General features: G+C 42.5%; 4 protein-coding genes across 21 annotated transcripts; 2 read left to right on the forward strand and 2 right to left on the reverse strand.

The window, feature by feature from the left end:
* Nucleotides 1–337: 337 nt before the first annotated feature.
* Nucleotides 338–63,756, reverse strand: LOC110535590 (dnaJ homolog subfamily B member 6). 11 transcript variants are annotated; one of them, XM_021620674.3, is made up of 10 exons: nucleotides 63,449–63,740; nucleotides 39,388–39,503; nucleotides 29,906–30,015; nucleotides 28,751–28,816; nucleotides 28,249–28,359; nucleotides 19,449–19,577; nucleotides 18,976–19,132; nucleotides 18,609–18,679; nucleotides 5,954–6,088; nucleotides 338–4,458 (listed from the first exon to the last, which is right to left on the reverse strand). In XM_021620674.3, exons 2-10 carry the CDS (start codon nucleotides 39,450–39,452, stop codon nucleotides 4,355–4,357), a joined length of 948 nt encoding a protein of 315 aa, XP_021476349.3. In that variant the 5' UTR covers nucleotides 39,453–39,503; nucleotides 63,449–63,740; the 3' UTR covers nucleotides 338–4,354. The 11 variants fall into 11 exon arrangements, 10 of the variants coding, with proteins under 10 accessions (XP_021476349.3, XP_021476345.3, XP_090046010.1 ...); XM_021620670.3 differs by having other exon boundaries at nucleotides 19,428–19,577; XM_090189884.1 differs by lacking the exon at nucleotides 63,449–63,740 and adding an exon at nucleotides 48,249–48,375.
* A 15,107-nt stretch (nucleotides 63,757–78,863) lies between these two features.
* Nucleotides 78,864–119,318, reverse strand: LOC110535591 (ubiquitin-protein ligase E3C). The gene is made up of 24 exons (XM_036935319.2): nucleotides 118,995–119,318; nucleotides 117,965–118,127; nucleotides 117,605–117,658; nucleotides 117,427–117,501; nucleotides 117,064–117,210; nucleotides 116,803–116,918; nucleotides 116,403–116,560; nucleotides 116,113–116,278; nucleotides 113,583–113,803; nucleotides 113,179–113,330; nucleotides 112,577–112,767; nucleotides 108,728–108,814; nucleotides 108,270–108,433; nucleotides 107,265–107,491; nucleotides 105,071–105,175; nucleotides 104,734–104,821; nucleotides 100,173–100,270; nucleotides 99,724–99,856; nucleotides 98,603–98,850; nucleotides 89,818–90,030; nucleotides 86,078–86,266; nucleotides 85,853–85,919; nucleotides 82,123–82,253; nucleotides 78,864–80,148 (listed from the first exon to the last, which is right to left on the reverse strand). Exons 2-24 carry the CDS (start codon nucleotides 118,031–118,033, stop codon nucleotides 79,978–79,980), a joined length of 3,270 nt encoding a protein of 1,089 aa, XP_036791214.1. The 5' UTR covers nucleotides 118,034–118,127; nucleotides 118,995–119,318; the 3' UTR covers nucleotides 78,864–79,977.
* A 7,306-nt stretch (nucleotides 119,319–126,624) lies between these two features.
* On the forward strand, nucleotides 126,625–129,433 carry LOC110536614 (motor neuron and pancreas homeobox protein 1-like). The gene is made up of 3 exons (XM_021622362.3): nucleotides 126,625–127,236; nucleotides 128,117–128,277; nucleotides 128,516–129,433. Exons 1-3 carry the CDS (start codon nucleotides 126,759–126,761, stop codon nucleotides 128,801–128,803), a joined length of 927 nt encoding a protein of 308 aa, XP_021478037.2. The 5' UTR covers nucleotides 126,625–126,758; the 3' UTR covers nucleotides 128,804–129,433.
* Nucleotides 129,434–154,642: 25,209 nt separating this feature from the next.
* On the forward strand, nucleotides 154,643–217,129 carry LOC110535592 (limb region 1 protein homolog). Of its 8 annotated transcripts, none has more exons than XR_016484451.1 (18): nucleotides 154,643–154,991; nucleotides 165,211–165,283; nucleotides 173,774–173,813; nucleotides 175,420–175,559; nucleotides 176,837–176,940; nucleotides 187,734–187,860; nucleotides 188,758–188,826; nucleotides 189,106–189,170; nucleotides 189,648–189,720; nucleotides 195,989–196,060; nucleotides 196,138–196,224; nucleotides 197,498–197,574; nucleotides 198,427–198,504; nucleotides 201,949–202,022; nucleotides 202,321–202,490; nucleotides 203,075–203,141; nucleotides 207,524–207,685; nucleotides 213,881–217,129. XR_016484451.1 is itself a non-coding variant. In XM_036935320.2 (17 exons), exons 1-17 carry the CDS (start codon nucleotides 154,929–154,931, stop codon nucleotides 213,964–213,966), a joined length of 1,476 nt encoding a protein of 491 aa, XP_036791215.2. In that variant the 5' UTR covers nucleotides 154,643–154,928; the 3' UTR covers nucleotides 213,967–217,129. The 8 variants fall into 8 exon arrangements, 4 of the variants coding, with proteins under 4 accessions (XP_036791215.2, XP_036791216.2, XP_036791217.2 ...); XR_016484450.1 differs by having other exon boundaries at nucleotides 202,400–202,490; XR_016484448.1 differs by lacking the exon at nucleotides 195,989–196,060.
* Nucleotides 217,130–288,358: the final 71,229 nt, after the last annotated feature.

Genomic DNA, 288,358 nt, shown 5'->3' on the forward strand with positions numbered 1-288,358 from the left:
AGGCGCTTCAGCAAAGTACTGTGTAAAGGTTCTGAATAATTATGTCAATTTGATATTTCCATTTTTTTAAAATTGTTTTTTCTTTGTCATTATGGGGTATTGTTTGTAGATTGAGTGAAAAAAATACTTAATCATAAATATTAAGGCGTAACAAAAGAATATAAAGAATAAGGCGTAACAAAAGAATATAAAGAATAAGGCGTAACAAAAGAATATAAAGAATAAGGCGTAACAAATGTAACAAAATGTGGAAAAAGTCAAGGCATCTGAATAATTTCCGAAGGCACCTCACACACATGGTTATGGGCTTTAAAAAAAAGAGGAAACCTGTACCTTGTCAGATATATATGTATATTTTATTTATTTAACTAGTCAAGCCAGTTAAGAACAAATTCTTATTTACAACAACGGCCTACCGGGGAACAATGGGTTAACTGCCTTGTTCAGTGGCAGAATGACACATTTTTACCTTGTCAGCTCGGGATTCAATCCAGCAACCTCTCAGTTACTGGCCCAACGCTCTAACTACCAGGCTACCTGCCACCCCTATAGAGTTGAAATGTATTACATGTTGAGTTTGCATCCCAATATTACATCACACCACTTGATATAGAAACACCAAACATCTGTTTAGTAATTATGAAATATATGAATAATATTCCATCCATGAGTCCACTGGGTTATTTAACTGCAGGAAAGGGCTGCTCGAATCCATTTGGCATGTGCCTCTGTATGTCACTCAGGTACTGTGTACAAATACAGTACACTATTCAATTTCACTTCATGGCGATCCAGAGGGAGCAATACAGGGGCCTCATTCATAAAACGTTTGTGCGCGCGGATTTGTGCGTATGATGAAATCCACAGCCACAAGTAATCTAGAAAGCTTGAATTTGAAATGAAAATGTGCAATTTATACAATATATTTTGCATGAACGTTTTTGATTTGTGATTGAAATATGGTACGCAGAAAATAAACGATGTGACCAGCTTCCGAGGCTGTCCTAATACAAACATTTGATACATACAGGGGGAATAAAGTGCATTTTATTCATCAAACAATTAAGCGCAAAAGGAAAGAGGAAGCTTCAGCGATGCAATATTTCCCATTCATGTTCTTTTTGAATGAATCCAATCCAAGGCAATTAAAAAACTATATTCAGTCTAACAACATGTGCATTTGTTTTGACCACAGCCCAATATTCAAGTGCCTGAAAAAAACGTTTGGAAATTATAACACCACAGAATGAAAGTCTATCACTCTAAACAATAACCCCAAAAATTGGGTTTTGAATAAAAATATTTTTGGACAAAATCACGATGCATTTACAGTACCCGTTGTTTTACTTACCAATTCAGAGCAAAGTTAATGGATCTGTTACAGAAAAATAAGTCACGATCGTCTTTTTTGAATGGGCACTACACTACACACTGGAAGATGTTCAGTCCATTTCTGGGGATGGAAGATAGGTGACAACTTCCTAGTCAGGAGGAGAAACTCCAAATAACTCAGGGAGCATCTGTGTTCAAAGGCGTACTCCAACAAATTGTTTTTACTTTTCCTCTTTTTCCTTTTTAAAAACAGTAATTTACACACACTTAAGGGCGAGGCCAGATTAGCCTGTTGATTTGTTCCATATCCATGATTTTCAATGGTTTCTCAATGGGAGTAGAACACTGACTGTCAGCGGAGATGCTGTGGAGATGCACACGGATCAGTCTCGCCCTAAGGGTAACAAAATGTCAGGAAAACTTCATGGAGTAGGATCTTGAAGGAGCTGGTCTGACAGTGCCTTCTGATGGATGTCATTGACAATAGAGTAAATTACCACCACTCCCCCCCCCCCCTCCCCACACACTTGTGCCATTTCAGAGGACACCTGTACCGCCTATTGAGATGTGGCGTTTGTTAAGTAAATCAGGCTCACCTGATTTACTTATCAAAAGTAGCATACTATATAGGTAATATGGTGCCATTTGGGATGAATTTGGTGTTTAAATGAAGGCTAAGGCTGCGGAAAAGTTGGATCAGCAGCCACCGTTAAATGAAAGGCCATGGAGGGAGACGGGCCACTGCCTCCACAGTCTTTAATTAAACCCTTAGAGACTGGAGCCTGGTTCCTAGGAACAAGGGCCAAATTACTCTGTAGGTCATGTGCATGTTTCTTAGCCCATGAATAATACAACACACTGTAGACATTCACACAGAGAATGTCGCTGTCGCCGCCTTCACAGCTCTGCCAATGACAGCCTAATCCAGAGCTGTTCTGAAGAGGTCTTTTCAATGAAGGAAGGTGTGCAGTTTCAAAAGACGGCCGCATCCCAAATGGCACCCTATCCCATATTCCCCACATCATATTCCCCAAATGCCCCTGGTCAAAAGTATTGCACTATATAGGGATCGGGTGCAATTTGGGACACAACCAAGGATTTCACTGGTTTATTCTGCTCTGTTTATGCTGCCCAATTTAGACCTTTTTTTTTCGATTGAACTTTCCCTTGAATTTGAAGCAACCTAGAATACAGCCGTTGAATTAACCTAGAAGAATAAGGTGTTGAACAAACAGGTTATTTTGAAGTCTGAATGTTTTTTTGTTCGACCAATGACTGTGGGAAAAATGTAATCAACACGTTTAAATTGCAATATTCTTGAAAAGCTAGTGATGCTTGAAATGTTTTTCCGCTTAGACCAGGTCACAAAATAACGCATACAATTCATAATTATACAACTACAGTATACATGTAGCACAATGGATACAAGGCCACGCGTCATATTGACAGCAGCATTTCAGATGCCATCAAAATGTTCACAATGAGAGAATGTATTCAATGTGAGAGAGAAGGGATTCAATATGAGAGAGAAAGGATTCAACAGTCCATTATTTCACTACCTTTGAAACATAGTGCCTTCTGTCTTTATTAAAGGATAATGTGTCATATATCCCTCAAAAACCACATAACCACCATAACCATTATCTGTTGGACATGAAGCTTTACTGGTGGATGTTTACAGAAAATGAAACAGTCCTTCCTTCTCCCCTGGCATTGGGCATGAATAAAAGCAAATTGACAATAAACTAACCAAACAAACAAAATAAATCAGATAAAATAGTTATGAAAGACATAAACATGTTCAACACTGGGACTTCCATCCGAGGTTTCCATCCCAACCAAAGCAGTGAAACGTAAAAAAACAAGTGACAAGCCTTTGCGAGAGGCTAGAAAGGGAGACGGCCACATGCAGTTATACGGGCACAATTCAGATTACAGTAGAGCGATGCCAGTGGGGGGGGGGGGGGGCTATTGTACATGAAGGGGTGAGAGACTGCCCCAATACAGCAAGTCTTCCTTTGCTATTACTGTTCTCTTTGGTGTAAGATAGCAAGAATATTTCCCTCGGCGCAGACAAAAGCTACAGTATATTCCGGTGTGTTTTCTGCATCAATCAGATGCATTTTACATCAGCAGGTGTCACAAAGTGCTTTACGCCCAAAGTGCTTTTGCAACTCCATCTTCTTCTTTCCTTTTTGCTCTTGAAGCCAAGTTCTGTGATCTCTCTGGACACTCCTCTCTCCCTGACCTCATATTGGTCTCTAAAGAGACAGTTCACCCAAACTCACGTAAATCATTTCTATAAACTCTTGTCTTTAAGGTTTCAAGTCCCACCTATACCTAAATGGCCGTCAGCGTCTCTGACATCATTACACTACTGTCGCAGGCTCTTCCAGACAATTCACGCCCATTCGATTTACTTCCACCCTTCAGATCCCTTTAAAAAATAAAAAATAAACAAACTAGAAACCTTTCGGAAAGTACATTTGATTGAATAAATTGAGCATTCCATTCAGAGGAGACCAATTATTTTCCGGGCCCACCATCTATTTGTGATGAATGCAAAATAATGAAACAGAACTGCTCCTCTCTACTGACATCTGGGGGGGGGACGATAAATAAACTGCAGAGAAACAGAGGAACTGTTGGTAGAGAAACAGATCTTGAGAGAGTCTAATGTCTTCCATAAAAGACATCTAATAAGATTTGCTGCTTGCGCTGAGCAGTTGATAGAGAAGGGGAGACCTGGCACAGTGATGGGGTGGTGGTGGTGGGCTGGCATGATCAATGTAGATGGTTAAGTAGGTTTGCAAAATTCCTGTAACTTTTTCCCAGAAATTTCATTCTCAGTCCCTCTTGATTCCAGGAATCTTGGAACTGGAATTTGAGGAAAAACCTGGGAATTTTGGGAAAGTTTCCTGATTTTAGTATCCCTACGGCTGAGTCGTGTTAATGTCACATCTACTGATGCTCTTCCCCTCCGGGTGACACGTACAGGGAAGGGCAGTCAAAAGGCGGTGCTTTAGAACAAGGCACCAATTCGAGTAGCCAATCGAGGTGTTCTCTTCTTTTTGAGCTCCGCCTCCTGTCTCCAAGGATATTTCTTCCTCTTAGTGTCCATGTGTCCTACGGAAAAATGGTTGTCAAATGACAGGGAGGGCAAACGACAATATTCTATTGGGTAATAATCTACAGAAAAGTGCATGCTACTTACCTCAGCGGAATGTATATCCACACTTCTAGATTTTTTTCCTCAAACCTTAATTATTGGCATTATAACTCATCAGGCAAAGCTTAAACAATGCCCTAGTAAAATTACAAACTCTGCTTATCTTAAAAACGGTGAATTTGCTCAAATCCACCCTCAGTCCACCCCCAACAACAATGGAGGCCTCATTACAACCCCTGTGTGTCAGTGTGTGTGTGAGATAATTGCAGGGCTTTTGTGTTTGACCCCGTGATCCCTGGAGGGAAAACAGAGGATGACCTTTGACCCGGAGTCATTACACTGCAGAACAACAGAGCCCTCTAATGAACTCATTCCCCTCAATGTTGAACTCAACCAGTCAAACATTGCTGCCTTTGTCACTGGCCCTTTGTTTAGCCACTCGCTACAACAGCAACCAATTAGCCGGCCTTATTAAGGTGTTAGCTCGTCTTTAAACAAAGCTTAGCGGCCGTTGATGAATCCATACGAAACAAACACCCCCGTACGTGTAGTCTACAGTCGACAACTTGAGAGACTGCTGTTCTAAATTTATCCACAACATAAAAGTTTGAATTAAATATAAATATTTGTCCCTTTCAGTCTCAGCAGAATCCGTAGTTATTACAAATCTCTTGAAAATGTCTTATTCAAATTTCAAATGCTGTGGTGTAAAGTACTTCAGTAAAAATACTTTAAAGTACTACTTAAGTACTTTTTGGAGGTACAGTATCTGTACTATTTATATTTTTGACAACTTTGACTTCGACTTCATTACATTCTTAATGAAAATAATGTACATACTTGTTACTCTATACATTTTCCCTGACACCCAGAGTACTTATTAGATTTTGAATGCTTAGCAGGAAAGGAAAATGGTCCAATTCACAAACTTCTCAAGAGAACATCCCTGGTCATCCCTACTGCCTCTGATCTGGTGGACTCACTCGTGTAAGTGTGCTATCCGTAAATAAAAAAAACAAGAAAATGGGGCCATCTGGTTTGCTTCATAAATAATAAAAAATGATTTGTACTTACTTTGATACGCATATTTAAAAACAAATACTTTTAGACTTTTACTCAAGTAGTATTTCACTGAGTGTCTTTCACTTGAGTCATTTTCTATTAAGGTATCTTAACTTTTATTCAAGTATGACAGTTGGGTACTTTTTCCACCACTGTTCAAATGTACTTTATAAGCCGTTTGTGCATCAGCAGTTATAACAAAGTGCTTTACAGTCTACTCTAGAACACCTGTCCTTAGACAGCTCACAGCTCACAGACACCAATGACACTTTATGTAGGCAAATTTGCATCAAAATATTTCACAACCGGCCTGTTCCTGGGTCTCTCTATGCGGCCTCCACACAGCAGACGTTTTCTCCCCAGGAGAGAACACTAGGTTGGGGGACACACCTCTGGCGAGTCCCAGGCTCTGTAGCCCGCACTCCTCGTCTTCCTCCAGGGGGCTCTGTGAGGTGTTCCTCAGGTAGCTTTGGTGGGAGTGGGGACCAGGGAAAGCGGTCTGTCGCCAGTCCTCATCTTCCAGACCTGTGGGGGTAGTCAGTTTAGTTAAAGGACGTTACTCTGCTTACTTAGTGAGTACCACTTTCTCCTGATTCGACTCACACCGAGGCTCCAACCCAGGACTTCTGTCTTACAAGCACACGTAACCTCCTTTCCTTTCGCGTCTAAGGAGCCGGTGGCACCGAAAGTTAACTATTCGGTGCGCAAGTGTCAACACTTCAGACTGAGGATGAAGTTTCACACATCCCCATGTGCTACACAAACAGAACACACATCTGGAAACCTAAAACTAGCTTTACTTTGCAGAGATAGGGGAATGACAGTCCCAGCTCTGACTCCGAGTTTTTTCCCCATGAAGGGCAACATGATTCTCCGGGAGAATCAGACCAGAAAAGGCCCCCCATGGAGAAGTGGATGAATCTGAGCTGTCCAATCCATTTTATACCTTTGAATTATGATTGTGGGGAGGGAGCATCTCCTTTATGTCGCAAAATGAAGCCTGAGTGTTGACCAGTATTAATCACACAGCACAATTATAGGCATCATCTTTTGTGCTCGTTGAATAGGGACTGGTCAGAATAGAGATGTTTAAGTACCATTTTGACATCCTTGACACAAAGAACACAATCAAAGTGAGAACAAGAAAGCTCCTCTCATGACATGTCGTCTACAGAGGACATAAGTGTGAGTCGAACCTCTGTAGCTGTGCCAGAAAAACAAAGAGGATAAAACGCAAATATCTTCAAACATCCCCTCTGGCCGCAGCAAGCCTTTCACACCGCAACCATAGACTTCATTCATATTTCATGTGGGTTTGTTTTATTGTGATTAGTCATGTAAATAAAAATGCATTTTCCCTTGGTAATTTACATTTATATTGAATTAGTGGCAGCGTATATGGGAAGAGGGGAGACTTATTATGCATTGAGATTATACGGGCTGATTTTGTCGCCATTGTGTTTTGTAATTACAGGGGGTGGGGGGTAGGGGGGGGGGGTGGCTAGAGAATAAAGGAGCCAGATGCTCTCTCGTGCCGAACCGGTTTTCCTTCCGCAAGAGATCTGTACCAGCTTTCAAACCCTCTCCATCACCCTTCCATCATGTCCAACAGTCAAGCCTTTAACAAATCACGTGTCATTAGAGTGACACATCAAACCAGTGGATGTGCTTCGGGGCGACGCGGTGACACACTGCCCAACTTGCTTGGAATAAGAGCAGGCCAGAGTCCTGCACTGGATATAAACTGCATTGGAAAAAAAAAACTGTCTTGGAGGACCTCTCTCTCTCTCACTAATTATTCAATCTAAGTAGTTGTTGAAGCGCCATTTCCATAGTTATTCAGCTTCAAATCGTATCCCATTTTCGGACATGGCAGAAAGAAAAAAGCCAGTCCTCACTCAGGCTGTAATAAGCCTCGTCTGAGACAAACGAAGCAGCACGGTGAGACTGTCTTTCTCTCAAATGGCACCCTATTCCCTGTATCGTGCATTACTTTTGACCAAGCCCTAATCAGAAGTAGTGCACTACCTAGGGAATAGGGTTACATTTGAGATGCAGTTTTCAACTGGATGAATAGACTTCTTATTACCATGAAGTCAGCAATTGAGACCCTGGCAAATTTGCGGTCTATGTCGCGATTGGCCAGCCGGCGCAATAGTCTTTTAAATGCTGCCAAACAAATCAGATGCCAAAAGTCCACTTCCCAAATGGAGGATTGACACCACAGAGTGATAATCCCCCTGGGTGGAATAACAAACACAACTGGTGGTTTACAGGCCTTCCCCTGGCTCCTTCCAGCTTTGAAAGACCACTAATCCAAGTGATTATTCCCTTTTGCAGACTGCCTGAAGATCTAATCAGTTTTGCGTTGGAGAAATGGAGCGTAATTGCATGTTACCTTGTGAGAATCCAAGGCTGTGCAGCACATTGTCAACATGTCCCTGTTCTGTGGATCAACATTTGATTGTATTATGGAGGTGGTTACCTCGGCGATAAGACTCCCGCCCCAAAGAGCAGTGTATTCCATTATCATTTAATGATTTTCAGCAAAGCAATATCAAAGAACAATGACGACAATGAGCTCTTATAATAATTATAAAGGCTGCCTTTTATTTCTGAGATCAAAGACTTAATTGGTACTACAGAACAGACGTAACCCGCTTCCCCATGCATACATTTAGAGCTATTGTCTGAAGGGTGCCTGTCATTTGTTTTGTTTCAGTCCTGTGTGTACAGGTCTATTTATAGGCTGTTTGACTGACAACAACACCTGACACACACACAGCACATGCGCACACACACACACCGTGCGCGCACACACACACACACCGTGCGCACACACACACAAACTCCTGCAAAAACAGAAATAAACCAGTCATTGCTATTCTCAGAGAGAAACACAATTTAAACCAGTCTCATGTGCTGTCTAGAGCTGTTGCAGTGACCGTATTACCGCCACACTGGCAGTCATGAGTCATGACCGCAGGAAAATTCCACATGACCGTTGAGTCACGGTATTCTCCTCTCATGCACTCTGGTTATGTGTTGCTAGTACCCAACTCGGTGACGATCATCAGGTCCTAATGGCCTGGTACTCAGCTCTCTGTTGTCCCTCTAACCACTCTGACATCAATTCAAATGTAATCGAAAAACCAGATCAGAAAACCTGTCATCAAAACAGCATTTTGCTTTAAAAACTCACCTCACTGTGATTGATCAATTTGCAGGAAAAAGTTTAACAGGTTGAAACGGAGTGGAACATGATCATCGTGGATGTTGCTTCAAAAGCCTAACAACGAAAATGGACAGCGCTCTCTAAGGGGAGGATTCAGTCAAAACATCCATACACATATTAGAGCTTTATGCAAAGCATACGCCGATACAGTTGAAGTTGGACGTTTACATACACCTTAGCCAAATACATTTCAACTCAGTTTTTCACAATTCCTGACATTTAATCCTAGTAAAAATTCCCTGTCTTAGGTCAGTTAGAATCACCACTTTACTTTAAGAATGTGAAATGTCAGAATAATAGAAGAATGATTTATTTCAGCTTTTATTTCTTTCATCACATTCGCAGTGGGTAAGAAGTATACATACACTCAATTCGTATTTGGTAGCACTGCCTTTAAATTGTTTAACTTTGGTCAAACATTTCGGGTATCCTTCCACAAGCTTCACCACAATAAGTTGGGTGAATTATGGCCCATTCCTCCTGACAGAGCTGGTGTAACTGAGTCAGGTTTGTCGGCCTCCTTGTTCACACACCCTTTTTCAGTAATGCCCACAAATGTTCTATGGGATTGAGGTCAGGGCTTTGTGATGGCCACTCCAATACCTTGACTTTGTTGTCCTTAAGCCATTTTGCCACAACTTTGGAAGTATGGTTGGAGTCATTGTCCATTTGCGACCAAGCTTTTAACGTCCTGACTGATGTCTTGAGATGTTGCTTCAATATATCCACATCATTTTCCTACCTCATGAAGCCATCTATTTTGTGAAGTGCACCAGCCCCTCCTGCAGCAAAGCACCCCCACTACATGATGCTGCAACCCTCGTGCTTCACGGTTGGGATGGTGTTCTTCGGCTTGCAAGCCTCCCCCTTTTTCCTCTAAACATAATGATTGTCATTATGGCCAAACGGTTCTATTTTTGTTTCATCAGACCAGAGGACATTTCTCCAAAAAGTGTGATATTTGTCCCCATGTGCAGTTGCAAACCATAGTCTGGCTTTTTCATGGCAGGTTTTGGAGTAGTCACTTCTTCCTTGCTGAGCAGCCTTTCAGGTTATGTCGATATAGGACTTGTTTTAATGTTGATATTGATACTTTTGTACCTGTTTCCTCCAGCATCTTCACAAGGTCCTTTGCTGATGTTCTGGGATTGATTTGCACTTTTCGCACCAAAGTACGTTCATCTCTAGGAGACGGAACGCGTCTCCTTCCTGAGCGGTATGACAGCTGTGTGGTCCCATGGTGTTTATACTTGTGTACTATTGTTTGTACAGATGACCATGGTACCGTCAGGCGTTTGGAAATTGCTCCCAAGGATGAACCAGACTTTTTTGGGGGGTCTTCGCTGATTTCTTTTGATTTTCCCATGATGTCAAGCAAAGAGGCACTGAGTTTGAAGGTAGGCCTTGAAATACATCCACAGGTACACCTCCAATTGACTCAAATGATGTCAATTAGCCTATCAGAAGCTTCTAAAGCCATGACATCATTTGATGGAATTTTCTAAGCTGTTTAACCTGTTGCATTTGGAGCTCTGCAATTCAGCGGATGTTGACGAAAATGATCCCGCTAACGGGATGGGTGTGCCAAGAGGTTAAAGGCACAGTCAATTTAGTGAACTTCTGACCCACTGGAATTGTGGTACAGTGAATTATAAATTAAATAATCTGTCTGTAAACAATTGTTGGAAAAATGACTTGTGTCATGCACAATGTACATGCCCTAACAGACTTGCCAAAACTATAGTTTGTTAACAATAAATTTGTGGAGTGGTTGAAAAACTAGTTTAAATGACTCCAACCTAAGTGTACGTAAACTTCCGACTGCAACTGTATATGAGACAAAACATTTTTTTTTTAATTTAAAAATGGATTAAAATAATGATTGTGTACAATAAACAGTCTACCGCATATTATGCACGGCAGAAAACCAAAAAAACACTTTAGATGTCTTTGGTACATAATTGGTCTAGCTCTAGCCTATACTCTAACATTAAACCAATTCTAGTAATCACCTTTGAGTGTGGACTGTATTATTGTATGTACACTAGATGGACTTTATGCTAGACTCCAAATGTTCTATCCACGAGTCTGGGAGAGAACGTGTAGGCCTAGAGAATGCTGTTGGTTTATTGATTGTGCAGGGCGGCTTACAGAGTTAACATACAATTAAATGACACTTGTATTTGATTTTGTATAGTCTGGTAATAGTGCATTTTTTGTCGTTCATCATGAATAGGCTGACACAGCTTTAGCTACAAAATATCACACGCACACACGTGTAAACAAACCACTCACTGCTATTCTCAGAGAGAAACACAATTGAAATCTCATGTGCGTTTGCCAAACCTTACGTAGGCCTGGATTTGATTTCATTTGACTGCTCAGGAGAAGTCTACACACCGTTGTTTGGGCTTCAACCTCCGACCCCCATCAACGTAATCGACTTTTATCAATGCAAAAGTCTGCACCCCCCCCCCCCACACACACAGATAGTGACTAGGTCGCAAATGGTACCCTATTCCCTGTATAATAGTACACCCTATAGGGAATAGGATGCCATTTGCGACGTGGGCAATGGCTCTGCCCTTGTTTAAACAGGGTTAGGCAACAGCTGGGTTATTGCCAGTGTTCGCTTCCATCTCCTCAATCTTTCATAAAGCAGCCGGCAGCCATGGGGTTGATGATTGGCGGGGACAGTCGGGGCGGAATGCAATTCAAACAGGATGCCTCCTACTGCAACCAGGAAGCCATTTTGTGTCTCTGGGACAGGAAATCAAAACATGATCTGTCATTAGTGATGGATGAGCATGAGATCCACCTGAGCGCTCAAAATCATCCAACCTTTCAGTTTTCAATCATAAAAGCTTACTGGTGTTCATTTTTCACATTTTTAGCTTTGAGGAAGTTAACAGCATGACCAACTGCAAGACCAATAGAATCCTCCTGGGCTCAAGGAGGTGCTGGCAACTTGCCCATAAAGTGGCTTGTGGGTTGAGACATGGATAGTAGTATTATGTCATCACCCATTCCACCTAGTTATGGTATTTAAACCAGTAAGGCTAGTCACCACAAAGCGAGACTCATGCAGAGAGTAGCACACTATATAGGAAATTGAGTGGAATTTGACACGCGCCCTAGAATCTACCTTAATAATGCATACACACCCTTAAGATGAAGAAATAATATATACTGCCATGTCAGACATTTTGGGTTACAGTGTGTAGTTCAGTGTGATTTTGACTTTGGTCCAGGGTATTTAAAAAGCACAAAAAAAAAATAGCCTACCTGTTACTAAGCTGGAATACATTTTTACCTTACGTTAACCAAATACAAGTTGTTTGCTGCAGTAAAGTAATACATGTATAAAAGAAAAAAACAGTTGACCTGGAGAAGGTAGAAAAGAACAGAGTGATGTCATCATCTACTGTTAATGTAGAAACAGTGCCACCTGGTGCCAGACACATTCTACAACACAGCGAGAGAGGAAGGTTTGGTCTACACTCAGTCTTCAGGCTTGCCTTTAGGCCTTTCAACATTTGTTGTATACAACATACATAATTCATTTGTAATAAATGCATTTTCAATTATTAAGAATATAAGGGGGAAAAAACACTGATCTATTGAGTTTAACAAAGATATGCAATGGCAGATTTCAGTCAGCAGGAGGAGCCATTGCACCATGGAAAAATACTTCTTACTCACTTGAGAAAATCTCTGAATTCAAGCCCTACATTAATTATGATTACGTTTTCATACCAAAGCTGTAATTTGCCCCTGGCTCAAGCAGTTATTAAAATGCAAAAATACTAAATTCAAGCTGCTTTTCTGACATTAAATATATCATTTTTCCCACTGAGGGAAAATGTGTAATAGCCTAACTCAATTGAATGACAGGCCTTATCAGTAATTGTTAGCGTTTTAAGCAACAGTGATGTGATAATTCCGGTACTGAGCCTGGGGCCTGACTCTATGCACACCGGCAGCTCTACCACAGTGGAGGGTTTGCTAATCTCCTCCACTCATCAACACACACACACACACACACACACACACACACACACACACAGGTCACCCAGCCAACTGCACTACTTGCAAATGCTCAGCCACCGCTTCAATCAACCTCCAGGTGAGAAGGAAAAAAAAGTCTAGAGCTGCAGAGTGTGGGAGAAATGGCTGCCACAGCTGAGGGAAAGACAAAATGTAGCTACAGTGCCAGTAAGCCAATGTCGTAAAATGCAAGGTTGTATTCACTAGGCACCAAATGCAAGAAAACTGACAAACGAAGCGACTACCTGAGCTTGTCCAATAAGAAACGCTTCTGTTACAAAACGTTTCACAACAATGTGCAAAAATACCACAGAAAATGTTAGATAAGGAGCCTGTGTATTATTTCTTCATTTTAGAAAAATTTCCTTTGGGGATAAGGGTTCTTACACAAAACAAACCGGGCGGGAAACTGCTCTGAGGGACCTGTTCTTTCTGCTTTCTTGTTGCTAAACAGTGACAGCTTTCGCCGATCATGTAACTACTCTCAAAAAAATGCACCCGAAGCTTGTGTAAATCAACTAACCTCCTTTTGGAGCGGCAGGGTAATCTAGTGGTTAGAGCGTTGGCCTAGTAACTTAAAGGTTGCAAGATTGAATCCCCGAGCTGACAAGGTAAAAATCTGTCGTTCTGCCCCCGAACAAACACGCACTTCACCTTCTGCCGCAGGCCAGGGCATAATAAACAGCTGTAACCCCTTCTGCTCACTGCTGCTAGTCTACCACCATCTGTGCCACCAGTTTCAGACAGTGGCACGGATGCACGGCATCTGAAGATAACACATCAGCCCAGTGCTGAGAGGGACAATACATCACAAATGGCACCCTATTCCTTATTTAGTGCACTACTTTGACCAGGGCCTGTAAGGCTCTGTTCAAACATAGAAGTAAAACTATTTAACTAGTGCACTACAATTAACTGCCAAAATAAAGGAAACACAAAGTGTCTTAATATAGGGCATTGGGCCGCCATGAGCCAAAGTAGCTTCAATGCACCTTGGCATGGGATGTTAATTGGTTAATTAACTCAGGAACTAAAACTGTGTGGACGCACCTGCTCTCAATACACTGTACTTTGTATTCCTCATTTACTCAAGTATTTCCATTATTTTGTCTGTTACCTGTATGCAGGTTTCAGGGTACCGTTTGAGGAGCAGACCCATCTCCAATATAAGGTATTGTGTTGAACATCAAAACAGTGTTGATTTGATTTTAAACCTAGCTCCCCAGACAACACACTGGCAACATCTTATAAAACAGCTTACACATTACTAGGTGAAAGACAAAAACAGACATCGTTCTGCATCCCAAATGGCACCCGATTCCCTCTTTAGTGCACTTTATAGGGAATGGGGTGCCATTTGGGACACAAACAATGTTCTGTGAAGGCTGGGGAAACTGAGGTGAGCATGTGTATGACTCCCATTCTCTAAGCAAACGCATCATCAACACAGGAGAAGACAGGAAGGGCAAGTGAGGTCTTCAAAAACACGGGACACAGCTTAATGGATTCAAGATGGGTGTGTGTGTGAGAATACATACCTGTTGTTGAGATTAACTCCATTCTTGATTAAAGGCAACTAACACTGCCATACTTGTATCTTACGTTGAAGCTAGCTAATAATTCCATATTGCAAATCATGATAGTCCATGATGAGACAGCTATCACTGAATGAATGACACAATGGACCACTGTAAGAATGCAGGTGTAATCGAATAGCATAGCAGTAAAACTATTTTATTAGTTGGTTAAAATGAACACTTGGGAGTATGATGTGATTAGTGTGTGAGTTTCATTGAAAAGCAGCAAGTGTGGTTTCCTTTTTCTCTGTGTGTTGGTGTGAAGCAGGTGACATCAAGCAAGTACACACAGTTTGTGGAAGTGGGTGTTGGGGCGGCTGTGAAAGTGTCACTCAAGCCAAACAGAATCATCACAGACTCATTGTGACTGCAACAGACCTTTAAAAAATGGTCAAGCTTAATAATTATTTTGTTTTTACCCAAAATCCCCTGTATTTGGTCCATATACACTACCGGTCAAAGGTTTTTGAACACCTACTCATTCAAGAGCATTCTTTATTTATACTATTTTCTACATTGTAGAATAATAGTGAAGTCATCAAAACTATGAAATAACACATATGGAATCATGTAGTAACCAAAAAAGTGTTAACGTCTTGGTGACGGGGCAGTATTTTCACGTCCGGATGATGCATGCCCAAATTCAACTGCCTGCTACTCATCCCCAGAAGATATGATATGCATATTATTAGTAGATGTGGATAGCAAACACTCTGAAGTTTCTAAAACTGTTTGAATCATGTCTGTGAGTATAACAGAACTTATTTTAGCAGGCAAGGACAAACCATTCAGATGTTTTATTTTTTTATGTCACTCTTTTCAATGAGTTTTCATTGGGAATCCAGATTTCTAGGGGACCTTCTTGCAGTTCCTACTGCTTCCACTGGATGTCACCAGTCCTTAAAAATTGGTTGAGGTTTTTGGGACATATTGGAGTGCCAACAAAAGAAACTCGTCAATGGTAAGGTATGAATTATATTTGTATTTCTGCGTTTTGTGTCGCGACTGCAGGGTTGAAATATGCTTTTCTCTCTTTGTTTACGGAGGTGCTATCCTCAGATAATAGCATCGTTTGCTTTCGCCGAAAAGCCTTTTTGAAATCTGACATGTTGGCTGGATTCACAACAAGTGTAGCTTTAATTTGCCATCTTGCATGTGTGATTTAATGAAAGTTTATTTGAATTTATTTGAATTTGGCTCTCTGCATTTTCCCTGGCTTTTGGCCAGGTGGGACGCTAGAGTCCCACATATCCCAGAGGGGTTAAACAAATATATTTTGTATTTGAGATTCTTCAAATAGCCACACTATTCTTCTTCTTGGTAAAATAGCCCTTACAGAGCCTGGAAGTGTGTTGGGTCATTGCCCTGGTCATTGACAGTCCCACAACACAGCTGATTGGCTCAAACGGATTAAGAAGGAAAGAAATTCCACAAATTAACTTTTAAGAAGGCACACCTGTTAATTGCAATGCATTCCAGGTGACTTCCTCATGAAGCTGGTTGAGAGAAAGCCAAGAATGTGCAAAGCTGTCATCAAGGCAAAGGGTGGATATTTGAAGAATCTCAAATAAAAATATATTTTGATTTGTTTAACACTCTTTTAGTTATTACATGATTCCATGTGCGTTATTTCCTATTTTGGTTGTCTTCACTATTATTCTACAATGTAGAAAATAGTAAAAATAAAAACCCTTGAATGAGTAGGTGTTCTAAAACTTTTGACTGGTAGTGTATAAACACACACACACACACACACACACACACACACACACACACACACACACAGCTTTGCAAAAGTATTCAGAGCACTTGGATTTCTTCACATTTCATTGTTTTACAAAGTGGTGCTAAAATGGATTTAAAATTGACATTGGAAAAACAATTCTAAAATGATTTAAAGATTCATAAAAAAAATTATAACTAAAATATAGTAGTTGCATAAGTATTCAGCTCCCTGAGTCCATACATGTTAGAAACACCTTTGGCAGCAATCATTACAGGTGAGTCTTCTTGGGTAAGTCTCTAAGAGCTTTGCACACCTGGATTGTGTAATAGTTGCCTATTATTCTTTAAAAAAAATGTCAAGCTCTGTCAATTTTGGGGGTCATGGCTAGGAGCAAATTTTCTAGTCTTGCCATAGTTTTGATTTAGATCTGCTTGGAATACTAACTCTGCCACTTAGGAACATTCACTGTCTTCTTGGTAAGCAGCTCCAGTGTAGATTTGGCCTTGTGTTGTAGGTTATTGGTCCTGCTGAAAGGTGAATTCCTCTTCCAATGTGTCTGGTGTAAAGCAGACTGAAGCAGATTTTGCTCTAGGATTTTCCTTGTGCTTATCCCGTTTAATTTTATCCTGAAAAACCCAGTACTTTCCCATGTTAAATCATACCTATACCATGATGCAGCCAACACCATGCTTGAAAATAAGGAGGCAGTTACTCAGTGATGTGTTTGCCCCAAACATGTACTCCTTTGCCACTTTTTTTTCAGTATTACTTTAGTGTCTTGTTGCATACAAAATGCATGTTTTGGAATATTTTGTATATTTGTGTTCTTATTATGACTCTGTCATTTAGGTCCTTATTGTGGAGTCACTACAATGTTGTTGATCCACCCTCAGTTCTCTCCCATCGCAGCCACTGAGCTCTGTAGCTCTTTAAAAATTAAGTTAACAAGTTAACATCCCTGAGCAGTCCCATTCCTGTCCTGCAACTCAGAAGGATGACTATCTTTTTTTAGGTGTCTGAGTGGTTAAATGCATAACGCACAGCATAATTATGATTAACTAGGTCATACTTGAAATAGATATTCAATGTCTGATTCAATATTGTTACCCGTCTACCTGTCCCTGGAACAAACCGGGAACTAGATAGAACCTCCAGGGGACCGTGACACAATGTTCTAAGAATGTCCTTGGGGATGTCCCTGGAACAAACCAGGAACTAGATAAAAACCTGCAGCAGACTGTGACTGTTTAACTTGAAAATTCATGTAAGTGATGCACTTCAAAAGTAAAATATCCTAAATGACATTTGACAGCTGGGTTTTCACGTGCTCAAATGTTGTAAGTTAATGTAAGTTAAAAGCACTGGGTGTGTATTATAACGGCCCATTTTGGTTTGCAGGGCATCACATGTGAAATCTCACGTGAAAATGTGAATCCATATGTGATCCAAATGATTCCACGTGAATATGATTCCATATGTGAAACATGTGGTTTTTGTCTGTAAGGGACCTTACGGTAACTTTTTATGTGATTTGTTAAACCAAATTTGACTCCTGAAAAGAGGCTGAATACTTATGCAACTACTATATTTTATATTGTTCATATATAAAAAAATGTAAGTAATTGTTTCTTCCACTTTGACAGAGTATGTTGTGTATATTGTTGACAAAAAAATTACAATTAAATCCAATCCCATTTTGTAACACAATAAAACAAGTGAAGAAATCCAAAGTGTCTGAAAACCTTTGCAAGGCACTGTATATTTAGTCTCTTGTTTAGGGATTTATGATGAACTGATGGCAATCATGCTGAAAAAACACTTGTATTCAAAAACAAAGACAAAAGCAAAAACAAGTTCACATTAATACTATACACATTTATTAGGTATCTAAAACGGGTCATCTGAAGCTCATGGACATGAAAACGGTGTACAGGTTAGAGAGATGTTCCATTTTCTTTTAACTAGGCAAAGGGTTAAAGCTGAGATCATTTGACAGTTAATAACATTTTTTTTTAAATGCACAAGCGCAAAGCTGTCCAAATGTACATCTCGTTGTGCCCCTGACTTCTAGAACTAAAAGGTAAAGAAGTCCACCCACAGAAAAACTCATAATACAGCAAAATCAGTACAGCAAAAAAAAAGTCATACACATTGGTCCTACTAAGAGAATGGTCCCGAAACAAAAAGGTAAAGCTGGAATAAATACAACCCTATGTGATCGTCCCTCGCTCCAGCGGCTAAACTAAGATGAGAACACATTTCCTCGCTGTGAACTACACGTGAACTAGGAATGTCAACAGGGGAGAGAGAGGAGAGAGAAACCAACCCGCCGTAACATTGCGACCCTGAGCAGCATCGTCACGCTGAGTTAGTTTGGTTTGTTTCCAGGTCAGGTGTGAGTATTTCAAACGTTGTGCAGAGGTTATCACTTGTTATCCAGTCTTAGGTGCTGCTCCTTACCGTTGACGGTTAGAGACTTCAACTGACCGTCCTCCTCCACCTCCACCCTCTCCTGGCCATTCTCCACAATCCTGCAGGAGACAAAGCAGAGTTAGGATAAAAGACGAGAGTTATTTTAATCATACATATCTGTTTTTGGTAATACTTTAAAGGGTTTATAAAGGGTACGTTGTTGTTAAGTGTTACACAATTCTTCAATATTCAAAACTGCCTTGGTGAATTGACTACAGCCAAAGTGAAAAGGACAACAGCCTAGAAAAATCATGTTTGTTTTTATTTTGAGGAAACTATCCCCAGGTCACAGTGTGAAGACAAGAACAAGTCAGTGACACAATTGATTACATGGACTGACTAGCTGTGCTTGTACCGCTTTGTGGTGATTCTTCTGCCGTTGACGAACTTGGTGGAGGTGGATACTGAGCGGATGTTGCCCATCCCCCCTCCTCCTCCTCCGCTACCCCCAAAAGATGAAGAGGAGAACGTGGCAAAGCCCCCTCCACCCATATGCCCCAGCGAAGTGAAACCTAGGAGTGAAACACACACACACACACACACACACACGACTTAATCTGTGCATATGACAAATAAAACTTTGATTTGGCCCACACACTCAAGATCACACCCATAACACAAACACCCCGCCATTTTCCTTTGCTTTGCTTACTCGCAAATGTTGACCTCAAAATGAAGCTTATTATATGACCGAAATAGCACATTTTATAATATGCAGTGAGATTTATGTTATGTAACCATTTCCATGAGGAGGAAGATAAGCTTAACCAGAGTTTTGGGAGACGCATATTTGAAATAGAGTATTACCGTGCTGCAGGGGAGGCCCACCTGAATCAAACACTGGAAAGCCTGCCCCAAAGGGGGGGAAGCCCCCGAAACCGTGGACGAAGGGTCCCCCGGTCCTGCTCCGGCTCACCCCTCGCTGCCTTTGACCCCCGCCGAAGAAGTCATCGTCCACTGGGGATTGGGGACAGACAATGACAACACATTAGTCAAGTTCAAGTTAATTACAAATAGTCAAAAACTGAAATCCATGAGCATACAAAAAGTCATAGGCCCATCTAAATACATATTTATACACCACAAAAATAAAACGCTAAATGCAACAATTTCAAAGATTTCGATGAGTTACAGTTCATAATGAAATCTGTAAATGTAAGTAAATTCATTAGGTCCTAATCTATAGATTTCACATGACAGGGCATAGGCCCACCCACTGTGGAGCTAGGCCCATCCAATCAGAATTTGTTTTCCCCCACAAAATTGCTTTATTACAGACAGAAATACTCCTCAGCACCCAATGTCACTACAATGGGCCTCAGGATCTTGTCACGTTATCTCTGTGCATTCAAATTGCCATCAATAAAAAATGCAATTGTGTTAGTTGTCTGCAGCTTATGCCTGCCCATACACATGGTCTGCAGTTGGAGGTACTGACAAACTCTCTAAAATGACATCGGTAGAGAAATGAACATTAAATTATCTGGAAACAACTCTGGTGGACATTCCTGCAGTCAGCATGCCAATTGCACGCTCCCTCCAAACTTGAGACATCTGTGGCATTGTGTTGTGTGACAAAAGTGCACAATTTAGAGTGGCCTTTTTAAAAGCTGAGAGAAATAAGATTTTTGTGCGTATGGAACATTTCTGGGATCTTTTATTTCAGCTCATGAAACATGGGACCAACACTTTATAAGTAGCTTTTATATTTTTGTTCAGTGTATTAACTGAGTTGGCTTATTCTCTGATGTCTGTGCCCCTAAAAGGTTAAAGTGCATTAACCTATGGACTTTTTGGAAGGAAATGTCTGGGTTTTGGGTACATTTTTCAACCGGGCTTAATCAACCAATGATTTATAGTAACACGCTATTCTCACATCATTTAGCGGTTTGTGCTAGCCTTAACATGTTAAGAGTTTCTTGCACGCGGGTCTCACATGTGCAGTAGTTACATGGGAGATCCTCCCTCCCATAGCGGCAGACGTGAGAGCCGGGAAAAAAAACCTGCCCTTCCAGTTAGATAGAATAATCCCCACCTGCTTCCACTATCCAATCCACCACAATGTCATTTTCATCATTTGTTTTAACAATTGGATTGTATATGCATGAGGACCCTGAGGACTCTTACTCTCCCCCCAGCCTTTAAAGACATATTAAACCCAGATGGAAGCTCTCCATAAAGCCTCTCTCTAACCCTCTCTTCATATCAAATGGAGTGACCCCAACCACAATGTCCCAACCCCCCATCATTGCAGGAGGTCTCTACTGCTAATGGAACTGGGTGTGAATCCCAAATGGATGGATGGATACATACACATACATCCATCCATCCATTTGGGATTCACACCCATATATAATAGTGCCCTACTGTCACCAGAGCCCAAAAGTAGTGCACAGCATAAAGAATAGGTGCAGATGCATTTTTTATTAACAGATTTCAGTCAAGTTTAATATCACACACGTCAACACACATCTCCCTCCCCCCTCCAGTTTGTTATTGATGATGGATGAGGTGTTCAAATTGATGGCTCTAGATTTTTTTTGCAGTAATTAGACCAAGATTGCAAAGCTTTCTCTGATATTGATCACCAATGTTTACATTTCCCAACGGACATAAATCGAGATGGATGGATATAAATACTTAGACATAAATTAAATGATAGCACATACACCACCGTTCGTTCAAATGTTTCGGGTCACACAGAAATGCCCTCGTTTTTGAAAGAAAATGTTTTGTCCATTAAAATAAATATCAAATTGATCAGAAATACAGTGTAGATATTGTTGTAAATGACTATTGTAGCTGGATACGGCTGATTTGTTATGGAACATCTACATAGGCATACAGACGCCCATTATCAGCAACCATCACTCCTGTGTTCCAATGGCACGTTGTGTTAGCTAATCCAAGTTTATCATTTTAAAAAGGCTAATTGATCATTAGAAAACCCTTTTGCAATTATGTTCGCAGAGCTGAAATCTGTTGTTCTGAATAAAATAAGCAATAAAACTGGCCTTCTTTAGACTAGTTGAGTATCTGGAGCATCAGCATTTGTGAGTTCGATTACAGGCTCAGAATGGCTAGAAACAAAGAACTTTATTCTGAAACTCGTCAGTCTATTCTTGTTCTGAGATATTAAGGCTATTCCATGCGAGAAACAGTCTTGAAGGAGTTCCCACATATGCTGAGCACTGGTTGGCAGCTTTTCCTTCACTCTGTGGTCCAACTCATCACAATTGGGTTCAAGTCGGGGGATTGTGGACGCTAGGGCATCTGATGCAGCACTCCATCACTCTCCTTCTTGGTCAAAATAACCCTTACACAGCCTGGAGGTGTGTTGGGTCACTGTCCTGTTAAAGAAACACATGATAGTGGGACAGATTTCCACCAGTCTAATGTCCATTGCTCGTATTTCTTGGCGCAAGGAAGTCTCTTCTTCTTGGTGTCCTTTAGTAATGGTTTCTTTGCAGCAATTCGACCATGGAGGCCTGATTCACACTGTCTCCTCTGAACAGTTGATGTTGAGATGAGTCTGTTACTTGAACTCTGTGAAGCATTTATTTGGGCTGCAATCTAAGGTAGAGTTAGCTCTAATAAAAACGTATCCTCCGTAGCAGAGGCAACTCTGGGTCTTCCTTTCCTGTGGCAGTGCTCATGAGAGCCAGTTTCATCATAGCGCTTGATGGTTTTTGCGACTGCACTTGAAGAAACGTTCAAAGTTCAGCCTACTTTTCTCAGGTAAAATGCTAAATGAACTTTAAGCAAAACATTGGGACATGTAGCTGGCTACATTCTTTGTGATAAACATTAGAAATATGATGGCCACGCATTGTTTTTGCAAAAGACATCTTGCTTTTTCATTGTAAGCTCATTAACGTGTGACTGCCAGGCAAATAGCGTTGCACTCCTGCTGTCAACTGATTGTGTTGCACTAATATATTTTCTGTGAAGGAAAACTATAGTTGCACGTCCCTGATCACTCTATTGAAGCAAAAAAAAAATGATTGACTTTCAATATGAAACGTGACCTCTGTCAATAAATCCACAGTTAGACTCACCTGCTCCCGCTTTCTCCCGCTTTTTTACAAACAAACACGTGACTGGCTCAACTGTTCTGGGGAACTAGCGTGAGCTTCATAATGTAAAATAATGGGACAGGTGAAGTAAGTAATGTTCTGTTTTTCCCCCATAACTTATTGCACAAGTTGACTGCAGGTATGTACTTAAAAAGTACCTACAAATAACAAATTGTATTTAGGACAGAAAGTTAATTGCTTTGCCATATTTTAGTGCCTTGTTGCAAACAGGATGTTTTGGAGAATAAAAATGCTGTACCTTTTTCGCTCGGTCAATTACGTTAATATTGCGGAGTAACTACAGATACATCCTCAGTTCTCCCATCACAGCCATTAAACTAACTGTTTTAAAAGTCACCATTAGCCGAATGGTGAAATACTCTCTGGCAACTGAGTTTGGAAGGATGCCTGTATCGTTGTAGTATCAATACACTGGGTGTATTGATTGAGATGAGGTAATCATTCCAAAATCATGTTCAACACCACTGTTGTACACAGTGAGTCGATGCAACTTATTATGTGACTTGTTAAACCCATTTTTACTCCTGAACTTATTTAGGCTTGCCATAAAAGGGGTTGAATACTTATTGACTCAAGCTATTTCAGCTTTACATTTTTTGTAAACAATTTTTAAAACATAATTCCACTTAGACATTATGGATTATTGTGTGTATTTAATCCATTTTAAATTCAAGCTATAACACAACAAAATGTGGGAAAAGTAAAGGGTGTGAAAACTTTCTGAAGGCACTGTAATAGGGTTCCTTTGTGCATCTCCAACAGAGATGTGACATTTCTGGGTGCATTCTGGCAGGAGTGTAGTCCGATGACTACACAGTAGTTTATGTCTTAGGTTGTAGGATCAGGTATGAACATTTTCATATATCTGTGGTCAATGGTTCTCCTCAATTTCTTCCTTCAGATCTGTTTCCCATTGTTTCCTTGCAGGTTCAGAACCATCAGGTAGAGCTTCAAATCAGCCCTTGATTTAACTTGGCCATCAACTTCTTTGGCATAGCAGCTTCTTCCAGTATTTTTTTCTATGCTAGATGCCTTAGGTTCATCCATATCCCGTTGAAGTGGTTGAATACAATTTCTGAGTTGTAAGAAGGGAAGTAAAAATCAGCCTTGGATAATCCAAATATGTATTGTAATTGATTGAAGGACAGTGGAGATACATCATAGTACGCATGTTAAATATTCAAGATGTTGTCAATGTCATCAATGTGGCATATGAACAGAAATGTTTGTAAAACCATGCGTGCGATCCTTTCTAAGCAAGGTGTGGGATTTATTCATTTGTACTTATACTTGAGAATGTGCGTAAATTGAAGCACAGCTCTGACCGTGCGTACGCACAGCACATTGCGGTAGGAAAGTCAAATTGCTAATGAAATACCATCCACCAAATAGAGAAAGGATTGACATACTGGACCTCACATGTTTGACACAATCAACAGGTTCCTTCAATTATTGATTTCTCTCTCTCTCAGGCCATTGCATACATCCTCCAGCTGCTGTTGGAGTCCAAGAATTGATGTGTTGATCTCTTCTTGTTGTTTCAGGACAGCGTCAGTCAAAACATGCGGCGCAGCTGAAGCGCTCGCCAAAGAGGACACCCTTCGGGTAGGCCTGGGGATGAGGGGTCAGGAAAATCACCCACATCTGTCAAGATTTTATGTTTTGTTACATTCATTTTGTCACACACACATACATATATTATATTTCATTTTCAAGAAAAATTATTTAGATGTGGTCCGTGTCTGAATATGGTTGCGAAAATAAAGTTAGACTTACCATCAGTTGGTGTGTCTGGGAGAGGGTCCTCAGTATCACCCTCACAAATGATGCCAGACACCGAGATCTCTCCAATTATGTTGCCAATGCGCTGGTCCATAGCAGACAGTGAAGAGTCACTCCTCCTGTTGCACTTATATCCCTTTTGTGGATCATCATTATCATTCCTTTTGCATACGTTTTAAAATCAAACCAGTTATTTTTCATTTAATTTACTGTTCTGCACTCAGATAAGGCAGAATTTACCACAGCTCTAGCCTGCTGCCAAGCAACAAAAAATGATCTTATTTGTCAGGCCATTGCTGAAGGCTCCAAAAAGTATGGCTTGTTTTGCTTCCACGTCGGTGATCAAAAGTGAATTTCTGCGTTCGAAAAGTTTTTTTCCCCCACTTTGTCTTCTACATGTTGGCGGACAGAAATGAGTGACATTTCTTGCAGCTTTAAAGGGAAGGTTTGTGACCATAAATGGTCATTTAGGGTGGTTCTTTATGTAAATGAGACTAGGCAAAATACTTACAGGTGTGTGTAAATCAAGCGTACGAGCAACTGATAAATTCCAACTTTTTTTGTACTTGCGAACATTCTAAATTTTAATTTAGAAGCTTTTCTACACAACATTGATAAATGAGGGCCCGGGACTTAAAGGTCCTGTCATTAAGATGTTGGTGGTAAGATGTGGTTATTCCAAATAAGGGTGTCTGGCGATATTGGTTCTTTCCACCTCATGAATGTATGTACATTTTCCCTAATGCAAATGGAATTGAGAATCATTGGATTGTATTTTATTTTTCCTTCAATGCCTTAGACCCGAAGTAGTGAATATACAGTATTTTAGATCAAACGGTATTAAATGTATGGCTTTGATACTCCTCAAGGACACACAAGGATAGTCTGCTGTCCATTGTTTAAGGGAACACAGTTGCGCAGCCCAGTAATACATCATCATATGAGGTAGTCCAAGACCTCCAGTTTTATAGGGTAAGTGTTAACAGTCAACTTGACTCGGTCTTTCCATTCCAAACAAAGTTAGAGAGCAAGCCATTTATTTTTTTTTAAAAGTTGGATGGAATTGAAACTGACAAGGTCTGACATAAATACGTAAAATGTGGTAATACACGACATGACCAAAAGTATGTGGACACCTGCTCGACGAGAATCTCATTCCAAAATTATGGGCATTAATATGGAGTTGGTTCCCCCTTTGCTGCTACAACAACCTGCACTCCTCTGGGAAGGCTTTCCACGAGATGTCGGAGCATTGCTGCAGGGACTTGCATCCCTTCAGCCATAAGAGCATTAGTGAGGTCGGGCACTGACGTTGGGCAATTAGGCGTGGCTAGCAGTCGGCGTTCCAATTCATCCCAAAGGTGTTCGATGCAGGCCAGTCAAGTTCTTCCACACCGAGCTCGACAAACCATTTCTGTATGACCTGTATGACCATTTCTGTATGACCTGTATGGACCTTTTCCCTTTCACCTTTCACCTTGCTCATCATATTGTTGCTTGGATTTCAAAGCAGCAATCTCTGCATAACGGGGGTTTACTGTGTGTTATGTTCAAGCTTCAAAATGCTCAACTGTTGAAGGGTGTCAACATTTCTAAGTCTTGGATTTTCAAAGTATAAATGCCCAGTGTATCTTTCAAACACAGGCTGCGTCCCAAATGGCACCATATTCCCTTTAAAGCACACTACTTTTGACCAGGGCCTATATAGTTTTGGGGCAAAAGTAGTGCACTCTGTAGAGAATAGGGTGCCAGTTTGGACGCAAGCACAGACTGAGTGCAGAGGACAGCTGTTGCTGTTTACTCCCATGATGGCAGTGTCCAGCATCAGACAGCATGTCCTCAATGCTTTCAGTAAGAGGATAGTAGGCTGATGGCACAGAACACCACTACGGTCCTGGCTCAGGTAGGTGTCCCTGTCTACTCGTAAAACTTGAACCCAGAACATCCATGCTCTCCCGTCTGTGCTTGGAAAGGGACTCTAAAAGGATGCAATGGGGGTTTACATTTGAAACTAAAGCCTATGGCTATACAGTACCCAGCCTGTAGCTGTAGTAGAGGTGTGGTTATTGTATGGCTGGCTGTCATTATGCCAGCTGGTGCTGGGTCAGTCTGTCAGCAGCAGCCTGGGATCCTGCTAAGTCTAATAACATACAGGAGGGGTCAACTGACTGCTAACGTCCTGAGTCACACCCAGGCTACTACAAAGTTAGGATAGAGGACACAGTCCTGAGAGTCAGGCTACCCCACAGTTAGGCTAAAATGTATGGGTATGTGTGTATCTAATCAAGGGTCCAGGCTACCTCACCTTCCCCTGAATCATGACATGGGCATTAATATGGAGTTGGTCCCCCCTTTGCTGCTATAATAGCCTCCACTCTTCTGGGAAGGCTTTCCACTAGATGTTGGAACATTGCTGTGGGGACTTGCTTCCATTCAGCCACAAGAGCATTAGTGAGGTCGGGCACTGATGTTGGGCAATAAGGCCTGGCTCGCAGTGTTCCAATTCATCCTAAAGGTGTTCGATCGGGTTGAGGTCAGGGCTCTGTGCAGACAAATCAAGATCTTCCACCCCAATCTCGACAAACCATTTCTGTATGGACCTCGCTTTGTGCATGGGGGCATTGTCATGCTGAAACAGGAAAGGGCCTTCCCCAAACTGTTGCCACAAAGTAGGAAGCACAGAATCGTCTAGAAGGTATGGTGTAGCGTTAAGATCTCCCTTCATTGGAAATAAGGGGCCTAGCAAGACCCATGACAAACAGCCCCAGACCATTATTCCTTTTCCGCCAAACTTTACAGTTGGCACTCTGCATTTGGTCAGGTAGCGTTCTCCTGGCATCCGTCAAACCCAGATCCGTCCGTCGGTCTGCCAGATGGTGAAGCATGATTCATCACTCCAGAGAACGCGTTTCCACTGCTCCATAGTACAATGGCGGCGAGCTTTACGCCACTTAAGCCAATGCTTGGCATTGTGCATGGTGAACTTAAGCTTGTGTTCTGCTGCTTGCCCATGGATGCCCATTTCATGAAGCTCCCGACGAACCGTTCATGTGCTGACATTGCTTCCAGAAGCAGTTTGGAACTCGATAGTGAGTGTTGCAACAGAAGACAAGCGCTAAGAGCTATGCGCTTCAGCCTTCGCCAGTCCCATTCTTTGTGCTTGTGTGGCCAACCACTTTGCAGCTGAGCCGTTGTTGCTCCTAGAAGTTTCCATTTCACAATAATAGCACTTACAGTTGACAGGGGCAGCTCTAGCAGGGCAGAAATTTTAAAAACTGACTGGTTGGAAAGATGGCATCCTATGACGTCACGGAGCTCTTCAGTAAGGTCATTTACTGCCAATGTTTTTCTGTGGAGATTGCATGGCTGCGTACTCAATTTTATAAACTTGGCAGCAAAAGGTGTGGATGAAATAGCCGAATCCACTATACTTTTGTGTATATATATATATATATATATCTCATGTATATAACACTCAGGCAAAGCAGCAAACAGCCCAATCTCTCTTATCCAGCCAGCTAGGCTGACCTAGATGTGTGCACAATTAGTAGCATGTCCACAGGGGTTTAAAACTGCAATTAGTTGTGGGCATCTGACAGCGAAAAGGTCAGGAATGTGCCAGGAATTAAAAAGCAGACCGCTTGAGAAAGCGTTGATAAACTTAATCTCAATGCCTGCTTCAGTTCTTCAAGCCATAGTGAGGTCTCTTGCTCACACTCGCTCACTCTGGCCTCAGTGGAGAGACTTACCGAAGAAATCTGCAAATGGATCTCGTCCCCCGAAGAATTCCCTGAAGACGTCCTCTGGATTACGGAATGTGAACCCACCACCGAAGTGATCTGCGTTGTGATAATGGCCTCCTGGGAGAAAGAGACAGAATCATCAACTACATTTCCAACAAGAGTTATTGAGCGATGGTAAAGCAACATATTCCTGGTCATACAAGCACACACGGCAATCTGAACATAGTTCAATTATTCAAGGGCACTATGACGGTAGCATGACACTTAGTTGACAGCTAATGCCTCGCAGTAATGGCTTAGTTGAAAGTCAGACCCCCCCCCCCCAACAACAAAAAAAGAGAGGTCGGTAATTGAGAAGAAAATACACTTCTCCTTGGCATGTTTGCTTTATGTGGTATTTCAGACATTGTGCCATATCATAAAATACTGTCTTTTTATATTCATTTATAACCTCCATATCTCCTAGATAAGCCTATCAAAACGTCAAGGAGTAATGTTCAATGTTTACCTCCTCCCCCTCCGCTTCCTGTTAGGCCTTCTTTCCCATATTGGTCATACAGGTTCCTCTTGTTTGCTAATGAAAAGGAAAAAAAGGAAAATAAGAAAAAGGAGGATTAAATGCTGGGAAGAGCCATAGTAAGAAATTGGAGGGTGCACAGTGCTGACAAGCCATGGGAGTTAGTGGACAGAGCGTCTGACCATGACAACAAGAGAGACTACTCAAAGGCTTGTACAAGAACCAAAAGAGGAAAGTTGAAGTGTGTGTGCTCCACAGCTCAAACAGCCCTGACATAACAATTTCTGGCCTGGTTTTAGCTGCTGTTGCCGGGTGAACAGTACATAACAGGAACAACTAAATCAAGACATTACAGTTGTCCGTTGTGCTCTCAGGCCTATAACGGTGTCAAAAACGGCACCCTAGTCCCTATGCAGTGCACTACTTTTGACCAGAGCCCTGATCAAAAGTAGTGCACTACATCGTAAATAGCCTCAAGTACATTTCATAATTTTTGGTCCTGAAACAGACAGACAAAAAGGTCCTTTCTGGACAAACAAACAAGACAGTGATGTGTGTTCACTATCTGGCAGCAACACGTGACTGATCATATGTTTGTGTGACAGCTAAGGGCCATACTTGCAAACATTAGAAAAAGTTTAAGTTCAAGGTTAAGCATTAGCCAATTAAAATTGTAGATGTAGTGTCACGTGATAGAACGCTGCAACCTTTCAGTTACTATCAATGCTCTAACCACTAGGCCCAATGCTCTAACCACTAGGCCCAATGCTCTAACCACTAGGCTACCTGCCGCCCCTTTTCAAATCGCTCATCTTCCTATCAAAGATCTTTAAACTTTCGACACAAACTAATGGCATTTCTTAAAATAGGTCACCTCGGACACATGTAATACAATGTGTATAGCAGGAAGACACCACTTAACACCACCTGTGTGTACCTAGCTAGCATACATTTCTAGACACCAGATCATAACAAGACGCAATCACTCATTATTATATTAGCAGTGAGCATTTCTCCATAAAATGTCTTGATATTTTTTATTTTATTTTACAACCGGATGTGGTATTGGTATCCGTGATGCCGGACATGTACGATAGCTTTTGATTTTATTTTAGCATTTAAACTGTCTTATGGGGGGGCTCTTACCGTCTGACAGGACCTCATAGGCTTCTGAAAGCTCTTTGAACTTTCTCTCTGCGTCCTCCTTGTTGTCAGGGTTCTTGTCTGGATGCCACTTGAGTGCTAGCTTTCTGTACCTACAGTATGGCAGAAATACATGTACTCCACATTATAGTGCTGAGCGACTAGTGCCTTTTGAGATCGGTTCAATTTTGGTTCGATTATTTAAAAGTAAATCACGGTTTTCGATTTCGATCATTTGATATGCACTATGCATTATGTGGGTTGAATGCTGTAACAGAGTAAAACTATTAATACATTTCCCAAGATGGTAATGACTGTCCATTACTGCTTATCACTTATTAACCATCAATTATTCACATTATTTTAAAATTCAATATTTCAGTTGTGTATATTACATTTGTTTTATCTGATGACTATGTTTTCATTCCAAATCATCTCATCTCTATAGAGCTGGTGCCTATGCTGTAGAAAATAAGGTATACTTTTATGACTGCTGAATACCAACTATCAAATCAGTTAGATCAGTGTTGGGCAACTGGTGCCAGCTTACAGTTGAGAGTTACAATACACAAGGTGCAATTTACAAATTTGGTTGTGCATCAGCAGTCACTCAATTAGCCCAAAATGTGTATAATTGCAGCAAACTTGCTTTAAAAACAAGGGGGGGAGTAATAGATGTGAAAACACAGCTCATGATGACAAATGTATTTTCAGGTAGAAATACAACAGCTGCTCTCTTTATCACCTCACGATCGCGCACTTTTCTCTCTTCCCGTAGTAGCAGTCGTAAAATAAACACAGACCGGGAAAGTAGATGCGTAATGAATTATGGTCATTGTAGTTAATTACAACGTGTTATGTGCTAAGCTATGTAGAATATTGGACTGTTAGAAACTACAACTCCCTACTACAATGGAATTCAAATAATTTAACCGACGTCGGCCAAAATGAAAAATAACCGAAATTTCAGTTAATCGCTCAGCACTACTATATTACATCATCATCTACACACGGAAAGACTCACATTGGTCACACACCTAAAAAAGCACAAGTAAGAGGTTTGACACCCACCATCTCCAATTTAATTTCTTTCCTGTTAGAAACATTTAAGATAAGCATTCCTGCAACATTATTTTGTAAAACAAATTGATCTCTGAGAAACTAAGCTAATTGATTACTAATTGATTGGGCTATTTTAAATGTATAGGATTCATTTAATCTTCAATAAATATAGTACCCAACATCCAATGAGGTAGACATGAGAAATCCAAATAAATTGTCTAAACCTTCCACGGACACGCCACGCTAACCCCACAAGAATATAGTATCAGTTCTCTATGTCTGACAAGTAGTATGGAGATCCAGCTCGGAGTATTGGTCTTCATCCTATGTAATGAATTCCCAGTGAATTTGGTGGTGGGGGTGGGGTGGGGTGCGGGGGTTTCCTGTTCCGAGAAATTAGTAATTTAAGTTATGTTTATGTCCCATCCTACATTCTGCTATTACTAGGTTGACCATTAGATGGTGTTGTTCTAGATGATTTATTTCCGGTTTCCTCAGTCGATGGACAAGGTATGACAGCAATCCATGCACTGGTTTTGTTGTCCACTGTTTCAAATGCTAAAACTTTTCAGCATGAGGCACAGATCCGCAAGTTAAATTGTATCTATATTAGCATTTTCACACATCATGTCCAAATCATCCTGAAGCATCTAAAAAGGTATTGTGCAACTCAATGACATTACCTATAGATGATTTGGATATGAAGCAAGGAAATGCTAATATAGGTACCATTGACATGCATTGGATTTGTGCCACAAATGCAAAAAAAAAAAGTTAGCATTTGAATCCGTGGCCAGGTAAAAGAAACCAAAGCATGGGTTGCTGTAATACCTTGTAAACTGCTTACAGGGTTGTTCTTCAAAAGTGCCTTCCTCACCATCTTAAATAAGCATGCCCCTTTCAAAAAATGTAGAACTAATAACAGATATAGCCCTTGGTTCACTCCAGACTTGAATGCCCTTGACCAGCACAAAAACATCCTGTGGCGCACTGCACTAGCTTCGAATAGTACCCGCGGTATGCAACTTTTCAGGGAAGTTAGGAACCAATATACACAGGCAGTTAGGAAAGCAAAGGCTAGCGTTTTCAAACAGAAATTTGTATCCTGCAGCACTAACTCCACAAAGTCCATGGAGAATAAGAGCACCTCCTTTCTCTACGGCTGACCACGCTTTCCACCTGGCTACTCCAACCGCAGCCAACAGCTCTGCACCCCCCGCAGCTATATGATATTTTTGGCCTTCCTGTGACATTGGGTGGTGTAGGTGTCCTGGAGGGAAGGTAGTTTGCCCCCGGTGATGCATTGTGCAAACCTCACTACCCTCTGGAGAACCAGAGGGGCGGAGCAGTTGCCGTACCAGGCGGTGATACAGCCCGACAGGATGCTCTCAATTGTGCATCTGTAAAAGTTTGTGTTTTTGGTGACAAGCCAAATTTCTTCAGCCTCCTGAGGTTGAAGAGGCGCTGTTGCGCCTTCTTCATCACACTGTTTGTGTGGGCGGACCATTTCAGTTTGTCCGTGATGTGTACGCCGAGGAACTTAAAACTTTCTACCCTCTCCACTACTGTCCCGTCGATGTGGATAGGGGGGTGCGTTCTCTGCTGTTTCCTGAAGTCCCCGGTCATCTCCTTTGTTTTGTTGACGTTGAGTGTGAGGTTATTTTCCTAACACCACACTCCAAGGACCCTCACCTCCTCCCCGTAGGCCGTCTCGTCGTTGTTGGTAATCAAGCCTACCACTGTAGTGTCGTCTGCAAACTTGATGATTGAGTTGGAGGCGTGCATGGCCACGCAGTCGTGGGTGAACAGGGAGTACAGGAGAGGGCTGAGAACACACCCTTGTGGGGCCCCAGTGTTGAGTATCAGCGGGGTGGAGATGTTGTTACCTACCCTCAACCCCTGGGGGCGGCCCGTCAGCAAGTCCAGGACCCAGTTGCACAGGGCGGGGTTGAGACCTAGGGTCTTGAGCTTGATGACAAGTTTAGAGGGTACTATGGTGTTAAATATTGAGCTGTAGTCGATGAACAGCATTCTCACGTAGGTATTCCTCTTGTCCAGATGGGTTAGGGCAGTGTGCAGTGTGATTGTGTCGTCTGTGGACCTGTTGGGGCGTTATGCAAATTGGAGTGGGTCTAGTGTGTCAGGTAGGGTGGAGGTGATATGGTCCTTGAGTAGTCTCTCAAAGCACTTCATGATGACGGAAGTGAAAGCTACGGGGCGGTAGTCATTTAGCTCAGTTACCTTAGCTTTCTTGGGAACAGGAACAATGGCGGCCCCCTTGAAGCATGTGGGGACAGCAGACTGGGATAAGGATTGATTGAATATGTCCGTAAACACACCAGCCAGCTAGTCTGCCCATGCTCTGAGGACATGGCTGGGGATGCCGTCTGGGCCTGCAGCCTTGCGAGGGTTGACACGTATAAATGTTTTGTTCACGTCGGCTGCAGCGGAGGAGAGCCCGCAGGTTTTGGTAGCGGGCCGTGTCAGTGGCACTGTAGTGTCCTCAAAGCGAGCAAAGAAGTTTAGTCTGTCTGGGAGCAAGACATCCTGGTCCACGATGGGGCTGGTTTTCCTTTTACAGTCCGTGATTGATTGTAGACCCTGCTACATACCTCTCATGTCCGAGCCGTTGAATTGCGACTCTACTTTGTCTCTATACTGACGCTTAGCTTGTTCGATTGCCTTGCGGAGGGAATAGCTACACTGTGTGTATTCGGTCATGTTTCCGGTCACCTTGCCCTGATTAAAAGCAGTGGTTCACGCTTTCAGTTTTGCGCGAATACTGCCATCAATCCACGGTTTCTGGTTTGGGAATGTTTTAATAGACGCTGTGGGTACGACATCACCGATGCACTTGCTAACAAACCCGCTCACCGAATCAGCGTATACATCAATGTTGTTGTTCGCCGCAATGCGGAACATATCCCGGTCCACGTGATCGAAGCAATCTTGAAGAGTGGAATACGATTGGTAGGACCAGCGTTGAACAGACTTGAGCGCGGGAGCTTCCTGTTTTAGTTTCTGTCTATAGGCAGGGAGCAACAAAATGGAGTGTGGTCAGCTTTTCCTAAAGTAGGGCGGGCTGCAGGACCTTATTTGCGTCGCGGCAGTTAGAAAAACAATGATCTAGTATTTTGCCAGCCCTGGTTGCACAATCGATATGCTGATAGAATTTAGGGAGCCTTGTTTTCAGATTAGCCTTAGTTAAAATCCCCAGCTACAATAAATGCAGCATCAGGATATGTGGTTTCCAGTTTACATAGAGTCAAATGAAGTTTGTTCAGGGCCATCGATGTGTTTGCTTGGGGGGGGGGGGGGGGGGGGGTATATGCGGCTGTGATTATAATCGAAGAGAATTCTCTATGCAGATTATTTGGTCGTCATTTGATTGTGAGGAATTCTAGGTCATGTGAACAGAAGGACTTGAGTTCCTGTATGTTGTTATGATCACACCACGTCTCGTTAATCATAAGGCATACACCCCCGCCCTTCTTCTTACCAGAAAGATGCTTGTTTCTGTCAGTGCGATGCGTGAAGAAACCAGCTGGCTGTACCGACTCCGATAGCGTGTCTCTAGTGAGCCATGTTTCTATGAAACATAGAACGTTACAGTCTCTGATGTCTCTCTGGAAGGCTACCCTAGCACGGATTTCGTCTACCTTGTTGTCAAGAGACTGGACATTGGCGAGTAGTATGCTCGGGAGCGGTGCGCAATGTGCCCATCTACAGAGCCTGACCAGAAGACTGCTCCGTCTGCCCCTTCTACGGCATCGTTGTTTTGGGTCGCCGGCTGGGATCTGATCCATTGTCCTGGGTGGTGGGCAAAACAGAGGATCCGCTTCGGGAAAGTCGTATTCCTGGTCGTAATGTTGGTGAGTTGACGTTGCTATTATATCCAATAGTTCCTCCCGACTGTATGTAATAAAACCTAAGATTACCTGGGTTAACAATGTAAGAAATAACACATAAAAAAACAAAATACTGCATAGTTTCCTAGGAATGCGAAGTGAGGCGGCCATCTCTGTTGGCGCCAGAAGTTGTTAATCACTTACCATCTCGAATCCCACCATTCATTCTCCACTATGCAATCCGGTTTCTGAGCTGGTCACCGGTGCACCTCAGCTACGCTCAAGGTCCTAAACGGTATCATAACCACCATCGATAAAAAACAGCACTGTGCAGCCGTCTTCATCGACCTGGCCAAGGCCTTCAACTCTGCCAATCACCTAAATCTTATTGGCAGACTCAACAGCCTTGGTTTCTCTAATGACTGCCTTACCTGGTTCACTAACTACTTCTCAGATTAAATTGACACGCTGAACTCTGAGGGCCTGTTGTCCGGACCTTCAATTCTCGGGATGACTCTTTTGTCTTTATTTATCAATGATGTCGCTCTTGCTGCGGGTGATTCTTTGATCCACCTCTACGCAGACGACACCATTCTGTATACATCTGGCTCTTCTTTGGACACTGTGTTAACAAACCTCCAAACAAGCTTCAATGCCATACAACACTCCTTCTGTGGCCTCCAACTGCTCTTAAAACGCTAGTAAAACTAAATGCATGCTCTTCAACCGATCGCTGCCCGCACCTGCCCTCCCGCCCGCCTAGCATCACTACTCTGGACGGTTCTGACTTAGAATATGTGGACAACTATAAATACCTATGTGTCTGGCTAGACTGTAAACTCTCCTTCCAGACTCACATTAAGCATCTCCAATCCAAAATTAAATCTAGAATCAGCTTCCTATTTCGCAACAAATCCTCCTTCACTTATGCTGCCAAACATACCCTTGTAAAACTGACTATCCTGCCGATCCTTGACTTCGGCGATGCCATTTACAAAATAGCCTTCAACACTCTACTCAGCCAACTGGATGCAGTGTATCACAGTGCCATCCGTTTTGTCACCAAAGCCCCATATACCACCCACCATTTCGACCTGTATGCTCTCGTTGGCTGGTCCACGCTACATATTCGTCACCAAACCCACTGGCTCCAGGTCATCTATAAGTCTTTGCTAGGTAAAGCTCTGCCTTATCTCAGCTCACTGGTCACCATAGCAACACCAACCCGTAGCACACGCTCCAGCAGGTATATTTCACTAGTCATCCCCAAAGACAAAACCTCCTTTGGCTGCCTTTCCTTACAGTTCTCTGCTGCCAATGACTGGAACAAATTGCAAAAATCACTGAAGTTGGAGACTTCAGGGAGGCAGTGTAAACCCCATGGCTCTGCAGTCCAGGACAGCACAGCACAGAGGTTTGTGCTGAATCAGCAATTCTCTCTGACTAAACCCTTCCTGCAGGAGACAGCGTCTCTGTCCCATTTATAGTATATACCTTTTGATCTGAGCCCAATAGACACACAGCCACACAGAGGAACAGAGGATGGGCCAGACTCAGAGGTCATCTCTAGGGCTGGATTCATGGGTTGCATGTTTCGTCACAATATTGTTTTTAACGTTCGTTTTGAACTTGAACTGAGCGTTCTACTCAATGCATTGTCAATGAGCGCTGACTAAGATTTCAAAAGAGCATTAGAGTGGATTGGAAATACTATGACATTCAAAAGGATAATTAGTAGGAAAACCTTTTGTCATTTCGATGTTGCCAGATTGACTTTAGATGCAGTGTAACGTTAGCTATAATTGAAGGGAGGCCACCGGATTTTAGCTAGCTAACGTTAGCATTGCTATTTTTGATGATATTGCCATCTCTCTAAAATACATTTGACAACATGATAAGGCTGGCAACGTTGTTTTCTATTAGATCTTTGACTACTTTAGCAACATCATCGCATGTCCAGGCACTAAGGTTAATTTAGACAAAACAGTCTACACACAATACTCTATAATAAATACCTTCTTTACATAAGTATTTTGACCCTTTGCTATGAAAGTTGAAATTGAACATCCCATTTCCAAGTCCATAAAATTTCCATTGATCATCCATGAGATGTTTCTACAACTTGATTGGAGTCTACCTGTGGTAAATTTAATTGATTGAACATGATTTGGAAAAAGGCACATACCTGTCTATATAAGGTCCCAAAGTTCTGCATGTCAGAGCAAAAACCAAGCCATGAGGTTGAAGGAATTGTCCGTAGAGCCCCGAGGTAGGATTGTGTCGAGGCACAGATCTGGGGAAGGGTACTGCAGCATTGAAGGTCCCCCAAGAACACAGTGGTCTCCATTATTCTTAAATGGAAGAAGTTTGGAACCATCAAGACTCTTCCTAGAGCTGGCCGCCAGGCCAAACTGAGCAATCGGGGGAGAAGGGCCTTAGTCAGGGAGGTGACCAAGAAGCCGATGGTCACTCTGACAGAGCTCCTCTGTGGAGATGGGAGAAACTTACAGAAGGACAACCATCTATGCAGCACTCCACCAATCAGGCCTTTATGGTAGTGGCCAGACAGAAACCACTCCTCAGTAAAAAGGCTCATGACACCCCACTTGGTGTTTGCCAAAACGCACCTAAAGACTCTCAGAAACAGGATTCTCTGGTCTGATGAAAGCAAGAATGAACTCTTCGGCCTGAACACCAAGCATCAAGTCTGGAAAAAACCTGGCACCATCGCTATGGTGTAGCATGGTGGTGGCAGCATCATGCTGTGGGGATGTCAGCAGTAGTGACTGGGAGACTAGTCAGGATCGAGGGAAAGGACAGAGAGATCCTTGATGAAAACCTGCTCCAGAGTGCTCATGACCTCAGACTTGAGCAAAGGTTCACCTTCCAACAGGACAACAACCCTAAGCACACAGCCAAGACAATGCAGGAGTGGATATGGGACAAGTCTCAATGTCCTTGAGTGGCCCATCCAGAGCCTGGAGTTGAACCCCATCGAACATCTCTGGAGAGACCTGAAAATAGCTGTTCAGCGACACGCCTCATCCAAGCTGACAGAGCTTGAGAGGATCTGCAGAGAATAATGTGAGAAACTCCCCAAATACAGGTGTGCCAAACTTGTAGCGTCATACCCAAGAAGACTCGAGGCTGTAATCGCTGCCAAAGGTGCTTCAACAAAGTACTGAGTAAAGGGTCTGAATACATATAGTTATTTTATACATTTGTAACAATTAAAAAACAAAAAATGTTTTTGCTTAATCATCATGGGGTATTGAGTGTAGATCGATTGATGAGGGCAAACAATTGTTTAATCCATTTTAGAATGGAATGGATTGTAACGTAACAAAATGTGGGAAAAAGTCAAGGGGTCTGAATACTTTCAAATGCACCATCTACAAATCCTTCAGTGCTTTTCCTGTACATGTAAGATTTCTCAGAAGAGCTACTGTTTGCAAGCTACTTCAGTTGATTGTGTGAGTAACTATCACAGAGGTGCCAACTGTGGTTTTCATTGATCTTATCCAATGGTGGTGTATGCGATCAATAATAATTGAGTTCATAAAAAAAGGTAATTTGCAGCTCTTTTAAGTAACTTACTGTGATTGTTTTCAATGAAAATGGTCCAAAAAAAGTCTGGGAGTGGTCTGATTGGGTAGGGGGAAACTGAAAACTAGCTGAAATTGGTTTGGAACTCTCATATTGGTCTATTGATTTCACTAGGCAGGCCAAAACGCCATCCCACAAAAACAGGTTGGAATTTCCAGCGGTCTTTTCAAACAGCTCTGACACTAAAAGTGCATTTTCACAATTTCACAGTGTTATTCCAAGCTCAGTGTGTAAATACATATAAAATACAGAAAAAAAATCCAGTTTTTGACAGCACTGGAGTTAGAAGTGGGCAGCCCAGTGGTAAGAGTATCAACTGAATCAGAGAGATGTTGTTAAACAATTGACCTAACCTTTTGACCTTTGTCTGGGGTGGTATCTATCAAGTCAAAAGGTCAAATGTAGGACAGTCAGCACTAACAATGAAAGTAAAAACACTGAATTAGTACGACTTCTGATTGTGTTTAAGTTACCACTACTCAATTCATTTAGTGACTAAGACGGTTGTTTTACCTTGTCGTCAACACTAAAACTGGAAGAAAAAAAACTGTAGTATAGGGGAAAAAACGTTCTTCACAATTGAGTTAGTTTTATGTTCAGCCAAACCCTAAAAACCGAGCATACCTGAGATTCCACAAGCCTAGCAGCACTAATGGGCAGATCATACTCTCACAATCATGTTGTTTTAAAAGTGTGTGTGTGTGTGTCAGTCATTCACAACATATTATTGGCAAAACAACAATACGCACAAGACTCATCAGTTCTCTAATGACAATAGGGAACATTGATCAGAGGGTGTGTGTGTGTGTGTGTGTGTGTCCGCAAGCTTACAAGAAGAGTGAGCAGAGTGGAAACTTTCGAAAGCCTTGCAGTTAGCACTCTATCGGTTTCTACCCCGTTTCTATAATTAGTCTACTACATCCTTCGGAGTGTCACACGTTATTAACGTCAACATGCCGGGGTACTCACGCTTTTTTAATGTCCTCCGCCGACGAGTTTCTCTGGACCCCTAAGATCTGGTAATATTCTGTCATGGCTGTTTCTCTCTGTGGCTCCTTCTAGGTCAGCAGTCTTTAGCCGTCGCTCTGCAGAGGGAGCAAAGCATGGTCTAAAAACAATGTGGAGGAACTCAAGGAGGAGGAAAGCACAGCAAAGTGGGCCCATGACAGATGCAGCCATGTGCGACAGCTAAGAAACCTCCCCTCTGGCCCAAAAGGGCTAGAAGACGGGGGAGGGACAGGGTATTTCACAGTGTGGCAAAGCTAAACAAAGTAATCAACTGCCCTGAAAATAGAGCCCTCTTAAGGGAGAGAAAGCGATGAGCGGCGGACAGGACATAAGCTAACATTAGCTCTAATATTACCATGAAGATGAGGTATAGTGGATAACCTGCTAAAAGTAAGGTTGAACGTTTAAAATTGCTTAGGGAAGGACAAATTAAGAACTGAAGCCACAGCCATAACACCCAAGTAACCCCTTTTCATAAGTATGACTTTATATCATAAGCAGCCTGGAGCAACTGGCAAAACATGTCCAGAATCAAATATACTTCCATCCGATACAAGTCTTCCGTTTCATCCCTGGTTAATACGGCCCGGTGAGAGGCAACTTTGAAAAGAGAATAAAACTCCAGAGTAAGCCGTTGTCTTCCCCTATCAATTTTCAGTGTCAACATCACTCCACCACCACACCATCAACCCCCACTCTCACCCCAGCAACACTATGCAATCTTTATTACTTAACAGCCCAATTACAACCCAATTAACATAAACTCGGCAAAAAAAAGACACGTCCCTTTTTCAGGACCCTATCTTTCAAAGATAATTTGTAAAAATCCAAATAACTTCACAGGTCTTCATTATAAAGGATTAAAACACTGATTCCCATACTTGTTAAATTAACCATAACCAATTAATGAACATGCACCTGTGGAATGGTCGTTAAGACACTAACAGCTTACAGACGGTAGGCAATTAAAGGTCACAGTTATGAAAACCTAGGACACTAAAGAGGCCGTTCTACTGACTCTGAAAAACACCAAAAGAAAGATGCCCAGGGTCCCTGCTCATCTGCATGAACGTGCCTTAGACATGCTGCAAGGAGGCATGAGGACTGCAGATGTGGCCAGGGCAATGCATTGCAATGTCTGTACTGTGAGACGCCTAAAACAGCGCTACAGGACAGACAGCTGATCGTCCTCGCAGTGGCAGACCATGTGTAACAACACCTGCACAGGATCGGTACATCCGAACATCACACCTGCGGGACAGGTACAGGATGGGAACAACAACTGCCCGAGTTACACCAGGAACGCACAATCCCTCCATCAGTGCTCAGACTGTCCAATAGGCTGAGAGAGGCTGGACTGAGGGCTTGTAGGCTTGTTTTAAGGCAGGTTCTCACCAGACATCACCGGCAACAACGTCGCCAATGGGCACAAACCCACCGTCGCTGGACCAGACAGGACTTGCAAAAAGTGCTCTTCACTGACGAGTCGCGTTTTTGTCTCACCAGGGGTGATGGTCGGATTTGAGTTTATCGTCAAAGTAATGAGCGTTACACCGAGGCCTGTACTCTGGAGCGGGATCGATTTGGAGGTGGAGGGTCCGTCATGGTCTGGGGTGGTGTGTCACAGCATCATCGGACTGAGCTTGTTGTTATTGCAGGCAATCTCAACGCTGTGCGTTACAGGGAAGACATCCTCCTCCCTCATGTGGTACCCTTCCTGCAGGCTCATCCTGACATGACCCTTCCAGCATGACAATGCCACCAGCCATGCTGCTCGTTCTGTGCATGATTTCCTGCAAGAGAGGAATGTCAGTGTTCTGCCATGGCCAGCGAAGAGCCCGGATCTCAATTCCATTGAGCACGTCTGGGACCTGTTGGATCGGAGGGTGAGGGCTAGGGCCATTCCCCCAAGAAATGTCCGGGAAATTGCAGGTGCCTTGGTGGAAAAGTGGGGTAACATCTCACAGCAACAACTGGAAAATCTGGTGCAGTCCATGAGGAGGAGATGCACTGCAGTATTTAATGAGGCTGGGGGCCACACCAGATACTGGCTGTTACTTTTGATTTTGACCCTCCCCTTTGTTCAGGGACACATTATTCAGTTTCTGTTAGTAACATGTCAGTTTTTGTATCAGTTGTTGAATCTTGTTATGTTCATACAAATATTTACACGTAAGTTTGCTGGAAATAAACTTGTTTATCTATTACATCTACTATGAAAATTAATTAAATCCTTTTTATAACAGGTTGATTCCACAGAAAACTGTGTGTGTGTGTACATTTGTGTGTGTCCGCATTCCAAGCATGTGAGACTATAGAATCAGATGTGGAGTAGAAGTGATTTTAAATGAAGTGGAACAAATATACAGAAATAGTTGATTAATTAAAATGCCGACCACATGGAGGTTTTGCCTGACCTGGACCTGGCAGCTCACACCACAGAGGAGATGGTATTCTCAGCATCTTCTGCGAATTTCACCAACCTGGCAACCTCAGAAAGGAGTAGTAGATGGAATCTCACTCGCATAACAGCACAGATAAGAGATCTTCTAGCGTGTAGAGACTAGAGCATACATAATGTATTCCTAGCACGTACAGTACTAATCAAAAGTTTGGACACACCTATTTATTCAAGGGTTTTTCTTTATTTTTACTGTTTTCTACATTGTAGAATAATAGTGAAGACATCAAAACTATGAAATAACACATATGGAGTCACGTAGTAACCAAAAAAGTGTTAAACAAATCAAAATATAATTTATATTCTTCAAAGTAGCCACCCTTTTCCTTGATGACAGCTTTGCACACTCTTGGCATTCTCTCAACCAGCTTCACCTGGAATGCTTTTCCAACAATCTTGAAGGAGGTCCCACATATGATGAGCACTTGTTGGCTGCTTTTTCTTCACTCTGCGGTCCAACTCATCCCAAACCATCTAAATTAGTTTGAAGTTGGGTGATTGTGGAGGCCAGGTCATCTGATGCAGCACTCCGTCACTCTCCTTCTTGGTCAAATAGCCCTTACACAGCCTGGAGGTGTGTTGGGACTATCATTTGTTTTTCAACAGGACAATGACCCACTAAGTGCAAACCACAGTATTCTGAAGCGATTTGCCATCCCAACGGCAAATCGCTTCAGAATACTGTGGTAGAGTCCAAATCTCAAATTTGGACTCGGACCAAAGAACAGATTTCCATCGATCTAATGTCCATTGCTCATGTTTATTGGCCCAAGCAAGTCTCTTCTTCTTATTGGTGTCCTTTAGTGATTTCGTTGCAGCAATTCAACCATGAAGGCCTGGTTCCCTCCTCTGAACAGTTGATGTTGTGATGTGTCTTGAACTCTGTGAAGCATTTATTTGGGCTGAATTTCTGAGGTGCAGTTAACTCTAATGAACAGATCCTCTGCAGCAGAGGTAACTCTTGGTCTTCCTTTCTTGTGGTGGTCCTCATGAGAGCCAGTTTCATCATAGCTCTTGGTGGTTTTTGCAACTGTACTTGAAGAAACTTTAAAAGTTCTTGAAATTTTCCGGATTGACTGTCCGTGATGTCTGAAAGTAACGAAGGACTGTCATTTCTCTTTGCTTATTTGAGCTGTTCTTGCTATAATATGGACTTGGTATTTTACCAAATAGTGCTATCTTCTGTATACCACCCCTACCCCTACAACTGATTGGCTCAAATTAACTTGTTACAAGGCAAAACTGTTAATTGAAATGCATTCCAGGTGACTACCTCATGAAGCTGGTTGAGAGAATGCCAAGCGTGTGCAGAGCTGTCATGAAGGCAAAAGGTGGCTATTTAACACTTGTTTTGATTACTACATGTGTTATTTCATAGTTTTGATGTCTTCACTATTATTCTACAATGTAGAAAATAGTAAAAATAAAGAAAAACCCTTCGATGAGTAGGTGTTCAAACTTTTGACTGGTACTGTATAGACTAGAGCATACATAATGTATATCTAGTGTTAGAGCTGGGTAATATAGTGCCTTTTAAGGTATACTGGTATGAATCCACATATGGTAAGGATCCTATAATGATAAATTGCTACAGTACTATATAAAGGAAAAATTCTACATATTGGACAACTTCAATGTTAGTCTAGTCCTAGTTTGGTTAAGTATAAAACAAATCAAAATGGAAAACGCCCATTAAAACCACTTAAAATTATGGGCTGTGTTTATCATGCGTCTCAGAGTAGGAGTGCTGATCTAGGATCATTTTTGCCTTTTAGATCACAATGAATAAGATTACACACACAGAGGGAACCTGATCCTAGGTCAGCACAGTAGAGAGTGCTGAAGGAGATCCGTCACACAACACAGGAAGAAATCTCCTTGATTTCATGACTGTGGCCTCACATTGTTCAACACCTAATCATTAAGGCTAATTAGGAGTCATTATGTGAATAGGGCTGGTATTCCCTGTGTATTTTGAAATCACATACAATGTTTAAAAGTGTATTGATTAATTACAGAGGGAGTGTTGAGAAATAAATAAAGAACGAAAGAAAGAAAGAAAGAAAGAAAGAAAGAAAGAAAGAAAGAAAGAACGAGAAAGAAAGAAAGAAAGAAAGAGAAAGACAAAGAGTGAGAAGCAGTGAACAGGACATACAGAGATAGAGCGATTAGGAGAGAGAGAGAGAGAGAGAGAGAGAGAGAGAGAGAGCGAGAGCGAATACAATACCGCAGTAAAATGGCCAGTCATCAAAATGGCACACGTACTATTGAGCAAGATCACCACAAAATGTCAATAGCTCAAGGTGCTTACCTACTGGTAGCCATGAGGCTGTTCAGCAGAGACAATGTACTAACAGACAGAGGTATCTTAAATCATGGGTTTAGGGTTTCTATGCATCCCTTAGACAGCAAGACCCTTAGACAGCAGATCCCAAGGCAGTTAACCCACTGTTGCCCGGGCGCCGAAGACGTGCATGTCGATTAAGGCAGCCCCGCGCACCTCTGATTCAGCGCAGCACTATGCTCTAGTGTGCCTCCCAAAATGACACCCTAGAGAGAGAACAGGAGCGAGACACAGATGTTTCCAGATTAATCTACGCTGGGAGAAGCTCTATGCTGTACAATGGCCAGCAAATGATCTTAAAACAAACTTGACATGTCTCCACTAACTGCTCCCGAGTGGCACAGCGGTCTGAAGCACTGCATCTCAGTGCTAGAGGTGTCACTACAGACCCTGGTTCGATCCTGGGCTGTATCAAAACCGGCCGTGATTGGGAGTCCCATAGGGAGGTGCACAATTGGCCCAGCGTTGTCCGGGATAGGGATTGGTCGGGGTAGGCCGTCATTGTAATTAAGAAAAAAAAAAAAAATATATATATATATATATATATATATATATATATATATATATATATATATATATATATATATATATATATATATATATATATATATATGACTACAAAACACCATAGCTGTGTTCAAATATGCATACTGACATACTGTACACTACATACTATTAGTTCATTTTAGTATACTGTAAACTGACAGTATCGTTTCACTTGAGCATACTAGCGCTTCGCCCGTCTACCGTCTAAGTTGATGCGGTTGCTATGCAACCTCTTGCTAGCTTGTTAGCATAACAAATGACTAGACATTTTACAATTTCGGGTGTGTTCGTAAATTCAATCTGGAGCGCCAGAGTGTGCTCTGGGCATTCGTAAATCCAGAGCGTTGTCAGATTGTCTCGTCGTAAATTCAGAGCGTTTCTGTAACGATCGTCGTCCTCCTCGTCTGAGGAGTAGTAGGAAATATCAGACCAATGCGCAGCGTGGTACGTGTTCATGATGTTTATTTGCCTGAACACTGAAATACAAAATAACAACGTGAATAAACTAAACGAACGAAACAGTCCTGTGTGGAACAAACACTGACACTGAAAAATAATCACCCACAAAACACAGGTGGGAAAAGGCTACCTATGTATGATTCTCAATCAGAGACAACGAACGACACCTGACTCTGATTGAGAACCATACCAGGCCAAACACATAAATGCAACATAAAAAAACGAACATAGACTACCCACCCCAACTCACGCCCTGACCAAACTAAAACAAAGACATAACAAAGGAACTAAGGTCAGAACGTGACAGTTTCGCTCTCAGAGTGTTCAGAGTGCACACACTGGACGCTATGGCCGAGGAGTAGGGTTGATCCGAGCTTTTCAACTGCAGTCAAGCACCCAAGCTAACTGGCTAACATTGGCTAGCTACTTCCAGAAACAAATGAGAGAACACCTCACTCTGACCATTTTACACGCCCTACCAGAACTGGTTTGGCTGTTTTCATGTTATCCAGAGAGTTGGTGACCGGCTGTGCTGCTGGCAACAATTGAATTAGGCTCTTTTTTTTGCCAACGTTTACTGACCCTGACCATATTCAACTGGTGTTGAGCGTTCGTAAATTCATTAGTTATTCTGCGTGAGAGTGCTCTGAAATCGTAGTATTTAGCCACAATTAACAATGTCCATTAAAACGCACCACGACTATACCACTATGAGAATAATCAAGAATGAGAATAATCAAGTCAATAAATATTGGGTAGTTAGTTAATATACTGCCTGGCAAGTTCAATGTATTAGTAGCCAACTAACATTAAGCAACTAGCCAACATACCGGTAACGTTACATACTAGAGGTCGACCGATTACTCGGAATGGACGATTAATTAGGGCCGATTTCAAGTTTTCATAACAATCGGAAATCAATATTTTTGGACACCGATTTGGCCCTATTTTTTTTTTACACCTTTATTTAATCTTTCTTTAACTAGGCAAGTCAGTTAAGAACACATTTTTATTTTCAATGACGGCCTAGGAACAGTGGGTTAACTGCCTCGTTCAGGGGCAGACCGACAGATTTTCCACTTGTCAGCTCGGGGGATTCAATCTTGCAACCTTACAGTTTGCTAGTCCAACGCTCTGACCACCTGCCTCTCATTGCACTCCACGAGGAACCTGCCTGTTACACGAATGCAGTAAGAAGTCAAGGTAAGTTGCTAGCTAGCATTAAACTTATCTTATAAAAAACTATCAATCAATCATAATCACTAGTTAACTACACATGGTTGATGATATTACTAGTTTATCTAGCGTGTCCTGCGTTGCATATAATCGATGCGGTGCGTATCGTTGCTCCAATGTGTACCTAACCATGAAAATAAATGCCTTTCTTAAAATCAATACACAGAAGTATATATTTTTAAACCTGCATATTTAGCTAAAAGAAATCCAGGTTAGCTGGCAATATTAACCAGGTGATATTGTGTCACTTCTCTTGCGTTCATTGCACGCAGAGTCAGTGTATATGCAACAGTTTGGGCCGCCTCGTAAGCATTCATTCAAACAGCACTTTCGTGCGTTTTGCCGGCAGTTCTTCATTGTGCATTTATGACTTCAAGCCTATCAACTCCTGAGATTGGGCTTGTGTAACCGATGTGAAATGGCTAGCTAGTTAGCGGGGTGCGCGCTAATAGCGTTTCAAACGTCACTCGCTCTGAGACTTGGAGTGGTTGTTCCCCTTGCTCTGCATGGTTAACGCTGCTTCGAGGGTGGCTGTTGTCGTTGTGTTTCTGGTTCGAGCCCAGGGAGGAGCGAGGAGAGGGACGGAAGCTATACTGTTAAACTGGCAATACTAAAGTGCCTATAAGAACATCCAATAGTCAAAGGTTAATGAAATACAAATGGTATAGAGAGAAATAGTCCTATAATTCCTATAACTACAACTTAAAACTTCTTACCTGGGAATATTGAAGACTCATGTTAAAAGGAACCACCAGCTTTCATATGTTCTCATGTTCTGAGCAAGGAACTTAAACGTTAGCTTTCTTACATGGCACATATTGCACTTTTACTTTCTTCTCCAACACTTAGTTTTTGCATTATTTAAACCAAATTGAACATGTGTCATTATTTATTTGAGGCTAAATTGATTTTATTGATGTATTATATTCAGTTAAAATAAGTGTTCATTCAGTTTTGTTGTAATTGTCATTATTACAAATAAAACAAAATCGGCAGATTAATCGGTATCGGCTTTTTTTGGTCCTCCAATAAATCGGTATCGGTAGCGGCGGTGAAAAATCATAATCAGTCGACCTCTATTACATACTGCTTTAATGCTATGCGGTTTGTAAGGATAGCGTAGGTAAAAACATTGTCAGCCAACATAACGTGTAACTTATTTGAAAAGTCATTACATTGCTCAACATGTCATAATTAGTTAAAACAATGAATTTTTATCTGCTTTCGTCGAACTTCAGATGCATATTTTCCGTCATTTTCTTCAAATAAGAAAGCGTTGTGAAACCATGCCCATTTTCTGAAGAATTGCATTATGGGCTCAAAAAGTACAGCGATAGTGTCCACTGCTTATATACTTTGTATTTTGGTGAATTTAGTACGACATCTGGGAATTTCTGGCATACTAACTATGTCCAAAATTCACGTCACAAAAAGTATGGTTAGTGCGGATAGTATGAGTTTTCAAACACAGCTCATGATTCCACTGCACTAACGATGGGTCAAATCAGCCCTCGTCCTCAACTAAACCTGAAACCATTGTGCAGCCCATGTTGTCCAAAGATAGACGGACAAAAAGCGACCAACGAAAGTCCTATACATGTTCAAAGATAATTTAGCCATGTCAACTATATTTATTACTAAACGTCAATCACACATGGGCCCAAGCCCAGATTTAAAACAAACTGATAAATGAATTATATTTGTCAAATAATGCCTTCTTAACTACATAAACAAACTGATAAACAATGAAATCAACTTTGTAGAGCGATCAGTTACCAGTTCCTCTAGTAGTCCAGTTGTATCCTGTTTGTTTGCTATTAATAGCCTCTGTGCCCTTTTCTGTTCTGGAGTGAGAGTGAGTGAGAGAGAGACATGGCAACAGACAGATGACGGTTCCTCTCTCAGATGAAGGCTCACACACCACAGGGGTTTCGAATGGGAATTAGTTGTGGACAGCGAAAAGGTCAAGAATGTTCCAAGAATTAAAAAGCAGACCGTTTGAGCAAGCGTTGATAAACACTGATAGAAAGATAATGAATCTCTCTTGTCCTTCTGTCCCGCTCCCTTCCAATAGAACTAGATCATGAATAAGACAGTCGTGCTCAAGGCACACATTCACAGCTGAGAGCAGAGCCCTTGTTCATGAAGTGTTTTATCATGGGAATGCGGATATAGGATCAGTGTTGCCTTTTAGGTCATGATCAAATCAGATTGCATGGACAGGGACGACCTGATCGTAGATTAGCACTCCTACTCTGAGACACTTTAAGAAAACGGGACCCGGACACTGATCCATCCATGATTGTTTGGCTCTTTCATTTTCTCCACAATCATCTCAATGTCTTGAACCAAGGCTCCCTCATCCCCCATCATTCCCCTCAGGCAGATTTGTAATGCTAGCCAAAGGATCAGACTACTCTCTGTGCTTGCGTGCGTGTGTCCGAGCAATGAATGTGGGTCCATCAATCCCACACTCCTATTTCACAGGGGTGCACCTACACCTGGTATCTTTTGATCTGCGGAAGGGGAGGCACAAGCGCTCACGCAAGATTTGGTTCTTGGTTGCCGAGTTTAGGTCAGATCCTACATTACATCCATCTACTATCAATTAACAAATATATTTGATCCATATATGCAGAACGGCAGCACAACACTGTTGCAGTAAATTCCCAATACAACAAGTGAGCGTAACAACCTGTTAATGACCTTTATGTTATGAATGCCTATAGGTTATGAATGCCTTATATGTTATGAATGCCTATGTTATGAATGCCCAGACAGATGGGTCTGGAGAAATGTAACCACTCAAATTCATAGATAGAGCTATCGATGCAAGGACTGACCATACATGATATCAGTGTAAAAAAAATCTTATATTCTGTACAGTTTATACAGTGTGTAAACAGGGTGAGCAGAATGAATCCAAACAGAGCAGAGCTAGGTGGGAACTAACAAAGAATTTCCATCCTGGTTCCACCACTCGCACTAGTCTAACATCTAAACCTCTCCCCCCAGAATCATAAAACACGGGACGAGATGTTAAAAACTGTCCATTGTGCCAATAGATGGAATGCACTCGCATGAGATTTGCCGTGATGTTGACAGAGTGGCATGGGAGGTTTATTTCTTAGACTGGGTTAAGATGTCAGAACCTAAATGGAGCGCTCTTGCAAGATTTGATTCTGAGTTTCCGAGATTAAAACCATTTCTCAGTTATTTTTTAGTACTGCTGTGCCAAATTACACTTCAAGGTAGAAGCTTATGAAGACAATATTTGATGAAAGCAACTAAAAATATCTTTCATGTGGATTCAGCGAGTACACAAGGGTGCCAAGATAGTCAATCTTCCCAGAAGGTTTGATTTGATTTAACAATTAAAATGTGGTAAAATGAGAACTAATTGTTTGAGTTTGGAAGTTTGGAGTTGGAGTTTGGATGGACACCATGGGGCCGTGTTTCCACACGCTCATAAAATCTATTTGACTGGATCAACTACAGATTACTATCTAAAGCCCATACTAGTATCAATATCCCCATACAGTGGGGCAAAAAAGTATTTAGTCAGCCACCAATTGTGCAAGTTCTTCAGACAAAATGTGGGGGAAAAATCCAGAACATTTTTAATGAATTTATTTGCAAATTATGGTGGAAAATAAGTATTTGGTCAATAACAAAAGTTTCTCAATACTTTGTTATATACCCTTTGTTGGCAATGACAGAGGTCAAACATTTCTGTAAGTCTTCACAAGGTTTTCACACACTGTTGCTGGTATTTTGGCCCATTCCTCCATGCAGATCTCCTCTAGAGCAGTGATGTTTTGGGGCTGTTGCTGGGCAACACAGACTTTCAACTCCCTCCAAAGATTTTCTATGGGGTTGAGATCTGGAGACTGGCTAGGCCACTCCAGGACCTTGAAATGCTTCTTACGAAGCCTCTCCTTCGTTGCCCGGGCGGTGTGTTTGGGATCATTGTCATGCTGAAAGACCCAGCCATGTTTCATCTTCAATGCCCTTGCTGATGGAAGGGGGTTTTCACTCAAAATCTCACGATATATGGCCCCATTCATTCTTTCCTTTACACGGATCAGTCGTCCTGGTCCCTTTGCAGAAAAACAGCCCCAAAGCATGATGTTTCCACCCCCATGCTTCACAGTAGGTATGGTGTTCTTTGGATGCAACTCAGCATTCTTTGTCCTCCAAACACGATGAGTTTTTACCAAAAAGTTATATTTTGGTTTCATCTGAACATATGACATTCTCCCAATCTTCTTCTGGATCATTCAAATGCTCTCTAGCAAACTTCAGACGGGCCTGGACATGTACTGGCTTAAGCAGGGGGACACGTCTGGCACTGCAGGATTTGAGTCCCTGGCGGCGTAGTGTTTAACTGATGGTAGGCTTTGTTACTTTGGTCCCAGCTCTCTGCAGGTCATTCACTAGGTCCCCCCGTGTGGTTCTGGGATTTTTGCTCACCGTTCTTGTGATCATTTTGACCCCACGGGGTGGGATCTTGCGTGGCGCCCCAGATCGAGGGAGATTATTAGTGGTCTTGTATGTCTTCCATTTCCTAATAATTGCTCCCACAGTTGATTTCTTCAAACCAAGCTGCTTACCTATTGCAGATTCAGTCTTCCCAGCCTGGTGCAGGTCTACAATTTTGTTTCTGGTGTCCTCTGACAGCTCTTTGGTCTTGGCCATAGTGGAGTTTGGAGTGTGACTGTTTGAGGTTGTGGACAGGTGTCTTTTATACTGATAACAAGTTCAAACAGGTGCCATTAATACAGGTTACGAGTGGAGGACAGAGGAGCCTCTTAAAGAAGAAGTTACAGGTCTGTGAGAGCCAGAAATCTTGCTTGTTTGTAGGTGACCAAATACTTGTTTTCCACCATAATTTGCAAATAAATTCATTCAAAATCCTACAATGTGATTTTTTGGATTTGTTTTCTCATTTTGTCTGTCATAGTTGAAGTGTACCTATGATGAAAATTACAGGCCTCTCTCATCTTTTTAAGTGGGAGAACTTGCACAATTGGTGGCTGACTAAATACTTTTTTGCCCCACTGTACATACCCTATTTGTACAACTACGGTTGCAAAGGGTCGGAAACTTTCCAGGAAATTTCCAGAAATTTTCCATGGGAAGTTTAGCCTGGGAATTTGGCATATATTTTTTTGCTTATAACACTGAACCTTTTTTGTGGGATACACATAAGGCAATTCTGGGTCTTGTGGCATATTTTGGTTAAATTATCCCTAATTGAATGGAATTGCAACCCTCTGCATGCACAACACATTCTTCCATCACATGAACAGCTGATTCTCAAGATATTGCACACTAATGAGATGCTATTGAGCCCACACCACTACTAGACTAAGATGTTTTATTCAACAAGCAGGATGCACAGGATATACTGAGAACACCCAACAAGGCAGGCATCACCATTATCGGCAAGAGAAAGAGACGCAGGTACAGAGGACACAGAGCACGGTGCCTCGTAAGGATCCGGAAAAGGCGAGTGGGAAAGCTGCCGTTAGTCAATATTACTCGCCAATGTACAATCATTGGACAAACTAAACGAGGTACGATCACGAATATCCTACCAACGGGACAAGACAAACTGTAACATCTTATGTTTCACTAAATCGTGGCTGAATGATGACATGGATATTCAGCTAGCAGGATATACGCTGCACCGGCTAGATAGAACAGCACACTCTGCCAAGACGAGGGGGGGAGGTCTGTGTATATTTGTAAACAACAGCGGATGCACAAAAACTAAGGAAGTCTCTAGATTATGCTCGCCTGAAGTAGAGTATCTTATGATAAACTGTAGACCACACTTTTGGCCAAGAGAGTTCTCATCTATACTTTTCGTGGCTGGTTATTTACCCCCACAGACGAAAGCTGTCGCTAAAACCGCACTCAGTCAGCTGAGTCCTATCAACATGTGAAATGCGCAACCAGAGGGAAATAAATTCTAGATCACCTGTACTCCACACACAGAGACGTGTGCAAAGCTCTCCCTCGCCCTCCATTTGGTAAATCTGACCACAATTCTATCCTCCTGATTCCTGGTTACAAGCAAAAATTAAAGCAGGGAGCACCAGTAACTTGGTCTATAAAAAAAGTGGTCAGATGAAGCAGATGCCAAACTACAGGACTGTTTTGCTATCACAGACTGGAACATGTTCCGGGATTCTTCCGATTACAATGAGGAGTACACCACATAGGTCACTGGCTTTATCAATAAGTGCATCGAGGACGTCGTCCCCACAGTGATACTCCAACCAGAAGCCATGGATTACAGGCAACATTCGCACTGAGCTAAAGGGTAGAGCTGCTGCTTTCAAGGTGCGGGACTCTAACCCGGAAGCTTATAAGAAATCCTGCTATGCCCTCTGACGAACCATCAAACAGGCAAAGCACCGATACAGGGATAAGACTGAATCGTAAGACACCGGCTCCGACGCTCGTCTTATGTGGCAGTGCTTGCAAACTAATACAGACTACAAAGGGAAGCACAGCCGCGAGCTGCCCAATGACACGAGCCTACCAGATGAGCTAAATAACTTCTATGCTTGCTTCGAGGCAAGCAACACTGAGGCATGCATGAGAGCATCAGCTGTTACGGGCGACTGTGTTTCACGCTCTATGTAGCCGACGTGAGTAAGACCTTAAAACAGGTCAACATTCACAAGGCCACGGGGCCAGACGGATTACCAAGACGTGTGCTCTGGGCATGTGCTGACCAACTGGCAGGTGTCTTCACTGACATTTTCAACATGTCCCTGATTGAGTCTGTAATACCAACATGTTTCAAGCAGACCACTATAGTCTGTGTGCCCAAGAACACTAAGGCAACCTGCCTAAATGACTAGAAGGTATTTGCACTGGTGACAGACAATGCTGCGAACATGAAGGTGGCTTGGTCTAAAGTGGGAGGAGTCCTACCCTCACATCACACCCATTGGCTGTGCTGCTCATGCATTGAATCTGCTCCTCAGGGACATCAAGGCATTGAAAACAATTGATACACTCTACAAGAGAGCCAAGGAAATGGTTAGGCATGTGATGGGTCATCAAGTTATGGCAACAATCTACCTCACTAAGCAAAGTGAGAAGAATAAGAGCACCACATTGAAGCACCCCAGCAACACCCGTTGGGGTGGTGTTGTCATCATGTTTGACAGTCTCCTGGAGGGGAGGGAGTCTTTCCAAGAAATGGCCATATCACAGTCTGCCGATATGTACAGCCCCATCAAGAGGATCCTCCTGGATGATGTATTTTGGAAGAGAGTGGTAAGCAGCCCGAAACTCCTGAAACCTATAGCAGTAGCCATTGCACAGATTGAGGGAGACAATGTCATCCTGTCTGATGTTCAGACTCAGCTTGCAGATGTAAGAGAAGAAATCTATACTGCTCTGCCCACTTTACTGTTGCTCCAAGCAGAGGAAACTGCAGTTCTGAAATACATAAAAAAGCATGAAGCCTTCTGCCTGAAGCCCATACACGCCGCAATGTAACGTAAACTCACTCACTTTTGTACATCGTCTTGGTCCGTACAATTGACCTTATTTTAGTGCCCAAAAAACGTAATACTTCCAGATCAACTGTAATGTCAATACCATTGTAAAGCACAATTTCTCCCCTTTCCAACAAATTCCATTACGAGACCTTCATGATGCCCATCTCTGCATTATTCAAGAAGGCAATGAACTCCATTGGGTCTTTTAAAAATCGCGGGTGGGGAATCGAAACTAATGCGTGGTAGTGAGGACAGATGTTGTGTGGGAAAACTACATTTTTTCACTCGATCTCTCCAACTTATCACCTTATCGCCTCTAAAATGTAAATAAAACACTATAAAGAGTTTATATAATGTGTCATTACATACCTATTTGAAGGTTTGTGTCGAATTTGAATCGGGTTTTGAGGGCGGTGCTAAAGTGATCTTAGAAGTAAATAGCGGCTTTGAGAGTCATGATCGCATGCTGTGATGACGCAAAAAAAACAACTAGGTAACCCCCTTACCCCGTCACTGTCCATTTCTTGTTTTTAAACGATGAGAGAAGTGCTACACCTTGTGGATAGAGATTGTAAGAGAGAAATAGTTGCTTTATGCGCGCTGTACGTTACTGCATGGCACGTCATGATGTAACGGAGGGTCCGTTTTTTCAACTTTTCTCCAATACTATAGAGCCATTACCATGTCGATCAACGCTTGAATAGAAACGTAGTTCCCACCCCAGATGTTGAAGTCAACACAATCGCTACAGTCCCATTAGTTTCCTTTGCAGCCTCGTTTGCGCAGTTGCGCACATTTGTATGGAATGGGGTGAGTTTACGTTACATGTTGGACCCCAAGTATGCTGGCAAGAGCATCCTGTCTGGTGCAGAGATGAACAAGGCCTATGGTGTCATCGATCTATTTCCAAAGCCCTTCTTACATCAGCTGATGTCACAAAGTGCTGTACAGAAACCCAGCCTAAAACCCCAAACAGCAAGCAATGCAGGTGTAGAAGCACAGGGGCTAGTAAAAACTCCCTAGAAAGGCCAGAACCTAGGAAGAAACCTAGAGAGGAACCAGGCTATGAGGGGTGGCCAGTCCACTTCTGGCTGTGCCGGGTAGAGATTATAACAGAACATGGCCAAGATGTTCAAATGTTCATACATAAATGAATAATAAATCACAGTGGTCGTAGAGGGTGCAACAGGTCAGCACCTCAGGAGTAAATGTCAGTTGGCTTTTCATATCCGATCATTCAAGGTGGTCATCACTACCGTGTCTCACCACCTTAGTACACTTCCAAGCAAGTGCTTTGGGATGGAGATGCAATATGGCAATCATGCCAACATATCTCATCAGCCACCTGGTGGAAGGGACTTCCTGGGTCTGAGGCTGTTTCCCCTGTTGCCTCCATCATCATGCAAATCGCATCAACATCAGCCACCTCAGAGCGCAACTGGTTCTTGTTTGGGAACACACACACCAAAGCACGCAACAGGCTGACCAATACAAGGGTTGAAAAATTGGAGGCCGTCCGGGAACATTTTAGGCTTTTTGAGCCTGACAACAAGCCATCCTCAAAAAGGTTGAAAAGTGACAGTGAACATGAGGCCTCAGAGTCTGATGTTCAAAAGGTGGACATTGAGGAGGTCCAGGGAGAAGACACGGAAGCCTGAGAGGAAGACAAGCAAAGCTTTAATGTCTACAGTATCATTTTACAGATGTATGTTTTTGGAGAAGCGATGGATCATTGGGGATCATTCATTTTCCCTTTCTTTTGTTGTTCAGTGAAATCATCCCATGTGAAGAGTCAACTCATTTAATTAAAGTTAAATTCATAACTAAATTATTAAGTGTTTTTAATTTGGAAGGTTTAATAATTTGCAATTATGTCTACTTATGATAAGGTAAAAGGTTTATGTTTGTCTCCATATGATATGGTAAATTTATCCAATGCAAAAAACATCTACATTTAAATGGTATTAATATGCATATATTTCCATTAATTCCCCTATATTCCAGTTAATTCCCATATATTTCCACGGGAAGTTTCCACCTCTGAATATTCCCCAAAATGTGCAACCCTTTGTACTACACACTTGACAAAGCAGTGATCGAACAGAGTTTGTCTGCACAAAAAATGTTTTACACAACTGTTGCGTCACAAGAATATCAGTTGTATCATATCCATTGTGATGTAAAATGCGTTGTACATCGGTTATACAACCCGAGCGTGTACAGGGTCAGTATGAAGAAGTCAAACCTCATCAGTAATGCCTTGGTAAACGTGAGGTAGTAGAAGTAGGCTACTGGAACAGTTCCCATTGCTCGGGGCAGGTTCTAAAATATGACTCACGTCTTTGCCAGCTAGTGAAAACAGATTTAGAGGGAACAGAGCGAAGTAAGCCTAGCCAACAGAATTAGGGAGGAGTACTATCATTAGCTCTTCCTAAAAAAGTATTTGCCTACCTCTGTGTAAAATGCAGGTGAAATAAGCCTAGCAAACTTGTTTTCGATTCACATTAGTCTGGGATGGTAAGCGTCGGGTCTAGCAGTGTGGGGGATGCAAATAACTACACATCAGACATTTTAGTTCATTCATGCATAACTTCTGTATGTAGGCTGCATGTAAGATACCTGATTTGTATAACTGGCATCTAGTGAGAATGTGGTTTCTGTGACATAGGGAACAAAACATAGTGTTTTAAATGCCCAGATTAGTGGCAGCATGCTGTAAAGTCATTGTGAGCCCACTAGAATTCAGGCATCCTCATGGACTCCTGTCCTGTGCTGGTCAGAGGTGGTGGCCCTCTCGTGTCACTGGTTCCCTTTTTAAAAAAGAGGTGTTTGGGGTTGTTGCATCCATTTCTGGACTTGATTCTTGAAGAATTTAACTTATAATTGAATTATGAGCTTAGTTCAACTGTCTTACCCCTTCAGAATGCAAAATATAAATACTTGTTTTACTCCTTTGTTATTAATCACTAAATGGTAAAAAAAAAAAAAAGTTAAAATTGTCATTTTGATCTCATGGATGGTCAGTCCTTGCATCCATAGCTCCAGAGCCTGACCGCCCATTGGGCAGGATTAGGCTGCCGCATAGGGCATCAGATTGACGAGTACGGCATTTTCCGAGCTAAACTGACGAAGACACACATCCAACAACACATCACATTATTCTTCCCAAAAACAACTTATCTCATCCAGTGGCATGATGCTGATACCGCCCCCTGATAAGCAGTGCCCACCTTGCCAAAGTCAGGGGCGCTAAATATTTAGCTCTCCAGGGTACTGTTGGAGAGACAACGCTGCGGCGCTACACCAACATTATGTCCAAAAAGTATGTTAGAAAGACTGGCATTTTCTGTAGCCTACCGAATGGAGATCAAATTTATGACAATGTCATGAGACTGGAACTTTTTACATCATGCACGTTTCTCGGATCAAATAGCGTAAAGGTTACTAAAAGCTTCACTCCGTTGTGTGTGGGTGGAGTGGGATTTTTGTAGCAGTGGACACCTTTTGGTAACATGATATCCTTGTCGGTCCAACTCACAAAAAAAACTCCTAGCTTGGTGAGCAAAAAAAATAATTAAATAAAAATAAAACACCTGCTAGAGAAGACAGATTTTGGGCCCAGTTATCCCTTTGCCTCTTCCTCTCTGGTAGTAGCTAGCTGGTAGCCTGGCTAGCTGGCTTTAGCCTGGATAAAAAGCCTTTTTAGCTTACCACATCTCCATGTGAAATAATCAGATTTATAATTTTAAAAAATATGCACTGGCAAATATTCTTATACTTGCCGGTGTAACCTAAAACATTACTCCAGTTTGATGTGCTACTTGTGTATTAATTTCCATATCAGCTAAAAATAGAACGTCATGTTTTGGTCACAGAGAAGAAAAAAAAGCACATTGGCGAGAGAAGGTTATCCCATTTCACAATAGCCTGGAACCACTAGTTATTACTTCTAAACAAAATACCTTTTGGGGTGGATTCTTGTTGTTTGGTTTACTGTTTGAACAGTCGCTGAGATTATATTTGGTTATCAATGCAAAATAGGCTACTTTGATGAATAGCCTATAGATCGGAATCAAGGAACCAAGCGACAACACTGCCCCAACGTCTGTGGAAGGAACGGTATGCCGAATGCCGGCGCGTATATGTATTCCCATGGAATAAATGTTGTGGATCTTAATGTTTTTCCTCATAATCCTGGACTATCGGACCACCATTTTATTACGTTTGCAATTGCTACAAATAATCTGCTCAGACCCCAACCAAGGACCATCAAAAGTCGTGCTATAAATTCACAGACAACACAAAGATTCCTTGATGTCCTTCCAGATTCCCTCTGTCTACCCAAGGACGCCAGAGGACAAAAATCAGTTAACCACTTAACTGAGGAACTCAATTTAACCTTGCGCAATACCCTAGATGCAGTTGCACCCCTAAAAACTAAAAACATTTCTCATAAGAAACTAGCTCCCTGGTACACAGAAAATACCCGAGCTCTGAAGCAAGCTTCCAGAAAATTGAACGGAAATGGCGCCACACCAAACTGGAAGTCTTCCGACTAGCTTGGAAAGACAGTACCGAAGAGCCCTTACTGCTGCTCGATCATCCTATTTTTCTAACTTAATTGAGGAAAATAAGAACAATCCGAAATTCCTTTTTGATACTGTCGCAAAGCTAACTAAAAAGCAGCATTCCCCAAGAGAGGATGACTTTCACTTTAGCAGTGATAAATTCATTAACTTCTTTGAGGAAAAGATTATGATTATTAGAAAGCAAATTACGGGCTCCTCTTTAAATCTGCGTATTCCTTCAAAGCTCGGTTGTCCTGAGTCTGCACAACTCTGCCAGGACCTAGGATCAAGAGAGACGCTATGATGGGGTTTTAGACCCCATCATAGCACTGAGACGGCACTTGTGAAGGTGGTAAATTACATTTTAATGGCATCGGACCGAGGCCCTGCATCTGTCCTCGTGCTCCTAGACCTTAGTGCTGCTTTTGATACCATCGATCACCACATTCTTTTGGAGAGATTGGAAACCCAAATTGGTCTACACGGACAAGTTCTGGCCTGGTTTAGATCTTATCTGTCGGAAAGATATCAGTTTGTCTCTGTGAATGGTTTGTCCTCTGACAAATCAACTGTAAATTTCGGTGTTCCTCAAGGTTCCGTTTTAGGACCACTATTGTTTTCACTATATATTTTACCTCTTGGGGATGTTATTCGAAAACATAATGTTAACTTTCACTGCTATGCGGATGACACACAGCTGTACATTTCAATGAAACATGGTGAAGCCCCAAAATTGCCCTTGCTAGAAGCATGTGTTTCAGACATAGGGAAGTGGATGGCTGCAAACTTTCTACTTTTAAACTCGGACAAAACAGAGATGCTTGTTCTAGGTCCCAAGAAACAAAGAGATCTTCTGTTGAATCTGACAATTAATCTTAATGGTTGTACACTCGTCTCAAATAAAACTGTGAAGGACCTCGGCGTTACTCTGGACCCTGATCTCTCTTTTGAAGAACATATCAAGACCATTTCAAGGACAGCTTTTTTCCATCTACGTAACATTGCAAAAATCAGAAACTTTCTGTCCAAAAATGATGCAGAAAAATTAATTCATGCTTTTGTCACTTCTAGGTTAGACTACTGCAATGCTCTACTTTCCGGCTACCCGGATAAATAAACTTCAGTTAGTGCTAAATACGGCTGCTAGAATCCTGACTAGAACCAAAAAATTGTATCATATTACTCCAGTGCTAGCCTCCCTACACTGGCTTCCTGTCAAAGCAAAGGCTGATTTCAAGGTTTTACTGCTAACCTACAAAGCATTACATGGGCTTGCTCCTACCTATCTCTCTGATTTGGTCCTGCCGTACATACCTACACGTACGCTACGGTCACAAGACACAGGCCTCCTAATTGTCCCTAGAATTTCTAAGCAAACAGCTGGAGGCAGGGCTTTCCCCTATAGAGCTCAATTTTTATGGAACGGTCTGCCTACCCATGTCAGAGACGCAAACTCGGTCTCAACCTTTAAGTCTTTACTGAAGACTCATCTCTTCAGTGGGTCATATGATTGAGTGTAGTCTGGCCCAGGAGTGGGAAGGTGAACGGAAAGGCTCTGGAGCAACGAACCGCCCTTGCTGTCTCTGCCTGGCCGGTTCCCCTCTTTCCACTGGGATTCTGCCTCTAACCCTATTACAGGGGCTGAGTCACTGGCTTACTGGGGCTCTCTCATGCCGTCCCTGGAAGGGGTGCATCACCTGAGTGGGTTGATTTACTGATGTGGTCATCCTGTCTGGGTTGGCGCCCCCCCCTTGGGTTGTGCCATGGCGGAGATCTTTGTGGGCTATACTCAGCCTTGTCTCAGGATGGTAAGTTGGTGGTTGAAGACATCCCTCTAGTGGTGTGGGGGCTGTGCTTTGGCAAAGTGGGTGGGGTTATATCCTTCCTGTTTGGCCCTGTCCGGGGGTGTCCTCGGATGGGGCCACAGTGTCTCCTGACCCCTCCTGTCTCAGCCTCCAGTATTTATGCTGCAGTAGTTTATGTGTCGGGGGCTAGGGTCAGTTTGTTATATCTGGAGTACCTCTCCTGTCCTAATCGGTGTCCTGTGTGAATCTAAGTGTGCGTTCTCTAATTCTCTCCTTCTCTCTTTCTTTCTCTCTCTCTCTGAGGACCTGAGCCCTAGGACCATGCCCCAGGACTACCTGACGACTCCTTGCTGTCCCCAGTCCACCTGGCCGTGCTGCTGCTCCAGTTTCAACTGTTCTGCCTTATTATTATTCGACCATGCTGGTCATTTATGAACATTTAAACATCTTGGCCATGTTCTGTTATAATCTCCACCCGGCACAGCCAGAAGAGGACTGGCCACCCCACATAGCCTGGTTCCTCTCTAGGTTTCTTCCTAGGTTTTGGCCTTTCTAGGGAGTTTCCTAGCCACTGTGTTTCTACACCTGCATTGCTTGCTGTTTGGGGTTTTAGGCTGGGTTTCTGTACAGCACTTTTGAGATATCAGCTGATGTACGAAGGGCTATATAAATACATTTGATTTGATTTGTATAACAAGGAGCCACCTCTTTGGTGAAAAAAAACGACATTGAAACACTGAGCTAGGCTCTGTATCCTCTATCACCACAGTGTGTGAATTTACCTTAACCTGGTACTCAGTCAACAACAAAAAAAAGTGCTTTGATGTGAATATGACGTGACCATATCCTAAAAACAGGTGAAAGTAAAATGGACAATAAGGAATGGAAAATCAGGCTACTCACAACTGCGGTCCTTGAGTTTCACCCCGTGGGCTAAATTGTTATGATAATCAGTGATTACAAGTTTGTATGCCTCAATTTCTGACGAGCTGCATCATAGCGGGGAGAAAATGCATCTTCATTTCCCGCTGTGTAAACACATGGATTCTCATTGCTAATAGGCTCGGGATAACTCCTGAGCAAATTGGGTAGCTGACATTGAGTTTAAATTGACTAAATTATTAGTCACAGGAATCAGGACTATTAAAGCCAATGCAACTGCGTTGTCGCACATAGTTCTGAGTGTTAGTTCGAATCAGAGAGGGATTATTTGTTCAATTGTATTATTTCCCCCCCCCCCTCCCCCTCATATTGCCAAATGTCAAATTAACTAAAATGCCTAAACAAAACAACGTGTTCATACAAGTAATGTGTTTATTATAGAAACATGCTCACATCAAAGCCATCAAGATGCATAACTTGTCCCAAACTTCATATTACTTTTGCTTTGGTCTTACAACATGCAGAAGGAAACAACGTACTAGCCACTAACTGCAACGTGAATAGGCTATATTCAGCATAACCCCAGTATTGCCCCCGTCTACCCTAATCTGCATTGGATGTGCTCATAAATACGCTGTTACTCACTCAACGCTTCAGAGATAAAGTTATAGTGCTGCGTGCATTTCATCAAACGCTCGCAGTCAAACAACCAATAATAAATACTGCATGCCTCTGGTTCTTTTCCTGTGTTTGGTGAGTGTGGATAGTGTTCACACCAGTCCAAACGAACTAAGGGGGAAATCGAACCAGGGTTCGGAAGAGAGAAAAAAACATTCCAAACCAATTTGGTATGAATAAACAGTAGGCCTACAAATTTCATTGCGGAATGACAGTGTAAAGTACACTATTCTAGTTTTGCAGCGTTCCTTTTTTTTTGCCTTGCCTAGGGCGGCAGAATTGCCCAGACTGGGCCTTCATAGCTTTGTCTATGAATTTGAGAGCGGTTACAGCACCATCCCCTCGCCAAAAAAGCGTTGGGGTGCCGACTTTGTTGTTGTTTGAATACCAGATTATCCCTTTAAAGCCTCATTTTAACGTTTTAAGCTTAGCCGTGCTCTCTTTCAGGGAGTTTACTCTTAGAAGTATTGCTTATGAGAGTGTTTAGGTGAGGTATGTGACATTTTGAAAGTGTTATGTGACCAAAAGTAAAAATAAGTAGCCCAAAAGTTAACAACCAGACGACATGTTAATTACAGAGAACTCAAATATCACAGAGTAGACTGTAAATGAATGACTGTTTTATCACTTAATCAAAGTAACGTATCACTACTGTTAGAAAGTAAAAATGCCCTCTGTGAGTTTCCCAGTCTGAGTGAAACAGACATTAAAAACCTATACATTCTGGGAAGATCTGCTATAAGCCTTGCCTCAAACTGTTAGTTTGCAGTGATGGCAAATCCTATCTAACAGAAATTGAAAATAAGAAATTCTCTAGAACAGCACCTGTGAGGATACCTTCACTAGGGGGAGCAATATAAATATCACTACTCTTCAGTTCTAGTAAGTTCCAGAAAGTTCAAGATCACTTAAAACCAACAGAGCTTGGGTTATAGTTGAGGTGGTAATTTAATAACATAATTACCCGTTACTGTGCTCTATTGATGAGGAAAGCATCACCTATACATCATTGCATATAGTAAAATACTTTATGCTTAATATTTACTAATAGCCTTTAGTGGATTCTAATGGCATTTGTTAAGTATTGACGATTACGTTTCTCATTCGTTCTGCCTGTCATTCTAGATGTGATAATAATACGTATTCACCACTACCTCCTTGAAATGTTCTATCAAATGCATGGCATTGTAGTATTGCATTCTCTTCTGCTGCCAATGGTGCACTGACAAATAAACAAATACAATACGAACTGTGAATACATTGAACTAAGTTGACACACATTGCGAATGCATGGGAATAACTCATACGACACTTATGGTAGTGACCGCCGCTCTCCAGGTTGCGACATTGAAAAGCATTACGCGTATCTCAGTAGGCTCTCGACGCTGACAGTAGCGAAATGCCAGGTGGATTTTTAACGCTGACAAAATGAACCCAAATGTATAATCACCCCACGACAGCATTCATGTCAAAAGTTAGATAAATATGATAGCAATAAAGAGAGAAAATGCTCTCACCTTCCACCCCAGCCGAGGAAATGTGCCCGTGTCTTCGTTTACTGACCTATGTGACTCCCAATCCACTGGGTTATGTTTTAGTGATCCGTCTATGGTTGTAAACTGTGCGTGTACGGAAATTATGCTTGTGCTTGGGCTACCTCATCAGCGTTTGAACTGAACAACTCCTACACGCTTTTTACGATCTCATACACACATTGCTAGTCTCGTGAACTCTGACTGTAAAACATCCGTATGCCTATATGAGCTGCAACTGACGCGCTCCGCGTACATGTGTTTGTGAATACCACTGTCACTTCCTGCATCAGACCGAAGGGGTCGGGAACAATGTTGGGAACAGTTGGGAATGGAGAATTGCCAATTTGCACGAAGGTTGATTACTCAACACTGTTTAGTGTTTCCACGTTAGAAAAGTAGCCTATGAAGGAATACGAAAGTATTGGGTTATTGTAAAGTGGCGATTATAGCAAGTATATCTTGGAGGGGAGAACTCACCAATTTTTGTGTACATGCATGCCAGCAAAGCCACAACACAACATTAAACAATACATTAATTGGAATATGATGTTGACAAACGGTGCCCACAAACTGTTAGGGCCTACATAAAGCTGTCCCAACAGCAGAGTCCCAACAGCAGTCCCAACACTGTTACACCTGGCTATCAGTGAAACCTTGTCTGGCAGCGAAACAGTTCATTCGGGCTCATTTACTTACTGCATTTTTAAAAAACATAGCTGATTTGGCTGACTTGCTTAAACAAATGTGTTTTTTACTGACAATTGAGATGTACAAACTATGGCATAAGGGGACGAGCGCATAAAAGGCTATCCGTAATTTCGATTAAGATATTAATGAACAAGCTAGGATGGACGTAGTCAATACAACTATTTGTTCAGCTCTTTTGAAATGCACAGTGACAGAATTAATAACATGTGCTGTTCTTACAGTATTGTCTTTGTACACCAAGTCTGAACTGTAGGATAAAGAAAGGTGCACATAAGCAGACAATGAAAGTTCTTACAATATTCAATGATGAAATTTCTCTAAAACAGACTCCAGGCTGCATGTGCACCACCTGGTCAGAACAGTAGGCTAAGTTATGAGGGGAAAAGGGACCAAATTATTAGGGTGAGGCACATGGGCTACTAACAGCTTACTACACAACATTCACTTTTATTTTCTTAGCTACAGTATACATACCTTCCTGGCATATTACATCATTTACAGTTGAAGTCGGAAGTTTACATACACTTAGGTTGGAGTCATTAAAACTTGTTTTTCAACCACTCCACAAATTTCTTGTTAACAAACTATAGCTTTGGCAAGTCGGTTAGAACATCTACTTTGTTTTACAGCAATTGTTTACAGACAGATTATTTCACTTATAATTCACTGTATCACAATTCCAGTGGGTCAGAAGTTTACATACACTAAGTTGACTGTGCCTGTAAACAGCTTGGAAAATTCCAGAAAATGATGTCATGGCTTTAGAAGCTTCTGATAGGCTAATTGACATCATTTGAGTCAATTGGAGGTGTACCTGTGGATGTATTTCAAGGCCTACCTTCAAACTCAGTGCCTCTGCTTGACATCGTGGGAAAATCAAAAGAAATCAGCCAAGATCTCAGAAAAAAAAATTGAGACCCCCACAAGTCTGGTTCATCCTTGGGAGCAATTTCCAAACGCCTGAAGGCACAACGTTCATCTGTACAAACAATAGTACAATAGTACGCAAGTATAAACATCATGGGATCACACAGCTGTCATACCACTCAGGAAGGAGACGCGTTCTGTCTCCTAGAGATGAACATACTTTGGTGCAAAAAGTGCAAATCAATCCCAGAACAACAGCAAAGGACCTTGTGAAGATGCTGGAGGAAACAGGTACAAAAGTATCTATATCCACATTAAAACATTAAAACGAGTCCTACAGTATATCTGCAGTATAACCTGAAAGGCCGCTCAGCAAGGAAGAAGCCACTACTCCAAAACCGCCATAAAATAAGCCAGTCTACGGTTTGCAACTGGACATGGGGACAAAGATTGTACTTTTTGGAGAAATATCCTCTGGTCTGTTGAAATTGAAATTGAACTGTTTGGCCATAATGATCATAGTTATGTTTGGAGGAAAAAGGGGAGGCTTGCAAGCCAAAGAACACCATCCCAACCGTGAAGCACGGGGGTGGCAGCATCGTGTTGTGGGGGTGCTTTGCTGCAGGTGGGACTGGTGCACTTCACAAAATAGATGGCATCATAGGCAGGGAAAATTATGTGGATATGTTGAAGCAACATCTCAAGACATCAGGCAGGAAGTTAAAGCTTGGTCGCAAATGGGTCTTCCAAATGGACAATGACTCCAAGCATACTTCCAAAGTTGTGGCAAAATGGCTTAAGGACAACAAAGTCAAGGTATTGGAGTGGCCATCACAAAACCCTGATCTCAAACCTATAGAAAATTTGTGGGCAGAACTGAGAAAGCATGCGCGAGCAAGGAGGCCTACAAACCTGACTCAGTTACACCAGCTCTGTCAGGAGGAATGGGCCAAAATTCACCCAACGTATTGTGGGAAGCTTGTGGAAGGCTACCCGAAATGGTTGAACCAAGTTAAACAATTTAAAGGCAATGCTACCAAATACTAATTCAGTGTATGTAAACTTCTGACCCACTGGGAATGTGATGAAAGAAATAAAAGCTGAAAGAAATAATTTTCTCTACTATTATTCTGACATTTCACATTCTTAAAATTAAGTTATGATCCTAACTGACCTGAAACAGGGACATTTTACTAGGATTGCATGTTAGAAATAGTGAAAAACTGAGTTTAAATGTATTTGGCTAAGGTGTATGTAAACTTCCGATTTCAACTGTATGCAGCACCATACAATACATTTTTGGACTCAACTTGTTGTGCTGTGCTTACTTGGACAGGAAAGTGGGGCAGCAGTTCTTTGTGGGAAAATTTTGTTAACAAAGCCTGGCATTTTCTTGATTTTATGGTGTTTTCAAGACAACTGGGAACTCAGAAAAAAACAAGGTTTAATCATGACGTTAGTGATCTTCAGGTTGGAGCTTTAGAAAGAGGCCAAAGTTCCTGACTTTGAATTTTGAGTTGGATGACTGTTCAAAACATATTTTCCCAGTCTGAGCTCATTTTTTTCAGAGTTCCCAGTTGTCCTGAATTCAATGAAATTTCCAGATGTTTTGAAAGCATCATAAGTCATGCTGGATTGACAGCATGGTCAATGTTGAATGTTTATGCTTTTATGATTGGAACAGAGACCCTTAAACCCAGACTTGGACCACACATCCACTCCACTGAATAGCAGACTAGTGATTGCTTTGCAATGCTCTCAGTTAGCCACTGATTCCTTCCAAATCACTCAGTGTTGAATTTGTAATGTAATGTTTGTCCCATAGCCGATGACCACCGATATGTTTTATCTATAATTTCTCTTGATAATTTCTCTTCATATGACAAGGATTTGTCAGTAGATTGTCGACTTGATTCATGATGATGACTGCTAGCTAAGATTTTGAAAGGAGCGTCGTCCGGGTTAGGGGAGGGTTTGGCCGGCAGGGATGTCCTAGTCCTATCGCGCTCTAGTGACTCCTGTGGCGGGCCGGGCACATGCACGCTGACACGGTCACCAGGTGTATGGTGTTTCCTCCGAATCATTGGTGTGGCTGGCTTCCGGGTTAAGAAGTAGTGCCGGCTTGGTTGGGTGGTGTTTCGGAGGACTCATGGCTCTCGACCTTCGCCTCTTCCGAGTCTGTATGGGAGTTGCAGCAATGAGACAAGACTGTAACTACCAATTGGACACCATGAAATTGGGGAGAATATATATTTTTTATAATTGAAAAATAAATAAAAATAAAAAAGATTTTGAAAGTGTGATGTTGACATGCAAATGTCAATGGGATTTGATAGGAGTGACGCCAAATTCAAGCTGGTTTCCCTTGACACTTGTTTTGGTGCGCCAGAACCATTCACAGTTGAGCACGCTCAGTTTAGCGGAACACTGATTGGTTAATTTGTTGAACAAAATAGCATCAGATAGATGGCCTACATTCATGTAGAGAGACAGAGGGGCGCTGTTTCACTTGCTCGGATGCTTTTTCCTGTGAGATAAATTCAGCCTCCTGCAAATTAAAGGAAACTTATGAAACACAGAGAGACGAAAGATGCATTATTTGATGTTTTTACATTTTTTCGGGGCCATGGCGCCATGAATACACGCCACTGGGGTCCATGGCATCCATGAATACACGCCACTGGGGCCCATGGCATCCATGAATACACGCCACTGGGGTCCATGGCATCCATGAATACACGCCACTGGGGCCCAGGACCGAGTTCGGGAAACCCTGACCTAAAGGACATGCCTAAACCGAACCTCATAAAGCAATTCATTAAATGTTTTAAATTAGGCCTAATGCCAATGAAAATATACTATCCTAATTTAAATTACGATATGGCTAATGGTAAATGTACAATTATTCAACTAGCCTATTTCATGATTTTTAAGAAACTGACGCCAAAACGGGGAAAACTGCTATAATTTTAATTCTACCAGTGAGAAATTACATTAGGCATAGGCTCAAAGACATTGACACAGCCAAGGCCGTCTATGGCATAGATATCATATTAAATCAAATAAATTAAGTATTCAACTTCCTATTTCTATGGTGTGCGGTGCCAGGGACCCAGTCTCAATAAAAGTGATTACGGACATTGTGGCGGTCAATATCTAATTAGCCTCGCGAGCAGGGCCAATAAGGAAGAGGATCAGAACATGGAGCGCAATAGCTTCTATAAAGTAGACGTTTATGGCAATTTGGCACAAGATATAATAGCTTGTATATTTTTTCTCATAAGAGGGAGAGAAGATTTGACTTTAGTGCATCACTATGGGACAGTTTAACTGGACACAGTTTAAGTCTTGGCCGAAAATGCATGCTCAATGGAGAATCTCCATTGAAATGGTGTTTTAGTCAAGGACTAAACTTAATCTGTGTCCGGCGCCAGCCCTATTTTATATCTAATAATGTTATTCTTCATAATAGACAATTGAGCATCAAAACCTTAAACAAAATGCCTAAACAAATGAATAACCATATAATCATATAATAACCATAAATACTTAAAACCACAAAACTTGGATGTGACTGAAGACCTTGTGTGGGTTAAATAGGAAATGTACACAAATCAAAGCACAGGTATAGGAGACACTCTTCCACCGTGCCTGGGCCTGTTCTGGTTTAACCAAGATGGAACATCATACCGGATACAGAGCATTATGGTGAACTGTAATGTGAATATTGTGAATTCATGCATTGACTCTTGTCATTGATAGGATATTTTTCATTGAATTTGGTCAAACATCAATTTATAAATAGTAGTAAATATTGATAATTGCGTTGCAGCTACTTTTAGCATTTTTATTTTAAGTCCAATTCTAGGCAGGTGCATCAATTGACCACACGACAGCGCTGGTGTTCAATAGTCTATGCCACAAAGCCTCTTGAGGCGTTTTTTGCTGAGGTGAGATATGGGGCAGAGATTTAAAAATAATAATATTATCATTTTACATTTTTTATTTAACTAGGCAAGTCAGTTAAGAACAAATTCTTTATTTACAATTACGGCCTACCGGGGAACAGATTTGTACTTTGTCAGCTCGGGGATTCGATCCAGCAACATTTCGATTAGTGGCCCAAATGCTCTAACCACTAGGCTATCTGCCGCCCCAGATTTGAGCATAAAGGGACATTTCAATCATAAATTAAAGTTTGTAATATGTTTTCAGACCTCAAAGTAACACCTTTTGTATTTTTCTTATTTATGAAAAGATTATTGGAGTTAGAGTAATAATATTTTATACAAACAACATACATAATGATATATGATTAAATACATGGGGAATGTTTCACAGGTCAATAATAAAAATGTAAAATGAGGTGTCTCAAAAACATTTTTTTTAAATTAAACTATAAAAATATGGATGGATTTCAATAAAACTTCCTAGTCATGTAGAGATAGACACTACTAACTTTTGTATTTTATGTAACCTTTATTTAACTAGGCAAGTCAGTTAAGAACAAATTCTTATTTACAATGACGGCCTACCAAAAGGCAAAAGTCCTCCTGCGGGGACAGGGGCCTGGGATTAAAAAAATAAATACAATATAAATATAGGACAAAACACACATCACAACAAGAGAGACAACACAACACTACATAAAGAGAGACCTATAAGACCACAACATAACAAGGCGGCAAAACATGACAACACAGCATGGTAGCAACACAACATGACAACAACATGGTAGTAGCACAAACACATGGTACACACATTATTGGGCAAAGTCAACAGCACAAAGGTCAAGAAGGTAGAGACAACAACACATCATACAAAGCAGCCACAACTGTCAGTAAGAGTGTCCATGATTGAGTCTTTGAATGAAGAGATTGAGATAAGACTGTCCAGTTTGAGTGTTTGTTGCAGCTAACAACATTGAATAAAAGCTTTCTACGTGGTTTCTATTTGAGTTCCCTGGTCTCCCCTAGCATAATGTCAACATTTTTTTTTTTATTTTTTTTTTATTTTTTACCTTTATTTAACCAGGTAGGCAAGTTGAGAACAAGTTCTCATTTACAATTGCGACCTGGCCAAGATAAAGCAAAGCAGTTCGACAGATACAACAACACAGAGTTACACATGGAGTAAAACAAACATACAGTCAATAATAAAGTATAAACAAGTCTATATACAATGTGAGCAAATGAGGTGAGAAGGGAGGTAAGGCAAAAAAGGCCTTGGTGGCAAGGTAAATACAATATAGCAAGTAAAACACTGGAATGGTAGTTTTGCAATGGAAGAATGTGCAAAGTAGAAATAAAAATAATGGGGTGCAAAGGAGCAAAATAAATAAATAAATTAAATACAGTTGGGAAAGAGGTAGTTGATAGGGCTAAATTATAGGTGGGCTATGTACAGGTGCAGTAATCTGTGAGCTGCTCTGACAGTTGGTGCTTAAAGCTAGTGAGGGAGATAAGTGTTTCAGAGATTTTTGTAGTTCGTTCCAGTCATTGGCAGCAGAGAACTGGAAAGAGAGGCGGCCAAAGAAATAATTGGTTTTGGGGGTGACTAGAGAGATATACCTGCTGGAGCGTGTGCTACAGGTGGGAGATGCTATGGTGACCAGCGAGCTGAGATAAGGGGGGACTTTACCTAGCAGGGTCTTGTAGATGACATGGAGCCAGTGGGTTTGGCGACGAGTATGAAGCGAGGGCCAGCCAACGAGAGCGTACAGGTCGCAATGGTGGGTAGTATATGGGGCTTTGGTGACAAAACGGATTGCACTGTGATAGACTGCATCCAATTTGTTGAGTAGGTTATTGGAGGCTATTTTGTAAATTACATCGCCAAAGTCGAGGATTGGTAGGATGGTCAGTTTTACAAGGGTATGTTTGGCAGCATGAGTGAAGGATGCTTTGTTGCGAAATAGGAAGCCAATTCTAGATTTAACTTTGGATTGGAGATGTTTGATATGGGTCTGGAAGGAGAGTTTACAGTCTAACCAGACACCTAAGTATTTGTAGTTGTCCACGTATTCTAAGTCAGAGCCGTCCAGAGTAGTGATGTTGGACAGGCGGGTAGGTGCAGGTAGCGATCGGTTGAAGAGCATGCATTTAGTTTTACTTGTATTTAAGAGCAATTGGAGGCCACGGAAGGAGAGTTGTATGGCATTGAAGCTTGCCTGGAGGGTTGTTAACAGTGTCCAAAGAAGGGCCGGAAGTATACAGAATGGTGTCGTCTGCGTAGAGGTGGATCAGAGACTCACCAGCAGCAAGAGCGACCTCATTGATGTATACAGAGAAGAGAGTCGGTCCAAGAATTGAACCCTGTGGCACCCCCATAGAGACTGCCAGAGGTCCGGACAACAGACCCTCCGATTTGACACACTGAACTCTATCAGAGAAGTAGTTGGTGAACCAGGCGAGGCAATCATTTGAGAAACCAAGGCTGTTGAGTCTGCCGATGAGGATGTGGTGATTGACAGAGTCGAAAGCCTTGGCCAGATTAATGAATACGGCTGCACAGTAATGTTTCTTATCGATGGCGGCTAAGATATCGTTTAGGACCTTGAGCGTGGCTGAGGTGCACCCATGACCAGCTCTGAAACCAGATTGTAAACCACATTGTAAACAGAGTGCCCCATGGCCGCGGTGGGATTATGATATGGGCATGATCTATAGACAACCAACACAACTGAATTTCATAGATGGCAATTTGAATGCATGGGATCCTGTGGCCCATTGTTGTGGCATTCATCCGTTGGCATCACCTCATGTTTCAGCATGATAATGCACAGCCCCATGTTGCAAGGATCTGTACACAATGGAAGCTGAAAATGTCCCAGTTCTTCCATGGCCTGCATAATCACCAGACATGTCACCCATTGAGCACGTTTGGGATGCTCTGGATCAACGTGTACGACAGCGTCTTCCACTTCCCACCAGTATCCAGCAACTTCGCACAGCCATTGAAGAGGAGTGGGACAACATTCCACAGGCCACAATCAACCGCCTGATCAACTCTATATGAAGATGTGTCGCACTGCATGAGGCAAATAGTGGTCACACCTGATACTTACTGGTATTCTTATCCATGCTCCTACCTTTTTTTTAAGGTATCTGGGACCAACAGGTGCATATCTGTATTCCCAGTCATGTGAAAACCATAGATTGGGGTCTAATATATTTATTTAAATTGACTGATTTCCTTATATGAACTGTAATGCAGTAAAATCTTTGAAGTTGTTGCATTTTGCGTTTATATTTCTGTTCAGTGTAGTTCTGTTGACCAGAACAATCCGAAAATGTGACTGATGGATAGCTGTGAATCTAAGCTTTTGTTTTACTCCATATACTAGTGTATACATATGAACAACAATTTACAGACGCACACAAACAATGACTAGATCTCATCTCCCCAGAGCCGCATGCTCACCCAGATCCCTAGTGTCTGCATTATTGTTTGTCAACTTGGCCTTAAACATTTGATCAATTTGTTTTTCTCGGTCGCCTGTGCTATTTCAATATTTAAATAAGACATGGCATTTTATTTTTCCATTGTGTTAATGGTTTATTGATTTCCACGTTTTTGTATACGTTTTTTCAAGCTGAGTGATGAGAAGAGAATAGTCCAGCCCATTCGGTATCTCACTACACTTCCATATGCCGTGTTTTAAAATTATACATACAGACGGATTAAAAGTACATTTACTAATACTTCTGATAGCCAACTTTCTAACTCCGCCCACAACTTCCGGACTTCATAGTAGTCCCAGAATGCATGGATTATTGAGTCATTATTAGTTTTACGGTTGTAAAAACTATTGGACGCTAAATCCAGAGAAATTACGGGCCATGTAAAAACTTCGACGCACGCACAACATTCAGACATTCGTGTTACTGTCGACAATAAAAAGTCCTCAGAAACATACGTCTTCTCCCTTCGGACGAATATAACACCCTGAGTGGGCGGGTTCAGTGTCCAGATGCGGATTTCCAAGCGCTCTGATTGGTTGAGAATGGCAGGGCTATGATGGGTGTGATAATTGTGGGCTCAGCAGACAAACTAACTGGTTTTAAGGGAAACTGAAGGGACTGTGACGGAAAGTTAGGTAGAGAGGAGAGAAGCGGAGCAGGGCGGCCTTTCTTTCTTTTTTACAGCGTTTAAAACATGACTCTGCCTTTGTGCTGTAGGGTGTTAATTTTGTCTCTTGTAAAATAAATGCTATACACTAGTTTATACTGGATTAAGCATCATTTTATTTATAATTTTATTTCGTTAGTTATATTATTTTTAAGTCTTGGTTCCAATAGCAAAAAATACATTCTCAAAATATTTACCAAGTAGGCTAAAATAAAAAGTAATAATAAAAAGTAACATAAGAATAACAATAACGAAGTTACATACAGGAGGCACCGGTGCCGAGTCAGTGTGCAGGGATACAGGATAGTTGAGGTCATCTGTACCTGTAGGTGGGGGCGAAGTGACAAACAAACAGCAAGTAGCAGCAGTGTACAAGGGGTGTCAATGTAAATTGTCCATTGGCGATTTTTATGAATTGTTCAGCAGATGGCACCATTTTATTTTTTATTTGATTTACGGATAGCCAGAGTCACGCAACCAACATAATTTACAAACGAAGCATGTGGTTTAGTGAGTGCACCAGATCAGAGACAGTAGGGACGACCAAGGATGTTCTGTTGATAAGTGTGTGAATTTCACCACTTTCCTGTCCTGCTTAGCATTCAAAATGTAACGAGTAGTTTTGGATGTCAAGGAAAATGTATGTAGTAAAAAAAAGTGCATTATTTTCATTAGGAATGTAGTGAAGTAAAAGTAGTCAAAAATAGAAAAAGTAAAGTACAGACACCCCCCCACAATTACTTAAGTAGTACTTTAAAGTACTTAACACCACTGAATTTTAATATATATTTTATGGAAAACAGATGTATGTTTCTGAAGGATGCACCATGCTGCACAGTTGACAAGATGACCAAGCAGCGCATATTACCGTTCGATTCGAGCAGGGCGCCCCACCCTCACCAGCTACATCCGTTCACGTGACGGGACATATTATTTATTTTTTATTTAACCTTTATTTAACAAGGCAAGTCAGTTAAGAACAAATTCGTTTTTATAATGACGTCCGAACCTCATAGCCCGTTTAACCCGGGGAAGCTTAATCGAAACCCTTCAATGTTTGAGGCTATATAGTGTTTGTTTACATTTACTTTGTCTACAAACATTGGAGTAAAATGACAGTAGAACTAAGCTCATGAGGAATTTATAAATGATATTTCAAGAAGAAATGGGTACGCCTACATTAATTTGCCTACATATAATTAATTCCAAACTGCTGATTCTTCCTTAGTTGTTAATTGTATCGAAATCTAAAGGCACAACCATGTAGGCGACAATGTCTTTAGTAGTTGAACATGTTATTACGCCAACCTCGTGAAAGTGACAAGCTGACACGTTTAATTTTCGTCAAAATCAACTTTTGCAAGCACATGCGCAGTTCAGTGCGAGACACGCGTGAGACCCAATGACGTTGTTATACACGTGACCTAATGCCGCGTTGAAAATCAAATCAAATTTTTTGTCACATGCGCCGAATAAATGCTTATTTACAGGCTCTAACCAACAGTGCAATTTTTAAGTAAAAAAAAGTATTGGGTGAAAAATAGATAAATAAAAACAACAGTAAAAAAGACAGTGAAAAATAACAGTAGCAAGGAGATAGCAGTAGCCAGGCTATATACAGGCACCGGTTAGTCAGGCTAATTGAGGTAGTATGTACATGTAGGTATGGTTAAAGTGACTAGGCATATATGATATACAGAGAGTAGCAACAGCATAAGAGGGGTTGGGGGACACACACAATGCAAATAGTCCCGGTAGACATTTGATTACCTGTTCAGGAGTCTTATGGCCTGGGGGTAGAAACTGTTGAGAAGCCTTTTGGTTCTAGACTTGGCGCTCCGGTACCGCTTTCCATGTGGTAGTAGTGAGTACAGTCTATGACTGACACCGCCTGTTGTAGAGGTCCTGGATGGCAGGCAGCTTAGCCCCAGTGATGTACTGGGCTGTGATGTACCCTCTGTATTGCCTTGCGGTCAGAGGCCGATTAGTTGCAGTACCAGACAGTGATGCAACCAGTCAGGATTAAAGGTCAACCGATTAATCGGGATGGCCGATTAATTAGGGCCGATTTCAAGTTTTCATAACAATCGGAAATCGGCATTTTTGGGCTCGGATTTGCAGATTATTATTTTTTTTTTTTTTTACACCTTTATTTAATCTTTATTTAACTAGGCAAGTCAGTTAAGAACACATTCTTATTTTCAACGAAGGCCTAGAAACGGTGGGTTAAATGCCTCGTTCAGGGGCAGAACAACAGATTTTTACCTTGTCAGCTCTGGGGATTCAATCATCCAACCTTACAGTAACTAGTCCAACGCAATAACGAGCACTCCACAAGGAGACTGCCTGTTACGCAAATGCAGTAAGTCAAGGTAAGTTGCTAGCTAGCATTAAACTTATCTTATAAAAAACAATCAATCATAATCACTAGTTAACTACACATGGTTGATGATATTACTAGATATTATCTAGCGTGTTCTGCGTTGCATATAATCTGACTGAGCATACAAGTATCTAAGTTTCTGACTGAGCGGTGGTAGGGAGAAGCAGGCACGTAAACATTCATTCAAACAGCACTCTTGTGCGTTTTATCAGCAGCCCTTCCTTGTGCATCAAGCATTGCACTGTTTATGACTTCAAGCCTATCAACTCCCGAGGCTGGTGTAACCGAAGTGAAATTGCTGGCTAGTTAGTGCGCACTACTCGCTCTGAGCCTTGGGGTGGTTGTTTCCCTTGCGCTGCATGGGTAACGCTGCATCGATGTGGTGGCTGTTGTCCTTGTGTTGCTGGTTCGAGCCCAGCGAGGAGAGGGACGGAAGCTATACTGTTACACTGGCAATACTAAAGTGACTATAAGAACATCCAATAGTCAACGGTTAATTAAATACAAATGGTATAGAGGGAAATAGTCCTATAATTCCTATAATAATTACAACCTAAAACTTCTTACCTGGGAATATTGAAGACTCATGTTAAAAGGAACCACCAGCTTTTATATGTTCTCATGTTCTGAGCAGGAACTGAAACTTTATTTTTCTTACATGGCACATATTTTACATGGAACATATTGCACTTTTACTTTCTTCTCCAACACTTTGTTTTTGCATTATTTAAATCAAATGTCAACAGAACATGTTTCATTATTTACTTGAGGCTAAATATATTTTATTGATGTATTATATTAAATTAAAATAAGTGTTAATTCAGTATTGTTGTAATTGTCATTATTACAAATACATAAAAAAATTGGCCGATTAATCGGCATCGGCTTTTTTGGTCCTCCAATAATCGATATCGGCGTTGAAAAATCATAATTGGTCGACCTCTAGTCAGGATGCTCTCGATGTTGCAGCTGTAGAACCTTATGAGGATCTGAAGACCCATGACAAATCTTTTTAGTTTCCTGAGGGGGAAGAGGCTTGGTCGTGCCCTCTTCACGACTGTCTTGGGGTGTTTGGACCATTCTAGTTTGTTGGTGATGTGGACACCAAGGAACTTGAAGCTCTCATCCTGCTCCACTACAGCCCCGTCAATGAGACGGTCCTCCTTTTTCTGTAGTCCACAATCATTCCTTAGTCTTGGTTACGTTGAGGGATGGGTTGTTATTCTGGCATTACCCAGCCAGGTCTCTGACCTCCTCCCTATAGACTGTCTCGTCGTTGTCTGTGATCGGGCCTACCACTGTTGTGTCGTCTGCAAACTTAATGATGGTGTTGGGAGTCTTGCATGGCCATGCAGTTGTGGGTGAACAGGGAGTACAGGAGGGGACTGAGCACGCACCCCTGAGGGGCTCCAGTGTTGAGGATCAGCGGTTTGCTTATATCCTTATACAGCTGACTGAGTGCGGCCTTGGTGCCAGCTTTCATCTGTGGTGGTAAATCAACAACCACGAAAAGTATAGATGAAAACTCTCTTAGCAAATAGTGTGGTCTGCAGTTTATCATAAGATACTCAACTTCAGGCGAGCAAAATCTAGAGACTTCTTTAGATTTCGTGCACCAGCTGTTGTTTACAAATATGCAGACCTTCCCCCCTCGTTTTACCAGAGTGTGCTGTTCTATCTAGCCGGTGCAGTGTATATCCCCCTAGCTGAATATCCATGTCATCATTCAGCAACGATTCTCTGACTTTAGCACATTTTTGTTTTGCCCAACTGAGGAAAATGCTGTTCATTTTAAATTACTCCATGTATTTTGAAAGATGAGACGTTGATGAGCCAATAATAGCCTACCGCTTTGATGTCAGCCAAATGGGCACTTAACATTTCCAAATATATATTTTTTAACCCTTATTTTACCAGGTAAATTTACTGAGAACACATTATTTACAGCAACATTTCCAAATCATGAAGCTCGTGTCATATACAGTGTCAACGTTTATGATCCTTATGTTTGATGTAGTTACAATATGACATGGCGTCATAACCTGGGTTGTTCTGGAAAGAATGAGACTGTTTATTGTGAAGAAAATTCGCCAGACCACACGCACCTGAATGCACCCATAACTCTTTTCTATGCGCACCAAAATTACGATCCGTTTCTCTAAATTGCCTTGTGAAAGTCTAACGCTGTAAATCGTATTTGATCATTCAGCTACTCAATGTTGGCAATAGAACAAGAGTTCAAATCATGCCCACCTGACCCAAATTGCGATTAACAATGGAGCTTTTTGGATTGCGTAAACACTAATTGTGTGATGGCGGGAATGCAGGGTTATGTTTCAAATGAAACGACTAGCCTTCAAGTGTGCTTGCTCTAGTTCCTCGAGGCACAGCTAGTAAAGAAAAGCACCTTATAGTTGGAGACTTCTTTGATTCATAAAAGTGCATTGAAATTGCTTAGGTCAGGAACTGTGCACATTTCGGACACCATTTAGTCCGCACTTAAACCCTTGTCTTTTATGTTGCACCTCTCCTACATTTTCCAGGAATAGTGTTATGTTATTGAATGTATCCTGGGTATTTCCGGCGAAAAGTAGAGTAAATGTCAAATGCAAATCAAGTGCATAATGTTTTGATTCAGTCTTGTCACGTGAACCGTTGTGTAGGCCTACTTCACCTTTAGGCTAATAATTTCCCCATGATATCCAAACTGTTTACTTTCAATTGTTACCATGGTTATGCATATTATTTTCACACTCCTGTAAGAAACGTTTCAATTTGGCTCTATCCAGATAGGCCGATTCCCTAAATAAATATCTCTGTAATTGATATGAAGTCATCTTTTTAAGACCCAAACTGCTTTGAGTGCCCCCCTGGCCTGTTGGATGCATGGGATGTGAGTTTGGGGAGAGGCAGTGGTTGGCTATTCCAGGACGCATCCCACATAGCACTACTACCAGAGCTCTATAGGTCAAAAGCAGAGCACTATTTAGGTAATAGGGTGCCATTTGGAACACAAGCTAGAGAGGAGGGATGGATGGAAATGCCATCAACCCAACTGCATCAGGACTCAGGCAGATTTATGACTAAGGCCCATAATCTTAGAATAGTTTCCGCTCTGTGTTTCTTAACTGGATGTTTATTTCATTATACTGTATGTCAGAGGGCAATAAAATGCTCGAGATTTCCCCACAAAGCACCTTGTTTTATGTCCAGGTCCTTCACTGTAAATTACGCACAAAGCAGCTTGTTTTATGTCCAGGTTCTTCACTGTAAATAACCTGGCAACAAAAAATGGAGTTCAATGCAAAAAAAAGAAGACATTTTTAATCATATTCAGAGACAATTTTTTCCAGTCTGGTGATACATGTATAGTCAGGTTTCACTAGCCTTATCAACTTGACAGTGTCCACCCCAAATGGCACCTTATTCACTAATTAGGGAATAGGGTGCCATTTGGGACGCATCCACAGCTGTTGCTCCATAGGTGGATAATCACTGCAGCCAGGGCACATACTGTAGAATAGATGGTTCACTTTAATGTGTGTGAGAACACGAGGCCTTCATTCAAAACACAAGAAAAGCAACCTGTACAAATACTGATTAAAGGAATCGTACAAGAGTGGTGTAAACACATATACATATTCACAAATATTCCATAATCAATAGTCCACTCTCTTAGCAATACTCGTCTCTTTGCCTTGAAAAACAACACAGTAGCCTGCCCAAAGCATTTTCATTTTTATGTTATGAAATTACTATTAATAATAATCATTACAGTAATCACAAAACTAAGTGAGCTTATATTACCTCTAGTAGAAAACGTGTCCCAAATGGCACCCAAGTCCCTTTATAGTTCACTACTTTTGGCCAGGGCCATAGGATGCCATTAGGGACAGGCCCCTAACAGACAAGCTGGCCCTCTCAAAGCCCTTGAGACAGAGGTGTAAGGAGTGCTGCAGTCCTGTGTGTCACCCCATTTCTGTCCTCTTATTGCCAGTTCCTCTCTCCTCCTCAGACAGCACTGTTCGATCTTTGGTGAACACGATTGTTATTGTCGTTTATTTCATAATGCACTCTGCTGAAGGGTCATGGACACACTCACAGTAGATCTTGTCTGTTTCTTTTGCGCAAAGTCTTAAAAAAACAGCCTCGAGATTCTATTGTTGCTGCTCTTTTGGGGATTTTGAATACACATGTAAGTTACTTTAAAACCAAAACATTCTGCGCTCACCCCCCCCTCCATTCTTCCCTCGTCCCACTCTTGGGTGACAATCCCTTCACCCCCGTTTCTGTTCTACACACAGTCAAAGAGAGATATCAGTTCATCATGTTCGTTCTCTCGCTCTCAACAGGAAGTCTTCTCTGGCCTGTCCATGTCAATTGAATCAGTGGTTGCAGGGAGTAAGACACAGACGTCCCCCCCTCAGCTGAGCTCGAAGCCTGCGGAGGACTCAATGGCGTACAGAAGCTTGTTCCTCATCAGGTGCTGGTCGCAGAACTCGGGCAGCTTAAGCAGGTTCATGCAGGTGGAAGCTGTGGGCAGGCGCTCTAGGTCATTCCCCCCGTTATGGATGCAGAAAGCTGGGTACAGTTCCTGGAAATATGGGTGAGATGGGGAGGGAGAACTGTGTCAAACTAGAGGTTCATAGGGCAACGGAGGCCCTGTATACATTAAATTCATACAACTGATGTACCACGCATCTGGCATAACACTAGTGATACAACAGTTTTTTTTCTGGACAAAATAATTAATTACAAGCGACATCAGGATATAAATGTGATAAGCCGTGAAAAAAGTGTGGATATACAATTAAAATAGTCTGTTATGTTTGAAGGAGACCGAGTGTGACACTTGGATGCTGAGCAAGTGTAGCAAATGGTAATTTCATGTTTTCAGTCTGGCTCTTTATAAAATTACACTTTCTGGTGATGAGGCCAGGCCATCTCCACTCACATCATCCAGGCCAAGACACTGGTCGCATCCCAAATGGCACCCTATTCCCTACATAGTACACCACTTTTGACCAGAGCCCTATGGGTTTTCCTATGGTCCCTGGTCAAAAGTAGTGCACTATATAGGGAATAGGTGCCATTTGGAGCGCACACATTGACGGTTTCCATTAGAATCCACAGGAATCATCCTTTCTGTTTCTAACGTCCAGCCGCTCTATAGCTATTTAAAGATTAGGAGCGTGGCGTGGGGTTCAGCGCCTGTAGCAGCCTGGTTAAATGGTTCCTGGGGGGCTCGGCGGTAACGACGCCATTTTTCTGACAATTATCGTATTAAACTATCGTTGCTTATTGAGAAAGTGTCATTATGGAAGCGATCATTCTGGAAAAATAGGCTATCCATCATCTTTTTAAATGGCTTCTCATGAAAGAGCTATTTCTCCACTAATGAATCTTTGGGACGTTTACGGCAGCTAATTAAGGCTGGGCTGGCACGGGCCCAGGGTTAGGGTCAGGGGCCGCTCCCCGCCCCCCACCCTACCAATCACCATCATCGCCCCCTCTCCGGGCCCAGAGAGGAGATCAGGAGGAGACCGGGAGTGGGGAAGAAACCGGGAAGGGCAAGGACATCCCATCCACACACTCCCCAATGTCAAATTCATTAAACAGGGGGGAGCTCTCCAGCCCTCCTTCCTAAGCCACCAAGGGAGATTTTTAGGAGTGTTCCCACCCATACCCTCTTCTCTCTCCCCACTGTGCGAGTACTTAAGTATTCTTAACTAAAGACGGCAACAAACAGTAATAAAACCAATCATATGACAATTACAGCTGGTTATCCTAAGTAAGGTGTGTATATAAAAGTCCTAATGGATTTCAGCATTGCTCTCTTTTCCGTTTCCAACCGTTTTAGTGTCCCTATAAATCAAGTCATTAGGAAAGTGAAACGGCTCTCGATTGGAGGAATCAGCAGCTGATGACACGATAATGGTAATTCCGATAAAAGCAATTCCACCATTTCAGTTCAGGATTCAGCTCTTGGCTGAAGTCATTTTGGAAACAAACCGTTTTAGATGATGTTACAGCAATGTTTTGGTGCTAGTTTTTGGGGTCGGCTATTAAAAACTAGTATATTCATTCTGGGGTTATACCCTGTGCCCAACTAAAGAAAGAGGAAATCATTATCAATAATGTGAAACTATCTTCACTACTACTCACGAGCCAACAGTGCTAATAATCCAGAGATGGGCTGTAAACCACAGTGCAGGATAAGATAAGCATGAACCAGGGAGCCTTAGTAGTCTTATCACTATGCCCAATTTGAAAATGTTCATCGGAGGGTGTCATCAGGACAGGTATTTTCATTACATGCCCATTAGAACAGCGAACACTCCATAGTGCTGGCCTTTCTCTGGGGTTGTGTCCCAAATGGCTCCCTAAATAGTGCACTCCTTTTGGTCAATGTGTGCATTAGATAGGGAATAGGGTGCCATTTGGGACTCAAGAGTGTTTGGTTAAACCCCTGATAGCACCGGCTACAATCAACAACACCAGACGGAGGGTAGAAAATAAAACGGGCGCAGGAACAAACTGACATAGTGAACTTTTGGTCAACCCTCACCTTGAAGCCCAGGAGAGGAGGCCGCGAGCAACTGGTGACAAACTTGAGCAGCTTGCGTTTCTCTTCATCGGTGAAGCTCTCTACCACCTCCCAGAAGATGGTAATGACAGGGTGGGTGGCAGTGTAACCACCTGGAGAAGAGGGACAGAGAAAGGACAATATTAAAAAAACACCTGTAAATGAATCCACTGGCAGACAGAAGTAGTTGTCATGCCAGTCATAGCACCTCGACCACCACACATGCCATTGAACCACACATTCTTTAGAGAGCAACCGTATCCCACGACTAGGCCACCTGGCCCATGAACTTGACAGGAAAGCTTGACAGTTAGCTCTATGGAAATCCTCCTTTTTTAAATTTCACCTTTATTTAACCAGGTAGGCTAGTTGAGAACAATTCTCATTTACAACTGCGACCTGGCCAAGATAAAGCAAAACAGTGCGACACAAACAACAACACAGAGTTACACATGGAATAAACAAACACAGTCAATAATACAATATAAAGTATATATACAGTGTGTATATATATATATACATATATACAGTGTGTGCAAATGAGGTAGGATAAGGGAGGCAATAAATAGGCCATAGTGGCAAAATAATTACAATTTAGCAATTAAAAGTACTGGAGTGATAGATGTGCAGAAGATCAATGTCCAAGTAGAGATACTGGGGTGCAAAGGAGAAAAATAAATAAATAAATAACAGTATGGGGATAAGGTAGTTGGATAGGCTATTTACAGATGGGTTATGTACAGGTGCAGTGATCTGTGAGCTGCTCTGACAGCTGGTGCTTAAAGTTAGTGAGGGAGGTATGAGTCTCCAGCTTCAGTGATTATTGCAGTTCGTTCCAGTCATTGGCAGCAAAGAACTGGAAGGAAAGGCTACCAAAGGAGGAATTGGCTTTGGTGGTGACCAGTGAAATATACTTTCTGGGGTGCGTGCTACGGGTGGGTGCTGCTATGGTGACCAGTGAGCTGAGATAAGGCGGGGCTTTACCTAGCAAAGACTTATAGATGACCTGGAGCCAGTGGGTTTGACGACAAATATGAAGCAAGGGCCAGCCAACAAGAGCATACAGGTCGCAGTGGTGGGTAGTATATGGGGCTTTGGTGACAAAATGGATGGTACTGTGATAGACTGCATCCAATTTGCTGAGTAGAGTGTTGGAGGCTATTTTGTAAATGACATCGCCAAAGTGGATCGGCAGGATAGTCAGTTTTACTAGGGTATGTTTGGCAGCATGAGTGAAGGAGGCTTTGTTGCGAAAGGCTTTGTTGCGAGCAGTTGGAGGCGAGCAGTTGGAGGCCACGGAAGGAGAGTTTGTATGGCATTGAAGCTTGTCTGGAGGTTAGTTAACACAGTGTCCAAAGGAGGGCCAGAAGTATACAGAATGGTGTCGTCTGCGTAGAGGTGGATCAGAGAATCAACAGCAGTAAGAGCGACATCATTGATGTATACAGAGAAGAGAGTCGGCCCGAGAATTGAACTCTGTGGCACCCCCATAGAGACTGCCAGAGGTCCGGGCAACAGGCACCCGACTTGACACACTGAACTCTATCTGAGACGTAGTTGGTGAACCAGGTGAGGCAGTCATTTGAGAAACCAAGGCTGTTGCGTCTGCCGATAAGAATGTGGTGATTGACAGAGTCGAATGCCTTGGCCAGGTCGATGTCTACAGCTGCACAGTATTGTCTCTTATCGATGGCGGTTATGATATTGTTTAGTACCTTGAGCGTGGCTGAGGTGCACCCATGACCAGCTTGGAAACCAGATTGCATAGCGGAGAAGGTACGGTGGGATTTGAAATGGTCGGTGATCTGTTTGTTCAGTTGGCTTTCAAAGCCCTTAAAAAGGCGGGGTAGGAAAGATATAGGTCTGTAGCAGTTTGGGTCTACAGTGTCTCCCCCTTTGAAGAGGGGGATGACCGCAGCAGCTTTGCAATCTTTGGGGATCTCAAACGATATGAAAGAGGTTGAAAAGGCTAGTAATAGGGGTTGCAACAATTTCAGCGGATAATTTTAGAAAGAGAGGGTCTAGATTGTCTATCCCGGGCAGATTTGTAGGGGTACAGATTTTGCTGTTTTATTTTTTTGGATACAAAAAGATTTCCCAAGCTTTAAACATCCCAAGGAGCACTGTGCAAGCGATAATATTGAAATGGAAGGAGAATCAGACAACTGCAAATCTACCAAGACCTGGCCGTCCCTCTAAACTTTCAGCTCATACAAGGAGAAGACTGATCAGAGATGCAGCCAAGAGGCCCATGATCACTCTGGATGAACTGCAGAGATCTACAGCTGAGGTGGGAGACTCTGTCCATAGGACAACAATCAGTCGTATATTGGTCAAATCTGGCCTTTATGGAAGAGTGGCAAGAAGAAAGCCATTTCTTAAAGATATCCATAAAAAGTGTTGTTGAAAGTTTGCCACAAGCCACCTGGGAGACACACCAAACATGTGGAAGAAGGTGCTCTGGTCAGATGAAACCAAAATTGAACTTTTTGGCAACAATGCAAAATGTTATGTTTGGCGTAAAAGCAACACAGCTGAACACACCATCCCCACTGTCAAACATGGTGGTGGCAGCATCATGGTTTGGGCCCGCTTTTCTTCAGCAGGGACAGGGAAGATGGTTAAAATTGATGGGAAGATGGATGGAGCCAAATACAGGACCATTCTGGAAGAAAACCTGATGGAGTCTGCAAAAGACCGGAGACTGGGACCGAGATTTGTCTTCCAACAAGACAATGATCCAAAACATAAAGCAAAATCTACAATGGAATGGTTCAAAAATAAACATATCCAGGTGTTAGAATGGCCAAGTCAAAGTCCAGACCTGAATCCAATCGAGAATCTGTGGAAAGAACTGAAAACTGCTGTTCGCAAATGCTCTCCATCCAACCTCACTGAGCTCGAGCTGTTTTGCAAGGAGGAATGGGAAAAAAATTCAGTCTCTCGATGTGCAAAACTGATAGAGATATACCCCAAGCGACTTACAGCTGTAATTGCAGCAAAAGGTGGCGCTACAAAGTATTTACTTAATGGGGCTGAATAATTTTGCACGCCCAATTTTTCAGTTTTTGTTTGTTAAAAAAGTTTGAAATATCCAATAAATGTCGTTCCACTTCATGATTGTGTCCCACTTGTTGTTGATTCTTCACAAAAAAATACAGTTTTATATCTTTATGTTTGAAGCCTGAAATGTGGCAAAAGGTCGCAAAGTTCAAGGGGGCCAAATACTTTTGCAAGGCACTGTATTTTGGTTCCTAACTTCCCTGAAAAGTTGCATATCGCGGGGGCTTTTCGATGCTAATGCAGTACACCACAGGATGTTTTTGTGCTGGTCAAAGGGCAGTCAGGTCTGGGGTGAACCAAGGGCTATATCTGTTCCTGCTTCTACATTTTTTGAATGGGGCATGCTTATTTAAGATGGTGAGGAAAGCACTTTTAAAGAATAACCAGGCATCCTCTACTGACGGAAAGAGGTCAATATCCTTCCGGGATACCCGGGCCAGGTTGATTAGAAAGGCCTGCTCGCTGAAGTGTTTTTAGGGAGCGTTTGACAGTGATGAGGGGTGGTCAACACATTAAAATGACAAAAGCAGTTACTCCTACTACTAGTAACGGAGTATCACTTCGATATCATTTTCACCATTATGACTGAGCCTAAGTAGTTTGGTTTCTTACAATAAAGTTTAATAAACCATCCATAATGCGATCATACCTGAGTAGTTTGTAAACGTCTTCAGGTCGTCAAGGCAAATGGGCACATGAGCTCCAGATATCAAAACCTGTAGTGGGATAGCAAAGATTGATGAATAATTAGAAATGTATCTTTATGTGTGCAAGTAATGTGAATAGAGTTGCAAAATTCAGGCAATTTTCCCAAAATTCAGAGAATTTCCAGTAATCCTGGTGATTTTGCCAACCGAGTGAAAATCCAAGTTACCTGGATCTCCTGCTGGTCAAACATGCGCAGCCACTCCAGGTTTACCACGTTGGCCAGGCCCTGTCTGAAGGCCAGGCAGTGGGGCCTGATCTGTTTGTTGAGTCGGTAATCAGCCACTAAATGGATGTATGCTATCCTGTTGGCCGTGGACACAGGGATGTCCTTCCCTCCCGGCTTCAGCTCAACCACCTGGAAGAAAGAACCCGTCAGACATACAGGCATTTATCACACAGCCACGTAGAAAGCAACCAGGAGAGAGCGGGAACATGTCACCCTGAACACATTTTACTGAGGGTATTCCTTTCTTAATTTGAAAACAGAGTCAGGGCGTGTGTTCACAGGTAAAGTGTCAATCAGGTGTCACGCAAAATGAAAGGTAGAAATTTGGTAGTGGAGCATGTAATATTATTGTGTCAATGGAGGCATACTCTCAAGAGTGCTGAACACAAGACTAGCACTTTAGAGTGTTTAGGCCCAAACAGCTTGTTTGAGCGTACCAGTGGAGCAAGGGGAAAAATCGCTGATCAGGCTAAGGGACCCAGGTGTCGGTTTCGCAGGCCTAAGACGGGACAGTGCGCTAGGGATAAGGACCAGTTCTCTGTTCCTGGCTTTGGTATGGTCCATGAACAGCCGCTGGACCATTAAAAGTTTGGCACAAGATTCTTCCACCAACCTGTTTCATCAGCTATAGTTTGTTGAGCTTTTGGGTCACAAATCCTGATCTCCCCCCTTCCTGGAGTAGTTTGTAAATCGATTGAATGGTTTTGGAGGAGTTAGGACAAAATAATCAGTGGAATAATCCAGATCATTTAGGAGCTTATGATACTTTTAAAATCATTGTGTTCCCAAAAATCGTAACCATTTTCAATTATGTGAATACTTGACAGCTAAGGGGGTGCGAGGGCATGTCCCCCCCGCAAAATGTTTGCTCTACAAAGTGGGTTAAAGAGAAAATTAAGTACCACAAAAGGGTACTTTAGTCAGCTATAGGCAGCTTGCTCTTATTGTACACCGTTGTAAGATACCTTCTACAGAAGGGGTTTATTACTGGGAAGTATCTATATTACTAGAGGTCGACCGATTATGATTTTTCAACGGCGATACCAATACCGATTATTGGAGGACCAAAAAAAAGCCGATACCGATTAATCTGACGATTTTTTAAATTTGATTTGTTATAATGACGATTACAACAATACTGAATGAACACTTAACTTAATATAATACATCAATAAAATCAATTTAGCCTCAAATAAATAATGAAACATGTTCAATTTGGTTTAAATAATGCAAAAACAAAGTGTTGGAGAAGAAAGTAAAAGTGCAATATGTGCCATGTAAGAAAGCTAACGTTTAAGTTCCTTGCTCAGAAGATGAGAACATATGAAAGCTGGTGGTTCCTTTTAACATGAGTCTTCAATATTCCCAGGTAAGAAGTTTTAGGTTGTAGTTATTATAGGAATTAGAGGACTATTTCTCCTTATACGATTTGTATTTCATTAACCTTTGACTATTGGATGTTCTTATAGGCATTTTAGTATTGCCAGTGTAAGAGTATAGCTTCCTTCCCTCTCCTCGCTCCTACCTGGGCTCGAACCAGAAACACAATGACAACAGCCACCCTCGAAGCAGCGTTACCTATGCAGAGCAAGGGGAACAACCACTTCAAGTCTCAGAGCGAGTGACGTTTGAAACGCTATTAGCACACACCCTGCTAACTTGCTAGCCATTTCACATCGGTTACACCAGCCTAATCTCGGGAGTTGATAGGCTTGAAGTCATAAACAGCGCAATGCTTGACACACAACGAAGAGCTGCTGGCAAAACGTACGAAAGTGCTGTTTGAATGAATGCTTACGAGCCTGCTGCTGCCTACCACCGCTCAGTCAGACTGCTCTATCAAATCATAGACTTAGTTATAACATAATAACACAGAAATTCGAGCCTTTGGTTATTAATATGGTCGAATCCGTAAACTATCATCTCGAAAACAAGACGTTTATTCTTTCAGGGAAATACGGAACCGCTCCGTATTTTATCTAACGGGTGGCATCCATAAGTCTAAATATTCCTGTTACATTGCACAACCTTCAATGTTATGTTATAAATACGTAACATTCTGGCAAATTAGGCGGCCCAAACTGTTGCATATACACTGACTCTGCGTGCAATGAACGCAAGAGAAGTGACACAATTTCACCTGGTTAATATTGCCTGCTAACCTGGAGTTATTTTAGCTAAATATGCAGGTTTAAAAATATATACTTCTGTGTATTGATTTTATGAAAGGCATTGATGTTTATGATTAGGTACACATTGGAGCAATGATATGCACCGCATCGATTATATGCAACGCAGGACACGCTAGATAAACTAGTAATATCATCAACCATGTGTAGTCAACTAGTGATTATGAATGATTGTTTTTTATAAGATAAGTTTAATGCTAGCTAGCAACTTACCTTGGCTTCTTACTGCATTCGCATAACAGGCAGGCTCCTCGTGGAGTGCAATGAGAGGTAGGTGGTTAGAGCGTTGGACTAGTTAACTGTAAGGTTGCAAGATTGAATCCCCCGAGCTGACAAGGTGAACATCTGTCGTTCTGCCCCTGAACGAGGCAGTTAACCCACCGTTCCTAGGCCGTCATTGAAAATAAGAATGTGTTCTTAACTGACTTGACTAGTTAAATAAAGATTAAATAAAGGTGTAAAAAATAAATGTAAAAAAGAATCTGCCAAATCGGTGTCCAAAAATACCGATTTCCGATTGTTATGAAAACTTGAAATCGGCCCTAATTAATTGGCCATTCCGGTTAATAGGTCGACCTCTATATATTACCTTTAATTTAACAACATTTCAGTCAAAAGGTAATACAGAAACTAATCAAATCTACAATATTTTCAACAAACAGGTCATTCTGAATCGGTAACGTTACACGATTCCAGGTCATATTGACTCCACACCTTATTGCATGCGAGTGGCTGTCTTTTCTTGTTTGCTTGCTTTGACTATCTCCTGAGGGCATGTATAGGCCAGTCTGCCTCTGAGTGTGTGCCTAATCTCCCGCAAATTGTTTTCGGTATTGTATTTGCTATGCCCTATTTGCAAACACGGGCTACATTCTAACGACACTGTTCAAGCCTGTTTAAAGAGGAGCTAATAAGAAAAGCTAAGGCCCTGAGCAAACAGGCGGAGTGGGTAGAGTGCTTAACCCAGCCCGGGGAGACTGGTGAGGGGGACCAGAGGGCACTGAATAGGCCCGCACTGTCAAATCAGCCAGGCTCGGACGTGCTAAAGTGGCAAAAGTTGCGCCTCTCAGGCGTGTTCCGAGATAATTGCTCGAAGGCCCGTTTGGTGGAACGGTCAACATAGAGCCTTCTATTCCCCGCTGCACAGCAGCAGTCAGGGCGAGAGCGGGCGACGTGCTTTATCTCTCTCAGCGCCAAATACAGACAATGTGAGGGAAATGAATTATTAACACCTCACAGGGAGAGCGTATAGAGGGAGTGAGGGAGCGGGGAGCGTGGCAGCTAGAGACCGACAAGAAGGAGAGAACAGGACAAAGGGACTGAAGGACAGAATGACAAGGCCACAGAAACAGGCACGAATGAGGAAGAGGCACTGGCAATCAAAGATGATAGAGAGAATAATACTGAGAGTGGTAGTGTGTGAATTATTTAACCCCCCCCACAAAACACACACGGATACCCACACACCCACACCCACGCACACACACACACCTGTGCCTCTCCCAGGTCGTTGTTGACAATGGTGAAGTTGAGTCCCAGGTCCTCCACGTCTTCCTCGTAGCTCTTGAGGAAGAGCAGGTTGCGGTACATCTCGGGGTCCAGCGAGGCCAGGTGGTGGATGTCCACGTCTGCACTGGTTCCCAGCAGCTTGGACAGGAAGAAACTGGCAAATGGCAGCTCAACCAGCATGTTCTCATACAGCGCCTATAGGGAGACAGGAAACAAAGGTCAAGGTCATAGATTAACTCTGGTCAAAAGGTCACGGATAACATGATGTGATCCTGTGTGGCTCAGTTGGTAGAGCATGGTGCTTCCAACACCAGGATCATGGGTTCAATTCCAGCTGTGGCCACCCATATGAAAATATATGTGCATATGAGATGTAAGTTGCTTTGGATAAAAGCGTCTGCTAAATGGCATATATTATTTTTTATGATAAAAATAAGGCCATGATAAAGTCATACAAATCAGACTAACATAACCAGTGGCAGAACAGTGAAGAGAATAATCAATAACAACAATGGATAAAGATGAGCCATCTTTGCAGTTTTCAATTAAAAACCATTAAGCCACGCATTGTTAAAAGAGTGACGGGAACACCGGATTTGACAGCGTTTAACGTAGTAAATCAGTTCGCATCGGCGCAAGAGCGCAACACAAGAACATAATCTGTCTAAAACATACGGGCTTTCAAATCTGCCCGCCTCAAACTTTATAAATGTCAATTCTATCCTTGACCTGGGCTGCCATTAAGAACCATGGCCAAGCAGGTGGCTCATAAAACGGGGAGCTAATGTACTGGAATTGTCCTAAAGAAAGAGCCCTTTCCAAGCATTAAATATACAGGTCCTTATAAATGATTGCACAAAAAAAAAAATCCTGACCACATCAGCTAAATGGATTATAAATCTACACCATTTCCATAATGCATGCATCTTAAAACAAATAGGCAGGCATAAATCCCTGGCTATTTTCTAAACACAGGTTAATTGGGCAAACTTCAAACACAGTCTATTTTTTATGCAAATGAATCCACTCAGCATTTCTCGGGGAGCCTCTACGAATTCCCTGACCATATGCGCCGCGTGCCCCCTTGAAACCTATCAATAACAACACAGTGCCGGGAAGAGGTGGCAATAAGTAGACCTGTATGGGGGAAGAGTAAAAATCTGTGGTATATATTTTATTTTTTCGGTCGCTTTATTTATGGGTGTTTATTGCCAGAAATTGTGCCAAAATGACTCGGGATAAAACTGATTAATTATGGACCGTCGTCCCCTTTTAATATAAGTGAGTGCAGTGGCAACGCAATTAAAACAGATCGCGGCGCCATCAGGGAGAATAAACGCCCGACAACATTGCAGGTTGCCTTCTGTTAGCTGCCAAATAAATCCCTTAATTTACAACATTAAGAATCAATCAAAATATAATGCCTTTCAAACGTATCACTATCAATCAGGGGTGCAACCTGGACACCTCTGAAGGGGAACTTTTAGTCCGACCGGGTAGATCAATGAGGAAAGGCACTAGGGAGGACAGAGGAGGGTGAGGGAGGGGTGCACACAAACACACAAAACTTCAGCCACTCTGAGAGAGTTTGGAGGGCAGGTCAGGGCTAACAATACAGGGCTTTTGGGTGCAGTGCACTATCATGAGGGGGCAGGGTGGGTGTTCCAGGTGGATGGATGGGGTGAGTAATGGGTGAGGCGTGGAGACACAAGAGAGGTATGTGGCAGGGTCTACAGTCAATCACGGATTACAAAAAGAAAACCAGTCCCAGTCGCAGACCAGGATGTCTTGCTCCCAGACAGACTAAATAACTTCTTTGCTCGCTTTGAGGACAATACAGCGCCACTGACACGGCCCGCTACCAAAACCTGCGGACTCTCCTTCACTGCAGCCGACGTGAGTAAAACATTTAAACGTGTTAACCCTCGCAGGGCTGCAGGCCCAGACGGCATCCCCAGCCGCGTCCTCAGAGCATGCACAGACCAGCTGGCTGGTGTGTTTACGGACATATTCAATCAATCCTTATCCCAGTCTGCTGTTCCCACATGCTTCAAGAGGGCCACCATTGTTCCTGTTCCCAAGAAAGCTAAGGTAACTGAGCTAAACGACTACCGCCCCGTAGCACTCACTTCCGTCATCATGAAGTGCTTTGAGAGACTAGTCAAGGACCATATCACCTCCACACTACCTGACACCCTAGACCCACTCCAATTTGCTTACCGCCCCAATGGGTCAACAGACGACGCAATCTCAACCACACTGCCCTAACCCATCTGGACAAGAGGAATACCTATGTGAGAATGCTGTTCATCGATTACAGCTCAGCATTTAACACCATAGTACCCTCCAAACTCGTCATCAAGCTCGAGACCCGGGGTCTCGACCCCGCCCTGTGCAACTGGGTACTGGACATCCTGACGGGCCGCGCCCAGGTGGTGAGGGTAGGTAACAACATCTCCACCCCGCTGATCCTCAACACTGGGGCCCCACAAGGGTGCGTTCTGAGCCCTCTCCTGTACTCCCTGTTCACCCAAGACTGCGTGGCCATGCACGCCTCCAACTCAATCATCAAGTTTGCGGACAACACTACAGTGGTAGGCTTGATTACCAACAATGACGAGACGGCCTACAGGGAGGAGGTGAGGGCCCTCGGAGTGTGGTGTCAGGAAAATAACCTCACACTCAACGTCAACAAAACAAAGGAGATGATTGTGGACTTCAGGAAACAGCAGAGGGAGCAACCCCCTATCCACATCGACAGGACAGTAGTGGAGAGGGTAGTAAGTTTTAAGTTCCTCGGCATACACATCACGGACAAACTGAATTGGTCCACCCACACAGACAGCGTTGTGAAGGAGGCGCAGCAGTGCCTCTTCAACCTCAGGAGGCTGGAGAAATTAGTCTAGTCACCAAAAGCACTCACAAACTTCTACAGACGCACAATTGAGAGTATCCTGTCGGGCTGCATCACCGCCTGGTACGGCAACTGCTCCGCCCATAACCGTAAGGCTCTCCAGAGGGTAGTGAGGTCAGCACAACGCATCACCGGGGGCAAACTACCTGCCCTCCAGGACACCTACACCACCCAATATCACAGGAAGGCCATAAAGATCATCAAGGACAACAACCACCCGAGCCACTGCCTGTTCACCCCGCTATCATCCAGAAGGCGAGGTCAGTACAGATGCATCAAAGCAGGGACCGAGAGACTGAAAAACAGCTTCTATCTCAAGGCCATCAGACTGTTAAACAGCCACCACTAACATTGAGTAGCTGCTGCCAACATACTGACTCAACTCCAGCTCACTTTAATAATGGAAATTGATGTAAAAAAATGTATCACTAGCCACTTTAAACAATGCCACTTAATATAATGTTTACATACCCTACTTTACTCATCTCATATGTATATACTGTACTCTATCATCTGCTGCATCTTGCCATCTTTATGTAATACATGTATCACTAGCCACTTTAAACTATGCCACTTTTATGTTTACATACTCTACATTACTCATCTCATATGTATATACTGTACTCGATACCATCTACTGCATCTTGCCTATGCCGTTCTGTACCATCATTCATTCATATATCTTTATGTACATATTATTTATCCCTTTACACTTGTGTGTATAAGGTAGTAGTTGTGGAATTGTTAGGTTAGATTACTTGTTGGTTATTACTGCATTGTCGGAACTAGAAGCACAAGCATTTCGCTACACTCGCATTAACATCTGCTAACCATGTGTATGTGACCAAAAAAAATTTGATTTGAGAGGAGGGGGGCAGTCTGATCCACACGTCCTACTGAAGGTTACTGGGAGCCTGGCTGGACAGTGATGTGGAGCTGTGAGACTGGCAACAGGAGACCTCTCTCTTTAATAGCCCAACAAAAGAGTCTGGAAGAAGAGGGGCTCCGAAAACAGCAATCAGGCGGCACAGCATCTTAAAAGGGAAGTTCAGTATTTTACAACTTGGATGGTTCCTCACTCTGAAATCAGTCCATGGGCCACGAGGAACTGTAAGCCAAACACAGTCCAACTTTAGCAACATGAATATTGTTTTTTTCATGACCAAATCAACTAAATTATTTGGTTTTACGTTAACTTGAGGTGATTTGCCCTTTTTTTAGTGGACATTGCACGGTTGATTTTAGATGCCAGAGAGAACAGTGAGAGACCAGCAACCTTGCCTTAGAATCCAGATGCTAGAGAGATACAATACTGAAGGCTATGCGAATTCAATATGCTTTCATTCTCATTATATACTCATGTGGTCTGTAATGTTATGTGGTTTCTGTTTGTGGAGTCAACCTTTATACATGTCAGTTGGGAGGACAAGTTAGGAAGAGCGATAGCCCATATTGTGATGTCCAATCCCATTTCAGTGAGTACCCCAAACAGGCCCACTCCTGACGACAATACATTACCTCCACAACAATGGCAAGCCGGGAGGCCATTCATTAACTATATTAATCTCCTGTGTCCCATAGGCCCTGGCGTGAGTACCACGCATCTCAGCGCAGCAGTGATGCAATCCTAATCTATAACAGTTCCATCTTTCCTCCCGGTTCATCGCCAATAACAGCACTAAACAAATATCAATATACCACTCAAACGAGCACTCACAAGCCCGTATTTATGGAGAAAGAGAGAACTTTAGGTAGGGTTAATTGAAAGCCAAATTCTACATAATTTCCCCCACCTTTATTGCCTGAGCCATTAGCTGTAGTGAGAGGGGAGGGGGGAGCAGAGCGTGCTGCTAGCAGCTGACTGGCCATTTCAGAGTGGGACGAATACAGAGAGAGACCAGGCCTAGTCCCAAATGGCACCCTAAAGCCCTATGTAGTGCACTACTTTGACAAGGGCCCATATGACTGGTCAAAAGTAGTGCAGTATAAAAAGGGAATAGTGTGCTATTTAGGGCCAAAGCCCAGGAGGAGTTATGGTGCTCTGACGAGTGGACGGGACCATCTTGGAGAGAGAGAGAGGACTTTCAGATCAAAATGCTATTACCACATGCTTTGACCGCTTATTTATGTCCCTGACGGCGGGGGGCTGGCGCTGATTTAGCGCCCGGCCAAATGCAATCGCTCCACAAACAATGAGGAAAGAATCACCGGCTAATTGAAGGCCATATTGAGAGGGGGCCGGTTGTCATGAGGTCATTCTTCTCCCGTTGAGAATGAGATGACCCCTCTTCCAACTCTCACACACACACACACACACACTCTCTCACAGCATCTCGATAAACAATCAGCCAGCACATGCAGAAAAGAAAGAACATTTAAAAACATTAGGCTCTAATAAATTGTGTCATCAGGGAGGGGAAAAGGGGGAAGGGAAAACAAAGCCATCAACAGATTGCACATGCTGTTGGGTAAATAAACCAAACTTATTCCATTCAAACTGGTCACATTCTTGGACATAAAATAATAATTATCAAGGACACCAAACACCTTTGTTAGATATGAAGTCAAGTTGAAATGCTAACAACCATAACATGTTATAATGAATCAGCCTTGTCCCAGTACTGTACCTCTGTTATTCAATGTTAGGGCAGCCTCATTGGTAGTGATCTCTGATCAAACCCAGATGATCTGCTGGTGTCCGGGGCATAGTGTGACCCTCAGAGAAGGACCACAAGAGGGCAGGCCAGAACCCCCTCTCTGAGGTACTGGAGCGCTGTGTTGCCGAGTACATTTCACATCTCATTAACTGATTAGACTTCATCAAACGTTGGTCGGTTTATCTACCTACCATCTACTTACACACATTGGTTGGTTTACCATCTAATTACAACATTAGAGGTGCTTGTTGTTTCTGTTAATGCTTGAAGATACCTGGTGATAATAACTACACCCTTGGGTGAGTCTTCCCTAATTTCTAAATTGGTGAGTTCCCGCTGCAAGTACTTTAGCATCTCATTCTTCCATTGTCTGTGACATTAGGCAGGTTCCCATTGACCCAGGTTTATTCCACAAATGCAATGTCGCAAACATTTGTAATGGAAACGGCAGATGCAGGAGAAATAAATGTTTATCCGTTCGCCTGAGTGGATTTTTCTTTTGTTCAACTTTATTGCGACAACTTATGGAAATTGTGTTTTTCAAACAGATTATTATTGCAGAAAAATTTTGAAGGTACGCGAGGCACGTGATGTTACCACATAACTATAAGCTCCACTCAACATTTAATTCTAAATGCACACTGCTTGCAATATCCATTTATTCAAAAATTAAAAATTAAAAAAAATGCTTTTGCAAGACAAGGATTGTCTTGACTTTCAAGAATTACTGAATTGCTTCACATTGCAATTTGAAGTTTCACCATCAAATTGGTTCAGAACTCTAGGCCAACGAGTGCAAGTTGCACCATGTCACAGACCGTGGCGATAAGTCGGCACACACATTTATTAGAATGGCCTAAATGGAAAATATTTTTTGTCCCTGACCCCAAAAAATATTGGTCGAAGATTCGACTGTTGTGTTCTGTTAAAACGTTTATTTTTCCATATATAATAGACACACCCTATGTTTGAATATAATCAACTATATTTAGGCTACTGAACTTGTCTAATGCTTTAAGCACTGCGATTAAAAATAAAACAATATAGCCTAACCAGAAGAAGAAAAATAACTATTCCCAACCCTCCACTGCCCAGTGCTGTTGGTTTTCGCAGATTCTGTCTTTAAGCTCTTGAAGTTACTGGTAATAGGCTACATTAGCGGTCGGCAGCCCTTTCCATTTGGGGTGCCACGTTATCGTACCGTTTCTACTGATCTGCGTGCCAGTTTAATTTCATTTCAACAAGGTCTTCATATCTCAAAATCAATGTCATGTGGTTAATCAAAACTCGATCTAAATGAAAATGATACAAATCTAAACGTAACTTCTATTGCCATTGCCAATACGTAAAAATAGCCTACATAAAGCCAACAAATAAAAACATTGCAGTCTGCAGGTAGAAAATATCCTTATAAAAACAAATATCCCATAAATCACATCTTCAAGGAACTTGAGACATTGTATCAACTATTACGTTGGTCAGCCTGAAGCTTGTGCTAGCAAACTTGAAACATTGTATGAAGTATTTTGGGTCCTCAAGAGTTTCCTGCGCCAGTGTGCTCCGGACACACATAGCTGTAGGCTATTTGCGCAAGGGATAAGAAGTAATCAGGTAGGCCTATTTTATGACGTTTCCACCTGACCAGAGCATGACACCCCCCCATGCTGAGTGGTTATCGAAAGGGAGAGTGCTGGAAAGATATTTACAATAGGCTAGGTTGAGGAAATATTGTCATTCTCAATTAATGTAAAAACAGACTTTGTTAAATTACTGTTTAAGATGAATAAAACATTTATTTTTATTAGAAGCTCCACAGTGATGGTGAGTTAAGACAATCAGAAATAGTATTAGATCCCCAAATGGGCACATTTCTAGGCCTACATTTGTGCGCTGGCCAGGTAGCCTAGGCCTACTTCTATGCATAATCAAGAGCGTGTCCTTAGTCAAGATTGACAGGAGCGCTTCAAACAAAAGAATGAATAAATTGACAACTCCTAAATGGAATTAAGGTTGTGCGCTCTGCAAACAACGTGTTCACTCCTACAATTACAACAGTAAGACTGTAACAATAATATACTGAATGCACTAACAAACGTAGAAAGGATTGGAATTAACGGTAAATGTACTACTGGTGATACTGGGGTGCCATCTCCGAGGCCTCAGCAATGGATTAGTTCAGTCACAGGCGTGAATCAGACAGGTCTCTCATGTGCCATCATTTCTTTCTATATATTTGCCACTGCTCGACTAAAAAATATCTTGGTCGACCAACAGCATATTGACCAAACAATGGACCAGTCGACTAAATGGGGTTAGCCCTACTACTATCCATGCTGGCTTTTGCAGGCTACCTGAGATATGGGGCGGCAGGTAGCCTAGTGGTTAGAGCGTTGGGCCAGTACATGAAAAGTTGCTAGATCGAATCCCTGAGCTGACAAGGTAAAAATCTGTCATTCTGCCCCTGAACAAGGCACTGTTCCTAGGCCGTCATTGTAAATAAAAATGTGTTCTTAACTGACTTCCCTAGTTAAATAAAAACATATATCTTTTTTTTTTTTTTTATGAAACCAATAGGTGGGCCGGGCATACAGGCCATCGCCAGTTTATGGGAAAGGGAAAGTTAGTTGCACAGCTGAATACATTCAACTGAAATGTGTCTTCCGCATTTAACCCAACCCCTCTGAATCGGAGAGGTGGGGGGGGCCTGCCTTAATCGACGTCCACGTCATCGGGGAGCAGTTGTTGTTAGGGGTTAACTGCCTTGCTCAAGGGCAGAACGTCAATTTGCTTAAATGGATAATGGGGAATTTTTTTCTTCAGGTGAAACGTCATTATGTCCTGCTGTTTTTAGATAAGACAGCTCAATGGAAACGCACTCATGGCAGGCAATCTACCTTCTTTTCAAACGTTCTAGATATCATCAAAGAGATCACTGGACAAGTTAATGGAACCTAGCTAGAGGCTCCACTTTACACTGTATTGACTACACAAGAACACTGACTTTTACAGAGACCTGGAAATAGACAGCTTTACCTTTCCCAGTGCAGCCTGGGTGGTCTAGCCCCCCAACAGCACACGTTTGCCCAGCGTCGGCATGGGTTCGAATCCGGCCCACTGCCTTTGTGAAACACTATCTTTTCATTGTCTCGCCTCGATCCAATAGAACACATAAAAATGTTTATATTGATAACGTTACCTTCCCCAGTATCCGTCCCAGGAAGTAGTAGTGTCTGGCGAAGGAGTCTCCCACCAGCATCTGGGCGGTGGGGCTGGGGTAGAGAAGGCCCTCGTTGGTGGTCTTGAAGAACCCCTGGTTGGGGTTGAAGCCCGACTTGAGCAGCTCGTTGAGGAATTCACGGAAGATGCCCCCTCCATCGATGCCCGCCTCGTCCAGGCCGTGGGCGTTGAGCAGGTGCACCCGGATACGTTTCTTCAGGTCCGCCTCTGGATACAGGGGACACGGGGGGAAATGAAGTTAATACAGAAAACATAGAAATATAATATATAGAAAAGGCCTGTTATATTTTACTTCCAGAAATGATGACAAAAATTATAAAAAAGTTTGATTCAATTCCCTTATTCTGACACCTCTTTTGAAAGATCAGAGTATTCTACTCAAAGTAGAAGCACAGTCTACATGGAAATATACATGCATGCAATGTTATGTTATGAACACTTACAATCTAGAAATCTACTGTATATGTAGGGATAAAACGGAAAATATCTATTTCTTCTCCCATTTCCACAGAGACATGATTTCTCTGACCTGAGGAATATTCAAATCAAAGCGTATCAAAAGAGGTCACGTTTCAGCATAATCAATGTGCGTTGGTAAATCAGAGCAGCTATAACATAGAAAGTCACATAAACAATATTGTTTTCAGCCCCTCCAAGGCAAGGTCTCCTACTACTCGCTTTAATCATATGGCCAAACGAGTGCTCTTTTAAATTCAAACACAAAAGAGGGGACTTACAATAACCGATTTCACGCTTTATGCGATCCGTCCGAATAATCACGATCACAATTATGCTTTCGTGAAATCCCACAGTTCCCGAGACCGATGCGAAAGCTAGCCTTCATTTCTAATGGGATCTGTAACCTCGACGACAAAATCTGGATTTTATGGACCACAAATATTAGAAACTGAGGCTGCGTCCCAAAATGTGCACTCGTTCACTACTTTATTATACCAGTAATTTCCATCCAAACGGAAGTGAACAAGTGCATACTTTGGGAGAAAGGAGAGACTATTGGGACGCAGCCCGAGACATTACCCTTCTAACCAAGCTGTATCCCTCCTCAGCCTAACCATGTACCGTTTTCTGGGGAGAGCTTGTCGTAGGCGTCCTCGTAGATGTAGTTCCGTCTGATGGTGACGTTGATCCCGTCCAGAAACGGCCCGTCTCCCTGGACGTCCCGCTTGTCCGCGTATATCAGTCTCTGGAAGATCTTCACCAGGGACAAGCAGGTTTAAATGACTACCTACAGCCAAGCCAGGTTTTATAGGACATCTATACTGACTACATGGACTATTTCTAATGGAGGTAGTAAATAAAGACGATAAAACAATGTAAACAAATGCTATGTGCTTGTTTTCTCTTCAATTGGTTTCTGAGAGGTAAAGTCTGCGAATTCTAGAATAACTAATATAGTGACACATTGATAAATGAGGTGAAAATTAAGTCAGTTGTACAGACTATTCCTCAAGGGTTTGGGTTTTATAACAAGTACATGGAGCAATATTCAGGGCTGAGATGTGGAGCACCTTGACTCGCTCCTCAAAGGGCACGACAAAGGGCAGCTCAGTCAGGATGGCCAAGTGTCTCTCCTCAGACACAGACAGCTGTGGAGGCTCCATCCCCACTAGAATAGAATAAAATAGAACATCCTTTATTTTTCCTCGTCTCCAACAACAATACAGTAGAGTCCTGCATCTGGTCGGATAACCACGGTTCCCCGCGGTTGATCCGCAACAAAAAAATTGAATCACCAGGCGGGTGAAATGAAAACATTCTTCCTACCCTCTGGGAGGCTCGCAGTTCAGAACAATTATATTGCGGTTCGAAAACGTTTCAAATTAAGATAAAAAGCCAGGAGCTTGTTGTGTTGAATTGTGTTGCAAATTCCATTACGTGAGCGGCGAGGCATACATAGCCTAGGCTTAGGCTGCCAGCCATGCAGTGAGAGTGGAGCAGGGAACTGTCCATTATGTGTGGTGCTGAAACATGCCTAATTTGTCCACGTGCAGTGCTTATGTTCCCTTCTGCCACGCAACAATATGTTGAAAAGTTTATTTTCCCTGACTCCTAGCTCACACGAAAATGGCTAACAGGAGAATTGGAAAGAAAGATGGTGAAATACACCATTGTGTAATATGATGGTGAATGATGGTTATGATGGTGAAATACACCATCGTGGAAACAGGTGCTGCAGAAGTGAAATCCCCGGGTTGGAAGGATTTTGTAGTCATTGTGGACAGGGAGGACAACCACCCAGTAGATGGATACACAGCCTGCAAAAGTGCAAGTAGGTATTTGTTTAGATAATTCAGTTAATTATCAGTTAAAAATGACATTTTATTCAGGCTGTCGTTCATTTAGACCAGAGGTTCCTAAACTTTTTATAGTCCCGTACCCCTTCAAACATTCAACCTCCAGCTGCGTACCCCCTCTAGCACCAGGGTCAGCCACACACACTATACAATACATTTATTAAACATAAGAATGAGTGTGAGTTTTTGTCACAGCCCGGCTCGTGGGAAGTGACAAAGAGCTCTTATAGGACCAGGGCACAAATAATAATATTATAATAATCTGTTATTTTGCTCTTTATTTAACCATCTTACATATAAAACCTTATTTGTTCATCATCAATTGTGAATAACTCACCACAGGTTAATGAGAAGGGTGTGCTTGAAAGGATGCACATAACTCTGCAATGTTGGATTGTATTGGAGAGAATCGGTCTTAAATCAATTTCCACACACAGTCTGTGCCTGTATTTATTTTTCATGCTAGTGAAGGCCGAGAAGCCACTCTCACATAGGTACATGGTTGCAAAGGGCATCAGTGTCTTCACAGCGCATTCTGCCAAGGCAGGATACTCTGAGCGCAGCCCAATCCAGAAATCTGGCAGTGGCTTCTGATTAAATTCAATTTTCACAGAACCGCTTGTTGCAATTCCGATGAGGCTCTCTTGTTCAGATATCGGTAGGAGGCAGGACATGAAAGGGATAACAAATCCAGTTTGTGTCATCCGTTTTGGGAAAGTAACTGCGTAATTGCGCACCCAACTCACTCAGGTGCTTCACTATATCACATCTGACATATATCACATCTGACATTGTCCGTAAATTGAGTTAATTTGCACACAAAAAAATCATACAACGATGGAAAGACCTGTGTGTTGTCCTTGTTAATGCAGACAGAGAAGAGCTCCAACTTCTTAATCATAGCCTCAATTTTGTCCCGCACATTGACTATAGATGCGGAGAGCCCCTGTAATCCTAGATTCAGATCATTCAGGTGAGAAAAAACATCACCCAGATAGGCCAGTCGTGTGAGAAACTCGTCTGACCGCTTGCTTGATGACAAGTGAAAACTTATGGTCAGTAAAGAAAACGTTAAGCTTGTCTCTCAATTAAGAAAAACTTGTCAATAATTTGCCCCTTGATAACCAGAGCACTTCTGTATGTTGTAAAAGCGTTACATGGTCGCTGCCCATATCATTGCATAGTGCAGAAAATACACAAGAGTTCAGGGGCCTTGATTTAACAAAGTTAACCATTTTCACTGGAGTGTCCAAAACGTCTTTCAAGCTGTCAGGCATTCCCTTGGCAGCAAGAGCCTCTTGGTGGATGCTGCAGTGTACCCAAGTGGCGTCGGGAGCAACTGCTTGCATGCGGGTCACCACTCCACTATGTCTCCCTGTCATGGCTTTTGAGCCATCAGTACAGATACCAACATGAGCAGCAGATACTTTTGTCTACATACGGACCCTTAGTGGAATTCCCGTGAGAGAGTAACGGTTAATGTGTTTGGATGTTACTTATTTGACTAGGCTACCTGTATTTGACATTGTGTTGTTATTTCGCTGAACACTAGATGGTTTAATATTATTTTTGGCAGTGAAACAAGGCTACTCAGGTGAGAAAAAAACCTGTTGAAAGACTGTTTGAAAACATTTATACATATATTTAAATATATATCTATAAAAATAAAAGAATGTACCCCCGACAGCATTGCGCGTACGTACCAGTTTTTGACCATATGCAGGCCATATAAAATTTTAACCGGTGCGGCTGGTAAAAGTTTGAGTAGCCTACTAAATGTAGGCTATTTTTGCAGCCTATAGCCTATTAGATTCTGGGAATTGTTGATTTAAGTTTCAATTGAAATTTTAATCTAAATATTGAATGTCATGGTATTGTTTTGTTATGTCGGCTATAGGCTTTCATTAGGTGAGTAGAAGGCTAGTTAGAAGGCTCTTTTTCAAAGAGATCTGAGTTGTCAATGTGCCGCATCGCATCGTGAAAATAAAAAGATAGGCCCTATCGTTCTTAATTTGTGGCATGGTTTACTTTTATCCAAACGCTGAATAGACATGCAGACAAATTCATTCATGCGGGGAATACACTAATAGTTTACTACTCTGGAGTCATAAAAGCAACTAAAGAAATGTATGTTTTATCTGGCAGGTCACGAATCGGCTCTCAGAACAATTCTATGCAGGTGGGTCAGGTTGTGGAGAAAAATCTGTCCTGATGTCAGATATCGGGTGGGGCTCGGAATTGACTTGGCCGGCTCCAAAAAGCTGACCCGTGCATGACTCTACATACAACACAGTACAACGTTAGCTTAAACTGCTCTGTAACAGTCAATCTGTCCGTCTTCTACCCATCCATCTAGTTATTTATTCATTTATCCATCCATCTTCACTTCATGAATTAACCCATCTATCCACACTATCCTAGCATTCATCAATCTGATTCGCCATCTAGTTATCTATCCATCCATCCGGCTCTAATTCATCCATCTAATAAAAGCCCAATGTAGGGCTTCCTAAAAGCCCCATGTAGGGTTTCCATGACCACACAGTGTTCGGATAGATGCTGACCAGGCCGCACCGAGGTTTCTCTTTCCCACTACCAGAATCGAAACCCCACACTCTTGACCTGCATCTCCCTAATGACAAACACTGAACAGAAAAACCCAGACGCGTATTCATGGAGGGGGCCACACCCAGATAACCAAATCCTTCCATTTCTCCAGTTTCCCCCCATCCTGCATGCCTGCTAACCCTACTCCCTACCTGACTACAAACCTGCTTGGCCCCCTCTCTCCACCCAGCTGACTGTTTACAGGCAGCCCATTAAAGAGTGCTCAATCTTGCCACAATTCCCCGTTCCTCACTAACACACTTTCAATTAACGCAACTGTGAACTGCCCGTCCAACATGCCCGGACATTTCCATTAAGTGGACGTTTGTTTTGTATTAAACTCGTCATTCGGAACCGTTTAGAACCAAAAACTGTCACAAAAGAAAAGTTAAACCGCCATTCTCCACCCCTTCATTGTCTCCCTTGGAGCTCAATTCTTCTGCTCAATTAGTCAATCCCATCTGCATTTCGCCCATCAGGTTTCCATCTTTGAGGAGAAATATGGCCCGGAGTGGTCAATACGTTGGCCATTCATCACCCGAGGGGCCTGTCCATTTAAGGAAATGAAGAAAGGGCAGACGAATATACAACCAGATGTGGCTGCGCTCATCAGGACTCTCAGGCTAATTGAATTGATCCAGGTATCGGGGCTGGCTGGAGTGGCATTAGGCAGATCATACACGCATTGTTTCTGTTTGTTTTCACACCAGGTCTCTCTGCCGGAGACCCGCGATGCAGCTCTAAATTAAAGGGCATAAGAGCCTGGTTGTCTCTCTCGACCCATTGCCCTCCCTGGCACTTCGCTGAGGCATTTTGGAGTGACTCGAAGGAAAACAACAAACCTGAGGTTACAGCGGAGCTGACCTAAGCGCTTCATTTACCAGAGGTCACACAGTGTTCCCTGTACCCCAATTAGGGTGTTTCACTGTACTTCTAAAAAGCTGTGACAACCATCAGTGGTTGGTTAATGCCAAAGACACGTATTACTAAGACAGGGAACTGTTCATGTTTCCCATAGGAAAACATGACACACTTCCCCCCCCCCCATGCGAACACCAGCTGGATATGCACAGTTATATACCAGATAGCTAGGATGCACAGGGTTTCCCACCGTCATTGTTAATGCATAACAGGAACTACTTTTTGGGGCTACTATATTGCATCGTACCATCCAGTGTGGACTGCAGGGGCCCGATGCGTCCCATCCTCCGCGTCCTCCACACGTGTCTGGCTGACGGGACGTACAACTGGGTCACCTGGAGGGGGACGAGCACGGCTCCAGTCAGCAGGACCACACTAACAACATCCTACATAGGGCATAACGTGGACCCGACACATGGCCTGACAGTATGCCACAGGGACTATGTATGGTCACTTCCCAGTATTTTTGTATTGCATGTATTATAAATGTATTGTTTCAGTGTATTTTGTATGCTGACCTCACAAAATGAATGTCCATGTAATTGGACATAAAAATTGGACGTAATGGCCGAGAGCACGGTTACCTTATCTGCTCGGATGTTGACCTCTTCAGCCAGCCAATGGCCTGCTGGACAGAATGGTCGTCTGATGTCACGAGCCTTCACCATCTTTACCAAGTTAGTGATGACCTGCAAAATAAATAGCAATAAACAACAAATAAAAGTGAGAGTTGTTGGGATATTTATTCCTGTCCAGTACGTCAATAACAAAAAAAATGTAATCTTGTACTGTCCTGTCCTAAAAACAGGTTCCTGTACTGTCCTGTGAAAAACATAGATTTGTTGCCTCCTATCCCATGTCTTACTGTGTGCAGTGTTGGGATATGAATGTTAGACAGAAGTTGATAAGTACTCCACTGTAAAGACTGAACTTGTCACGTCTATATTGATCCTTTCCATAATCTCACTCCACAGTCATTACCGGCACTAGCTAAGAGGAGTAGTCAGACACGTAATTACCTTGAAACAACTGAACACAATAAGCAGGCAACACCGTTTGAATGGAAATGTTGTTGTTTTTTTTAAACGCACAACCTTTTCATGCGGGACTCGATCAATCTCGCGATCAGCGACGACTGGAGTCGGTATTCTCAGTAATAATGGGGAGTGCAAAACACTGTTCGTGGCGCGGACGATGGGCTCGGAGACTTAGCCCCTTACTCCGAGGAATGAATAAGCATTCCTTAATTAGCCCATCGGGTTAAGTGCACACCTTAATGGGGCTTCCTCAAACTCCACCATGACATCCCTCTCCAAACATAGCCAAGAAGAGAAGGTCCATTAGCAATATTAATACAAGCTTAGTTGATCATTTTCATTAAATTAACTTCTTTCAATTATATAGATAGCTCGACAATGGGGGTGATAAAAGATGGTCGAGGGACGGCTGATGACTCGAACCAAACATTAGCGTGTTAGGGGGTCAGCGGCGTTAAAGCGACTGTAAATCCAGCCCCGTTCAATTTGGAAAATGCCTTTCCTCTGCTCTCCCACTTCTTTAATGGGTCGTTTTAGCTGACGGTGTTCGCGCTCCTCGGTCTGTTATGAAATTCCTGCCGCATTTGTACACGGCCAACACCTCGGCTGAAAGAAAGCATCGCTCACCTTCGAGGTCCTCTCTCAAATTCAAAGCCAGGAACGAAGTCGCTTAATTACCGTTTCAGGGAAAGAGAGAGGAGGAGGGAGAGGGGGAGGATAGAGTGAGGGAGAGAGGTAAAGTTGAGAGAGAGAGAGGCCTGACGAGTGGCGAATTAACCTCATGTTGTTATCTGCCTCATTTCCTTTCAGTAAACAGACAATGAATGTCCTCATTCAACCCCCTTTGCTCTTCCTGGTGTGAATTTAGCCATGCATGCTCTGTTGCTGATCGACACATTTTTGTAAAAGCTATTTTGAGAAACCAAAGTCAAAATAAGACATTTTAAAGGCACAGTGCAGTCAAAAACATGGTTTTTCTATGTTCATATATATTTCCACACTATGAAGTTGGAAAAATATTGTGAAAATTATGATAATGCCCTTTTAGTGTAAGACCAGTTTGAAAAGACCAACTTAAACTTCAGCCTGTTTTAGTGGGATGGTGTTTTGGCTTTCCATGGTGATGTCACTATGCTGTAAATTAGTTAATAGACCAATAAGAGAGTTCCAAACCTCTCTGCCAATAACAGCTATTTTTCAGTTTTCCCATCCCCACTCTAACCACTTCCAGACAGTCCTAACAAAAGTCTTGCTTGAGAAATAGCTCTTTGCTAAGAAGCCATTTTTGCTTCTTTTTGACCATTAAGTAAGGTACTTTATTGTTACCCAGAAATTATGTGATAGTGTAATAACGGCTGCATTGTGCTTTTAAAAAGAGGGCATTCAAAAGGACACTGAATACACTAGCATGTAACCATTTTCCAAATCCGTTACAAGAGTAAGGACTCAAGCCAGTTGGGAGGCATCTAAATGTTGGATTATGAAACAAGTTTTCTGATTTAGTTTGTAAACATAGGACCGTATCAAAACCCTCAATTAGATGTGGAGCCACTGCCTGGGTCGCATTCACTAGGAGTGAAACGGAAGCAAATGGGTCAAAAAAGGGAGGGACTACCTGAACTTTGTTCAATAAGAAAGCTTGTATGCGTTTCCCATTGCAAAATGTTTTGCTACAGTGAGACTAATGAATATGACCCCGAATATGACCCTGACCATGCCAGGGCGATGGGTGGCCATTCACCTTGAAGAGCTGGACCCAACGTTTCTGCTCGGCCTGGATGCGCTGCTGCACCTCTGTGTTTGTCTTGACCCCCACGCTGCGGAAGGCGGCCATGTACTCCTCGCGGTGCTCCGTCTTGGTCTCTGGGTAGGCCAGCTTGATAATGCCCAGACAAGCGTCTCTTAGTAATCGAGACAGGGTGACCAGCTCGGACAATGTGAACGGCATCATGGACGTATTGCTGTGGCCTGAAAATGGGTGGACAGGAGGAATGGACGGTTGTTCACTGAATATTACACACATTTGTGAGACTATCCATCTGGATAAAAAATATACTGAGTGTAAAAAAATAAAAATCCATGATATAGGTTCAACCTGTGTTCACCTGGTCAGTCTATGATCCCTTATCAATGTCACCTCTTAAATTCACTTCAAATCAGAATAGATGAAAGGGAGGAGATAGGTTCAAGTATTTTTCAGCCTTGAGACAATTGAGGCATGGATTGTGTATGTGTGCCATTCAGAGGATGAATGGGCAAGACGAGATTTGAAGTTTCTTTGAACAGAGTATGGTAGCAGGTGCCAAGCGCACCAATTCGTGTCAAGAACTGCAATGCTGCTGGGTTTTTCACACTCAACAGTTTCCCAAGTGTATCAAGAATGGTGCACTACCCAAAGGACATCCAGCCACCTTGACACAACTGTGGGAAGCATTGGCGTCAACATGGGCCAGCATCCCTGTGGAACGCTTTGGACACCTTGTAGAGTCCAGGCCCTGACGAATTGAGGCCGTTCTGAGGGCAAAAAGGGGGTGCAACTCAATATTAGGAAGTTGTCCTTCATGATTTCAACACTCAGTGTACATGTGTAGAAGTCTTTAAATTCAAAGTAAAATACAATGTCAGCGGCACCCTGATTCAAAACAAGAGGCAGGTGATTTTGAGACTCGGTCTGCGTCCAAAATGGCACCCTATGGGCCCTGGTCAAAAGTAGTGCATAGGGAATAGAACAGAGGGAGTGGCCTACCATGACCTTCCATGGGGTAGCCAAAGAACTCGCTGTCGTGCACAGAGATGAGCGAGTGACTGAAGAGGGAACTGAAGAGATAGAAGAGGGGAATGATGCGATTGGAGTCTTCCAGAGACATGGGAGACCCCCGGGAGATGACCTGCAGCAGCGGAACCATGGACCTGGGGGGGGGGGGGGAAGAAAAAGAGAGACTCGCTATATTTACCTAGGAATTTATGCCAACGGGGCACATTGAATTGGCTTACATTCGCCGACAGCCCACAAGGTCTGTCACTGTGTTCAGGGCTGCATATATCAAGAGTCTCAAAGCAGGAGTTCAGATTTAGGATCAGTTTGGCCTTTTAGATCACAGTGAATAAGATGACACGGACAGGGGTGGACCTGATCCAAGATCAGCACTCCTAAACCGAGACGCTTGATACATACAGCCCCTGACCGACATTCAATCAACTCACCCTGTAATCATTTTGGTAGTCATGGACTGTATCAGGTGCCAGAGATGTCTCAGGAAACGTGCGTTGAACGCTAAACTGTACAGAAGCCTGGAGGGGACAAAATAAAAAAAGACAGGCCTAAAAAGATACATATGTCAAAACGGTTGACAATGTACTCGTCTGTCTGTAAACATATAAATCGCTCTGCCTCGATGCCCTCCAAAGCGGAGATCGTCAACATTGACCAATTAACTAGAGGACACAAATAAAGATGGAAAAAATACTAGTAAAAGCTGTTGAACCGCAGCATCCCCCAGGAATCTTCCTACTTGGCCCTTTCTCTCCTCCTTCATTCTCCGCTCTCCCTTTTCCGTGACGAAAAAAGATTAAACGACCCATTAAGCTTTATTTAGACAAGGCACCTTCCATTAGTAAACTAGTTGCTGGCGAGGAGGAGCTCGGCCCTGGGTCATAAACAGGCCCTCTGGCTTCCTGCAGGAGCCCCATTTAACTTAATGGCAACGATGGGGACAATAGAGGAGAGGGGATGGGGGGGGCATAGCCCTCACAATGACCTCGGCGCGCCAGCACGCTTCCACACTCTCCCTAAATTACATGAACACAGGGGAGGGAGGGAGGGGGTGGGTGAGCCACTGGCTGCATCACGATGGCAACCTATTCCCTATAGTGCCCTGGTCAAAAGTAGTGCACTATGTAGGGAATAGGGTGCCATTTGGAACGCTCCCACTGGGCCCTCATCCCGACACGCCGGCCGGCCGGCCTAACTAACGGCCCATAGCACCAGAGTGTGAAGGTGCTCGATTGTGTGTGTGTTTCTTTAACACCGAGGGTTAACAACAGGTAACGCCAATGCAGTAATTCAGCTTAAAACAAAATATAAGCCCCTTGCTTATAAATGGGCCTCTGTCAAATGGGATAGGGTATTGTCACCTATAAGGAAGCCTGTTAAGGACAGGAAATCTCCTTCTATTCACATGTTGAGAGGTAAAGGTTGATGTAATGCATTGATGTTAATCACCTCTTTTTAATCCTAAACAACTAGCAAAATACAACCAAAAAAAAAAAACCTAAACCCTATTAAAATGTGGAACAAATACTTTTTTTTAAAGAAGTAACAAAACAAGAGACGATGCAAAACAAGTGTCTGTAACTCATGAAAGAGAAAACAAAACAGAGAGATATGGTTTTAAAGCTGATCTTGTAAAAAAAAAAAACTTGACAGAACAGAGAGGGGGAATGGGAAGTGGATGGAATCTCACATAAATAAACTAATGTTGGTGTCGGCCTCCAATCTCTAGGAGTGCATCCAAATTCCCTATATAGTGCACTACTTTTGACCAGGGCCCATAGGGCTCTGGTCAAAAGTCGTGTACTATATAGGGAATAGGGTGTCATTTAGGAAATGTTCACCATTGAGCAGCAGAGATTATTTGAAAGGCTGAAAAATGTAAATGATCCTTCTGGGGGGGGGTAAAACGAGTGACAACTCTCTATATGTTTGATAAATCGTTTCTGCCAAGGCCCCCCATCCGTCAGTACAAAAGAGGACGGGAGCCGGGTATAGCATAGTGCTCTGGGCCTTTACAGTGTGCGGCCGGGTGTTTGATTGAAATGGGCAACAGAGCAATAAAATGCTGACTGACAGCCTGATATACGGCCTGCCAGAAACCAAAGCTCCATTTCAATCAGGAAATGAAGGCACTAATAAATACAATCACAGGCATCAAAAAGGGTTGTGTGTGTGTGTGTGTGTGTGTGTGTGTGTGTGTGTCCATAAAAATGACCTTGATGGCCAAAACAGATTATTTTATGTAGACATAATGAAAGAATTTACGTATGCTCGCAGAAATAGAGAAAACTAGGCAAAATAAAAGGGAAAGGGCTCGATTCAATCTGAACCACTGAAGAGCTGCGCTACTGCGCGATAGCACTGTAATGTTCCTGCTTTAGAGGAGATTGCATTCACGGTAAACGCTGCATATGTCAGCTCAATCGAAAATGACCTTAAATAGTAATTTGATAATAACTTGCTTTATTTATGTTAAACTAGCTTAATTCATAAGGGCCTGCGAGTTAGTGCCAGTGGTAGAAAGAGTGTGTTCTCATTGCCCAAGCGTCATTATCTCATGTCAACTCCACAATCACATCAAGCGCTCAAAAACTAATTAAGGACAGAGGCTTGCTAGCACTTACAGTTGTCAGTGAAGATCAGTTGGGGACAGCGAGCCACCTCAGGCCGAGGCTAAGTAACATATCAGTGAAATTACAACAAATACCAAACATTAATCAATTCACTTGAAATTATACCCATTTGGCCTCCCAACAACAAAGACAAAGAGTATAGCAACCAAAACAGTTTGAATTATTTATTTATTTTAATCTTAAATCGCATGATTAAATCTGAAGTAAAAGATCTTACTGAAAATACAGGGCCTACATATTAGAGCTCTAATAAGAAGAAGGAAGCAAAGAAAAAGATACAGATTTATCCGAGGCATTGCGCTGGGCTGGCCGTCGGGCACGAGGTGGGAGACGGGAGGGCCGGGCTAGGCAGACAAGCTCTTTTTTTTAAACGCAGTAAATCAGGCCCGGGATGCAATTTGCTCCCTTTAGCCTCTTGTAAAGGTATCCCATCCACTTCGCCACTAATTAATCTTCCTCAGTGAGCTAATTATTTTGTACAGATATCCGATAATGATGGAGGACAAGAGGTAAAATTTATGGTAGAAGCAGTTGGACGAAAGGAAGCTGTAAAAATGAGAGAAAATACTTAGGGAGGATTCTAGGCCTTTTCCAACAACTGATTTGGTAAGCAAATCGATGCATCTTCTCTAGTATCGTTTTTGAGAGACATTTGGTTTCTAAAGGTTAGCTTGAATGTTGCCTGAATCAAGTCTAGCATGAGATGAGACAGGATTGTATTCCTTAGTGCACACCATTCCTAACCGTCACAAACATGTATGCAACTTAAAACGTTTCGCAACGAAGATGAGGGTTTCTTATCGGACAAATTCAGCTAGACATTCCTCCCGTTCCAGCCTGTTTGCTTTCGTTTGGTTTCTAGTGAATACGACCCAGGTAACTCTCCAGCCCTAAACAATAGCCACATTCTTTGTTGCCCACCCTGTAAAAGGTGAGAACAACGCATCAGTAATGATAACACGCTCGCTCTCTCATCCCCACAGTACGGACAGGTAGTGTCTTCCATTGGCTCTACTAACTATTAACCAGAGGAGTTGACAGAGACCCTCAGTGTGTGCCATAAAGCCCAGGGAAGACCCCCCCCCCCCCGTCTCACATCCACATCCTGCCCTTATGCAATCAACCCAATCAGCCAGACCAGGGCTAATTACCCTAATCAAGGAGTGACAGCTTCAGAGCTTCCCTGACATCCTAGTACTTCCTCCACCGGTTGTAAACGCCACTAGGGTGAAGACGACAGATAATGGCTGTGCTTCTTCATCGCTATTCACATTAGTTGCTTACAACTTTAAAATACATGCTGATTCGGAACACCCACTTTCATGATGTCAAAAAATTATTTTTTTTAAAAAAGGCTTCACATCAAGTTCCTGCAAAATGACTTAAAAGGCTAAATATTCATTAAAATTCTAGTGAAAGAAAGGTTTTTGAAACAACTAAATGAAAGGATTCAAATAAAACAAAAGTGGTTAAACTAGCACCGTAGATACATGTGAAACACCAAGGTGTGGCACCCTATTCCCTTTGTAGTGCACTACTTTTGACCAAGGCCTGTAGGGCTCTGGTCAAAAGGAGTGCACTATATAGGGAAAATGGTGCCATTTGGGGATGCATTCAATGTAACTAGATCCGATGCAGAACACTGACCTGACTTTAGGCACCATCATGCGGTGCTGCACCATGAGAGTGTGGCAAATGGAGGCCATCATGGTGAAGACCTCTTCGCTGGCAGAGTCCCTCCACACCAGGTTGAGCAGCGCGTTGGTCTGCTGCTTGGTGTCCAGTTTGTGGACACACTCCTCCGTGATCAGCTGCACCGATATCCGATAACCGTCGTGCTGGAACGAACGAGAACACACAGAATAGGTGTGAGTGAGATGTTCCAGTAAGTATAGCAGGGCCTGTATTCATAAAGCCTCAGTAGGATCTGTTCTGCCATTTAGATCATAATGGAGCAAATCGTTTGGCCAGGGGCAGACCTGATCCCAAATCAGCCCACCTACTCTGAGACGCTTTATGAATACGGGCCCCGGTGTTTATAATGAGGTGCCTAAAGGCAGTGCGGATAAGGCTGTAGTCTGCTACTCGTGTGTTACACCTGTATTCAGATGTTAGCCGTTTTCATTTGAGTGTTGCCTGTGAAGTAAAAGGGCATTTTCTGAACTATATGCGTTACCTGAAACCTGCAGAGTCCTATCCCTGGATTTCGCTCTGTTACCTGTAGTGACACATTAATGGTAGCTAGCTACCTGTGTGGACGGAGCCTGGATGTCAGTGTCCTCCTCGTCCTCAGAGTCACTTATGACCTCCGGCCTGCTGGTGCTCTCTGACACGGGAAGGAGAGGTAGGAGGGTCTGCAGAGCACGCAGGTATAGCTGGAGGCCCTCCTCTGATAGGGAACCTGCACACATACACACAACATTACTACAAAACACTCCCTATCGCCATAGATTTTGTTTCTGGTCATTCCCTCCAAATCCTCTTGTCAGTGTATCTGCTGGTACACGAGAGTACTATTCCCCACACACTGTACACAAAGACTGTGTCCCAAATGGCACCCTATTACCTAGACAGGGCTCTGTGTAACGTAGTGCACTATGGGAATAGGGTGCCATTTTGGAAGCAACAGGAGCGTATCCCTGACAACACTTACCCAGGCACGTCTCCCCGGCTGAGAGGACAAAGTAGAAGAGCCACGGCGCCTGTTTCTGCGCCGCTGCGGAGGAGACTACAGTGGCCTGCAGGGAGCCCAGGAAGGCCTCAAAGGGGAAGTGGAGGCGCGGGTCGGACAGCGCCGGAATAAAGAAGTGAAAGATCTGCTCCGTGAACGGTGCCGAGATGAACTCCTCCGTGAAGGCTGCAAACACAAACTGCCTGTGGAACCAGAGAGAGAGGGAGGGAAATTGATTGTCATTACACAAACGGCTGGAGTGGAGCCGCGTACATTATCCACATTGTAAAATGAGTTGGTTTTAAAATGTGAAGCAAGGGGGTGGCAGCATCATGTTGTGGGGGTGCTTTGCTGCAGGAGAGACTGATGCACTTCACAAAATAGAGGGCATCATGAGGATGGAAAAAATATGTGGATATATTGAGGCAAAATCTCAAGACATCAGGCAGGAAATTAAAGCTTGGTCGCAAATGGGTCTTCCAAATGGACAATGACCCCAAACATACTTCCAAAGTTGTGGCAAATTGGCTTAAGGACAACAAAGTCAAGGTATTGGAGTGGCCATCACAAAGCCCTGACCTCAACTTATAGAAACTTTGTGGGCACAACTGAAAAAGCGTGTGCGAGCAAGGAGGCTACAATCCTACACCAGCTCTGTCAGGAGGAATGGGCCAAAATTCACCCAACTTATTGTGGGAAGCTTGTGGAAGGCTACCCAAAACGTTTGACCCAAGTTAAATAATTTAAAGGCAACGCTACCAAATACTAATTGAGTGTCTGTAAACTTCTGACCCACTGGGAATGTGATGAAAGAAATAAAAGCTGAAATAAATCACTCTCTCTACTATTATTCTGACATTTCACATTCTTAAAATAAAGCGGTGATCTTAACTGACCTAAGACGGGGAATTTTTACTAGGATTAAATGTGAGGAATTGTGAAAAACTGAGTTTAAATGTATTTGGCTAAGGTGTATGCAAACTTCCGACTTCAACTGTATACTTATATTATTTTTTTAACCCCTTTTTCTCCCCAATTTCATGGTATCCAATTGGTAGTTACAGTCTTGTCTCATCGCTGCAACTACGGTACGGACTCAGGAGAGGGGAAGGTGGAGAGACGTGCGTATTCCAAAACACAACCCAACCAAGCCGCACTGCTTCTTGACACAATGCCCACTTAACCCGGAAGCCAGCTACACCAATGTGTCGGAGGAAACACCGCACACCTGGCGACCATGTCAGCGTGCACTGCGCCCAGCCCGCCACAGGAGTCGATAGTACGCGATGGGACAAGGACATCCCTGCCGGCCAAGCCCTCCTCTAACCCGGACGACGTTGGGCCAATTGTGCGCCTCCCCATGGGTCTACCGGTCGCAGCCGGCTGCGACTCGAACCCAGAATCAATAGTGGCACAGCAATGTAGTGCCTTAGACCACCGTGCAACTCGGGAGGTCAGTTCACTACATACATGATAATGATATTGGATTAAGCTACTGATCACAAATCAAAATGTACAAATATGTGACAATTAAACATATGAACAGCTTAGATTCCACTATAAATTGTTTTTAAAGGGATAACTAAGTATTTTGTTCACACTGTTAATACAATCCCCAAAAAGTCAGTTGTCAAGTTTTCAAGATGGAGCACTTTCCGGACAGAGCCAAAATACAGTTTTTTGAGTAAAGTTATTCTTTAAACTCATTACCCAAACAGGGACAATAGAGTGATCGAGAGAGTAGGTGTCTCCTCCTTTCAGCTCTGTGAGTGCCCCAATATTGTCTTGTCAAACAGAGCTCTTTTTACTGAGTCACTCACACATCTGGTGGCCCCGGTCAGATAATTAATTATCTGTTGGAGTAAGTGTGTACACAAGTTTCTCACACCCAGTCTCGGCTTTTCTTCAAAAAGAAAAGAACGCCCCCCTCGTTTGTAATTCAGAATGTTTCAAATTGAGAGCAAATCGTCAATATTCTGTACTCCCGAGTCTGGATCAGTTTTATTGCTCGTTGTAAACAGGTTGGTGAAGCAATTACGGTGTCTCCGTCAACTCAAAGGACAAGCAAATGCCCAAAGTTTACATTACCGGTTTACTGGACAATCTTAACAGCATACGCCACAGACAAAGGCATTCCGCTCGTGGCTTCTCACTGTGCTCTTTCCCACATGCTCAGCAGTCGCTGATGCCGAGAGGCTTTGTGTGTGAGGGTGTTTTTATATGTTGGAGGTGAACCTTTTAAGGGGTCTGGCTTTAGCAAAAAAGGGCCTTCTCTCTCTGTGTGTGTGTGTGTGTGTGTGTTCTGGTTAGTTTTAGGGTATGTGCGCGTTTGACTGTTCTGATGTGACCGTTTTGGTTTTACAGACGCTACGGCTGCTGTTATAGTAGGGTGAAGTTGCCCCTAGACACTGATCTTGGGACAGTTTATATTTTTCCCCACTAATGGTTAAGGTTAGGATTGGGGGGGGGGCTGATCTGTACCTAGGAAAAACGTATCCCCGGAGTGTTATACCTTGCGCCTGTTGTGCAGGAGGAATAGGTAAAGTGCAGGGGCTTCAGAGTGTGCTCCAGCAGTGTGCCTGCCAAGGGGATCGCGTGCACTCCAGAGGGAGCATCACTGTACTCCAGACTGGAAGGGAGCTTGTGATTCACTAGAATATAAAGCGACCTGTAGTATCCTGAGAGAGAAAGAGTCAAGACAAAATGAAAGAGAGCTGATTCAAATTCAATGTGGCTTGAAAATTAGCATTAACCAAACAAAATGTTATAGTGCACTTCCACAGATATCCTTGTGATATTTACCTTTCTGTACCATATAGTGCAAAATCTGCTCGATTAACGATGCCACACAATTAACGTCTTGAAGGACAGGGAGATAGGTTCTCTCTGAGGAATAGATCTCCAGCATCCTCATGGGAACGGCAACATTCAAACTGTCATCCTTGCAGGTTTGCAGAAGTCTAGGAGAGAGGTGGAAAAAGGGTGTTAAGGTGGTGCAACACACTTCATCGATTTGTTCGCAAAATGCATTCATGGATGTAGAGTGAAGTTGCCCTTAGAAGCTGATCTTGGGTCAGTTGTACATTCTTTCCACTAATAGTTAAGGTTAGGATTGGATGAGGGGAAGCTGATCCTAGATCTGTACCTAGGTGAAACTTCATCCCAGAGCGCATTCATGAAGAATAGGTGTAGGCCCCATTACCTGCAGCAGAAGCCCAGGACCCTCTTGATCTGAAACACACACGTCTGTCTTTCGGGCCCCGCCAGCAGCTTCACAAACTGCCCATTGTATTTCACTAGGTTCTGACAAATCCATATCTACAGAGACACAGACAGAAATGTTGTGTCATGTTCCCACACGCAAAACGTACATTTGAGTCATTTTAGCATTTAGACTTCACATTTTGACACAAGTTTTTCATTAGTTCAACAACACGTTTGCCCAAAAACCATCAGTCCTCACCAATCTCTGAGAGTCCTCACTCTGTCTATAGAAAAATAGCAGTTGCCTTGTTAAGAGACTAAGACTGGCAGCGTCGGAGATTGGCGGTCCACCTTCTGACTGTGCCTGACAGACGCAGCGGTCAAAGTTGCCCCTCTGGATGGCATACTGGAAAACACCAGGGTCAGAGGTCAAACACAAACCGTTATAGCGATGATCCCTTGATAGATACTTCATTGTGTAGACTATCAACATTGCCAGCAGCAATAAAAGGTTATGGAAAAGGGATTGCTGGCAAGATAAGGGAGTGTGGAAGGGAATGGCATTGAAACTGAAGAATGGGTGTTGTCTAATGACTGAGCTTGTTCATATTAGTAGACATACTTGCTGTTTTCGGTCATGGTATCCTCGTATATAGGATTGAATGATAATTGCATTCTTCAATCTTCGTCTTTCATCCTTATTGAATTTGAAAAACAGAGTAAAGTAAATAAATACACAGAGAAAGTAAATAATGATTGGTTGACATACAAAGCTGGACGATTTTACGTCAAAGGACTACCTCTCTTTTTCTCCTTTCCTCTTGTGTCCGGTGTAGGAGAGATGCTTTTTCCTCCTGAAAGACAAAGTATATTAGCCTGGCATGAATAGTAGAAAAGAATAAGTCGCTAGGTTAGCCTAGGCAGACAATCGTCTAGGATTGATGTGCATTCCCGGTAATATGTGTCCCCCGTGGACCAGCTCGTACAAAGGCATACTTTTCTAGTTTTAATGGCGGAAAAAAAACGTGTACTAAAACACAATTTTCTGATTTACGGACAACTTAGGATGTTGCACACAGCGTTGAGCCAAGGGTGTGAAATACAAGTAGTCAGAAAATCCAAAAGTTATACAATTATTATTAATCTCATAGTGGTCTTACCTTTTTACTCGCTCCCCCAAGAGACACCTTGGGTCTTGTTTTGAAATCTCCCTCAAAACTGAAGCTCATGGTTAGACTTTATCAAAGAGATGTTTCTAACCATATATGAAGGATCCTTGTCTTGGTTCAATTCAGGACTTTACAAATTGGGTACTACAGCAATCTGAAAAACAAAGTAAACGAAACATTCCATTCATTTGGTGGCTTGTTGTCTAATTTAGTCCAGTACCGACAACTTGACACCATCCATAATAAAGCATCAATATTAAAGCTGGATAGACACATAGCTACAATTGTTAGCGAACGTTACACTTCCCGCATCTAGAATACTTTTGGAAGGGAAATCGAAAAACAAAAAGAGCAACAACCAGTGGAAAGCGTAACTGACTAGCTAGGCTAACGGTAGCTAGCATGCTTAGCCACAGTAACGTTAGCTAGCTAGCTACAGTAGCTAACGTTGTAAAAATTCCCAAAAGACACAAGTGACTTTGACTAGCTATATAGCTAGCACAACACAGCACCTCTTGTGGGGGAAATCACTGTTGGCTTGTAGATGTCTCTCTAACGCATTAGCTACATTGTCAACCATGTTCCGGTTTTATGTATGTGTTAGTTAGGCAACTTAGTTAGCAAACGTCACTCTTTTGGTTTTCATTGCACAACACCAAAGACAACCCTGGATGATAGGCTAACTGGCTAGCATGCTAGGTTAGCTAATGACTCAGCAGCTTGTGTATACATCGCTCTTGGTGATCTGTCTGCCACTACTTCATACATTCAATAGCATTTGATGTACAGACAACCCCCAAGTTACTTTATTTGTGCGTACATGTAGATGACTCTTTTGACATTATAGCTAGCTAGCCCGTTAGCAAACGTTAGCTGGCCAGCTAACTTTACGGGACAGGTCGCCTTTCTAGCTAGCTAACGCGTTAGTTAACGTTAGTAATCATGGCTATCCTCTTGACATCTTTGTTCTAACAGAAGAAATCGTTTGGACTAAAAAATAAAGTAACTGTATGTTGATTACCTTTGATTAATGGAATGACCAACAGAAATGAAAGAGTACATAAGACTTTTGTGCGATATTAAATGAAACGAAAATGTTTTGTTGGCTCCTTCTCCCCGTCTTTCCAGAAACACAACATAAACGGGTACGTCCTTCTTTAGAATACTGAAATCCGACTGGATACGCGTTTCAATGTTGAAATGCTATTCGCTGAATGCAATGTCAATAAAACACAGTTCGGCAATATTGGATCATCTTCAAGCAGAATCCAAGTGCATTCGTGCCTTGGTCTGGGGATCAACAGGAAACAGTAGATTTTTGTGGATTTGCTATTCAAATCAACATATGGTGATATTCTTTCTAATGCAATAGTAGACCATGGGCCTAGTTCCACTTCAACTAGAAAAGAGAGAAAATATAAATAGTTATATGGTATGCAATACAACGTCAGCTGCACTGACTGTATACTTTCATGAATGGAAAGGAGACCGGTGTGCTTGTCAAACCTGAAGAATCTTGTTCAAAGTTGCATTTAGTCTCTCCACATATACCCTACATAAGACCCTGGCTGTCCTATTTATAGTTTGATTTCAAACTGCTCCTATTCACCCAATCTCCCATTTCTGTTCAGAATGATGTATGAGTCTTTGATTGATTTAATCATGTTTCAGTTTAAAAATAGATTGAACGAACTAATTCTCCTGGAGATACTAAAGTCACTCTCCACCCGCCATTATGTCAAAGAAGGGCAAGCATTTATGACATCTTATATGTGCAGTTAGACATCATAATTGTCAGAAATACCTTTTTGATTGTTACAGTGAGTTACAGACATTTCAGACATTGAGTTGTCAGTTTACCTGCAAACCCCCACACATTTTTTCCATCTTAAACGCTTAACAATTTCGAAAAATCACAAATAGTAGCTTCAATTTCAATAAAAATATTACATTTTTTATTTAACTAGGCAAGTCAGTTAAGAACAAATTCTTATTTACAAAAACGGTCTACCCCGGCCAAACCCGGACGATTCTGGGCTGCCCAATCATGGTAATGTGATGTAGCCTGGATTCGAACGCCTCTTGCACTGAGGTGCAGTGTCTTAGACCACTGCGCAACTCGGGAGTCCACCTTGCACTCGGGTGCGTTCGTAAATTGCCTCCACTGTGTCATAGTGCGCTCTGGGTCGTTCGTAAATTCAAAGTGTTGTCAGATTGTCAGTTTGTAAATTCAGAGCGGTTCGCTCTCGGAGCTTTCAGAGCGCAGACTGGACGATTCTGCGGACGAGGGTTGATCCGTGCGTACTTCTAGACAAAAATGAGCAACACAAGAACACCTCACTTTGACCATTTTACACACCCTGACTACATAAGGTTACATTAAAAATATATATAAGAAAGTTGGTTAGGCTGTTTTCTAGCGTTGGTGACTGTAACTGTGCTGCTGGAAACAATTTAATGACATGTTTTTGCTGACGTTTACCAGACAAGTCGGTTTCTTCTCAATGACGGCCTCTGAACAGTGGGCAGAACGACAGATGTTCACCTTGTCAGCTCGGGGATTCGATTTTACAACCTTTCGGTTACTATTCCAACGCTCTAGCCACTAGGCTACCTGCCGCCTTATGGTCACCGGTCAAATTCAACTGGTGTTGCGTGTTCCTAAATTCATCAGTTATAATCAGTTATTCTGTGCTCTGGGACACTCAGACGAGAATGCTCAGAAATCGGAGTTGATAGCCAGAGTGAATTCACGAACGCACCGTATGTTGAACCAATCTGGAATAGACGTTGAATTGACGTCTGTCACCAGTGGGCTAGCTGTTGAGAGTTGGCACAGTAATGGACAAATGATAAGGGGACTCACCATGACCTTAACTTTTGTGCATGTACATATTTGCTTGTTTTTGTCTCAGGACCAAGTCAATAAATCAAGATGGGGACTATACACATTTCAAAATATCGTAAACCTCTGGCTTGGACTGTATCTTGTTGTAGCTACATCTAATCTAATCAATTTAAGACCACAGGTTAGAAGTGTCTTTAGAAATTAAATCAGCATAATTTACTGTCTGTGGGATGTTACCTCACTACATTTCCCCTAATGGATCAAAATATATGTTAGGGGGTGCATTTTTAGCAAGAAGTGCATTTTAGTATATTTTTCATTCACTTGATGTAAATGTATAAACAGTGATAGCCCTAGTGTTAATCATAGTTGAATTAAGGGAGATGAAACTTAACAACTGACTCATCAATTGCGTCATCATCAATGTCTATTGCTTTTGAGAAGAAGGCAGTCAACATCAATTTAACGCAAGTGCCCAATCGAAGATGTATCTTGCTTACATCTCAACCACCTTTATTCTTTGTTCTATTTAAATACGGTCCTGTTTTGTCACATCCATTCGTTGTGCTTTTCTGTGCTTGTGTGTAAAAATCAATTTCATAAATGAAATAACATATCATAGGACATTTATCATTTGCGGCACTCGCTTAGAAAAAAATAAAAACACATGTCGGCCTAGCAACTTAAAATAACCATGTTCTGAGATAAAATTTTATGAATTGTACTAAATAATGAACAGGTTACTTAACACGTTGACAGGTGCACAATTAATCATGTCCAGTGTCAATTGGAAACACAGACGTTAGAAGAGTACATAGACAACATTTCAGATCGTCAGTCACTGTGTCTCACGTGATGTGGGAACGGCCTATCTGACTGTCATCTCGTTTCGTGGAAATTTTACCACACAAAAGCAAACTGAGTTGACCATCACTCCATGGAATTTACATTTTTCGTTGGGTTCGTAAAATAAATGGTTTCACCGTCAAACGTGAATTACAGAAAAGTACATTTAAGGTATAATTCCATCAGGTGAGCTATAGGTTGATGATGATATAGTAGATGGTGGTGCTGATGATATAGGCCTACTACTTGTTGGTTATGACTATGTGATAGGCCTAAACAACAATAACACCAATAATAATAGCTAATAATAAGACAAGTTTAACAATAAATACGTATTAATATCAATAATTACATTTACCAAATAAAATTACTAATTACTACAACTTTTACGTTTTGAATCATTTTCGTTCATTGAAAAAATCTGCCTAATATAGCACAAGTTGCATTCTATTGAGTGGTTCATGCTGAAGGACATTGGGAGAAATTATCAATATGGCTCTGCAGCCAAACAAAATTGATGGCACGTGCCCAACAAATTAGCCTGCAATATTGAATTTAGGACATTTAGACATATTGCGTCTTTTGCAGGGAAATTAGTTCTCTACTCTGATCCAGCAGTCTACAAAAATCATATGCAATTAAGTCTTGCAGGAATGTGATCTCCTCACTAATGATGTCTAGTTAATGGAGTCTATCGTCCAAGGGCTTTTAAGGAGAGAAATACTCTCCAAGGGATGGCTTCCTGAACATTTTAAATTGATAAAATGATGAGTCACAAATGTGTTTCAAAGCAGTCCCAGCTGCATTTCAAGGCATTGGTCATTTGTGCCGATTTAATGGAATGTATTTATTGCAATAAAAGAGACAGTGCACGTCCCTTTAAATTGCCTTTTTATAATGAACACATTTACCGAGGGTAATGAATATATAAACTATCTCGATTTGTCACTTTGATTTGTATTTTAGTTAATTGTGAAAGTAATTACGGCGCAAATTAACAGCTTTCAGGAAAGACTGGGGTTTTAGGGTCTGCTTCCATCTTAGGGTCCCATATACATTTTCCCTCCTGTTGACGTGATGAAAAGGGGCAATACATCTCCGTGATTGGTGTTGGCCAATACTAAATGGCTACATATTTCACCGGTGCTTTAATAGAAATATTCATGTGGCCCCTTAATGAAATTAAACCAGGGGAGGCGACAAAGCACAGATCAAACGGTGTGGCGCTGTTAAGATATTAAGGAAATGATCAAATCGTAGATTCAGATGCTGTTCATAAATTCTAAGAAATTGCAAAAATTGAATTTCAAAACATTTAATGGATCTCAAAGGTCATCATAAAAAAGACAAATTAGTCCATGTTCGAAATGCAAAAGGTGAACATCATCTGAGACCTGAGCGAGATAAAAAGTAATATCAATATTACCCCATTGACATTATTTGATTGTCTTTTAGGCTTGGGTTTAGGCATTCTGATTTTGTGGCGCACGTGGACTCCTATTGCAGGATGCCACATCAATCTCAGATTTGGCTATTATTCCGTAATCGGTCATGATATCGTCAAGGTTTCCAATTAAACGGTCATCGTTTACTTGGAACTACCCGGTGACTTGTTGATTTCCCCTGAGCAAATAAAGTCTGCAAAGACTGCGCCGGTCCCAATAGCGGTTAGCTGATGAATTGACAAAAACTAATCAGCTTGATTGGGAGACAGGTTAAGGGCAACAGCAATAATTCTAATTTCGACCTCTTCCTCCATTAACTTTAAGTGGCTTATTAGACCATAAGACAACCACCCCCAGAGCTATAGATATCTAGGCCTACATGGAACCTATGACACCTAACAATGATTATATGCTTAATATTTTACGCGCTCATTTGATCCATATAGGACTAAGGATGCAATTTTCGTCTAATTTGATAACACTGTCAAAATATGCCTTTGAATGTTGAATATCTATGTACAGGTGAATGCAGAGGCGTACATGAAGAGATCCAGGGGGCAGCGCGTGAGTTCAAAAGAGATATTCAAATTATGGTATTACCCTCATTTATAATTATTCATAAATGAATACACTTTGAAAAGTCTAGTATGTAATTTGAGTAATTAAAGGAGTTCCAAAATACTATGGTAAATGTATTGCATGTAGTTAAAATATCCATTATTGGTTGCATTTTCCTTTCACCCCAAACACAAAGAAGTCCATTCACATAAGACCTTTTTTTTGCAGGGTCCCAGGAGGCTATATGCCCTACATATAAAGATGTTTCATTTAACATTTATATTGTGCAGGGCAGACCAAACTGTATTCAGTCTACTCTCGGATTTGGGTAGTGGCATAAGGCAGGCTCTTAGCTAAATTTCCCAGTTGGGCTCAGGTCTCTGGGTCATGCATAGACCGTTTTTCATTTGTGACATCACATTTTTGGGGGGCAGGAATATAATATCCTGCATGGTGTGGTGATTTATTTGTTTGGATCCCCATTAGATTTTGCAAAAGCATCAGCTACTTTTCCTGGGGTCCACAAAATAACACAAAACATGACAAGTAACAAAATGCTGTTACACTGCTTGCCACGGTCGTCGAAAGAAGTGGACCAAAGTGCAACGTGGTGAGCGTACATTTTCCTTTTACTTAAAATGTCGCCAACAAACGAAGCAACAACCGTGACGCTCACAGGGCTATAGTGCCACTAACAAAAGTCAACTACCCACACTGAAGGAGGGAATAGGGGCTACCTAAGTATGATTCCCAATCAGAGACAACGATAGACATCTGTCCCTGATTGAGAACCATACCCGGCCAAAACATAGAAATAAAGAAACATAGAAAACAAAACATAGAATGCCACCCAAATCACACCCTGACCAAACCAAAATAGAGACATAAAAAGTCTCTCTCAGGTCAGGGTGTGACAGCTAGACAAGAACAGTCTCAAAATGTAAAATACAACGATGTACAAACAATACAACAACAAAAAAGTATGTGTGTTAGAGGGTGTCTGTGTGTGTGTGTGTGTGTGTGTGTGTGTGTGTGTGTTTGTGTGTGTGTCCTTTCACAGTCCCCGCTTTAACATTATACAAAGTTTAATCTGTTTTTTAAAGGCAATTTTGCTGTTTGCTTGAGTAATTGGTGATGGGAGTTCCATGCGATCATGGCTCTGTATAATAATACTGTGTGTTGCCGTGAATTCATTTTGGACTTGGGGACTGTGAAGAGACCTCTGCTGGCATGTCTTGTGGGGTATGTACAGGTGTATGAGCTGCATGTAATTTGATTATAATAATATACGCCATTTAGCAGACGTTTTTCTGCAGGCACTGGCATTTTCATCACAGTAATATTTCCTGTGAAAACTGCAGAGAAGTAGTTCATATCTCGTCAATCCTTATCAACCCTCAGCCATGCAGGTTGTCAACGTTATTTCTGTATGTGCAGATAATGGCAAGGCTTCCTGCTCTCTTTTGAGCCAGCTGCAGCTTTGCTAGGTCTTTCTTGGCTGCACTTGACCATATCAACAGACAGTAATCAAGATGGAACAAGACCAGAGCCTTAACAACTAACTAGTACAGTTGATTTTTGTGTCAAAAACAAACATATTTTTATAACAAACATAACCCTCCCTATCTTCACACCAACTTTGTCAATATGACGTGACCATGATAATTGACCATCCGATGTTACTCCTAGGAGTTTAGCTTCCTCAACTTGTTCAATGGTCACACCCTTTATTCACAACTCGGGTAACTGTTGATCGTGGAAAAGCCCAGCAGCGTTGCAGTTCCTGACACACTCAAACACCTACTACCATTCCCCATTCAAAGGCACTTAAATATTTTGCCTTGCCCATCCTTTGAATGGCACACACACAATCCGTCTCAAGGCTTAGAAATCCTTCTTTAACCTGTAGTCTCCCCTTCATCTACACTGATCAAAGTGGATTTAACAGGTGAAATTAATAAGGGAACGTAGCTTTCATCTGGATTAACCTGGTCAGTCTGTCATGGAAAGAGCAGGTGTTACTAATGTTTTGTACACTCAGTGTATATGTTGTACAATTACGAGCCTTCCGTTAGCTATCAATATGGTGAATGCCATATTCTCTTCACAACGGCCTACCCAAAAATAATTTGAATAATTTTCCTTAGGAAAGTATAGGTTATAGTTTTTTTTTTAAAGTAACTGTCCAGTGTTTTGAAATTTATATGAAATATGATCTTTAATTAATTACAATATGAGTCAAATAGTTTTCCTTCCAAAAAATGGTACCTATGTATGTCAAAAGCAGTTTTTCTGTGTCGGAATGTTGTGGGCATACCCCATCAACAGAATGGTGTTGGCTTATACTGATCATTAAAAATAGCCTATTGAGTGGCCAGCTCATGGACCACTGATTGGCCAGCTCATCCTCTTCAGGAGGATGACATCATCCTCTATGAGGAAATAGCAAGCATTTTTCAAATCTCTGTTTGATATACAAGTTTGCTTTGGCTACAAATGCGAGTATAGGATGAGTCAACAACATTATTTGGGTAGACTATAATTTAGATAGTATTAACTTTTAAACGTGAGATTTTCACTGGACAGTTACTCTAAGATGGAGGAGCAAATTTCCACCGTTGCAATCACCCGGCATTATAGGTTGAAGTCTTCACAACTTGGAATTTAATTAAACTATGTGACTATAAATAGGTCAATAAGCTCTCAATACATTTTCAAGTCTATCCATCTTTGGCTAAATGTATATCATATTATTGTTCAATGCAAATATATCCAACCCATTCATTAAAATGTTTTCTTAAAAAAAAGTGCCCCATCGACCCAAAGTGGGACGGGTCATTTCTTAGAGAGGTATGCAATGTGCCAACTAAACGCATTGTAAACATGGCTTGGATTGACCAATGGGATAACCCCATGCCAAACGGGTGGAACCAATCCCATATCGAATAAGAATTAAGTGTCACGTTGGTTTCACTGCTCACACTTTAACCGAGATCATAACTTTGTAAGAGGTGGAACGACGACGACACTTCAATATCGTTTTGATACAACTGTTCAACGTCTGCAAACGACGGGGACACTGGTTTAAATGGAGAAATCCAAAAATTTCCGCATCGATGCGCTTCTGGCTGTTGACCCGCCGAAGGTGCAGACATCTCCGCTTGCGCTTGTGACTTCTCTATCATCCTCTTCCATTTCATCGTCCGGAAGTGTACCAAACTCAGAATTGAATGCCGACTCTTTACGGAATGAGACGCCGTCTCCACCTAGGATTTCCCCTTCTGGTTTGATTCCTAAACCAGGCTTCTTGAACAGTCCCCACAGTATGCTTGGATTACATCCACAGAGCAGCGCAGGGATCCCTCCCCAGGCTCTGTACGGTCCCCCCATGTATACCTACTCCCTCGGGCAGCACCCTGCCTTGTCCTACTCATATCCGCATGGGTCCCATCACCACCATCCATGCAGCGACTCCCTCAAACTCTCGGCCGGGACGTTTCAACTCGACCACTGGCTGCGAGTCTCCACAGCGGGAATGATGCTACCCAAAATGCCCGATTTTAATTGTGAGTATTGTGAGTATAACTGCTGCCATTTCATTTTAATAGTTTATCGTCTATGCTTTTAATTATACAATTATTTTTGCACTGCTAATAAAAAACTGCTGACTTTATATTTGCTGTATACGCACTTGGCGAGCAAGTTGATGGATTTTACATTATTCATCCATTGGTGCCTGTATTGCCTCAAGACTTGGTGAAGGTGCGAGGAGAGGGGGTGAAACTAAAATGGAAATATAATGGACAGTGGGAAAGTGACAGTGTGAAACTCGCAGCCGACACACTATTTGCTAACCAGATACTGCGCTTTTTTGTTCCTGTTCGTTTTAACAGATGTGTTTTAAAATGAGGTGGCAAATAGCTTAGCTCTCTCTGAATGTATACTCAGACAATGTTAGATGTTATACTAACAATATTATGGCAATTTCGACCTGAACCCGTTTCTTAAGAAGGCTGCATAGTGTGCAAATAAACAACACATTTATATCCCAAAAGATATATGTTTTCTATATGTTCCATTTAAATCAGTTTAATATCAACTTTTATCAATTTTTAATATTCAACAACTGATTAACCATTTTAACCTGAAATGATTATCCTTTCATTTTCAATCTGCTTATTACAAAAGTACATATTGTTATAGGCTATATCATGTAGGCCATATATCGTATAGGGAAATTGTTATCTCAATATTATTCATTTTGTTTGCAAAAATAATTGGATTTTTTAGGCATATAACGGTTTAATTGTAGCCTCAGTCTACTGTCTATCGAATAATGTATTCAAACGCCGTGCATATGCCTAATGTAAAAGCACGCACGCACGTTGATATCATTTTTTTCTTGACCTCATGAGTATAGAAATGAACTTACATTTTGTTTTCCAGCTCAGGCCCAGTCAAACTTGCTTGGAAAGTGCAGAAGACCAAGGACTGCATTCACAAGTCAGCAGCTACTGGAGCTCGAGCATCAATTCAAACTGAATAAGTATCTGTCGCGACCGAAGCGCTTTGAGGTGGCTACATCCTTGATGCTGACTGAAACGCAGGTATATAAGAGCTTCAAATACATGTTTGTTTGAGAGCCATTGGGAAACATACCACTATGTTGCTATTCAATCCGTTTTTACATGGAAACACTGTTCTTTAGTTGTGTGTTCTATGATCTGGCCAGGTGCTGCCCATTAAGAACGGCTCGTATCTAAAAACGGCCTATTAACTCGAACTATTATTGTTCGACCATATAAAACACATTGTCTCAATTATATTTGTTATTTTCATTTTTAGGTGAAAATTTGGTTTCAGAACAGGCGAATGAAATGGAAACGGAGCAAGAAGGCCAAAGAGCAAGCCGCACAGGAGGCTGAAACTAAGAAAAGCAACAAAAACGGACAGGAGAAATCGGACGGACAGGATCAAACGGATTATCAAAAGACTAGTTCTGCCAAAAGTAACAGAATAAGAGACTTCAGGGACAGTGACGATGATGAAGGTGACAACTTCCTGTACAACTCCTCGGATTGCTCATCGGACGACGATAGAAACCACACCAGTGATATAAGCCCACAGCCTTGATATGGGTAAGGATACATGTATTTTTGAAAAGCTATAGTCCTACACTCCTTAAATGTGAATTACATTTTCCACCTAACTGCAGCTGCATGTACAGTAATAACAACCTTCAATCACCTACCCGGAAATTACGAAAGTAATTAGAATAATTTGGAAAATACTAAATGATCAATGCCTGACTGAGATTCAGTGTGCAGAATGGCCCTATAAGGTCAGATTGACGTTTTAGAATGCAGTATTGAGGTACAGTCTGCTATTTGTAATATTGCATGGTTTTATGTGACAATGTCATATTTTCATCCAGTTGGTTTAGGACCCTGATGTCCAGTACAATCACATAGATACTCCACTATAGGTGTTATTGTCATACTATTTTGATAGGGCGACCAATTGTAAATTCAGACATGATATTCATCTTTGCATTTTATTTTGTTTAATGTTTTTGAATTTGTGTGGCTATAGCCTATAACACTAATGTAATTGTGTCATATACTGTTAACGTGCAGAAAAATGTCCTTTGTTTATTTTTGTATACTGTATTTATAAAATGGCTATACCGATGCATGCTAAATTATTGTAAACCGTCTCCCATGATAGCCTACAGACGACATTAAATACATTTGTTGTATAAAACATTGTGTTTTTTAATGCTGACCAATGTGAATTTATCAAACACACTTAGCCAATTATGGTCCCATGTTGGAGCCAATTTGGTCTCCGTTTAGAGGTCATAAGCATACACATAGGTCTGTATAATTGAACTTATGATCTTAGTATAATTTTGATTGATATATTGATTTAGTCAGCAAGTGCATAGCATTTTACATTTTCTTGAGGGCTATTATGCGAAGTAGGAAAATATTTTAAGTCATAAATACATTATGACATAATGTCTATATTTAGCCGTTCGAATGACAATCCTTTGAAAATAGTGCTTTTGTTGTCTATCCACATTAACATTCGGTTTCAAAGATTTTTTTAATATGAGCCAATTGCTGGTTTAGTGTGAAATGGTTCCACAGTCTTACCCCAGACATGTTTGCACAGATCCGTCACTGCTATAAACAGCGATTCCCATGACCCGACCTGTCAGACCAACGATTACGACAGAACCTTCAATAGGCCTACGAACCACAGCTTATAATGCATTTTTTTGTTGTTGAGATTTAGGCTATAGCCCATGTTACATCCACCACAACAACATTGCTTTTACTTATCAAAATTATAGGCTACTGAGCTCACTACATCATCTTTAGGCCTGAAGATATATATCTGGAAGAAATACAATATTGGAAGAAGACAGAGTTCTTAGTAATTGCAATGGCATTTGTGGCAATGTAATTCAGTCCAGTTTAATAGAAAGTAAAAGTCTAATACATATTTAGGCCCACCCTTAAGGAAAAAACACATGAATTTCACATGTGAAGTTGATGTGACAACATGTAAAAGAAGCATGTGATAACATGAAAATCCACGTGAAATATCATCACATGTGAAGTGGTCCAAAAACACATAGTTTTGCATGATTTCATGTGGGTTTTCCTCAAGGGCTTAGCTACTTTCTAAGCAAACAATCTAGTAATACATTTGGCTCAATGTGACTGAAAAGCATTTCCTAAACATGTGGGAATTTCACATGTGAAATCATGTATTTTTCTATAAGGGTACATAGCTACCAATGAGTTATATCTCAGATAAATTACTAGAGTACATGTAAATATCAACACAATGCTCAAAGCAATTCCTTTGCAATATATTCCCTTTCTTTTAGCCATAATGCCTCATCCAATATCCCCCTATTCCATTGTCTCTTAAGATTGACAATGTTTGATCGTTGTTCATACTCACATGCAGTGTGTTTTTGTTTTGGAAATACAGATGTCTTGCATTGCAGCTATATGTTTAAGAAGTGTGATATATTTACCAGTCTACTTTATGAACAGGGTTGGGTAGATTACTTTCTAAATGTAATCCGTTACAGTTATCAAACTAGTTGCCGGTCCAAAATTGTAATCAGTAACGCCATTTTTTAGATTACCCAAACTCCGTAACGTAATCTGATTACTTTCAGTTACTTTTGGATTACTTTCCCTTTAAGAGGCATTAGAAGATGACAAAAAGGATCCATCAAACACATTCGTTGTGTCATTATAGTGGTCTCTGAATTGTGGTCAGACTAGACTCACTCAAGTAGAACAAACTTAAAGGTCCAATGCAGCAGTTTTTATCTCAATATTTCCTGGGTAACAATTAACAATGAAGTACTTTACTGTGATTGTTTCAAATTAAAATGGTCAAAAATAAACAAAAATAACTTATTCGCAAAGAACAATTTCTCAAGCAAGAATTTTGCTAGGACTGTCCGGGAGTTGTTTGAGTCGGGATGGGAAAATTGATATATTTTTTTGGAACTCTCGTTCTTATAGGTCTAACATTTTAAAGTTAGGTCATTTAGCAGACACTCTTATCCAGAGAGACTTACAGTAATGCATGCATAGATTTTTCATACTGATTTCAACAGCTCTTAGCCTAAAAGAGCCTTTTCATAATTTTCACAATTTCATCGTATTATTCCAACCTCATAGTTTGGAAATATATATAAAACACAAAAATCATATTTTTTTGACTGCACTGATAACAACATTTTTTACTGGTAACATAACTGATTACATTTACAGGTTTTTGTAATCATATTACATAACCGATTACATGTAATCAGTTACTCCCCAACCCTGTAACATACTGTAGGTTTCTGTCCTACACGGTCTGGTCTGATGTACAGAGCCTAGCACAGCTTAAATGTGGGGAATCAGTCACTGTAGCACATTGGTGAGTTTATGGGGTACTTATGCTTTATGTGGTGCATAGCATGATTACTGTTTTGTGAATTCCTTATCAGCGTTTCGTTCATGTTCGACCAAATGTGTGACTTGTGACTCGGAAAAACCACGTTTGAAAAAATGTATTTCACATGTGAAATCATGTGAAACTATGTGTTTTTGGAACACTTCACGTAATGATATTTCACATGAGGATTCAAATTTTCACATGTGCATCTTTTTTTACATCCGATTTCACAGGTGATGCCCTGCAAACCAAAATGCATCTTTAGGATACACACACAAACAGTGCTTTTAACATACAGTGTTTTCAATTGACACATTTGACACTCATGATAACATTGTGTATGTCCTCACCTTGGATCTGAACTCACAACCTCTAGGTTCACAGCATTCCGATTGTCCTGCCATGCCACAATGTCTTTCTCAATTATTGATTTCACCTGTATTCCTACACTTTGGACTTAAGTAAATCTCAGTTTTGTTAAAAAGAAAAACTATTATATTTAGGAGTAACATTAAAACAGAATAATACGCCTCACCAACATTAAATAACTATACAGAAATCTCCTCAAATTGATGAAATAAGTCAGTTAAATCAATGATGAGAGAATAGTCCGAAAATAGCAGTGCAGATGGCATTTTTTTGCTAAGTGCAGAGATGTGTTATATGTAATGAACGTGTAGAGGAATGCTACAGACTTTGTGGAGCAGCAGATCCATAATCCAGAGGTTGTAAACTCTAATCCCAGGTGGGGTCATATTGAGATGTCAGTACTAAGTCATCATATCAAATGGAATCATACTGTCACATATTTAAAAACATTTTTTTTGACTATTTTAGCTGAACAGTGTACCACTGTCTTTAAAACCCCCATGTAATTTATTTCCCTTACAACAAAAAAACACATTTGAAAATTGCAGTTTAAATTGTGAAAATGGCAGTTTCACATGTGAAATTACATTTTCATTTGTAAAATAGCTGTTTTCACATGTTGAGCTGAAATTTCCACATGTAAAAAAGAGATATGTGAAACCATATGTTCACATGTATTACATTTAGAGTTCAAATGTTTTCATCTCACATGTGAATTGCAGATTCAGATGTGACATTTTCAGTTTCAAATGCGAAAATCGAATTTGCACTTTCACATGTGAAAAACTTTTGTGAAAATCTAATTCTCAAGTGTGAAACTGCTTTTTCACATGTTGACATTTTGTATCTATGTTGTCACATTTATTTCATGAGATCATCTAATCAAATGTGTAGTTTCAAAGTATCACATCTTGAACATTTGCATCTCCATGTTGTCACGTTTATTTCACGAGATCATGTTTTAAAATGTTACATTTCATGTTATGACTTGTTGATTTTACATGCGATCACATTATCACTTGTAAAATTTATTTGGTTTTTCTGTAAGGGAGCGTTCCAAAATATGTTTCAGAAGTTCTGAGTTTCTGTATAGCTGTGTTAGTATTATTGATTGAGGAGTAATTTAGCAAACGGATAGTTTGCCCAGCTGTGAGAATACAAAGAGAGAGAGAGCTGCTTTATCAACACCCCTCAGTCAGGTACGGGACGGGAACACTCTCTGGGCGGGCAGGATATAGCTGGGAACAATAGACAGAGTCGGTACACATCCCAAATGGCACCCTATTCCCTTTAAAGTGCACTTCTCTTGACCAGGGCCCACAGGGCTCGTCACAAGTAGTGCACTATATAGGGAATAAGGTGCCATTTGGGATTTATGAGAGTCAGTCTGAAGAATGGGACACACACACTGTACTACAGTGTAAGCATTATAAAATGTTGAGGCTAATTATAGGGTATATTTTCTTTATTCCTGTGATAGTACTGTAGTGTTAAGTAGTATACTAATTAGGGGATTACAAACGCTTAACTGGCTGGTTGTGTTTGCTAGCTGGAGTGTTGTCAGTAGAATTTAACATCTTAGCAGAACCATTAGAGGGTCACTCCTGGGTCAATACCAACCTAATGACACATGCAAGATGGCTTTCACCTGCATACAATAGCCTGTGAGCTCTTCACTGACTCTCAGTCGCAATTCACCTCTCTTAGTTGACTCACAGGGTTTCTCTTTGTTACGATAGAGACTGACTGACACGGATCAGCTACATTTGCACTTTCACCTTCATAAAACAAATAAGAACATGAAAGGTGAAGACATTGCCACCCTCCCATAGAAGCCATTGTCTGGTGGTCTGGCGGAGGGTTTCCTCTGAGTGACTTCAATGGCCCTGTCTCACCTTCTGGCCCACACACAGATTAATGCCAGCCTTGTTAATGGAGCTAATTAATAGTAGCAGGCATCACATTTAATGCAATGACTTTGCTATGCAATGCACGCAGCCAATGTTGTCAGAGCCTTTGAGAGCGACATCAACTTACCAACATTATGACCAGGAATACAACTTTCCCGAAGCGGATCCTTTGTTGGGACGACCACCCAGGACAGTGGATCTAATCCCAGAAGCCGACCCAAAACATCGCCGCAAAAGAGGCAGACGAAGCGGCCTCCTGGTCAGGCTCCGTAGGTGTGCACACAGCCCAGCACTTCCAAGTATACCATTGTCCAGCCTCTTGACAACAAGTTAGACAAAATTAGAGCAAGGGTTGCCTTCCAGAGAGACATCAAAGATTGTAACATTCTCTGTTTCACGGAAACATGGCTCTCTTGGGATACGTTGTCGGAGTCGGTTCAGCCACTGGGTTTCTTCATGTGTCGTGCCGACAGAGAAAAACACTTCTCTGGGAAGAAAAAGGGAGGGGGTGTATGCTTCATGATTAACAACTCATGGTATAATCATAACAACATCCCGGAACTCAAGTCCTTCTTCTCACCCGACCTAGAATTCATTACAATCAAATGCAGACCATATTATCTCCCAAGAGAATTCTTGTCAGTTATCATCACAGCTGTGTATTTACCCCCTCAAGCAGACACCATGACGGCCCTCAAGGAACTCACTGAACACTATGTAAACTGGAAACCATATATCCTGAGGCTGCATTTATTGTAGCTGGGGATTTTAACAAAGCAAATTTGAGAACAAGGCAACTTAAATTCTATCAGCATATTGGTTGCAGCACTCGCGCAGGCAATACACTCGATCACTGCTACTCTAACATCTGCAATGCATACAAGGCCCTCCCTTACCTCCCCCCCTTCGGCAAATCCAAACACAACTCCATCTTGCTCTTACCATCTTATAGGCAGACACTCAAACAGGATGTACCCGTGACTAGAACCATTCAACGCTGGTCTGACCAATCGGAATCCACGCTTCAAAATTTCTTGATCACGCAGACTGGGAAATGTTCAGGGCAGCCTCTGAAAATAACATCAATCTATACGCTGCCTCGGTGAGTGAGTTTATAAGGAAGTGATTTGGAGATGTTGTACCAACTGTGACTATTAAAACCTACCCTAACCAGAAACCATGGATGGATGTCGGCATTTGCGCAAAACTGAAAGGGCGAACCACCACATTTAACCATGGAAAGAGGACTGGGAATATGGCCGAATATAAACAGTGTAGTTATTCCCTCCGCAAGGCAATCAAACAAGGGAAATGTCGGTATAGGGACAAAGTGGAGTCGCAATTCAACAGCTCAGACACAAGACGTATGTGGCAGGGTCTACAGGAAATCTACAAAAAGAAAACCAGCCACGTTACGGACACAGACGTCTCGCTTCCAGACAAACTAGCTGGCTGGTATGTTTACAGGCATATTTATTTGCTCCCTTTCCCAGTCTGCTGTCCCCACATGCTTCAAGATGGCCACCATTGTTCCTGTACCCAAGAAGGTAAAGATAACTGAACTAAATTACTACCGCCCCGTAGCTCTCACTTCTGTCATCATGAAGTGCTTTGAGAGACTAGTCAAGGATAATATCACCTCTACCTTATCTGCCACCCTAGACCAACTTCAGTTTGCATACTGCCCCAACAGGTCCACAGATGGTGCAATCACCATCACACTGCACACTGCCCTATCCCATCTGGACAAGAGGAATACCTATGTAAGAATGCTGTTCATTGACTACAGCTCAGCATTCAACACCATAGTACCCTCCAAGCTCCTCATTAAGCTGGAGGCCCTGGGTCTCAACCCCGCCCTGGGCAACTGGGTACTGGACTTTTTGACGGGTTGGTGAAGATAGGAAACAACATCTCCACTTCTCTGACACTCAACGCTGGGGCCCCACAAGGGTGGGTGCTCAGCCCCATCCTGTACTCCCTGTTCACCCATGACTGCGTGGCCATGCACACCTCCAACTCAATCATCAAGTTTGGACAACACAACAGTAGTGGGCTTGTTTACCAACAATGACGAGACAACCTACAGGGAGGAGGTGAGGGCACTCGGAGTGTGGTGTCACTCAACGTCAACAAAACAAAGGAGATGATAATGGTCTTCAGAAAACAGCAGAGGGAGCACCCCCCTATCCACATCGAAGGGACGGTAGTGGAGAAGGTGGAAAGTTTTAAGTTCCTCGGCATACCTCGGCATCCTCGTTGTCTACCCGAGGGAATTGTCCGGCTGGCTCCTCCGGCGCAACGTTGCCTGGGCGCCCATCTGCGGCCTGCTAGCCGTTGGCTATCTTATCGGCTGCTATCTGAATAGACAATCGGACAATTTTTATTTTATTTTATTTTTATTTTATTTTATTTTTATTTATTTATGTATTTTTCTTCTTGGGCATCTATAACTATATCTATTGTTTTTATTTTTGGTGTTGTTGTGTGATTTGGATTAATCCCCTCTACCACACGGAAACCCACTAATCTACTGACGGAACGCAAGAGTTGGCTAATAACAGACCTCCATTCTATGCTAGCTTGCTCCTATGCTAGCTTGCTACCGATTTAGCTGTCTAAATCGCCGTGACCCCCAACCAACCTCTCCACTCACTGGACCCTTTTGATCACTCGACTGAGCATGCCTCTCCTTAATGTCAATATGCCTTGTTCATTGCTGTTCTGGTTAGTGTTTATTGGCTTATTTCACTGTAGAGCCTCTAGTCCTGCTCATTATACCTTATCCAACCTATTAGTTCCACCACCCACACATGCAATGACATCTCCTGGTTTCAATGATGTTTCTAGAGACAATATCTCTCTCTTCATCACTCAATACCTAGGTTTACCTCCACTGTATTCACATCCTACCTTACCTTTGTCTGTACATTATACCTTGATGCTATTTTATCGCCCCCAGAAACCTCCTTTTACTCTCTGTTCCAGACGTTCTAAACAACCAATTCTTATTGCTTTTAGCCGCACCCTTATTCTACTCCTACTCTGTTCCTCTGGCGATGTAGAGGTGAATCCAGGCCCTGCAGTGCCTAGCTCCACTCCTATTCCCCAGGCGCTCTCTTTTGACGACTTCTGTAACCGTAATAGCCTTGGTTTCATGCATGTTAACATTAGAAGCCTCCTCCCTAAGTTTGTTCTATTCACTGCTTTAGCACACTCTGCCAACCCGGATGTTCTAGCTGTGTCTGAATCCTGGCTTAGGAAGACCACCAAAAATTCAGACATTTTAATTCCAAACTACAACATTTTCAGACAAGATAGAACTGCCAAAGGGGGCGGTGTTGCAATCTACTGCAAAGATAGCCTGCAGAGTTCTGTCCTACTATCCAGGTCTGTACCCAAACAATTTGAACTTCTACTTTTAAAAATCCACCTCTCTAAAAACAAGTCTCTCACCGTTGCCGCCTGCTTTAGACCACCCTCTGCCCCCAGCTGTGCTCTGGACACCATATGTGAACTGATTGCCCCCCATCTATCTTCAGAGCTTGTGCTGCTAGGCGACCTAAACTGGAACATGCTTAACACCCCAGCCATCCTACAATCTAAACTTGATGCCCCCAACCTCACACAAATGATCAATGAACCTACCAGGTACCTCCCCAAAGCCTTAAACACGGGCACCCTCATAGATATCATCCTAAGCAACTTGCCCTCTAAATACACCTCTGCTGTTTTCAACCAAGATCTCAGCGATCACTGCCTCATTGCCTGCATCCGTAATGGGTCAGCGGTCAAACGACCTCCACTCATCACTGTAAAACGCTCCCTGAAACACTTCAGCGAGCAGGCCTTTCTAATCGACCTGGCCGGGGTATCCTGGAAGGATATTGATCTCATCCCGTCAGTAGAGGATGCCTGGATATTTTTTTAAAATGCCTTCCTAACCATCTTAAATAAACATGCCCCATTCAAGAAATTTAGAACCAGGAACAGATATAGCCCTTGGTTCTCCCCAGATCTGACTGCCCTTAACCAACACAAAAACATCCTATGGCGTTCTGCATTAGCATCGAACAGCCCCCGTGATATGCAGCTGTTCAGGGAAGCTAGAAACCATTATACACAGGCAGTTAGAAAAGCCAAGGCTAGCTTTTTCAAGCAGAAATTTGCTTCCTGCAACACAAACTCAAAAAAGTTCTGGGACACTGTAAAGTCCATGGAGAATAAGAACACCTCCTCCCAGCTGCCCACTGCACTGAAGATAGGAAACACTGTTACCACTGATAAATCCACCATAATTGAGAATTTCAATAAGCATTTTTCTACGGCTGGCCATGCTTTCCACCTGGCTACTCCTACCCCGATCAACAGCACTGCACCCCCCACAACAACTCGCCCAAGCCTTCCCCATTTCTCCTTCTCCCAAATCTGCTCAGCTGATGTTCTGAATGAGCTGCAAAATCTGGACCCCTACAAATCAGCCGGGCTAGACAATCTGGACCCTTTCTTTCTAAAATTATCTGCCAAAATTGTTGCCACCCCTATTACTAGCCTGTTCAACCTCTCTTTCGTGTCGTCTGAGATTCCCAAAGATTGGAAAGCAGCTGCGGTCATCCCCCTCTTCAAAGGGGGTGACACTCTTGACCCAAACTGCTACAGACCTATATCTATCCTACCATGCCTTTCTAAGGTCTTCGAAAGCCAAGTCAACAAACAGATTACCGACCATTTCGAATCTCACCATACCTTCTCTGCTATGCAATCTGGTTTCAGAGCTGGTCATGGGTGCACCTCAGCCACGCTCAAGGTCCTAAATGATATCTTAACCGCCATCAATAAGAAACATTACTGTGCAGCCGTATTCATTGATCTAGCCAAGGCTTTCGACTCTGTCAATCACCACATCCTCATCGGCAGACTCAACAGCCTTGGTTTCTCAAATGATTGCCTCGCCTGGTTCACCAACTACTTCTCTGATAGAGTTCAGTGTGTCAAATCGGAGGGTCTGCTGTCCGGACCTCTGGCAGTCTCTATGGGGGTGCCACAGGGTTCAATTCTTGGACCGACTCTCTTCTCTGTATACATCAATGAGGTCGCTCTTGCTGCTGAGTCTCTGATCCACCTCTACGCAGACGACACCATTCTGTATACTTCTGGCCCTTCTTTGGACACTGTGTTAACAACCCTCCAGGCAAGCTTCAATGCCATACAACTCTCCTTCCGTGGCCTCCAATTGCTCTTAAATACAAGTAAAACTAAATGCATGCTCTTCAACCGATCGCTACCTGTACCTACCCGCCTGTCCAACATTACTACTCTGGACGGCTCTGACTTAGAATACGTGGACAACTACAAATACTTAGGTGTCTGGTTAGACTGTAAACTCTCCTTCCAGACCCATATCAAACATCTCCAATCCAAAGTTAAATCTAGAATTGGCTTCCTATTTCGCAACAAGGCATCCTTCACTCATGCTGCCAAACATACCCTTGTAAAACTGACCATCCTACCAATCCTCGACTTTGGCGATGTCATTTACAAAATAGCCTCCAATACCCTACTCAACAAATTGGATGCAGTCTATCACAGTGCAATCTGTTTTGTCACCAAAGCCCCATATACTACCCACCATTGCGACCTGTACGCTCTCGTTGGCTGGCCCTCGCTTCATACTCGTCGCCAAACCCACTGGCTTCCTGTCATCTACAAGACCCTGCTAGGTAAAGTCCCCCCTTATCTCAGCTCGCTGGTCACCATTGCATCTCCCACCTGTAGCACACGCGCCAGCAGGTATATCTCTCTAGTCACCCCCAAAACCAATTCTTTCTTTGGCCGCCTCTCCTTCCAGTTCTCTGCTGCCAATGACTGGAACGAACTACAAAAATCTCTGAAACTGGAAACACTTATCTCCCTCACTAGCTTTAAGCACCAACTGTCAGAGCAGCTCACAGATTACTGCACCTGTACATAGCCCACCTATAATTTAGCCCAAACAACTACCTCTTTCCCTACTGTATTTTATTTATTTATTTATTTTGCTCCTTTGCACCCCATTATTTTTATTTCTACTTTGCACATTCTCCCATTGCAAATCTACCATTCCAGTGTTTTACTTGCTATATTGTATTTACTTTGCCACCATGGCCTTTTTGCCTTTACCTCCCTTATCTCACCTCATTTGCTCACATCGTATATAGACTTGTTTATACTGTATTATTGACTGTATGTTTGTTTTACTCCATGTGTAACTCTGTGTCGTTGTATGTGTCGAACTGCTTTGCTTTATCTTGGCCAGGTCGCAATTGTAAATGAGAACTTGTTCTCAACTTGCCTACCTGGTTAAATAAAGGTGAAATAAAAAAAAAAAAAAAAAATACACATCACAGACAAACTGAAATCAAATCAAATCAAAATCAAATCAAATTTTATTTGTCACATACACATGGTTGGCAGATGTTAATGCGAGTGTAGCGAAATGCTTGTGCTTCTAGTTCCGACAATGCAGTAATAACCAACAAGTAATCTAACTAACAATTCCAAAACTACTGTCTTATACACAGTGTAAGGGGATAAAGAATATGTACATAAGGATATATGAATGAGTGATGGTACAGAGCAGCATAGGCAGGATACAGTAGATGGTATCGAGTACAGTATATACATGAGGTGAGTATGTAAACAAAGTGGCATAGTTAAAGTGGCTAGTGATACATGTATTACATAAGGATGCAGTCGATGATATAGAGTACAGTATATACGTATGCATATGAGATGAATAATGTAGGGTAAGTAACATTATATAAGGTAGCATTGTTTAAAGTGGCTAGTGATATATTTACATCATTTCCCATCAATTCCCATTATTAAAGTGGCTGGAGTTGAGTCAGTGTCAGTGTCAGTGTGTTGGCAGCAGCCACTCAATGTTAGTGGTGGCTGTTTAACAGTCTGATGGCCTTGAGATAGAAGCTGTTTTTCAGTCTCTCGTCCCAGCTTTGATGCACCTGTACTGACCTCGCCTTCTGGATGATAGCGGGGTGAACAGGCAGTGGCTCGGGTGGTTGATGTCTTTGATGATCTTTATGGCCTTCCTGTAACATCGGGTGGTGTAGGTGTCCTGGAGGGCAGGTAGTTTGCCCCCGGTGATGCGTTGTGCAGACCTCACTACCCTCTGGAGAGCCTTACGGTTGAGGGCGGAGCAGTTGCCGTACCAGGCGGTGATACAGCCCGCCAGGATGCTCTCGATTGTGCATCTGTAGAAGTTTGTGAGTGCTTTTGGTGACAAACCGAATTTCTTCAGCCTCCTGAGGTTGAAGAGGCGCTGCTGCGCCTTCTTCACGATGCTGTCTGTGTGAGTGGACCAATTCAGTTTGTCTGTGATGTTTATGCCGAGGAACTTAAAACTTGCTACCCTCTCCACTACTGTTCCATCGATGTGGATAGGGGGGTGTTCCCTCTGCTGTTTCCTGAAGTCCACAATCATCTCCTTAGTTTTGTTGACGTTGAGTGTGAGGTTATTTTCCTGACACCACACTCCGAGGGCCCTCACCTCCTCCCTGTAGGCCGTCTCGTCGTTGTTGGTAATCAAGCCTACCACTGTTGTGTCATCCGCAAACTTGATGATTGAGTTGGAGGCGTGCGTGGCCACGCAGTCGTGGGTGAACAGGGAGTACAGGAGAGGGCTCAGAACGCACCCTTGTGGGGCCCCAGTGTTGAGGATCAGGAGATGTTGTTGCCTACCCTCACCACCTGGGGGCGGCCCGTCAGGAAGTCCAGTACCCAGTTGCACAGGGCGGGGTCGAGACCCAGGGTCTCGAGCTTGATGACGAGCTTGGAGGGTACTATGGTGTTGAATGCCGAGCTGTAGTCGATGAACAGCATTCTCACATAGGTATTCCTCTTGTCCAGATGGGTTAGGGCAGTGTGCAGTGTGGTTGAGATTGCATCGTCTGTGGACTTATTTGGGCGGTAAGCAAATTGGAGTGGGTCTAGGGTGTCGGGTAGGGTGGAGGTGATATGGTCCTTGAGTAGTCTCTCAAAGCACTTCATGATGACGGAAGTGAGTGCTACGGGGCGGTAGTCGTTTAGCTCAGTTACCTTAGCTTTCTTGGGAACAGGAACAATGGTGGCCCTCTTGAAGCATGTGGGAACAGCAGACTGGTATAGGGATTGATTGAATATGTCCGTAAACACACCGGCCAGCTGGTCTGCGCATGCTCTGAGGGCGCGGCTGGGGATGCCGTCTGGGCCTGCAGCCTTGCGAGGGTTAACACGTTTAAATGTTTTACTCACGTCGGCTGCAGTGAAGGAGAGTCCGCATGTTTTCGTTGCAGGCCGTGTCAGTGGCACTGTATTGTCCTCAAAGCGGGCAAAAAAGTTATTTAGTCTGCCTGGGAGCAGGACATCCTGGTCCGTGACTGGGCTGGATTTCTTCTTGTAGTCCGTGATTGACTGTAGACCCTGCCACATGCCTCTTGTGTCTGAGCCGTTGAATTGAGATTCTACTTTGTCTCTGTACTGACGCTTAGCTTGTTTGATAGCCTTGCGGAGGGAATAGCTGCACTGTTTGTATTCGGTCATGTTACCAGTCACCTTGCCCTGATTAAAAGCAGTGGTTAGCGCTTTCAGTTTCATGCGAATGCTGCCACCAATCCACGGTTTCTGGTTAGGGAATGTTTTAATCGTTGCTATGGGAACGACATCTTCAACGCACGTTCTAATGAACTCGCACATCGAATCAGCGTATTTGTCAATATTGTTATCTGACGCAATACGAAACATGTCCCAGTCCACGTGATGGAAGCAGTCTTGGAGTGTGGAGTCAGCTTGGTCGGACCAGCGTTGGACAGACCTCAGCGTGGGAGCCTCTTGTTTTAGTTTCTGTCTGTAGGCAGGGATCAACAAAATGGAGTCGTCGTCAGCTTTTCCGAAAGGAGGGCGGGGCAGGGCCTTATATGCGTCGCGGAAGTTAGAGTAACAATGATCCAAGGTTTTTCCACCCCTGGTTGCGCAATCGATATGCTGATAAAATTTAGGGAGTCTTGTTTTCAGATTAGCTTTGTTAAAATCCCCAGCTACAATGAATGCAGCCTCCGGATAAATGGATTCCAGTTTGCAAAGAGTCAAATAAAGTTCGTTCAGAGCCATCGATGTGTCTGCTTGGGGGGGATATATACGGCTGTGATTATAATCGAAGAGAATTCTCTTGGTAGATAATGCGGTCTACATTTGAAATGGTCCACCCACACAGACAGTGTGGTGAAGAAGACGCAACAGCTCCTCTTCAAACTCGGGAGGCTGAAGAAATTTGGCTTGTCACCTAAAACCCTGACAAACTTTTACAGATGCAAAATCGAGAGCATCCTGTCACGCTTAATCACTGCCTGGTACGGCAACTGCACCACCCTCAACCGCAAGGCTCTCCAGAGGGTGTTGCGATCTGCACAACGCATCACCGGGAGCAAACTACCTGCCCTCCAAGACACCTTCAGCACCCGATGTCACAGGAAGGCCAAAAAGATCATCAAGGACAACAACCACCAGAGCCACTGCCTGTTCACACCGCTACCATCCAGAAGGTGAGGTCAGTACAGGTGCATCAAAGCTGGGACTGAAAAACAGCTTCTATCTCAAGGCCATCAGACTGTTAAACAGCAATCACCAACACAGAGAGGCAGCTGCCTACATAGAGACTCATATCACTGGTCACTTTAATAAATTAATCACTAGTCACTTTAAACAATGTCACTTTAGTAATGTTAACATATCTTACATTACTCATATCATACGTATATACTAAACATTATACCATCTATTGCACCATGCCTATGCCGCTCATCCATATATTTATATGTATACATTCTTATTCCTCCCTTTAGAATTGTGTATTAGGTAGTTGTTGGGGAATTGTTAGATTACTTGTTAGATATTACTGCACTGTCGGAACTAGAAGCACAAGCATTTCACTACACTCGCATTAACATCTGCTAACCATGTGTATGTTACCAATAAAACTTGATTTGAATAAAAACCCAGAGTCATTTCATTCCGATGTGTTAGCCTACACAGAATGTGAATGAACATGATGTTGGGTCTCTTTTACACTGTTGATACATTCAAGGGTAAAAACTTGAAAAGATTGAATAGTGATTCAGTTGGCACTTCTGATAAAAGGTCGTAAACATGGAAGCTTGCTCATGGGAAGAGGTCAACAATGTCACAGAGCGATGCTAATGACGCCGACAACAGATTAGAAAGTGACGTATAAAGTTAGCTATGGACAATCAGATGCCAATGGCATAGCCAAAGCAATTAATTTTGTCCTCAGTCAACAACCTCCTCCTCAAACACAATTCATATCTAAGGTCGTACACAAAGTAAAAGATTAAGACTTACACGACTTATAATTTAATATAGTGAGTACACAATGTCATGCAATTGAGAGGAAGCTGGTTTATCAACTAGGGATTCAAATGTAAAACTTGAATAGACTGCTTTGGTAAAAATGTAACATCAGTATGACCACACACAACTAGTACTTTATTAGGATCCCAATTAGCAGCTGCGAAAGCAGCAGCTACTCTTCCTCAGGTCCACACAAAACGTGACATAATACAGAACATTAGTAGACAAGGTCAGGACTACATAAGTTTAATCCAAATTTCATATGCAGTGGTGATGACGGTCATGTACATTCTGTATGAACTTTGAGACACTGTTTCACACTGCCGCCAGAGAGGATTATTTCATATAACCATTGCGTCCGCCCGGAAAGTGAGCTCGGTTTATTGACATTATGCAAATAAGCTTTCACGAATTCCAGAGACATAACATACAGGAAACACATTCACATGTATCAAGACCCATCAAATCAGATGAATTCAGTATGCAAATGTTCATTATTTCCCCTTATGCACATCTCAAATGTTCACATGATTAATCCTCTATTCATCTGAAACATGCATTTTAGTAGACTGCATACCATTGCTACATGGCAAAAACAGAATAACTTGGCATTCTGTACAAATATATAGACAAAGGCAATTTCCATTACGACAATGAATTCAACTTGATGCATCAGTGTTAACTACACTGGAAATATAATTGTCCACAACGGCATGGCCATTATCATTGCCACTTGATGAAGCCTCTACTTAACGTTGATATTTATAATGTCATAAAAACCATCTCTGTCGTTGTCAATACTGCAATTCATTAAAAAAAAGATGACTTATATGATGACTAAGACCTCCCAGAGGAGCCATTTCCATTGACCTTGGGGCAACAAAAAAAATCACAGTTTAAAAACCCCATAACAAAACAGCATTGCTTCAGTCTTGAAATTAAATTGATGGGTTTGTTCTTTGTAATAAAGACAATTTTCTCCAAACAGGTTGCTTTTGTTCTCCTGGCATTCTCCCAGAGTCCGAATGTGTCTGTGTGTGTTTTACAGTTTGAGTTTGGTTTCTTTGGCCTCGGGGGTGACCTCGGCTTGCTCTGACAGAAGGCCTGTTTGCTCAGCTGGTCCCTGGGGCTGGGCAATCTTCAGTAGGAAGTGACTGATGAACAGCTTCAAGCCCTCCCACAGCATTCCTAGCTTGGGAATTCCCGAAATCCTGACAAGACACAACACAACGGCAGATATTGAGACCAGACTTTTCACATTGTCAACCCTCAGCGGTGTAGTTTTACAGGAGAGCCAAAGGACTCTGGCCAAATATGCTTCATGACTAGGTGAAAGGAGGAGGAATCTGACCCTGATAAAATGTATTCTAAACCAGGGTTCGTCAACAATTGTTTTTCTGGGCTAATAGTCGGCGGGCCAGAACATAATTAGCATATAATATTACCACAACTAATTGGCCTACTTTACAAATTGAACACAATTGAACACATCTGATTATCACATAATAAATTCAGTGAAAATAACTATTTTGATTTGATTATGCTCATAAAATGACCATTGTCTCTATTCAATTATTATTTTTATCTCTTTCTCTGTGCGTTGATTGGTGGGATAACCAGGTCTACGTAGCCTACTTTAGGCTACACTACTCTTCTTAGCGTCAACATTCGCTCAGAACAATTAGCTTCATTGCAAGAGAAAATGTCGCTCTCAAAAAGTATCAAAAGAAAGGTGGATCATAAAAATCGAGGATATGGTAAGATGAACGCATATCTCTGTCCATTTCAGGGAAGAAATATTTTCCCAATGCCAAGCCAGTGTGTCTTATTTGCAATGAAAATGTCACTGCGTGCAAATCATTTAAATCTCAGACGTCATTATGAATCTAAGCATGGAACTGTCGAAGTGGCCTTCCGCCCCAGACGGAGGCCTGACGCAGAAACCTTGAAGAGTTAACTGCAAGCTGCACACAAAGCTTTTTTTGGCTGACATTCTGTCATTTAAACGGGTTAAATCTGCAGTTACAAGGAAGAGAGAAAAAAGTGGACATGATGGAAAAACTTGAGGCCTTTACTAGGAAGCTTGAGTTGTTCCATTTGGACTTGTCATCTGGAAGGCTACTGCACCTCAGCACATGAAGAAACGACAGGCAGAGGGACCAGGCCGCAGCATTGTCAAATAGGTGATGGACAATTTCATCAAGCAGCCGAGGGACAACTTCTCCACCAGATTTGAAGAATACAGCATGCCCAAGGGTATCATTGAGTTTGTACTTGATCCTCTCACAGTCCACCCAGGTGGAGAATTCTCCTCCCTTGCTAAGAAAAATTATACCCTTGCTCCCTCCATTGCTAAGAAAACTGACCCTTGTGCCCAAGGAAGCAAAGGTAACCTGCCTAAATGATTACTGCCCTGTGGCACTCACGTCGGTAGCCATGAAGTGCTTTGAAAGGCTGGTCATGTCTCACATCAACAGCATCCTCCCAGACCCATTCCAATTTGCATACTGCCCTAACAGATCCACAGATGATGCAATCTCAATCGCACTCCACACCGCCCTTTCTCACCTGGACAAAAGGAACACCTATGTGAGAATGCTGTTCATCGACTACAGCTCAGCGTTCAACACCATAGTGTCCACGAAGCTCACCACTAAGCTAAGGATTCTGGGACTAAACACCTCCCTCTGCAAATGGATCCTGAACTTCCTGACGGGCCACCCCCAGGTGGTAAGAGAATCAACAACACGTCTGCCACGCTGATCCTCAACACTAGGGGCCCCGCAGGGGTTTGTACTTAGTCCCCTGCTGTATTCCCTGTTCACCCACGACTGTGTGGCCAAACATGACTCCAACACCATCATTAAGTTTGCTGACGACACAACAGTGGTAGGCCTGATCACCGACAACGATGAGACGGCCTATAGGAAGGAGGTCAGAGAACTGGATGTGTGGTGCCAGGACAACAACCTCTCCCTCAATGTGAGCAAGACAATGGAGATGATCGTGGACTACAGCAAAAGGCAGGCCGAACAGGCTTCCATTAACATTGACGAGGCTGTAGTGGAGCGGGTCGAGAGTTTCAAGTTCCTTGGTGTCCACATCACCAACGAACTATCATGGTCCAAACATACCAAGACAGTTGTGAAGAGGGCACGACAAAACCTTTTACCCCTCAGGAGACTGAAAAGATTTGGCATGTGTCCCCAGATCCCCAAAAGGTTCTACAGCTGTAGAACAACATCACCGCCTGTTATGGCAACTGCTCGGCATCTGACCGTAAGGCGCTACAGAGGGTAGTGCAAACGGCCCAGTACATCACTGGGGCCAAGCTTCCTGCCATCCAGGACCTATATAGGCGGTAGGAAGGGCCATTTTTCAATAAGATCTTAATTGGGGGGGGGGGGGGGGATTTACAGGTACAATATACAAGGAAAAGAAACAAAAATAAGTGATCCTCCACCCCCAACCTCCCATCCTATTCCCCCAACCCCACATCCACCCTCCTGGCGACCAGAGAAACCCTCTCCATACCATCCCATACCACCCCTTCCCTGTGGGGCTAATATGAGGTAAAATGTTCAGGTTTCAAACAATTAAGTAGGGCTATATGTTTTCAAAATGTATAAGCCTACTGCCTCCGGCTCAGATTGCAAAGTGGAAGGTGACGTGCTGATAGCCTGCCTACCTTTGCCTATGCACTTGAATGGCGAATGGAGGCACGCTTCAATATGAGTTGAGAAATAGCCGCAATAGAAAGCTGGGATCCTTCTCTATTTAATCGTGGCCATCAAAACTGTTTTTAAACACACGATTGCATTAGCATTGTTGCGCAATGACTGGGCTTATAAAAGCACGTTTCCCTCCAGTAGCAACCAGCTGCTAGGCCCATCCTGTACACAGAAAATAATGTAGTGTCACATACTGAAATTTGTGGCAACGTCTAGCTTTGGTATGAGAGCATATCAGCAGTGCAGAAGGGTAGGGACACAAAACACACCGTACCAGCTTCTCAAAAGGCATCCAGGTAATCCTCGCTGGTCCTGATGACGCAGAAGAGATTTCTCCTTAGGTCTGTTCATTCTCCGTTTCCAGGCCAGGTCTAAGATCTTTAAGCTGAACTGAGTAGACAGGTGAAGGAAAAACGGCATTATGATCAGTAAAACACATTGAAAATGTTATCTAGTTCAGCTCAAATGTAGTGATATACAGTCAGGGTAGGTAGTGCATAAAAAAAGTATAATAATCATTTAAAAACGCTGTTATGAGAAAAGAAAATAACAAATTGTCATTATTTTTTGGATATTTTTTTTTTTTTATAGTTTTTTTTCTGATGGGTGTCCCTATACTGGGATGGTTGAGCTAACGTGCGCTAATGTGATGACATGACAGTTGTAAGTAACAGTCAACTTGTTTGTCTAACGGAGCAAAATCCGTTAGACAAACAATTTCAGCACCCCCACCGCAAAACATCTTCCCGGGGCCATGCCTTAAAATGCACCTCAAACAATTTTCCAAGTTGGATTTTCAAGGAAAATTCAGAGGGAGACCAACAGCTGAGCTGCCTAACCTTCATCAGAGGAAGGGATAGAAAATCATCCGATCGAATGCACCACACTTGGCCTGACAGACACAGCATCCTGGAGCACACAACCGATCAGAGACGAGAGGAATGTTTTACAACCTTTTGGACAATATCAGTGTTAAAATAAAAGCCATGTTTGATCCTTTTGTCAGCCTTGGCCCTACAGCACTGTCACCCGAGAGGTTTACCCTAAAGGACAGATGAATGGACTAAAATCACAAGTAAATGCATTTTCCTTTGCAATTTGCGGTTTAGGCTACTGTTCAATGAACATGAGCATAGACAACACCCCTTTGATGCATTTCATTTATCAAGCTAGAATTTTGTATTGAAGAAACACTTTCCAGTCGTTTCAATTTCAATTGTCATTTCAATTGTTGATATGGGATTTCCTTCAGAACCGTATTCATCACGTGTGTAATAATATTTCACATAATAATATGATTGTGTGCGTGCGTGCATTTGCGCATTTCACTCGCGGTGCATTGGAAGAATTGTAAATCCATTGTGAAAGGCTAGGGAGTTTTGGATGAAATGTAACTGTGGATGCTACACTGGTCTATGGCCGAGCTGAGTTGAGCAGTGTGCCATTTTGTCGGGTGATATGAAATATGTCGCCATCTGAGGCTATCGCTTTTGTATCTTGGCTGCAATGGTTTTTACATCTGGTGAAAATTGTTTGTTAATTTCAGTTAATAGTCTATGTCACTGGTTGTTGGAGCATCACGGTTTATTTGTCAGTAAATCAGGCTTTGATAATAGCCAGTGCCTAGCCAGCCACAGACCTCAACGCACTTCACTTCTCAAATGTTCATATGAAAGAGTTGCAGTAATGATTTGGTGGATCTTTTATGATCTTTTATGGTTCTAGTACCTTTCCTTCTGCAGTTGTCTGTTTTGATGTCATGTTGCCCTGGTCACCTATCATGGGTGCTCTGCTCCACGATGAGCCCACGATCCACCAGCGGCCCACCTGCTCTGCAGCCAAGAGGCTCTCGAAAGAGACCCTCAGCTTCACATCACTGGCCCCTGAACTCTGGTGGATCTGAACACAGCAGTTAAAACATTATTCACATAATGCTCTGGGGTGAAGTTTCACCTAATTACAGATCTAGGCACAGCTTCCCCTTCCCCAATCCCAACCTTAAATGTAAGTGAGGTATATGCTAAACTGACCCTAGATCAGCGTCTAGGGGCAACCTCACCTTACTCCTTCACACTCCACTCATCTGGGTGCTAAAACCTATATTATAAACTGGGTGGTTCAATCCCTGAATGCAGATTGGCTGACAGCCGTGGTATATCAGACCGTATACCACAGGTATGACAAAACCTTTATTTTTACTGCTCTAATTACATTGGTAACCAGTTTATAATAGCAATAAGGCACCTCATGGGTTTGTGGTATATGGCCAATATACCATGGCTAAGGGCTGTATCTAGGCACTCAGCATTGCGTCGTGCATAAGAACAGCCCTTAGCAGTGGAATATTGGCCATTTACCTCACCCCCGTGCCTTATTGCTTAAACATTAACTGTTATGTGAGATTATAGCGCCCCCTGGTGGTTTTAGCTAAAATGTGCAAGTGATATATTCTTGAGGTTGAAACATCAACAATGGATGAATATTTCTTGGCTGAGCAAATAATGGTTTTGAGGTTATGATATGACAGTTTGTTAGTAAGTATTAAGTTAATCAGATCCATATCCCACCAGAGTTCTCTGTAGCTTTTGCAGTCTCTCAACAGGCTCTGGGTCATGGACTGGGACCTTCCTCATATCGTTGTTCTTCAGAGCCATCATGGTCTGCAGCTGAAGCGCACCTAAAGACAGAGATGATATTCAGAAGAGAGTTGGCTTGTTATTCATTTTTGACTGCTAAGGAATGCTAATTGCGAGTTGGTCTGGATAAGAGCTGCTAAATGAGCAAAATGTTAAAAACGACCATGTTCGAAAGCAATACCACCAATAAGGTGCATTTCAGAGTATAGACAGAGGGTGGTGTTGAGAGTGGTGTTGTGTGGTAGCTGTGACAGAGCGTACCCTGTTTTGCGCTGGGCCCCAGAGATGAGCTCTTTCAGAGCCAGGGCATCATCCTTCCGCAGGGCGAAGCCTACATTTTTCAGCATGAACAGAACCAGCTCAATGTCCTTTTTCGGTGAAAGCCCCAACCAGCATCTTCAGGATGTCAAAGGTGAGGAGGGCGTGCTCCACCTGGAAGTTGTAGAGATGTGCCACCATGGCCACCGGGCTCTTCCGTCAAACTTCCACACCACTCTCTCCAAGAAATTAGCCCCCACCTGCAAAATGGTACATTGTGTCAAAGAACAGAAAATAAAGCAAGTCATTGGAACCTTGAATTGCTAGAGGGTATGTGAACATGTGTGTTTCAAGTTTGATTGAGTGTGGTCATTTACTGACAGGTGGGGAGTAAACCTGACTGAAAGAGATAATGCTAATAGAAGGCCAAGGTGTGAACTGCCACTTTCCCATTAATCAAACAGAGGGGTGGTGGGGGGGGGGTAGCTTATAAAGGAACTGGTGACAAGTCACCACTGAGCACGTAAATCAAACAAACCACAAGCTAATGATCATTCACAGGTTAATGGTTACTCCTTTTCTCACACAGACTGTGTTGTTACAAAATACTGTTTTCTTCTTTCTGTGCCCTTGTCAGGGGAGCATACAGGGGTGAACTAAAGGTAAACTAAAGGTCACCAAGAGAGAACAGAGTTCTGGACAACTACACCTGCTACATATCCATTAGGATTCAATCGTAATTCTTAGTTGACTGTAACTAGCTTCCTTATCCCAAATGTCACCTTATTCCCTATATAAGTGCCCTATTTTTGACCAGGGCTCATAGGGCCCACATGTGGTGCTATCCAGCACCTGACACCAACGTAGTTAATTAGGGGAGTTTTGCGGTGGGGGTGCTGAAATCAATACACACTCAACAACGAAAAGGAAACACAAATATCAAACGTTTTAATCAAAATGAAAACGAATTTATTTACAAGTTAAATGTAATGCATATTAACCAGGCTATTAAGACACAGCATAATCACACTTTCTGAACAGCAATGGAGATGATTTACAAGTTTTAGTCTGATATGTGCTTCTTATCTATCAAGGTTTTCAGTATACAGTAAAGGCCTATTACCTAGTTTAAACGAATAATAACAGAGAGAAGATTATTTACAAGCTATATTGTCATGATTATCGATCAAGGTCAGCAAACCCACATTTTGCAGAGTTGAACACGTATTACAAGAGCCAACAAGGCTGATAGGCTAACAATACACAGCATAATCAAGCTTACAGAACAACAATGGAGAACATTATTTACAAGTTATTGGCCTTTATGTGTTGCTTTTCTATCAAGGTTAGCAGTATAGTAGTAGACTGTGAAGGCAATGTGACTGGGAATATGGTTGAGTACAAACACTGTAGTCATTCCCTCAGTAAACCAATCAAACAGGGAAAACGTCAGTACAGAGACAAAGTGGATTCGCAATTCAATGGCTCAGACACAAGATGTATGTGGCAGGGTCGACAGGCAATCACTGATTACAAAGAGAAAACCAGCCATGTCACGGACACCGGCGTCTTGCTCCCGGACAAGCTAAACACCTTCTTCGCCCGCTTTGAGGATAACACAATGCCACCATCCCAAAAACTGCGGGCTCTCGTTCTCCGTGGCCGACGTAAGACATTTAAACGTGTAAACCCTCGCAAGGCTGCTGGCCCAGACGGCATCCCTAGCCGCGTCCTCAGAGCATGCGCAGACCAGCTGGCTGGAGCGTTTATGGACAGATTCAGTCTCCCCCTATCTCAGTTTGCTGTCCCTGCTTCAAGATGCCCACCATTGTTCCTGTACCCAAGACAGCAAAGGTAACTGAACTAAATTATTTCTGCCCTGTAGCACTCACTTCTGTCATCATGAAGAGGGAGAGGCTAGTTTGAGAGGCTAGTTAAGGATCATATCACCTCTACCTTACCTTACCTGACACCCTAAACTCCCTTCAATTTGCATACCGCACCAATAGATCCACAGGCGATGCAATCGCCATGGCACCGCACACTGCCCTATCCCATCTGGACCAGAGGATTTCCTATGTAAGAATGCTTTTCATTGACTATAGCTCAGCCTTCAACACCATAGTACCCTCCAAGCTCATCATTAAGCTTGGGCCCTGGATCTGAACCACGCCCTATGCAACTGGGTCCTGGACTTCCTGATGGGCCGCCCCCAGGTGGTGAAGGTAGGAAACAACACCTCCTCTTTGCTGATCCTCAACACAGGGGCCCCACATGGGTGAGTGCTCAGCCCCCTCCTGTACTCCCTGTTCACCCATGACTGCGTGGCCGCAATGACTAGACAGCCTACAGGGAGGAGGTGAGGGCCCTGGCAAAGTGGTGCCAGGAAAATAACCTCTCCCTCAATGTCAACAAAACGAAGGAGCTGATAGTGGATTTCAGGAAACAGCAGAGGGAGCATGCCCCTATCCACATCGAAGGGATCGCATATTTTCTCAAAAATATTTAATTTGTCAGGCCAAGTGATTGACTTGATGCATTTTATGGCATATGTCAAGGCTGGCCTTAGGCTGATTTAAATATGTAAAGGTACAACCATTATCAGCACCATTTGGTTAACATAGGTCTTTAACAGGTATGCCATTCCATCATTGTTTACATTGTGTCTTTGTTTACATTTTATTTCACACAGGAAGCAAACAGGGTAAGCCCCAAAAAACGGTTAAAATGTTTTGTCTTTACAACTGATATTCAACACAACAACAGTACATTAATGTATCATTTTGGAATTAACATGCAGGGCTAAATGCATGTGCCTATAAAACAGTCGCCCTCCAAAACAAACTATATTTGGTTAGTAGAGAGAGACCCTACTGAGTATTTTCCACACAACTTTTCTACCTGTCTCAGCTAGTGTTCTTTCTATAGCCTAACATACCAGTGTCAACATTGTATTTTTTCATTATTGGTGTTATAAAATGTGTTTTATTTGTTATGTTTATGTCTAGCCAAACACCTAGGTACTTATAGATGTCCACATATTCTAGGTCGGAACCATCCAGGGTGGTGATGCTAGTCGGGCATGCGGGTGCAGGCAGCGAACGTTTGAAAAGCATGCATTTGGTTTTACTAGCGTTTAAGAGCAGTTGGAGGCCACGGAAGGAGTGTTGTATGGCATTGAAGCTCGTTTGGAGGTTAGATAGCACAGTGTCCAAGGAAGGGCCAGAGGTATACAAAATGGTGTCGTCTGCGTAGAGGTGGATCAGGGAATCGCCCGCAGCAAGAGCAACATCATTGATATATACAGAGAAAAGAGTCGGCCCGAGAATTGAACGAGTTATCCACATTGTGGTTCTTTGTAGCTCAATTGGTAGAGCATGGCGCTTGTAACACTGGGGCAGTGGTTTCGATTCCTGGGACCACGATACATAAAATTCATTCACGCATTACTGTAAGTCGCTTTGGATAAAAGCGTCTGCTAAATGGCATTTATAAACTGGGTGTTTTGAGCCCTGAATGCTGATTGGCTGACAGCAGTGGTATATCAGACCATATAGCACAGGTATGTCTTTTTACTGCTCTAATTACGTTCGCAACTAGTTTGTAATAGCAATAAGGCACCTCAGGGGTTGTGGTATATGGCCAATATACCACGGCTAAGGCCTGTATCCAGGCACTCCACGTTCCGTCGTGCTTAAGAACAGCCTTTAGCCATGGTATATTGGCCTTATACCACACCACCTCGGACATTATTGCTTAAATATATTATTGCAATGTTTTGAAATGCCGGATTTTATTTTGAAATTTTTGTTACCATACAAAGTGACGTCATCGTTTGTGCTGCTGGCAGAATACTAGTCACAGAAGTGTATGTAGCCTGAGCCGTTTCTTCTGTTGACCATAGACAGGTTTTATGGACGTCAGTTGTACGACTAGCATTCAGTGGGGCAATTGACTTGCATTTGCAATATGAAGAATGGAAGAAGACGATGTTACTATCAGAGAGCAGAATTTCCACAGCCAAGTTCGAGAGTACATTGTAAGTTAATCTCTAGCTAGCTTGCTAGCCAACATTTGATATGTGGCGATGCTGCTTACATTAGGTCAGTCAAACGCAAAGCTAACGTTATTTTGCTAGCAGGCAAGTTGCATATAGCTAGCTACCAATGATAACTAGCGAACGTTCCTCACGTGTAACTGTAATAGTAGCTTTCTGATTAGCTCACCTTTTATTGTAGCTCCACAACAAGGGATAGCCACGTAAAGGGGGGAAAGCTGCGATTTCTGCATCCATTTTGGGTCTTTAAAATTCTTGAAGAGTCAAACTTATGAATACCTCCATGAGTTCATGTGTCTTACCCTCATCAGAACCCCGAACATAAGCTTGTTTTACTCATTTGTTTTGTAAACAAACACTACCATTGTATTCTCAAAACATGCTTACAAGTAAACTATATATATCGGTCAGTCTTAACATCTATATGAATTTGAGTTGTTACATTTCTACAGTCCAATCCATCTATTTACCAAGTCAGTGTCGGGATAGCTGCCTTGCTATTGTTCGAACGACAAATTGCGCCTTTATGTCTCCAAAAAGTTAGCTTGCCTCTGTTGTCATCTTTCTCCTTCCTTCCTTGTTCAGTATTTTTTATTTTATTTAATCTTTATTTAACTAGGCAAGTCAGTTATGAACGAATATTTATTATCTATATTTGTTATTTATTTATTATCTTATTTACAATGACGGCCTAGGAACAGTGGGTTAACTGCCTTGTTCAGGGGCAGAACGACAGATTTGTGCCTTGTCAGCTCAGGATTTGATGCAGTATGCTGGTAGTGGCTACCCAATTAGCTATAGGCAATTCCATGGTAAAGAGTATTTTTCCTTCTAAATGTTACCAAACAAAAATGTAATTTAAAAAGTATATTAACTCTATGCACAAGGCCTAATTTGAACAATTTCTGCTGATAATTTTACAAAAACAAAAACTGCAAGAAAAGTGCAGATGCTCAGTTTGATAACAGAATTTTTGTCAAATCTCCCTCTTTTTTTTTATGTGGCCACGTTTTCCAAACACTCTGTTTGAAATATCTGCTCTGAATTAAGATTCAAAGATGTCTGCAGAAAGAATGGGGTGTCAGCTATGACATGACACCTTGACTTTTGGTTATTGAACTACAGTAAGTGAAGTGGATTTACATCACGGAATTACATCATGGGTTCCTGATCTGTACCCTACAAAAACATGCATAATTATGAATATCATTCTCTTCATGGTGATGTATCCTGAAAGGTAGAAATATTCAATATCCTCCTTTGTATATTTGGGTATTATTCTACACACGGGTTATTATTCTTATTCCCCAAAACAAGACTACATTTGGTTCGTCCGGACCAGACCAAATCTGAACCAATCATCTACATCACAGTACAGCACAATAGAGTTCAGTAAAGTAAATAAGTACAGTACATTATACTGTACTCTAGAGTTCTCTACTGTAATGTACTTTACTCTAATTTTCTTTACTTTACTGTACGGTGCTGTCCAAATGTATGAAACATAGACGCCTATGATTGGTTCAGATTTGGTCTGGCCAGGGCGGACTGACCAAATGTCAACTACTTTTCAACGTCTATGGACGTCCGGTGTTGGTCGGTGTCCAGAGGTTGAGGATACTTGTGACAGTAAATGGAAAGAGGGTAGGTGGTAGGTGTCTGTAAGAGCCGGGAGAGGTGATGAGCTGAACATAACAGTATGACAGTGGAAGGGAGGACAGTAGCAGGTGACCCAACTGTGGTTTGTGACTACTATGAATTCCCATTCTAGCCAATTAAATTACAGTAATTCCTTGACTGATAAATTGGTAACAGAATTATGAGTTTTGATCACTTAAAGTTGATATCAGTAAAAACACTAACTAATTGGTAGGGCTACCTTTACTTGTTATTTTTATGAACTTTCATTATCCTCCCTCTCTCATGAGAGAGAGAGAAATGACAAAATATCTTAAAGATATGTGGGTTTTTGGTAACAGAATGACTAGGCACAAGGGGTTGTTTTCTTTTTGTGTGATTTATTATTTTTCATCAATTTGACATTACACCATTACATAACACTGATAAAAACAGAAACCTAACACCCAACAAGACAGCATCTTTCAACTGTACAGTACCAATCAAAAGTTTTGACAAACCTACTCATTCCAGGGTTTTTCTTAATTTTAATATTTTCTACTTTCATTAGAGGAAACTACTTCCTAACTGAATACTCCGCTACATTACCAGTTTATGTAAGTGACATTACCACATTGTAGAATAATAGTGAGATATCAACACTATGAAATAACACATACGGAATCATGTAGTAACCAAAAAAGTGTTAAACAAATCCAAATTTTCTTCAAAGTAGCCACCCTTTACCTTGATGACAGGTTTGCACACTCTTGGCATTCTCTCAACCAGCTTCATGAGGTAGTCACCTGGAATGCATTTCAATTAACACATGTGCCTTTTAAAAAGTCAATTAGTGGAATTTCTTTCCTTAATGCGTTTAATCCAATCAGTTGTGTTGTGACAAGGTAGAGGTGGTATACAGAAGATAGCCCTATTTGGTAAAATACCATTTTATTATGGCAAGAACAGCTCAAATAAGCAAAGAGAAACGACAGTCCATCATTACTTTAAGACATGAAGATCAGTCAATGCGGAAAATATCAAGAGCGTTGAAAGTTTCTTCAAGTGCAGTTGCAAAAAACATCAGGCGCTATGATGAAACTGGCTCTCATGAGGACCGCCACAGGAAAGGAAGACCCAGAGTTACCTCTGCTGCAGAGGATAAGTTAATTATAGTTAACTGCACCTCAGATTGCAGCCCAAATAAATGCTTCAGAGTTCAAGTAACAGACACATCTCAACATCAACTGTTCGGAGGAGACAGTGAATCAGGCCTTCATGGTCAAAGTGCCGCAAAGAAACCACTGCTAAAGGACACCAAGAATAAGAAGAGACTTGCTTGGGCCAAGGAACACGAGCAATGGACATTAGGCCGGTGGAAATCTGTCCTTTGGTCTGATGAGTCCAAATTTGAGCTTTTTGGTTCCAACCGCCGTGTCTGTGAGATGCAGAGTAGGTGAACGGATAATCTCCGCATGTGTAGTTCCCACTGTGAAGCATGGAGGAGGAGGGGGGGGGGTGTTGTGTTATTTCATCGTTTTTGATGTCTTTACTATTATTCTACAATGTAAAGAAAATAGTAAAAAATAAAGAAAAACCCTTGAATGAGTAGGTGTGTCCAAACTTTTTACTGGTACTGTATATCAGTTGTTTGAATATTAAACAGCAAGTAAAAAATGATATAAAAAAAAGTAACACAACTACACAGCTCCCATAACCCATACATTTGTACTAACTTATACCCTATCTTCTCACACTTCCAGTCCCATATAGTTAAAAAATAAAATAAAATAATGTACAAAGCTAAATGTGTTGATATTAGTTGACAGGTGTCTTTACTTCAACATTAATGTGTTTCAACTTATTTCTAATATCTTTCAAGACTTTATGGTAGATGTTGTCGAACACCCCTTTTCTATCGGTTTGACCAGAAAGCCAAGCATTTGCTTATTCCACGTTTTTATGATGGGAAAATGGTTGAGAAATTTCTGCGTAGTTTTTATTTATTTTTATAGACTTTCATTTGACACCGAATTTGACATGCTCCTATGAACTTCCCATGCCGGCGCTCATGGGGCTTTTTACATGGAAATGCCACTATCCACATTGGCATTCCAATGCTCCCTCCTCCCTTCTAGCACATAGTGCCTAAGTGATTCTACTATGGAATGTGACCACCATTTGTGACCCACATTTTGTTGCTGTCACCGGAGTTATAGCATAGCCTAAACTTTACACAACTAGTGCTGTAGCAGCATATGTACCTTAACATGAGGGATCATAGCTCTGGTCCAGGGCATTAGTTTGCGTTCCTCCACTGCACATTCCTTAGTGGATTAACGCGCAGTAATGCCCTGGACCAGAGCTAGTAGGATGTTTTTTTTTTCTTAAAAAAAAAGGTGTGGTCACTATAGTGTCCCCTGTGTTGTGTGAGGTCAAATATCATAGAAGTGTACAATGCTATTTGAGGTGCCGGCAGTGCCCTGCACTCACTCTAAACTAGTCTATGTCATGGGTTGTCTCTGCTGCGATGTCTAACAACATTGACCCTCAAGCAGAAATGAATGCATATTGAAAACGCCTTGACTGTTAAGCTTTATCAGTACATCCACTGAGTCATGCGTATGATGGTAGTAAATGCATGAATCATGCAAAACATCGACCTGGTAGAAGCCGGGCAACAATGCGCTGCCTGTCACGAGGGAATGTGTGTAGAAAGGGGATGTAGGCTAGGATAGTTGGGTTTAAATTATGAGCCTACTGTTAAATAAGTGAGGATTCTAAGGGAGAAAAATAAGAAATAGGCCTAGATACAGTGGAGCAATTTGACGATAAGCAAAGTAGAGTATACTGTTGTCAGTTGATCACCATCAGCCAGCTCAGGGTTCTCCCTCGGTGTCCTGTCACTCCTGGGCACAGTCAGGTATCCACCCAACCTCATATCTGAAGTTTTGTCTGAGGGGGTTAGCTGTGTTGCTGCTGATCAGAGCACTGACCTTTCAGCCGTTTTTCTGGTCTGTTGTCATGTGGTGGCGAAATTGAGTTTTCTTTGTGAAGGGTTTTGAGAGCCAACCTTTGTCTATCATACTTTATAATGATATACAAAGATGTGTCTTGTCTGCCTGTTACTCCTGCTGACTCATGTCTCCTCGTGTTGTATAATGTGGAAACCGGAGATAGGCGAGGGCAAGGTGTTGTTGAATATACGTAGCAAAAGTATCGGCACCCACCCAGGCTATTCTTTCCCTGTAGGAGTGAATCACCTAGACTTGAGAGAGGCCTTTGGGGGGAGGTCTGCCTGTAACCTGATCAAGGCTACATGCATAACTGGTATCCATCCAGCCAGGCCATCCCAACTTCCATCAATCATAGCTGTCTTATGGAAATAACTCTACGTATACAGTACAGTGCCTTGCGAAAGTATTCGGCCCCCTTGAACTTTGCGACCTTTTGCCACATTTCAGGCTTCAAACATAAAGATATAAAACTGTATTTTTTTGTGAAGAATCAACAACAAGTGGGACACAATCATGAAGTGGAACGACATTTATTGGATATTTCAAACTTTTTTAACAAACAAAAACTGAAAAATTGGGCGTGCAAAATTATTCAGCCCCTTTACTTTCAGTGCAGCAAACTCTCTCCAGAAGTTCAGTGAGGATCTCTGAATGATCCAATGTTGACCTAAATGACTAATGATGATAAATACAATCCACCTGTGTGTAATCAAGTCTCCGTATAAATGCACCTGCACTGTGATAGTCTCAGAGGTCCGTCAAAAGCGCAGAGAGCATCATGAAGAACAAGGAACACACCAGGCAGGTCCGAGATACTGTTGTGAAGAAGTTTAAAGCCGGATTTGGATACAAAAAGATTTCCCAAGCTTTAAACATCCCAAGGAGCACTGTGCAAGCGATTTAATATTGAAATGGAAGGAGTATCAGACCACTGCAAATCTACCAAGACCTGGCCGTCCCTCTAAACTTTCAGCTCATACAAGGAGAAGACTGATCAGAGATGCAGCCAAGAGGCCCATGATCACTCTGGATGAACTGCAGAGATCTACAGCTGAGGTGGGAGACTCTGTCCATAGGACAACAATCAGTTGTATATTGCACAAATCTGGCCTTTATGGAAGAGTGGCAAGAAGAAAGCCATTTCTTAAAGATATATCCATAAAAAGTGTCGTTTAAAGTTTGCCACAAGCCACCTGGGAGACACACCAAACATGTGGAAGAAGGTGCTCTGGTCAGATGAAACCAAAATGGAACTTTTTGGCAACAATGCAAAACGTTATGTTTGGCGTAAAAGCAACACAGCTGAACACACCATCCCCACTGGCAAACATGGTGGTGGCAGCATCATGGTTTGGGCCTGCTTTTCTTCAGCAGGGACAGGGAAGATGGTTAAAATTGATGGGAAGATGGATGGAGCCAAATACAGGACCATTCTGGAAGAAAACCTGATGGAGTCTGCAAAAGACCTGAGACTGGGACGGAGATTTGTCTTCCAACAAGACAATGATCCAAAACATAAAGCAAAATCTACAATGGAATGGTTCAAAAATAAACATATCCAGGTGTTAGAATGGCCAAGTCAAAGTCCAGACCTGAATCCAATCGAGAATCTGTGGAAAGAACTGAAAACTGCTGTTCACAAATGCTCTCCATCCAGCCTCACTGAGCTCGAGCTGTTTTGCAAGGAGGAATGGGAAAAAATGTCAGTCTCTCGATGTGCACAACTGATAGAGACGTACCCCAAGCGATTTACAGCTGTAATCACAGCAAAAGGTGGCGCTACAAAGTATTAACTTAAGGGGGCTGAATAATTTTGCACGCCAAATTTTTCAGTTTTTGATTTGTTAAAAAAGTTTGAAATATCCAATAAATGTCGTTCCACTTCATGATTGTGTCCCACTTGTTGTTGATTCTTCACAAAAAAATACAGTTTTATATCTTTATGTTTGAAACCTGAAATGTGGCAAAAGGTCGCAAAGTTCAAGGGGGCCGAATACTTTCGCAAGGCACTGTACATGATATGCAGTGATGCATATCCCAGCAAACTTGCTGTCATAGACCATGTATCGCATGTCCATAAATTACCAGTGATGCACCGATAAGACATTTTTGACCGATATAAAAAAAATTGCGGGGTTTTAAGCATTCTAGTACAGTTAAATACTTAAACCGCTGCGTCCATGTGTGTGTGTTAAGGCACTGCATCTCAGTGCAAGAGGCGTCACTACAGTCCCTGGTTCAAATCCAGGCTGTATCACATCCGGTCGTGATTGGGAGTTCGATAGTGCGGTGCACAATTGACCCAGCGTTGTCCGGGCCGTCATTGTAAAGAATTTGTTCTTAACTGACTTGCCTAGTTAAATAAAGGTTACACACACCACATTAGAGGTCGGCCGATTAATCAGAATGGCCGATTAATTAGGGCCGATTAATTAGGGCCGATTTCAAGTTTTCACAACAATTGGAAATCGGTATTTTTGGGCGCCGATTTTTATTTTATTTATTTTTAACACCTTTTATTTAATCTTTATTTAACTAGGCAAGTCAGTTAAGAACACATACTTATTTTCAATGACGGCCTAGGAACGGTGGGTTAACTGCCTCGTTCAGGGGCAGAAAGACAAATTTTCACCTTGTCAGCTCGGGGGATCCAATCTTGCAACCTTACAGTTAACTAGTCCAACGCAATAACGACCTGCCTCTCTCTCGTTGCACTCCACAAGGAGACTGCCTGTTACGCAAATGCAGTAAGCCAAGGTAAGTTGCTAGCTAGCATTAAACTTATCTTATAAAAAACAATCAATCATAATCACTAGTTAACTACACATGGTTGATGATATTACTAGATATTATCTAGCGTGTCCTGTGTTGCATATAATCTGACTGAGCATACAAGTATCTAAGTATCTGACTGAGCGGTGGTAGGCAGAAGCAGGCGCGTAAAAAATTCATTCAAACAGCACTTTTGTGTGTTTTGCCAGCAGCTCTTCGTTGTACATCAAGCATTGTGCTGTTTATGACTTCAAACCTATCAACTCCCGAGATGAGGCTGGTGTGACCGAAGTGAAATGGCTGGCTAGTTAGCACGCGCTAATAGCGTTTCAAACTTCACTCGCTCTGAGCCTTGGGGTGGTTGTTTCCCTTGCTCTGCATGGGTAACGCTGCTTCGATGTGGTGGCTGTTGTCGTTGTGTTGCTGGTTCGAGCCCAGGGAGGAGCGAGGAGAGGGACGGAAGTTATACTGTTACACTGGCAATACTAAAGTTCCTATAAAAACATCCAATAGTCAACGGTTAATGAAATACAAATGGTATAGAGGGAAATGGTCCTATAATAACTACAACCTAAAACTTCTTACCTGGCAATATTGAAGACTCATGTTAAAAGGAACCACCAGCTTTTCTATGTTCTGAGCAAGGAACTGAAACGTTAGCTTTTTACATGGCACATATTGCACTTTTACGTTCTTCTCCAACACTTTGTTTTTGCATTATTTAAACCAAATTGAACATGTTTCATTATCTACTTGAGGCTAAATTGATTTTATTGATGTATTATATTAAGTTAAAATAAGTTTTAATTCAGTATTGTTGTAATTGTCATTTACAAATACATTTTTATTTATTTTTTAAATCGGCCGATTAATCGGTATCGGTATCGGTTTTGGTCCTCCAATAATCGGTATCGGTATCAGCGTTGAAAAATCATAATCGGTCAACCTCTACACCACACTGACCAAAAAATTATTTTGTTGGCATTTACGTATGTCCCGATTACCAGTAAAACATCATCAAAACCTATTTCTTTCACTTACTTGATGTGCTGTTTTGTTTTTCATTTGTTCAGTCGTTTCATTCTCAACCAGGATTTCTATGGAACTCCGTTTGCGTCTTTGCGTGTCAAAAAAGATGCATGTTAAATAACACTATTTGACGTGTCAAATAAGCTTGTTGACCAATCGGGACCTGAATATGACTGCATGTCACATAATAATTTAATGCGTGCATTAATTTTTTTATGTAGTTATTACATATTGATTACACTTTCACTCGTATTTCATATGTCACAACGATTCATCGATACGTATGCTATGATGCTGGTAAAGTTGTCTTGCGCACATACAGTGCTGGTCATAAAAAAAGCTAGCTGGCTAATGGATGCATACAATGTTCTCCCCAAAAACCTAGCAAACGACATCTGTTTCAGTAGTTATATAGTTAGCTAGCTATCATCTAAAATAACCCTAATTTACAAGACCAACAGTTCTTATTTGATTAATGATGGTCGGACCCATCTATGTGAAGCAAGCTATAATGAGGATTATCCACAATAGTGCACTTCGCGGTTAGCCTTCAAAATAAAAGGATGACATTCTACTATTTGCATTCATTTGCATCCTGTCAATGACATACTTTTATTTTGAAGGCTAACCGCAAAGTCCACTATTGTGGCTAGTCCTTATTGTGGCTAGCTTCACAACATATAACCCGGTCCGGTCGAGCATCACTAGCCAGATTGAGCTAGCTGGCTGCTTATAACGTTAGTTTTGGGTAACAGGGTTAAGTAGCTGGCTAGCAATTTATTTTCATGAACCAAAGTTTAATTTCAATAGGCGAACAACAAGTGGCAAATTAGCTTATACTTATTCACAAGAATTCCTAAATCATTGTTAAGAATAATGAAAATGACTGCAGTGTCTGCTGGTCATTGTTTTCAGGCTGGTTGTATTGGTGCTAGCTAGGTACCAAGCTAAAGCTAGCTAGCTACTCCAGAAGTTGCGGTCAAACAAATGATGCTTTATTACCAACGCGGTATTGTAAATACATCGTTCGTGGCCGGTGTTTGCTTGTTTGCAGACCTTTTTTGTACAGCTTTGACAATCCTTCTGTATATTTTTTGACACGCAAAGACCTAAATGGCGTTCCATAGTATGTATGTATGTCGTGAAGCTAGTAGCAGTGACGCTATTACTGTGTAACTCCGGTAGGGCAACATCTGAAAAATAGCACACTTCATAGTGTGTACGGATGCCCGACCAGTCGGCGAAAGCGAACATCACCCAGGACAGAGAACGGTTGATTGTCAAGGGCAATGAATTCCATTGTCTTGGCGTTAATGGATTTCGCCTATGAGTTGTCTCGCTGAAATTGTATTACTTGTTCAAGTGGCTGCTCGACTTGTTGACTGCTTGATCCAAACAGCAGACATTGTGGGCTAGGTTAGGAATGCTGTGTAGCGCAAAATTCCGATATGTTCACCGATATATCGTGCATCCCTATAAACTACTGTGGTAATGTCACAGTACCATATCTGTGTCCGGAATGCCACCATATTGCCTATGTAGTGTACTACTTTTAACCTGAGCCCTATGTGCCGTGGTCAAAAGTAGTGCACTAAGAAGGGAATAGGGTGCCATTTGGGATGCAGACCATGTCTACGGGAGGCTAATACATATATATCAAAATGTGTTATGCGTTCACATCAGTATAATGCCAGATATTGTAACATTGGTAATTTACATAACACTTCAGCAGTTTTATAATTGTTTCATTATTTTTGCCTTTTCAGATTTGTTTCCTACTGTTTGCAGCACTCTACATTGTGTCGTACTGCATCATCACCAGGTACAAGAGGAAAACAGGTAAGGAGTCTTGTTCTGTTTTTATGGTGGTTGTACTGAAACTACCAACACATATTGTGCTACCAACTTCAAAAACAGTTTCTATGTAATACTTGCACACCTGAGATGCGCACACAGTCCCAGAGTTTTCACAGCAATTATTGCCAAGCTCGACCTTTTGTTCACAGTATGTTTGCACACAGAGGGACCATCACATTGTTTCAAGACAGTTTAGTGGCCAGAGCATGTGAGCGGAGTTGATTGGTTGGAAATCACCCTCATGTTGCTTGCGCTCTGCTTAAAAAAGGGCTCCGCGCTAACACAAAAAAACTGCTGCTTCAAATTCGCTCCATTGATTAAAATCACAATTTAACCAACACTAATTTATTTTTGTGACTACATGAACCTACCATTTGGTATTGAAACCAAACCATATGGATTTGAATGACAAGTATTTGAATAAACATGAAAAGGTGAATGTAAGAAGCGTACATCATTTTCAAATAGGCTACATATCATATTAAACAGCATATAAACACTCTAAATAGGTTTAGGCGTCAAAGGGAACCTAAGAAGGGATGGAAATGAATTATTTAGGCTAGATTATAAAAATTATTTCAAGGCTATAGCCTACAAAGAAATACAAGCATTTGCGAGTGCGACACAATGGGCTGGTAGGGACATAAAGCGCAGAGCATGTAAACAACATTTTGTTGTATTAAATCATTATAGTCTATAAATTGTGCATATAGGCAGTGATTTACTTAGAATTAATACAAATGAAACGAAAAAGGACTTAGTGCCTTTAGAATTCATTTTTGAAAACACAAGTTTGGCCAGTCTGTGGATTCAGGCTCATGCGATGGTGCCTGGAGAGCAGGCCAACAGCAGAGAATATCATCTCCACACTTGCAGAGCCGCTGGGGAAGTTAAACACCCTTTTGGCCACTATTGCCAGGTTGGGCAGAGTTATTTTTAAAAAAAAAATATATATATATATATATATATATATATATATATATATATATATATATATATATATATATATATATATATATATATATATATATATATATATATATATATATATATATATATATATATATATATATATATATATATATATATATATATATATATATATTCTATAGGTAGGCCTAAAGGTTTGTAGGTAAAATTACCCAAGCAAAACGGAAAGCTCCTGTAACTTGGGAATATGCCAGGCCCATTGGTCCGAAATATATTATGGCCTATTGTGTAGATAATAGAACAAAAACGAAGGTAACGTGTAAGAAGAGGTATTATTATTTGTAGTTTTATAACTAAGTGTGTAATTGTAGCAACGTATTTATCTACCCGCCTCGTTCCTTTTCTTTCGGGATACTTGTCTTTTCAGATTCCACAATGATTCTTTAGTTGTGGACACTACTGTACATCACCACTATCCCGGTCTTGCTCCTGGTCCTCATCTTTGTTTGTCACCTTGATTTAGAACCTGTGTGTTTTATCAGTTTCTGTATGAAAATGACAGTATCTAAAGCAAGGGGCTATAGATAGTAGCATACAAGTGAACAACAAATGCATGCTGGGCCAGGTATGCCCTGAGCACGTGAAATGAGCGCTACTGGAGCGGGCGAGGAGGCCTGCGCTACAGCAATTGGGAATCTCGCTCCAGTCAAATATTAGCCCATGTCAGAGGATGTGAGCAGAGCCTCAATTAGTTGGGGTATGGACTCTACAAGGTGTCAACTTTCACAGAGATGCTTGCCCATGTTGACTCCAATGCTTCACACAGTTGTCAAGTTGACTGGATGTCCTTTGGGTGGGAACCTGTTGCGCGTGAAAAACCCCTGCCCAAATGCGAAGTGCCAACTGTAAAGTTTGGTGGAGAAGGAATAATGGTCTGGGGCTGTTTTTCATGGTTCGGGCTAGGCCCCTTAGTTCCAGTGAAGGGAAATCTTAACACTAAAGCATACAGTGACATTCCAGACGATTCTGTTTCTAACTTTAGCAACATTTTGGGTAATTACCTTTCCTGTTTCAGCATGACAATTCCCCCTTGAACAAAACGACGTCCATACACAAGTGGTTTGTCGAGATCAGTGTGGAAGAACTTGACTGGCCTGCACAGAGCCCTGACCTCAACCCCAGGCCTAATGAGCCAGGCCTAATTGCCCAACATCCGTGCCTTACCTCACTAATGCTCTTGTGGCTGAATGGAAGCAAGTACCCGCAGCAATGTTCTGGCATCTAGTGGAAAGCCTTCCCAGAAGAATGGAGGCTCTTATAGCGGCAAAGGGGGGACCAAATCCCTATTATTACCCATGATTTTGGAATGAGATGTTCAACGAGCAGGTGTCCACTAGAGGTCGACCGATTATGATTTTTCAACGCCGATACCGATTATTGGAGGACCAAAACAAGCCGATACCGATTAATCGGACGATTTTTATTTATTTATTTGTAATAGTGACAATTGCAACACTGCTGAATGAACACTTATTTTAACTTAATATAATACATCAATAAAATCAACTTAGCCTCAAATAAATAATGAAACATGTTTAAATAATGCAAAAACAAAGTGTTGGAGAAGAAAGTAAAAGTGCGATATGTTCCATATGTTCCATGTAAAATATGTGCCATGTAAGAAAGCTAACGTTTAAGTTCCTTGCTCAGAACATGAGAACATATGAAAGCTGGTGGTTCCTTTTAACTTGAGTCTTCAATGTTCCCAGATAAGAAGTTTTAGATTGTAGTTATTATATGAATTATAGGACTATTTCTCTCTATACCATTTGTATTTCATTAACCTTTGACTATTGGATGTTCTTATAGGCACTATAGTATTGCCAGTTTAACAGTATAGCTTTCTTCCCTCTCCTCGCTCCTACCTGGGCTCGAACCAGGAACACAACGACAACGGCCACCCTCGAAGCATCGTTACCCATCGCTCCACAAAAGCCGCGCGGCCCTTGCAGAGTAAGGGGAACAACCACTCCAAGTCTCAGAGTGAGACTCGCTAACTCGCTAACTAGCTAGCCATTTCACATCGGTTACACGAGCCTAATCTCGGGAGTTGCTGGTAACAGCAACACTCCCGAGTGTGGTAACACACAGAAATACGAGCCTTTGGTCATTAATATGGTCGAATCCGGAAACTATCATCTCAAAAACAAGACGTTTATTCTTTCAGTGAAATGCAGAACCGTTCCGTATTTTATCTAACGGGTGGCATCCATAAGTCTAAATATTCCTGTTACATTGCACAACCTTCAATGTTATGTCATAATTATGTAAAATTCAGGCAAATTAGGCGGCCCAAACTGTTGCAAATACACTGACTCTGCGTGCAATGAACGCAAGAGAAGTGACACAATTTCACCTGGTTAATATTGCCTGCTAACCTGGATTTCTTTTAGCTAAATACGCAGGTTTAAAAATATATACTTCTGTCTATTGATTTTAAGAAAGGCATTGATGTTTATGGTTAGGTACACATTGGAGCAACGATACGCACCGCATCGATTATATGCAACGCAGGACACGCTAGATAAACTAGTAATATCATCGACCATGTGTAGTTAACTAGTGATTATGATTGATTGTTTTTTATAAGATAAGTTTAATGCTAGCTAGCAACTTACCTTGGCTTACTGCATTCGCGTAACAGGCAGTCTTTTCGTGGAGTGCAATGAGGCAGGTGGTTAGTGCATTGGACTAGTTAACTGTAAGGTTGCAGGATTGAATCCCCCGAGCTGACAAGGTAAAAATCTGTCGTTCTGCCCCTGAACGAGGCAGTTAACCAACCGTTCCTAGGCCGTCATTGAAAATAAGAATGTGTTCTTAACTGACTTGCCTAGTTAAATAAAGATGTAAAATAATATTATTTTTAAATTGGCCAAGTCAATGTCCAAAAACCGATTTCCGATTGTTATGAAAACTTGAAATTTACCCTAATTAATCGGCCGACCTCTAGTGTCCACGTAGTTTTGCTCATGTACCGGTAGTCTATATTAGTGTTTTATTTTACATAAAGTTTTTACAAATATTAGAATTTGACAGAAATAGACAATTAAACTGACCAAAAAAAATTGTTAGATTTAAAGTCGTGTGTTCTTTTGACCAATCAATTGCTCTACATTTTCTAAATGTGTATTTTCCATATATATAGACACACCCTGTGTTTTAATAAAACCAACTATATGCATTGAGCTTGTCTGATGCTTTAAGTTTACGGTTTGATGCCGTAAGAGGGTGCCAGAGATCTAGATAACCATAAGAAAGAACTTAACCTGACCCAACTTCTCCTCCCACTCCTGTTGGCTTTTGCAGATTCTGCCAGTACTCTCCTGAAGTTGCCGGTAATAGGCTACACGAGGAGTCGGCAACCCTTTCTCATGTGGAATGCCAATTTATATTTTCTACCGATCTGTATGCCAGTTACGGATTTCATATGCACATTTTCGTGAAATGGTTGCATTTAATGTATTATTTAGTGGGGGCTGTTTTGTTAGTCTTCTTTGCATCTGTTGACATTATTGATCATAGTCTGCTGTTCGAAAAACATATGTGTAATCGCTTTACACCCCTTGCTATATTGTGTGTAAAGAGTTACCTGTCTAAGAGAACACAGAGGGTGTTCTTTAATGAAAGCCTCCAACATAATCCAGGTAGAATCAGGAATTCCCCAGGGCAGCTGTCTAGGCCCCTTACTTTTTTCAATCTTTACCAACATCATGCTGCTGGCGTTGAGTAAAGCAAGTGTGTCTATGTATGCGGATGACTCAACACTATACATGTCAGCTTGCACAGCGACTGAAATGACTGCAACACTTAACAAAGAGCTGCAGTTAGTTTCAATGTGTGGCGAGGAATACATTTGTCCTAAATATTTCAAAAACTAAAAGCATGGGACAAATCATTCACTAAACCCTAAACCTCAAGTAAATCTTGTAATGAATAATATGGTAATTGAGCAAGTTGAGGAGACTAAACTGCTTGGAGTAACCCTGGATTGAAAACTGTCATGGTCAAAACATATTGATACAACAGTAGTTAGGATGGGGAGAAGTCTGTCCATAAAAGCATTGCTCTGCATTCTTAACAACACTATCAACAAGGCCCTTGTTTTGTCACACCTGGACTGCTGTTCAGTCGTGGGATCAGGTGCCACAAAGAGGGATTTAGGAAAATTGCAATTGGCTCAGAACACGGCAGCATGGCTGGCCCTTAGATGTACACAGAGCTAACATTAATAATATGCATGTCAGCCTCTCCTGGCTCAAATTGGAGAAGAGCTTGACTTCATCACTGCTTGTATTTATGATAGGTACACGTTGAATGTCCCAAGCTGTCAGTTGGAACTACTGGCACACAGCTCAGACACCCATGCATACCCCACAAGACATGCCACCAGAGGTCTCTTCACATTCCCCAAGTCCAGAACAGACTACTGGAGGCGCACAGTACTACATAGAGCCATGACGACATGGAACTCAAGAACTCATGCAAGCACTAAAATTTGATTTAAAAAACAGATAAAAATACACCTTATGGAACAGCAGGGACTGTGAAGCAACACATAGGCACAGACACATGCATACTAACACACAATAACATACTCACTATACACACGTACAAATGGATTTTGTACAGTAGATATGTGGTAGTAGAATAGGGGCCTGAGAGCACACACTTAGTGTGTTGTGAATGTATTGTAATGTTTTTATAATTGTTTTACTGCCTTAATTTAGCTGGACCCCAGGAAGAGTAGCTGCTGCCTTGGCAGCAACTAATGGGGATCCATAATAAATACAGAAAATAACATCTTCATATCCAAATCTATATGATACAAACCTAAAAAGTAATCTCTTTTGCCCCAAAATTGTCTACATAAAGCCAACAAATAAAAACGTTGCAGCCTGCAGGTAGACAATATCCAGATAAATATAAATATCCTATAAATCACATTGGCTTCACATGGCCTGTCTGCAACGAACTTGAAACATTGTATCTACTATTAACTTGGGTCCAGCCATAAAATATTCTGGGCCCTCAGTTTCCAGCGCTAGTGAGCTCCAGACAGACACAGCTCTAGGCTATTTGCGCAAGGGATAAGAAGCAGTGCTTGACTTTGGCAGGAGCTGAGTACCGGCACCTCAAAGTGAAAACAGGTTTTTAGAAATCTTAGCAAATTTATAACTGAAATACTTTATTTACATAAGAATTCAGACCCTTTGATATGAGAGTTGAAATTGAGCTGTTTCCATGGATCATCCTTGATCTTTCTACAACTTGATTGGAGTCCTCCTAAGGTAAATTCAATTGATTGAATACACACCTGTCTGCAGTGCATTTGGGAAGTATTCAGACCCCTTGACTTTTTCCAAATTGAAGCGATTACAGCCTCAAATATTCTTGGGTATGACGCTACAAGCCTGTCACACCTGTGTTTGGGGAGTGTCTCCCAGTCTTCTGTGCGGGATCCTCTCAAGCTCTGTCAGTTTGAATGGATGAGTGTTGCTGCCCAGCTATTTTCAGGTCTCTCCAGAGATGTTCGGGCTCTGGCTGGGCCACTCAAGGACTTTGAGACTTGTCCCGAAGCCACTCCTGCGTTGTCTTGGCTGTGTGCTTAGGGACATTGTCCTGTTGGAAGGTGATCCTTTGCCCCAGCCCGAGGTCCTGAGCGCTTTGGAGCAGGTTTTCATCAAGGATATCTCTGTCCCTTGCTCCGTTCATCTTTCCCTTGATCCTGACTAGTCTCCCAGTCCCTAACGCTGAATAACATCCCCACAGCATGATGCAGCCACCACCATTCTTCACCGTAGGGATGGTGCCAGGTTTCCTCCAGACGTGACTCTTGGCATTCAGGCCAAAGAGCTTAATCTTGGTCCGAGAGTCTTTAGGTGACTTTTGGCAAACTCCAGTGGCTGTCATGTGCCTTTTACTGAGGAGTGACTTCCGTTTGGTCACTCTACCATAAATGCCTGATTGGTGGAGTGCTGCAGAGATGGTTGTCCTTCTGGAAGGTTCTTCCTTCTCCACAGAGGAACTCTGGAGCTCTGTCACTATGACCGTCGTTCTTAGTCACCTCCCTGACCAAGGCCCTTCTCCCCCGATTGCTCAGTTTGGCCATGCGGCCAGCTCAAGGAAGAGTCTTGGTGGTTCCTAACTTCTTCCATTTAAGAATGATTGAGGCCACTGTGTTCTTGGGGACATTCAATTCTGCAGACATCTTTTTGGTACCCTTCCCCAGATCTGTGCCTCGACACAATCCATTCGTGGAGATCTATGGACAATTCCTTCGACCTCGTGGCTTGGTTTTGCTCTGACATGCACTGTCAACTGTGGGACCTTTATATATAAAATCATTTCCTATCAATTGAATTTACCACAGGTGGACTTCAATCAAGTTGTAAAAACATCTCAAGGATGATCAATGGAAACAGAATGCAACTGAGCTCAATTTCTAGGTATTTCTGTCTTATTTTTAGAAGTCTGCTACAATTTCATTATAGGGTGTTGTGTATAGATTACTTGTGAATACTTTTTGAAGGCCCTCTACCTAGTGAAAATGTATACTGACACAATAAGTATACATTTTGGCCATATACCACAAACCCCCAAGGTGCCTTATTGCTATTATAAACTGGTTACCAACGTAATTACAGCTGGAAATTGAAATGTTCCGTCATGCTCGTGGTATACGGTCTGATATACCACGACTGTCAGCCAATCATCATTCAAGGCTCGAACCACCCAGTTTATACATTTAAATAAACTTCAGATGCATTTTCTGTCCAGCACTGGAAATGCAATCACTCATTTTGATATTTATTCCGAGGGAAAGGTTTCTCTCAAGATCAAAAGTATATGGCTTTCTATGTAATGTTCCCTACGATGAAACTAATATGACCCCCACCCCCACATGAAGTGTGTTGATAGTATAAACAGATGGTTCATGGCCATGGATAGGAATGGGCCTATAGCCAGCCTAACTGCAAGTTTGACTATGTGTAGAATCAAAGTAAAATAATCAGATGTAGTTACGATGAACTCTCTTCCACACCCATTGTTCTTGGACAAGAATAGAACGTCCAGGTCACGCTGGTTTCTCGAAGCTCCTTTTTAAAAGTAGACCACTCCACGTCAAAGATCCTCCTGTGAAATTTTGTGCTCAGAAAATCTAGGCTGTTCTTTTCTCTGCACCCAGGTGGCTACAGTACAGTAGGTACATGTATCACTTCCGAATGGCACCCTATTCCCTACATAGGCCCTATGGACCCTGGTCAAAAGTAGTGCACTGTATAGAGAATAATGTGCCATTTGGGACACGCCCGTAGGAAAAAGGGACTCGCCTAAGCCAAGTGCATTGACGCCTTAACAGTAGTCCAACCCAGGATTTGAACCCGGGCAACATGGGGTTTGTATTCCCAAGAGGCCCTTGCTTGTCTCTGTAGGGTTCACTTGCTGTACCTGCTGTGACTTAAGTGGTTTTCTCTCCCTCAGATGACCAGGAGGATGAAGACGCCATCGTCAACAGAATATCGTGAGTGGAACTACTTTCAATAAAGCTGTTAAGAAATAGCCCTACTTCTAGTATCTCATTGTTTCCCGAACCGATCCTCATGCCTCTCAGCCATTCCACATATTTGTTCTATTCCAACACTAGCACACCTGCATCAACTAGCCAACTAATCAGCAAGTACTGATTAGGTGAATCAGGTGTGCTTGTGTTGGAATAGAACAAATATGTGGAACGGCTGAGCGTCACGCGGACCGCTTTGGGAAACACAGGTGTAGCCTACGTCTTGGTTCGAATGGTTGATGTGGCTTGTCTTTCACATAGCACACACCACTGCACACCGGGCCTAACCAACACAACTCTGGTAGTAAAGCAGAAACAGTAGACCATATGTTTGTGACCCACTTTGTCACTTGTCGTCTTGGGTACAGCTAATGGTGATATTGCAAGGGGGAACAGCTCAGCAAAGTAAATGATGTAGCATTCCACATGAATTTAATTCTCAAGCTATATATCAAAGTGGTGACTTTGTCCACATCCCACGGGGGACAGGAACAGAAGTAGTCCTCTGGCCAGCAGAATCTGGCAAGCTCCACATGCAGGCTAAAGCCCAGGCCCCTGCGCTGCTGGGATGCCAGGTTGGAGGGGAGGGAGGGATATAGATTGACATACAGCTCATAGACATTGAAGTGGCCATCTGCTCCACTAGTATTTAAGTGAAGTGGTCGACTGTCGTGCATCCCAAATGGAACCCTATTCCCCATGTAGTGCGCTACTTTTGACCAGAGCCCCTTTTGACCAGGGCCCGTAGTGCACTATATAGGAGATGGGGTGCCATTTGGGGAGCAGCCTGCTGCACTAAACAACTTAATTCAGTTATTATTAATCCCTGTGACACTGTATAAGAAGATTCTCCATTAATGTGACTTGTATTTGAACACTAATCCTTTAATGACCGTTGGAATACAGTTCTACTTGAGTAATCAAATGTATTCAAACGATTCCTAGCCTGCATGAATGTGGGCACTGTATGTGTGGACACAGCTCATGTAGATGCATTTGAATGCTGATGTGTAGAGCTGCGACACTGCCATTCTTATATGAATTAATACTGTAAGACGGGGGTAGGCAACTAGATTCAGCCTCGGGATGATTTTTGTCAGAGCGACGGGTCGGGGGGCCGGAACATAATTATAACAATTTGATCACTGCAAATTGACCACAACTAAGCCCAAAAAGTGATTTTTGTATTTGAAAAGAACAATAATTTAATGCCTTGATTACATTGAGACACGATCACATAAGTGTATTTTTTATTTTATTTATGGAAATACTTTTAGATTTCCTAAATTAAACTCATTTTAGCTGGTGATTTAAAACATATATTTTTATTGTATTTTATAAAATATATATTTTTTTAAATCACTCGGGTGCTGGTTTTGGCCCGCGGGCCACCTGTTGCCGACACTGCCTGTAAGATACTGTATGTGTGTAAGTTCTTAACAATTCCTTAACAAGGCTGTGTGATTTCACAGAAAACTGTAGACTTTATTACTAATTCCTCTCTTTCACTGTCTGTGTGTGTGTGTGTGTGTGCGCTCTTGCACGTGTGTGTGTGGCTTCCCCACAGACTGTACCTGTGCACCTTCACCCTGGCCATGTCGGGTGGGGCTGTTCTCCTCCTGCCTTTCTCTATCATTAGCAATGAGATCCTGCTCTCCTTCCCCAAAAACTACTACATTCAGTGGCTCAATGGCTCCCTCATCCATGGTCAGTAGTGTCATTCACATTTCACATCTTGTTTGTTTGGTTGAATCCCAGATGGCACCCTTTCTCCTATATAGCGTCCTACTTTTGACCAGGGCCCATAGGGGTCTTGTTGAAAGTAGTGCGCTGTGTAGGGTGTCAATTGGGATGCAAACTGTATGTGGATTTGGTTTTGTTTTGAGTGCTTTCGATGTTGTAGTTCCAGCTTTAGATAAGTAAGTCCTGGTCTCTTTGGATTTGGTCCACTGACCACACATAACAGAATCACTCCTTTTATACATCCAGTCACAAAGATATGTTTCCATCAGACCTGTGCTTCCCAAATGGCACCCTATTCCCTATAAATTGCACCACTTTCAACCAGAGCCCTATGGGCCCTCGTCAAAAGAAGTAAAGGGAATAGGACACAACCTGGTGGTTTGTCAGAGAGTGTTACATTAGTCAAGACCTGATTTTCTATTTGTGAGCATGACTGCAAAGCATGCCTAAACCATCCCAACAGCAGTAGCCACCAACCCTAGTCCCGGAGGTCTGCAGGGGGTTGTAGGCTTTTGTTCTAGCACTGCACCTGATTCTACACACCTGACTCATGTAATCAACTTATCATTAGCGGAAACGGACGTGGCGTGCTGGCCTGGGACAAAAGTCTTCACACCCATAGCTCTTCAGGAACAGGGTATCAGTAAGCTAACGCCGGAAACTAGATCCCCTAATACTGGTCTTGACAAGAAGGGGGGGGGGGTTCTCTTCTGCGTTGTTCAACCAAACCCAGTAAATGTGGAGGAGGAGTTAAGCTGGCGTGTCGCCTTGTTAGCATCCAAAAGTGGAAGTCGCGTTGTGTCACAGACTCTCTTTCCATTTCCCTGAAACCTGGAACATCCAGTTGTTGGGGATTCCGCAGAGGATAGGGTATTACAAACATCTTAATTTGCTGTCACAAGGGGGCATCAGAGTCCATGGTTTAGCAGTTGACTGCAGGAATACATGGTGGCCAGTGGGAACAACTGTGCTGTCTATCTATCCAAAGCAACGCTTTCTCGTGAGACAAGACATGTGTCCCAAAATGGCACCCTATTCCCTATATAGCGCACTACCCAGTGCACTATTTTGGGTAGTAGTGCATTTACGTAGGGAATAATGTGGCATTTAGGATGCCTCCTGAGGATAATGTTTTATTGTAAGGTGTGATTTCTGTCATGTTGTATTTTGCTTGGTGACAATCTTGAAAGATTGATTAGTTGATTAATTGATCAGGACTAGCTGTAATGTTGCCCTTACAGGCCTGTGGAATCTGGTATCGCTCTTCTCCAATCTCTGCCTCTTCGTCCTGATGCCGTTTGCCTATTTCTTCCTGGAGTCCGAGGGATTTGCTGGATCAAAAAAGGTACAAAACGCATGGGTTTGCTAACAACTTGCTAAAACCTGTGCATTTTTGTTTTACATGCTCTTGTAGTATTGATGAACTCTTGATCTTTCTTGATTTACATCTCCATGTTTTCACACAGCTGTTTATTTAAAATTGTCCACTGTGCCATAGCAGAACTACACCATCTTCATCAATCATTAATCCTAATGATTATGGCTATTGAGTCGATTGTCATAAGCAAAGCATGTTGCAGAGTAGATAATTTGTCTCTTTTGTTTCTCCGCCTTTCGTTGTCTAAGAATATCTATTCATTCCTGTTTACGTTGTCTGTCTGTCTGTCTGTGTGAGAGTATGTCTAGTGACAACAGCAGGTGCCTGGTCCTTGCCCTCTCTCTGACTCTCATCAGTTGACCGTAACTGCGACCGCAAAAACCTCATTAACCATGAAACAACGACAATCTGGTCTTCGGCATCCGCCACGTCCTGACAAGCCGTTCCAATAAGCCAGACGCTGCAAACAGTTCAACACCACGGCATTGGCTGGCGTGATTTAGGGCCTGATCCCCCCCTCTGCCCTAAAATAAAACTTCAAACGGACAACCTAATAATCGAGTTGTAAGCCTCTGCAAACTTCCTCTTTTAATTAATTACCTCTGAAAAGAGGCCGGGGCCCGTGTTTCGCGGGTCCATAAAGACAGAACAACGTGATGGCACAATGGAGCTGAAAAAGCACGGGGAAAGATTTACTTTTAATACACCTCTATCCTGTGTCACAGTTTGAAACCCCTCTGGTTTATGTCCCTCCTGGAAAACTTACATAAAAATGTGTATGTTACTGTAGTTTACAGCCCTGTTTTTTTTTGGGGGGGGGGGGGGGTTCAGGCTGCTAATTTGTTTCGTTTGGATTTCTTGTAATGAAGTCCAGGATGGCTAGGAAGTGGAACACACTGGCCTCTATCACTTTAGGCTTTTGTACCCTTTCTTGCTACTGATCATCTATACATTTGCCGAGAGGAAGCACTGCTTAATGTTGGCTACACATCCCGGTATAGTTGTGTGTATTTGTGGAGAACAGAGGAAAGCACCCTGCCGAGTCACTCAACAGACCGACCACAGGATGACATTTAAAAGCTTGATTTAAGTTTTTATAATGTGATATTATCCCTCGCCCAATAAAAGTATTAAGAGACTTGAGTATTAGATTTCAGGGGTTTATGTGGCCATAATGTTACGCCACTGAAAAGTCCCTTTGACTGCGGAAATGAAGTGAATGATGAATTTAACTGGTAACGGTTTAAGTCAGGCTTTTCATATGGCTCTGTTTACTTTTGACGAGGGCACTAAAGCTCTCCGAGTTGAATCGAGATTGAAATGTTCTATGCTTTTTTTTATTTTTTATTAGCTCACTCAGACGTTGTGTTGTCCACATGATTAACAGTCTTTCAAATTGTCCAAATTGTGGATGAATCGGAATTACGGCCCAAATGTGGGTATGAACTAACTTTGTTCACCGGCATAAAACACCCCACAATAACCTTACTCTCTCTGACTTTCTTAGCTGAAAAAGATTGATTACTAATGGTTGCAAAATGCTTTTAAAATCATTGCGGAGAAGTGGCAGATTTTAAATGTCATCTTAACGTTGAACGGTTTTGGCTCCTGGTCTTGTTCCAGAAACCCAATTATGCTGCAGACTGTGTGCCAGCCAGTCATCATCTCATGCTTATACAGAGATACTAGACTAGATCTACTTTGTGATGAACCTGAGCCTTTTAGGGCTGGTTGATTTTAGGCTAGAGATGGGCCACTGGCCTATCCCTGGCCCATGGTTACATTTTTTGGGGACTCCGTCAGGGTCTGAATTACTGTTGAGTTAGAATAGTAGAATACTACTAAGAATTTTCTAAATATGGTAGTGCATCAGTAGTTTTTCTCTTGTTATGTCAGTCACTGACAGTCACTCAATTAGCCCATGTCAGCAAAAAATGTTTTAGTTTGGTAAGTTAGTCTAGCAGCCAGCTATCTAAACTTATAGTATTTCTAGTCTAATTATCGAAACGGGTGGCCCCAATTGATTTTGTTAGTCACTTTCACTCCGGTTTCATATTAAAAACTGCAAACATTTTCCTCCACCAGTCCACCCTATGGCAAAATTGTGGAATTGCAGGAAATTAGCTGTAAAATGGCAACTTTTTCTCTCCGTCCCATGGCAAAATGTAGAATTGCTGCAAACTTGCTTTACAACTGCTACTTTTTCTCTACGCCCCATGCCAAAATGTGTCGAATTACAGGAAATTAACTCAAATTCAAGTTTTATTCTCTCCGTTGTCAAGAAGGGGGCGTCTTGATGTGTTCAAAAAAAAAATGTGGCCCCCACCCCCATCAAAGCTACCTATCGCTGATTTAAGCTATAATTCAAACCAGGCTTTTTTTCTTCACATTTAGTTTTTTTTGTTTTTATATATTAACTATCAATGATCTATTCATTATCTTTAACGATGAATTATTTTGGTTTTAGCGTATATTAGCATATCCCTCTGTGGAGGGTGAAGGCCCTGTTGTGTATTCACCACCAGTAGATGGCGTGTTTATGATGATGGTCTGTCAGTATCTGTATGATGGACTAGTGGCCTAGGGTCTCTCCTCTGCCTTGGCCTCGCAGCTATCCCAGTCCACCCAGACAACCTCATTTCGAAGGCTTCCAAAAAAAGGACTTCCTCTCCCATTGTGGGCCTAATTCCTCATACATCCCCTCGGCATGAGAAGTCTCCAGTTCATATGGGATAGAAACATCACGTCAACAAAGCTGTTATGAAGTATAGAGTGGCATGCCTTTTTTTGTCTTCCAACCAATATTGAGTACTCTGCGGATCCTCTCCTTTCGCTAGGTTGCGTTCCAAATAGCATCCTATTTCCCATAAAGTGCACTACTGTTTTTTTTTTTTTGGTCAAAATTAGTGCACTATATAGGGGACAGGGTGCCATTTGGGACACAAACTTTGTCTGACCCAGAAAGTGACCCAGCTATGGGCCAGCAGTTTTCATCTGTTGCTAAAAGAAGCTCCTCATCAATCTAACGCCCTAGGCCAAACCCTTTAATGAAGAAAAGTGTGTGTGTTTATTGTGGAGGGGAAACGTCTGAGCTGAGTAAACCGCCTTGTGTTACTAAGATACTGTTCTTTGTTGGCGCTCCACAATGGAGCCTGGATGTTTATTTCAAATCTCCCTGCACATGTAGACATTTTTCCCAGGCCTTTGCTCTTGCAGGGGTGGCCGGAGAATATAAAGTGGTGTTTACATACCTTCCTTTAAGGTCAGAATGTCTCCATCGAAAGCCCCTCTGTTACAATGTCCATCGCTATGGTAACATATTAGTTTGAGCTGAGAATTTCTTATTTACCTCTGTCTTTCAAATGAATTGATCAGCTCCTAGAGGGACTGCGTTTACATTGTTTTGGATGAAATTGCCTGTTTATTTTATAGCTTGTGTTGTCTTTTGTGGTATTAGACCTCTTTCTGTCGGTTTGGAAAAAAATATGTTATGCCCGCTATACAAGCCTGAGATTGAAGTCCAATGTTAATAGTTTCAAGATAAGTCTTATTCTTTGGTTTGATCCCGGATTTTGGCACAAACATTTTTTAATTCAAGATTTAAAGCTGCAATGTGGAACTTTTTGGGCGACCCGACCAAATCCGTATAGAAATGTGAGTTATAGATCTGTCTTTCTCATTGAAGGCATGTCTAAGAAGCCGTAGATCTGTTCTTTGTGCGCTGCTTCTACGCTTCCTGTTCTTACGTTTCGCTTTGAGTCTTTTAAGTTTGGTTTTGTACACCAGCTTCAAACAGCTGAAAATATCATATTTTTCTGTTATGGAAAATATATTTCACAGCAGTTTAGATTCTACAATGAATATCTACACAATGATTGCTTGTTTTGTCACATAAATTGAAGTTAGGCGGTATATTCTAATTGCAACCAGGATATGGTGGAGTGATTTCTGCATATTGCACCTTTTTTAAGGGATCCCAACCGGCCGCCAGATAACACTAATATTACTTTTACTTAGTTTGTCGTATGCGTCCGACTTTAATGTATCCAGCCGGCAGTGCCTTCAGAAAGTATTCACACACCTGGACGTATTCCACATTGTGTTGTTACACCCTGAATTAAAAATAGATTACATTGCGTTTTATTTCAATTCTTTGTCAATTGGCCCACACACAATACCGCATAATGTCAAAGTGGATTTATGTTCATTGAATTTTTTTATAAATGAAAAGCTGAAATATCAATAAGTATTCAACCCCTTTGTTGTCGTAAGCCTAAATAAGTTCAGGAGTAAAAATGTGCTTAACAAGTCACATAAGTTGCATGGACTCACTTTGTGTGCAATAATAGTGTTTAATATGATTTTTGAATGACTCCAGCATCTCTGTACCCCACACATACAATTTATATGTAAGGTCCCTCAGTCGAGCAGTGAATTTCAAGCAGAGATTCAACCACGAAGACCAGGGAGGTTTTCCAATGCCTCGCAGAGAAGGGCACCTGGTAAAAAAAAATATTTTGAATATCGCTTTGAGCATGGTGAAGTTATGGTGTATCAATACATCTAGTCACTACAAAGGTACAGGTGTCCTTCCTAATTCGGTTGCAGGAGAGGAAGGAAACCGCTCAGGGATTTCACCATGAGACCAATGGTGACTTTAAAACAATTACAGAGTTTAATGGTTGTGATAGGAGAAAACAACTAAGGATGGACTAACAACATTGTAGTTACTCCACAATACTAGCCTAAATGACAGAGTGAAAGGAAGGAAAGGAAGGAAGTCTTGATGCAACATTTTGAACAGAAATGCAATGGTTCATTGGATCAGTCTAAAACGTTGCACGTACACTGCTGCCATCTAGTGGCCAAAATCTAAATTGCACCTGGGCTGGAATAGTACATTATGGCCTTTCTCTTGCATTTCAAAGATGGTACCGTAAAAATACAAAATAATGTTTTTTTTCTTCTTTGTATTATCTTTTGCCAGATCTATTGTATTCTCCTACATTCCTTTCCACAAACTTCAAAATGTTTCCTCTCAAATGGTACCAAGAATATGCATATCCTTGCTTCAGGGTCTGAGCTACAGACCGTTAGATTTGGGTATGTCATTTTAGGTGAAATTAAATTTAAAAAAGGGGTGGATCCTTGATTTAATGGCCAGCCGGCCTCCAAAAAAGGGAAAATATGCATAGTGTCTAAATAAAACACCATTTTCCACCACCATGCTAGAGTGGCCAATGCTGCTTCCTGATCTTGCGCACCACGTTCAGCCAGGGGAAACAACCGACTGCTGCAACCTGATTGGCTGAACGTGGTGTGCGACATCCAAAAATTGTGATTTTATTAACACAGGTGACGGTCATTTCCTCTTTGAGGAATTATCAGCCTGACACCTCTTGGTAATGACAAGGATATGGAGTCCTTGCAGGGGGACCTCTATACCAGGCGGTGTCAGAGGAAGGCCCTAATAATAAGGCTCCAGCCACCCTAGTCATAGACCTCTTTTCTCTCTGCTACCGCACAGTTAGCAGTACCGGAGCGCCAAGTCTAGGTCCAAAATGCTTCGTAACAGCTTCTACCCCCAAGCCATAAGACTCCTGAACAGGTAATCAAATGGCTACCCAGACTATTTGTGTTGCCCCCCTATTTTTACACTGCTGCTACTCTGTTTATTATCTATCCATAGTCACTAATTCTACCTACATGTACATAATACCTCAACCAACCTGTTCCCCCGCATATTGACTCTGTATCGGTACCACCTGTATATAGCATCGCTTCTGTTATTTTACTGCTGCTCTTTAATTATTAGTATTTTTTACTTATTTAGTTTTTACTATACACTTGTTTTTCTTAACTGCATTGTTGGTTAAGGGTTTGTAAGTAAGCATTTCACTGTATGGTCTGTTGCATTCGGCGCATGTGACAAATACATTTTTATTTGAATAAACTCGAGGAAAACATCAAAAGTAGCATCTGAATCCTCTTCCTCCCTGTAAATCCCCTTTTCTGACTCGTGTCTAATGTTTTGGCCATGGGAGCTTGGGAGCGAATGGCTCAGGTTAATTTAAAGGCTTTACATTTAAAACTTAAAAAGGGGAGTGCTAGTGAAGCATAAGTTTCACGGCATTGTTTTTTTCCTCTCGTCGTACAAGGCGGACGTGAATCGAATGATTGGGCTATGACGTGAAGCAAACGGTTTCCCACGCGCCCACTGCTGTGTCGTTGGGGCGAATCTTTAGAAGTTTAGTTTGCGGCAGCTTTACAGGGGGAAGCTTTCCAGTCCCCTCCAGACCAGCGACTCCCTCTCTGTTTTCTGTCTCTGACACGGCCGGGGCTGAAGGACGGGACTGAAGGGTACGCTAATAAGGGCCCTTTGCATCTGGCGTCTCTTTAGCAAGCATAGGCAGGGAAGTGGACTGGCTGGGAGTGGTGGATTGGGGTCGGCCCCCTCCCTCCATCCCTCTGTCCCTCCATCCCACACGCTCCTGTCGGGGAGGGGAGCGATGGGCAGTGGGATGATCTGTGCGCTGACCTGCTGCAGATTAATGGGGCTGGAGGGAAGGAAGCGCTCCCCCCCGCTACAGAGACCCCATGTCTGGTTCTCTGTGGCGCTCAACCTCTCCCATGCATCCCATGCTATTCTTTATTCTATCCATCACTATAGTCCCTATCCTCCTTCCTTATTCTATTCCTCTCCTGTCCCCCTCTCTCTGTCTCTCTGCAACTCTGCCCCGCCCCTTCTTTACCTTCCTCTGTTTTCTCCCTCTCCTCACTCGTTTGCTCATACCTCGTTTTCTCCCTCTCGCTGTCCCATCTCATTTCCCATCACTCTCTCTTTCTCTTTTCCCCTCTCTCTTTCTCTGCCCTGGGGATGCGGAGGGAATAGCACACCATGCCACAATGACATTCAGCACTGATGAAACACTGCATGTGCACCCCTTTTGGGCCCTGGTCAAAGTAGTGCACTATGTAAGGAATAGGGGGCCATTGGAGATGCTGACGCTGTCTAGCTCTGCTTCCCCAAGGACACGCATGGGGATGCATGTATCCATCCAGATATTTAGTTTCTGATCCTACAGAGTAAGAGGGTGGCATTGAGCCATTCAGTGTTGGTATTAGGGCAACCAGTGATTCAGTGTAGAGGTCTTCACAGGTCCAAAAAGTTGGATCCGAAAGGAACTGACCTCTGGATTTCCTACAAGAACCCTAAACGGACCCGGTAAAATTTTTTTAAAAAAAGAGACAATAAAATATATCAGCTAAGTTTCCCTCTGGTTAATGTATTGGTTTAGGCATGCTATAAGTCAGCAACTTCCTCTAACCTAAAAGCTATAGTCTTTATGCAGAGCCGTGGTCAGGTCCACTAGGGTATATCCACTGTAAGGTAGTTAGACCTGTAAGGCAGCTAGCAGCTAGCCCCACGCTCGACAGTGGTGCGGTGTGAGGATCTGGGAAGCTGAATAGTGGTGTACACATTTAGAATGGCAAGAATAGAAACATTCAGCTCGGGCTGGCGCTCTGCTCTGGATGCCATGGCGCTCTCCCTTGCCTATTTTTAAATGAGTTTTAACTACGTTTTCCACGTTTTGATGATTGTGGCGACTGTCTGCAGTGCTTACCATTCTAATGAAAAAACACATCTTCAGTACTTAAGAAAATAATTATGCTAATTTGTTATGAAAGAGCAACAAGGAGAATGCAGTGTATAAGTAATGGAATATGTTATGTGATACTTGATTAATTGAAAGCTTGCAATTCAGACCCTCTGCTTTCCATCACTTGGTCAACCTTTGTCTGACACTCCACAGAAATAATATTAGGGGAGGTGACAGGCATTGCCTTTGCCCTAAATGATCTGAATGGGTAATGATTTGAGTCTTATAAATGATCGAGAGGCCTGGCCTAGAGGGAATACACCTTCAGCATGGCATGGGCTGCTGGTTAAGGTGGACCGAGGCACCCTAGCAGAGCCACCTCCTGCAGCAGGCCATGCAAGGTTCTATCCATCCCAGAGCCTCCTTAAGAGTGTGTGTGTGTGTGGGGGATGTGACAGAAGTCCCTGAAAGCATTCCTCTCTCACCTCTTTCGAGATGCGTTCAGACATTCAACTGCTCTCCTCTTCTCCTCCACCATCTATCTATCTCTCCCCCTCCCTCTCTCCATCTCTCTCTGCATTGAGAGCTCCCTATTGGCCAGTTCAGCTCTGATGTGAGCTGCTAGACTGCAGCATCACAGTAGTTATGTACTCAGGATGAACTGAACACATTGGAGGATAGAGGTTTCAGTAAGCAGGTCAGGATAAAGGGCCTGTCATTAAACCATTTTAGAGCCGTGCAATATTTAGGGAATAGGGTGCCATTTGAGACGAAGACATATTCCCTCAGTATACCACATGAGATGCTTCTCTAGATATGAGGTTTTATAAGGTCTACTGAGGGAATGTCTTTGTCTCAAATGGCACCCTATTCCCAAAATAGTGTACAACTTTTTTTTGCCAGGGTCCATAGGGCTATATAGAGATTAGGGTGCCATTTGGGATGCAGACTACGTACAGTATATTCAAAACTCCTTTCCTCACTTTAGAGAATCAGTAGGCCTGCCTGCTGAGGTGCAGCAGATCGTACCAGACATGGCCACAATGGGGCGCTCTAGACTACTCCCACTGCTGTGCTAGAAAATTCTACACCGGTACCTTCTATCTAACCTACATGTGGGGGGGGATACGTCAGTAATATGACAGTCTGTGTGTCCCCCAAATGGCTCCCTATATTGTGCAGTGCTTTTGACATAGTGCACTATATAGGGAATGCGGTGCCATTTGGGACACGAGCTTAGATTCAACAGCTCCACTGTATGTGTGGAGAGATTGTGTGTTTGCAGAATGTGATTGATGATGGCGTTTGAGATCATTGGTAAGTTAAGTGTTCAGTGTGTGAGATGTGGGCTCAATGTTGAGTTCAGACTTTTAAAAAGCAGTTACATTACATGAGGATCACTTTCAAACAGAGGATCACTGCACTATGTATTTATTTGATTGAACCTTTATTTAACTAGGCTAGTCAGTTAGGAACAATTTCTTACTTACAATTACAGCCTACTGGGGAACTGTGGGTTAACTGCCTTGTTCAGGGGCAGAATGACAGATCTTTACCTTGTCAGCTCAGGGATTTGATCTAGCAACCTTTTGGTTACTGGCCAAGCGCTCTAACCACTAGGCTACCTGCAGCCCCATATATATATATATACCTGGCCATAAACAAATTCCACACACCAGTTAGCGGATCACCATTTACCTAGTAACAAATTGATCATAGATGCCCAATTTGAGGCTAACCCACAAGCCCTGTGTAAGTCATGCTCTGCAGCCTATTCCTATAGTGCCAGACAGTATCTCCTCTACAGTGTTGTAAAACAGAGGTTGCGTCCCAAATGGCACCCTATCCCCTTTAAACGACACTACTTTTGACCAGACCCCTATAGGCCCTGGTCAAAAGTAGTGCACTAGATAAGGAATATGGTGCCATTTGGAAGGCAGCCACTGTTTTCGCGTTCGTGTAGAGCCTGTCCGCCTCCACTGGCGGCGCGGGGGGTAAATGGACTCTTGTGTGAACAGGTAGAGAAGACTTTATTAACCACTCAGCAGTCTGTGACCCGGAAAACCCAAATTACCACAACTCCTGTCTGCGCTGGGCCGCAGGGCCATGGGCGCGTTAAGAGCCCCCTAATCGTCCCCAGATGTAACGGGAGGCCTGCTCTTAATCTACACACAGGAGCGAGGCTTCACTTCAACTTGTTTTTTTATTTAACCGGACCCGACTCTGAGTCTGGATAGGCCCCTTTTAATATACTGTTGTAGAAGGTGCTTTAACATGGTCTTCTCTGGGATCAGTTAAGTATGCGTGGGGCTGTAAATATGGATCTGGGGATGCGTCCCAAACAGCCCCCTATTCCCTGAATGGTGCACTACTTTTGATCAGGCACCTATGAGCCCTGGTCAAAAGTAGTGCACTACATAGGGGTTATGGTGCCATTTTGGGACGTTCCCTGAATGTAAAGCAATGGCGTTTCATTAAAAGTAGAGTGCAGCATTAGTTTGGGTGATTTTATAGAGAAGGCACTGTAGTAGCTACATTTGATATTTGAAGTAACGTAGTGAGGCTGCAGCAACACTGGTTGTGGGGAGACTGCAGTGTCGTGTGGTTTCACTTTATGAACCAAGATTGCATCCCAAATGGCACCCTATTCAATAGTGCACCGCTTTTGACCAGGGCCCATACCAGCTCAGTGGCCTTGTGGGTAGTGTCTGACCTGAGATTGCAGGGTTGGGGTTTTGACCCCAGTCAAGTCATACCACAGACCCCAAAAATGGGACCCCAATGCCTCTCTGCTTGGCACTCAGCATTAAGGTTAAGGATTGGGGTACCAATCTGTCGAACGCTACAGAAACAGGAGATAGGCTCGTCCTGCCCTATGGGCCATTCTGGCTCGTGCAAGGCTACCTACTTGTTTAACATAGGACTCTGGTCATGGGCTCTGGCCATTTGGAACTGGGCCCAAGTGATTCATTCAACTGATGTCATTTTTTAGAATGAGCTTGTTTTGCTGACCCTTCTTAGCCTTACTCAATTCCTAGGCAGTGTGAATAGCCTTAGGAGAACTTGGCAAAAATCACAGCTTTGTATGAATAAAAACGGTAACATGGCTCTTTTTGTTCATCACTTCTCTCTCCTCCATCTGTGTGTGTTTTCTCACAGGGCATTAAGTCACGGGTTCTAGAGACCTTTGTGATGCTCTTCCTCCTCGGACTGCTCATCCTAGGAATAGTCTGGGTGGCGTCCGCGCTCATCGACAATGACGCAGCCAGTATGGAGTCACTCTATGGTAAGGCTATGGGGATTTTGTGTGTCACAAATGGCACGCTATTCCCTATTTAGTGCACTACATTTGACCAGAGCTATATGGGCCTTAGTCAAAAGTAGTGGACTATGTAGGGAATAGGGTGGCATTTTGGATGCAACCTCTGTTTTCTAGCTGTGTGGTTTGGTGTACTGTACCAATCAAAAGTTTGGTCACAGCTAATTATTCATGGGTTTTTCTTTATTTTTATTTTTACAATTTTCTACATTGTAGAATAATAGTGAAGACATCAAAACTGTGAAATAACACATGGAGTTATGTAGTAACCAAAAGTGTTAAACAAATCAAAATATATTTTATATTTGAGATTCTTCAAAGTAGCCACCCTTTGGTGATACACAGAAGATAGCCCTATTTGGTCAAATGACAAGAACAGCTCAAATAAGCAAAGACAAATGACAGTCCATCATTACTTTAAGACATGAAGGTCAGTCAATCTGAAAAATGACAAGAACTTCCACTCAACCTTAACCCAAATGAGATCGTTTGGTATGAGTTGGACTGCAAAGTGAAGGAAAAGCAGCCAACAAGTGCTCAGCATATGTGGCTCTCCTTCAAGACTGTTCGAAAAGCATTCCAGGTGAAGGTGGTTGAGAGAATGTCATGAGTGTGCAAAGCTGTCATCATGGCAAACGGTGGCTACTTTGAAGAATCTAAAATATATTTAGATTTGTTTAACACTTTTTGTGGTTACTACATGATTCCGTATGTGTTATTTCAAACTGTTGATGTCTTCACTATTCTACAATGTAGAAAATAGTAAAAATAAAGAAAAACCCTTGAATGGGTAGGTGTGTCCGAACTTTTGACTGGTACTGTATTTGTTCAGCTTTAACTAACATTTCATCCCTTTTCCTTCAGATCTCTGGGAGTTCTACTTACCATACCTCTACTCCTGTATATCTCTGATGGGGGGACTGCTCCTCCTGAGTGAGTATTGTTGTTGAATCAATAGGAGCATAATCAATGGAATATGTGCAAATTGAATATTATCTTGATTGATGTGCGGCAGGTTCAGTAACACTTTTGATAGGGGCCTAAACTGTACAAGTGTACCAAGTTTCATGCTTTTAAGAAAAAGTGTATGGGGTGGGGGTGGGGGGATCACATATGGCTTGGACTGGGTCATTTGTGTTGTAATCCCTAGGTCCCTAATATGCTGGAACTATTTTGGTTGTGTCTCGCCACTTGTAACTTCTTCATCCCCAGTGTGTACTCCTGTGGGCCTGTCCAGAATGTTCACAGTCATGGGCCAGTTACTAGTCAAACCAACCGTGAGTGCTAACTTCCATTCCATGCTCTACCTCAAACGCCTTCATTGTGTTTTATAAGCGCCAGATGCCAGCCAAATAGCTGGCATACTAACCCTCATATGACTGGCTACCTAATTGACTTTAGCAAATTGCAGTACAGCAGATGCCACATTCAATTTTAAAGTGCACAAATGTTTTTGGGGGAGCATGCCCCTCCACTGCCTGGCTCCTTTTTTTTATTACGCTGGCTACTTCAGATTTTTGGGAACACATTGCTACATGTATTTATGTGTACTGTAAATATTTTAGTGACTTTATACATTTGACTGACATGGACTTCTAGCTTCTCCTCTGTCTGACTCTGAAATGGGTCATTTCTGCTATTAACATGTGCGACTTGTGGACACGAGGACTACAAACATGTCACCAACTCATCCACCCATCTGTTACTCTCCGGCCCCACTTCGGACCTTATTATAACCCATTTTGTCCCCTCAGATCCTGGAGGACCTGGATGAGCAGATTTACTGCGTTACTTTGCAAGAGGAAGCCCTTCAGAGGAGATTGAACGGTACGTTGTCAGTAGATCCTCGGCCAAAATTGTGCCCTATTTATATTTAGTGCGCTACTTTTGACCAGAGCTAGGGCTGTGAGGAAGCCAAATGACAACGTTCACTGTAATGACCGTTTGAATAGCGAAAACGACACACATTTTCTCTTATCAGCTCCTGACTACATGTGCTGCCATAGAAATGGAATGAATAGAAGTTCAATGTTTCCCCTATATGCATTTAGAATGCGCATCGCCGCTGCACACACACATTCTTTTAAAAATTAATTTTCCGGTTTGGAAAAGGCTTTCAGTGTAACCTTAAATGACTAAAACCATACTGAAAGTATGTAAAATAGATACTTTAACATTTTTATTTAACCTTTAGTCATGTAAGATCAAATTCTAACTTACCATGACTGCCTATTGGGGAACAGTGGGTTAACTGCCTTGTTCAGGGGCAGAACGACAGATTTTTACCTTGTCAGCTCGGGGATTCGATCCAGCAACCTTTCGGTTACTGGCCCAAAGCCCTAACCACTAGGCTACCTGCCGCCCCTTTACCCATATATTTTTTATAATATAATCTTTGAGAACTACAAAACCTAATAAATGCAAGCTAGCCAGTCAAGGAGAGGAAAAAAATAAGAATTTAGGAGTGTTTTTGGCATGGCTGGATTACTGACGCAGGGCACATGCCCAGAGGACCCGATTGGGGGCCAAATGGGTTTTGTTATAATGTTTGAGCATAAGAACACAATGGCAATACACGCCCATTACCCGACCCCAACAGGACCATCATCTATCCCTCTTTTCGATCCAGAAAAACCTTCTCTGTTGGCTAAAACAAGCAGACGACATCAAAATTTGAAAAAGGGCGAGATTTGGCTGTGAGCTAATGGGGTAACCGAAGTAACCACAAGTTGTTTTCCTCACAGGCGGGCAGGGCCGAGATGTTCTATTTTTGTACCGACTGGGACTATGAGTTTACCTGTCAAATTACCAGAGTTAGAGGTTCCAAGCCTGTTCTATTCATTCTATTTCTATGGGTGCTACTGCTATAGGGTGGGGTGCATTGCCTAGGCAACCAAAGACTTGTTTGCTACAACGCCCTGTTTGTTTTAGCAAGGAGCAATAAAGTTTCATCACGTTGTTAAGAGTCCATGTTACCACAGAAAGGGACTCAACCGCACGAATGCCCGGCCATCCTAGCTTCAGTTATCTGTTCGTCCCCCCCATGACCGTCTGTTATACGGTAATTGTGCCAGCCCTAACCAGAGTTCTATGGTAATGCGCTATAGGGAATAGAGTGCCATTTCGGACACAGACCAGGAAATGTGTTGGCACATTACAAGGAGATGACTGCACAATAGCAGAGGTGCATAAAGATGGCGGCCCCCATGCACTTACCACAAACTCCTAGTTTTTGCTCAGTGCACTATATTGTACGTTGCTCTCCATTACTCTTTTTTTGTATGGTCGTTAGCAAAGCTCAACTTCAAGACGCCGGCAATTTGGCATTTATTGGCACATTATACCATATCGCACGCTATAGTTTTAAAACTCAGTAGATAGTGCTAAAACTGATGTCCTGTCGTCTTTATGCACGTTCGCCATTGGGTCGTGATGGAGCGCTCCTGCACTGGAACCAATTAGCATTGACAAATCAGCCTCCCCACTCCACTCCACCCCTCTTTTTCTCGTTCTCATTTGCTCCCTTCTCTCTCTCGTCCCCTCTCTCCCTCTCTTCCCCCAACAACTCTCTCTCTTTCCCTGTCCTCTCTCTCTCCCCCTCTTTTTCTCTCTCGCTTTTTCTCTCTCGTTCTCTTTTTCTCTTTCTTTCCCTCCCTCGCTTTCTTTCCCTCCCTCGCTCGCTCTCTCTTTCACTTTTTCTAAGGACAAGCTGCAGCTGCCATTGTCAGAGACCATAAATTACATTGGTGGAGAGTTTTAGAGTCAATTTAAGAACACGGCACACTGCCTTCCACTGGCACTACTGGCCAGGCGATTTCCTCATTTGATCTCTGGCCCCAGACTAGTAATGACACGCCCCTCATTAGGAGGGAATTGAAATGGTCTTGGAGCGTAGCTGTGTCTCAAATGGCACATAGGGCTCTGGTCAAAAACAGTGCACTGTGTAGGGAACAGGGTGCCATTTGGGACGCAGACTGTATTTATTTCTGATGGTGGTGTAGTAGATGTTGGTGAAACATGTTGATAGACTACTACTAACTTGGCCAGGGATGGGCAACTGGTGGCGGCCCCCCTTTTTTGTAGGCCCGTGGATCAATTTCCCAAGACCCCAGAAAATGGTTTTTAAAAAATAATAATTTTGGCACTCAGTCGGGATCTCAACTTATTGTTGAATGTTAGAATAGTAGAATACACAAGGTGCCATTTCGAAATTTGTTTGTGCATCAGCAGTTTTTCACTCAATTAGCCCATGTCAGCTAAACATTTTTAGATTGGTAAATTAGTCTAGCAGCCAGCTATCTAAACGTACATTACCGACAGGGTTATCATTGATTTCGTTAGTCGCTCTCACTCATATCATGCTAGAGACTGCAAACATGTCTCTCCACCAAATGTGTAGAACTGCAGGAAATAAGCTGTAAAATTGCACATTTTTTCTCTCCACCCCATGTCAAAATGTGTAGATGTGCAGCATTATTGCTTTACAACTGCAAAATCTTCTCTACTCCCCATGGTTAAAAGGAAATTAAATCAAACTAAAAATAAATGTTATTTGCTATCAAGAGGGCCGCTAAAATGTTTTACTTGCAACATACACTATTTGTCAACCTTTTATCTACCTACGGTCACTGTTCCCAAATTCCTTCTTTTAGTGTTGAAGAATCCCACAAAGCAGGAAGTATTTGGGGCGCCCGCCAAACATACTTTAATATCAAGTGAAGCACGCAACAAAGTGTACAGATGCAAGTAAATAAAGAGGATGAGTGTCTTTACAAACCAGGGAGGTATGGAAGATTGCTTGTGCTGATAGCGCTGTTTTCAAACGCTACGCCGGTGCTCCTCTCAATAGGTCTGCTATTGAGCTGTTTGGTTTCCTAGGGCTTATGCCAAATGCTGGTGCTTTGAACACCTGATAAAATAAGTGTAATCTGTTCCTTATCACCGGGACGAGGGTTTGATGTCGCCGTGAGTTGAACACAATAACCCCACTCCACGACTTCTCCAGTCCACCGGGGCGGCGCGGCCTAACTCCACCGCTCTCCCGTGGTGGAGAGAGCGAGAGCTGGGGAGAATAGCTATCGCTCAGACGCTAAGTAGCGAGATCCGTGTCGCCTTATCGGGAATCCCAGGAATGTTTTTTTTTTTCTATTCACCACACACACACTTGGGTGTAACTCGAAGGGTATGAGTGGAGGGTGAGGTTCCCTCTGATCTTTTCGAGAAGGAGGAAGAGGTTCAGGGATAGTTCACAGGACACACTCCACAAGCGCCCAATGTCCTCCTCGCTTGGCTTGTGTCCTCTGCATCCCTCGCCTGCCCGGCCGTAGATTAGACCTGTCTCATTACGCTTTGTTTATGTTTGCTGTTTTGGATTAACGAGACCGATCAATGGATTGGACTGATGTATATTTACTTTTCAGGGTTTTGAGTTTGCATCTCTTCTCTGTGCAATTACATCCCAAATAGCATTTAGGATTTGGTTGTTTGCTTTAGATGAGCAGGAGTGGTGGGTTATTCCGGCTGAGTGGCCGTGTGTGTGTGTGTGTGTGTTTACTCTGCGAGAGGTTTGATAGGACCATATGAACCGCAAGGAGACGCGCAGTGACACGCTCATTACAATATCAGTTCTGGCTACACTAGCCAGTGATGGGGAGCAAGCTTGTCCTTTTGAAAATGCACAGTGTTGCATGATTCATCTGCATATGTAATTCGCGTCAGGAGAATTGACATTATGCATAGTTTTACATTGGCCTGACAGAATGTGTCCTGAGCCCCCTCCACCAGGTGTCCCTGTTTGTTTGCTATGCTGTAGCCTATTTCATTGAAAGTCTAGCTATGTCCCCGTTGTCTCTCCTTCCTCCCAAAGTATGCACTTGTTCACATCCCTTGACTGAAAGGAAATGACTGGTATAAGAAATATGGCCGAAACATTTAGCCCATGCCTCCACCAATCCAATGATTTTAGATTTGTGGGAAGGAGTGAACAAATGCACACTTCAGGAGAAAAGGAGATATTATTGGGACGTGTTCTTTTGTTAAGTTACTGCAGTTTGGTGCATTGAGATAAATTTAAGTGTGTTGGTCATTTTAGGAAACGGATTATGCAAAGTTAGGCTCCATTTGATATTGTCCAATGTCACAAAATGTCTTCATAATGGATTAAGATATCCAATTATCTCTCTTTTTATGTTTTTTTCCCCCCTATACTTCTGGCCTTTTCTGAAAAGTGTCAATGCCTGGGTCTCTGTAGTTCACGGCGTTCTATAGTGAGTGACAGGGATGGTTTCGATTTTTGACCTTATGCCACATCTTCAGACGCAGTAGCTAATTAGGTGAGAGGGCAACGTAACAATGGCCCTATGCTAAAGGCCTTGCACCAGAGCTAGTCCAGTATTCCAACTCCAGTCCAGGGTTGTGTCCAAAAGCAGGAGCTCTGGATGAAAAAAGTGCACTATATAGGGAATAGGGTGCCATTTGGGATGCAGCTCAGACATGAGCTAAGCTGCTGTCTTAATTGAGGCTCGCTAGCCCCTCTGGTTCCCTCTGTGTGTTTCGCGGCAGCAGCAGCGTGCTCTGGTCCAGATGCTATGCGGCACGATGACCTTGCCAACGCCTCCGTCCGTCGCCTCCGCATGCTGCTTAGCATAATGTTAGGTGACGTAATCGCTAAACTATGGTGAAGGTTGGAGAGGAGAAGTTTCATTATTTTCGGCAGCAGTAGCAGCGTCGGTACGTGCAGGAACTCTGGAACTTTTTGGGGGACTGCTGTCTCCTCTGCTGCCAGTACCTTAATATATCTTGCTTTTGCTTGAAGGATGTCACTTCTTCAAATGCTATTGTTCACTTTTCCTTTATCGTCTGCATTGTTGTTGTTTTTTATCATGTAATGATTTTGTTCTTGGTTGGTGGTCAGATAATTTGATGTTCCTAATAATAGTCATGGCTAGTTGGATCTTTTTGTAAATATTATTTTTATTTCACCTTTATTTGACCAGGTAGGCCAGTTGAGAACAAGTTCTCATTTACAACTGCGACCTGGCTTGAAATTGATTTAGAGTCGGTGTCATAATAGGATTACTGTGATAAGGTGATGGCTGAGGATTTTGTTTTGCATACGTTCTCCAGATAGATGAGATGTCTTGTGGCTGAACAGTCACGGTGCCCCTCAGGACTCGATGTTGGGTCCGACTCAATTCTCAAATCACGTCCTGTTGAACTGCTCGTGACATTTCCTGTTGCATTGCGACTGCATTTGGTTTGAGGGTTCAAAGTTTCCCCAACTGCGTTCCTGGGACAGGTATTAGGCAGGGCACAGACAGGATCCACTCTGGGTTTTTTTTCCCCTAAACCTACTCTATCCTTTTTTTCTCTTTCTCGTTGTATCCCAAAGCCCATCCAGACAGGGTGTGTCATAATAGTTGGGGGGGGGAGAAATATTTGATCAAAGTGATTGGTTCTTCACCCCTGTAACAAAGATGAAAGATCATCTTTTTATTGCACGCTAGTAACAGTGTGACACTGAACTAATTAGTCTTGATCTGCCAATCACCCCAGGGGATGCAAATGGATACTCTTCCACTTGGCTTTGAGGGCTCCAACCTGTACGTCAAGGCTGGAAGGAAAACAGAGTAAAACAGATCAATTAGCCTTAAATGAGCTGCCCTTGTGGTTTTCCTGGAGAATCCCTCGCTGTCTTCTCCCTAGCCCCGGGAACCAGTTGGAGCATGCACCCGTTCGCTCGCTAGACAGCATTGACACAGGAGATTATTTTTTACTTGTTTGAGAGACCACATTGTTATGTACAAAGCAGGATTACCCGTTCAGATGGGATTTCTTAATAAAATAGGAGAAATGCCATAAAGGTTGAGGGTTGAAAATACAGAGGTAGTCATGCTTTTTTATTAGAGGCTTTAGTGCAACCTTTCTGGAGAAAGAACTGCACCTACGTGAGCAGTGACTGAAAATGCTTTATTTACCTGTTAAAGGGAGACTTGCCATGACTATTAATTATTGTTGAACATTAATCATGTGTAGCTAATCGAACTGTCTGTTTAGCCTCCCTGTTTTTACCGAATTAACAAATATACCTTTTCAGTTATTTGGCAGATACTTGGCAGTCGAATCACAATGACTACGTGGTGCGTGAGTGAGTGAGTGAAGTGTAAAGGTAAGTTAAAAGCTTGATAAAATGCCATTCCTGAGACCCTTATTTGATGTTTCCCCCCCCCCCCCTCTTGTCCGCAGGGTCGACATCTCACTCTCATTCCCAAGGAAGTGCTCATCGACTCAACAAAGAATTGGACATCGTCCGAGATCAGAGGAATAAACTGGGTGAGTTGTTGGTGCCGCATTATGCTTTCTCGAATTATAATATGTATGGACAGATGCTGTCTTTCGGGACTTTGAATTTTCCATTGAAACATATGCAAAGAGGTAGGCTTTTCAGATATTGCTGAGAGCCAGCGAGCCTTTCTTTTCCCCCTCGGTCTTATTTCTTAATTTGGACACGTCCCAAAGCATTTCTGCCCGATAATTATTATTTTCCATCCTTTTTAGGATATTATAAATGAGGTACAATGGGTGCGCGCCAAGGCTTCTGGGGGTTGGGAGGGGGAGATGAGGCCACAAAGGCACTTAGGATATTGGACAAGATGCAAACTTTATATTGTGCCCAGCCTTTTAGTGATGTCATTAATTTAGCAGGAGGGTGCATATAGAGTGCGCCTTGGCAAACGTCACAGGCCGCCCAGCCTGGCACAAAGGGAGGGAGAGAGATGGGGGGGGGTGAGAGAAGGATGGAGGGCGAGAGAGAAGGATGGAGGGCAAGTCAGTCAAGCTAGTCGTAAGGACACTGGACCACAGTATTGTAATGTCCTTTCTGAAATCCCTTTATATCACATGTCCTTTACTGTCCTTGGCCCATGCTGTGGTGTACTCTTCCGTCAGTCTTCAGATGCTATCAATGCTGACATAATACTATTATAAGGCAGATTCTCAATGTGTAGAACGATTTAAACGATAGAGACCTATTCTCTGCAACCACCTATTTGTGTCAGAGCAAGAAGGCAGATCGGTAGCGGCACTGTCTGTCATCCTTTAACAGGTAGACCTATAAATCAAGTTGTTCATTTTAATCTCAGTTTTCTGTTTCATCTGTTCTCCGTTATTGTTTCTATATAGCAAAGATAGACTAATTAAAGAGGAAGACTGATTTATGGTCTCTCTGATGAGAGAGCAGATAATGTTGGTGCCCACACTCACGATATGTTTTACCAAACCAAGTTGTACTAACTCTAGAAATAAACCCTGAAGCCATGAGGTTTCACGACTCACTTTTGATATATTAATGAAACAGTTTAGGAAAACAGTCTTTAATATCGTAAGTGATTCACTCTATTGATTTGAGGTATTGGTCGTATTTGCCTAAATGGTTAGAATCCCAAACTCAATGAATGTGGTGGTTTCCCAACTCAGACCTCTCTCCCCATCTCTTTCTTTGTCTTTCTTTCTCATCCCCTCTTTCTCGCTCTGTCCCCCTACCCACCCTCTCTTTCTCTCTCTCTCTCTCTCTCTCTCTCCTACCTTCCCTTCTTCCCTCCCCTAGAGAGGAGGAAGAAAGCCTCTGCATGGGAAAAGAACCTGCTCTACCCCATTGTGATGTTAATACTACTCACAGGGACGGTGAGTATTCAGATTGATACTACTGCAGCCAGTCACTCCCACTAAAGCCCCCCCCCCCCTGTTTCCCAATGGCATATGAAGCATAAAGCCTTGGTGTCTGCTGGGGAGTTTTCCCTGGTCAGCTTAGTTTGTAATCTCAAATAGCACCCTATTCTCTATGTAGTGCACTCCTTTTGTCCATGGCACCCTATCGTTTGTCCGGCCATGTTAATGTTAAGACTTCTATGAATGGTGGGTGGAGGAGTCGAGCGCAGAGAGCAGGTAGTTCCGTACGTGGGATCTTTTATTCCAATGACAGCGGAAAAACGGACATGCAAAACACAAGGGCGCATGAAACAACCCGTCCAAACAAACAGGACTAAAACTGTCCGGAAAAATGGAGATCACAATAATCAACCAACACCATTAAACAGAGAACAAGCCCGCGGGCCTAGTGCTCTTAAATAGCCTACAAACTAAACTCAAAACAGGTGTAACCAATTAGACCCAACTAACTGAAACAAAAGGAAAGGGAATCGATGGCAGCTAGTAGAGTAGGCGACGACGGGCGACGACGAGCGCCGCCCGAACAGGAAGAGGCACCATCTTCGGCGGGATTCGTGACAGTTAAAGAAAAGGCTCCGCTAAATAGTCACACCGCTGAAGCAGTTGGTCTTTCGATTGAATCCATCCATGTGGAGTAATCTGCCTCTTTTAACATGCTCCTGTTGTACAGCTGCAGTGTGGAACTGCTTACAGAATACGTTTGCAGAGTACAGAGAAACAAACCCATGATTAGTTCCGTCTTGTCTTTGATTTGATCTTTTTAGCTAAATCCCTCTGTTTCTCAACTCTCCTCCTCCTCCTCTCTAGACCATCTCAGTCCTACTGGTGGCGCTGAATATCCTCTATCTGCTGGTGGATGAGACTGCCATGCCAAAGGGATCAGAGGTAGGCTATAATGGCGAGAGAGACTTACTTCCTGTTCCCCTTATGAACAGATTCACATCAGAGGCCGTTTCTTTTTTATACAAGCCCTAACGCACGCACACACAGGTAAATCCGGAGCGAGGCAGCTACTGAACTAGACCGCTGCGAAGGTGCTTGGCAGTCGTCGGGGATATAAATCAAATTCCGGATATGCTCAGGTGCATGTTGGAAAGAAAGCTCTGGGCCAGATGTTTATCATAGCAGAGCTGGCCTGGATGCCTTTTTTGTCGTGCTGCTGCTCATTGAAAGTCATTTCACAGCGGCATGCAGATGAAATGTGTGATGTCCGCAGCAGGTGAAATAAGCTGCTTTACCCTCTGTGTGTGGGGGGGGGGGGGGTTCAGTCAGTAGCTCTGTGTGGACCAGGCAGACCAGGTGAACTCCTGTTATGAGTCTGACTGGAGAACCTAATACTCTTGCATGTAATGTACTTCCTTAATCTCTTTATCTCGTTTCATCTGCTACAACCGAAGTGTGTGTGTGTGTACGCGCGTTCGCTCGTCTCTTGTGTGTTTGTGTGTGTTTTCCTTTCGTATGACTAAGGCAACAAAAGGTATCTTCTTTCTGCCTAATTTCTCAGCTCGTCTTACGGGCGACCGTCCGCCCTCCTTCTCGACATTCCAATTGAGGAGATATTTTCTTTGGCATGACGCATTGCAGAAAATCCCCCAAATTATGCTTGTCATGCAGCTTGATTCCTGCCTCCCGCCTCCCCCTGACAGCCACAGCACAGCTAAATGGTTTACGCGTTTGATGAGCTGGAAGGATGCCACGCCTCTGATCTCACATTGCTAAGGCGACCGGGGGGGGGGGGGCATTCGTGTGTCCTAACAGTCAATCATTACGGATATCATACCCATCTAACCAACTTAACAGGGATGGCTGGTGCATTGCAATGCCCTCTCAGCTACTATGCACTCTCTGAGAGAGGAGCGAGGGGGCCGAGAGAGAGGGGGAGAGGAGAGGGAGCAAGGGAGGGAGGGATGACTGGGCCAGGTAGGTGAGAAAGGGAGAGAGAAGGGAAAGCGAGGGAGAGGGCCAATGGGCTCCAGACTGTGGGGAAAGTCAAATGAGGCCCATTCCAGATAGAGCTGTAGGGCTGGGAGCAGAACAGAGCAATGGAGAGGAACTGTAGATGTTTGTTTATCCCTCCCTCCCACACAACACTGCATGGCACTCAGCATACTCAGTACTACAGGGCTACTGCTGCTCTAACCTCCAGCCTCCTCCATCTCTCTCTCTCTGACTCACAGCCAGACAGGAGGGGAGGAGAGGAGGTGCACCAGTCAGAGGACAGGGCTTTTTACAGCTTGATGAACAGGCGTTAAGAGGACTTACAACCGTGTTATTGCCAGCTCATCCCCTGTAGGTGCTGATCTTGGGTCAATTTGGCATTTTACCCCGCTAATGGTTAAGGTTAGGATTGGAGGATGGGAAGCTGATCCTAGATCTGTACCTAGGGGATCCTCTGAACCTTTGACTGATGACATTCGGTTCCTTCTCAATCTGTGGCTTTGCAAAACAAAGAAATTATAAGGGGGGGGGGGGGATCCACGGTGAGTATTTTTTTTCTTCTGTTATTATCCGTCACTGAAACTATGTGAGGTACATCAAAGCGTGACGGAGGAGGACGGGACACGCCTGAAGGGCCTGGCTGGGTGTGACGCTCTCCACACGATCCCAGAAGCAACAGACACGGTGTGTCTGAATGAGCCAGGCTGCGAGGAACACCAACCCTAGCAGCCCTCCACCCCGCCACTGGAATGAAAAGGAGACCAGATTGAAAGGTGGCTTAATGAGAAAGCTGCCACACGCCCACCCACCTGTCACTTTAACATGTTAATATCTTCCCAAAATGGCAGAAACGTAACACTGAAGAGTTGACCTTTCCCATGACATGGACACATGCATTACACAACCCCTCCCACTCCAGTATTAATAAATGGCATCAGATGCTGTGTGCTAATTCGCTGAGAGAGAGGGCTCTACAGAGACCGTTGCAGAAAAAGGTGTGAAACTATACTTTCCTTTTTAGTTTCTCTTTCTTTGCCGTGTGTGTGTGTTTGTGCAAAGTGACCTGTACAAGTGTGTTTTTGTCAGTATTAATGCAGCTGGAGCTAGCTCCTAGATATTGACGACCGGTGCCGTTTTTTAACTTGACAGAAGTGCAACCCTCTGTACAACGTGTCCCTGTGCTGCTGTGCCATAGCATGGATCTCTCCAACAGAGAGCATGCGTCCCAAATGGCATCCTGTTCCCTTTTCTAGCGCTCCACTTTTGAACAGGGCCAATGGGGCCTGGCTCAAAAGTAGTGCACTGTATAGGGAATACCGGGTGCCGTTTGGGACGCGGGCCTACGTCTTCCTCTGCTGCGAGTCGCTCCAACACAGAGCAAGCAGGTCACTGATCCTCTTTTGGATTGAAGTGAAAAGTAGTTCATGTAAACAGCTAGGGTGCCAAGTCTTACAAAAGCAAATGTTTATCACTCAAACAAAACACAGATGCCGAGACTATTGGCGTAATATATAGATGTCTCTTTTCCCCGCACGAACTTCAATTGGGCAGGGCAGAAAACATCTGGCGTGTTTGCCGAAGCGTTTTTTAATTTATTTTTATTTGTTATTGGCATGCATTCACGTTCTCCACTTTTTACCGTAAGCACTTCTGTGCCTTGCTGCTTGTCTCAACACCTGTTTGCATATGGTGTGATGGACAGTGATTTGAAAAGGGAGTCTTTTCTCTCTTTCATCTCTTTCCATCCATTACTGAGCCGGTTGGAGTCTGTGTTGAAAGGGAAACTTCGACTTGTGCCGAGTTTTAGGTAGGCTAGTGGTTAAGAGTGTTGGGCAAGTAACTGAAAGGTTGCTGGTTCGAATCCCAGGGCCGATTTTAGGTGAAAATCTGTTGATGTGCCCATGAGCAAGGCACTTAACCCTAATTGCTCCTGTAAGTCACTCTGGATAAGAGCGTCTGCTAAATGACCAACCTGTAATGTAAATGTTTTAACTTTTCTTTCTGTAATCACATACTTACAGATTACAGAACCTAGCTAAGTTTTTAACTTTTGTCATATAAAATCATTATATTCAGGATTTATTGGCACTGTTAAAAAAACAAACTCTTTTGGTGTTCTTCTGATGACACATAGACAAATGAGAGATCCTCTTTTTGAATGTTGATTTGATTTGTGGTCTAGCCTTTTGGCCTCTGGAACACATACCACTGCAGAATGGGGTTGAATCGAGCCCACTGCTATTTCAGCACACTCTGTCTCCTCCTATATTTCCTCTCCTTGTCTCCTTTCCTGTCCTGGTCTCTATCCACAATAAATCAAGAGGAGTGCGACTGCCCCCCTTCCTTAACAAGACAACAACCACAAAACCCCCTCTTCCTCTGTCATTCCAGGATCGGGGGCTTGGGAACACCTCGCTGTCCACGTTTGGACTGGTCCAGGCTGTCGTCGACATCATCCTCATGTTGTATCCTTTCAATGATCCCTCTGCTCTGGGGCCATATGAAGTGTCTGAGTAGGAGTTACCGATCTAGGATCAAGTCCTCTGTCCATGTATTATTTTTTTATTGGGATAAAAAAAAATGCAAGACTGATCCTATTTCAGCAGTCCTACTCTGTGACATTTGATACATATGGCCCTTGCTCCATGGTGATACGAATGACATTCCCAGGGCCAGTGGTGTTTACTTACTTAAGACCTTGCTTAGTCTGACATTTTCCGGGACATTCTGTTGTGTTTCGTCACATTCTTCCTTGGTGAAAAGGTGCCAACTGGCCACTTAAAATGTCAACAAATGTCCGAATCAAGACGCTTTGGATTTCCTGTCCTTGATTCCGCACCAGCTACTTGATGGTGTCCTCAGTTGTCGGCTTCTACAGCTTGCGAGTGTTTGAAGGCCTCACTCCCAGGAAAGACGACACGACCATGACAACGGTAAATGCACACACACAGCGGTGATGATATATTGAGACCTTGTGTTTCATCCTCTTCAGCCCCCCGCCTCAGTCCTCCGTCTGAATGGTTCAGTTCATCTCCCACCCAATATTTGTTTGTGAGTTGCGTAAACATGGACGTTGCGTAAACAAGCGCTTCTTTTCTTGTACATCAGTGAGGGGTGGGTGGGGGTGGTTGTGTGGGGAGGGGGGGGCTGGTTGTGTGCTCTGTTTGGCTCACGGGGGCAGCCATTCACTTAGTAATGAGCGGGGGGAACGGTGAGGCTTGTTAACGAGCCATGGCGACTCAGTGAAAGGACTTGAAAGCCACAAAAGAGCAGAATCTGGTAATGAGCATCTTCAGAACTACTAATTGCACAATATGTGTGGAATCCATTTACTGTGAAGAGGTATGTGCGCGTGCACATCTGTGTGTGTGTGTACACACAGTGTCTTGTTAAGGTAATCACGCCCTCAGTTCTCACACTCAATGGTTTCATCATGGCCTATCTATATGTTAATGGTTTTCATCAGTTAAGGTTCTATACCTGCTGACTCTAACTCTCTGCGACTCCCTCCATGTAGATCATTGGTTGCTGTGTGTCCATCCTGGTGCTGAGTTCAGCCCTGCCAGTCATGTCCAGAACACTTGGTGAGTCTCTCCTAGCTTTTATCCATATTTTATAATTTTCAGTCCCAAATGGCACTCTATTCCCTATGAGCCCTGGTCAAAGTAGTGCACTACATAGGGAATATGGTGCCATTTTAGATGCTACCTTTGTGAAATTCATAGATGTCAAAATCAATCTATTGGATTGAACATGTAGTAGATGGAATGAATAGGTGAGCACTGATGTTCGGTGAACATTTCGGGAGTGCTTTTGTGAGAAACTAGTTGGAGGGCAGAGAGGGAGGGAGGCAAGGTGAATTCCCCCCCCCCCCCACTCACAGACCGTTAAGGTTAACAAGTTAAATTCCTTCAAAGTTTGCCATAGCGATTTAAGAAGAGAATGGAGCAAGAGTGGGAGAAAATGACATGATAGCAGCGGCATAACAATGGCACTAATAAACACGCAGGGAGCAGACACAGCTGTTCAAATAGCACCATCGTGTGTGTGTGTGTGTGTGTGTGTGTGTGTGTGTGTGTGTGTGTGTTGGCTTACAGTGAGTCATAGAGAGCTTTACAAAATACCACAGGTTCTGCTCTGTGACACTGAATAGATGAAAAGGAATAAATGAATGCCCCCCCCCTCAGCCAAAGGAGAAAGACGTGGGGAGAGGGAGTGTGTATGCTTGTGTAATGTGTGTGTCAATGTTATGGGAGAGGTAAACTCTTTTAGTGTTACCGTTCTGCTATTTTGTGAAGATATTAACATGGCAAACATTGTGTGTGTGTGTGTAAACCAGAGAGCATGATTGATGTAGCAAAATAAGTCAGATTACTTGGGTTTCAACTGTTTGAAAAATAATTTAAAATACTTTATATGTACCTGTTTGTGCTTGCCTGGCTTAATAAACCAATAGAAAAACTGTAAACCCTGCCCATCTTGCACTCAAGCAAATGCTCAAAGTATTTTAACGCATGTCTGAGAGAAATAAACTGCACAGAGTTGAGGGGCTGTAGGAGATTCTGGGGTTAATGTTACCCGCTGCTTGTACAGTAGTCCTGTCGGCCATGTTTTATTTAAGCTTCTCTTGAAGGAGGGCCATGGGACCTGTAATGCTACTGAAATGGGAGTGCTCGTTTCTCAGTGGCAGCAACGTCGGGGTTAGTTAGGGTGCAGACAAGGGTAAAAGTCCAATGAACACACTTTATTTGGGGGGGCTAAAAGAGGCTAGGCTTTACAGGTGGACCAGTTATCGAAGTGTGTGTGTTTTGAAAGCATCAGAGTGGTATAGGATGCATCCCAAATGGCACCGTATTCCCTACATAGTGCACTACTTTAAACCATGGGGGACATTTGGGGGACCCCACCCCCATCGCTCCCACGAGAAGTTATTTTTCTCCCCTGCATGTTTGCGTAAATTTCGTCCGCAGTGTCCCCAAAAAACACAGTAAGATACTGCAGCAGAGAGGACTTGGGTCACTACTGTCAGCCTGGCTGCTGTTCCTGGGATAATACACGGTGGCTGGGCTCTGCTCAAATGTAGTGCTCTATATAGGGTATAGGGTGCCATTTGGGATACACCCTATCAGAGTATAAACCATCTCAGAAAATGATCATTTATTACATAGATGCAATTCTAGATAGTCATTTATCGTTCCTTATCTGAAGTTGAATTAATACATAGGCCACCATTCTCGCAAATTAGTGGATGAATGATCAGAATGAATCAGCAAATGTAATCACCCACAACGGCTTCTATCTTACTTGGAATGGATTGTGAGACATGTTGGATATCACTTGGCCCACATACACACAGTGATACATAATGATACATTCTGCAAATGGTGATGAGAAAAACTGGCTGAAGTGAATCGGGTGATCGGAGGAAGACAGGTTCTTCTATGAAAGGTTACGTCATCTCTAGACACACGACATATAGACTGCATCCCAAATGGCACCGTATTCCCTACAAAGTGCACTTCCTTTGACCAGAGCCCTATGGGCCCTTGGGACATAAGCATAGTTTCCCCTTCTGCTAACGGAGCCATTCCAAAGGCCCCCAAAAACTTTACTTCCCAACAGCTCCAAAAACCAAACCAAGATCAAAATGTTTTGCATTAGAAATTAATTAGGCTTGACCGGTGTGGCAAGGTGTATTGACTGCCATCTCTCCAACCTCTCTGCCTCTCTTTTACAAGCAACTTGTTTCAAGGCCCTTGATGCTTGCCAACTGCTTAGAGGCTGTAAATACATCTTTCCAGACACCAAATTGATTGCCACGCAGCAGTTTCGCAGGCATTACCGAAGGGGGGGGGGGGGGGAATCCAAGAACATTACCTCACACTGTGAGCTATGCCAGTTTATGAATTGCGAAATTTGATCAAGACCGCTGAAGTGACTGGTTGGTTCATGTATTGATATTGGGTAGGCTTGTCGTGGTTTTACTTCGAAAGGTGGGCTGCATGCACTGTTATTTAGTTCACACGGGTAGAGAACATTGAAAGCACAGGAACGAATGAGTTCCACTGCTTCGGACTATAAGAGTGAAGACTATTTACAACTGACGTGTTTTAATCCACCTCAGGGTAGGTTATCCTGTCACTTTTTTGAGAACATTTCTTTTGACGGCAGCAAAACCCTCGACTACTGAGAAGTCTGGGTTTGCGTCCCAAATGGCACCCTATTCCCTTGCGTAGTGCACTTCTTCTGGCCAGGGCTCTAGTCAAAAGTAGTGCACTATGTAGGGAATAAGGTGCCATTCGGGAACGAGATGTTATTGTACTGGCCGGGGCTGGTGGAACATTCTGGAAGGTTCTAGAAGAAGCAGCAGCCCATGGTAAATAAATAGGAAAACAATAGGGTGTTGACGCCTCTGCATGCAGCGTGTGATCTGCCATGACAGATGGTTTGAAATTGGAAAACCCGCTCAGGTCTGGCGGAGTCCCAGCGTGGCTGTAAAAGGCTCTGGCCCCACTAGAGAAACGAGGGATTAGCAACTCTGTTCCGTCTCTGTCAATGCTAGAGAGATGGATAGGTGGAGCAGTGGAGACAACCTCCCAATGCATTGAAACTGTTTGCAGCACGTCTCCGCATTAGTTCCTCCTCAGTAACTGCAGAAGTGTGCGTAGCTAAATAGAGGACAGGATGAGGTGGATACTGGGCCATATTGAAGTAGCTTTTGTGAAGTTCTGATGAATTTCCGACATTGTTTTGTTTACGATGTGTGTGATTCATACGAAGCATACACTGAGACAAGACATGGAGTGAATGGCTCTGACTGGCCTGAAACTGAGGATTCCCTTGTTTCTGCTTGTTTACTGTACTTCAGAACAGTTGACTCAGGTGTATGTGCAGGTGACTGGTCCCATTGATACCCATGTTGCCTGGGGGTGTGGCTCATTTCTGTATTTTTTTTTGTTCCACTCGATTTTTGCACGCTAACAAATTGTCTATACAGTCCCACTAACAAAACACTTTCCTATGAAAGGAATATTAGTAATCTGCCAAATGTCAGACAATGAAGATGACTTTATCTCAGGAAGAGCGGCATTGGCCGCTAAATCATTTATATAAAGGGTTCGGCTATTTTGGTTTTATTTTCCGTCCGTCCTGGATCCGGCAATGCCTGAGCATCTTAGTATACAGTGTACATCAAATGGTTTTTGGGTATAAGCGCTTCTTTCAATTTGGCCTTTCTTGCCTGTTGAAAGAGTCAGGCTATTGAAGAGACGCTTTTCAAAGTGCCTCAACTGCCGACAGAACAGACATTCTTAAATAGTTAATTCACTGAAGCAGTAGTGGAAAGGGAAGGGTTTGTGATTATTAACACAACTCTTGTCTTGCCAAAGGTGTTTGGAAAAAGGAACATGTAGACTTAGTGCCTGTCATTGGGAAATAATCCAAGCTCACTTTTTCTCTCCAGGTTTTTTGTAACATTTTTGTGCCCCATGTTTATATCGATTGCTCTTGGTTTTCAGTCCACAGTGTCAGATCATGTAATGCTGCTGGTCACTGCCTCAATGGCAATCAGAGAATATTGATATGCCTACATTACTTAGACCACAGGGGCTGCTGAGGGGCTCATAATAATGGCTGGAATGGAGTAAATGGAATGGTATCAAACCCAAGGAAACCATGTGTTTGAGTTCGTTATCGTTGCATCGATTCCGTTCCAGCCATTCCTATGAGGCCATCCTGCCCAATTAAATTGCCACCAAACTCCCATGACTTAGATAATTCAACCAGGGGTTAGAGCTGGTGTCAGTGTTGTGAAATGATCCGTGCTTGAAGTAAAATAAAAACATAATAAACTATGGTCCGGTATTTCTAAATGATCATGATATAGTTCTATTCATTGTTTTGTGTTGTAATCCACTCAAATAGCAAAATATTGAATCTGCTGTTCTTTTATTTAACATCTTCACAGGTATCACCAGGTTTGACCTTCTCGGAGACTTCGGCAGATTCAATTGGCTGGGAAACTTCTATATCGTCCTATCGTACAACTTGCTGTTTGCCGTGGTAACTACTCTCTGCCTAGTCCGGAAGTTTACCTCAGCGGTCCGAGAGGAACTCTTGAAAGCATTAGGTAACATTTTTATATTCACATACTCATGTTCATTTCAAACAAAGCTGGAAATGACGTTATTACTGGTTCATTGAGTTACCGACATTCTTAAAGAATGCATTGCTATATACAATAATAAAGCCTTATCATAGATTACTACAGACAACGAGGACAATCAGAGAATATTGTTTTCAACAATTGATGAAAGCGCACTCTGTGCGTTTGAAATCCTCCACCTGTACAGTCTTTTAGATTTGAGTACTGCTTTTAATACCTTTGACTATAAGATATTGGTCAAACTGGCATTTAATATGGAGTTGGTCCCCCCTTTGCTGCTATAACAGCCACCTCTATTCTGGGAAGGCTTTCCACTATATGTTGGAACATTGCTGCGGGGACTTGCTTCCATTCAGCCACGAGCATTAGTAAGGTTGTGCATTGATGTTGGGCGTTTAGGCCTGGCTCGCAATCGGCGGTTTAATTCATCCCAAAGGTGTTCGATGGGGTTGAGGTTAGGGGTCTGTGCAGGCCAGTCAAGTTCTTTCACACCGACTTCCACACCGATCTCGACAAACCATTTCTGTATGGTATAATAATGCTAATATCGGTGTCATGACGTGAATGGGATTTGTTCCACAAATGCTAAAACTTTAGTGCCAGAGAAATTAAACCAAAGCATCTATTGCAGTCATACCTCATATATTGTAAGCAAACCCAATATGTAATTTGGGTGAACTATCCCTTTAAAGCCAGGTAATCAAATCAAATTAAATTGTATTGGTCACATGCACAAGTTTAGTAGATGTTATTGCAGGTGTAGTGAAATGCTTGTGTTTCTAGCTCCAACAGTGCAGTAATATCTAACAAGTTCACAACAATAGACACAATACACACAAATCTAAAGTAAAGGAATGGAATTAAGAATCTATAAATATTTGGATGAGCAATGTCGGAGCGGCATAGACTAATACACTTTAGAATAGAATACAGTATATACAGTGGGGCAAAAAAGTATTTAGTCAGCCACCAATTGTGCAAGTTCTCCCACTTAAAAGGCCTGTAATTTACATCATAGGTACACTTCAACTATGACAGACAAAATGAAAAAAAAAATACCAGAAAATCACATTGTAGGATTTTTAATGAATTTATTTGCAAATTATGGTGGAAAATAAGTATTTGGTCAATAACAAAAGTTTATCTCAATACTTTGTTATATACCCTTTGTTGGCAATGACAGAGGTCATGGGCGGAGCACTCACCCTTGTGGGGCCCCTGCAAATTTGAAGTGGGTCTAGAGTGTCAGGTAAGGTAGAGGTGATATGTTCCTTGACTCTCAAAGCACTTCATGATGACAGAAGTGAGTGCTACAGGGCAATAGTAATTTAGTTCAGTTACCTTTGCCTTCTTGGGTACAGGAAAAATGGTGGCCATCTTGATGAAGCATGTGGGGACAGCAGACTGGGATAGGGAGATATTGAATATGTCCGTAAACACTCCAGCCAGCTGGTCTGCACATGCTCTGAGGACGCGGATAGGAATGTCGTCTGGGCCGGCAGCCTTGCTGTTACGTGTGCTCCCTCTCCGTCCTCTAGGTCACCAGGCTGCTCGTTAGGCCGCACACCTGTCACCAGCGTTACGCGCAAAATGACACTCACCTGGACTCCATCACCTCCTTGATTACCTGCCCTTTGTATGTCACTCCCTTTGGTTTCTTCCCCAGTCGTCAATGTTCCTGTTTCTTGTCTGTGCGCTGTTCATGTTTCTTGTTTTGTTCATTTATTAATTAAATGTATTCACTCCCTGAACTTGCTTCCCGACTCTCAGCGTACATCGTTACACTTGCGAGGGTTAACACGCTTCAATGTCTTACTCAAGTCGGCCACGGAGAAGGAGAGCCCACAATCCTTGGGAGTGGCCGCGTCGGTGGCACTGTGTTTTCTGGAAAGCAGCTGAAAAAGGTGTTTTAGCTTATCTGGAAGCAAGACGTCGGGTGTCCGCGACGTGGCTGGTTTTCCCTTTGTAGTCCGTAATTGTCTGTAGCTCCTGCCACATACATCTCGTGTCTGAGTTGTTGAATTGCGAGTCTACTTTGTCTCTGTACTGTTGTTTTGCCTGTTTGATTGCCTTACTGAGGGAATAACTACACCTTGCCATGGTTAAATGTGGTGGTTCGCGCTTTCAGTTTTGCGTGAATGCTGCCATGGTTTCTGGTTTGGGCAGGTTTTAATAGTCACAGTGGGTACAACATCTCCTATACATTTCCTGAAAAACTCAGTCACCTTTTCCATGTATTCGTTGATATTATTCTGCGGCCACCTGGAACATTTCCCAGTCCACACGATCAAAACAATCTTGAAGCATGGGATTCCGATTGGTCAGACCAGCGTTGAATAGTCCGTAGCACGAGTACTTCTTGTTTGAGATTCTGCCTATAGGAAGGGAGGAGCAAAATGGAGTTGTGATCAGATTTGCCGAAGGGAGGGCATTGGAGGGCTTTGTAGGCATTGCGAAAAGTTGAGTAGCAGTTGTCCGACGTTTTTTCTGAGTTAGTGCAACATAAACATTGGTAAACTTCAGTAGCGTTATTCTCAGATTAGTTTTGTTAAAATCCCCGGCTACAATAAATGCGGCCTCAGGATAAGCGGTTTCCAATTGGCATAGAGTCCAGTGTAGTTATTTGAGAGCCGTCGTGGTATCGGCTTGAGGGGGAATATACACGGCTGTGACTATAACCGAAGACCATTATCTTGGGGGGTAATATTGTTGGTATTTGATTGAGGTGTTCTAGGTCGGGTGAACAAAAGGAATTGAGTTTCTGTATGTTATCACAATCACACCATGAGTAGTTAATTTTGAAACATACACACCCGCCCTTCCTTTTCTGTCTGCGCGATGAACTGAGCGGACTCAGACAGTATGTCCCGAGAGAGCTATGTTTCCATGAAACAGAGTATGTTACAATCCTTGATATATCTCTGGAAGGAGATCCTCGCCCTGAGCTCGTCTACTTTATTATACAGAGACTGAACATTAGCGAGTAATAAATTCGGAAGCGCTGGGTGGTGTGCGCACCTCCTGAGTCGGACTAGGAGTTCGTTCCGAATACTACTTCTTTGCCTGCTGTGTTTTCGATCAGCCTCTGGAATCAGATAAATTGCCCTGGGGGGTATGAACAAAGGACCAATTCGGGAATGTCGTATTCCTGGTGGTAATGCTGGTGACTTACATACGGGTGTATGTAATAACACAAAACAAATTCTGGGCTATTAATGTAAGAAATAACACATAAATAAACTAAATACACCAAAGTTGCTTTGGCGCTAGAAGCACGGCTGCCCTATCTATCGGCGCCATCTCATCTCAAGGCTTTTCACCCAGTGCTGCCAACTCTCACGCATTGAGACACACACATTTGACCCTCTTCACACAACACACCTTTTATTTCTCACACATTGAAAAAAATCTACTGCTTTTCTTTTCTAATTAATCCACTCCATTCATTGTGGTTTCTTTTCAACTGTGCCTCCAAATCATTTTGAAATCAGAGCATATGCGCCTGCAATTCTATATCATGAGCATTGGGACCACGTCAGCTTCACTCGGGAGATCCATAATTTTCCTGCCACACTGTGAACCGTAGCAGATTGAAGCTTGTGATTGGTTTAGTAAGGTTCCGGACCCAAGGAGATTGGATGCGTGTTTGTAAAGAAACTCCCCTCAAGATTAGAGTGGAGCAGGCAGCCCTGGCAGACTGGACAGGCACGTTCGTTCTCCGTTTAACAAAGTTCATGAACTCAATTGTCAAAACTGGAACTTGTAGCGTTATTCTGTATACAATTGTCAACAAATGAATTTGCTGTCACTCCTCTCCCACTCACAGAATGCTTCCTTTTGACAGCATGTGATAAAGTCATCTACTACTAGTGATTGAATCCACCAATTGCAGCCCCAGGTCTATAGGCTACGTTATTCACCTCGTTTGGTCATTGGTAATTCAGCACTAGGTTCATTAGGCTGTAACAATGAAAAGGCAGCATTCAGCAGGAAGTTTGGTGGAGTGACCCTGATACAACTGTATTATGAACCATATTTTGCCCAAACAGATTGTGAACCCAAATGTGTAACTGGTTCTAGTGGGAGGACAATATATTAAAAGATCATTTGAGTTGGGTGTAGGGGAAGATTTAAGCGATGTCATCTTGTCTTCAGGCGATTTTATCTGTTTTAATTTATTTGGTCTTTCACATTAGCTGATGTGAATTGTTCTAATGATTTACATCTCCTATAATGGGCTAATATATAGACTAATTAGTGAGCTATGTGAAAATATGTAGAATTGCCGGAAATTAGCTTTAAAACGTTTTGTAGTACAGCAGACTAAAGACTGGGCATTCAGGTCAAAAAGCCAAGCTGCTTGGTTGCAGGTCTCTAAAGTGCAACAAAATATTTTGCTGTGTGACCAGGAATTTCATTTTTGGACCACTGCGACTATGAAAAATATATCCCAGATAATAATTGTTGTAATGAAAAGGTTTCGCTGTGTGGTTGTTTCCGAGTGCGCTAGAGCACTATACGCTTTTTGTATGTATGGAACTTTTCTGGGATCTTTTTATTTCAGCTCATGAAACACTTTACATGTTGCGTTTTTCTATTTTTGTTCAGTATAGTTTCTAGCGCACAACATGTGCTTCAAAAGTAGCTCGAATTCATATAGGCCCAATATAGGCTGCATCTCAATCAATTAAAAAAATATATACCGATATTTTCCAAAATGTCTCCTTCCTTTAAAAAATAAAACAATTGTGTTAGTTGGGAGCACCAGTGCTACCAATGAAAAATGTTACTTTGGAGCCCTGCTCGGTCGAGACCGTTTCCCGCGGTAGAGGTGCCTCTTTACAATGACGTGATAAAACGTTGAAACAAAGTTACCACTGGTTGTAGCAAGGGTTTGTAGTAAACGGCTATCATGAAATACATGCACCAGAAACAGGGAAGTACTGTATCAGCAAGCTAAGTTGGCTATTAACTGCAGCAGTATAGCTAGCTAGCTAGCCCCTTGGCAGAAGACCGAACGTCTGCATACTTATGATTGGCAAAGATTTCACCATGTTGAATCTTGGAATCTTCAGCAGCCAACATGAGACCTTCTAATAAAACCAGACCATTCAGATCACCAAGCTGCTTCGAATGTTTGATCTCGATATTGAGTTCATTTTACCGGCCAAATGCATTGTATGCAGCCGGCAATACACTCGTGGACCGGTTCGTGCCGAAAACATTCTCCATTCAGGCTGCAAAGGCTTCGATTTCCTCAATTTTATTTAACGACGAGAAGGGGGAAAATATGCGTACTTTCTTTATGAAACACTTATTTTCCTCCACCATGCTAGAGTGGCTAATGCCTAGGAATGCTACTTCCTGATGTTGCACCTCGCGTTCAGCCAATGGTAAACAACAGACTGCTGCAACCTGATTGGCTGAACGCGATACACAATATCTGGGATTAGCATTTAGCTGCTCTAGCATATTACATCGATCTACCAGCCTTTGGGATGCATATTGCTTTGTCTTTTTATCTATTTTGTGTTATTTTATTATGTACAGCGCATTGAGTCACTGTATTTGTATGAATTGTCCCAAATGAATAGTTGTATTATAATAATTACATTATTATTACGCTTTATGCTCCGATTGAACCAAATGAATGCTGTATGATTGAATATCGTCAAATTTTTACCATAGTTATTTGCACTGACGAGAAGTAAACTTTGAGGTTTTTGTTCATTTCAGTAATAATCAACACTAATTACAAAGAAGTCAGTCTCCCTATGACTTATTATCATAACTCTTAACCGGTTCCAAGTCTGCAGGGGCTATCTGGGTCTTTGCTCCAACTCAGGCAGTAAGACTACTGTGGCTGCAGCCAGAGAGATGTATAGCCTAGTGTTGATTCCTGTCACACACACACCTCGAGTGACAAAGTGGGGAAATGACGGCAAAATCCAATGTGCCTTAGGACTGATATGTGACAGTGAATATTATGAGGCGAAGGGGGGACGTCTCTCAAGCTTGTTGTGACAGACCCAGGATGTCTGATGTAGAAAATGTCAGACGAAGGCAGTGGGAGGCAGTTTATTTTTTCCCATTCCTCGTCTTGAAGGTTAACTGTGTTTATTTTAATTACATTTCTGCCCCTTATCTCTTCCTGGCCAGGTCTGGATAAATTACAACTGTCAAACAGCCCCACAGACCCGGAGTCTGGGAAGCTCTCGGCCAACGGGCATCAGAAGACTCTGTAAAAGAGACAACCGACACACACACACCTAACGGCAGCCAAAGGGAGATTTTGATAGTACCGAACTCCACAGCAGAAGGTGAAAGGGATTGAGTCTGTGGAAGCGACTTAGTATACTCCCACAGTGTCTGACGGGCTTTGCGAACTGAGAAGAAACTGCAATTTAGCTTCGTGACATTCCTTCCTCGTGGATGGATGGATGCAGGACAGGGACTGATTTGAGCCCTCTGACAGACTGCCGTCTTCACAACAGTGACCTTGATGTTGACCTCAACAGTGACTGTGACCATGGGCCATAGCCGATTTCTTTTCCCTCAGCACCAACTTTCTTCTCTCTCTTTGTCTATTCTTATCTCATTCTACCCTCTACCCTTTTGTGGAGCACTCCCGTCCTGTAGGTTTTCACTCCAACTCTAATCTATCACACTTGATTCTAATAATTAGCTGGTTGATAAGCTGAATAAGGTTAGTTACAACTGGGGTTGGAGCGAAAGGGTAGCTCTCCAGGAACAGGGTTGGAGAGCTCTGCTCTAACCAATCTCATTCTAACCTCTTGTGTTTCGCGCTTGCCTAATCACTTCTTATCTGTTATTTTCTCCCCCATAACCTAACCATTGCACTATGCCGTATTGTCTTGGAAGATGCAATGTAACCTTTTGTCTTGTGGCCATTTTTACACTTACGTCTACACCCTGTTCTATTTCCAACACAGTTTAAAATACATGTTAGTTATAAAATGCAGCTCAGGGTTATTTGGAGAGAGAGAAAAAATGCCGTCTCACCAAAGTATAATGAGAAGACAATTCCATTTCAGAATTAGAAAGTACATGTGATGTGGCCGTGGGGGCATTCACAATGGATTACCTGTATTGTGGTGGTCTCCAACAGTCATCTATTTCAGTTTGTCATGTAATGTATGTTATATGTGTGAAGTATGGATGGCTACTGGTTTAATAAGTGGACATTTTTATTTGTTAATGTCAGAAGATATGTGAAAGATGACGCCGTTCTATGATAGACTTGCTTTGAAAGCACCTTGCATGGAAAATAAATCGTACTTATTTTTTATTTTTTTTTACCTTTATTTAACTAGGCAAGTCAGTTAAGAACAAATTCTTATTTTCAATGACGGCCTAGGAACAGTGGGTTAACTGCCTGTTCAGGGGCAGAACGACAGATTTGTACCTTGTCAGCTCGGGGGTTTGAACTTGCAACCTTCCGGTTAGTAGTCCAACGCTCTAACCACTAGGTTACCCTGTTGCCCCGCCTCTTAGCCATTTGACACGTCATACCCAGTTGCTTTGCTTGTCCTCACAGGTGCCTGTGTATTACCACTTCTTTGCCGGTACATTTAGTACCCGTTCACCACAGTGGCCACACCGGAGCTCCATTGACACAGAAAGAATGGGGTGGCACTGTGGAGGCGTGACTAGCCAAGCCTTCCATCTTTCTGGTTGTCGCAGGCCAGTTGTGAATGTGTAACAATGTGCTCTTTTTTATTTCCCTTTACTCGTAGTCTGTAGGCCTACTGTGCTTTTTAATTTCATAAAAGATGTAGTTAATTATTTTGTATTGATTTAATGAATGTTGTTTTCGGTGCTGTCGATTTCGATCACTCTAGAGATGGGAAAAATGATGTCTTTTTTTGGGGTCCCAAAGAGCAAAGATCGCAGCTTTCAGAGTTTGATCCTGTGGGTGAATGTCCTAAAAAGGTTGTGTGTTGGTAAACTTGATCTCGATCTCCCCAAATAACTATTAAGCTATTTTAAAATGTATCTTATTTCACCTGGCATGAAGCTTTGTTGAACTTCTTCCTATGGTTAATGTTGTATTTGTACATACCATTTATGTTTCATACCTCTCTTGCATTATTTGGATGTAAATAGTGGGCTGCTGTTAAGCCTCAAGTATTTGTTGTAAATAAGTCTACAGAAGCTCTTTTTGGACTTTGACACTACTTGTCACTAGAAGCACCTTTTTATGCCTTAGCTAGCAGGAGGAATTCACCACTGTCTTTATAGGAGGCTCCTATTTGTGTGTGTGCTCACGTGTAGGTATGTTTGTTTAAAAAAAAAGACAACTTTACTGTGAACACCTTGTCTCTGGATTTCAATTGCAAACCAGTTTGAACTTCTTCATTGTCCTTTGCGGTGAATGTAGTATATAATCTCCCCTTAACACAAATAGCCATAGTTGGCTTCCAAAAATTACCCAATAACCTGAGCACTTGTGAAAAGGGAAGGTGATGGGCCCCAATAATTAATGTGTCATAGACTGTTTTTATGATGTGTTTGATGTGTTTTCATTGTGACTTGTCATGATGCAAATGGCAGGAGATACGATTAACGTATTTTATTAAAATATGCATTTGAGACTTGTTTTTTTACAGGGACTGTTTTATTTTTAAAAAGGAATGTATATTATACAGTAATAGTTTGGATGAAATTTAAAAGTAAGGAAAGCAGTAGCTATTGTCTATCACAAGGCTCACCTTAGGTTCTGGAGTTCGCAGTGCCAAGCCTTGTACTGTGTTCTGTCCCCTCATTAAAATGCAAGATTATGAGTGATCCAATGTCACATCTCAGGTTGATTTGGTAATGCTGATGATAAATGATACTGTGAAAATCCAGAATTGAAAAAAAAATCACTAACCAAAACCCATTACTACTGTGGCTAATAACGTCTGTTTTGTGTTTCCTTGATGACTGTGACCCCCTTTGTGTTCCTCTCACCCTCAACTATCAGTTTTATTAATTTAATAAATATATATTTTTATTGCTATTTCAGACAATGTTTATGCTGCATGTATTATTGGTTGAAGAAGTATACCAGTGATCACAATCTATTACAATCTGACTTTTCCATTTAGTTTCTGTGGAGGACACAGTCGAGGCCCGTTCCAACCTAAGGGAACACTTTTGATTGCCTTGCAGTTTTTTTTCTCCACTCGCAGAGGGTTTGAAATGTTGGGGGGTGGCCTGTACTGTCGGTGGAGTAGCTGGTAGTTTTGTCTGTCTGTTTGATTTTCTGTGTCTGCATGTAATTTCCTGCCCATTTATGTGAATGTATATATTTTTTTTACCTTGTTCTTTTCTGAGTTGCTATATATGTATGTGTGTTGTTGTTTTACGATGTTGGTTTGTTTGCAAATAAAACAATGAAAATCATGTTTATGTTGACGTTTTGCTTTTTAATTTCACATTTACATTTGTGGCGTACGTCACAGGCTTCTTTTTGAGATGTAAGGGCACACTTGGCAAAAGTAAGCTTGCTGTTACCATGGCACGATCTGGCTGTATGAACTCCTGGCAAGTCACAGTGGTAACACAGTATTCCGGGTTTGAACCGCCAGAGGAATGGGGACTTGAGTAATAAATGCACTTTATTGGTGTGGATGCCTGAAAGAGATACTTGCATTTGTCTTTTGATGATGCATTTAAAGTATTTTAATAAAACAACAGGAATAACTTACTGTTTTACTGCACATTTGATTCCTTGTGTCCTTTACAGTCGACAAACCGCAACATGTAAGGCCTGCTGGAAGCGCTCAATTTAAACCATTTTGAGAAATTATACGATTTCTGTGAAAATGCTTTTAATTTAGATTCTGGAGGTGCTGTAGAAACATCTTCACTACATATACACTGAGTATTCAAAACATTAAGACCACCTGCTCTTTCAATGACTGACCAGGTGAATACAGGTGAAAGCTATGATCCCTTATTGATGTCACCTGTTAAATAAATAAGTGTAGATGAAGGGGAGAAGACCGGTTAAAAAATAGTTTTTAAGTCTTGAGACAATTGTGACATCGATTGTGTATTTGTGCTATTCAGAGGGTGAATGGGAAAGACAAAATATTTAAGTGCCTTTTGAATGGGGTATGGTAGTAGGTGCCAGGCACACCAGTTTGTGTCAAGAACTGCAACACAGCTAGTTTTTCCAGCTCACTGTTTCCCATGTGTATCAAGAATGATCCACCACCCAAAGGACATCCAGAAAACTTGACTCAACTGTGGGCAGCACTGAAGTCAACATGGGCCACCATCCCTGTGGAACGTTTTCGACACCTGGTAGAGTCCATGCCCTGACAAACTGAGCCTGTTCTGAGGGAGGGTGCAGCTCAATATAAGGAAGGTGTTCTTAATTTTTTGTGCGTTCAGTATGTACAGTCGTGGCCAAAGGATATATAAATAAATAATAGAAATGTACATTTTCACAAAGTCTACTACCTCAGTTCGTATGATGGCAATTTGCATATACTCCAGAATGTTATGAAGATTGATCAGATGAATTGCAATTAATTGCAAAGTCCCTCTTTGCCATGCAAATGAACTGAATCGCCAAAAAACATTTCCACTGCATTTCAGCCCTGCCACAAAAGGACCAGCTGACATGTCAGTGATTCTCTCGTTAACACAGGTGTGAGTGTTGAAGAGGACAAGGCTAGAGATCACTCTGTCATGCTGACTGAGTTCGAATAACAGACTGGAAGCTTCAAAAGGAGGGTGGTGCTTGGAATCATTATTCTTCCTCTGTCAATCATGGTTACCTGCAAGGAAACATGTGCCGTCATCATTGCTTTGCACAAAAAGGGCTTCATAGGCGAGGATATTGCTGCCAGTAAGATTGCACCTAAATCAACCATTTATCGGATCATCAAGAACTTCAAGGAGAGCGGTTCAATTGTTGTGAAGAAGGCTTCAGGGCGCCCAAGAAAGTCCTGCAAGCGCCAGGACCGTCTCCTAAACTTGATTCAGCTGCGGGATCTAGGGCACCACCAGTATAGAGCTTGCTCAGGAATGGCAGCAGGCAGGTGTGAGTGCATCTGCACGCACAGTGAGGCGAAGACTTTTGGAGGATGCCCTGGTGTCAAGAAGGGCAGCAAAGAAGCCACTTCTCTCCAGGAAAAACACCAAGGACAGACTGATATTCTGCAAAAGGTACAGGGATTGGACTGCTGAGGACTGGGGCAAAGTCATTTTCTCTGATGAATGCCCTTTCCAATTGTTTGGGGCATGAAATAGTAGAGATAATTATTAATTTCAGCTTTTATTTCTTACATTACATTCCCAGTGGGTCGGAAGTTTACATACACTCAATAAGTATTTGGGAGCATTGCCTTTAAATTGTTTAACTTGGGTCAAACGTTTCGGGTAGCCTTCTACAAGCTTCCCACAATAATTTGGGTGAATTTTGGCCCATTCCTCCTGACAGAGCTGGTGTGACTCAGGTTTGTAGGCCTCCTTGCTTGCATACGCTTTTTCAGTTCTGCTGTTGCAGTTATACCGATGCAGTTTCAAACCATAGTCTTGATTTTTTTATGGCGGTTTTGGAGCAGTAGCTTCTTCCTTGCTGAGCGGCCTTTCAGGTTATGTCGATATAGGACTCGTTTTACTGTGCATATAGATACTTTTGTACCTGTTTCCTCCAGCATCTCAAGGTCCTTAGCTGTTGTTCTGGGATTGATTTGCACTTTTCGCACCAAAGTACGTTCATCTCTAGGAGACAGAACGCGTCCTTCCTGAGCAGTATGACGGCTGCGTGGTCCCATTGTGTTTATACTTGCGTACTATTGTTTGTACAGATGAACGTGGTACCTTCAGGCGTTTTGAAATTGATCCCAAGGATGAACCAGACTTTTGGAGGTCTTAGCTGATTTCTTTTGATTTTTCCATGATGTCAAGCAAAGAGGCACTGAGTTTGAAGGTAGGCCTTGAAATACATCCACAGGTACACCTCCAATTGACTCAAATGATGTCAATTAGCCTATCAGAAGCTTCTAAAGCCATGACATCATTTTCTGGAATTTTCCAATCTGTTTACAGGCACAGTCAACTTAGTGTATAAACTTCTGACCCACTGTAATTGTGATACAGTGAATTATAAGTAAAATAATCTGTCTCTAAACAATTGCTGGAAAAATTACTCGTGTCATGCACAAAGTAGATGTCCTAACCGACTTGCCAAAACTATAGTTTGTTTACAAGAACTTTGTGGAGTGGTTGAAAAACGATTTTGAATGACTCAAACCTAAGTATATGTAAACTAATGACTTCAACTGTAGGTGTTCCTTTTGTTCTGGTGTGAAAGGGAAGTGTGGAGTGCAATAGAGATTGCATCATCTGTGGATCTGTTGGGGCGGTATGCAAATTGGAGTGAGTCTAGGGTTTCTGGGATAATAGTGATGTGAGCCATGACCATCCTTTCAAAGCGCTTTATGGCTACAGGTGTGAATGCTACAGGTCAGTAGTCGTTTAGGTAGGTTGACTGAAACATGGCTTAAGCCTGATGAATTTACTGTGTTAAATGAGGCCTCACCTCCTGGCTACACTAGTGACCATATCCCCCGTGCATCCCGCAAAGGCGGAGGTGTTGCTAACATTTACGATAGCAAATTTCAATTTACAAAAAAAAAAATGACGTTTTCGTCTTTTGAGCTTCTAGTCATGAAATCTATGCAGCCTACTCAATCACTTTTTATAGCTACTGTTTACAGGCCTCCTGGGCCATATACAGCGTTCCTCACTGAGTTCCCTGAATTCCTATCGGACCTTGTAGTCATAGCGGATAATATTGTAATCTTTGGTGACTTTAATATTCACATGGAAAAGTCCACAGACCCACTCCAAAAGGCTTTCGGAGCCATCATCGACTCAGTGGGTTTTGTCCAACATGTCTCTGGACCCACTCACTGTCACAGTCATACGCTGGACCTAGTTTTGTCCCATGGAATAAATGTTGTGGATCTTAATGTTTTTCCTCATAATCCTGGACTATCGGACCACCATTTTATTACGTTTGCAATTGCAACAAATAATCTGCTCAGACCCCAACCAAGGATTATCAAAAGTCGTGCTATAAATTCACAGACAACACAAAGATTCCTTGATGTCCTTCCAGACTCCTTCTGCCTACCCAAGGACGCCAGAGGACAAAAATCAGTTAACCACCTAACTGAGGAACTCAACTTAACCTTGCGCAATACCCTAGATGCAGTTGCACCCCTAAAAACTAAAAACATTTCTCATAAGAAACTAGCTCCCTGGTACACAGAAAATACCCGAGCTCTGAAGCAAGCTTCCAGAAAATTGGAACGGAAATGGCGCCACACCAAACTGGAAGTCTTCCGACTAGCTTGGAAAGACAGTACTGTGCAGTACCGAAGAGCCCTTACTGCTGCTCGATCATCCTATTTTTCTAACTTAATTGAGGAAAATAAGAACAATCCGAAATTCCTTTTTGATACTGTCGCAAAGCTAACTAAAAAGCAGCATTCCCCAAGAGAGGATGACTTTCACTTTAGCAGTGATAAATTCATGAACTTCTTTGAGGAAAAGATTATGATTATTAGAAAGCAAATTACGGACTCTTCCTTAAATCTGCGTATTCCTTCAAAGCTCAGTTGTCCTGAGTCTGCACAACTCTGCCAGGACCTAGGATCAAGAGAGACACTCAAGTGTTTTAGTACTATATCTCTTGACACAATGATGAAAATAATCATGGCCTCTAAACCTTCAAGCTGCATACTGGACCCTATTCCAACTAAACTACTGAAAGAGCTGCTTCCTGTGCTTGGCCCTACTATGTTGAACATAATAAACGGCTCTCTATCCACCGGATGTGTACCAAACTCACTAAAAGTGGCAGTAATAAAGCCTCTCTTGAAAAAGCCAAACCTTGACCCAGAAAATATAAAAAACTATCGGCCTATATCGAATCTTCCATTCCTCTCAAAAATTTTAGAAAAGGCTGTTGCGCAACAACTCACTGCCTTCCTGAAGACAAACAATGTATACGAAATGCTTCAGTCTGGTTTTAGACCCCATCATAGCACTGAGACGGCACTTGTGAAGGTGGTAAATGACATTTTAATGGCATCGGACCGAGGCTCTGCATCTGTCCTCGTGCTCCTAGACCTTAGTGCTGCTTTTGATACCATCGATCACCACATTCTTTTGGAGAGATTGGAAACCCAAATTGGTCTACACGGACAAGTTCTGGCCTGGTTTAGATCTTATCTGTCGGAAAGATATCAGTTTGTCTCTGTGAATGGTCTGTCCTCTGACAAATCAACTGTACATTTCGGTGTTCCTCAAGGTTCCGTTTTAGGACCACTATTGTTTTCACTATATATTTTACCTCTTGGGGATGTTATTCGAAAACATAATGTTAACTTTCACTGCTATGCAGATGACACACAGCTGTACATTTCAATTAAACATGGTGAAGCCCCAAAATTGCCCTTGCTAGAAGAATGTGTTTCAGACATAAGGAAGTGGATGGCTGCAAACTTTCTACTTTTAAACTCGGACAAAACAGAGATGCTTGTTCTAGGTCCCAAGAAACAAAGAGATTTTCTGTTGAATCTGACAATTAATCTTAATGGTTGTACAGTCGTCTCAAATAAAACTGTGAAGGACCTCGGCGTTACTCTGGACCCTGATCTCTCTTTTGAAGAACATATCAAGACCATTTCAAGGACAGCTTTTTTCCATCTACGTAACATTGCAAAAATCAGGAACTTTCTGTCCAAAAATGATGCAGAAAAATTAATCCATGCTTTTGTCACTTCCAGGTTAGACTACTGCAATGCTCTACTTTCCGGCTACCCGGATAAAGCACTAAATAAACTTCAGTTAGTGCTAAATACGGCTGCTAGAATCCTGACTAGAACCAAAAAATTTGATCATATTACTCCAGTGCTAGCCTCTCTACACTGGCTTCCTGTCAAAGCAAGGGCTGATTTCAAGGTTTTACTGCTAACCTACAAAGCATTACATGGGCTTGCTCCTATCTATCTCTCTGATTTGGTCCTGCCGTACATACCTACACGTACGCTACGGTCACAAGACGCAGGCCTCCTAATTGTCCCTAGAATTTTTAAGCAAACAGCTGGAGGCAGGGCTTTCTCCTATAGAGCTCCATTTTTATGGAACGGTCTGCCTACCCATGTCAGAGACGCAAACTCGGTCTCAACCTTTAAGTCTCTACTGAAGACTCATCTCTTCAGTGGGTCATATGATTGAGTGTAGTCTGGCCCAGGAGTGGGAGGGTGAACGGAAAGGCTCTGGAGCAACGAACCACCCTTGCTGTCTCTGCCTGGCCGGTTCCCCTCTTTCCACTGGGATTCTCTGCCTCTAACCCTATTACAGGGGCTGAGTCACTGGCTTTACTGGGGCTCTCTCATGCCGTCCCTGGAGGAGGTGCGTCACCTGAGTGGGTTGAGTCACTGATGTGGTCATCCTGTCTGGGTTGGCGCCCCCCCCCCCCCCCCCCCCCCCCCCTTAAGTTGTGCCGTGGCGGAGGTCTTTGTGGGCTATACTCAGCCTTGTCTCAGGATGGTAAGTTGGTGGTTGAAGATATCCCTCTAGTGGTGTGGGGGCTGTGCTTTGGCAAAGTGGGTGGGGTTATATCCTTCCTGTTTGGCCCTGTCCGGGGGTGTCCTCGGAGTGGGCCACAGTGTCTCCTGACCCCTCCTGTCTCAGCCTCCAGTATTTATGCTGCAGTAGTTTATGTGTCGGGGGGCTAGGGTCAGTTTGTTATATCTGGAGTACTTCTCCTGTCCTATTCGGTGTCCTGTGTGAATCTAAGTGTGCGTTCTCTAATTCTCTCCTTCTCTCTTTCTCTTTCTCGGAGGACCTGAGCCCTAGGACCATGCCCCAGGACTACCTGACATGATGACTCCTTGCTGTCCCCAGTCCACCTGGCTGTGCTGCTGCTCCAGTTTCAACTGTTCTGCCTTATTATTATTCGACCATGCTGATCATTTATGAACATTTGAACATCTTGGCCATGTTCTGTTATAATCTCCACCCGGCACAGCCAGAAGAGGACTGGCCATCCCACATATGCTCTCTCTAATTCTCTCTTTCTTTCTCTCTCTCGGAGGACCTGAGCCCTAGGACCATGCCCCAGGAATACCTGACATGATGACTCCTTGCTGTCCCCAGTCCACCTGACTGTGCTGCTGCTCCAGTTTCAACTATTCTGCCTTATTATTATTCGACCATGCTGGTCATTTATGAACATTTGAACATCTTGACCATGTTTTGTTATAATCTCCACCCGGCACAGCCAGAAGAGGACTGGCCACCCCACATAGCCTGGTTCCTCTCTAGGTTTCTTCCTAGGTTTTGGCCTTTCTAGGGAGTTTTTCCTAGCCACCGTGCTTCTTCACCTGCATTGCTTGCTGTTTGGGGTTTTAGGCTGGGTTTCTGTACAGCACTTTGAGATATCAGCTGATGTACGAAGGGCTATATAAAATAAATTTGATTGATTGATTGATTTGATTGGTTACCTTAATGTTCATGGGCACAGGGACTATGGTGGTCTTTTAGCTCATCTGGTAGGCTCGTGTCACTGGGCACCTCTCGGCTGTGCTTCCCTTTGTAGTCTGTAATAGTTTGCAAGCCCTGCCACATCCGATGAGGGTCAGAGCCAGTGTAGTACGATTCAATCTTAGTCCTGTATTGACGCTTTGCCTGTTTGATGGTTCGTCGGAGGGCATAGCGGGATTTCTTATAAGCTTCTGGGTTAGAGTCCCCCTCCATGAAAGCAGCAGCTCTACCCTTTAGCTCAGTGCAGTTGTTGGCTGTAATCCATGGCATCTGGTTCGGGTATGTATGTACAGTCACCGTGGGGACGATGTCATCGATGCACTTATTGATGAAGCCAGTGACTGATGTGGTGTACTCATCAATGCCATCAGACGAATCCTGGAACATGTTCCAGTCTGTGCTAGAAAAACAGTCTTTTGTCTTAGCATCTGCTTCATCTGACCCCTTTTTTATTGAATGGGTCACTGGTGCTTCCTGCTTTCATTTTTGCTTGTAAGCAGGAATCAGGAGGATAGAATTATGGTCATATTTGCCCAATGGCAATGGCATATCGCTCCAGAATGCTGTGTTAGCTATGCTGGTTAAGTGTGCCTTGAATTCTAAATAAATCACAGACAGTGTCACCAGCAAAGCACCCCCACACCATAACACCTCCTCCTTCGTGCTTCATGGTGGGAACCACACATGCAGAGATACTCCGTTCACCTTCTCTGCGTCTCACAAAGACGCAGCGTTTGGAACCAAAGATCTCAAATTTGGACTCATCAGACCATAGGACATATTTTCACTGGTCTAATGTTGAATGCTCGTGTTTCTTGGCCCAAGCAAATATCTTCTTATAATTGTTGAAGGCCTGATCCATACAGTCTCATCTGAACAGTGGATGTTAAGATGTGCCACAATAAAGGTGGTTCAGACGGGGCGATGAAAGCCCTAGCGTGCATTATAAGACTCACTCAGTTTTTTGTAAACACAGAGAATTATTAGCCCAAGCAAGTCTCTTCTTATTATTGGTGTCCTTTAGAAGTTATTTCTTTTCAGCAATTCGACCATGAAGGCCTGATTCATACAGTCTCCTCTGAACAGTTGATGTTGAGATGTGTCTGTTACTCAAACTCTGTGAAGCATTTATTTGGGCTGCAATTTCTGAGGCTGGTAACTGATCCTCTGCAGCAGAGGTAACTCTGGGTCTTCCTTCCCTGTGGCGGTCCTCGTGAGAGCCAGTTTCATTATAGGGCTTGATGGTTTTTAAGACTGCACTTGAAGAAGTTCTTGAAATTTTCTGAATTGACTGACCTTCATGCCTTAAAGTAATGATGGACTGTCGTTTCTCTTTGCTTATTTGAGCTGTTTAGGGCTATCTTCTGTATACCACCCCTACCTTATCACAACACAACTGATTGGCTCAAATGCATTAAGGAAATAAATTCCACAAATTAACTTTTAACATGGCACACCTGTTAATTGAAATGCATTCCAGGTCATGAAGTCGTTTGCGAGAATGCCAAGAGAATGCAAAGCTGTCATCAAGGCAAAGGGTGACTACTTTGAAGAATCCCAAATATAAAATATATTTTGATTTGGTTACTACATGATTCCATATGTGTTATTTCATAGTTTTGATGTCTTCACTATTATTCTACAATGTAGAAAATACTCCAAATAAAGACAAACCCTTGAATGAGTAGGTGTGTCCAAACTTTTGGTTGGTACTGTGTGTGCGTGCGTGTGCGTGTTGAAGTTACATCCAACCAGTATTTTGTTCTATCCTCCCTGCGTCTGTCCCTAGTCTGGGGATGCGGTGAGGCAAATGGGACACTCCCGTGTCACTCTCTGGATGACCTGTGCCAGACAGGGCTGTTACCTGAAGGGACGGACCAGCATTCCAAAATAAGACTTCAAGTCTTCAATAAATTCCCACAACACGTTACCACACCACCACATACTGTTGGGGTCAATTCCATGTCGATTAAGGAAGGGAACTCACATTTTCCTCAAAGCCTAGGAACATTTTGGGGAATTAGAATGTCAGTCTACTTCCTGAATTGACAATGGCGAATGTGAATAAAAATGTCTGAATTCAGATATCACAAACTACGTTGTGTTACATGGTTCAATGTGCCTATAAATCAGCACAAGCTACTTTTCCCATTATTCAATTAAGAGTAACGGAGAGCAATGTACAATATGTCAAACTTAACAAAACGAGGAATTTGTGTTAAGTGCAAGGGGGCCACCATATTAATGCACCTCCGCTATTGAAATGGAATTGACCCCAACCTTGCTACCACACATTTATAAGGGTTATCTTCTCTCACAAAAGCCTCTTTACACAGCCCTGTTCAGTGGACATTATCTGGTTTAGCGCGTCACACAAGCTTGATTATTTGGCCGTGTGTCTCTGGGATACCGTTGGGGGACAGGTGTCTGCTGCAACTCCACCAATGATTAACTCTGAGACGGCTTCCTTTATTCAGAAACGGTCAACACTCCCGAGGCTTAAGCGCTTGATAATGAGCTTTGCGACATTTATAGTGTTTACCTTCATGAGGAAGGTGCACTGTGTGCGATTAACACCCCGAGTTCACCGTTTGATTCTCTCTGTGCAGAGTCAAGGTTGAGCAACACCTGTTGCCCTGCGCACAACCTTTTAACACAAGATAAAGAAACATACCCTTTTTTACCTTCTGTGGGATTGTGGGAAACTACATTGGCTGGCATTAAAAATACCTATATACAACAGAGCCTATGGAAGAGCAAGTCTAGATCTCTTTCCATTTCGAACCACAGTGCAGATGGTACAGACGAGGCGACGAATGCATTATAAGACTCAGTTTTTTGTAAACACAGAATTATTTCCATCATTCACTTGGAAAAGTGAATGATCATATCTCTGGGAGATTTGACTTTGTAGCAGCTGCCTCTCCTGGACAAGCGTTAGCATGTTGAATGAATGGCATGGCTACAGGGAGAATTAGACCAGGTTTAGAACTTTATGAGATTCTCTTTGATGGCGCACTATGGTATTTGTATGGTGAGTTTTCCCACAGTAGGGTTTGCACAATTCCTGTAACTTTCCCAAGATTCCCAGGTTTTCCAGAAATCCCGCTTGGAGATTTTCCCGGAAAACCTGGGAATTTTGGGAATGTTCCAGGAATTTTGCAACACTTTTCCACATTCAGGGCCCAAATCTTATCCTGTATTTTATTCGAGTCATCCATCTGCGGCTCTGAGATGTGCTCTCTCTTAAACTGATGGAACACTCTTCAGCTCGATGACACAACTCGTCGATATCCTTCAGGAAAGCCTCCACATCTGTGTGGCGGTATTGGACAAAGCTGTCATTCAACTCCTGCAACTAATTGGAAACCATTTAGTTGTACCAAGGGGCGTCCTTCAATTGGACACCAAATAGAGTTCTGTTTTTATCTCAGATTTGATTGCTGCTATATTGTAATGCTTGAAGCCTGCTGACAAAGTCAAGTTGCTAAACAGGCCAGATTAACACCGGCACGTCTCAGACTTACATGGAACATTTATGGAAACCAGTAATAGGATAGCTGGTGTTGGGAAACGGACACACACAAGCCATCCCTCAGGCTGCCCCACCGAGCTCGCTCATGTCACAGTGACATCACAAGTGCTTTATTGCTGGGCTTTTAGCACGAGTTAAACAACTGTTAACCATTCAGATGAGGTTTTATGAGCTGACTTTTCTACATCGAATCCAAAAAACATGGACCCTGGTGAACTTTGCCTTGTCTCACCACAGAGGACAGGAAAAGGGATGGAGCGAGGGGGGGGAGAGAAAGGGGCTAGAGGGTGCCGCGTTATCTCACTGCAATCCATTTTTGATGTCACCAGTTATCCTCCTTAATGTGTTGACTTAGGGTCGTACGTCAAAAAGGTACAAATGGAAAGCTGGTCATCGCAGTCGGCTGATAAGAATGTGAAAACTGGTAGAACGTCTTAAAGGCTTTGCTGCCTTGGAGCAACTGGGCCTATAGGGCTCTGGTCAAAAGTAGTGCACTAAATAGGGAATAGGGTGCCATTTGGGACTCGACCTGTCTCTGTGTGATGGAGGATGCCCTACTCTATCTCAGAATCTTCTAGGAGCCGCCAATCCCCATCCTTGACGTGGCCGTCACTGGCACCAGGATGGGACCCTGGACGGGGCAAATGAGTTCCAACAGAGTTAATGAGACCAATATAAGGTCTGCTCGGTGTTTAAGTGACATTCTAAGGCAGGGTTTATAGGTGATGGACCTCTCCGAGTGCATTACAAGTTGGGCGTAATCAACGGGTCTCTCCGAATCCATAGAGGCACGCTGATTGATTACATAGAGCCCTAGAGAGAGAAGTGATTGGCGGCTCCTAGAGGATTCTAGGATAGAGTAGGACATCCTACATCCCACAGAGACACTTTTGACCAGAGCCCTATTTTATTTTATTTGTATTATATATATATTTTTTTACCTTTATTTAACTAGGCAAGTCAGTTAAGAACAAATTATTTTTTACAATGACGGCCTACCTCAGTATATTTGCTACTCAAGTTTTAACTTGTATGTTTGATGGAAATATGGCATAACTAGTGAACAACTGTGCCGACCGGTAAAGGTAGAACCAAATGTAGTGAAAAGCTCAAAAGTAGCCGTGGTCAGTGTTTTCTATTCAGCCATGTCTCTGCAAACCTCTGCAAACCTGCACTCCAGTCAGAGGTAAGTAAGTAAAATGGAGGGGGAGATTTCAGTCTCACTAGGTGGCAATCTTCCCTTTTCCAGGGAGCCACAGACTAGAGAAGGCAGAGTGGCCTTAATGTCGGTAGGCCCCCTTCCAGTTGCTAGATCCCGCAACCAGCCAGCCAAAGCTGAAAGGACTAACCCTTTAGAATGTGTATTCTTTCCTCAGATCAAAGTGAAATCCAATGGAATATTTTCCTTCTTAAAGTGGGACAGTGAAAAAAGCCAATGCAAATGACAACCAGGGAACCTGCCCCCGATGTGCAAAAAAACAAACAATGGGGGCAAAACACACAGACAAACACTTGCTTTTGTATTGACCCTGGAATGTCCAGACTGTTTGACCAAAACACACACTCTCCATAATTAGTTTACAAACAGTGTATGATTCACACGGCATCAAAGGCTCTCTGGAGCTGCTTAGAGAGTTCAGTTCCCCCTTACTCTGCCCTCCACCTCCACTGAGGCCCATGTCCACTCCACACTGACCTGTGATCAGATCGGCTGTCTGTCCATCAATCACAGCAACCTAAAGTCCACCACTGCTAAATAGGTGAGGAATGTCTGGCGGGTGAGTTTCAGGGAGAATGCTGACTTAGGACACATCCCAAATGGCACCCTATTACCTTTATAGGGCACTACTTTTGACCAGGACCCATAGAGCTCTGATCAAAAGCAGTGCACTACATAGGGAATAGGGTGCCATTTGCGACACATACTTATAGGAGTAGGGAAAAGCCTCAGCAATGTGACCTGGCGGTCACCAGTTGACAGACTCACCAGATAAGTGTTTTGAGCCGTCATTGGCATTGTTCAGTATATAGTAGGGTCGTTCAACGAAATGAGTGCCTTTTGTGTAACTTTGATATTTTAAGTTGACATTGTGCACCAGTATTGCATTTTAAAAGCCTGTTATATTAAATGAAGTGCACTTTAATAAAGACCTCATGGAGAACTCAATAAATCTGCTTTTTTATACACAGTACCAGTCAAAAGTCTACTCATCTACTCATTCAAGCGTTTTTCTTTATTTTTTACTATTTTCTACATTTTAGAAGACATCAAAACTATGAAATAACACATATAGAATCATGTAGTAACCAAAAAAGTGTTAAACAAATCAAAATACATATCATCTTTTAGATTCTTCAAAGTAGCCACCCTTTGCCTTGATGACAGCTTTGCACACTCTTGTATTCAACCATATTCCCAGTCACCTTTCCATGGTTAAATGCGGTGGTTCGTGCTTTCAGTTTTGCGCGAATGCAGCCATCTATCCACTGTCTCTGGTTAGGGTAGGTTCTAATAGTCACAGTAGGTACAACATCTCTTATACACTTCCTTATAAACTCACTCACCGAATCAGAGTATACGTCAATATTATTCTCTGAGATCCCGGGTGGCGCAGTGGTAAAGGGCGCTGTACTTTCCCATCTTGAGATGGGAAAATGTGTTTTTAATGAATTTGTGAACATGTGATCTTTATGGCACAATGGTAAAATCTGGTGAAATTAAACTTAAATTTAAAAAAAAATTAAGTTACACTTAAGAAAAGGCACCAAATTGGTGTAACAACCCAGTAAATAGAGGGAAACATGCAGTCCAATCTCTGGAGAAGTTAACCTGATGGCACACCTCTCTTTGAAGAGGCGAGCTCCATCGTGAATTTCTGGTCTCATACTGCTCCTTCCTGTAAAGAGGACAGAATGTCCTACCTGAAAACCTCTCAAAGGCCGGCATACTGGCTCTGTGAAACACATGGGAACTGGACGTCCAAACCTAGACACATAATGAATATCATTAGTGCTGATTGTTGAATATTATACACACAATTATAAATTATGAACACACGTGTGTATATATATATATATATATATATATATATATATATATATATATAGTTATATTTAAATTAATCATCTTCAGCCTTATAATTAGATTAGATATTTGGTTTGTTTGTTTGTTTGGTCTTATCCAACTGATATACCCTCTGCATTTTACAGATTGAATGACTTTTGAAATAATTGTGGCATGCAGTCTCCTGGGGATGCTGGAGCATATGTATAGTTTTTCACATCTCTCTAAGTGTTTCTGGTGAGCCCTGTGAGAGGTGTGTGTGTGTGTGTGTGTGTGTGTGTGTGTGTGTGTGTGTGTGTGTGTGTGTGTGTGTGTGTGTGTGTGTGTGTGTGTGTGTGTGTGTGTGTGTGTACGTGTGTGTGTGTACGTGTGTGTGTGCGTGTGTGTGTACGTGTGTGTGTGTACGCGTGTGTGTACGTGTGTGTGCTATTTCTCAGGGGGCAGTGGGAGTCAGCGAGCCCCTGCTGGGAGGGCTGGGACCTGGGACTGCAGTCTCCTCTCCTCTGCTCCACCTGCCACAGAGTATTTTGTTGTCTGCTCTCACAAGGAGATTGAGGAGTCAGTAGCTCCAGCTAAGGGGCTTGGGACACACAAACCAGTGTACTCCGAGCTCTAGAGGGCAGGGGAGCCATATTGATTTCCCATTGTTTTTGGCCTGACCAACATACTATATCACCAGTGAAAGGGCTCACTGCAGTGCTCAGTCTATATCTATATATACATGGTATGGTCTGTATTTGGTGTTAGTACAGTGTTAAATAGCTGAAAGCATAATCTGCAATAATTTAAATTGTATAAAATAAGGAAGCATTTTAGAATACAGGAAATAATAACAAACACATTTAACATGTTTTTGTCAAACACATCAACAAGTCAACAAAGATTCACTTTTGTCACTTTCCAGGCTCTAATTAAAAATGTTCCCTCCAGTCAAACTAATATTTACACAGGCATGTATGGCAACTGTGCTTTGTGAGGCAGTCTACTCTAGCCCGCATTCTTGAGATTGGCATCTTAAAAGGGGATCAGAAAGATGTAAGACTGAATGCCCCTCACAGTAACACACTGATTGCTACATCATCGTGTCACAGTTGAGTTCCAAGGCAGTATGGGAAATTTGTACAGTTGTCTACACAGATTAGAAAATACAAGAACCAGAGGGAGGGGTAGAGAGGGTGTTGGGGAGTTGGGGGGGGGGCTGCCCTAGGGGAGGGTGAGGAACGTTGAAAACGTTCAAAAAGGGTCCTCTAACTGACTCTGACTGAGAATTAACACCAGGTATTGTGTATGGAGGAATACCCAAGTCTATAGGCGAAACTCCTCCCTGCAGATCACACAGGGCTGCTTGGAGTCTCCCTTGTGAATAGACCTCGACTTGACCCAACTCCATTCATCCACCATCAGTCTCCTGGCCGGGGATTCCACCAAACTACAAATATCTGGTCTGGAGAGGCAGACAACGGCACAATATCAAACAGCAAGTGAAACATTCAAATAGCTCTGTAGTAGCCTAAGCACCGAAATGCAGATTTGATTTCACAATGAGACTTCCTAGTTCAGAAGTGTTGTTGAACTAGTTCCCCAGTTCCCAACTGACTACTGTAAAGTAAATGTAATTGATTGCTAGATTTTTTTGGGGCTACCTAGCACATACTATTTCTCCTCTGGTCCATTGTGTGACTGGGGACGACGAGAACCTTTCTGATTCACAGTTCCTTTCACATGGTTTCTTTTGCAGTGGGTGTCTGTGGAGGCTATTCTGCACCATCTTGCCTTCACAGCGTCACACAGTGACAAATTCCGAAACAGTAAGTTTTCTATGATATGGTCTTGAAGAGCAATTGTGGTGATCGCCAACTTGCCGCTGGTTGCTTTTGAGTTCAAGCCCTGTTTAATGAGAGAACCCCCTCTTGAACTGTGATAGTGAAGTTTGCATCTATTTTAGAATGAATAAATAAGACAGAGTTTTTTTTTAAAGAACTTGTATTCACATAGCCTAATTTTAGCATTCATATAAAGACTTTTAAAATCTGACATTTGATGTGATAGACTGCATCCAGTTTGTTGAGTAGAGTGTTGGAGGCTATTTTATAGATGACATCACCGAAGTCGAGGATCGGTAGGATGGTCAGTTTTCCGTGGGTATGTTTGGCAGCATGAGTGAAGGATGCTTTGTTGCGATATAGGAAGCCAATTCTAGATTGAATTTTGGATTGGAGATGCTTAATTTGATTCTGGAAGGAGAGTTTACAGTCTAATCAGACACCCGGGTATTTGTAGTTGTCCACGTATTCTAAGTCAGAGCCGTCCAGAGTAGTGATGCTGGACGGGCGAGCAGGTGCGGGCAGCGATCGATTGAAAAGCATGCATTTAGTTTTACTTGCATTTAAGAGCAGTTGGAGGCCACGGAAAGAGAGTTGTATGGCATTGAAGCTCGCCTGGAGTTTAGTTAACACAGTGTCCAAGGAGGGGCCAGAAGTATACAGAATGGTGTCGTCTGCGTAGAGGTGGATCAGAGAATCACCAGCAGCAAGAGCAACATCATTGATGTATACAGAAAAGAGAGTCGGCCCGAGAATTGAACCCTGTGGCACACCCATAGAGACTGTCAGAGGTCCAGACAACAGGCCCTCCGATTTGACACACTGAACTCTATCAGAGAAGTAGTTGGTAAACCAGGCGAGGCAATCATTTGAGAAACCAAGGCTGTCGAGTCTGCCAATATTGTCAAGAGATGTAACTGAATACATTACCAAAAAAGATCAGTCTATGTCATAGAGATAAATAGTGGACTCTAATGCCAAAAAGCCTGTTTTAGCATGTGCAGCGCCATTGATGATTTTCACAATTTTTAAGTAGTCAGCTGGGTGGGATCTCCTATGGGTTAAGGAAGGATCACATCATTCCATCCAGGTCACCAGGAGGGTTTATACCTGTTCAAACAACACACTCTAGGTGGCAGTATGCACCTAGTATTCAGTTAGTAGAATAAGAAAATGGACTACTTCAAAATGGAAATGGCCTCAAAGACAGCATAATGGACAGATATATTGATGCGATGTCTATCTAAGTCTATGGTATATGTTGGGACGGATTTACTCACCGAGCTGTCGTCAGAGCTGGAGATGAACAAAGCTTAGCTGCTCATACCTATGCTGTGAGCTAAGGAATCCCTCTCAGGTCCCCCAACATGGACAATTGTACACACAAACATAAATGAGTTCCTAACAATCTTTTTCTGTAGGGTTGATGAAAGTTAGCCTTATTTCTCACACACTGTGGGGTTGGTATGTGTCTTTTAAAATGCTTTGTGGCTCTGATTGACTTTGATGTGCTGGGACAGAATCAGTGAAAACAGATGGCTGAGGAGATGGCCCAACGATGAGGCTTGTCAATCTGGGGAGCCCTCTAAGAAAACAAAACCAGGAGCCCGCTCAGGGAGAGGAGGGAAGCCCTGCGCTTCTCAAGAGGCTGGCACATTCTTGAGATTAGAGAAAGAAAAACGCAGACCACTGCCGTTAATGCCTCAGACAAAGGCGTGGAACAAATTATTAGTTAAGAATTCAAGCCTTGAGCCCCTATCAAAAGACTGCCGTCCAAAATGCCAGACTAGGGCCCTCGCTTGTGTTTTTAAGTAAATAATCATGGTTAAAAGATATGGCAAAGATGGGGCTCAAGTCCTTCATAAAGCTCTGCATTCTTCCAACTGTCATCAGAATGGATTTCCGAACATTTCAGAACTTTTATTTTCAACAGGGACACTGTTTATCTTTTTCTTTATAAATACCATGTTAAAGAGCCTTTTATTTAACTTTCTTCCCTCCCAACCTCTTTACCTGATCTGTGGTATTTTGAAAAGAAAAACTCACCTTGCAAAAACGTGCAAAAAGCTGACGACTGAAGAAAAGGTGGTCTGTAGTGGTAAAGGGTTGAAAGAGAGCCCTTTGCTGTACCCCTTTGCAAATTGTGTGAGCCAACGACAACTTGAATATGATAGAAAAAATAATCCCACAATTTATCTATGCTGAAAAAGACATGCAGGGTATCAACATGATTTGATTAGCAACATGCCCAGATGCCAGGAACACAAACGAAACATGTTATAATGCTTGATATGATATCACATGTTTATTCAATCACTGATATACAATTATAAGGGTAAATAAAATAATATTTAAGAATATTCACTGAAAGGATGATAAAAAAATCTGCTTTATACAGCTATTCTCTCATATACCACTGTGAAATAATCAGTTTGATACAATTTGTTTTACATCGTTGTTGATTAAAGGCAGGTGACCCATGATTTTGATATCAACTTTTCATTTTAGTCTTGCCAATCCGAATTGCCTCTCTAAAGGAAGCAGTCTTCTCCTTTTCACATATTTTGACCTTGGACTTGACCCCTTTCACTGGTATGTATCCACATGGTCACACAGCCTTTTACCAACCTCCATTTTCCTCTCTATAAACGGGGTCTCTCTTTAATAAAACATAAGCCTTGTGCTTACTTGGATGGACAACGCATTGAACAGTGATACAGTATGATCTGATGAGTATAGCTGGACCGAACTATTTGATATGCAGGGAAATTGAAAGTTGACAGTTGAAATATATTTCTTTATAAAATACTTTATTTAACCAGGTAGGCCAGTTGAGAACAAGTTCTCATTTACAACTGCGACCTGGCCAAGATAAAGCAAAGCAGTGCGACAAAAACAACAACACGGAGTTACACATAAACAAATGTACAGTCAATGACACAATAGAAAAATCTATGTACAGTGTGTGCAAATGTAGAAAAGTAGGAAGGAAAGCAATAAATATGCCATAGAGGCGAAATAATTACAATTTAGCATCAATACTGGAGTGATAGATGTGCAGATGATGTGCAGGTAGAGATAATGGGGTGCAAAAGAGCAAAAGGGTAAGTAATAATATGTGGACGAGGTAGTTGTGTGTGCTATTTACAGATTGGCTGTGTATAGGTACAGTGATCGGTAAACTGCTCTGACAGCTGATGCTTAAAGTTAGAGAGGGAGTTACAAGACTCCAGCTTCAAAGATTTTGAAATTCGTTCTAGTCATTGGCAGCAGGGGACTGGAAGGAAAGGCGGCCAAAGGAGGAATTGGCTTTGGTGGTGACCAGTGGAATATACCTGCTGGAGCGCGTGCTACGGGTGGGTGAAGCTATGGTATCCAGTGAGCTGAGATAAGGTGGGGCTTTACCTAGCAAAGACTTATAGATGATCTGGAGCCAGTGGGTTTTGAGACGGATATGTAGTGAGGGCCAGCCAACGAGAGCGTACAGGTCGCAGTGGTGGGTAGTATATGGGGCTTTGGTGACAAAACGGATGGCACTGTGATAGACGACATCCAGTTTGCTGAGTAGAGTGCTGGGGGCTATTTTGTAAATGACATCGCCAAAGTCAAGGATGGATAGGATGGTCAGTTTTACGATGGTATGTTTGGCAGCATGAGTGAAGGAATACAGGGAATGACTTGCAGTTTTTGCCATATGATGATTTAATTTTCATATTGCAATCAATATGTAATGTAATGTCTAGACTGGAGTGTGATATATCACCATTTCAGGCCACTGTGTCAGTCTGTGGTAATAAAACTGTTCTGGATCCATACATCACACTGTGATATAAGGCATTGTTTTCAAATGAATAATTGGTCAGAGATTACATTTCTGGGGGAGAGAGGCCAGGCCATAATGGCTAATTAACAATTATGTCAAACACTGCAGATGACCTAGTAGACCAATCACTTTGATAGGGGACAGTGGAGAGGACAGAAATCAAATCATTTTACGACTCCCCTATAACGGTTTCCTAATATGACTTTAATCACCTTATGGTGAATAGGAATCCATCCCCTGGTTATCTGAGAAGGAACCAATCAAAGATGGAAGACAGAAAGGCTATACTATTTGCTGTAATCTCCTGTGTCGTTGGCTCGTTGCTGACTAAGTTGGCTATAAAAAAAAAACATGGCCATCATTATAGCATTTCCTATGTGTTTCGAAGAGATGGAGCTCCTAATGATTAGACTTGTCCTTTGTAAATGAAATACAAATCACAGATAGCTTTTGGTTTTCCTTCATTTACTAAGTGCTACATTACGTCATACTTTGGACCTAACAATGGATTTCCCATAACTCTTTGCGCAGTTGAAATGACGAACAGGCTCACATATCACCAAATGTGCCAGCGCTTATTAGCACTTGAGAAGTTATCGATCGACCATTTTGATTCATCTCTGGCGGGGGCCTTGGTGGCTCTCGGGGTTGTTCTCAGGCCCTCTGGTAGAACTTGTTTCCACTTTTCCTTCTCAATTAGCTTCAGTTTGTGCTGACTGCTGTGACTGAACCCTGGCAAGACGACATCCACTGCAGTGCCCTAGTGCCAGGAGAAGAGTTATAGGAACTAACTCGACCTCTGTGGCCTGTTTCTGTTCTATTAGTCTGGATGAGACAACTACCACTGCAGGTTATGCAAATAGCATTATATATGCCCCAAAACTGTACCAAGTTTCATGCTTTTATGATATTTTCACATAACCCTGGGCTATATGGAGAGTTGGTAGGCTATACGTGATGGGTACCTATTCATCATAGGTACAATTATGTTGAGTATGTGGAGCATTTACCAATGAATTGATAAACTACAGGTGTTGTATCTGTTGTCGCAGAAAAAAAATGACATACATTTACATAAATGAATTGAAAACCTGCAGCTCTCTTTCTCTCACTAGATCTCACGCCAAAAACTATAGTCTACTTTAGCCTATCAAAACACATTTCCCGTTAGAAATGAGCACCTTTTTTTATAGTCCAATCCTCCTGCTGCGGGATTATTTTAATCCTGAGACGAAACTGGTCAAATTAAGATCCCACATCTGTAAAGATACCTAATATGACAATGGAAGAAGACAACATGAAAGCAACCGCCAGCCATTGCACAAATAAGCGAATTAGAAATACAAACTTGTTGATGAGCTGAGCTAAATGTGCAAAGTGGATTTCACAGTGGATGTCACAGCCGTCACCAGTAATTCCTGTCACGCATGTTAGGCCATCTCTCTCCATAATGGACAATAATTGAGCAGAATCCATCACTGTGGCCAAAAATAGACTCACATAATGGCCTTAAATGGTGCTTTAGGACGGAATTATTCGAGAAAATCTGACCAACCCTGCTGTGTCTGAAAGGCATTGAAACTTCCATACGGGGGTTTTGTACTTATCCTTGACTGCATGCTGATTACATACATGGCACATAGAAATGATTCAAATTATACCTTTAGCACTGAGATCCATTGGTCCAATCCTAAAAAAAACATTGTGAGCACAGTGAACAGGACTTCCCCTGTTCTTAGTTATGGAGTGACTTTGGAAATAAGCGTTATAACATTTGGAATAGACATGACATATGTATATAATATGTCTTACGCAAAAGTAAATGACCATTTAGAGATCATGTAATTTACAGCAATGTTTTCACCATAGAGATCCTATTATCTATATGTACTTCTATGGTTTTCACACCCTACCTAAGGGGGGGGCATATTGAATGGTGGAGGTGTGAGGTGAAAATACTGCAGGTTGTTTGTTGTAGTTTCTTTGCATACTCGTTAATATTGCCAACCACTCCTCAAAGAAAAGGTAATTAACTGATTTTATATTAAAAAGCGCCAGAATTAAAAACTAAGCCTGGAGACTTCCTTCAAAATACACCATAAATCAGTAGCTATTTCATCTGAGTGAGTGAGTGAGTGAGGGATGGAGGGAGGGAGGGAGCCTCAAGTTTGCCTGTGCTGTGCTTGGTGGAATGTGTTTTGTGGTGAGTCTTGTAAATGCCAAGTTCTTTGGGCAATAAGAATAAATATCCCAACCACTCTCTAGAATTACCACATAACTGAGGACTTTCCGCGTCTGCAGTACAGGACCCCACTGTCTCCTCTACAGTGCTTGTATGAATACATGTTCAGGTGATGAGAGCTTACAACATGGTAGAGATGTTCTTGTGCCAGTCAAAAAAACACAGGGTTTCTGAACTGCTCAAAACAACAACAACAACGGTGCACTTTTTAAGAAGGTACTTGAGGTTTGTGGTTAGATGTACATTTTCAAATAGACTGACAGATCGCGGCACGTGACTTGAATGTTTTGTGTTTTCTGGTCTTCTGTGTTACTGTGCTTACTCCGGAAAACGCAAATGTCTTTAGGTAAAAGGTGTTTTTGTGGCAGGTGTACCTTTGCTGCCAGTGCCACCACAAGTGAACTCAATGCTACCACATTTCCCATTATACATGACAATATATTTTGGCATTGGTTACACTTTCGTGCCAATGCAGCACACAGGATTAACCTCTCCCAAACATTTCCCTCACTCAAAAAATCAAAATGGTTTGATTGTCAAAAGCCAAGCCCATCATAAAAAACAACAACATAAAACCCCCAAAGTCTAAATGACACATGTTGCTTAACCATTCAGGAGGCAAGTCCTTCACCACAGCTTTAATACTTCAAAGCATGTTGAGGTTGTGCCAAATGCAAGCAGTCTTTTGGCCTCGTGTTGTAATTTCAAACAGCGATGAAAGGTAAAGTAGCAACACCAACCTATTTACTTATTTTTCAATGCGCCAAAGGTACAGCGCGTTGTTTTCTCGTTTCCGTTATCTGTCCGACCCCACCCCTCCCTTCTATCATGTGATTAATGATTATCTATGAACCTCAACCTAGGTTTGTGGTGTAGTGAGGCCGAGATATAATGACTTGTCTAGAGATCAGTTACGTTTTCAAAAAAGGATGTGTAGAGCAGGGCTCTCCAAAACCTGTTCTTGCAGAGCTACCATCCTTTTCGCTCCAACCCTAATCTAGCGCACCTGATTCTAATAATTAGCTGGTTGATAAGCGGAATCAGGTTCGTTACAGCTGGGGTTGGAGCGGAAACCCACAGGAGGTTAGCTCTCCAGGAACTGGGTTTAGAGAACCCTGGTCTAGATCCTTCCCCGTCATTACACAATAAAGAATGGTCCACCAGCCAACTTGAAACACCTGTGGGAAGCATTGGAGTTAACATGGGTCAGCATCCCTGTGGAACGCTTTGGGCACCTTGTAGAGTCCAGGCCCTGACGAATTGAAGCTGTTCTGAAGGGAAAAAAGGAGAAGGGACGGGGGGGGGGTGCAACTCAATATTTGGAAGGTGTCCTTAATGTTTTGTACACTCATTCTAATATGTAGTGAACCACTTTTAATTCAGTTTGTGAACAGGACATGAGTTGGCAATATAATGATAATATAGTCTTGTTTTATTCTCGCAAACCTGGTTTATACCTCTTTGGTCACATTTATGTTTAGGAGGTCAAAGAAGGTTGAAGTTCATTGGTCAGTTATGGTCACATGAATGAGTAACGACACCCGAGAATGCCTAGGCTTTAGCTCAGTAGGCTAACATGACCATTAGTCAAATCCAAAACTTGAGTTCGATCTCCAGTCAGTTGCACATACAGTATGTCATTATATGTCTTTGATCTACAATGTATACTCTCTGCAATTTGTTCCTCCTTAACAGTGTTCATAATAGGGCAGACTTCTTTCAATCTCTAGCAGGACTTGTTGCAATCTGTACTTGTGTTCCAACTTAGTGAGTATTTCAGTCATGTAACTGTCCATCTACAGTATTAATAAGTATTACTAAGTAGTCAATAGACTTCTTAATGTCATTCTGATTACTGGTCAGGTGTTAGGATGTGCCCCTAGCATCAACAAAGCATCCTCACTAAAAATTCAAGAAGATGTCACGCTAATATGCCACTATGGCGCTAAAGGCTAAATGTATGAATTAATAAAGCAACTGTATGTTTGAGAACATGGCTGGGGTCCATTCTAGGCTTACGAAATGTTCCATTGGATTAGCCTTTCGCCTCATTGACATAGATACATTGACATCCTCGAACTCGACTGTTCCTGAAACGTTCAGACTACGTTCAGACTCTGAATGCCCACTATACTGTTATTATGTGCCGTGTCAGATAGCATTTTCTGTTCGCTCACTCACTCACATGTGAAGGGACATTACCGTGTGATCGAATTGGAGAGGTGACAGCTCATTGGCTGTTTGCCTGCTCTATCTTCCTTTGCCAAAGTAAACAGGTGAGCTTCTCATCTCTTCACACCTCCCCAGCTCCAGCTCTATGACAGCTTGATCAAGCACATGGAACACAACCAAAATTAAGCAAATTTACCTTTTTTACTATTTCAAGTTACCTGGTTTCACACATGAAACATCACCAATTTTATATAACGTACCCCAGTAACTTGTAGAATTAATTTTAGCTGGCGTAGCCAGCCACCATTCGCTCCCCCATTGGTTCTGCGTCCTGAAACACTAGCTAGCCAGGCTATATGTAGCTCTAGCACTTGACCAGATTGGACTTTTTTTTCTGGTGTCCTCTGACAAAGATAATAACTTCTGTTTGAAGTGTATTCCAAAAAAGAAAAAGAGACTCGTGCTGGGGGCTGGTCTAATGGTAGTGCTGCCACCTTCGAGCCCCTGTAGACATTGGTTTGATCCCCTGCTTCGCCACTCACGTTCTCTCTCTCTCCTCTATCTATGAAGCTATCCTAAATCTGAAAAATGTATATTAGAGAAAAATATATGTCATCCTTCAGTCCTTAAAGGTGGAAAGGTGAAATGGAAGATCAAGGCCGTGACGTGCAGTGTGTTTACATTCTTCTCTGATGTCCCACTCAGCATCTCCCGCTTGACGCCGTAAATCAATATTAGATGAGATGAAGTGACGAGGAACTTATGAAATTCAAACATGTCCTGTGATGTATCTCCCAATTCACTTGACCTTTCGATTGGGTCAATTGGGCTACGACAGTCAAGCTGCACAGGTTCTGATGATGAGGTGTTGTGTTCCCCCCCCCCCCCCAACGTTTGTCAGAAGCTTTGCCTGGGAAACAGTCTGTCACAGCTGTCTGATGGAAATCAAGGATGTCATGGGAACAATTATTCCCCATTCTGGCCATTGATGAACTGACGGTTTTGAACGGCCAATCTTTTCAAGTCAATGAATGAACTGAGGCTAAGTAAGTTACGTAAGGCTTCACAAGCTGTTGTTTTAAAAAGCTTGCTGCATACATTTTGAAGAACATGTAACATGGCAACCCCGGCTGAGTAGTCTCCCCTCCACACACACACACACACACACGCACACACACACACACACACACACACACACACTACACATTACACACTACACACAACGCACTCATGCTGCACCACTGACTTCAAAAGGGACGTGGAGATAAAACAAAATGTATCTCAGACACATCAAGCCTCCCATGCCCTTTAAAGCTTAATTATACCTGTTGGAGTGATGAGAGACACATCACAGAACCCAGTGATTAATAAACAAACGCTGCATCCCATAAAGCTTCCGACAAGTCCCTGCTCATCGCCCTGCACCACTCACAGTCTGGGCTGCTCATGTGGAGTGTACATATCAAAGTGCATCCAACCCCTAAAAATACGTTTAGACCAACACCGGTCTGGGTTTACCCCCCCCCCCCCCCCCCCCCAGACCTCTCTACAGCTGACTCTTCCACCTGTCTAATTGAAGGCCGACGAGGCCGGTGAGAGCATCATCCCGACATGTGCGCAGAGCCCTAGCCTCAGTCCAGCTTTCATCTTTCACTCCCGGTGCCGCGATCACTCGACTCACACGACTGGGGCTTTGTACCCGCCGACTGGGTAGGTGTCACGTTTGCAGGGTTTTGTAAACAAACACACCTTTTGTGGAGGAATATGTCCAGAGATGAAGTTACTAACTGCTTTAGATCGGCCTGTGTTGCTGAAATAACATGAGGAAGAAGTGGGTGACCCGAGGCTGAGGTCATATTAGATTGCCCTTTGAAAGGCTAACGTGTGGAGTGAATTTAGAAGGTTCAGCTGGCATAGCTCTACATGCACATGTGCACATGTACATACAAGTAAAGGTGCACACCAGACCTGGGTTCAAATACTATTTTAAATATCTCATGTACGTTCCCATACATTCAAAGTAAGTATTCAGATACATTTTATTTGAAAAGACAAGTAGTTGAATATGTTAATGTTTTTGCAAATGCACTTGGAAAGTATTTGAAAGATTCAAATACACTGACTCAAATACACTCCCAAGCATTTAACCCAGGTTTTTGAAAATAGTATTTGAAATAAGTATTTGAACATACTGTCAAATACAAATTTGTTTTTTACAAATAACCATTCAAATGCTCAAATAAAAGTACTTGTTTTGGGCTGTGTATTTGAAAATGCTCAATTACACAGAAAAAGTATTTTAAAGGTACTCAAATACACATGTATTTGAACCCAGGTCACACACACACACACACACACACACACACACACACACACACACACACACACACACACACACACACACACACACACACACACACACACACACACACACACACACACACACACACACACACACTTCCCTATAGGTTCTCTTCAGGGTTATAATGACTGTGTCACCTGATAAGAACTTCTTTGTCCTCAATGAAGGTGTCTTTTCTCATGCCTTACACATCCATAGAGGTGCCAACTTTGTACCTGACGTTTGAGAATGGGCTTTGTTATTGATCACTGAAAACACTCTCACCTGACCTGAAGTAAATTATCAACATCAACAACAATGAGGAAATAGTCAGCTATCACCACGGTACTACAAATACCTGGACAAACCTGGACACCTTAACATCACAAAACGTTCACCATGAAAGATTGCTTTCTTTACATAAAGATTATTGGCATTAATTTAAAACAAATGTTCAAGTAAACTATTTCAACATCTTAATGCTTAAGAGATGTCTAAACCTGATAGAACTAAAAGTTTGTGCTGTCATGCCATGGCACACAAAGAATGATGACAATTGACCATTGTTTGAGTTGTTGCAGTGTTTCGACATGGTTTAAGCCCCTCTCCAGTCAGCGTGTTATTACACTGTTGGTGGTGAATGTTTCTTGCTTAAAGCTGATTTAGCCAACCGAGTGTGATGCAGGCAACAATTTTCTATTGTTTTCCCACTTTTTATCCACCAGTTTGCCTAATTGAAAATAAATACGCTTGATTTGCTTTCCTAGAAGGATAGGATACATGATACTTTGATGACATACATTTTCTAAGGAGATAGGTGGACTGTATGCATATACTGTAGATCCTATTAAATTAGTGTTATTCCAAGTTCCTAATTCTATGACTGTATGTCTGTCAACCTTGGAGAGTTGCTGTGTAAGGTTTGAATGAGGGAGGGAGGGAGGGAGGGGGGGGGGGAGGCAGGGAGGGAGGGAGGGAGGGAAGATGGGAGTGAGGGAGGTAATCACTACCAGCTCATAGAACATCTACCTTGCAAGCCTGGATACAGACTCTGCAATGGTCAAAGCCCCTCTCTGCAGCCGCATGTCCAGAGAGGATTATCTGAGCAAGCTGGGGTATTCTGTCACCCCTTTCTCAACAGAAGTGGAGGGTTGAGACCCAACTATGGGATCAGGCTTTAGTGTCCGGCCAAAGACCCACAAAGAGAGGACATAAAGTGGCCTCTTGAGTAGGCTGATCAATATAGGAAGCCAAACAAAAGACATTCCTTGCATGTCTTAGATATTTCACTAGATAAAAAAAGAAGAAAATAAATGAATCTCTACATGGTGTCATTGTCATTAGACACCACAAATGAATGAAGACTGTTCTCACCTTGAAGGTTGCTTTGCTACGTATTTTAGCGCCACAGAGTTAATTACAACAATTTATAAAGAGAGGGCGTTCCAAATATCTAATATCCTTGGTCAAAACACAATTGGTATATGCCTATTATGTTAATGATAGCTGAAAAAAACGGTTTCTTACCAGTTTAAGATGCTGTAGTTCCAACCGAGCTGGAGTAGGCGTACTGTATGCTGCCTGGGATAAGATCACGGCCAACACAGGTGAGTTGGATCATACGTAAATGAAACGTAAATTATTTAATATCATTTTGCCAAAATACATTGTTTTCAATGCTCCTAGGCTTCCTTGTGATTGTGTAATTTCCCCCCTTTGTGTTTGGGACCTTCAGATTTCCCATACTGTGCATTGCTGAGATATGATATAGGCTAAGCCTACTTATTAAGTGTCATGTGACTGTTTTTGTCATAGGATATTTGGGGCGATTATGAGTTTCTGCTTGTTGCACTGCAGTGGCATGGTGATGGAGTGGGTGCAAATCAAAAGGAAGCAACAGACACAAGAAGTGTGGTAAAAGTATAAATGATTGTACCTTATCATTGATTTAACTAATGATGAGTGCTCAAAGTGCAACAATAGTCATTTTGCCATAAAACTGTCAGCGGTTAATCAGTCCGTTAAGTGTTTTCCTCCTTCAAAATGTAAGATTTATTAAACAGTTCATGAGCACAAGCTTGAACTTGCTCAGTTCGTCTGCCATGTACACAAAGCTAGTCTTCATTTTTAAGAAGATGTTTCACGTCCTTGCTTTTATTACTTTTACATTGTTTACGTTCACACAGCCTGTGACTGTTTCAAAAGTACATGGTAGATGATACGGGTAGAGGTGACAGCGTTTAACAATTTACACTAGTATGCCCTTTTGGAGCCAGATGGAATGACAGTTTATATTTTCAAGTTTTTTCTCTTCTTTTTTTTGGTATTTGGGGTCTGTATATTCTGTCTGAGCTCCCCAGGCAGTGTCTTGTGTAGCCAAGACTTGCACATGGAATGCCTAAGGACGTCTGAGGCCTGCTGGTACATCTGCCAACAATAGGAATTTCCCTGGTTTACACAACTCAGCCAGAGAGGTTATCTCTGAAGACTCAGCCTCATTAACCACATTTCCATCCACAGTTTTTATGCGTGTTAAGTCATAGTATAAAAAAAATCAAGGCAGCTGTGATGGAAACAGGAAGTTTCTGTAGAATTGTATAAATGCAGAGAAGTCATTTGTTTGTTCAACGTAGTGGGATCTTTTTGTGTCAGTAAAATTAATAATGCAAGAACTGGTGGTAGAAAAATGCCTTTATGCACAAATATTGATATAATAACCAACATATCGAAGTAAACTTAGAGTCACATGATGATATGGTGTGTGGACCTCCCACTACGATTTAGAAAACCATGCGATGGTGGTGCTTTCAAGACAACTGGGATGTCAGTGATCTTCAGGTCAGAAAGTCAGAGTTCTAGAAAGAGTCTCCGACTTGGAATTTCGAGTTGGATGACTGTTAAAAAGAACATCTCAGTCGGAGAGTTCCTAGTTTTCTTGAACATGGCATTAGGCTACAGATTAAATCAATGATGATGTACTTCACAGGATGGTGAAAGTGCACGGGGATGAGCTTGATACTCCTTTTCAAAAAATATCGAGGGGCTTAGTCTGGTGACATGATGATCGATGCTTGACTGCCGTTTGACAAATAATCATATTCTGAGTAACACCCCCCCCCCAATAAGCCAAGCCTCCAATATAATTTCCCAGTGTGCCTTGCCTTTTCAAGTAGAAATGTAGAGTAACCACCCATGACTGTATTTGTTAGTGACAGAGACATGGTTGTTGAGTTCATTCCTTTTCAGGCCTGTGGCCTTCACCAAGCGAGTTCCTAGGCAAATGTTATTATAAATTAACACTGTATGACAATAAATTAAATATCTTATGAGGCCTTATTTTGAGGCCTAGCTTTACCCTAATACAGCAGCCTGAAACTCGGGGTTTACAGGTGACATCAGGCCTACAAATAGGGCTGCAAAAGTCCGGTAACTTTTCCAAAATTCCCATATTTTCCCAAAATCCTTGTTTAAGGATATCCAGGAATCTTCCAACTAGGATTTCTGGAAATCCTGGGCAATTTACCATAATTTTGCCATCCTATGCTGGCTTGCAAAGTAATGTGTAATTCCTATTGGAATCCAGCCAGAGTTCGGATATTCAACAGTGAATTATTATTCACCTGCATTCATAATGACTGTCGGGTTTAGGAACAAACTGGAAGAACCATTTCAGTAATGGGTGCAAAAACCTAAATGATTGGATTAGTTTAGAAAACTGTATGTTATGTATCTTTGTGTAGCATGAGATTCATCAATCATTTAATGTGCAGTTGAAGTCGGAAGTTTACGTACACCTACGTACAAGTTTACGTAGCCTTCTACAAGCTTCCCACAATAAGTTGGGTGAATTTTGGCCCATTCCTTCTGACAGAGCTGGTGTAACTGAGTCAGGTTTGTAGGCCTCCTTACTCGCACAAAGCTTTTTCAGTTCTGCCCACAACATTTCTATGGGATTGAGGTCAGGGCTTTGTAATGGCCACTCCAATACCTTGACTTTGTTGTCCTTAAGCAATTTTGCTTCAACTTTGGAAGTATTCTTGGGGTCATTGTCCATTTGGAAGACCCATTTGTGACCAAACTTCCTGACTGATGTCTTGAGATGTTGCTTCAATATATCCACATAATTTTCCTACCTCATGATGCCATCTATTTTGTGAAGTGAACCAGTCCCTCCTGCAGCAAAGCACCCCCACAACATGATGCTGCCACCCCCGTGCTTCATGGTTGGGATGGTGTTCTTCGGCTTGCAGGCCTCCCCCTTTTTCCTCCAAACATAACGATGGTCGTTGTGGCCAAACAGTTCTATTTTTGTTTCATCAGACCAGAGGACATTTCTCAAAAAAGTACGATCTTTGGCCCCATGTGCAGTTGCAAACCGTAGTCTGGCTATTTTATGTCGGTTTTGGAGCAGTGGCTTCTTCCTTGCTGAGCGGCCTTTCAGGTTATGTCGATATAGGACTCGTGGATACAGATATTTTTGTACTTGTTTCCTCCAGCATCTTCTGAAGCTCATTTGCTGTTGTTCTGGGATTGATTTGCACTTTTCGCACCAAAGTACGTTCATCTCTAGGAGACAGAACGCGTCTCCTTCCTGTGCGGTATGACGGCTGCGTGGTCCCATGGTGTTTATACGTGCGTACTATTGTTTGTTCAGATGAACGTGGTACCTTCAGGCATTGAGAAAGTGCTCCCAAGGATGAACTAGACTCGTGGAGGTCTACAATTATTTTCCTGAGGTCTTGGCTGATTTCTTTTGATTTTCCCATGATGTCAAGCAAAGAGGCACTGAGTTTGAAGGTAGGCCTTGAAATACATCCACAGGTACACCTCCAATTGACTCAAATGATGTCAATTAGCCTAACAGAAGCTTCTAAAGCCATTAATTTTCAAATCTGTTTACAGGCACAGTCAACTTAGTGTATGTAAACTTCTGACCCACTGGAATTGTGATACAGTGAAATAATCTGTCTGTAAAGAATTGTTGGAAAAATAACTTGTGTCATGCACAAAGTAGATGTCATAACCGACTTTCCAAAACTATAGATTGTTAACAAGAAATTTGTGGAGTGGTTGAAATACGAGTTTTAATGACTCCAACCTAAGTATATGTAAACTTCCAACTTCAACTATACATGCAAAAATACAGATATCAAAAACAAATAAACCCGCATTAGAGCATGCTGGGGAAAAAGTTGATTTGTTATCGTAATTTACAAAAATAGAGGTGATGTGACTCCTCATTTAGTTTTGAGTCAGTACCACGTAAACATTTTAAGAAATAATTACTTTTCATTGACTTTCAGTTCAACTTACTAGAAGTATTTTAGTTAATCTCGCCCTGGGATTTACAGTGTGTGATATAAACCTCAACAATCACTAAAAACTGTTTAAACAAACATTTGGTGTATTCAATCACATCAAAACACCGTAGTGTTACAAAGTTCGATCAACCCCAACATTAATCGGGAAAAGTGTAAGCTAGCCACTTTATGTAACCACATAGAGTTCAAAATCTGTTAAGTGTACAGGTGAAAAGTGAGTCATTTCATCAAATATAGCCCACAAGATGGGTCTCTCTCAACTGACACCTTAATTATCCTATAACCTCTTATTACACAGAGTAAACATAATAAAATCCCACTTTAAAGATTATGAGATCAATTAGAATTTCACCTAATATTTATAATGATGTATTAAATTATTGTTTTTGCTCTCGGTGCTCGCTCCTAGTGCCCTGGCTTTGCCCCTTTGAAGTCAGTCAATATTCTGCTGTTTAATGTGGTCGTGGGGGATTCTCATATTGCTCTCTTACTGTATTCAGCTTGACTTAAATACATAGTGAGCACTGTAATTTTTTCACAAGTGCAGGCACCATTTGCTTTAAATACAGTATCAACGTTTCAAATCGTTAGGAAAACTATCTCATTTAAAATATTACCTTTTAATATTCAGTAAAATGTTTTTAAAAAAAACAAGTACACCAGCTATGGTTTCTGTCATGGCCTGGAATCATATCATTAAAATGTGTAATCATAGATTTTGTGAATGAAACTACACACTGTTGAGTCAAAATACCATTTAGGAAATACTTATTTTAGGCCTGGTAGCCTCCAGGTTAGAACGTGTATAGTAGAATCGTGATGTCTCGCCTTCAGCTCGCCTTCAAAATATTGTTTTAACAATAAGATACGCACCATTCTGTATTCAAAGCAAGACATAGCATGAATAAGGAAATGGCGTCTGAGACTTCTATATTTTATCCATACCTTGTTGTAGCCCTGCTAGGTGTTGAATGAGTGCAGCCCTGGTCGGTAGGCTGCTGGGTTCAGAGCATGAGGACTCTCTCTCCTCCTCCATTATGATGTGGTGTAGTGTTATGAGAACAGGACAGATCTTGAGGCGCTTGCTTTCACTTCAGGGATGGTGCGTATACAGAGCAGGCCGACAGCTGGTCCTCAGCAAACTGGTCCCGTTGACCTCAACCCCACTGTCCGACGCTCCTTGCCTCGAAAACAAGAAAAGGTCCCTTGGAATTCCAGGGAGATGATCTATTTTGTCTCTGTCGGTCGGTCTGTTCATTTTAATTACGTATGTGCATGTATTTCACTGAAGCTTTCAACGTCAGTAGGTGAGCGAATTCAATGAAATCTGGAGTGATGGGAATTTTTCACGAGTTAAATAGTCTTTCACAGGTCTTTGACAACTAGAAAATATACTTTATAACAATAATATAACAATATAACAAAAATACAGACATGCCTAGATTCATTTGTGTGATAACTCGTGAAAGATTCCCATCACTCCAGATTTCATTGAATTCGCTCACCTAGAATGACAGTGTCACTGAGCATCTCGCAGTTGCACAGTCAGTGAACCGCTAGTGTGGCTTGATTAAGTCGCTTCTACTTGAAAATAGCATTCTAGCACTCAAGTTAGATTCAGTAAGTTGTAATAAGAGCCCTGTCTGGGTGAGGGATTTGAACTTCTACGGTGAGACAGGGAAAGAAAAGACTAGCAATTTTGAAAATTATTGCTTTAGACAGCCCAAAGCTATAGTTTTGTACTTTCTTGTTCATATCTTCAACCTGTTTCCTGTAACTTTATGACTATGAGGTGAGAGTGCATTTTGATTAGTTCTGCACTCCTTCGTGTGTGTTGTTTTGCCTTCCACAACAAATGAAATGAGAAATGATAGCAAGAATCATTGTGCAGCAATTATAATTTCCAGTTAAAGACTTGTAATAGTAGATTGCAGGTACAAATTGCTGAAGTTCTGTTATTGTGTTGAATTCATGTGGAGTACTCAGTGATATTCTGGGTTTGGGGATGGATGCAAGACGACTCGTTGATGAGGTGATAATGTCCTGCATTGATGACATGTTTTACGACCCTGGAGAGTTAGATCTGTGCTGTCATCGAAAACAATGTCTGAGTCTGCACCTACTCATCCAGTGATTAATAGTTATAAATAGTTATGTTGATCCCTTCTTATTATTTTTGATGTAATGAGTGGCTTTGTATAGACAGACCTGTCTTCTCTATTGAATCTTCTCTGTTGAATAATGGCCATTTAGCAAAGTGCCATGAGTTACAGTAATGCCAGCCAATTGGCTTTGACTAATTGTATATTAGGTTTTCTTTTCTTACCTTTCTTCCATGCCTCTGAAACTGTGGTAAGGATAATGTCACTGTGGAATTCCTCAAAACTCAATAACATAAATGCGTAATGCAGTATGTAGCAATAATAATGTAATTTTTTACTTTTACATTTTTTTTTACTTGAGAAGATGATTAATTAGTGGATCTTAGAGTTATGTTTGGGTACAGTATAATATTTAATACACAATAGAGCTATGTGTAATAGTTTTGAATTGTCATTTCAGAAAATGTCCTTAATATATCTACATTAATAGTGGAATGATAGTTTTTCATAATTGCTTCTGTGTATCACAGGTGTCCATTAATGTTTTTTACAATTTTCTGTTCTCCAAGGAATGACTTCCTATCTCCAGATGCTTTCCTTAATAAGTCATCTTAACAAACATTTCCTGTCTCCTGATACACATCTGATGAGACTCAACATAGAGTGGTGGTGAGACATGCTTCAGATTGCTGAGTAAAAAATGCCACGTGGTTGGTGAGTTACGCAGCTTTAAGAATCATGTTTGCTTTGCCAGTTGCAGTATTTCTCTCTGTTTTAGGGGGCATTTTACAACTACGGAGCTCTAGAAGGAAATTCACATTTGTCTCTCCTTTTCTGGTTTTCATGAATATCACAGCCGTATACTCTGAGGGTCAAGGAACAAACACGACATTTAACTGAACAGAAGCTTCCCATGGTTCATTCTTAACAGAAATAGCTTTCCTTTAAATGGCAACATTTTAAATTGTGCATTTCAGAGCAGAAAATAATTTCTCTAAGGCACAAACAAAAAGCAACTTTGAGGTAAAAATACATTTTCTGGAAGAATCTTAAGTACAAATATACATACCATATATTTTTGTAAGCATTATAATTCAAAACATGAAAAGTATTTCGAGATTCAGGTCAAAATCGTGTTTCAGGAATAAATTCTGAATATTTCAGAATTAAGGCTAACTATTTCGAGAATAAAGAATATTTTTGGATTTAAGTTTTACATTTTGTTTTTTTATAAAGTCTACATTTTTTTGTTGGAATAAAGACAAAATATTTATTTTTACAATAAAATCAAAATATACAGAACGCTAAAAATCCATACGACACATAGCGTTGGGACCTACATTTAGAGTTACCCTTCTGTATGTACCATGGTCATTCTGATGCCTTCTCACAATCCAGACAAGCTCCATTTGCTGCCTTTTCTTTTGCCGTACAGTAACATCTGACTCCAAAATAAGGGTTCTTGGAGTTAGTCATTCTCTTCCTCCAGCCAGTGTTGAGCTGACACTATATTTACAACTAGAGCTGCGTATCCAGGGCCTTTAGTGCTCACAGTCTCGATTCCACCACACCCCTATTTTTGAAGATATGCGTTCTCATTCGAAAATACAGTTAAATGCACTCGTGTCTGTGGTGCTTGATTTCTCCCATCTGTGTGCGTCCTGAAAGTTCCCATTGGTGCCGGGGTAGCTGACCTTTCTGAATGTTACATTATATATGAAACATTTATAGCGAAATACATATAGGCTTTTGCACACTGTTTGAGAAAATTCGTTTTCTAGATGTTCAAAGATATTTTTGAACCATTGGCTTTTTCATGCCCAGCTTTGCACAAAAATGTATAATGTTTTACCTGATTGTAGTATTAGCCTTGCAGTATTGTTCTTATTGTGAATCAGTCTCTTATCTTTCTTCCCAGTACATTAAATGATTTGAACTTGGAATTGCTTGTTTCACTTGTGTGTGACTATTCTTTTCCAAACAATCATTCTGAGGATCTACTTTACATCATGCTTCTACAGTGATTCTTGAAGTCCTCTCTCTCTCTCTCTCTCTCTCTCTCTCTCTCTCTCTCTCTCCCTCTCTCTCTCTCTCTCTCTCTCTCTCTCTCTCTCTCTCTGTCTTTCTCTCTCTCTCTCTCTCTCTCTTTCTCTCAATTCAATTTAAGGGGCTTTATTGGCATATGTTTATATTGTCAAAGGGAGTGAAGTAGATAATAAACAAAAGTGAAATAAACAATAAAAAATTAACAGTAAACATTACACTCCAAAAAGTTCCAAAAGAATAAAGATATTTAAAATGTTATATACAGTGTTTTAATGATGTGCAAATAGTTAAAGTACAAAAAGGAAAATAAATAAACATAAATATAGGTTTTTATTTACAATGGTGTTTGTTCTTTACTGGTTGCCCTTTTCTTGTGGCAACAGCTTGCTGCTGTGATTGGACACTGGGGTATTTCACCCAATAGATAGGGGAGTTTATCAAAAATGGATTTGTTTTCGAATTCTTTGTGGGTCTGTGTAATCTGAGGAAAATATGTGTCTCTATGGTCAAATATTTGGCAGGAGGTTAGGAAGTGCAGCTCAGTTTCCACCTCATTTTGTGGGCAGCGTGCACATAGCCTGTCTTCTCTTGAGAGCCATGTCTGCCTACGGTGGCCTTTCTCAATAGCAAGGCTATGCTCACTGAGTAGTCAACAATTTCCTTAAGTTTGGGTCAGTCACAGTGGTCAGGTATTCTGCCACTGTGTACTCTCTGTTTAGGGCCAAATAGCATTCTAGTTTGCTCTGTTTTTTTTGTTGTGAATTCTTTCCAATGTGTCAAGTAATTATATTTTCGTTTTTTCATGATTTGGTTGGGTCTAATTGTGTTGTTGTCCTGGAGCTCTCTCTCACTTTCTGGAATTGCAGATTTACATACAGTATAACATTCACCTCTGCAATGTTGTTTTATTTTTTAACCTTTATTTAACTAACAAGTCAGTTAAGAACAAATTCTTATTTTCAATGACGGCCTAGGAACAGTGGGTTAACTGCCTGTTTAGGGGCAGAACGACAGATTTGTACCTTGTCAGCTCGGGGGTTTGAACTTGCAACCTTCCGGTTACTAGTCCAACGCTCTAACCACTAGGCTACCCTGCCGCCCCAATATGGCCAATGTTGTGAGATAAACAAGCGTCTAGCAATTGCATACTTTGGACCACTGTTTATCCTTGCAGTGTGGCATATTTTACATTCCTTACAACATTTGAATCTGCTTTGCTTTTTTCATGGACATAAGGGAAACAATGCAGGATAAGCTGTTCAGGTCAGCTCTGTGGTTTGTTTTCCATGCCAGTTCTTGGGATTTAAAGCCGAACTGACCAACATGTTGTACACACTGTGCAGAAAGAGACTCTTCTCAAACTCTCTCCCCTTCTCTGTGCTCTCTGTCTCACACACATAGATTAGTGTGTGCTCACACACATGCACGCACACACACACACACACACACACACACGCGCACACACACACACACACACTCTTGCGTGTCTGTTCACCTCCAATGAGAGATGCATACAAGGCTTGACACCGGTTTTCCCTTGACCGTTGATTATGCTCTACCGAGATCCCTCATGACTCCATCCCACTCACCAATCTTATTTGTTATCGTTCTCCATCAGTAAATATTTCCGTTAATTAATATCTGGGAAAGCAAGAGGCCAGCTCATAGAACAAATGCTGATTAAAAGAACACATTTCCCCATCTATTGTAGCCATCTACAAAGAGAAGCCCTCTGCATCTCTATGGCTGAGTCACTACAGAGGATTGGGCCCCATTCATGTTTTTCCCATGTTGCAATTTACTCACTGAATTAGGCCTAAACCAAAAAAGTGTTTCAATACCAATTATCATCTGGCAACGAGGAAAGGGGGTCTGACCGGGGTGGGGGGGTGAGCTACTTAAGCCTTTTCACTAGTGTTGCCTTGTTTCCCCCGTTCCTCTCCTTGAGAGAGTAATGTGTTTCCACACACAAAGGGAGGATCTTCAGAGATATGCCAAGAGTCTGGAGAGTGTGTTTGCTGGACCTGTGAAGAGTGCTCTTTAGGAGGCTTTGGGGACAATGGTGTATGGGCACCGGCAGAGGTTTACTTTGTCCACACCAAGCATTTCACACGCACCCTGGGCAACAGCCGGTCTGGGCTAAGGCGACAACATTAGTCTGAGTTATTGAAAAGTTGTATTTTTTTTTCTCAAAGCCCCCTTTTTATCTTTGTCATCCAATCAGGGCTGTGGTGTTGGAGCGAGCTCTGTTCGGCCGGGCCTTCTTTTTTAAATTGAATTTAGACCACTATACTATGCTGTCTGTCCATAATTAACTATGTTGTCACCTACAGGGTGTTTCCTCTCCTTTCATTCTCCCGCCCTCAAAAAACTATGTTCTGATGAAATATTTTGAGAGGATGCACAGTTATCATGATCCTTGCGCTAATATAGCTTTACTATAACTTTTCGGAGTTGTTATTACTACTGCCATATTACTTCTAAGGGTGTGTTGCTGACCTCTGCATCATGAAATCTCTTGGCTTCTCATACAGACAGTACATATTGTATCAGACTGACTGTCCTATTTATCTGTGGCAGAGTAGACATACACTGCCTCAGGGTATTCTGTGTCAGATTAAAAGTACAAGTGAATCCTCTCTCTCTCACCTGCACCTCTGGGAAACGGAAGTTTTCTCTGAGATTTATTTTGTCCCCCTTTGGTTTTTATAACTCAGATGTCTGCAGGTGAGGCATTAGGATCTAAAAGCTTTTGATTGTTCAGCTTTAGGTGTGCAGACATTTTGGTATAATTCTTACTCCTATAGCATATCTGAATCCTCGGCATCGTCATCCACAAGATTTGCGATGCACAAAATCATCTTTGTTGCATTAAGAGAACGGTGAGTTCTGCCTAACCTGGTAGATGAACCCCTCTCTGTTACAGGGCATGTATATAACCAATCAGAAGGTACATATTTTTGATTCACAGTATTTGTTTTTTTTGTGTTCACTGTGATATTCACAGCGTTCCATCCGGATCCTCAGGAATTTTCCTGACTCATTCCACCAAGAGGGAAAAGGGGTTTCCTTAAGGAGAATGATGCCACATCTGGATGACATATTCAGCATTGGCTGGGTTTGGCACTCATGTGTCCCTCGCACCGGTACAGTGTGCAGTATGGCAAGCATTCTCCTCGCCGTGTCAGCCTTTCTATCGACCCATTGCCCATGCATTTATATATCTCGTTTGGTGCTCCTTATAACAGATTGCATAATTCCAAGTGCCCTCGGAACTAAAGCGGCCACACAGGGCAAATACCTCCATGCACAGATCTTATGCAATTCCTTTATCCTTTTTTTTTCCAACTCCAATGCATATAAAGTATGAATGAACACCACATGCCTATGGAAATCATCCACCGTGGTACCTTTTGCTTCCAGACTACATGCATGCCCTCTAGGTTATCAACAGACGACGACACAAAAGGATGAGCGTCGCTAAACGGCCAATCTGCAGTTGCTACATCCATTTTTGGACGCATACATTAATGACATATACTATGCGACCCGTAAATTGTCTCATTAGCTTATCCATGCTGGATAGGGACAACTGTCACACCCCACTGGGCACGCACGGGTTAAATCGATCAATGAAATCCAATTGAACCAACATGGAATAGACTTTGAATTTATGTCCGTGCCCAGTGAGACCCCATCAGAAACCCCAAAATATACGTTTGTTTTACTCCAATGTTTGTAAACCTAATTTAAACATTGTCAATGTAAAATAACACGGTGTAGTCTCAAAACTCTATTGTTTTTGTTGCAAAACAGAGGCGGGATGTCGGCTTTGTTATTGTTCCAACTGCGGATTTGCCCTTTAAGCCAGGCCCAATGCATCTTCATTATAGCTGAAATGTTCTATCTCTCCCCGTACTCTTCTGCCAGCCCTTTTCCATTTGCCCGGCCGCATTGTTCATATCTCAATGCAGAGGTTCAGACAGCGGTTGCTATAGCAATAGCCGTCTTTGACAAGGGCCCAGGCGAATCTCCTGATTGAAGAAAATGGTACCTTGTGGAGAATTTCTGCCCTTAAGAGGTTGCAGTGGCTCAGAAATATCTCCCCCCTGTTAACTGACATCCCTATTACTATAAGTGAGCAGTTTGGTAGAATGGAGAGTTGAAATGGAAAGTCAGCAGAAATTATATTGGCTTGACCTTCAGAATTGTATTTTGTTCACCTACAATACTTTGCTATTGTTCCTGCAATTATGCAATTACAGCATGGGAAAAAAGTTTGTCCGTAGGTATATTAAGCAACTGGTTAAAAGAGAAGGAAAAGTCTAGGACAAATTGTTGAGTGGTCATTGTCTTTAACAATGTATTTTGCCTCTCTGGAGAGACAGATTTGAAGTATATTTGGCCTCAGATGTTCTATTAAAAGAAGTTGTGCTGCATTCCCTGCTTCAGTTCAGTCCAGCTTCACGACTCGCTTGTTCTTTTATAGAAACACTCTCCCTGTTGGGAGTGCTACCTTGGTTAAATACAGGAATTCAATTATTCAGTAGAGTTGGTCTTTTAATGGCATTAACCTCAAAAGCTTGACTATAAGTACTGTGACAAAAAAAATAATAATATCCAATTAGATGCACAAGTAGATTACGTACAACCGATAAGGGATGCACAAGGGCAAATCATCTTTTGATTCATCTTTGATTCAGGCAAATCATCTTTGATTTTCCACTTGAAAACCACTGAATCACAGACGCGTGTATTGGACTGTCTGCATACCCACTGTATAAGGAGACATACTTTTGAAACACAGCCTGTACTTGTCAGCATTTTTATGGGTTAATAAGATTTGATAAATAAAAGATGAATTCCTCTTCGGGGCGCTTTGCTAACAGGTTGTATTGCTGAAAACACCAGTTTTCTGTCAGATCTAATCGAAGTCAGTTTTGACACATTTCCATGCTGGATAGGGATAAAAATATACACTACATTAGAAATAATATTTGCTTGGGTGGTGTTCTTATTGTGACTAACTCGTACGTTTTTTCCGAATACGGTGATTACATTTTTGTGATCAGCTTCTATTTCAGTTAAAGCCCCTTCAAATCTTTGCTGACTCAGTTATATCACAGCTCAGTTTGATTTATGCATAATTATGAGGTGGCCTGAGAGCAGGCCAAATGGGATCATCATGATTATCATCATTATTTTCCCAGATATGTTGTATTATTTTGACTTCTGAGGTCAGAGGTTCTGACCTCTGAGGTCAGAGCATCAGTTCTCTCTTGGGGAACATGCTTTCCTTTGAAATAGTTTGATTGTGCTACTGACATCTAGTTAGCGCGCTTAAATCGTAGAGTGCTAAGTGCTCTTCGCTGGTCTCAGAAAGGGCTGGGGTGTGCTCACTCATCAAACATAATAGTTGTTTAGGAATAGTGTCTGAACCATGCAATCCTTTTATGAATGGTTTCTCATCTCTAGATGTGGGAGTTCCTTCACACACAAACTGTGAATAAATCAATTCCTCTTATCCCTTGGGAAAAGTGTCACATCTAGCCTCGACTTTATCAAGAAGAGCACGTGGACTTCCCTGTCATGGTTAGAGCTCATTTGCTCTCCTATAACAGATAGTGTTCTGTCATTGGAGTTCTTCAAAGGATGAAAATCTATGTTAGAGAATACATCCGTTTGGTACCTCTAATTACTAGCTTTCAACTGCATTGTTTTGAACAAGCAACCTGTTGACTGTTGTTGTGTGAAATGTCTTATCTGAAGGAGGAACTAGTGAAAAAAAAAAGTCAATAGTGGTATAGGAATCAAAATGATAAAGAGTCTATTGGCAGTCATTTCTTTGTATATTTACCTTGACAAACACAGCTTAATCATTTACACTGTGCCATAGAAAAACCTTTCCACTGACATGCTGTTCTAAGGAACCAAGCCCACACCTATGCATCAATCATTTAAAAACCCCATAAAATCCTTTGTTATGTAGGCAAGTCTAAAAGGGTTTGGTGATAGGGACAGCCCAAGAACAATACTGTCTTAGGCCAGGACAGATATCTGGCATTTTTTTCGAGCTAATATTCTGATTAAATATACATTTTTTTTTCACTGTGGGAATGGCATTCCACTGAGCTCATAATAACCCATTGGTGTTACAGTGTTATTGAGACTGGATGGATCTGCTGAGCACTCAGGAGAATGGTGTTAACCGAGGAACGTGACTGGGAACGTGACTGGGAACGTGACTGGGGGCGGCAGGTAGCCTCGCGGTTAAAGCGTTGGACTAGTAACTGAAAGGTTGCTAGATTGAATCCCCTGAGCTGACAAGGTGAAAATCTGTTGTTCTGCCCCTGAACAAGGCAGTTAACCCACTGTTCCTAGGCTGTCATTGAAAATAAGAATTTGTCCTTAACTGCCTTGCCTAGTTTAATAAAGGTAAAATAAAATAAAAATAAAAAAGGTAGGCCTACATAGTCTACATACAATGTTTGACGTAGTTTTCAGCTGACAAACCAATAGTCTCCTCCAAAGCTATGGAGATAGATTTCTGTCAAAATGTTGTAAAATCCTCACAAACATTTATAGATGCACAATTGAGAGCATCCTGTCGGGCTGTATCACCGCCTGGTACGGCAACTGCACCGCCCACAACCGCAAGGCTCTCCAGAGGGTGGTGCGGTCTGCGCAACGCATCACCGGGGGGGGGGGGGGCAAACTACCTGCCCTCCAGGACACCTACACCACCAGATGTCACAGGAAGTCCAGAAAGATCATCAAGGACAACAACCACCCGAGCCACTGCCTGTTCATCCCGCTATCATCCAGAAGGCGAGGTCAGTGCAGGTTCATCAAAGCTGGGACCGAGAGACTGAAAAACAGCTTCTATCTCAAGGCCATCAGACTGTTAAACAGCCATCACTAACACAGAGAGGCTGCTGCCTACATACAGGCTTGAAATCATTGGCCACTTTAATAAATGGATCAATAGTCACTTTAATAATGTTTACATATCTTGCATCACTCATCTCATATGTATATACTGTATTTTATACCATCCGTTGCATCTTGTCTAGGCTGCTCTGTTATTGCTCCTCATACAGTTATATGTATATATTCTTATTCCACTCCTTTACTTAGATTTGTGTGTATCAAATATTTGTTGTTGAATTGTTAGATTGGATGTTAGATATCGCTGCACTGTCGGAACTAGAAGCACAATCATTTCGCTACACTTGCAATAACATCTGCTAACCGTGCGCATGTGACCATTAACATTTGATTTGATTTTGATTTGACGAATGAGTAACAATGTGAATTTTGACAGAACTCTATCGCCATACTATGCTGTGATTAGGAGATCCAACACTCTTATGCATAGCTTCGGCAGAAACAATTGTCTGGTAAAACATAACAGTGACATAAACATTCTGAGAAGGCCAGCTTTTACACTGACCACATTCTAGGGATGTGCGCACGGTTAATTGATTACTGGAAAATCCAAAAGGATGTCAGTATTGGATGACTTGCAAGAGTATTCTTGCTTCTTTTTAGAAAACAGTTACAGGCCTATTTTAACCATGAAAAGGCATTTGTCTGAATGAAATAAAATGATCCATGTGACATTGCTACATACAAGTATATACCATGACATTTGACATTCTTAACTGAATAAAACAACACACTTTTGTATATAGTTTTTATGAAGCACGCCCCATAAAAGAGATATAGCGGTAGCCTGCACATGTTTCACACTTGTAGCTTGTTGTTGTCGGGCAATCAAAGTGGCACTACAGCCATATGTAGCCTAGAATGCGGAGTAGGATATTTCTAGTCAATGCAAAATGGAATAAAAAATTACACAATTAAGTTATCTTAATGAGAAGGAGTAGACTATGAGCAACCAACAGGTAGGTTGTTGTTTAACCTGAATGGAGTTGTTGTAGACAATTAGCCTGGAAAGCTAGCTAGTTGACTAACCTAGTGCAGCTAGAGTCTTTACCTCAATTTGAAGTAGTCAATACAGGCACTACCAGATGGTACAACAGATAACATATGGCAGCAAAACGTTTGTCTCATGAGCACGAGAATGACTACTTTCTCTCTACCTCCCGTCACCAGGCCCTGCCCTTCCCCGACCTGCTGTGGCTCTCCTGAGTCGCTCAGCAAACAGGTGCTGTTGAGAAAAAAAATATTTTGACTATCCAGATTTCCCCCCCCCAAAAAATCATGATATTATTCAAATAGTGAAAATATGTAAAATGCCCCATCCCTACTACATTATAAATCTAAAAGCATTGGATTGGTGGAGACATGGGCTAGTGGGACTTTCCATCGGTCATTTCCTTTCAAATCAATGTACACTTTCTGATGAAGGAGAGATAATTGGGATGTAGCATGAGTCTGAAGAGGCATTATGGGTAGTGGTCTTCCGGTCAACTCTTCCTGAACCCTAAGATACTGGTCTCACAATGGGGTGGCAGGTAGCCTAGTGGTTAGCGCGTTGGGCCAGTAACCGAAAAGTTGCTGGTTCGAATCCCCGAGCTGACCAGGTAAATATCTGTCATTTTGCCCCTGAACAAGGCAGTTAACCCACTGTTACCTGGGTGCCGAAGACGTGGATGTTGATTATGGCAACGCCTCCACAACTCTCTGATTCAGAGGGGTTGGGTTATATGTGGAAGACACATTTCAGTTGAATGCATTAAGTTGTACAACTGACTAGGTATCCCCCTTTCCCTTAATGTATGGAATGACAGATTTTTTACCTTGTCAGCTCAGGAATTTTATCCAGCAACTTTTCGGTTACTGGCCCAATGCGCTAACCACTAGGCTGCCTATCGCCCCATTGTGAGACCAGTATTTTAGGGTTCAGGAAGAGTTGACTGGAAGACCACTACCCATAATGCCTCTTCAGACCCACGCTACGTCCCAATTATCTCACTGTCCAATCAACATATATGATGCTGTTGCTGTCTTTAAATCAAGAGACTTGAAGGCTTTTTTCTTTAGTAGCACACTTAGTTCACAGGGTTCAGGTGTGACATTTCATACCCAAACAAGAGGTATAAACACCACCAATCGCATGACCGATGTTTTGAGTGAGCGTGTGCACGTGGAGCTCTTAGTAGTCCTTGTGAAATATCCTGATATATAAGCCCCACTGCCAGACCACATAATTAGCTTTTGACCTACATTTCTCCCAGGCTTTTCGTGTGTAGGGCGCGGGTCAGTTTCCCTGGGATTAAGTCTTGCCATTTCAAGGCAATTATTTTATTCTCACGACCACAACTGTGACTTTCAAGAAGACCAAGTACGTAAGCTTCCTTTTCACAGCTAACTGTTTATGGTTGTGTGCGTTGTCTCGCATCAGATGGCGTCATTCTAAAGAGACACGCAGTTGCCAGGACCCATCTCAGAGTGGGAGAGGCAAAGTGAGAGGGTTTACTCCGCCCAAAATCTGTCCATGTTAAGCAGATCATGAATTATTAAGAAAGTGCAGAGTTTGTACAGGGGTCAATAAGAGAGTGTTGAATTTAGTCAAGATAAAAATGAATTGCTATTTTGATATGTGAGGCTTACTTGATCGAATAGAAGTTTTGTAATGCTCAGGTTTTTATGAGTGTACTGATATAAGTGTGATGTACATGAATCCTGGAAACTTTGAGCATTTTTTTTTATATTGGAGTTGTCCCTGTTGAAATTGGAGACGGTCTATGCATATTCATGAGGCTAGAATTTCATCTCACTCTCCATTGAGTACAGAAGGTTGATGTCAACACCCCTCATCGAATATTCAAAAAAGTATTCAAATTACAAGATGTTTCCACCATAAGCACCTTAATATGGGAGGACGCTGGTGGTAATGGTTGAAGTGGGGTAAGTGGAATGGTTTCAAATACATGGTTTCAAATGCCATTCCATTCGCTCTCTTCCAGCCATTTTTATGAGCCATCCTCCCCTCTGCAGCCTCCACTGGTATCCACCAATCCAAAGGGGAATAGGCGGGAGCAAATTGACAGCCCGCTGTTCCGCTCTGTTCCACCCATTGTTAGGGCGGAGACACAAGCATCTCTTCATTATATACAGTATCTCTGGCCATCTGTGTAACCAAACGTGGAACTCAATCTAAAAAAATCTGGACATAGCTCATCAGCCTAATTCTAGCCAACAAGGTGAAAAATCTGTCAATGTGCCCTTGAGCAAGGCACTTAACCCTATTTTGCTCCAGGTGCGCCGTACTACTATGTTTGACCCTGTAAAGCAACACATTTCACTGCACCTTCACTACATGACCAAATGTACAGTGCATTTGGAAAGTATTCAGACCGCTTGACTTTTTCCACATTTTGTTACATGAAAGCCTTATTCGAAAATGTATTCAATTAATTTGATTCCTCATCAATCTAGACACAATACCCCATAATGACAAAGTGAAAACAGGTTTTAAATTTGTTTTACAAATTAAAAACAGAAATACCTTTTTTTACGTAAGTATTCAGACCCTTTGCTATGAGACTTCGAAATTGAGCTCAGGTGCATCCTGTTTCCATTGATCATTCTTGAGATGTTTCTACAACTTGATTGGAGTCCACCTGTGGTAAATTCAATGGATTGGATAGGATTTGGAAAGGCACACACCTGTCCATATAAGGTCCCACAGTTGACAGTGCATGTCAGAACAAAAACCAAGCCATGAGGTTGAAGGAATTGTCAGTAGAGCTCCGAGACAAGATTGTGTCAAGGCACAGATCTGGGGAAGGGTACCAAAACATTTCTGGGGCATTGAAGGTCCCAAAGAACACAGTTCCCTCCATCATTCTTAAATGGAACCACCAAGACTTGTTAGATCTGGCCAAACTGAGCAATTGGGAGAGAAGAACCCGATAGTCCCTCTGACAGAGCTCCAGAGTTCCTCTGTGGAGATGGGAGAACCTCCCAGAAAGACAACCATCTTTGCAGCACTCCACCAATCAGGCCTTTATGGTAGAGTGGCCAGACGGAAGCCACTCCTCAGTGGCCGACCACTTGGAGTTTGCCAAAAGGCAGCATAAAGGACTCTCTGACCATAAGAAACAAGATTCTCTGGTCTGATGAAACCAAGATTGAACTCATTGGCCTGAATACCAAGCGTCACGTGTTGAGGAAACCTGGCATCATTGAAGCATGGTGGTGCTATCGTGCTATGGGATGTTTTTCACCTTTAGGGACTGGGAGACTAGTCAGGGTCGACGGAAAGATGAACGAAGCAAAGTACAGAGAGATCTTTGACGAAAGCCTGCTCCAGAGTGCTCAGGACTTCAGACTGGGCTGAAGGTCCACCTTCCAACAGGACAACGACCCTGTCATTGTCAGACAAGTCTCTGAATGTCCTTGAGTGGCCCAGCCAAAGCCCGGACTTGAACCCGATCAAACATCTCTGGAGAGACCTGAAAATGGCTGACAACAACGCTCCCCATCCAACCTGACAGAGCTTGAGAGGATCTGCAGAGAAGAATGGGAGAAACTCACCAAATCAAGGTTGCCAAGCCTGTAGCATCATACCCAAGAAGACTCGAGGCTGTAATTGCTGCCAAAGCTGCTTCAACAAAGTACTGAGTAAACGGTCTGAATACTTATGTAAATGTGATATCTCAGTTGTTTTTTTTTTATACATTTGTGAACATTTCTAAAAAACGTTTTTTGCTTTGTAATTATGGGATATTCTGTGTAGATTGATGAGGAAGAAAAACAATTGAATCCATTTTAGAATAAGGCTGTAATGTAAAAATGTGGAAAAAGTCAAGGGGTCTGAATACTTTCCAAATGCACCGTATATGTTAATTGCATGCAAATAAAGGTTGCTTCACTACCACGCCCAAAACGGAGGCACAATCATGGACTCAATCATGGACTGGATTCACAGGTGGTCACATTAAAACACAACCTCTCAACACAGAGGTTGAAACATTCTTAACCGATGGGCACTACATCAACCTACAAATTGTTTTGTTATCTCTGGAGAAAATAGAACATCTATGTTGCACAGTAGGCTTAATATCACTATCGCTTACCAATCTCATGGTTTATTTTAGGGATGAGGAGACCTTTTGTGATTCCTTAGTAAAAGGGAGTTATGAAACCTGAAGAGACACATTCAACTGATCATATTCACTGTTTCAAACATCGACTGCTGCACAAGTGTGTGAATTGTCTTTATTTGTCTTTTTACTGCAATAAACTTGGTGGTTTCTTTAACACAAAAGGTCGCTGTTATGCCTGAAATCGACTCAAAACCAACGAGGAAGTCTGCAGTGTTGGTTTGAGAGTGGTTGTATGAAACCAATCGATATGTCAAGCAAAGATCTCAACCGCGCCAACCCGCTATTCATTTCTATTCAGTTTGACTCGTCGTGAGTTCGTCATCTGAACCGTGCGTTAGTCTAGCCAGCTATCTAAACCCTGTAGTAATCATGGATGATTTACTGACCGGGCAAGCAAAGCACATGCTCAGGGGCCTTGACCTCTAGGGGGCTCACATTGATTTTGTTAGTCACTCTCATTCCGATAACATATAAATATTCAATGCGAAAATATACGAGTCAAGGTATTGACACATATACACTAACTATACAAAAGATTAAGGACAACTGCTCTTTCCATGACATAGACTGACCAGGTGAATCCAGGTGAAATCTATGACCCCTTATTGATGTCACTTGTTAAATCCACTTGAATCAGTGTAGAGGAAGGGGAGGAGAGGTTAAAGAAGGATTTTGAAGCCTTGAGACATTTGAGACTCTCCCCCTCCCTCCGTCACCTTCTCCCTCTCTCCCCATCCTTCCCCCACTTTCACCATTCTCTCTCTCTCCCTCCTCCCCCCTCCAATCTATCTCTCTCCTTCTTTTCCTTCCTCCCCCCCCCTTCTATCCTTCCCCCCTCTTCTATCCCACCTCTACAGACAGGATATTGACACATAGATAGTCTGTCTGTATATTGACTCTCTCTCTCTCTCTCTCTCTCTCCCCTCCTCCTATCTCTCCCCCCTTCAGCCCTCCTCCCACTCTCCATTCTCCTCCCTCCTTTCCCTCCCTCACCTTCCTCCTCTCTCTCCCTCTTCTGTCCCACCTCCACCTATTTCTCCTCAGATCCACAGACAGGATACCCTTACGGGAAAATAACATGATTTCACGTAAATTTCCATATGTGACATGTCAAATCAAAATCAAATCACATTTTATTTGTCACATGCGCCGAATACAACAGGTGTAGTAGACCTTACAGTGAAATGCTTACTTACAAGCCCTTAACCAACAATGCAGTTTTAAGAAAACACCCCAAAAAGTAAGAGATAAGAATAGCAAATAATTAAAGAGCAGCAGTAAACAACAATAGCTGGGCTTTATACAGGGGGTACCGGTACAGAGTCAATGTGTCAATGTGCAGGGGCACCGGTGTTGAAGTAATTGAGGTAATTAGGTACATGTAGGTAGAGTTATTAAGTAGCTATGCATAGATAATAACAGAGGGTAGCAGCAGCATGGGGGGGGGGGGGGGGGCAATGCAAATAGTCTGGGTAGCATTTTGATTAGCTGCTCAGGAGTCTTATGGCTTGGGTGTAGAAGCTGTTTAGAAGCCTCTTGGACCTAGACTGGCGCTCCGGTACCGCTTGCCGTGCGGTAGCAGAGAGAACAGTCTATGCCTAGGGTGGCTGGAGTCTTTCTTAGGGCCTTCCTCTGACACCACCTGGCATAGAGGTCTTCGATGGCAGGAAGCTTGGCCCCAGCTGGGCCGTACGCACTACCCTCTGTAGTGCCTTGCGGTCGGAGTTCGAGTAGTTGCCATACCAGGCAGTGATGCAACCCGTCAGGATGCTCTCGATGGTGCTGCTGTAAAACCTTTTGAGGATCTGAGGACCCATGCCAAATATTTTCAGTCTCCTGAGGGGGAATAGGTTTGTTGTGCCCTCTTCACAACTGTCTGGGTGTGCTTGGACCATGTTAGTTTGTTGGTGATGTGGACGCCAAGGAACTTGAAGTTCTCAACCAACCTGCTCCACTACAGCCCGTCGATGAGAATGGGAGCGTGCTCGGTCCTCCTTTTTCTGTAGTCCACAAGCATCTCCTTTGTCTTGATCACGTTGATGGAGAGGTTGTTTTTTTGCACCACACAATCAGGTCTCTTCCATAAAGGCCAGATTTGTGCAATATACGACTGATTGTTGTCCTATGGACAGAGTCTCCCACCTCAGCTGTAGATCTCTGCAGTTCATCCAGAGTGATCATGGGCCTCTTGGCTGCATCTCTGATCAGTCTTCTCCTTGTATGAGCTGAAAGTTTAGAGGGACGGCCAGGTCTTGGTAGATTTGCAGTGGTCTGATACTCCTTCCATTTCAATATTATCGCTTGCACAGTGCTCCTTGGGATGTTTAAAGCTTGGGAAATCTTTTTGTATCCAAATCCGGCTTTAAACTTCTTCACAACAGTATCTCGGACCTGCCTGGTGTGTTCCTTGTTCTTCATGATGCGCTCTGCGCTTTTAACGGACCTCTGAGACTATCACAGTGCAGGTGCATTTATACGGAGACTTGATTACACACAGGTGGATTGTATTTATCATCATTAGTCATTTAGGTCAACATTGGATCATTCAGAGATCCTCACTGAACTTCTGGAGAGAGTTTGCTGCACTGAAAGTAAAGGGGTTGAATAATTTTGCATGCCCAATTTTTCTGTTTTTGATTTGTTAAAAAAGTTTGAAATATCCAATAAATGTCGTTCCACTTCATGATTGTGTCCCACTTGTTGTTGATTCTTCACAAAAAAATACAGTTTTATATCTTTATGTTTGAAGCCTGAAATGTGGCAAAAGGTCGCAAAGTTCAAGGGGGCCGAATACTTTCGCAAGGCACTGTATATACTAGGCAGTGTCAGAGGAAGGCCCCAAAAATTGTCCAGTCCCCCAAGCCATAGACTGTTCTCTCTGCTACCGCACGGCAAGCGATACCGGAGGGCCAAGTCTAGGTCCAAAAAGGCTCCTTAACAGCTTCGACCCGCAAGCCATAAGACTGTTTGAACAATTAATCAAACGGCCACCTGGACTATTTGCATTGACCCCCACCCCTCATTGTTTTATACCCCTGCCTACATGTACAAATTATCTCAATTACCTTGACTAACCTGTACCGCCGCACATTGACTCAGTACTGATACCCCCTGTATATAACCTTGTTGTTGTTATTGTGTTACTTTTTAAAAAACTTTAGTTCATTTAGTAAATATTTTCTTAACTCTACTTTCTTAAAACTGCATTGTTGGTTTAAGGGCTTGTAAGTAAGTATTTCACTGTAAGGCCTTACAGTGTTGTATTCGGCGCATGTGACAAATAAAATTGGATTCGATTTTTGTCTCGTTCTGGTTGGTTCTGGGGACATCCCCGAGGATGTTTTTTAGGACGTTCTTGCGACGTTGTGTCATGGTCCCTGGATCTATATATCTATATATGGGTATTAGCATACCCAATGCGGTGGCCAATCAGATTTCAGTGGGGGCCGTGGCAACCCTGAGTCTACGCTCTGGACACTCCACTGCTTGAACACCATTGAAAACCTGTGGTTTGAATTGAAGAGAGCAATAAGCACAGACGAAGGTTATCAAAGATCTGGAATGATTCTTTCTGTATGGAAGAATAGTCTAATATCCCTTCAAATATGGTCTCCAATCTCATTAAACATTTTAGAAAAAGGCTCCGTGTCCTTATCCTCGCAAGGGAAGAGTGATAGAATATTGAAAGCAGAATCATTTTGACCCTCATCTTTTTTTTATTTTTTCAAATGACTTATTAAACAAAATCTATTTCTCTGAGCAAATTAATATATACACTGCTCAAAAAAATAAAGGGAACACTTAAACAACACAATGTAACTCCAAGTCAATCACACTTCTGTGAAATCAAACTGTCCACTTAGGAAGCAACACTGATTGACAATACATTTCACATGCTGTTGTGCAAATGGAATAGACAACAGGTGGAAATTATAGGCATTTAGCAAGACACTCCCAATAAAGGAGTGGTTCTGCAGGTGGGGACTACAGACCACTTCTCAGTTCCTATGCTTCCTGGCTGATGTTTTGGTCACTTTTGAATGCTGGCAGAGCCCTGCAAAGTGACCTCCAGCAGGCCACAAATGTGCATGTGTCTGCTCAAACGGTCAGAAACAGACTCCATGAGGGTGGTATGAGGGCCCGATGTCCACAGGTGGGGGTTGTGCTTACAGCCCAACACCGTGCAGGACATTTGGCATTTGCCAGAGAACACCAAGATTGGCAAATTCGCCATTGGCGCTCTGTGCTCTTCACAGATGAAAGCAGGTTCACGCTGAGCACATGTGACAGACGTGACAGAGTCTGGAGACGCCGTGGAGAACATTCTGCTGCCTGCAACATCCTCCAGCATGACCGGTTTGGCGGTGGGTCAGTCATGGTGTGGTGTGGGGTGGCATTTCTTTGGGGGGCCGCACAGCCCTCCATGTGCTCGCCAGAGGTAGCCTGACTGCCATTAGGTACCGAGATGAGATCCTCAGACCCCTTGTGAGACCATATGCTGGCGCGGTTGGCCCTGGGTTCCTCCTAATGTGGCTGGAGTGTGTCAGCATTGATGCTATGGACTAGCCCGCCCGTTCCCCAGACCTGAATCCAGTTGAGCACATCTGGGACATCATGTCTCGCTCCATCCGCCATGTTGCACCACAGACTGGCCAGGAGTTGGCGGATGCTTTAGTCCAGGTCTGGGAGGAGATCCCTCAGGAGACCATCCTCCACCTCATCAGGAGCATGCCCAGGCGTTGTAGGGAGGTCATACAGGCACGTGGAGACCACACACACTACTGAGCCTCATTTTGACTTGTTTTAAGGACATTACATCAAAGTTGGATCAGCCTGTAGTGTGGTTTTCCACTTTAATTTTGAGTGTGACTCCAAATCCAGACCTCCATGGGTTGATACATTTGATTTCCATTGATAATTTTTGTGTGATTTTGTTGTCAGCACATTCAACTATGTAAAGAAAAAAGTATTTAATAAGAATATTTCATTCATTCAGATCTAGGATGTGTTAGTGTTCCCTTTATTTTTTTGAGCAGTATACACACACACACACACACACACACACACACACACACACACACACACACACACACACACACACACACTACTGGTCAAAAGTTTTAGAGCACCTACTCATTCCAGGGTTTTTCTTTATTTAGACTATTTTCTACATTGTAGAATAATAGTGAAGACATCAAAACAATGAAATAATACATATGGAATCATGTAGTAACCAAAAAATATGTTAAACAAAATATATTTTATATTTGAGATTCTTCAAAGTTGCCTTTATGACAGCTTTGCACACTCTTGGTAATCTCTCAACCAGCTTCATGAGGTAGTCACCTGGAATGCATTTCAAATAAGAGGTGTGCCTTGTTAAGAGTTAATTTGTGGAATTTCTTTCCTTTTTAATGCATTTATGCCAATCAGTTTTGTTGTGACATGGTAGCAGTGGTAAACAGAAAATAGCCCTATCTGGTAAAAGACCATGTCCGTATAATGGCAAGAACAGCTCAAATAAGCAAAGAGAAATGACAGTCCATCATTCATTTTTGACATGAAGGTCAGTCAATGCGGAAAAATCTTTCTTGAAGTGCTCTCATGAGGACCGCTACAGGAAAGGAAGACCCTGAGTTACCTCTACTGCAGAGGATAAGTTCATTAGAGTTACCAGCCTCAGATATTACAGCCCAAAGAAATGCTTCAAAGAGAAACAGACACATCTCAACATCAACTGTTCAGAGGAGACTGCGTGAATCAGGCCTTCACGGTTTAATTGCAGCAAAGAAACCACTACTAAAGGACACCAATAATAAGAAGAGACTTGCATGGGCCAAGAAACACGAGCAATGGACATCAGACCGGTGGAAATCTGTCCTTTGATCTGATGAGTCCCAATTTGAGATTTTTAGTTCCAATCGCCATGTCTTTGTGAGACGCGGAGTAGGTGAACGGATGATCTCCGCATGTATGGTTCCCACCGTGAAGCATGGAGGAGGAGGTGTGATGGTGTGGGGGTGCTTTGCTGGTGACACTGTCAGTGATTTATTTAGAATTCAAGGCACACTTAACCAGCAAATATAGCTCAGTATTTGTATTATTTTTATACAGTCATATATTGGAAGGACTGACCCACTGGGCACAGACATCAATCCACTTAGATTCAATGTAATTTAATTGAAGTGACGTGGAAACAATGTTGATTCAACCACTGTGTGCCCAGTGGGGACTGGCCATTCCCTCATGACTTAAGCTCAAATTTGACTAATAACTGCTGTCTGAGATCGAATAACTAGACATTCAGTCAACACAACCCACTCTGTAGTTTCTTAAAAAAACAGCTACTGGTTGTTGATATTCTGCATTCAAATGTACCTTCTTCTTGACCCACAATCAAGCATTGTCAAAAGCAAGGAGGCATTTCTGCCTCTGGCCATATCAACATACTCAAAAGGCTGTGTCTGTTTTGGGAGAGTTCCTTGATATAGCAAGAGACCGCTAGGAAAACCACAACATTTTGACAAGCTTTCTGACATTGGAGAAATGTGTATCAGTGCTTGCATACATAGCGTGATAGTTACAATAGCACAGTCACAGTTTTCTATCCACTTAGCATAATGATTTATTGGGGTGAGAGTTCATGTGGGCAACAATGATAAACTGTGTCATCCCAATCAAAATGTCCGTGGATTGCAGATTAGTTCAATAACAATACGATTAGCTGGTCACTAGATCAGTATAAATCGTTTTCTGTATGGATGGGGAAATGTCCAAGCAATGTGGAGTGGATGGAGGCGTCGATTGGTCCGTTGGGCATAGGGATGGGGCCACAGGCTCGTATGCTGTGCAGGAACCCTGGGCTACTTATCAGGGAGTTCTCACCATAGGAAAATAGAGGATTTTCCAAAAAGACAAAGTAATTCGCCCATCTTTTGTATCAAATCCAACAAGAGCTACTCAGCCCTTGATTTCATTATCAGTTGGATTTACACTAATCCCTCTCCAAGTGGAGTTGCCTCTTGTCAGGTCTCTATCCCTGGGTGTCAAAAAAAGCTGAATGGAGAAAGTGGGCGTCCACTATTTAGTTCGGGGTGGGGGGCGGCTTGGAGATGATGCGTGTTCATGATCATCCTCAAGACTGTTTTTATTTCCCACTTTATGGGAAACGTCAGAGTAATCCCCTCAGGATTCCCCCCTCGAGAGTTCTTTGGCCGCCATAAGCCACACATTCAACAGGCAAAACCCAACAAGGGCTCTATAGAGACTGCTGGTATTAGAGGATGATTGGTGGGGTTTTAATCTGCTCTTGTGGCTAACCTTTCCCCAAAAAAATGAACCTACAGGGAAGCAAGCCGTGGGATTGGTGGACTGGTGACATCTTTGCTTATGTACATCAGGCCCAGGTCTCTCTAATAGATGTTGTGATTTATAATACTGTAGTTATTTACTCCTTTCAGATCCAAATCGTCTCCAATGTCTACCCTTTTAAGGTCGCTAATTCTGACTGTCTGCATTATGAGAAGAAAGGAACCTCAATGTGGGTAGCATAACATTGACAATGAATTAGGCGACATGAATGCATGAGCATGTCTCCTTTTCTTTGCAAATATTCATGTCACATTGCACACATTGGTGGATTATGGGGGTAGCTTAAAGAGCTTAAAATGAGTTCCTTTTGTATGTGATCAAGTCTGAGCAGTGTGCCATGTAATGAACTGCTGAAAAGCAACGGGTCTTGTCACAGCACCTCTCTCCCTATACTTTCAAGGTCTCCGGTACTGTCTGAATAGCCTTACACCCTGATTACAGACCAGCCAATAGGAGTTACCATGGAAATGGCACTCAGGTCACCGTCTTTGTATGCATTAGATTCTTGGGCAAACTACTTAGGTCATATATGTAAGACATTTGCTAGTTTAACATTATGCCAGCTTGTAGTTGCTCAGATTCAGACAATGCCAATTTACTCGGAAATATGAAATGTGTCTCTTACATGTACCCTCATTATATGCACCAATTGTCTCAGAATCCAGACAACTAGCTTCATAAATGAAATACATGTTCATGAAATTCTCGAGACAACATATCAGATGAGAAGATGGATGTTCCATCATCAGTTTAGCGAAAGCGTTTAGTCTTTAGTCTGTGTTCGGGCTCTTGAAGACATGAGGCCTTCGGTCCTTGGGTTTGTAGATGTAATCCCTGTATTCATTATTTGCATTCCAGACAGCATGAGTATTTTCCTCAGGTCTATACAATGCGTCACAAAGACACTAAAGAACACAAAAACATGTCATCGTTGAGAGATCCCTATAAGTCATCACCAACCACGCTTAACGTAATCTCGAATTTGGAATTTCTCTGTTTGAAGTTGGCTGTGGGAGAGAAACGTTGAGGGACAATTATCTTGTATGTCCTTAAGAGGTCTGTCGTTTTGTAGGACAGCTTCAACACAAGAGATCAGAGAAGTGAAGTATATACAGAATTACTATCTGAGGGCTCTTTAGATCCAAGGTATTACCAACTGTCTAGTCAGCGTGTCATGTCTTAAACATCATTTTACTGCGCCTATCAACCAACCAATATTCTCCAATGAAGACCCCTTATCATTTTGCAAGTATAAACAAGGTCTTAAGTGTCCAGTGCAGATGAATGCGGTGCTAAATGAATTTGAAGTCATTTATTTTGTGTGTCGACAAAAGCGACCAGGTTTGTACTGGTTTCCATAGCTGATGGAAGATCTTTGGGCTCCAGTGTTTGCCCAGGTCCTACATGTCTACACATGTCAATGTATTGATGGTATGGATAACCTTTTTAGTACCTCTGACATCTTTATATTATATAGATGGCCAAAAGTGTTATAAAGCCTGAGTGTGAAACAAATAGTGAAAATCGTGGAAATGATTTCATTCCTACTTAATGTTGACACAAGCTGCTGTAACAAAATCAGTTTGAGACCAGAAAGATTAGAGTCGAACAAATAATTAACTTTAAAATTGTATATACAATCACAATGCCCTACACCCTTAAAATTAAAGGTACAAGTTGGAAACAAATAAGGTTATTGAGAGCGATGCCATAGGGCACGTGCCAAACTCATTCCACGGAGGGCCGAGTGTCTGTGGGTTTTCGCTCCACCCTTGTACTTGATTGATGAATTAAGGTCACTAATTAGTAAGGAACTCCCCTCACCTGGTTGTGTAGGTCTTAATTGAAAGGGAAAAAACGGCAGACATTCGGCCATACGTGGAATGAGTTTGACACCTCCGCCATAGGGTAACTATTTTAGGGTCTCTGAAGAACCATATAAAACCCAGAAATGTTTCAGCCCTCCAGGACCGGAAATGAAAAGCCCTGCTGTAGTGTTTTGAGCTTATTTGCATATGTCCTAGGGAGCCTTTCGAGTGGATTTTACCAGTACCACCCATGACTGTGTTTGCTAGTGACAGAGTCTTAAGTGAATATGCTGTCATTAAAATCCAGTTCTTTAAGGCAATACATTTTTCATAAGGCTTTTTTTGAGGGCCTAGTTTGAACCTAATGCAGGGGCCTAAAGCTCAAGTCACATTATGCTGGCCTGCAAAGTTATGTGTAATTCTTATTGGAATTGTTGGATATCCAACATGTGGAATTGTTATTCACCTGCAACCTGCATTCAGAATGACTGCCAGGGTTGGGAAGACTAAGATATGACACTACCTTAAATATCTAAACCAGAACCACCATGTCAGTAAGTCCAAGTAACATATTGGAATTGTTTAAAAAAATGTATGTTATTTACAGTATATTTGAGTAGCATAAGATTAATTAAATCAATCAATGTACATGCAAAAATATAGATATTGAAACCAACAATTGTAGAAATCAACCTGCAATAGAGCATGCTGGGAAATATGATAATGAAGGGTTTTGGTTCAACTCTGGCTATTAACACCAACACTGGTGTACTTTTACACCACTTTTGAATCAACACTAAAAATGTTACACTGAAAAATCAACACTAGTTGAAACTTGTCTGTGTGCTATCTGCAGGCTTCCATACAATTTTGGGAACCTTTTAAAATTCTGAAGAACCTTAGTTGCCACGTCAAAGTCCCCACACTTAACTCAAAGGTTCTTTATTGGACAAAAGTTCTCCAAGGAACCTTAAGAGCTGAGGAAGAACCATTTAAGAACCTCATATTTTTTTCAGTGTACGCAAAAGTAAAACTCTGAAAGATCTGATGCTTGACTTGAATGGTGTTTAAGTTTTGTGCAAATTCTTTTACTAGCTCAGCGGCATTACTCTTCCCGAACAACATTAATCATCAAGCCCAGAATTCACCTTGCAAAATATGATTGCATTGTACGCATCTGGAGTAAAAGTTTATATTTGCTCAGGTGTGTCAAAAGGCATCTCCTGAGGCGCTTGGCAACATCGTTGAGGAATTTCTGATAGATAAATATAGACGCAGAGAAGCAGCTAAAACCGTTTTGGAACACTTCATATGACATGGGCGTGTTAATGAAATGTGCTCTAACAGTCTGTCTAAGGTCAAGTCCCTGTGTCCCGTGGTGAAGGGGCCATCCAAGGTTTGGATCCTGTCACTCAGGTACTTTGTCTGTAGTCGTGAGGACTGTTCGGACTGATCGCTGCACAGCTGACAGATACAGTCCGGCTGGATCTACACTGAACCAAAAATATAAACACAACATTTAAAGTGTTGGTCCCATGTTTCATGAGCTGAAATAAATCATCCCAGAAATGTATTTCAAATTTGGTGCACAAATTTGTTTACATCCCTGTTAGTGAGCATTTATTACCAGTACCACCCATGACTGTGTTTGCTAGTGACAGAATTGTTAAATTCATGATTTGTTTTTTGTCCTTCGGGCTTCACCAAGTGAGATCTTAAGTGAATATGTTGCCATTAAAATGAAATTATTTAAGGCGTTACATATTTCATAAGGACTTCTTTTGAGGGTCTAGTTTTGTTTACATTCCTATTAGTGAGCATTTCTCCTTTTCCAAGATAATTCATCCACCTGACAGGTGTGGCATATCAAGAAGCTGATTAAACAGCATGATCATTCTTCAGGTGCACCTTGTGCTGGGGACAGTAAAAGACCAATCTAAAATGTGCAGTTTTGTCACACAACGCAATGCCACAGATGTCTCGAGTTGAGGGAGCGTGTCATTGGCATGCTGACTGCAGGAATGTCCACCAGAGCTGTTGCCAGAGAATTGAATGTTGATTTATCTACCTATAAGCCGCCTCCAATGTCGTTTTAGAGAATTTGGCAGTACATCCAACAGGCCTCAAAATGGCATACCATGTGTAACCACGCCAGCCCAGGACCTCCACATCCGGCGTCTTCATCTACTGGATCATCTGAAACCAGCCACCTGGACAGCTGATGAAACTGAGGGTTTGAACAACCCAAGAATTTCTGCACAAACTGACAGAAACCGTCTCAGGGAAGCTCAACTGCGTGCTCGTTGTTCTCACCAGGGTCTGGACCTGACTGCAGTTCAGCATTGTAATTAACTTCAGTGGGCCACTGGCACACTGGAGAAGTGTGCTCTTCATGAATGAATCCCCATTTTGACTGTACATGGCAGACAGCGTGCATGGCGTTGTGTGGGCGAGCATTTTGCTGATGTCAATGTTGTGAACAAAGTGCCCCATGGTGGCGGTGGGGTTATGGCATGGGCAGGGATAAACTACGGACAACGAACACAGTTGCATTTTATCAATGCCAATTTGAATGCACATAGATAGCGTCACGAGATCCTATTGTCGTGCCATTCATCAGCCGCCACTACCTAATTTTTCAGCATAAGCATAATGCACAGCCCCATGTCGTAAGGATTTGTACACAATTCCTGGAAGCAAAAAATGTCCCTGTTCTTCCATGGCTGCATACTCACCAGACATGTCACCCATTGAGCATGCTTTGATTTGATTTGATCGACGTCTGCAACAGCGTCTTCCACTTCCCGGCAATATCTAGCAACTTCGCACAGCCAGTGAAGAGTAGGACAACATTCCACAGGCCACAATCAACAGCCTGATCAACTCTACGCGAAGGAGATGTGCCTTGCTGCATGAGGCAAATGGTGATCACACCAGATACTGGCTGGTTTATTGCTCCATGCCCCTACTTGTGACCAGATGCATATCTGTATTCCCAGTCATGTGACATCCATAGATTAGGGCCTGATTTATTTATTTCAATTGACTGATTTCCTTATATGAACTGTAACTCAGTTAAATCTTTGAAATTGTTGCATTTATATTGTTGTTCAGTGTATAAGTTATATCTCACTGTCATAAAGCAGAGACAACAACAACCATGCCTAACCTTAAAGGAAAGATTCATCCATTTTGAATGTTATATCATCTTTGTGCATCTCTAAGCGATGTTCTATTGTTTTCATACGTATTCATCGTTCAAGCAAGCAGAAATACAGCCAAGTTTGATGAGTATTGCATCATATGAGGCATCAGGGGTATTCAATGATGCAAAATGCACCATACCAACTGTATTTCTGCCTGATTGAACGGTGAATCGCTCAGATGCACACAAAAACATGAAATTATCCCTGGAATCGATAGAACATCGCTCTGAGTTGCACAAATACAAAATAATATTTCCTTTAACTCCAACCTTAATTTACCCCTTATCCTGTCCTTAGCTGTTCAGTAAGCAAGGCCTACATTTTCCTTTCCCCTCCAAACCTCTAATGTTAATTCACATCCACAGTTTTCTTCGATAGCATTACACTCTTAGAAATAAGGGGACAGCGGGGTTTTTTTCAGAACAAAAAGTGGCATAGGTGTTGGGCGTGGCAGGGGGCATGATAATGGCCATAGTCAGCCCCTCGTGACCCTGAATTTTCTCTGCACAGAAAATGTTGCATTTTCAAGCCAATTTCCTGCAATTCTACACATTTCTACACAAGCTTTAAGCAACATATATTTTTTAATTACACTGTTTGGACATGGGCATCCCAAAAGAAAGCTTTCGCAGCCCGCCCAAGGATTCTTTTTAATTATTTTTTTTTTCCCGCATTTTTCTCCCCAATTTCATGATTACAATCTTGTCTCATTGCTGCAACTCCCCAACAGGCTCGGGAGAGGCGAAGGTCGAGTCATGCGTCCTCCAAAAACATGACCCGCCAAGCTGCGCTTCTTAACACCCGCCCGCGCTTAACCCGGAAGCCAACTGCACCAATGTGTTGGAGGAAACACTGTTCAGCTGACAACTGAAGTCAGTCTGCAGGCGCCCGGCCCGCCACAAGAATGCGATGAGTCAGTGAAGGGGAAAGGGTGATACCTAGTCAGTTGTACAACTGAATGCATTTAACCCCTCCGAATCAGAGAGGTGCGGGGGGCTGCCTTAAATCGACATCCACGTCTTCGGCGCCTGGGGACAGTGGGTTAACTGCCTTGCTCAGGGGCAGAAAGACAGATTTTTGTCCTTGTCAGCTCTGGGATTCGATCAAGCAACCTTTCGGTTACTGGCCCAAAGCTCTAACCCTAGAAGCCGACCTGGCCAAACCCACCCCTAACCCGGACAGAGCTGAGCTAATTGAGCGCCGCCCTATGGGACTCTATGTCACGAGATCGAACACCAGGCTGTAGTGACGCTGCAAAACACTGCGATGCAGTGTCTTAGACTGCTGCACCACTCAGGAGGCCTCCACCCAAGAATTTCAATGGCAGATAAATCCCTGTACAGTTAGGGCACAGTATTGGTCCCTGGGGGTACACAAAACGTTAAAAATATACATAACGTACCTTCAGAGGCACTCATATGTTCTGACATGGTACTGTTCGATACCTGTATGGATAATCTACACTGAAAAAAATTTAAGTTTCTTAAATGGTTTTTCCTCAGCTCTTAAGGCTCTTTGGAGAACTCTTGCCCGACAAAGAACCTTTGAGTTAAGTCTACGGTTCTTCAGAATTCGAAAAGATTCTTTGAACGTATGTGTAACGGTTTTCCGTATTGCAATCCATGTTTAATGAAGGAACACACTAAACACAAACACTACCAAAACAATAAACTTAACGAAAACCGAAACAGCCTATACTTGTGTAACCTAACACAGAACAATGACATCAGGACACTAAGGACAATCACCCACGACAAACTCAAAGAATATGGCTGCCTAAATATGGTTCCCAATCAGAGACAACGATAAACACCTGCCTCTGATTGAGAACCACTTCAGACAGCCATAGACTTAGCTAGAACACCCCACTAGCTACAATCCCCATAAATACACACCACATACAAAAACCCATGCCACACCCTGGCCTGACCAAATAAATAAAGATAAACACAAAATACTTTGACCAGGGTGTGACAGAACCCCCCCCCTAAGGTGCGGACTCCCGAACGCACCTCAAAACAATAGGGAGGGTCCGGGTGGGCGTCTGTCCATGGTGGCGGCTCCGGCGCGGGACGTGGACCCCACTCAATCAATGTCTTAGTCCCTTCTCCTCGCGTCCCTGGATAGTCCACCCTCGCCGCCGACCATGGCCTAGTAGTCCTCACCCAGAACCCCACTGGACTGAGGAGCAGATCGGGACTGAGGGGCAGCTCGGGACTGAGGCAGCTCAGGACTGAGGGGAAGCTCAGGAGTGAGAGGAAGCTCAGGAGTGAGAGGAAGCTCAGGAGTGAGAGGAAGCTCAGGCAGGTTGATGAATCTACCAGATCCAGGCTGGCTGGTGGTTTCGGCAGATCCTGGCTGACTGGCAGATCTTGGCTGACTGGCAGATCCTGGCTGACTGGCAGATCTGGAAGAGTCTGGTCGACTGGCAGATCTGGAAGAGTCTGGTCGACTGGCAGATCTGGAAGAGTCTGGTCGACTGGCAGATCTGGAAGAGTCTGGTCGACTGGCAGATCTGGAAGAGTCTGGTCGACTGGCAGATCTGGAAGAGTCTGGTCGACTGGCAGATCTGGAAGCTCCATGCTGACTGGCTGCTCCATGATGACTGGCAGCTCTGGCTGCTCCATGCTGACTGGCTGCTCCATGCTGACTGGCAGCTCTGGCTGCTCCATGCTGACTGGCTGCTCCATGCTGACTGGCAGCTCTGGCTGCTCCATGCTGACTGGCTGCTCTGGCTGCTCCATGCTGACTGGCTGCTCTGGCTGCTCCATGCTGACTGGCTGCTCCATGCTGACTGGCTGCTCCATGCTGACTGGCGGCCCTGGCTGCTCCATGCTGACTGGCGGCCCTGGCTGCTCCATGCTGACTGGCGGCCCTGGCTGCTCCATACTAACTGGCGGCCCTGGCTGCTCCATGCTAACTGGCAGCTCTGGCGGCTCCTTGCAGACTGGCAGCTCTGGCGGCTCCTTGCAGACTGGCAGCTTTGGCGGCATCCTGCAGACAGGCAGCTCTGGCGGCTCCTTGCAGACTGGCAGCTCCTTGCAGACTGGCAGCTCTATGCAGACTGGCAGCTCCTTGCAGACTGGCAGCTCCTTGCAGACTGGCAGCTCCTTGCTAACTGGCAGCTCTATGCTAACTGGCAGCTCTATGCTAACTGGCAGCTCTATGCTAACTGGCAGCTCTATGCTAACTGGCAGCTCTATGCTAACTGGCAGTTCTGAACAGGCGGGAGACTCCGGCAGCGCTGTAGAGAAGGAAGGCTCTAACAGCGCTAAACAGGCGGGAGACTCCGACAGCGCTGGAGAGGAGGAGGGCTCCGACAGCGCTGGACAGGCGAGGCGCACTGTAGGCCTGATGCGTGGTGCTGGCACTGGTGGTACTGGGCCGAGGACACGCACAGGAAGCCTGGTGCGGGGAGCTGCTACCGGAGGGCTGGGGTGTGGAGGTGGTACTGGAAAAACCGGACCGTGCAGGCGCACTGGAGCTCTTGAGCACCGAGCCTGCCCAACCTTACCTGGTTGAATGCTCACGGTCGCCCTGCCAGTGCGGCGAGGTGGAATAGCCCGCACTGGGCTATGCAGGCGAACCGGAGACACCGAGCGCAAGGCTGGTGCCATGTAAGCCGGCCCAAGGAGACGCACTGGGGACCAGCTGCGTAGAGCCGGCTTCATGGCATTAGGCTCGACGCTCAATCTAGCCCGGCCGACACACGGAGCTGGAATATACCGCACCGGGCTATGCACCCGCACTGGAGACACCGTGCGCACCACTGCATAACACGGTGCCTGTCCGGTCTCTCTAGCCCCCCGGTAAGCACAGGGAGTCTGCCCAGGTCTCCTACCTGGCGTAGCCATACTCCCTGTTAGCCCCCCCCCAAGAAATTTTTGGGGCTGCCTCTCGGGCTTCCTTGCCAGCCGTGTTCCCTCATATCGCCGGCTCCTCTCTCCGGCTGCCTCTGCTCTCCTAAGTGCCTCCAACTGTTCCCATGGGAGGCGATCTCTTCCAGCCAGTATCTCCTCCCAAGTGTAACAGCCCTTGCCATCTAAAACGTCCTCCCATGTCCATTCCTCTTTACGCTGCTTGGTCCGTTGGTGGTGGGTGATTCTGTAACGGTTTTCCGTATGAGAAGGAGAGTCGGACCAAAATGCGGCGTGTCTATTGCAATCCATGTTTAATGAAGGAACACACTAAACACAAACACTACCAAAACAATAAATTTAACGAAAACCGAAACAGCCTATACTTGTGTAACCTAACACAGAACAATGACATCAGGACACTAAGGACAATCACCCACGACAAACTCAAAGAATATGGCTGCCTAAATATGGTTCCCAATCAGAGACAACGATAAACACCTGCCTCTGATTGAGAACCACTTCAGACAGCCATAGACTTAGCTAGAACACCCCACTAGCTACAATCCCCATAAATACACACCACATACAAAAACCCATGCCACACCCTGGCCTGACCAAATAAATAAAGATAAACACAAAATACTTTGACCAGGGTGTGACAGTATGGAAGCCTGCAGATGTTCCTTTCAAAGCACACAGCAAATTGGCCAGTGTTAACTAGTATGATTTTTCAGTGGAACATTTCTATTGTTTATTCAAGAGTTAAATTAACACTGTAAAGAGTTAAATTAACATTCAGTGGTGTAAAACAAAAACAGTGTAGGTGTTGATAACCAGAGTTGAACCAAAACCACACCCATCATTATCATATTTCCCAGCATGCTCTATTACAGGTTGATATTTTAAATTGTTGGTTTCAATATCTATATTTTTGCATGTACATTGATGAATTAATCTCATGTTACTAAAATATAAATAACATTAATTTTTCTAAGCTATTCCAATCGGTTACTTGGATTTATTGCTCCTGTTACTGAAATGATGGTTCCAGTTTAGATGTTTAAGGTAGTCTCACATGTTACTCTTCCCAACCCTGGCTGCACTCAGAATACAGTCTGCAGGGGATTGATGTATACAGTACATGTGTAGATGACGAGTGTGTGTCTGTGTGAAAAGCAAGGTGGCTATCTTTTAGTTTCCATAATATTCTAAAGCGTTTCTGTAACGGTTATCTTCCTCTTCTGACGAGGAGTATGAAGGATCGGACCAATGCGCAGCGTGGTAAGTGTTCATGTTATTTATTGGAAAAGAAACACTAAACAAAATAACAAAGATAGTGAACCGAAAACAAAACAAGGTGCAGCAACACAAAACAGAAAACAACTACCCACAACCCATAGTGGGAAAACAGGCTGCCTAAGTATGGTCCTCAATCAGAGACAACGATTGACCGCTGCCTCTGATTGGGAACCATACCAGGCCAAAACCAGAAATACAAAACATAGAAAAAAAACATAGAATTCCCACCCCAACTCACGCCCTGACCAAACTAAAATAGAGACATAAAAAAGGAACTAAGGTCAGGACGTGACAGTTTCAAGAAAGTTAGAATCTTCATGATCTATTTTAGTCTCTGAAACCAGATGGTTTTGTGCAGCAATGATAATCTATAGTTCAGTATATTCTATCAGTTAAGTCTTCATTAATAATCTGTCCGTTGTTATTTTATATTTTAGAATTTAACATACATTTTCTAAACTTATCAGTCCAGTCAGTTAGTTAGATTTATTGCACCCCGTTACTGAAATGGTTGTTTCAGTTAATATGGTTTAGATCACAGGGGGTCAAAGTTATTCCACAAAGGGCCAGGTGTGTGAGGGTTTTCTCACCGCCCTTATATTTAATTGATGAATTAAGGTCAACAATTAGTAAAGAACTCCCTTCACCTGGTTGTCTAGGGCTTAATTGAAAGGAAAAAACAAAAACCTGCATGTACTAGCCCTCTATGGAATGAATTTGACACCCGTAGTTTAGGTAGTCTCCTTTATCAATGTTCCTAACCTTGACAGTCATTCTGAATGCAGGTTGTGGGTGAATACAAATTCCAACTGTTGGATATATTAACTCCAAAATAAATGACATTTAATAATATTGTATTTGTCACATGCGCCGAATACAACAAAATTTAAAAAAGCAGTCGCTGAATATCCCTTTTTGCATGGTGAAGTTATTAATTTCAGTTTGGATGGTGTATCAATACACCCAATCACTACAAAGATACAGGCATACTTCCTAACTGAGTTGCCAGAGAGGAAGAAAATGCTCAGCGATTTCCCCATGAGGCCAATGGTGACTTTTAAACATTTACAGAGTTCAATGGCTTTGATAGGAGAAAACTGAGGATGGATCAACAACAGTGTAGTTACTCCACAATACTAATCTAAATTAAAATATATATATATTCCAAAACATGCATCCTGTTTGCAACAAGGCACATAAGTAATACTGCAAAAAATATGGCTAATAAAAGCGTTATGTTTGGGGCATATCCAACACAACAAGTCACGGAGTACCACTCTTCATATTTTCAAGCATGGTGGTGGCTGCATCATGTTATGGGTGTGCTTGTCATCGGCAAGGACTAGGGATTTTTGGGGGGATAAAAAGAAACAGAATACAGCTATAAGCACGGACAAAATCCCAGAGAAAAACCTGGTTCAGTCTGCTTTCCATCTGACACTGGGAGATGAATTCACCTTTCAGGAGGATAATAGCCTAAAACACAAGGCCAAATCTATATTGGAGGTGCTTACCAAGACGACATTGAATGGTCCTAAATGGTCTAGTTACAGTTTTGACTTAAATCGCATTACAAAATCTATGGCAAGACTTGAAAATGTCTGTCTAGCAATGATCAACAATCAACTTGACAGAGCTTGAAGAATTTTAGTCTTAGATATTAGTCATTTAGCAGGTGCTCTTATCAGAGTGACTTACAGTTTCATCTTAAGATGGCTAGATGGGAAAACCACATATCACAGTCATAGAAAGTACATTTTTCCTCTAACATAGCTATCAGTAGAGTCAGAGCTAGAAGGGGAGCGGGTGTCAAATTCAAGTGCTTGTTCATTACTATCATTTTTTTAAATGTGGGGGTGGGGTCGAGGTGAGGAGGAGGATTATTTAAGATACCGTTTGAAGAGGTAGGGTTTCAGATGTTTTCGGAAGATGGGCAGGGACTGCTGTCCTAGCTTCAGGGGGAAGCTGGTTCCACCATTGGGGTGGTGGAACCCCGTAGAGGTGGGAGGGCCAAGGGAACTGATGTGGCAGAACGGAGTGCTCGGGTTGGGGTGTAGGTTTTGAGCATAGCCTGAAGGTAGGGAGGGGCAGTTCCTCTTGCTGTTCCATAGGTAAACGCTATCGTCTTGTAGTGGATGTGAGCTTCGACTGGAAGTCAGTGGAGTGTGTGGAGGAGCGAGGTGACATGAGAGAACTTGGGAAGGTTGAAAACTCTTACCCAGATGCTCTTCTGTGTGTCTCTTCTGAGGGCTGGGCGTCTAAGGCTCTTCACACTCTTAGATGCAATCCAAGAGTGTGAAGAGCCTTAGACGCCCAGCCCTCAGAGGGTGGAGAGGAAGATCTGATGGTTCACGGTGTTGAAGGAAGTGGATAGATCTAGGAGGATGAGAACAGAGGAGAAAGAGTCAGCTTTGGCAGTGTGGAGAGCCTCCGTGACACACAGAAGAGCAGTCTCGGTTGAGTGACCCATCTTGAAGCCTGACTGGTTAGGGTTAAGAAGATTGTTCTGAGAGAGATAACGAGAAAGTTGATCAAAGACAGCACGTTCAAGTGTTTTGGAAAGAAAAGAATGAAGGGATAGAAGTTTATAGTGCTTCACAGCACTATAAACTTCACAGTGCAATCCGTTTTGTCACCAAAGCCCCATATACTACCCACCATTGCGACCTGTACGCTCTCGTTGGCTGGCCCTCGCTTCATACTCGTCGCCAAACCCACTGGCTCCATGTCATCTACAAGACCCTGCTAGGTAAAGTCCCCCCTTATCTCAGCTCGCTGGTCACCATTGCATCTCCCACCTGTAGCACACGCTCCAGCAGGTATATCTCTCTAGTCACCCCCAAAACCAATTATTTCTTTGGCCGCCTCTCCTTCCAGTTCTCTGCTGCCAATGACTGGAACGAACTACAAAAATCTCTGAAACTGGAAACACTTATCTCCCTCACTAGCTTTAAGCACCAACTGTCAGAGCAGCTCACAGATTACTGCACCTGTACATAGCCCACCTATAATTTAGCCCAAACAACTACCTCTTTCCCTACTGTATTTTATTTATTTATTTATTTTGCTCCTTTGCACCCCATTATTTGTATTTCTACTTTGCACATTCTCCCATTGCAAATCTACCATTCCAGTGTTTTACTTGCTATATTGTATTTACTTTGCCACCATGGCCTTTTTGCCTTTACCTCCCTTATCTCACCTAATTTGCTCACATCATATATAGACTTGTTTATACTGTATTATTGACTGTATGTTTGTTTTACTCCATGTGTAACTCTGTGTCGTTGTATGTGTCGAACTGCTTTGCTTTATCTTGGCCAGGTCGCAATTGTAAATGAGAACTTGTTCTCAACTTGCCTACCTGGTTAAAAAAGGTGAAATAAATAAAAAATAAATACAAATAGTTTGATGTCAGATGAGTCAAGTGTTGGTTTCTTGAGGAGGGGAGCAACTCGGGCCATTTTGAAGTCAGAGGGTATGCAGCTAGTGGTCAGGGATGAGTTGATGAGGGACGTGAGGAATGGGAGAAGATCTCCAGAGATGGTCTGGAGAGGGGAGGAGGGATGGGGTTGAGCGGAAGGTTGTTGGGTGGCCAGACCTCACTAGTCACAGCATGTCATCCAGAGAGAGAGGAGAGAAAGAGGTCAAGGTGTAGGATAGTTATGTGTGAGTGAGACCAGTGGACTCAATAGGCTGAGTGAATGAGTAGTGGATGTCGTCAACCTTTTTTTCAAAGTGGTTGACAAAGTCGTCCGCAGAGAGGGAGGAGGGAGGGGGAGGGGGTGGAGGATTAAGGAGGGAGGAGAATGTGGAAAAGAGTTTCCTAGGGTTAGAGGCAGAAGCTTGAAAGGTAGAAAGTGGCTTTAGAAAGGTAGAAAGTGGCTTTAGCAGTGGCTACAGAGCAAGAGAAGGTAGAGAGGAGGGAGTGGAAGGATGATAGGTCCTCTGGAAGTTTAGTTTTCCTCCATTTTCGCTCAGCTGCCCGCAGCCCTGTTCTGTAAGCTCGCAATGTCATGCAGCCACAAAGCAGGAGGTGAGGGCTGAGCCGGCCTGGAGGAAAAGGGACAGTGCGAGTCATAGGATGCGGAAAGGGAGGAGAGTAGGGTCGAAGAGGCAGAATCAGGTGACAGGAGAAGGATTTAGCAGAAGGGAAAGATGATAGGATAGAAGAGGAGAGAGAAGTGGGAGAGAGAGAGTGAAGATTGTGACGGCGCATGATCATCTGGGTAAGTGCTGAGTGGTTAGGGTTGGAGGGAAGGGAGACAGAAAAACGAAACAAAGTAGAGACCTGGAGGAGGGTTGCAGTGAAATCAGTAGGTGAGCAGCTTCTAGTATAAATGAGGGCACGTATATTGCTGCCCTGTGAGTTGGAGGGGATTGGGAAAGGGTGAGGCCAAAAGAGGCAAGGATGGGAAAGAGAGAGTTGGAAAGAAATGAATCGAAGGCAGACATCGGGAGGTTGAAGTCGGCAAGTACGAAGAGTGGTGAGCCATCGTCAGGAAATTAGCTTATCACAGTGTCAAGCTCATTGAGGAACTCTCCAAGGACACCCGGTGGACGATAGATTACAATAATGTTACGCTTGAGTGGACAAGTGACAGTGACAGCATGGAATTCACAAATAAGGAGATGGACAGGTGAGAAAGGGAGAAAAGATCAAATCTCCACTTAGGAGAAATGGGTAGACCTGTGGCACCACCGCGACGACCAGATGCTCTCAGACTATAAGAGAAAACATAGTCAGATGAAGAGAGAGCAGCTGGAGTAGCAGTGTTTGTCTCCGTCAGAGCCACAATATCAAGGGACTGTCATTATGGGGCATTGTGTGGAGATTGATGAGGAAAACAAACAATTGAATACTTTTTAGAATAAGGCTGTAACGCAACAAAATGTGGAAAAAGTGAAGGGGTCTGAATACTTTTCCGAATGCACTGTACTTACCACTCCTGGAGATATCAGGAGTCCTCTAACTATAGAATGAAGCGTAATGATGGACAAATGTACAATCCAGGTGTGCAAACTCTTAGAGACTTACCCCCAAAAAACTCACAGCTGTAATCGCCGCTTAAGGTGCTTCTACAAAGTATTGACTCAGCGGTGTGAATACTTATGTCAATTAGATATTTCCTTCTTTTATTTTCAGTAAATGTGCAAACATTTCTAAAAACACGTTTTCACTTTGTCATTATGGGATATCGTGTGTAGGGGTAAGAACAAAAATCTATTGAATCCATTTTGAATTCAGGCTTTAACACAACAAAATGTGGAAGGGGTATGACATTTTTCTTAAGTCACTTGATCTACTAAAGGTACAAAGGAAGTACCTTACAGTGTACTATGACAAGCGTTGGTACCCCTTTAAGAACAGAGTGTACTTAGGCATAGCAGGGCATGGTCTACCCATTGTAGCTAAATGCTAAAGAAAGTATATTGCTTGTCTAAATTAAATGAGCATGATATACATGTTTTACAATGATATTAGTGTAATAACACTCATAAACAACAGTTTGTAGTGATGTTTTACAGTAATTGAATGCATACTACATTACAGGTACAGTGAATTCAAAAGGTATTCAGACCCATTGACTTTTTCCACATTTTGTTCCATTACTGCCTTATAAATCATTTCCCCCCTCATCAATCTACACACAAATCCCATTATGACAAATCAAAAACAGTTTTTCAGAAAAAACTGAAATATCACATTTGCATAAGTATTCAGACCATTTACTCAGTACTTTGTTGAAGCACCATTGGCAGCGATTACAGCCTAGAGCCTTCTTGGCTACAAGCTTGGCACATCTCTATTTGGGGAGTTTCTCCCATTCTCCTCTGCAGATTCTCGGTTGGATGGGGAGGATCACTGTACAGCTATTTTCAGGTCTCTCCAGAGATGTTAGATCAGGTTCAAGTCCGGGCTCTGGCTGGGCCACTCAAGGACATTCAAAGACGTGTCCCGA

The sequence above is a fragment of the Oncorhynchus mykiss genome, chromosome 11 (genome assembly GCF_057628025.1).
Source record: "Oncorhynchus mykiss isolate SJ-2025 chromosome 11, ASM5762802v1, whole genome shotgun sequence".
Classification (NCBI taxonomy): domain Eukaryota; kingdom Metazoa; phylum Chordata; class Actinopteri; order Salmoniformes; family Salmonidae; genus Oncorhynchus; species Oncorhynchus mykiss.

Excerpts from the sequence above, each read along its gene's own strand:
- LOC110536614 (XM_021622362.3), top strand. The coding sequence starts at position 126,759 with ATGGAGAAATCCAAAAATTTCCGCATCGATGCGCTTCTGGCTGTTGAC. Across the intron at positions 127,237-128,116 it reads CAAAATGCCCGATTTTAATT|CTCAGGCCCAGTCAAACTTG; the intron begins GTGAGTATTGTG and ends TTTGTTTTCCAG. Across the intron at positions 128,278-128,515 it reads TGATGCTGACTGAAACGCAG|GTGAAAATTTGGTTTCAGAA; the intron begins GTATATAAGAGC and ends TTTCATTTTTAG.
- LOC110535591 (XM_036935319.2), bottom strand. The coding sequence starts at position 118,033 with ATGAGCTTCAGTTTTGAGGGAGATTTCAAAACAAGACCCAAGGTGTCT. Across the intron at positions 105,176-107,264 it reads GTTGGGTCCAGCTCTTCAAG|GTCATCACTAACTTGGTAAA; the intron begins GTGAATGGCCAC and ends TTTATTTTGCAG. Across the intron at positions 90,031-98,602 it reads TGGGACGGATACTGGGGAAG|GCGCTGTATGAGAACATGCT; the intron begins GTAACGTTATCA and ends GTCTCCCTATAG.
- LOC110535590 (XM_021620670.3), bottom strand. The coding sequence starts at position 39,452 with ATGACAGAATATTACCAGATCTTAGGGGTCCAGAGAAACTCGTCGGCG. Across the intron at positions 28,817-29,905 it reads CTATGAGGTCCTGTCAGACG|CAAACAAGAGGAACCTGTAT; the intron begins GTAAGAGCCCCC and ends CCTTTTCATTAG. Across the intron at positions 18,680-18,975 it reads AGAAGAATCACCACAAAGCG|GATTGTGGAGAATGGCCAGG; the intron begins GTACAAGCACAG and ends TGTCTCCTGCAG.
- LOC110535592 (XM_036935320.2), top strand. The coding sequence starts at position 154,929 with ATGGAAGAAGACGATGTTACTATCAGAGAGCAGAATTTCCACAGCCAA. Across the intron at positions 175,560-176,836 it reads CAATGGCTCCCTCATCCATG|GCCTGTGGAATCTGGTATCG; the intron begins GTCAGTAGTGTC and ends TTGCCCTTACAG. Across the intron at positions 189,171-189,647 it reads AGTTACTAGTCAAACCAACC|ATCCTGGAGGACCTGGATGA; the intron begins GTGAGTGCTAAC and ends TTGTCCCCTCAG.